General features: G+C 40.4%; 2 protein-coding genes across 6 annotated transcripts; both read right to left on the bottom strand.

Annotated features, from left to right (window-relative positions):
• Positions 1-12251: 12251 nt before the first annotated feature.
• Positions 12252-115299, bottom strand: Phf8 (PHD finger protein 8). 4 transcript variants are annotated; one of them, XM_059251418.1, is made up of 22 exons: positions 114611-115299; positions 113459-113647; positions 93452-93537; positions 92960-93068; positions 90179-90339; positions 89246-89387; positions 87643-87829; positions 85145-85307; positions 74819-74906; positions 74189-74295; positions 71913-72004; positions 68494-68583; positions 66300-66602; positions 65450-65553; positions 54310-54488; positions 53780-53865; positions 53108-53241; positions 52188-52501; positions 32288-32383; positions 21079-21188; positions 15600-15936; positions 12252-14765 (listed from the first exon to the last, which is right to left on the bottom strand). In XM_059251418.1, exons 2-22 carry the CDS (start codon positions 113560-113562, stop codon positions 14677-14679), a joined length of 3081 nt encoding a protein of 1026 aa, XP_059107401.1. In that variant the 5' UTR covers positions 113563-113647; positions 114611-115299; the 3' UTR covers positions 12252-14676. The 4 variants fall into 4 exon arrangements, with proteins under 4 accessions (XP_059107401.1, XP_059107403.1, XP_059107402.1 ...); XM_059251420.1 differs by lacking the exon at positions 114611-115299 and adding an exon at positions 113924-114180; XM_059251419.1 differs by lacking the exon at positions 114611-115299 and adding an exon at positions 113747-113894.
• A 31854-nt stretch (positions 115300-147153) lies between these two features.
• Positions 147154-272851, bottom strand: Fam120c (family with sequence similarity 120 member C). Of its 2 annotated transcripts, XM_059250142.1 has the most exons (16): positions 272150-272851; positions 231514-231760; positions 228856-228938; positions 218275-218403; positions 196292-196391; positions 195183-195259; positions 194443-194720; positions 193522-193795; positions 192323-192494; positions 187295-187544; positions 163475-163589; positions 158960-159169; positions 157072-157273; positions 152697-152835; positions 152252-152309; positions 147154-147898 (listed from the first exon to the last, which is right to left on the bottom strand). In XM_059250142.1, the coding sequence occupies exons 1-16, from the start codon at positions 272831-272833 to the stop codon at positions 147647-147649; spliced, it is 3270 nt and encodes a 1089-aa protein (XP_059106125.1). In that variant the 5' UTR covers positions 272834-272851; the 3' UTR covers positions 147154-147646. The 2 variants fall into 2 exon arrangements, with proteins under 2 accessions (XP_059106125.1, XP_059106126.1); XM_059250143.1 differs by lacking the exons at positions 157072-157273; positions 158960-159169 and having other exon boundaries at positions 147835-147898.
• Positions 272852-288358: the final 15507 nt, after the last annotated feature.

The following is a 288358-nucleotide window of genomic DNA, read 5'->3' as shown; positions in this document are numbered from 1 at the left end:
CATGCCTATTCTGATCATACTTTCCAGAAGTGGGCAAATAATTACTAGTGCTACAAGACCGCAAATCCTTGAGGTATAACAAAGTAGATGGCAAGATACAGCTTAACATGCTGTTTCAAGAAAGCAAAAATGCCTTCAGTTTAGATAAATGTGGGAATATTCATCCATTCTCTCCCTCTCCTCCCTTCTTCTCCTCTCTCTCTCTCTCTCTTTCTCTCTCTCTCTCTCACACACACACACACACACACACACACCAAACCCTCTCAGAGTCTTCCATTTAAATATGAGAGTCAGAAAGACTCAGATTGCAGGGTCACAATGAAATTTTGGGCTTTCTGGAATCAGTATGATTTCACAATTGATGTCCAGGAATCCCCATAAGATGGCACATAATGTTCAGATAGTGAAACTCTTCCTCAGTGGGACTCCTCTAGTATCACATTAGCTTTCTTTGCATACCATGTTTAGGTTGATCAATAACCAAGAGCATTGAGAACACTATCAGTTATTTATATCAGTTATAACTCCTTTTGTGAAGTCAGTTGGATGCCTGTAAACTACCTAACTAGGAAATTTGGGGCAGGTAATGTTAACTGCGTAGGTCAAGGACTCTGGTTGCTACAATATATAGGAGTATGGATGTTAGTGGCCCTATTGGTTGTATGCACCTAGAGAACAAAGGACAAGTCTATACTGAAAATATAAATTGGTCTGTCAGCTGCCAGGGAAAGACATCATGGTCAAATATCAGAATTTCCTCCATCACTGCCTGAGAAAAGGGAAGTGGTAAAGGCCAGGTTAAAAAAAAAATCATAGTCAAGTCACAACAAAATAAATTAGAAACATATTGTACCATAAATCTGGAAAGTAGAAGAGTTCAAACCCTCCTAGTAACTATTGACCATCACCACTAGTGCTGTAAGCCCACAAATTCTAGAGGTACAGCAAGACATATCAACAGAAAAGCAAAAAAAAAAATATATATCTAGATATGTTGAAGGAAAACACAATCCAAGGGAAAGAGAAAAGTTGCCCACTAGTCTATCTTCCTATAGAAAAACTTAATTGTACTGACTTATTCACTGGGAGATGTCTGGAGTGTTCAGTTAATGTTAATAATTACCATCTTGGACTATGACATTTTAAGGTAATTGTTTTGTTTTCTTCCTTTACACTCTCCTCTCTCCTCTCTCTCTGTCTCTCCCTGTCTCTCTGTCTCCCTCCCTCTCTCCTTCTCTCCCTCCCTTCCTCCCCCTCTCTCTCCCTCCGCCCCCCTCTCTCTCTCTGTTTTTTTGAGACAGGGTTTCTCTGCGTAGCTTTGAGCCTTTCCTGGAACTCACTTGGTAGCCCAGGCTGGCCTCAAACTCACAGAGATCCGCCTGGCTCTGCCTCCCGAGTGCTGGGATTAAAGGTGTGCGCCACCACCGCCTGGCCTTCCTTTATTTTTATGTATTACTTCTGGTTATGAGCCTAACCTTCAATGGCTGATCCATCTCTCCAGCCTACTTTTCTGTATTACTTAAATTTCCTGTGAGTGCCTTTTCATCAATTCACAAGTTGTTCTTAGTTTTACAGGTACCTGTGAGATTGATTAGGTAAAAAGATTAGGAAGAAAAACAAGAAGAGGACTGGGAGAAATATGTGAAGACTGCCCCAAAGCCTGGAATAAGTTGTGAAAGAATTTAAGGCTATGTGTTCAAAACCAGACAGACTGTGTATCAAATGCTGATGAGGATTCAATGAAGTAAGACTATTAACTTATCATCTGAACCTTACCAGAAGCACTCTGGCACTGCTGCATGCCCAAACCATGCATGAATGGTGATGATTGAAGGGCAGTATATTCTTTCTACACATTCTTCCTTTACACACACGTCTTTCTTCTCCACTTTCAAATAACTTTTATTCTTTGACAACTTCATACATGTATAGAGTAGCATATTCCCCTCCAACTCTTACCTCCAGTCCCTCTCCCACTTTTTTTTGTAACTTGTAACTTTTTTTGTCCTATACCTTTTTTTGTAACTTGTCCAACTAGTGTTTCCTACTGGAATGTTAACTGATCTTGTCCACTTGACCTGGTACAGTGTGAAGTGGCATGCCATTGCAGTTTTTACTTTTATTTTCATACTAGCTAATGTTGTTGAGCACGTTTTTATATCATTGTAGACTATATTTTTGGGAAAATGGGTTTTTGTTCATCTTTTAATTGAAAAAATTTCCTTGTCAAATCATAAAAGGTCTTTATATATCTTGTGCATTATGATATTTTCACATATATTATTTGCAAATTCTTTAAGATGCATTTTTTTACTTTTGTCATAACATTCTTTGATGCACAAAATTATTTTGATGAAGTCCAATTAATTTTGTCATTGCTATTGATTTTTATGTCACGTATGAGGATCCATTGCCAAAAACCAAAGTAAACAGGCAATTTATTCAGATGTTTTCATATAAGACATTAATATTTTTTAGGTCATATATTGAATTACATGATTCATCTTAGTAATTTTTGTATACAGAATGAGGTAGAGGTCTGTGATGGCTAGTTTTATGTTAACTTGACACCAGCTAGAGTCATTTAGGAGGAATTTCGATTGAGAATATGTTCCCACTAGATTGGCTTATGGTGCATTTTCATGATGATTAAATGTGGGAGAGCCCAGAGAAGTGTGGGGAGTGCCACTCCCAGGCTGCTGAATCCACAGGAGCAAGACAGTAAGCAACATTCCTCCATAGCCTCTGCTTTAGTTCCTGCTTTGAGTTCCTGCCCTGGCTTCCTTGATGATAGAGGGCGGCCTTATGGTTGTAAGCTAAAACAAACCCTTTTCTCCCTAAGTTGATTATGGTCATGGTATTTTATCACAGCAATAGAAACCACTAAGACAGTGTCTAAACTGGCCTTTTTCTAAACACTTATCTAGTGATCAAAGCACTTGATGAAGATGTCAATGTTCAATTCTTTAATTTTCTCAGAACAATTCTAGTGAATTAGTCTATATATTTATTTTTATGCCTGCACAATACTGTTTACTGTAGGATTTCTTTGTTTTGTTTTGTTTTTGAGACAAGGACTCACTCTGTCACCTAGATTGACCTGCAAGTGACTAGGTAGCCCAGGCTGACCTTGAAATCATTCTGCCTTCACTTTCCAAGTATTAGAATTCCATGTGTGAGCCTCCACACCTAGTTTGTCATTATTGTAGCTTTGAATTATGTCTTAAAATAAGAAAGTGTGAATCATTCATTTGCTGTTTTCAAAATTAATTTGGCTATTTTTTGTTATTTCATATGAGTTTTAGAATGAGATTTTTCCATTTCAAGAAGAGAAAATGCCATTGGGATACTTCAGCTACCTCCAAAATGTCAGTGAATATAGGACTACATGCAAAGATCAAATGAAAGTATGCTTAAGAAGCACTTAGGGGTTGGGGATTTAGCTCAGTGGTAGAGCGCTTGCCTAGCAATCACAAGGCCCTGGGTTCGATCCTCAGCTTAAAAAAAAAAAAAAAAAGCACTTAGATTTTCAGATCTCCCCCTTAGTCTGTGAAATAGGTGATTTGTGTATTTCCTATGCCTTAGAAGAATAAGAAGTAATATTCTTCCAAGAGGGAAAACAGATTATCTCTGGAGTGGAGGACACCGAGCATAAATGAAGTTACGAATCCCTTAGTACAAGAAACAGCATATCCAAATAGATTATTAGGCATCTGAGGAAAATATCTAACATGAAAAACAGGGAGATAGGAAGAAACTTTCAGGAAACTATGCACTAAGAAATAACTTTTTAGAAATGCTACTAACCTGGGGTGGAGGTGAAGCCCAGTGGTATGTAGTGCCTTTGAGTAGTGTTTGTTGAGTGCCTGGGTTCTATCCTCAGCACACTGATATCCACAAAAAGCTATCAACATTACTTTAAAAAGAAGCAAGAGGGGCTGGAGAGATGGCTTAGTGCTTTTGCAGAGGATCATAGTCTAGTTCCCAGCTCCCAAATTGTGGCTCACAACCATTGTAAAAATCTGATGGCTTCTGGCCTCCACAGGCACTAAGCACACATGTGGTACATATACATACATGTAGATACACCCCCCCCAGAAATCAATCCTTCTAATAAGAGAAATATGGCATTATTTTAAAGGAATGTGCTTAGAACTTAAAATAGTATCAGATATGAAAAACCTATTAGAAGTATTAGATATATTTGAAATCATCCAGAAAGTGGAAGTCAGGGAGCAACTTGTGGAAATCAGTTCATTCTTCCTGCCACATGGGTTCTGGAAATCAGGTCATCAGGCTTGGTTTCAAGTACCTTAAACTAAGCCACTTGGCCAGCCCATTTCAGAATATAAGTGAAATAACTGGGCAATGTGCAGACTGGGACTTTGGAGCACTTAGCCCTAAATTATCTTTATCACACTCCTCCCTTCAAGATGCAAGGATCTGTGTGGTAGAGAGGGGTAGAAAGATTCTAAGAGCCAAGGGTGATGGACAGCAAGCAAATGGCAGTTTTCAGACACAATGTTGTTGATGCACATATGAATTTACAGAGACTGTGGCAGCATGCAGAAAACCTGCACACAATCAAACCAAACATCCCACATGGAGACCAGGAAGTGGGCAGAAAATCCTACCCCCTCAAACAAGAAGCTCTTTGCCACTGATACCTCCTGGGAGAGGCAAGTCAGTTTTCTTCAATTGAGTGACACTGGGTATATCAACCACTCTTCAGAGCAGGCCTCATGCTCAAGAATAATTGGCCAACACAAAACAAACTCTGTATTTGTGTGTATTTTGGTTTTGTTTTTGTTGGAGAAAGAACACTAGGTTGGGTAGGTGGGAGAGATTGGAGAAGAAAGAATATGATCAAAATGTATGAAAAAAAAACTTGTTAGGAGTTATTAGATATGTTTAAAATCTTCCAGAAACTGGAAGTCAGCACAACTTGTGAAGGTCAGTTTACTTCTTCCACCACGTGGGTTCTGGGGATTAAACTGAAGTCATCATGTTCAGGGTTCACTTTCTGTCTATAGATATTCAGTAACTCCAGCACCCTTCTCCCCTTTAAAAAAGTGTTCTTTCTTCATTGCTTTCATACCTTTGTCTGTTTCCTTCCTTTTTCCTGTAACTAACATCTGTCTTGATCACCGAGGCAGCAGGTGTCCCTTGACTTGTGGCTGTATAACTCCAATCTGATTTCATTTTCACATGGATATGTCTTTTGTGTCTGTGTTTTCTCTGATGCTTATAAAAGCATTTTCATTAGATGTGGGTGTCATTCAGATGATCCAGGATGATTTCCTCTTCTAATCTTTTGTTTAGTTATATTTGTAGACCATTTTACTAAATAAAATGAATGTGACAGGATGGTTTCAGGGATTCAAATGTACACATATCTTCTTGAAGATCAACATTCAACACACTATTGACTACTACAGTTCCTTTGTTTTTCTATACAGTCATTAGAATAACCTTGTGAATATCAAAATATGCTGGGATTTTTATTAGAATCACATTATGCCTATATATGAACTTGGAAGAACTGATATCCTTATCTTCTAAACAATTTTTAAAAATCTTTCATTAGCATTTTTCATCATACAAGACCTGATTATGTTTCATTATACACTTAAGCACTACATTTTGGAAAATTTTTGTGTGTTCAATTTACACATTTTATATATTTCTTAAATGTAATTTTCAAAGTATAGAGTTCTAGTTAAGAGAATTATAGTTATTTTATATGTGATTTTGTATACTGCAGCCTTTCTGAAGTCATCTATCAAATCCCGGAAGTTTTGTAGAATACTGCATGCAACCATCATTATATCTGCAAATAAAAACAACTTTATCTCTTCCTTTCCAATATGGATGCCTTTTACTTATTATGTTTCACTAATTTGTCTGGCTTCTACTGTAAGATGAATATGAATAGTGATAGGAATCATCCTTATTTCTTTTTTTTTTTTTTTGGTTTTTCAAGACAGGGTTTCTCTGTGTAGCTTTGCGCCTTTCCTGGAACTCACTTGGTAGCCCAGGCTGGCCTCGAACTCACAGAGATCCGCCTGGCTCTGCCTCCCTAGTGCTGGGATTAAAGGCGTGCGCCACCACCGCCCGGCCTCATCCTTATTTCTAATTTTGGGAATATTAAATGTTATACATTTGTAGATACTTATCAAGTTTTAAGACGTTGTCACAGACTGAATGTTTATGTACTCCTACTCCCAAATTCATTTCTTAAAGTCCCAAATATTGTGATGGATTTAGAAGGGATGATCTTCAGAAGATAACCAGGAATAGATGAAGTTATGAAGGTGGGACCCTCCAAATAGAATTAGTATGCCTATAAGAAATCTCCCACATTATAGCCTCACCCCTACCCATCAAACCACCAAGTGAAGATACAGCAAGAAAGCAGTTTTCAAGCTAAAAAAAAAAAAAAAAGATACTCTGCTGCTCTGGAATACAAAATGTGAACAGCAGAGGTGCTTGGTTTGACATGACAATTTTCATTAACTTGCCAGATCCTGCCTGTAAGCATGTGTGCAACATATTCCCTTAAAACACTTTATGTGTATGAGCGTTTGCCAGATTCCTGTCAGCATGCATGCCAACAATTTTGTGTTGTTTTTTGAGGTAGAGTTTCTTTTGTAAAAGCCTTGGCTGTCCTGGAACTCACTTTGTAGACCAGGCTGACCTCATAGAGATCCACTTGCCTCTGCCTCCTGAGTGCAGGGATTAAAAATGTGCACCATCACACCTGGGTTATGACAATTTTTAAAAGTATTTTTTAGTGTGTGTGTCCATTCACGGAAGCAAGAAGAGACCCTTAGGGTCCCCTGGAACTGGAGTTACAGGTGGTTGTGAGCCACCAGATGTCACGGATGCTGGGAAACAAACCTAGACTTGTGCAAAAGCACTAAGCACTCTTTTTATTTTTTTAAAGATTTATTTTATTATGTATACAGTGTTCTGCCTACATGTATGCCTGCGGGTCAGAAGAGGGCGCCGGATCTCATTACAGATGACTGTGAGCCACTATGTGGTTGCTGGGAATTGAACTCAGGACCTCTGGAAGAACAACCAGTGTTCTTAACCTTTGAGCCATCTCTCCAGCCCGCACTAAGCACTCTTAATCCCTGAGCCATTTTTCCAGTACCATGCAATGGATTCTTTAAGATTAAATACTTAAGTATGATTGTAGAGTATACAAATATGAAGTATATTCATTAATACACTCCTGTATACATGAATTTCATATGCTATATTTTTATCATTTTCTTTCCCAACTACTTCCTGCTCCATACTCACCTAACTTCATGTCCTCTTTCTATTAAAAACAGCCTGTGATAGCATGCATAAGTCTGGCACAAACTCAATCCAGACAAAATCCCAGCTTGAAGGAGGAGACATTCTAACAAATTTCCACCCCTAGCCAAGAAGCTTTTTTCAAATGATAGCTTCTGAAAAAGGGACCACCAGTTTTCTTCAATGGAGTGAACTGAGTATTATCAACTACACTTCAGGACAGGTCCCACGCTTAGGAGTGAGCGTTGCAGCTGATTCTTGAATAACTGTATTGTTTCCTTATGGTGTATATGTTATCCCCTTCACACTATTTTATATTTGAAAATGCATGGATATAGAAATTTGATACTTTTCCACTATTGTATAGAATCAAAAGTTGGTAAAAATGACAAAGTAATAGTTTATGTGATTAAAATGTTTTCTGTAATTAAGACTATTTATGTGACTCCATTACAATGACTGATTGAGCATGATTTAAAACAACAACAAAACCAAACAATGGTCCTCACTAGAAACCAATCATGCTGGAACTCTGTCATGGCCTCTGGAACCTTGAAAACTGCTTAAGCTGCTGAGTCTGTGGTATTTTGTTTTAGAAGCCCAAGTGAAGGCATATATTCTCCTAGTTTTTTAGTTCTCTTTACTATGAATGTGTGCTGAATTTTATTGAATGTTATTTTCTGCATTGATTTATTTAAAAAAAAAGCTAATGTGATTTTTCTTTTTTTTTCTTACTTACATGGTGGATTGGAATGATTTTGAAAAAATCATATACCTTTAAAATGTACTCCACTTATTCATGATGTATTTTTAATATATTGGTGAATTCTATTTGCTAATATTTTTTGAAGAATATTTATATATATGCCCATATTGATTTCCTTGTACCGTCTAATTATAGTAACTGCAATATTAGCTGAACAGGATGTATTGAAAAAACACCACCTACTACTCTTCTATTTTCTGAAAGAAATTGTATAGAAATGTTCATTTTTGAAAGATTGCTTACAATTAGCTAGTAAAACCATCTGAGCCTGAAGATTTGAATTAATTTTCCTTGGTAAAGTTATAGGGCCATTTCATCTTTCAATGATTGTCATTAATGGCCTTTTGACAAATGGTAAAATTACTTCTCTTCTATTATCTCCTTTTGAATTAAGTATTATGTCCTAAAACTAATTATGATTGTATACCTTCTCAAACTACATAGTCACAGAGAGTCTGCTTATCCCCGAAGTTACAGCTACAGTTATATTAAATTTCTTAAACTTCTCTCCACACACACTTCTCCCTAAGACACTCTACCAAATTACTTAGTCATTGAGAAAGATTTATACTTGCTCAGTTCTGGAAAGAGAGTAGACTGAAATTAAGGAAATTGTTATCTTCCATTTTTAGACATAAGCCTCAGATCTAATGGAATCTCCTGCTTGTACTGGGCAGTAAGAAAAATCAATCTCATTTCTATTCTCTGACTTGAAGCTGGTAACAGTGCTTTACCCTTTCAGAGATAGTGAAAGTTAGCAAAAATAAACTATCCCACTATCCCTGCAGAGATTCTAAAATCCTTCCACTATCTCGTTTTCCTTCTATCAGAAGATATCCTTCCCTGTGGGTCAGACATGAATGTTCTCTATCCATATTGTGTTCTGATAGTAAGGATCTGATTGTGAGAACTAGAAGTAGTCATTTGGACAGTAGGTATCAAGCCTAAAGAACTTCACTCCAGACCTATAGATGTAAAACCTTGAAGAAGAAAAAAAAATCTTAAATTGGGTTCAAATTTTCTTAGCTTTTTTGAGACAGGGCCTCTCTATGCAGCCTTGTTTGGCCTGGAACTAGATAAGGTAAACCCAGGTTGGCCTTGAATGCACACAGATCTGCCTACCTCTGCCTTCCAAGTTTGGGGATTAAAAGTGTGCACCACCATACTAGGCTCAAAACTTACCTTAACAGCTGATGAACAGATAGTAATAAGCCTGCCCCAGGTCACAGAACTTAGTCAGGGTGTTGGTGATTTGGAAGCAAGGTTCTCTTTTTTTTTGTGTGTGGAAACAGGGTTTCTCTGTGTAACAGTCCTGGCTGTCCTGGAACTCACTCTGTAGACCAGGCTGGCCTTAAACTCACAGAAATCCACCTGCTTCTGATCACCCTGGAGGTATTCCTCAGGATACAACTCTCTGTGCTACACCTTGGACACACAACAAGTAATCAATAAATCTATTGGATTTGAGACTCAAAATGATTTTCTAACACAGTGAAGGAGAAAAGGATATGAGTTCTGGAACCATGCAGATCCTGCTGTGGAAGACCACTGGCTGACTTCAGTATTGTTAACTGAAAACTAGGGCTAGATATCACATGGTTAAGAAAATTAAATGAGATATACTAGGTAAACTAACTGAATACCATCAACCACTTAACAAATGGGAGGAAGAGGTGGTAGAACAGGTTAAGAACACAGGTTCTAGAACTAGGCTGGTCCCAGAACTTTCATTTGTGATGCTTAAAAGTTACTTTGGTATTTCCTCATTGGGGAAGTTGGTTAAGTATGCTGGTTAGTTTTTGTCAACTTGACAAATCTGGGAAGAGGAAATCTCAAATGAGGAATTGTGTTCATTAGAATGGCCTGTGGGCAAACCTGTGGAGCATTTTCTTAATTAATGATTGATGTGGGAGGGCCCAGCTTACTGTGGGTGTTTCCTGCCTCCAGGTTCTTGCAGCATATAGTCCTAAACTGTATTAAGAAGGCAGGCTAAGCAAGCCACGAGGAGCAACTGGTAAGCAGTATTCCTCCACGGCCTCTGCTTTACTTATTCTGCCTTGTGTTCCCTTTGACATCCCTCAGTGATGGACTATTACCTGGAACTGTAAGCTCAACTAAACCCTCTACTCCTCAAGTTGTTTTGGTCGTAGTCTTAATCACAGCAACAGAAGGCAAACTAGGACAGAACTAGATACCAGGAGTGGGTTGGAGCAGGCCAGAACTTCTGAGACATGCTAAGTATGCTGTGGAAGACAGAGGACGGGAAGGGAAGCTGCACAAGCCCTTTGGGGCCCAGAAGACTGTGACTGAACCACAGATGTGACTGGATCACAGATGTGGAACACTGGGCTACAGGATTTGATTTATACTGCTGGATGTTGGTCTTGCTTTTATTTTCTTGTGACTACTGTGGTTCTTCCCTCTTAATCTGATTCTGATTTAACATGAGCCCAAGTTGAGAGACTATATTTTAAAGAGAACTTGAGCTTTTAAAGTGTTGAAAATTTAAAGACTATGGGATTTTTAGTTATATTCAGCTTTATATTATGATAAACATGAGATCTTGGGAATAAACAAAAGAGAATGATTATGATTTAATAATGATATATTTGTGTGTCAACCTGACAAGGGTCAAGTATGCTTTTCATCAACTTGGCACAAGCCAGGGTCATCTGGGAAGAGGGAACTTCAACTGACAAAATTCCTCCATCAGATTGGCCTGCAGTAAGTTTGTGAGGGCATTTTCTTGATTAATATCTGACATTGGCAGTGCCACCCCTGGGCATGTGGCCCTAGGTTCTATAAGAAAGCAGGCTGAGCAAGCCATGGAGAACAAGCCAGTAAGTAGCATCCCTCCATGGCCTCTCCTTCAGTTCCTGCCTCCAGGTTCCTGTCGTGGCTTACCTTAATGATGGACTGTGATCAGACATGAAGCCAAATAAACCCTTTCCTCCCCAAGTTCCTTTTGGTAATAGTTTCTGCCACAGCAATAGAAGGCAAACTAAAATAGTGAGTATGGAATAAGTCAATATACATATAGCACTAAGAGTAATACTTGTTAGCTCTTATGATTATATTCCTTCTACTGCACTTAAGCACAGTAATCAATCAAGATTATACATATCACAAGTGCTGGGGAGAGATCAGAGAAAACACTCCCAGTCACAGAAATAAAGCATAACTGTAACCAGTGAAAAATACACCATGGAACAGTGGAGCAGATGTTACCTTGTTCTCATAACTGGTCAACATGCTGAGAATAAGACTATTGAAAGTTGAGCCCTAAATGGGCCATCTATATGTCTAAGGGTATATAAATGGACATCTATAAGGTGAACACAATAATACGGAAGAGGGGAGGAAGGAATGTGACCTGGAGGAAGGAGTGGATTGTTGTGGAATGGTTTCTAACAGATATGACATAGCTATGGCACTTGAACTCTCAGCAGCTGATTATCCAGCTGAAGACCTGCAAGGGACTGGGCCTGTCAGCATTCTGTCATGGAGAGGGGAGGGGTCCATGAGGTCTCATCCATCACTAAGGATATGAATGCAGTTGATAGTTGCTGGAGGAGGAAGAGATATTTTCTTCACTGGTAAGGTACTCATGATCCAGTAAATAACCTCACTCCCATGCTTCTGTAAGCAGCCCTAATTAAACTCAGTCGCTAACAAGGAAAGAAAAGACATGATAATGGAAGGGGGACCATTGGGAAGAAGGAAATTAGCAGGAGTGGGAAGGTAGTAGTAAAGAGTTATGGGGGGAATAAATACGATCAAAGTATATTATATACATGTATAAGAATGTCATGAAACACATTATCATGTATAATTAGTATATGCTATTAAAAAGTAGCTCATGAAAACTATTGAAAGCTTTCTCATTGAACTTCTCAGGACCACTGAATTGTTGTACCTTTTATTTTCTGCTTATTTTGCTTTAATTATGTATTTCATGTGTTTAAGCTGTGCCCTTGAGGACAGGATCCTGCCAAATTCATATCTCAGGTATAATGTTGGGCCCCAGGGAAATGCCCACTGATAAACTGCTGAATAAGAGACAAAAGGAAAGTAACTTCCCGAACCACCACCACCATCTCCACCACCTCCACCTCCACCTCCACCACCACCACCCACCACCACCACCACCACCAATAATAATGTCAAACAACAAAACTGCCAAGATAAATCACTTTTATCTCTACAGGAAAGGGAGATCTAAAAAATATATAAATTACATTAGTAACACAACATAAGAAAAAACAAGGGAACAAACAACAGAGAAATCTGGATGATGCTACTCTAACCTATTTATAAAAAGGCCCTGCATCAGAAATCACAATCCTACCCACTTCTAAAAATATAGACATGTACAGAAGCGGTGGGTTTGTTTTTAAATTGTTTGCTTTTTTGTAAAAATATATTAAAGGTGAATAGAAATCCTCTCTGCCCCCCTATCCTGCCCCAGCTCTCTGCTGGGGATTGCAGATCAGAGGTAACTATCTCACCATGTTCTAAACCTTGGTTATTCCCAACTCCTCTCCACCTCACTTCACTTAGAACCTGAAACATAAAAACAAAACAAAACAACAACGACAATAACAACAACAATAAAAACACACTAGCTTCTTTGGAAAAGCATAACTCTGAGGGTAAACTTGCTTTTCATTGGAAACAACACAAAACAACAGGAGACTCTGAGAACCCAACTAAACTAAACAAAGCCCATCAGAGGCTGGGTTTCAGCTCCACAGAACCTTCTAACAAAGAAACAGAGGGAAAAGAGGCCTGGAATGGGTGGGGAGAGGGTGCTAGCAATTAGCTGCCTTTGAAAGATCAAGAGGGAGTTTTTAATGGGTGAAAGGGCTAGGGACCTGTTTTTGGTGACAACAGTCAGCCTTTAGTCAGGAAGTTGCCCACATAGGGTCAGAGGCTTCTCCTGCTTCCCCCTTACTTCCCCACTACTGCCTTGAAATCTCCAAGATAAGCAAAGCTGAGTAGAAAGGAGGGAATAGGGACCTCACGTGCTAAGGGGGAGGTAGCCAGGCCTTTTGCCTTTGGTGTGACTAAAGGAGGACTGCTTGGCCCCTGGGGTCCCCAAGGTAGAAAAAGCAAATATGCTAAAGTACCCCTGATTCCAAGAAGGATGGAGGGGTGGATCTACAGAAAAAAGAAAGAAGCACAAACAAAGATAACACAGAGGCCTCACAAATTCCCTGTGGTCTGCATCATAGCTGTTAAATCCCCCAGAAGCACTAGGCAAGCTGGGGTGAGGACGAGTGGAAGGTAGAGGACACTCCCACTTGGGCAGTGCCAAAATGGGTTGTTTGGAGGGGGCAGTCTCCATCAAGTTCAGATTGCCAGTAAGGCAAGACAAACGAGGTGGGGGCACTGTCTGGAAAATGGTGACAATCACAAAGGAAAGGAGAAAAAAAGTGGATCAGAAGATCTGCTATTTCACAGATGGGCATTGTTTCTAAATCCAGACTTGAATAGCCTATCTGCACTATGCTTGAATATTGGCCTGTGGTCTGGAAGAGTAAAGGTCCAAGGGTGAAGATTTGAGTCCTGAAGTCTTCTTCAGACTCAGAACTCAGACGGAGAAAGAAGCATGGAGAATCCTGTTAAATGACCCTGCAGGGTTAGGTTGTCCCACCACTTCCCCTCCAGAAGGTCCAGGCTGTGCTTTGTGGTATAGGTGGCAGGAGCAGGCTATAGAGCCAGAGTTAGCAATGTGACAGGTACTTCGGATTTCTAGGGGGTGGGTTTGTACCTGCTGGAACCCAGTTACAGCTATGGGAGATGATGGTCTACAGGTCGTCAAAATACAGGCAAATTCCTGAAGATCATCATGGGGCTTCATGTGCAGTCAGACAAAAGTAGTCTTCTCTGGTGGGCTAGGCAACAGTCATGGTCAAAGACTTGGGTATCTGCCTTTTTCCCCACCTTGAAAAGTAACAGGAATTTCCTTTTTTTCCCCAAAGACAGATAAAGTCAGTTTTTCTAGGCCAGCTCTGGAGATGGCCCATAATAGGGCAATAAAGGCCCTCTTCATTTTCCTCATGAAAAGAGGCAAAAGGAGATAAAGACCACAACCTTCTTTCAGGAACAAGACTGAAGGTAGGGCATATCCACTGGATTGGGAGGAAGGGGTAGGGAAACCAGGTGGAAGTGGGCAGGCTTAGAGACAGGGCTGGAGTTGGAGCAAATGTTGAACACTGGGCCTCTCACTACATGATGGGTAAATTGAAGGACCCAGGCTCCCTTTATGCTGCTCTTCATCATTCATTCCAATATGGGGGAGGAGTGGGAAAGAGTACAGACAAGGTGGAAGGGAAATATGTGGGAGGAGCAGGAAAAGGTTCTTCTCAGTTGGAAACCTCTCCCATTTACCTGCTACTCATGGATATGGAAAACGAAGGTAGGATACTCATAGCAGAAGTGAGAAAGAGAATTGGGGATAGTCCGTGCCTTTGGTCAGTCCCAAGAAAGCAGGACAATGCACCTTGTCCGGGGCTCATAGGATCCAGGAGTGCCCCGAGTTGACAACGAAGAAGGCAATGGGGGTGAAGGGGATGAAGTAGGACACGATGAGGCTTGGCTCACAGAAGTAACTTGCCATTTCTGTGGATTTTCAGGATGCGGCCGAGTCTCTGCTTTGCTGTGGCCAGGCCCTTTTTAGGACGTTTTCCTGTAAAGGAGGGGCAAAGTAAGCAGAGGCTTTAGGATCAACTTTAGCACCAACTGCTCTTGCACCGCCCCTCCTTTGTTTCTCTCAACAGAGGTTGTTCTTCATCTTTATGCCATATTGGGCAAGGAGCCCTCCTTAACTACTTCTATTCAATGCCACATGCTTGGCTCTTCCTTCTCTGATTACGGCAGCAGCCATAAACACTATAGTTCTAGTTTTCTGGTTCCTCCCCGCCCCCCGACTTCTTTGGGTTCAATCATTTTCCTTAGAAAATTCTGGAAGGAGGTCAATATGTCATTCATGTTATCCTGACCACCAGGGTTAGTGACTATAGTTTAGTGTCCCCGTGGGTGCCATCCTCAGGGTCGTCATTCATTAGAAACCCCCATTCTAGTCAATCTTAAACATCACACCAAACTTAGTATCCTTGAACTACATCCATACTATAGGGATTAGGCTCTGGCCAATGAGAGGAAAAGGAGGGTTGGAATTCTCTCTCTCAGGCTTCTGTCCCCCCACATCAAATCATTTCTTATATCCTATATGATCACAACTATTATTTCCATTTAGCACCTCTCTCCTCATTACTCTGATCAGAGGTCCTATGTTTGGGTTTCTTCACTCCTTCCTGAATCTATGGATGTACAGACTACTACTTACTTCCAATCTATCCCCCACTGTGACCACCTTTCCATGGCCTATTGAGCTCAAATACAAGCACCTGAAGTTTGGCTTTCAGTGTTCCTTCCTGGTGTTCTCATCTACTAGAGCACTTGAAATTTAGATTGGGAAGCTTTAAGATTGCTCATTTTAATCCCCATTTGGGTCAGGTACCTTGTCCTGCCTGACTGCTCTGGGAGCCAACTGAAGGACGCCTCTGGGTCAGGAAGACTCCAGGGGCCATGGGTGTGGTGCTTCGATTTGCCTGAGCCATGCCAAAGGCATTAGGACGAGCAGTGTACTCATGGTCAGCAAGACTTCCTGACAGAGCCTCTTGTTTAGGCTCAGGAGGTGGCTGGGGTGAGGAGGAGTTGACAGGCTGGGGTGTAGTAGCCACTGTTGGTGCAGACACTGTCACAACGACATTGGAATCTTGAGGGCGAGGCTGTTCTGCCTCCTTCAGCGAAGGCTTCTTCTTGATATATTTCTTCTTTTGGGCCTTCTGCAGCTCCTGAAATATGAGCCAAGTCAGAGGGGAGATTAAAGAGTGAAGAAAAGGAAAAGAAAAATTTCCTAGAAAGTACGAGACAATGGTTGATAAGTTTCTGCATCGTGCCATTTCTTCCCCATCCCTTCTAAATCTAGCTTGTATGGCCCTACAACAAGGACCTTCCCAATACCTATGGTGATTTCTTCGGCATTGTGTAGCCTCAACTCACCACTACCACTTAATAATAGTACAATGGCAAGAAACTAAATGATTTTGAAGACTTGGGTTTTGGTGAACTATGGGCATTTTTAATAACTAAATTTACACTAGCAGCTTAGGTACTTTATTTATTTATCTTCTTATTTAATTCTTGTAACAGTCCTAAGCAGGGGAAAACTTCATTTTACAAATAACAAAACAGAAGTACAAGGACATTAAGTAGCTTAAGCCCAAACCCTCATGGAAAAGTAGTTAGATGTAGTATATAACCCTGTTACAAAACTTCCCAAAATGAACTGAGAGTAAAGTGTTAGCTTTGGAATAAGGTAAACCTGACTTCAAATCCAGGCTTCTGTTTTCTAAGCTGTATGACTTTGGTTAAAGTTACTGATCTTTCTGAATCTCAGCTGCTTTGTCTGCTTTTCAGAGTTGTTAGAACGCTTAAATAATGACAAAAATATATAACACATGAAAGGAAAACTCAGCAAGTCGTTCACTACTATTCTCTATTTCTTATAATATCGGTTTCCCTTTGCTGATCTTTTTCTTCGAACAGAGGACTTGACAGTCTCTTAGGTCACTGAATCTCAATATCTCCCTTTGGATGGAATAAATGAATACGAAGTTGTGCCACTTCTTCCACTACCTTGTATTTCATTCACTTATTGCTCTATGGATCTACTATCCACTGTGTAGTAGGTACCTGGATAATGGGCACGTGGAGCCCCGAGAATCTGGAAAATGGTGCTGAGAACATGTGAATAAATTTATTTTCTGAAATGCCACTCAGCCACACATTCCAACTCTATGACTATATTTCATAGCTTTTTCTTGGCAACAAAAGCCTAGACCTGCCTTCAGAAGATCTGTTATGCTATGGATACCAGAGAAATTTATGGAGGATGAGAGTAACGGTATTAGTAATACATGTCAGACACTGTTCCTTAATTATTCACTTAATACTTTTAAGGATGAGAAGAATTATACTCCCATTCTAAGGATAAAGAAACTAGGGCAAAAAGGCTGTTATTTTCCTTTTGTTTATGTGCATCTGTGTTTTGCCTGCGTGTGTGTGTGTGTGTGTGTGTGTGTGTGTGTGTGTGTGTGTGTGCGCGCGCAAGATCCTCTGGAACTGGAGTTACAGACTGTTATGAACTACCATGTAGGTGCTGAGAATTGAACCCAGGTCCTCTGGAAGAGCAGCCAGTGCTCTTAACTGCTGAGTCATTTCTCCAGCCCTAAGTTACTTTTCCTAAGGTTTCAGATCCAATTAAGTTTTCAAGCTGAGATTCAGACTCTGCTTTCAGAATCTGCTCTGTTCCCTTACCAGGAATCTCTTTTCTCACCCATATTAAGAATGAATTCTGGGCCGGCCGGTGGTGGCGCACGCCTTTAATCCCAGCACTCGGGAGGCAGAGCCAGGCGGATCTCAGTGAGTTCGAGGCCAGCCTGGGCTACCAAGTGAGTCCCAGGAAAGGCGCAAAGCTACACAGAGAAACCCTGTCTCGAAAAAACAAAAAACAAAAAACAAAAAAAACAAAAAAAAAAACAAAAAAAGAATGAATTCTGGCTGGGTGGTGGTGGCACATGCCTTTAATCCTAGCAGGTGGATCTCTGTGAGAAACCATATCTTTTTTTTGTTGCTTTTTTTTTTCAAGACAGGGTTTCTCTGTGTAATAGTCCTGGCTGTCCTGGAACTCACTTTGTAGACCAGGCTGGCCTTGAACTCACAGAGATCCGCCTGCCTCTGCCTCCTGAGTGCTGGGATTAAAGGCATGTGCCACCACTGCCCAGCAGAAACCCTATCTTGAAAAACAGAAAAAAAAATATGTTTGCTTGTTCTCTGGTCTGACTCCATAAATTATGTCATCATATCTAGATTACTTAGCTTAAATTTTCCTACCACTGTTGCTATTCTCTTTTGCATGTAAGTGGCAAGTGGATTACCTTATGATAGGAGTACTTTCATCTTGCCAAGTTCTTTGTTGTTGAAAAATCTATCAAGCTCCCAACCAAATTCAAACTTTCTGGCCTGACATTCATGGTATTTCACTATGTGACTACTTACACCTAGGCAACACATAATGATTAAAGATTGAAGGCGAAAATGCCAATGAGTCTTACTTTACATCAAGTGTCATTCTAAGGAGGACAGACAGAGAGACAGACAGACAGACACACACACACACACACACACACACACACACACACACACACACAGACACACCTGCATTTAATCCTAAACAAAGCTCATGAAACAGTTCAGACAAAAAGAAATTGTATAACTTGTCCAAGTAGTAAAGCTAGGATGTAAGGCCAGTTACAGCTGTTCCAGAATCTGTTATTTTTTACATGCATGCACACACTCATGTGGTGCCATAACACAAGTGTTAAGGTCAGAGGACAACTTGCAGGAGTAGGTTCTCTTCTTTACCCTGAGTGTCCTGGAATCAAATTTAGGTCATCATGCTTGGTGGCAAGTGCCTTTACTCGAACATACATCTGTCAGGCCCCACAATCTACTTCTTAACTATTACTTATTATACTCATCTCCCAACATTAAGTCTCCAATCCAGAAAAATCTCATTCATTCACTCATTCACTCACTCACTCCAACACTGATTTATCATGTGTGGTCATTAAAATGAGGATATCGACCTAAATACATCCCTACTCTCTAATAAAGAATGTAAAATATCTTTATGATCGTAAGTACCATGAGATAATGCTATATAAAAGTATAGAAGAAGATCAAAGAAATAAAGTGGCAGTAGTTAATGCAAATGGGCAGAAGGAATGTTTTATGCTAAGCCATAAAGGCATGAGACAATCTGGTACATGGAGTAAATTATGAACACTGTAGTGGAGTACGGTTGACAAAGGATGTACACTTGATGGCAGTCAAGAGATCAGAGAGAAGTCACTATGGAACAAACAAAGAGGGCTTTTTGTGCTATAGCAAGGAACAATATTTTCCTAGAATGCTTCCCTGTCCTCTCCAACCCCCCCCAAAAAAAACCAAAAACCAAAAAAAAACCAAAAACCAAAAAACCCACCCTCTAATACCACCTCCAGCCTCAAAGCCTCTTCTTTGAAGTAATTCCATCAACCCAAATAGTAGTTATTCCTTAGAAAGCACTAACAGTAACTTTCATCTGTTTGTTTAAAGCAATAGAAAACCTTTATAAGTTACATCTTATGTGGCACTGATAAATGATGGGGAAATTTTAGTCAAAGAAGAGCTACTTGGCCTGCTTGATCTCTGCTGGCTCCCAATTAATAGTCTCTAAGACATTTCTCAGAAACTTTATATCTCTATAGAATATCATATGAAAAACAATTCTTAAATTTCACTTATATGATATAATTACTAAAATATATAAGCATTTAACTATTTCACTTTACTGAAAAAATCAAGTAGCATGTTATCTGAAGTTACAGGATATGATTTTGAATCTTGTCTCCTCAATTTACTGGCTGTCTTATCCTTGACTAGTCATTTAAAGTGAGCCTCATATTCTTCACCTGTAAAATGATGAAAATATCATCTACTGAACAAGACTATTGGGCATATTATATAGACATTGTACATAGGTGCACCTACCATTAAGCAGATGTTCAGTAGTGCTCTAAGCTATACGATGTGTCATGAGGAGCTATGTGGACACTGTTAAGAAAAACTTCACCTCCAAATGCTCCTAGAGTTTCTGACCATATTAAATGTTAAAGCACATTGTAAACTACTGCTAAGAGGTAAAATTGATTCAGTGAAGGTGACCTTTTAGGATGAAAAATGGTGAATGTTGTTTTCTTGAGAAGCAGGGGGTGAAGAGCCAGGTAATAATGTTTGATAAAGGGTATAAGAAAAACCTCTTTATAAAAGGCCAAATTCCAATACTAGTGGATGACTCAAACCTTAAGTGTACTCAACTGAGTCACTTCCTCAGGACTAAATCTAAAGGCAAATGACAGATCTAGTCTTTTCTGAGGATTTTTCCCCCAATACATATTTTTTACTTGTTATTTTATATACATGCATGCAATGTATTTTGATCATATTCACCCATAACTCCCCTGCCTCCAAAGCCTCTCAGATTCTCCCCAATCATGTTTCCCTCCCATCTTGATATCGTCTTTGGTTTTTTATTTTATTTATTTATTTGTTTTTGTTTTTCAAGACAGGGTTTCTCTATGTAGTTTTGGTGCTTGTACTGGATCTTGCTCTGTAGACCAGGCTGGCCTCGAACTCACAGAGATCCACCTGGCTTGGCCTCTTGAGTGCTGGGATTAAAAGCGTGTGCCACCCCCACCAAGCTTCTTTGTTTTTTTTTTCTGAGAAACCGCGAAGCATGCGCTCTACCACTGAGCTACTTCCCCCAGCACATTTCTTTGTTTTTTAAATAACCCACTGAGTCAAATTAATGCTGTCCATTATACATGGGTGGCCTACCAGGTACCACACTTGTAAAGAAAACTTACTGTCCCTCCTCCTCCATCTGCAGGGATTTTATATGCTTATAACAGTAGGTGATATTAACAAGGACACTTCTCTGGGCCCTTTTGCATCCTAAATCATGTCAACTATGTAACCTATGAAAGTAGCTTGTCATAGAGCTGGGATGTAAAGGATATAAGAGGGGCTGAGGCCGGGTGGTGGTGGCGCATGCCTTTAATCCCAGCACTCGGGAGGCAGAGGCAGGCGGATCTATGTGAGTTCAAGACCAGCCTGGTCTACAGAGTGAGATCCAGGACAGGCTCCAAAGCTACACAGGGAAACCCTGTCTCAAAAAACCAAATAAAAAAAAAAAAAAGAGGGGCTGAGATGCTGCCAGAAATAAAGATCAACAGCTATCCATAATAGTAGGATCCTACCAACCTAAAGGTCTGCATTTTGAGGCTTTAAGTCATCAGTAGCAAGGTCATGGGTTGGGTATCAACACTTACCTGCTGGGCAAGCTTTGCAGCTGCTGCAGCCAAACCTGTCTCAATAGAGGCAACTCGGGTCCCCTCACGAACAGGACGGTCCTGCTTGGGCAGAGTTGGAGTCACACGGGCTGCAAGGGAAACAGGATGCTTAGCTATTTGCCAATTACATTTTCCAACTTCTGACTACTCCAAAGGTGATTGTATTGGTCTTCCTGCTTCTAGCTTTTCACAAAAGCCTATTTAATGACCAAGGCATATATGAATACAAATTAACCTCATTGAACTGGTATTTAAAGTTGTTCATGTGCTTTTATGTCCTTGTTGTTCCTGGCTTACCTACTTTCCCAACCTTGTTTCTGCACCTACTGCTATGGTTCGAATGCCCCCTTCAAACTCATGTGGAAACTTAATGATCATTTTAACAGTTTAGAAGGAAGAACCTTTAAGAAGCAATTAGGTTATGATGTCACTGTTCTCCCGAATGGTATAAAGCTATTACTGTAGGAGTGGGTTAGGTATTAAAAGGGTGTATTTCAACTGTCTTTCCCCCACCTTCTTAACATGTGATGCCTTCTACTTATAGGACAATTTAGTATGAAGGCCTAAACCATGTCAGCATCATGCTTGTAGACTTTCCAGCCTCCAGAACCATGAGAAAAATAAACTTTTATTTAGAATTTACCCAGTTGTGATATTCTGTTATAGCAGCAGAAAACAGACTAAACACCCTTATTTTCTGTTTCTCCAGATAGATGGCTTCCTTATTACACACCCAGAGTATGACTTTGCATCATCTTTCCCTCCATATTCATACTTACCATCTGAACTGTCTAGAGTATGTATTTTCCTTTTGCTTATTTAAAACATACCCTCAAAAGTATGCTATAAAATCTCTTATGCAAAATGTTTGGGACCTCCCTGATCCCACTGCTCTTTTCTCTCTCAGAATTTATAATCTGTACAAATGACATGATACATAGTAATATTACCTATTGAAGACTATTATTTTATATATACCAACCAACAAATGAGTTCTTAAAGATCATGGCATAACTTTTTTATAGTACCTTAACAATACTGAATTAAAAAAAAAACCTGTTACCTGTTCATCCTTTTCAATAAGCATATTCTAGGAGAAACAAATATCCTCAGGTGGAAAAAGCAAGCTTTTCTTTACAAACAAATCCCAGCTGAAGTCCTCCGACATTCACACTCATGCTGTACAATTATACCATAGCACAACTGTGAAGGTCAGAGGACAACTTCTTGGGGTCAGTTCTTTCCTTCCAACATGTGGGTCCTGGAGATCAAACTCAGGTTGTTAGGTGTGGTGGCAAGTACCATTACCCACTGAGTCATCTCAAATGGCCCTATAACATACCTTTGAAAGGTAAGAATGTTTTGCATAGTCAGACAAAAGGAAATAACCATTAAAACATGTGTATCCAAACACACACAAACATACACAGGCAGGCAGACAGACAGACACACATACACACAAGAATGCCAGCTTACAAATGTAGAAGGAGTGATGGAACAAAAAATCTTAAGTTTGCAAGTCCTAATGAAACACTGGTTCTAGAGAATTGGGTATTCACATAGTACCTAAGTGTTACTGTACAGGGTATATGCCAGTCTCAATAATGAAAACTAGAAACTGGGCGTGCTGGCACATGCCTCCCAGCAATTGGGAGGCAGAGGCCAGTGCATTCTCTGTGAGTTCGAAGCCAGCCTGGTCTACAAAGTGAGTTCCAGGACAACCAGGACTGTAACACAGAGAAATCCTGTCTCAAAAAAACAAAAAAAAAGGGGGGGATTATAAACTTTTGAAATTGAGATAGCACCAACATATGTAGTATTCCAAGTATGAACTTTTGGGTTTTTGTTTATTTGCTTGTTTTCTTAAGAAAGAATCTCACTATGCAGCCCTGGAACTTGCAGGTAGACAAGGCAGGCTATCCTCAAACTCACAAAGAGCCACCTGTCTCTCTGTGTGGATATTAAAGGCAAAATCCAACACACCCAGCTCCAAGTATGAACTTTCATGTCATTAGTGACAATTATGGTGAAACAACATGAAATCATGTGGAAACAGGAAATTTGCAGCATTATTTGAGTAGTTAAAAAATTAAAAGTAAGCAAACTATTCACAGTATTTTGAGAGTTTAAAAGACAAGGATAGAAAAACTTAAATGATACCATGAGAAAAAAGAATATTTTACATAAATAACCCAGTCTCTCAAAAAGCAGTGATGTCACATGAAAGCAAGTAGACAAATCTAATATAGGACAATTTTATCAGTTTCTATAAGAAAACTAACAAAATCAAAAGGAACTGTTCTAGATTAAGAGTGATTTAAAAGGCACGACAGAGTCAAATGCCATATGGATTTTGTTTAGAATCCATTCTAAGTAAATCCATTAAATATACAATGTTTTGATCAAACAAAGTTGGCAAATTATTTATGTGCTTGGAATTAGATACCATCATGTAGTTAATGAATAATCATTCATTTTATTATGTATAGCAGGACTATGGTTATGTGAGAAAAGCATAGGGGGAAATGATATATCTGGAGTGTGCTATAAAAGTCCTTGTTTAGTTAGTTACTGGCATTATAAAAGAGAGGAATTTTTGAATAAACCACATGTACTTTGGTAGACAGGTTATGCAGGAGATTGAAATTAATTCTTTAAGGGTGATATTTTGTCTGTTTAAAACATGATCTAAAGCAAATACAGCAAAAAATACTAACACATAACTGTGTATCACAGATATCTAGGCATCTTAAATTTTCCTCTACAGTCCAGTGTAGCATTTTTAAAATATGACCATGGCTAGGGATGTAGCTCAGTTGGAAGAGTGATTGCCTAGAATGCACAAGGCTCTGGGTTTGAGTCCCCCAGTATCTCCTAAAACCAGGTGTGATTGTGCATGCCTGTAATCCCAGCACTCAGGTAGAAGCAGAAAGATTAGAAGTTCAAGGTTATTTATGGCTATAAAATGAGTTCATATCTAGCCCGGGAAACATGATGCTCAGCCTCAAAAAAAAAAAAAAAATCACAAATCTTTTGAAACATTTGTCTCTATCTCCAGAATTCTGCCAGGATCCCCCCGCCTGCCCCAACCCATAGGCCCCTCCCCTCGCCACACCAACCTTTCCACCTAGCCAGATCTTATACATCCTTCTCCAGGGTCTAGCCCAGTAAGTTTGCCTGACTTTCCCCTCTATGTGCCCTGCCCTCCCCAACCAACCAGATCTAGCTTAGGTCCCACAGCCAGCTCTCCAGCTTAAGTCTGGCCACCCCTGCCTGTATCACTACTAATCTCTACACTTCCACCAAGACCTACCCTTCCTTCCCGATGCACAGGCCCCTCCCATACCACATCCAACCTCTCAGATGTACCTTCACACTCTAGGCTTGGGCCAGGACACATCCTGTACATCAGTGCAGTCTTTTCTGTCTAACTGACTTCATTCTACTTAAGCCATTCACAACCTCTAGGTACAACTAGCCTACATATCCTCTCTTCTACCCCAATCTGGTTTGCTGGGGGTCCAGATGGTCTGCAGTTGTTTTCTCAGCACAAACCCTGACCCAGATGTGGCCCCCTGACTACAGAAAACTGCATAGGAGGAATGTCATCTGGGGTAAAGCAAGGCCACAAGGGAAGGAAAGTTTGGAAGGAAGAACTCAGATAAGAGGGCCAAAGATACTGTTCATATAAGCTCTGCTTGCAATGCTGACTCTAGTAGCTAGCTAAACAATATATAAAAGCGGTGGGAAAAATAAAACTGTTCATTCTTAAAGTGAATCCAGAGTCTATGTCTCTGTCTACAATTACCCTATTTTCCAGGTCCCTGTGATGCCTATGGCTGTGCTGGCCAAGGCACTAATCTGTTCATATCAGACACAGAACAAAAGAAGTCCACATGCTCAAATAAAAAAAAATACAAACAATATGAAAGATCATGCCCAGATCTTCCCTTCAAAATGTACCAGTCCTCTAAAAATGTTTGCCAATGAGATTACCTAGATGAATCCCAGGATACAATTTAAAAGAACAACCATAAACTTCATCAAAGAATTCCAGGAGTTTAAAGAAGATACAAAGAAACAGATCAATGAAATTAAGCAGAATAAACTGCTGAGTGATGCCCAAGAAAACACAAATATAAAGCTGATGGAAATTGCAAAGACAAACCAGGACTTAAGAAAGGAATTCAACCAAGAGAGAAAAATTGAACAGGACTCAAGTTGAAATGAAGAAGGAACTGGAAAACACAATAGCCTAACTAGTGAATCTGAAGGAAAGCCTTACAAGTAGAAAGAAACAAGTAGAAGATATACCAAAGAAGCAAGGAATATGGAAAAGTTTTTAAAAACACAAGAAAGGAACATACAGGAATTGTGGAACACTATGAAAAGACCAATCCTTCCAATTATAGGCAAAGATGAAGGAGAAGAATAGAAAGTCAACGGCATAGACCAGATCATGAAACTTCCCAAAATTAAAGGAAAAACAAACAAACCAACCATACAGATATAGAAAGCATATAGAACACAAAATAGATAGGACCAGAAAAACTCCTCATGACATATCTTAATTAAAATACTAAGTATATAGCACAAAGAAAGAATACTGAAAAACAAAACAAAAACAACCAAAAACCTCAAGTCACAAATAAAGGGTAACATCTGATTTCTCAATGGAAACTTTGAAAGCCAGATGAGCTGGGGGCAATGCATTCCAAGTTCTAAAAGGATCATGATGAGCAAACTAGACTAATATAGCCAGGAAAAGTATTTACCATGGTTTAAAAAGCAAATTTCCCATGATATAAACAGCCTAAAATTATATTCAACAAACCAAACCTAAAGAAAAGACAGGAAGTAATATTTTGGGCTAAAGAGAGGAATGAGTATAACCAAGAAACTGTGGGAAAAAATATGAAGCCATAAGGACAAAACTACAAAATAACAGTAGGAATACAAATACAAAAAAAATCAACAACACGATGACCACAATTAACACACATATTTCAATAATAACTTTAAATATTAATGGCCTCAATTCTCCAATCAAATGACAGGCTGACTGCATGGATCAAGAAACAAAGTCTATTTGTTGTCTACAAGAAAAACATCTTAGCTTTAAAGATAGGAACCACCTTAGAGTAGAAGGATGGATAAAAGTACCCCAATCAAAGGGGCTGAAAAGCAAGCAGGTATTGCTATCCTATTATCTAACAAAATAGACTTTAAAATAAAACTAATCAGAAGAGATGAAGAAGGATACTTCATTCTAACAGGGGAACATTTAACTAAGACATTACTATTCTAATCACATATGCACCAAACTCTGGTATGTCCAACTTCATAAAAATATGTACTACTGATTTATTTAAAGACATTAACACAAACCCTTACTTTCTCTAACAGGTAGGTCACTAGGTTGAAAAATAAACATCATTAAATGGCATCATACATCAAATGGACCTAACAGATATCTATATAATATTCTACCCAGACACCAAAAAATACATATTCTATTCAAGTGTCACACAGAAGCTACTTTAAAAAGACAACATCTTGGGACACAAAACAAATTTTAAAAACTCAAAAAGATTGAAATAACTCCATGTATCCTATGTGACCATAACAAAATAAAACTTAAAATTGACAGCAAACAAATGACTAGTAACTACACACACTCATGGAGACTAAACAACACATTACTGAATGATGAATGAGTCAAAGAAGAAATAAAAAAAATGAAACATTTCCTGGAACCAAATGAAAATGAAAACACAAATTAACAAAACCTCTGTGACACACTGAAAGCAGTCCCAGAAGGGAAATTATAACTCTACATATGTGTATTTAAAAAGTGTATAAATATACACATCTAGTTTAAATGAAAATTTCCCATCTGGGATGACAATGCTCCCTTCAATAGCCGAAGATTATCTACCAAAAACCCCAACAAGTCATGAGAAGCCCTCTTTTGAGTTGTTGGTCAGGACTGTCCAAGGGAATCCCAAAACATTATAGGCTATTGCTATTGCCTTTGATTGCTCCCCAACTGGAATCCCAAAACATTACAGGCTATTGCTATTGCCTTTGATTGCCCCCAATCCAGAGGTGGAAAGCAAGTCCTTATTGCTGAAGACAGACACCATGCACCTCAGACACATGGTCCAAAGGCCCCTGAGCTGGGACTGATGTGAAAGCCTCTTCTCTGAGGACTAGCTTCCATAACGCCATAAGGTGCCATGCAAGCTTCCAAAAGAGGGAACCAACCAACAGTCCTACCCAGCTCTGATGCCTGTGAGCCATAGCAACAACAAGCATGGCACAAAAACCCTAAGGGTGCAGTAGTGGCAAACATACCTTGGTGGTAACCAACAGCTCTCTAATTGGACTTTAGACCATTCAAAAAGAGGTAAATCATGTCTGATACTGGAAATCTAGCTAACTACCCATGGTTAGTAAAGTCAAGAATCTTGGAGAACCTAAAACCACTTTACTGATTTACAATCCCTAACTACATTCTATATATTTGTTCTTATACTCATAGATAAGTGTACTCCTTACTGTGCATCAGGAAAACTTCTCTTTGCAACAGATGTAGACCACTGGAGAAAATCACAACCAATTAAAATGCAGAGTTGTGGAGCCCAGTCCCAAGGGTTACATCTACAAAATACTCCTGCTCCTATGGTTCAGGGCTCATTGTGGAAAAGGGGATGGAAAGATTTTAAGAGCCTGAGGATCAGGGAGTTTGCTGTGAGATTGTATCTTCTAGGAGTGTCAGAAGTGATACCTATAAAATCTCATTTAGCACGACTCCATAAAATGAGCTGAACAAGTACAACAAGGCTAGAAATGCCAAAGTGGATAGGGAAAGCCCAGGCAGCCTCAATCCTATATGAAACACTATAGAGAACGAAAGGAATGCTGAAAGTGGGAGAAACAGTCTTCCCTGGGGACAAACACACCAATTAGTTATCCAATGCCAAATTGTTAGTCCTGAAACATACATAAAAGTAACAATATACTGCTGACTTAGCAGGTTATATTTATGTATTTAGGAATATATGTTATGTAACAACAATTAATGAAAAAAAAAAGGCCATGATTTTGAAAGAGAGCAAAGAGGAGTATATGGGAGAGTCTAAGGGAGGAAAGGGAAGGGGAAAATTATGCAATCATACTAAAATCTCAAAAAAATGAATTAGTAACAAAAAAGGAGTCTGTATCTCCCCAGTTGATTCTGAGCAGACTCATTTGTAAACTGTAATATAATGTGTGACTTCTAAGGTGAAGTTAGGAAAGGCAAGTTCTTAGTGGATTCTTTGAATACCCATCCTTGGAAACGTACTTAAGTTGCTAATTAACAACTAACTACTCTGAGATCACATAGCAATGAGGAAGCTAGTCAGGTGGGAAAACCACATGAATCCTATCACAGCAGGCACTTGGCTTGGGAAACTTCTAAAGATTCAAACTCAGGTTAGCTTCAGCCTTCAAAGTTCTTCTGCCTGAGGCCCCAGAAATCATGAACTAGAGTCAAACTGTTCCCACTGTGCCCTTGCCAATTCTTGAACTACAGGACATATAAACATGATAATATGGTAGTTGTTTTAAACTAGAATAAGAAAGTCCCTCATTGACTGTATCTGGATTTTGGAGTTTTTTTAAAGTGAGTGATAAAAGACATTTTTGGGCAGAGTGGTGGTGGTGGTGGTGGCGGCGGCGGCGGCGGCGGCGGCGGCGGCGGCGGCGGCGGCGGCGGCGGCGGCGGCGGCAGCGCACGCCTTTAATCCCAGAACTCGGGAGGCAGAAGCAGGCAGATCTCTGTGGGTTCAAGGCCAGCTTGGGCTACAGAGTGAGTTCTAGGACAGGCTCCAAAGCTACACAGAGAAACCTTGTCTTGAAAAACCAAAAAAAAAAAAAAAAAGACATTTTTGGAAGGCAGTTGTAAATTTTTTGGTTATAGACTGAGTATTACAATATCTTGTAGAATTATTAACTGACAAATATTGATATAAACAGTGTTATCATAGAGGGAGGCATTCGGAAATACTCAAATACTAATGGGCAAAATGTTGACCGTTATGTATTATTTTGAAGTGCTTCAGAAAAACTATAGATAACTAGATAAATATGGATAGATGGATGAAACAACTTTGACAAAATGTTAATATTACAGAATTCAGGTATTAATTAATGGGCATTTACGTATGTATGTTATTTTTCTTATCCTTGTGACCAAATATCTAAGAAGAGGTAATTTAAGGGAGAAAGTTTCTTTTGGCTTGGTTTTAAGTTCTTATTGGTTACAGTTCATATTAACAAACTGTTGTCAAAGGAATAGGGACACAGGTAGTCTCACACATTGCTTCGTGGGAGTAGAACCAATCTTTGAGATGTATTTTGGGGTGAGAACCTGGTGTGTTGCACACAGGCAGGTCTCTATGAGTTTCAAGCCAGCCAAGACTACATAGTGAGACACTGTCAAAAAACAACAAACAAGCAAAATGTATTATTAAGTGATAAAAGCAAACCACAGTATATAAAGGAATCTTCCAATAGAATAAACAAGTCAAAGAAAATAGATAAATGGTACTCATATGTAAATAATCTATCTCTGAAAACCTAAGAAACTGTTACAAGTGGTTTACTCCATATGGAGAAGTAGAAGGCTAGAGAGTAGGGTCAGAGAAAGATCTTTCAATGTTTATCCTTATACATGTTGACCACTCTATGATTTCATGGAGATTCAGTCTAAATAAATTACTTCAAATATTATTACTAATTATAAAACCTGGCAATGGCATAAATGCTCCACATTAAAGGAGAAGTTAGGTATATTCACAGAGAAACAGAAATTAGGTCGATAAATAGAGAAACGGTGGTAAAAAGTCTTTGAGACAAGGTCTCACTATGTAGACCAGAATGTCTTCAACCTCACTATGCAACCCAGGCTGACCATAAGTCTGCAATACTTTATTTTCTGAGACAAAGTCTTACTATATAGACTTGGCTGGCTTGAAATCTACTATAGAGATCAGGCTGGCCTTAAACTCACAGAGATGTGCCTGCCTCTACCTCCCAATGCTGAGATTAAAGGTATATGCCAAGCAAAAATAATTTTTTGACATTTATTTATTTTGTGGAGGGGTCAGAGAACAGCTTGCGGAAGTCAATTCTCTCCTTCTACCACGTGGGCTCCAGGGATTGAACTCAGGTTGTCAAACTTGGTGGTAGGTGTTTTTACATGCTGAGCCACCTTGAAAGCCCCAACTTGCAATCCTTTGATCCTCCTGTCTCCACTTCTCTTGGCAAGGGCTGCAGGCTGTGGTACTATGACTGGCTTAAATTCTATTATCTTGAGTTTTAGAAGTCTACCAGGAAAATAAAAGCTATGATGCTGCCTTTAAGGAGTAGCGGTGAAAGTAGAAAAAGCAGAGGGAGAGGGAGAGAGGGAGAGAGAGAGAGAGAGAGAGAGAGAGAGAGAGAGAGAGAGAGAGAACATTGCTGTTCAACCTAATAGCCTCCATATTATTTTATTTGCTACACATACTACCTTTGATTAAAAAGTAAAAAAAAAAAAAAAAGAGTGTGAAGTTTTATTATACACAGTATTATTTCAAACCCCTCTCCTCCAGGGGATTAAATTCAGTCTCACATGATAGGCAAGCACTCTACTACTGAGCAATAGTCTCAGCCCCTACAGTGTTATTTCAACCAGAAAAAAAATGAATAGAAAAAACACTAGAAGGAAATGTTAAAATGTTAACAGTGGCTGCTTCTGAATGGTAACATCTTGGATGACTATTTCTTCATAATTTCCTTTACTTTTAGTATTTTTCACATTTTTCTAGTACACGGGTTAAAATTTTTATCTTCATAGAAGAAACTAAAGGTAGCATCTATAAGGAAGAAATAGAGAAAATATGTCTGATTTTTATATATTGCTAATTCACTCATTAAAACACATTCCAAGAATTACAGAGACCATAAGCTTAGCCATGCAAATTATTGTAGTCACTGGGACAATAGCAAACATGACACAGTAGAGGCTTGAAAAGTATGTGTATACTGAGGTTTAGTCTTTCTTGCTGATGGAAATTCCATTGCTACTCTGTGAGGATAAATCAATGTATGGAAAAAGGACCTAGCTATTTTTTATGCTACGTAGTCCAAAATTGAGCTAGCTGAGATTGCAGGAACAATTTAACCAACCTACAGAAATGGTAAATATTCTTTTTTTTAAAAGAACTTTCTTTTTTTTAGAAATAGTAAATATTCTTTTAGGCCATTAAGGTTTGGGTAGTTTGTTAAGCAGCAAAAGCACCATGGGCTGGGGAAGATAATTCAGTGGCTAAAGCACTTGCCACATAAGCATGAGAACTGGAGTTTGGATCCCCAACGCCATGTAAAACTGGATGTGGTAAAGGGCATCTACAACCCTAGAATGCCTACAAATGAGATGGGAGGCGGAAACAGGAGAATCCCTGAAAGCAGGGTGTACTGCAGCACTGAACAACGAGAGATCCTGCCCCAAACAAGGTGGAAGACAAGGCCCACACCTGAGGTTGTTCTATCATGTCCACATAAACACAACTGTATACACATGTGAATAACACACAGGCGTGAACATGCACACTCAAACACTACACATAGAAACATACATTTTACATACTCAAATTTTAAAATGCTCCCAAATGCTTTTAGATGTAAACAGCCCAATCAGTGAGATGAAAATTATTTTCTCTCTCAAAATTCCATGTTGACCTCAATGACCTACTTTCCCTCTCTTCCTTCCCCTCCTCAGAGACGACTTCTCAGTAGTCAACAATCTTGAGATTCTTGCAGAGCCCAAGAATCAGCATACTTTTCCTCCTTGGAAACAAAATTACCATGGGGAGCTGGGATGATGGTTACCAGAACGTTCTTAGAAGCCCTAGATGGTTTATTGAAGTTTTCCTGGTTTCCTTCATCTCAAGCCATATGATCTTCCTAGCTAGATTACATAAACTGTGTCACACAATCATTTTAGCTCTGGGACCTCACATGATACTAAATGTAACAGATGTTTGCTGACTAAGCAAATGAGTGACTGAATAAGATCTTCTTGTATCACATATCTCTTACTTCAATTAATTTTTTTCGACTGACCACGCCTAGAGAGTTTAAGATATAGATAGTACATCACCTTTAGGACTCCATGGAGCATCATCTGAATTCTTTTTTTTCTTGGGTCGAGATTTCAAAGCAGGGTCATCATCATCAGACTCCAGGGATGGATAGACTGTAGGGAAAGGTGAAGGCAAGAAAAATGAAATCTCATCCAAAAAGGCAAAGACAGAATGGTACATACTTTAGTCCTTCCTACTCCTCTTCAAGTATACTCATTTACTTACTCCACGCTCAACTGCAGAAGGTACCCAAATATCTTACATTTTGTGCTTTGATATGAAAGTCCTTCTCTTACATTCACCTCATTCTGATTTATTTGGCCAACATCACTCAGGTGAGTTACTTGGCTCACCTTTTCAAACTTCAGCTCTAGATTTAGCCCTGTAAGACACTTTCTCTTGCTCTTGTAATCTGATTCAGATTCCTCCTTCTCAGCTCTCCATAGCAACCTGTATTATGCTTGCACTGGAGATGTTACATTGTACTTTGAAAATGATTATTATATCTGCTGCCTCTAATTTACAAATGAGGTGAGGGATGTATTTTTTACTTTATATTAAAGCAGCCTCATATAATGGAAAGTAGGTATCTATTACTTGTGAAATAATGGGAAAAATTAATAGTACATACTTAAAACACATAAAAACATTTAAGTTGAACTGGGACCAAGATTATTGGAATTATATGATCTAACTGATAAAATAGCCGTATACAAGTATTCTGTCTTACAGAAACAAATACAAGTATACAGAGTATCACAAAATCCATAGGCAATTCCTCCTAATCCATAGGCAAGACACTTAGGATTACTGGGAATATGGTCTAGAAAGATCCTATTGATGAAGTAAAATTCTGATGCCACTCCCAAGCTTAGAAGATAATTTTAAGAATACAACCTCATAGGAATGCTCCTCCTACTTCTTTCCAGAGGGCTTCTCTGAAGAAAAGTGAGTTTATTTTCAAAACTTCCTCTTTCAGCAAAGAGGTAAAAAGTCTGCCTCCTGACTATTTTCTTTCAAGAAAGGAGGATTTAACTGTTCTTAGAAAGGACCGAGTACTAATAACACAGTTCTTTCAGGAAATGCCATCAATATTACTTTGCTAGATCTGAAAGTTTTTCTACTCCAAAGAAATAAGTGTCGCACAGCAGAAAAACTTGGTGCCTTAGGGTCAGAAAACTGCTTTGAAATATTGGATGACACAGTAGTGGCCTAAAAACAGTTTCATAAAATCGAAATAATAGATAATACCTAACCTTGCCTTGCAAAGTTGTGTTCAAAAGTTGTACTTTAAGAGATGATGGCTTAGCAGGTAAAAATCTTTGCTGTGCAAGCCTGGTGACTTAGGTTTGGTTCCCAGAACCCACAGAAAGGTGGAAAAAATGGGCTACATAAAGTTGTCCTCTGACTACCACACAAGCTATGGCATGTGCACCCACCCACACATGATAATCTTTTTAATTTAATAAGAAAAAACAGATAACATGTAAAGTAACTTGCATAAGGAATTTCCATTCTGAGCTTCACATTTTAGTCAACAGGTAGTAAGGTATAGCTTATAAATCAAGTCTATGCATTCAAAGAAAATATATTTAAATATGCATATTATAAAGTTGAAGCCACTTCCTGATTTTAAAACGTATTACTCAACAATAGTAATTGGCCGGGCGGTGGTGGCGCACGCCTTTAATCCCAGCACTCGGGAGGCAGAGCCAGGCGGATCTCTGTGAGTTCGAGGCCAGCCTGGGCTACCAAGTGAGTCCCAGGAAAGGCACAAAGCTACACAGAGAAACCCTGTCTCGAAAAACCAAAAAAAAAAAAAAAAACCAAAACAATAGTAATTAACTCAGTGTGCAACTGGCATAAAGGCAGGTATAAGAACCAATGAGAAATAATATTCTTTTGTTTTTTGGGACAAGGTCTTACTCTGCTGCCAAGGCTGGCCTCAAATATCAAATACCTCTGCCTCCTGAGTACTGGGATTACAGGTATAAACAACCATGACCAGTTCTCACTAAAATTTTTGTGCCCGTTTTCTTTTTTATTAATACTTTTGTTGGCATACAAAATAATGGGTTATGGCATTTTATGCATATATCACTGTATATTGCACATATGACTCCATCCTCCCTTAGCTGTCTCCTCAATATCAATAAGCTCTAAAAGACTAAAATAATGGAAAGCATCTTCTCCAACTACAAAAAAAGCAAAAATTCAATACTAGGTGGAAATTATACATACTCAAAAAGAATCAAAGAAATAATCATTTGTGTGATTTCAAAGACTTTGATATGGCCTCAGTGAGATGGCTCAGTGGGTAAAGATGCCTACCACCAAGCCTGAAGACATGAGATCAACCCCTGGGATCCCATTGTGGAAGGAGAAAATTGACTCCCCTAAGTTGCCCTCTGACCTTCACACAACACTCAAAAAATAAAAAGGAATAAAAAACTTTTTAAAAAACTTTTTAAAGCCTTTGATATGAATTGAAACAAAAATAGAACATATGAAAACTTAAAAGATGCAGCAAAAACAATGCACAGAGAGCAATTTAAGCCAGCAAATACCTACATTTAAAACAATGAAAGATCCTAAATCAATAGCCCACCTTCATACAAAAAGAACCATCAAGTCTCCTATCTGCCCTGCAACTATCTCCATACCCACAGGCCACAGTTTACAAAAGAGCTTTACCTGGTGACTACATCCCTAGAATCCCATCCATCCCTTTGCAGAGGCCTAGTTCCAGACTGGTGATGCTGATATGACCTGGTTGGTCCTTCCCCTGTAAGCCCATCTGCCTCCTCCACTCTCATCTCTACAACCACAGGCCTAACTCAAAACTACAGCTCCAATCCTGGCTTTGCCTGGCCTCGGTCCAATCTAGAAGCTCATACATACATCAGTTTTACCTAGCCTAGTTCTGGACACATAGATCCTACACTGGTCAAATTTAAGGAAAGCTAAAATCTCACATTAGACACACAATCAAAGAAGTCCACAAGCCCAGGTCACATTAAAAAACAACAATATGAAAGACCAAAACAGTATGTGTCCCATCAAACCCACTAGTCCTATAGAAATGTTCTCTAATGAGAACTATCTAGATGAACCCCAGGGCATAGAATTAAAAGAACAATAATAACGTCATTAAGGGATTCAAGAAATTTAAAAGACACAAACACCTCATTGAACTTCAAGAGGATAACAAAACACACTTGAGTAATGCTAAACAAAATATAAATACAAAACTGATTGAAATGATAAAGCCAATTCAAGATTTAAAAACCAAATTGAGTAATGAGATAGAAATACTGGAGAGATCTCAAGCTGAAATGAAGATGGAACTGACTAACTCAATGACCTGACCCTTACTCCTTGCCCCCTCAGCCACTCTTCCTAGCCCACCTCCATTCCTTTGTGACTTCCTACCAATCCTCAGAACCACTAGAGACACCAAAGACACCACACTTGGCTGGGAACCAGGTAGACTACCAGTAGACTACTCCTTCCCTCCTCCATTCTGTTCTTTCTCCAGTGGTAGCCCCCTCCCAGTTCATTTCCACTGCCCCCTTCAAACCTGTGGCCATCTGTGGCCAGACCAGTTCTGTCTCTGCCACCCTTTGTGAAGCCAGATCCCTAATTAAGAGACTTCCAGAGTCAGTCCCCATCCTGTGCCTGTAAAACTTAACTCCAAATGGATCTAGGACCTAAATCACACATCACATTAAAGGAAAACTCATCAGAGTAACACCTGATTTCTCAATAGAAAAAGTGAAAGCCAGAAGAGCCTGGAGCAATGCACTTCAAGTTCCAAAAGACCACACTGCCAACCTAGACTGCTGTACCCAGGAAACTATCTCCCATAGTTGAAGGAGAATGAAAAACATTCCATGATACAAACTAAAACAATCTTTTGCTTGTATGTTACAGTTTCCGATTATGTGTTTTTATGGGAACTGTTTTTTGTGTATAAGTGTGTGTGTGTGTGTGTGTGTGTGTCTGTCTGTCTGTCTGTGTATTTCTTGTATTTTTTTCTATTCTTGTGTGTGTGTTTTTCTCTTGCTTGCTTGTTTGTTTTCTAAAGAGATAGAAAGAAAGGGAATGAAATTGGGTGGGTGGGGAAGTGGAGAGTATCTGGGAGGAGTTGGTGGAAGGGAAATCATGATCAGAATACTTGACTACATCTTGGGAAACAAAACAAATCTTTACAAATTCAGACAGACTCCAAGTATCCTATCTTACTGTAAATAATAAAACATAAAATCAAACCAAACCCATCTCTAGTAAGTATACAAATTCATGGAGATAAGGAGATAAAACAACTCATTACTGAATGACAAATGGTCAAAGAAGACATCAAGAAAGAAAAAAAAAATCCTGGTACTTAATGAAAACACAGCACAATAAAACCTCTGGAGGGAAATTTATGGCTCTAACTGCTTATATTTAAAAATCAGAAAGACGATGGGGCTGAGATATTGCTCAACTGTTAAGAGCACCAGCTGATCTTCCAGAAGTCTTGAGTTCAATTCCCAGCAACCACATGGTGACTCACAACCATCTCTACTGGTATCTACTGCCCTCTTCTGGCAGAATGGTGTACATGCAGATAAAATAAATAAATTTTAAAACATCACAAAGACCCATTTCAGCACTGTGGAGTCAGAGGCAAGCAGATCTCTCAGTTCCAGGCCAGCCTTATCTCCATTGCGGGCTCTAGGCTGGCCAAAGCTATGCAGCAAGACCCTGTCTCAAAAACAAACTTAAATCAGAAAAAGCACAAATATATGACTTAAAGATACAACTCAAGAATTGGGAAAACAAAACAAAGCAAATTCAAATCTAGTATATGGCAAGAAATAGCAACAACAACAAAATCACAGCAGAAACTAGTAAAATAGAAACAAAGAAAACAATATAAAGAACCAACAAATCTGTTTCTATAAGAAGATAAACAAAAAATTGACACTCTTGACCCAACTAAACCAAAGAAAGAAATAGTGACCCAAATTAACAGAATCAGAAATGAACAGGGAACCATTTTTAACAGACACAAGGAAATTCAGAATATTATAATGGAATACTTTAAAAACCTGTAGTTCATTAACTTGAAAAAAATCTAAAAGAAATGGACAAATTTCACACAAACCAAAGTTAAACCAAGAATTGGTCAACAACCTAAACAGAACTGTAACACAGGAAACTGAAACCGTAATAAAAATCACTACAAAAGCCCAGGTCTAGATATATTCAAAGCAGATTTCTAGCAGATTTGCTTAGAACTACAACCAGTCCTTATTATTAAAAAAGTAGACACAGAAAGAGCACCTCTAAGCCCCTTCTATGAAGCCAGTATTATTCTAATACAATGCCAATAACAGGAAAAGACACAATGAGAACAGTAAAGAAAATGACAGGCCAATATCTCTGATGAACATAGGTTCAAACATCATCAATAAGATACTTACAAACCAATACAGGCATTGATCAAAAAGGTTATCCACCAAGACCAAGATGGCTTTATCACAGAGATGCAGGGATGGTTCAAAATAAACAAGTCAATAAATGTAATAAACTATGCAAATGGAAGCCGGGCGGTGGTGGCACACGCCTTTAATCCCAGCACTTGGGAGGCAGAGGCAGGCGGATCTCTGTGAGTTCGAGGCCAGCCTGGGCTACAGAGTGAGTTCCAGGAAAGGCGCAAAGCTACACAGAAACCCTGTCTCGAAAAAAACCAAAAATAAAAATAAATAAACTATGCAAATGGACTTAAAGACAAAAATCACATGATCACCTCAATAGATGCATTAAAAACCTTTGATAAAGCCGGGGGTGGGGTGGTGGTGGTGGTGGTGGTGGCGGTGGTGGTGGCGGTGGCGGCCGGCGGCGCACGCCTTTAATCCCAGCACTCGGGAGGCAGAGCCAGGCGGATCTCTGTGAGTTCGAGGCCAGCCTGGACTACCAAGTGAGTCCCAGGAAAGGTGCAAAGCTACACAGAGAAACCCTGTCTCGAAAAACCAAAAAAAAAAAAAAAAAAAAAAAAAAAAACCTTTGATAAAATCCAGCATGTCTTCTTGATAAAAGCCCTAGACAGAGTAGAATTGGAAGAAACATATTTCAAAACAATAAGGTTATATGTGACAAACACGTATCTAACATCATTGTAAATGGAGAAAAATTTAAAGCATTACATTAAAATCAGGAATGAGACAGGGCTGTCTACTATTTTCAATATAATGCTAGAAACACTAGCTGGAGCAATAATGCAAAGGTAGGAAATTAAAGGGTTATAAATAGTGAAATGAGTCACTTTGCATATTTGCAGATAAGACATTATACATGAGATTCCAAAAATGTGATCAGAAAACTTTTAGAAGTGATCAACAATTTCATCAAAGTGACAGGATTAAAAATCAACTTACAAAAATCAGTGTCTACACACCAACAACAAACAAACTAAGAGATTATGGATACATTCCCATTCACAATATCCTCAAAAGAAATCTAGAACTAAAACCTAGGAGGTGAAAGACTTCTACAATGAAAACTTTAAATCTCTTAAGAGATTAAGAATGATACCAGAAAATGGAAAGACATTCCATGCTCATGGACCGACAGAACTAATAACCATTCTACCAAAACCTGTTTACAGATTCAATACAATCATAATCCAAGCTCCTCTCATTCTTCACAAAATAGGAAACATTATCCTAAAATTCATGTGGAACCACAAACGACCCGATAGCCAAAACGAACATCAGTAAAAAGAACAAAGCTAGAGGGGTTACTCTTCCAGATTTCAAAATTGTTACAGAGCCATTGTAATAAAAACAGAATGGTACTGGCAAAAACAAACAAAAAACCCCAACCAGACACGTAGACCAGTGGAACAAAATAGAAGGAAGGCATAAACATGAGTACATGTAACATTAAACAGCTGTTTAATATTTAACAAAGACGCCAAAAACATAAACTGGAGAAAAGATAGCATCTACAACAAATGATAGGGAAATCTGATGTCTACAGGTAGAAGAATTAAATTAAACCTGTATTTATCACTTTGCATAAAAACTAACTCAAAGACTGAAATGTGAAACCTGAAACACTGAAAGTGCTAGGAAAAAAACATAGGCAAGCTCCTACAAGATAAAGGCATAGGAATAAGACTTTCTAAATAGGACCATTTGCCTAGGAAAGCCAACAATTGACAAATGAGACCTCATAAAACTAAAAAGCTTCTGCACAGCTAAAGAAACAATTGAGTAAAGAGGAAGCCCACAGAGCAGGAGAGAAACTTTGCCAGCTACACATCTGACATTAATAACCATGATTTCATAAAACACTCAGAAAATAAGAGTAAAAAATGACCCATTCAAAAGTGGGCTATAGATCTGAACAGAGTTCTCAAAGGGAGAAAGAAAAGTAGCTAAGAAGTACCTTTAAAAATGTTCATCATCTACCATGATAGAGGGAGACATCATGGGGATAGAGAGAAACCCAGTGCTAGGGAAGTTGCCAGGAATCCCCAAGGATGACCTCAGCTTGGACTACTAGGAATAGTAGAGAGGGTGCCTGAACTGAACTGGCTTGCCCCAGTGATCAGTCATCACAGAACTTTTCTCCAGGGACTGATGGAGGCAGATGCAGAGATCCACAACCAAACATCAGGCAGAGCTCCAGCAGTCCAGTTAAAGAGAGAGAAGAGGGATTCTATGAGCAAGTGCATTAAGATCATGACAGGGAAACCTGCAGAGATGACCAAATCAAACTAGTGGGAACTCATGAAAGTTGGATCAAGGCTGTGGAGCCTGCAAGGGAGTAGGCTAGGCCCTCTGCATGGAGAGACAGTTGTGTAGCTTGATCTGTTGGGGGGCCCCCTGGCGGTATGATCAGAATCCATCCCTGGCGCATGAGCAGGCTTTTTGGAGCCCACTACCTATGATGGGACACCTCATGCAGACTTGAGGCAGGGGGAAGGGCTTGGACTTGCCTCCATTGGATGTGCCTCCCCATGGGAGGCCTTGCCTTCTTGTGGGGGGATTGGGAGTGGGTTGGGAGGGGGAGGCTGGGAGGGGCGGGAGGAGGGAAGAGGGAAGAGGGGATCTTTGATTGGTGTGTAAAATGAATGAAAACATTTTCTTAATAAAAAAAACCTTTAAAAAATGTTCATCATCATATCAGGCGTGGTGGTGTATGCCTTTAATCCCAGCACTCGGGAGGCAGAGGCAGGAATCTAGATCTCTGTGAGTTCGAGGCCAGCCTGGTCTATAGAGTGAGTTCCAGGATAGGCTCCAAAGCTACACAGAAAAACCCTGTCTCGAAAAAAATCATAAAAAAAGTTCACCATCCTTAGCAATTAGGGAAATGAAAGTCAAAATTACTTTGAGATTCATCTTAACCTCGTCAGAATGCCTAAGATGAAGAAAACAACTGACAACAAATCCTGGAGAAAATGGGGGAAAGGGAGCTTCTCAGTCACTGTTTATTGGTGTAATTGCAAACTTGCAGAGCCACTCTGGATATTAGTGTGGGGAATGTAACAAAGAAAAGCCCAAGCTAGACACAGTGGCACCACCTGTAAAAGTCAGAACACCCTACACAGAGAGAAACTGTCTATGAAAAAAATGAACCTGTGGCCAACCTGGTGACTTCAGTTAAATACTTAAAAAAATTAATGCCAACTGTTCTCAAACTGTTCCAAAACACAGGGTAAAGCTATTCATTCTATAAAGTGTGCAATACCTTCATCTAGAAGCCAGGGAGAGAAAAGGGTACTAAAATAGGAGAAAATCCTAGACCCAAATCTCTTGTGACTGTTGACATAAAGCATCCTCAATGAAATACTACTAAACTGAATTTAGAAGAATATTAAATGGATTATATCCCATTTCCCAAGATCTATCTTGGGAATGCAAGAGTGGTTCAACATGAGAAAACCACATCAATAAAACATAAATAGGACAAAAGGAACAGATGGACATTGGTCTACACAGAAAAACAAATTCATAAAATGCAATATTATATCAAGATTACAAAATAGTCTTATAGGGCTGGCAAGATTGCTCAGTGGGTGAATGTGCTTGCTGGCAAACCTGATAACCTGAGTTTAATTCCTGGGACACACATTGTGGAAGAAGAGAACCAATTCTTGCAAATTGTCCTCTGACCTCCATGGACACATCATGTTGTATATGCTCCCCACTGTGCATATAAGAATGTGTGAATAAATAAAGGTGTAGAGTCATATAAAAATTCTCCTCAGAAAAAAACAAAAACATAAAGGCATTATATAGGGCATTTATTACAGCCACAATTAAATCACAGTCAAGTGAAAAACTGAGAAGTTTCCTCTATGATCATGAATAAGACCGGGGTTGAGGATGTAGTTCAGTTTAATAAACTGCTTGCCTAACATTTGGTTCAATTCACACACACACACACACACACACACACACACGCACTCGGAGGGGGGAAAGTGAGAGTGAGGAGGAAGAAGTGGGAAAGGAGAGGGGAGAGGAGAGGAGAGGAAGGGAGGAGGGGGAGGAGTGGGGAGGGGAGGGGAGGGGAGAGGAGGGAGGATAGCACAACAAAAATGCTAATTTTTACCACTACTAATAGAACTAGTAGTTCTATCCACAGCAACTGGGATGGGGGGAGAAGGAGGTTGTGAAGTAGCAGCAGTAGTCATAGAGGTCATGGAGGCAGATTCAAATCAGCTATAGACAGAGACACAGGCCAACAGTATAGTTGCAGAGAATCAAGATAAAGAAGCTATAGTAGACCATGTGAGATTAGTCATGATGATGTAATTTCTTAAACTGATTCAGAGAAATTTTCATATACTGCTGTGATTTGAATGAGAAATAACCCCCATAGGTTCATATGTTTAAATACTTGGTCCCTATCCCACGGCACTGTTTTGAAAGGTTGTGGAATCATTAGGAAACAGAGCATTGCTGGAAGAAGTGGGCTTTGAACTTTTACTGCTTGGGCCTGATTCCTGTTTATTATCTGCTTCCTGACTGAGGATGTGATGTGACAAGCTGCCTCAGGTTCCTGCTGCCTTCCCTTCTTTACTATGATGCACTGTATCCCTTTTCAAAGCATTAAGCCCGAATAAACCCTTCCTTCCTTAAATTGCTTCTCAATAAGCATCTGGTCATGTAAAAAAAAGTAATACAGGAAATTGGTACTGAGGAGTGGGGCTGTTTGCTGTGATACACCTGCCCATGGGTTAATAAGACTTTTTAATTTTTTAAATTTTTTTTGTGGATAAGTGTTTGTGTCTGCATGTATGTCTATGTACCACATGTGTTCAAGATGCCAGAGACTAGAAGAGGGTGTCTAACTCCCTGGAATTGGAATTACAGTTGGTTGTGAGCCATCATGTCGGTACTGGGAAGTGAACCTACGTCCTCTCTTAACCACAGAGCCATCTTTCCAGCCCTGTGGTTCATAGGCCTTTAGAACTGGTTTATAGGAGGAATGTAAAAGAATTTGGAGATATAGGGTAGAAAAGCCCTTAAATACTGTAAGCAAAACAAAATGAAGACATTCTAATAGGATTCAGAAAACCAGAATGCCAAAAGAAATGTGGATCACGGGAGGCCTAGTACTTGAGGTTTCAGAAGGGAACAAGATTCCTTCTGGCCTAGAGGCCATTCATATTCTAGCAATTAATCTAGCTGTATTCTGGCAGTTTCCTAAGAAATTCAATGAGGCTGAATTAAAAGGTAATAGACCCCTTTTGTGTGTGTGGAAGAAATCTCAAGACAGGATGGCATTAAGGTTAGGACAGGTCTTGGTTATTCCTTGTTCTTCTTATCCACGTAATTTATAAAGATATGAAAAGTGAGCAGGATGATGAAGAAAATAACTTGACTAGGTTTAAAAAGGTGGCCATGTAAGGTACAAAAGTAGGTGTAATTGTTAAAGAGATAATTAGCACTATTGAAGAGTAACAGTACTCTGCACTGGGATGACAGGAAATGTATCCTAAAGGTAGAACTCATCCATCAAAGGCTCCAACTAGTGAACAAGTGAATTAATTTTAAGAGAGGGTAAAACTGACAATAATCCCTGGAGGGGTGGGTTCCTAGTTTAAAAGCAACTTCATAAAAAAGTGTTTTCCCAGATTCAGCCACAAAAGCATACAAAGGACACTGTATCTTTGATCTAAGATGTATCTTGAACTGGCAGCTGAACATGGCAGCATCACCCACATGATACTGGTTTTGAAGGCATAAAAGATTCAGAATTGAGGAAGTAATCAAGTTTTGCATCATGGTTCCACAGAAGTGCTGAATCCAGGCAATGTGTGGCAGGGTTGAAGTCCCTGCAAGGAGACAAGATACACCAATGTGTGAAGCTATGAAAGTAAAGTTCAAGTTACCATAGAGACTCTAGGGTACTGGAGAATCCAAAACCATAAGATCTATCTGCCAAAGAAAGCTTCAGGCCAGGAGTGTAGCTGGCACAGAGGTTATGTGTGCTGCAGGGAGCAAAGCTAGAGGAAGAGTGGGGCTACTCAGTCCCTTGGAACTCAGGTGATTCTATCACAAGCCCCAGATGCCCAACAGGGAAAGTTGTAGCATTTGGTGTTTGCTCTGCTGGGTTTCAGTTTTACATTGGTCTGATCATTCCTTGCTATATCCCCATTTCTCCCTTTTAGAATGGAAATGTTTACTGTATGTTCCTGTATATTGGAAGCGTGTAGCTTCCTGACTTGAATCTTACAACTTTTGAATAGTGTTAGAATTATTAAGGACTATAGGGACTTTTGAGGTTGTAATGAATACAATTTTACATTATGAGATGGCCATGAACAAATTGGGATGGGGGCAGGGGCAGAATATTGTGGTTTGAAAGTAAAATGTTGTACTTTAAGCTCATGTGTCTGAACATTTAGTTCTTAGCTGGTGGCACTGTTGTGGAACAATCTTTTTGTACACTGTGAACATGTGTTTTTGCCAAGGCACCTTCTGATTGGTTTAATAAAAAGCTGAATAGCCAATAGCTAGTCAGGACTTTCAGGGCAGAGAGGATGCTAGGAAGAAGGGCAGAGATGCAGAGAGTCGCCAGCCAGATGAAGAGGAAGCAGCATGGGAAGTTCACAATAAAGGTAATAAGGTCATGAGACAAGAAGTACATTGATAAAAGTGGGTTAAAGTTGTAAGAACTAGATAGAAACAAGCCTAAGCTACCAGCCAAGCTTTCGTAATTAAGTCTCTGTGTCATGATTTGGGAGCTGGCAGGTGGGACAGAAAAAGTCTGACTACATGGCACTGTTCTGGGAGGTTGTGGAATCTTCAGTTGGAGGACCCGTACTGGAGAAGTGGGTCTTGAGGTTTTGTGGCCTGGCCCCACTTCCTATCTGTTCTGTGCTTCTTGCTTACAGACAAAATATGATCAGCTATCTCACATTCTTACAGACAAAATATGATCAGCTATCTCACATTCTTGTTGCCATTCCTTCCCCACTATGATGGATTGTATTCTTTTTTAAACTGTAAACTAAATAGTTCATCCTTTAAGTTACATCTTGTTAAGTATTTAGTCATAGAAATAAGAAAAATAACTGATATATACATTAATGTGTTCTTTCTCTAGAGTATAAAAAATTTTTTTTGTTTAAATTACAATTTGGAATGCACATAAATAAGGACAGATGAACAAAGTCAAATAAAAGTAGGTGAGAATTTTATAAAATGAAGACGGGATAGATCAAGATCTCCAGATATACCATATAAAGGAAGAAAACAGCAGCTAGAGATGAAAATCAGGAACAAAGCTAGATGTGGTGGTGCACACCTATAATTCTGACACTCAGAACTGGTGGCAAGAGGATTGTGCTGAATAGTTGTCAACTTGATCCAAGCTAAAGTCATCTGAGAGGAGGGAACCTCAATCAAGGAAATGCCTCCATAAGACTGGGCTGTATGTAGGGCATTTTTTTTTTAGTGATTAATGAGGAAAAGCCCAGTCCATAGTGGTGCCTTCCTTGGGCTGGTGGTCCTGGGTTCTATAAGAAAGCAGGCTGAGCAATCCATGGGGAGCAAGAGAGTAAGCAGCACCCTTCCATGGCCTCTGCATCTGCTCCTGCCTCCAGGCTCCTCCCCTATTTGAGTTCCTCTCCTGACTTCTTTCAGTGACGAACAGCAATGTGGAAGTTAAGCCAAATAAATCCCTTCTTCCTCAATTTGCTTTTTGGTCATGACGTTTCATCACATCAATAGAAACCCTAACTAAGACAAGGATCAAGAGTCCAGGTTGTTCTCAGCTACATAGTAAGTTCAAGGCCAGCCTCTGGTGCTATGTGAGAACCCGTCTCAAAAACAAAACCTTAAAAGCAAAAAAAGCAAAATACACCTGAAACACATTCATTTACTCCCCCATAAGGAGCTTTATCACTAAAATATGGTACCCTAATATTTAGTTATGTCAACAGGGGCTATTTCCTTGGTATCTTTTTTTTTTTTCTTTTTTTCCAAGACAGGGTTTCTCTGTGTAGCTTTGGCGCCTATCCTGGATCTCGCTCTATAGACCAGGCTGGCCTCAAACTCACAAGAGATCCTCCTGCCTCTGTCTCCCAAGTGTTGGGAATAAAGGCGTGTGCCACCACTGCCTGGCTTCCTTGGTATCTTGAAAGATCAATAAGTGACAGTAATGACTCTCCTTACAGTATTATTGTTACTACAAGCACTGCTGGCAGCAGCAGAAAAGGATGAACCACAGGATGCAGTAGTACCAAATTAATAAAACCAAAATACTGAAATGATACAACAAACACCTTTGGATACATGTCTATGGCAGATCACAAATTTCTAGGCCAAAATACACCCCCCCCCAAAAAAAGAAACCCCATGTCTTAAGGCTTTGATAGGAATGCAATAATAAAGGCCTTGTTTTAAAAATGATAGGATGTGGAGACCAAAATAGAACTGCTTCTGAGTAACAGGCACAGAGAGTTGCTAATAGTCAAGCTTGCTTCATTTTACAGAGTACTAACATCTATTATTTTTTAGGATTCTGTATAAATTCCTTTTAAACTGACATTCTTACCTAATGATGTTACATAATCACCATTGGAAATAGAAAATTCTTGCTTGTAAGCAAAACTAATTAAACATAAGTGTAAAAATTTAAAAGGGAGAACCAAGTTGGAAAACAGAAAAAAATCCCTATATATACAAAATTCTTAAGAACCCACCATGGTTGGGGTGGGGATGAGGACATTACAGCTAATAGAATTCTACAAAGTTGAAAATGTATGATCAACATATAAGAATTAGTTGTGTTTCTATACATTAACAATGAAAAATCCATAAAGGAAAAAAGAAAATTGCATTTATAGTAATATCAAAAATGAGAAGGAATAAATCTAACAAAGGAAGTATAAGATGTGAAAGGCTACAAAGACAAAAATAAATGGAAAGACATCCAATACTAACATTGGATGTCTAATATTGTTAAGACAATAATATTCTCCAAAGTGATCTACATATTCAATGCAATCTCTTTCGAAACAATTTTGAAGAAGTGGAAAAGTTGGTTCTAAAATTTGAATGGAATGCAATGGACCCTTAATACCAAAAACAATTGCAAATAGAATTCAATAACATATAAAAAAGATTATCCTCTGTGATCAATCTGGCTTTACTCCAGAGACACAGGAATGGTTCAATATACAAAATTCAACAAACATAATCCACAATGTAAGTAGACTAAAGGACAGAAACCACAGGATCATCTCATTTGATGCAGAAAAGGCCTGTGACAAAATCCAACACCCCTTCATGATAAAAGTCCTGGAGAATCTAAAGATACAGAGGATATATCTGAACAATAATAGAGGCAATATACAAGAAGTCCACAGCCAACATCAACCTAAATGGTGAGAAACGCAAAGCATTTCCACTGAAATCAGGAATAAGACATGGTTGTCCATTCTCCCGACTCCTGCTCAACAGAGTACCTGAAGTCTTAGCTACAGCAATGAGACTAGTGATGGAGATCAGGGGATACAAATTGGAAAGAAAGAAGTCAAGATATACTTATTTTCAGATGATATGGTTCTATAGGTGAAAGACCCTAAAGATGCCACTAGAAACCTCCTACAGCTGATAAATATATTCAGCAAAGTAGCAAGATATAAATTAACACATAAAAATTGGTAGTCTTCCTATATACAAATGACAAACATACTGAGAAAGGACTCAGAGAAAGCAGTACCTTTCACAATTGCCTCAAAAAACATCTTGGAATAAATTTAACCAAAGAAATGAAATCCTGTACAATGAAAACCTTAAGACACTGAAAAGAAAAACTGTAAAGAACACCAGAAGATGGAAGTATTTCCCACATTCACATATTGACAAAATATTGTGAAAACGACCATACTGTCAAAAAGCAAGCTACAGATTCAACACAATCCCCATCAAATTCCAATACAATTCTTCACAGAAATTGAAAAAAAAATCTTAAATTTCATAAGGAAACACAAAAGTCCCAGGATAGCCAAAAAGTCCTAAATAACAGCAAAACTGCTAGAGATAGTACCACCCCAGATTTCAAATCATACTACAGAGCTGTAGTAATGAAAACAGCATGGTATTGACATAAAAAAAACCAGACTCATTGATCAATAGAATAGAATTTTGGACTCATGAACACATCTGAGTTTTGACAAAAAATCCAATAATACTCAGAGAAAAGACAGCTGGTCAAACTAGATAGCTACATGTAGAAGAGTGAAACTTGATCTTCATCTTTCACCCTGAACAAAAGTCAACTCCAAATGGATCCAGGACCTTAACATAAGACCTGATACCCTGACTCTGATAGAGTAGATAGTCGGGAATATGTTTGAACTCACTGGTACAGGAAAGGACTTTCTGAACAAGACCATAATAGTACAGGCATTAAGACCAAAAATTGATAAATAGGACCTCATGAAACTAAACAGTTTTTGTACAGCTAAAGATGCAAACGAACGAAGAGGCAGCCTACAGGTGGGAAAAAATCTTATCAAGAGATATGTGTGGCAGTGTGAATGAGAATGTCCTGCATTTACACATATGTTTGACTATTTGGCCCCCACTTGGTAGAATTGTTGGGAAGGATTAGGAGGTGTGGCTTTGTTAGGAGAGGTGTGTCACTCGGGGTGACTTTGAGGTTTCAACAGATTTGTGCCATGCCCAGTGTACTCTCTGCATCCTGCTTGCAGTGTAGGGGCTCCCAGCTGTTCCGTGATGCTCCACTATCATGGACACTAACCCCCTGGAAACCTAACCCCAATTAAACACTCTCTTTATAATTTGCGTTGGTCATGCTGTTTTATCACAGCAATAGAAAAGTAATTAACACAGCATCCAACAGAGGGTTGGTATTTAGAATATATAAAAACAAAAAATTAAACATGAAAACAAACAACCCAATTAAAAAATGAAATGCAAACAGCTGAAAATGCTTTAAAATGTTCAACATCCTTAGCCATTAGACAAATACATATTAAAACTCTTCTTCCAAAGTATGGAGAGATGGCTCAAGGGTTAAGAGCACTGGCTGTTCTTCCAGAGGACCTGGGTTCGATTTCCCACTCAAAACCAACTCAAACTCTATAGTTCCAGGGGATTCAATGACCTCTTCTGACCTCTGTCGGCATCATGCACACACATGGTGCATAGACATACATGAAAACAAAACACCCATCCACATCACATAAAAGAAATAATACTAAAAAAGTAACAACTTTGGCCAGGCAGTGGTGGTATACAACTTTAATCCCAGCACTTGACAGGGGCAGGTGGATCTCTATGGGTTTGAGGCCAGCCTGGTCTACAAAGCAAGTTCCAGGGCAGCCAGGGATACACAAGGAAACCCTGTCTTGTAAAAACAAAAACAAAACAAAATGATGATGACAAATGCTGGTGTAGATGTGGGGAAAAGGAACACTTAATTCAACGCTGCTAGGAATGTAAACTGGTATAGCCCTCATAGTCCCTGAGAGACAAAAAAAAAAAAAAAAAAAAAAAAGAGCCTTGTAACTATGGCTCTGGGCTTAGGTAGTAAATGAATGAGAGGACCAGAAGGCAAGAGAGATGGCTTAGTGGTAAAGTGCTTGCTATGCAAGCATGAGAACCTGAGTTCAATTCCTTGCCCAACAAAAAAACCAGCCAGGCACGATGACATGTGTCTGTAATCCCAGCCCTGGGGAGGCAATGACATGAAGACTTTTGTTGGCCAACTCAGTCTAGCCAAATTTTTAGCTACATGTTCATTGAGAGACCTTGTCTCAAAACCTAAGGTAGTGAGCAATTAGTGAGTAAAGGCACTTGCTGCCAAGCCTGATGATCTGAATTCAATTTCCAGAACTCACATGGTGGAAGGAGAGAGCTGACTTCCCCAAGCTATCCTCTGACCTCAACACATGTGAAGTGACATGCAGCCCCCTCACATATGCATACACATTCACAAAATGAATTAAGTAAATGTCATTTGTTTAAAAGTACAGAGAGAATTCAGTAGGAAAAGACCAACTTTAAAATAAATGCTGTTGATACAGTTGTACATACATTCAGACAAAAAATTAAGCAAACCATGACCTAGTATCATACTGTAAATAAAAATTTACTCAAAATAGCTGGGTGGGCCGGGTGGTGGTGGTACATGCCTTAAATCCCAGCACTCGGGAGGCAGAGCCAGGTAGATCTCTGTGAGTTCGAGGACAGCCTGGTCTACAGAGCGAGCTCCACGACAGGCACCAAAACTACACAGAGAAACCCTGTCTTGAAAAAAAAAATTTTTTTTTTTACTCAAAATAAATGAAGCATGTAATACCTAAAAACAGGGGGAAGTTGTCATTAACTAGATTCACACAGAAATCAAAATCCATTGAAAATAAAATTAATTTGAACTTTACAGAAAATAAGTTTTGTTTATGAAAGAGTTAAGAAAATGAAAGACAAACTATAGTTTGGGAGATAGGATCCACAACTTATTCTCATAAAGGACTTGTATCCAGACCATAAGGAAAAAGGTGGTTTGAGGCAGTCTCATGTAGTTTAGGCTGGCCTCAAACTCACTATGTAGCTGAGGCTAGCCTTGCCATGGCACGAAGCTATCCATACCCTCTGCCTCTATCTCCCAAGTGCTGGAATTATAGGTGTGAGCCAGTACACCCAGATCCATTTTCCAAAGTTTTAGCACTTAAAAAAAAGTGGGCATGGTACCATACACTGTAATCCCAACATTCAGGAGTTTGAGGCAGGAAAATCACAAATTTGACACTACTTTGGGCTATCTAATGAAACCTGCTTCAAAAATAAGAGAGCAATACTGCAATCTTCCTATAAGGAGGTCACTTGACTATGATACTATGATGTACACAAAAGAGCAGACTAGAAAAAAAAGTGAGTCAAGGAGAGTCAGGAGTCTGGAACCACAGTAGCCAAGACTGGAAAAAGATTCTGTCCACTTCTTGCCTCTACTCTTCTGTCTTCTCCCCAGTAGAACTCAACTACACCTTTAGCAACGGAATTTAAATGGTTGATAATATGCACTGCTGGTAAGAATGTATGGAAAAAGGTATTTCTCATACACTATTCATAAGCTGATCCTTTTGAAGCACAGTTTGTCACTATCAATTTGTATCTCGTACACAACCTTTAATCCAACAAGTTTTTCTATCCTAGAGAGACATTTACTGGTAAATGGACATAAAAGATTATTGCAAGAATTTTCAATGCAATAAAAAACCTTAAGAACAACTTAAATGCCAATCAAATAGGGAAATGATTAAACTTATAATGCTATAGAATACTTTTCAACAAGCAAGCCTCTATGCATTGATGAAGCAGATCTCCATGTACTGTTGTTGAAAGATAGCCAAACAAACTGTAGAGCCACACACATTAAATACTCTGCCTATGTAAGTCTACATGTAAGTTCTATGAACACAACAAAAGGAAACTGGGCTCAGAAACGAGAGTAGCAGGCCTAAGGAATTTTGTCTTTCTCTAGTTTTTTAGTCTCAGTCAATGAAAATTATATCAATGAAAATTATATTTATATAGTTTTGGAAATAGCAAAAGAAAAATCCATATTATTGTTACCTACATTAAATAAGCCAGTGCTTTAGTCATTATATTACTCCAAAAATCACCCTTTTAATGACTCATCATTTTTAGGACTTGTTTCTTAAATATGTAAAGTTTAATGAAGGTCATTTCAGTTTTCCATCAATACTTGAAGGGAACTGATTCCAGAATGCTCTCTCCCATCAACCAAAACCCATGTGTGCTTAAATTCCTTATATAAAATGGTATGCTATTTGCATATACTCTCTGCCCTTCATCCATGTATACGTCCAATGTAAACAGCTGTACTATACAAGTTAGAGGAAAATGGGAAAAGAGTCTGTACATGTTCAGTACAGATGTAATTTTTTTCCACATATTTTTGATCTATGGATGAAAGCATGAATGTAAAATGCTTGGCTATGGAGGGCTGGTGGTATATACCTTCACAAAAAATGAACTGGTTAATATATAACATTAACAATACAGATGGTGGCAGTCAAATAAGCAAGAGAGGAAAAGAGTTTGCTAGAGTGAAAGATGAATAGCACAAAAACCACATGACAGCTAATTATAAGAGAACTATATACTATATTGGAGGACATACCACGAGTAAGCCACCAAGGGCCTAGTGTGCTGAGAGTAAGTATAATTTCTAATTCTTACAACAACCTAGAGATATCCCCATTTTACAGAACAAGAAAACATGGTTCAGAAAAAAATAAGCATCTAGCTTAAGGTCAGGCCTGTGTTCACTACAGGCTGTCTTAGAGTTAGGATTGAGATTGGGCTAAAGGGAACTCTTTCAATCTAGCCCCACATGCTAACACATTCTTACTATACTCAGCATCCTTGAAGCATGCTCCCAAGCTGTCTTGCTCATCGAGACTGGCATTCTCCTCCTCCTCCTCGCTCTCGTTTTTCCAGTACGCTGGCCTCTTGATGGGCCGCTTCCCTGGGGTACGCTGGGAAGCAGGACTGCTAGATACAGTGCCAAGCCCACTGCTGGAGCTCCCACTGCTTCGGTCTTGTCCCCCGGTCCACCAAGCCTGCAGGCTGGAGGTAGCTGGTGAGGATGATGAGGACTGCAGGTTGGCCATACACAACATGCCCTGGATGGCCTCTTGAGTGCTGGGGGAGGCTGGTGCCTCACTGTAAAGAAAGAGGAGAAACACTGGGGTAGTTATTCTGGTCAGAAGAAACTAGTTGTAAGAAACTCAGGGAGGAAGAACAGCTATGGCAATCAAGGTGTTACAAAGACAAGAACCATCCAGAGTTAGGAATGAAGATATTAAAAACTGTTTTCATGAAAAGCTAGTTTTGCCTCAAGTCTCTCTAAAGACAAGCAATGAGAGGAGATAGAATTCTCTCTTTTTTTCATCTATGCTGCATTACTTCCTTTTTATTAACAATTCTCTTTCTATGACTCTCCCTGGCCCATTTTCAATGTACTTAAAATTGATTTCTCTTCAAGTCTACATATCCTGTCACTGCCAGATCTGAAGATTCCCAGGATAGTTTTCACATCCACATTATTCTTTCAGCATGAATGTCCTTGTTAATTGTCTGTTTACTTGGTTCAGTAAGTTATACCAGCACTCACTTGGAGGCAAGGCAGAAGGACTAGGAATTTCAGACCAGCCTGGACTAAATAAAGAGACCCTGTCTCAAAAACTCAAAACATATAAAAATGCTCAATAAATGGCCTAGCCCTTTAGGTGGTACTCTTTGATAGCCCAGAAAATGAAGATTACTCACGTGAGGGCAGCATAGTCAGGTCCCCCCACCTGCCTGCTGGCCTTAAGTAGATCAAGAATTCCACCAGCTCCACTCCCATTCCCAAGCTTGCTTTCAACCCCTTCCACCATGTCCTCATCTGTTGTATAGTCCTCCTGTTAAGGAAAGAGCATACTGTCTCAATTGTACAGGGCAGGTCTGATAAGTTTCCAATACAGGGTTGACAGTGTGAGTCCTAACATCCTAAATGTAAATCATTTATTATGCAGAAGATTTATCCTTTTATTTGAATCTTTACAGCATCTTTGTAAAAACACTATAACTCATATTTGACAGGTGAGCAATCAAGGGATCAATGAAGGAAAACAATTTGTGAAAGGACACATCATAAACTTCAAATTAGACAGATACCATTTTTGTTAAGTGACACTGCCTTTTATTTTGTTCTTTATTAAAGGATTTTTAAAAAATTAAATAGATTATAATCCTCCATTTATTGGCTGGTCACAACTTAGCATGCAATTTAATTTTTCGTAGGACTGGAAGTGAATCCAAGGCTTTGAACATGCTAAGCAAGTGCTCTACAATGAAGAATATCCCTAGCCTAGCATGCAGTCTTTTATTTTGTAAATATTTCAGAAATTAAATGTACAATATCTTTATCCCTTAACTAGACCCAGGGCACGCTCCTACCTCAATGTCAAACTCAACTTCTCCAGGTTCACGAATTCGGTTGGGGTCAGAGCAAGGCTTTGCTCGGGGCAACTTGCGGGGAAATTCTAAAATAAAATGCAATATATTAGTATGAGCCTAAGATTATGATGCATCTGAGCCAAACACTCAAAGGAAAAAAGATAGGAATGTAACTTTTGCCAGGTAGTAGTGGTGCATGCCTTTAATTCCAGCACTTGGGAGGCAGAGGCAGGCAGATCTCTGAGTTCAAGGCCTACAGAGTGAGTTCCAGGACAGTCAGGGCTAAACAGAGAAACCCTGTGCAAAAAAATCAAAAATAAATAAAAAACTAAATAAATGAATGTAATTTTCTCTGAAGTAATGACCACCAACAAATAATTCAAAGAGGTGACAAATTAACTGAAAAATAAGTCTCCAAAGCAAAAAAAAATATGTAAGTATATATAGCCTGGTAAACCAGAAAACCAACAAGTTCAAACCTAAACCAAACGTGAAATGGCAGGACAGGGAAAAATAGAACAGAAACATACTTGATCTTATTATCAGGCTCGCCTTTTCCTTTCCCAGTCTCTCGTCAATCTGCAGCTCATCATCTGAATCCAAGTCAAATTCAGCTCCCATGACCTGTTCTGCTACCAGCCTTGCACTGTCTACCTTCTTTGCAATTTTGGCTCTCCGAGACTTGGATAAGCTCTTTACTCTCTTGGTACTAGAAAAACAAGGAAAAGAGCATGAAATGAGTCATGTGAGATATTATCATGGTAGGGCTAAAAATATGGATCAATGGTAGAATGCATGCTTAACGTATGCAAATTTCTGGCCTCATTCCCTACTCATTACTCTCCCCAAAAGGCAATTTCCCCCTAAGTGATTATACTGTGCAATTTTTTTGATGAGTCAAAATCCACCATTTTTGTAAAAAAATGACACATATCATCCCTCTCCCCTCTCCAGCTCCTTCCATGTCTCCCTACTCCCTTTCAAATTCATAACCTCTTATTGTCATTTATGTGTTGCAATAATAATATACACACATATATACATGTAAATACAACCTACTGAATCCATTTAGTGCCTTTTGTATGTTTATGTATTTAGGGCTGAACACATGTGATTGGATAACCTATTAGGTGCCTCATTCTTGGAGAAGATTGATTTTCCCTTGCCTGTAGCTCTTCACCTAGGCACGAGACTGCTGTGGATATCGTTCTGTATAAATAAAACACTGATTGCCCAGTGGCCAGGCAGGAAGTATAGGCAGGACAAGGAGAGATGAGAATTCTAGGAAGTAGAAGGCGGAGGAAGGAGACACTGCCAGCCACCACCAGGACAAGCAGCATGTGAAGATGCTGGTAAGCCACGAGCCACGTGCCAAGGTATAGATTTATAGAAATGGATTAATTTAAGATATAAGAACAGTTAGCAAGAAGCCTGCCACGGCCATACAGTTTGTAAGCAATATAAGACTCTGTTTACTTGGTTGGGTCTGAGCGGCTGTGGGACTGGCGGGTGACAGATTTGTCCTGACTGTGGGGTAGGCAGGAAAACTCAAGCTACATGAGACCTTATGATATTTCCCCTATTCATGTTGGGATGACAACTGCTGTGGTCATTGTGCAGGTTTTATTTAAATGATCATATTAAGATTAAATTCTAAAAAATTATTAGCCGGGCAGTGTGGTGCACAACTTTAACTCTAGCACTCAGGAGGCAAAGGCAGATGAATCTCTGCAATTTTGAGGCTAACCTGGTCTATAGAGCAAGTTCCAGGACAGCTAAGGCTACAAAAGAAACCCTGTCTCGAAAAAAAACAATTACAAAAATAAATGATCAACTGTTCTTAGAACAACAAATGCATTGAGTATGTATATAATACTGTCAAAGAATAAATGATTTTTAAAAACTTGACATGAAAGGAAGAACCTAAAATAGATAACACTTCTGGAAAAAAAACACATTAAACTACTTAAACTTAAAGTACTCAGTTTCAAAACTTATGATAAAGTAATTGAGGTACTATGAGATTGGCATAAGAATAGATGTATATGCTGGGCAGATGCACACCTTTATTCCCAATACCTTGAAGGCAGAGGCAGGCAGATCTCTGTGAATTTGAGGCCTACCTGGTCTATGTAACAAGATCCAGGGCAGCCAGAGTTATAAAGTAAGACATTGTCCACTGGGCAGTGGTGGAGCATGCCTTTAATCTCAGCACTTGGGAGGCAGAGGCAGGCAAATCTCTGTGAGTTCAAGGCTAGCATGATCTACAGAGTGAGTTCTCAGACAGCCAGGGCTACAAAGAGAAACCTTAACTCAAGAAAATAAATAAATAAATAAAACAAAAAAGAAAAAATAAATAAAAAAAATTTAAAAAAATGAAAAGTCAAGGTAGACACAGTAGCAGAAGCCTGTAATTTCAACATTCAGCAGACTAATGGCAGGAGGAAGAGTTCAAGACTGGCCTAGGCTACATAGCAAGACCCTGTTTCAATATAAAAGAAAGCAAAGAAAAGAGGAAGGGATGGGTTGGTGATTTAGCTCAGTGGTAAAGTGCTTGCCTAGCAAGCGCAAGGCCCTGGGTTCGGTCCTCAGCTCCAGAAAAAAAATAAGAGGAAGGGAGTTATGCCAAAGACTGAAAAAATATTTGCAAATCATTTATCTAGTAAAGATTTGTACCCAGAATATTTAACTCTTAGATGTCAGTAATTAAGATAATTTCAAAGCAATCAAAAGATCCAAATATACATTTCTCCAAAGGTAATATACAAATGACCACAATCAGACACACAAAAAATATATTCCACATCATTAGTCACTAGGTAAACCATACTGAGTCAGATATGGTGGGGCATACCTATCATCCCAGTACTCCAGAGGCTAAGGGAGGAGGATGGTGAATTTGAGGTTAGCCTGGGCTACAAAGAAAGAATCTATGTCCAAAAAATTTCTGATTAGTTTTGATAATGTGGATACATCTGCAGCAGGATGTTATGCTAAGTGAAACAAGCCATACAGAAAAAAAACCACAAAAAACAAAAAACGCATGATCTGACTTTTATATAAAATAAAGAAAAACCCGAGATCCAGGAAAGGCACAAAGCTACACAGAGAAACCCTGTCTCGAAAAACCAAAAAAAAAAAAAAAAAAAGAAAAGAAAAAAAAAGAAAAACCCAGAAATTTGTATAAGTAAAGGGTACAATGGTAGTTATGAAGGATAAGGTGTGGTGGGAGGGAGATTGGTTAAGAGGTACAAAGCTACAGCTATGTAGGAGTATGTTCTAGAGGTCTTATTGGTTATTTAATCAACAATATTGCCCTCCACACCTGAAACTTTCTAATTCTATAAATAAATATGTTAATTATTTTTGAGATTGGTAGTCATTTCACAATATAGATGTATTATAAAACATTACACTGCATCAATTAACTATAAAATGTTTGAGGGTACAGCACTTTGTCTAGTATGTATGAGGCTTTGGTTTCCATCCCCAAGAGTCAAAAACAAAACAAAACAAAACAAACACTCCCTTAATCTTTATTTAAAAACAACAATATACAGGACTGGATAAATGGCTCAGCAGTTAAGATCAACTGCTACTCTTGCAGAAGACCTGAGTTTGAATCCCAGCACCCATGCCAGGTGACTCACAACAATCTGTAACTCTAGCTCCAAGAGATCAGATGCCCTCTTCTGGGCTACACAGATACCTGCACATATACAGACACACACACACAAGTAAAATTTTAAAAAGAAATGTACAATGAGCGCAGCATGGTAGTACACTTCTGTACTCCTAGCACTTGGAAGGTAGAGGTAGAAGAATCAGGAGGTCAAGCCCAGTTTCAGCTATAGCATAATTTTGTAGCCGGCTTAAAAACAAGAGACTCTATCAAAAATAATTTAAAATGACAGAAACAACATCCAAACCACACATGACTAGAAAATAATGAAGTGCATTGCTTGTTCTAACAAACAGATCTCTTAACTCTAAAACCAAGTCTCAAGTGACTCATACAAAATACACAGGAGAGCCAGGTGGTGTTTAATCCCACAGAGGCAGGTAGATCTGTGTGAGTTCAAGACCAGCCTGGTCTACAGAGTGAGTTCCAAGATAGTCAGGGCTACACAGAGAAACCCTGTCTTAAAAAAAATCAAAAACCAACCAACCAAAGAAACAAATGAACAAAAACCACAGGAGATAAAACTTTATTATTGCTGGTCTAAAATGTAAAATGATGCACATGCACTTTGGAATAATTTTTAGACATTTCTTGAAACCAAAATATATGTCCACATAAAAACTTGTATATGGAGCTGGAGAAATGATTCAGTAGGGATTCAGATTCCCAGAACCCATGTAAACACCAGGTGGGCCTGAGGTGGCCAGCCTGTAATCCCCAGATGTAGGGAGCATAGACAGGGAATTTCCAGAGCAAGCTGGCTAGCCAGACTAGCAGAAAAGGAGAGCTTCCAGCTAAGTAAGAGATCTTGCCTCAGTATAAAATGTGGAGAACCACTGAAGAAGCAATTTGAAGCCAACCTTAAGCTTCCACATGCAAATGTGCACAAACATGCGCATGTATACATAACACACACATACATATACAAAAACAAAAACTCTGGAACATGAATGTTCAAAGCATCATTATTCATTATTCATCATTATTTCTTCTGGCTCAAAGTAGAAGCAATCCAAATGATTATGAAACAGTGAATAAATAAAAAAAATGTGGTATAGCCAGAAAAAGGAATATTATTCAACAATAAAATGAACCAACTAATAATGGTTCCTTGCTATATTATAAATGAATCACAAAAATATTATACCCTAAGTAAAAGAAGCTAGACATAAAAGACCATATATATAATTTCAATTATATAAATTGTCCAGAAAAAGAAAATCCATAGAGATAAATATATAAGTAGTGATAAGACAGTTTTAGCCTTGGATAAGAAGGGTAAAAGGGCAGAGCCAGGCAGATCTCTGTGAGTTCGAGGCCAGCCTGGGCTACCAAGTGAGTTCCAGGAAAGGCGCAAAGCTACACAGAGAAACCTTGTCTCGAAAAACCAAAAAAAAAAAAAAAAAAAAAAAAGAAGAAGAGTAAAAGAAATGTTCTAAAAATTGGACTATAATGATAACTGGACTAGTCTATAAACTTAATAAAATTCACTTAATTACATACTTGAGCAAGATAATTTATAGTATGCAAATTACTAATAAGTATTATCTTTTTTTAAAGATTTATTTATTATGTATAGTGTTCTGCCTGCATGTATCCCTGCAGGCCAGAAAAGGGCACCATATCTTATTACAGGTGGTTATGAGCCACCATGTGGTTGCCGGGAATTGAACTTAGGACCTCTGGAAGAGCAGCCAGTGCTCTTAACCACTGAGCCATTTCTCCAGCCCATAAGTACTACCTTTAAGAGTTATTTTATAGAAGTTCAGAGACTAGGAAGAATAGAAAAGACAGAGAAAATAGGTCAATTGTAGCAGGAATCTTAAAAGGTCTTATTAATAAAATCAAACCTGAGGCCAGGTATTGGGGTGAACACTGAATGATCAGAGAAACAGAACAAGCCACAGCTACCTCACCTCGCCAGTTCCTCAGCTGATCCTGTTTCCTCAGACTGGAAGCTTTTGAGTCCTCATCCAAATGGATCTCAGCTGAACTGTTGCTCAGAAGCCTGAATGCTTAACCAGCCAAAAGTTTAACCAGCCAAATGCTGCTAGTTTCTGGTCTTCACGCCTTATAGACCTTTCTGCTTTGTGCCATCACTCCCTGGGATTAAAGGCTCACTTTCTGGGATTAAAGGTGTCTGTCACCATGCCTGGCTGTTTCCAATGTGGCCTTGAACTCAGAGATCCAGAGGGATTTTTGCCTCTGGAATGCTAGGATTATAGGAGTGTGCTACCACTGCCTATCCTCTATGTTTAATATTGTGGCTGTTCTGTCTCTGACCCCAGATAAGTTTATTAGAGTGCACAATATTTCGGGGAACACAATACCACCACAGTCAATCAATAGGCATAATGTTATTATCGTTTCGTCAAAGACTAAGTTCTGGCATTCTATGGTATAATAGGATAAATATAATTAACAATAATGCCTTATATATCTCAAAGTAGTACAGAATTCACTCAAAAATTTTAGAACATTACTGAGTCAGTAACTACCTAATATTACATTGTACCTCATAAATATATACAAATACTCTGTGTTAATAAAAATATACATATTCATGCCAGACAAGGTGGCACACTCTAATCTCAGCAATTGGGAGGCAGAGGCAGACAGCTCTCTGTGAGTTCAAGGCCAGCCCAGACTACATAGGGAGTCCTAGGCCAGCAAGGGCTACATAATGAGAATCTGTGTGTGTGTGTGCGTGTGTGTGTGTGTGTGTGTGTGTGTGTCTGTCTGTCTGTCTGTCTACAACATATGTGCATATGCATATATATGTATACATATACTATATGCAACACATATGCGAAGGGAATGGAAAACACGAAGTTGTTTAGATTATCCTGTTAACAAATGGAAAACAATTTTAAATAGTAAAAAGGAGTGTTTCTAGTAAATCAGAATATTCATATATTTAGCAAATAGCTATTTGGCAAAAATGTCTTTCAGTGAATTAGTTCTTATTAGATTGACCTGTTTTCTGGCTCATGGAGTTGATACAGAGTCTGTCACATAGCAAAGACCCAATGATGACAAATAGTACAATGAAACTGTCTGAATCACAGTTTCCACATGTATAACATGGCATATACTAATATTGAGAACTATAAGGATTACATAAAATAATGTATATAAACAGCTAAGATAGTTTGACTCACAGCAGTTACTCAATGACATCTATTTATCACCTACTCTTTTGGTTTTTAATTATGAAAAATTTAAACACATACAAAATTTTAAATGTATAATAAATACCACATATTTATCATCCAGCTGAATTTCAGGATTTATGATGTACAGCCAATCTTGTTTCATCTACCTACATGTCACTCCTGCAATATATGTGATTTGGAAAAAGCCCAGACATACTTTATTTATAAATATTTGTATACTCTCTCAGTTCATTTGGTAACACCTCTGGCATCTGCAGCAGGTTAATAGAAATAGCACAAGTACAAGACTGTGGGGAGGGGCACAGAGATTTCTTTATACTATATTTGACTAGTCATTATAATTGATCATACAGGACTCACAATTGTCTCCTCCCCAGGAGACCTGCCAGAAGCTGTGAAAACAGGCAGAGCTCAACATTCTTTTCAGTATTACTCTTTAGCTACTGGGTTGTCACATTCCAAGGACAGCTCCACAGCTTTCAGACTCTACCCTTTTCCCTTACTAGCCAGGTAGACCTAATAAACTTTCCCTTAGGATCTAAAGAGAATGCTTTTCTACAAAGAGACTAGGTATCTTTGTGTTCCTACATGACCAGTACTCTGTACTTCGTTATTGGATTCACTGTTTAGTGTTTTAAGATTCCAGATGGTAACTCTGGCTTGCCTTTCCCTGCCTCTGGTTCCCTAAATACATCATAGTTTACTGGTGACATACTTAGCCTCTGGCCATAATCACATCATCATCATCATCATCACCTTGCATTTTCATTTTATCAACAAACTTATAAAGTCTACCATTTATTAAGCACATAATATTATGTACTATGCCTTATAAGAATGTTATATACATTATTTGATTTAATCACCTCCAAATCCTAAAGTACATTTTGCCTACAGAAAAGATATTTTGAAAATACTAAATATTAATTTGCCATGTCACACAGTAAATACATGTTAGAACTGAGATTCAAACTTAGGACTGACTGATTACCAAGATCATGATTTAATTAACAACTTTTCTTTTATTCTTTTGGAAAACGTTCCTTAAAAATTACTTTAAATTTTATAACTTTGCCGGGGGGGTGGGGGGGGGTGGTGGTGGTGCACGCCTTTAATCCCAGCACTTGGGAGGCAGAGGCAGGTGGATCTCTGAGTTCGAGGCCAGCCTGGGCTACAGAGTGAATTGCAGGACAGGCTCCAAAGCTACAGAGAAACCCTGTCTCGAAAAACCAAAAAAAAAAAAAAATTGTATAACTTTATTATAGATTGCTGTGGGATGTTCTGTATGGCAAATGTGTTGCTAATTAGTCAATAAATAAAACACTGATTGGCCATTGGCTAGGCAGGAAGTATAGGCGGGACAAAGAGGAGAATAAAGCTGGGAAGTGGAAGGCTGAGTCAGAGAGACACTGCCAGCCACCACGATGAGAAACAGCATGTGAAGATGCCGGTAAGCCACAAGCCACGTGGCAAGGTATAGATTTATAGAAATGGGTTAATTTAAGCTGTAAGAAAAGTTAGCAAGAAGCCTGCCACAGCCATACAGATTGGAACCAATATAAGTCTCTGTGTTTACTTGGTCGGGTCTGAGTGGCTGTGGGACTGGCAGGTGAGAGAGATTTGTCCTGACTGTGGGCCAGGCAGGAAAACTCCATCTACAATAGATAACTTGTTAATAAAGGAGATTATACACTAAAATTAACCAGACCCATGCTCTATACATCTCAGTGAACTTCTGTACAGAGTAACCATTCTGAACCTGTGGAGCTTCATATTGGATTTTACACTTTCACTACTGTATATTTTTTCAGCCAGGTATGTTGGCACTTATCTGTAAACTCTCAGCATCTGGGAGGCTAAGGCAAGGGAATCACCTCAATCAAGCTCAAGGCCAGCCTGAGCTACATAGCAAATACCAGGCCAGTCTGAACTACAGAGTGATATCCTGACACAACATTAATTCCATGTAAGTGAAGTTTTGTACTCTCTCCTTTCCCCTTCTCCTACTTTCTAGAGATAACCATTGTCAAAGGTTTGGAATAGCAAGTATAAAATATATAATAAATATATATACTTGCTTGAATGCACAGACATTATCTCTGGAAAGAAGGGGATTTAGAGGAAGAGGTAGAACAAGAGAGGATAATGAGGAAAGAAAAATATTGCATCTATATTTAGCTATATACACATATGTACACATACATATACATATGTATATGTATATATATATATACATATAAGCAGAAAGGATAATTATTTGTGAGGAAAAGCAGATCAGTGGCAGAAGTTAAGGAGGATAGAGGATGGTAGTAGGGAAGTAAATATAAAACAAATACAGTTTATATGTATGCATGGAAATATCATAATGACTTCTGCTAAAGGAACATAGCAAAAAATGACTCCTAATGACATACTGCTATCCCCATAGATCAGTGCCTTGATTAACCCACATCAGAGAAGCTTCTTCTTGCAGCAGATGAGAATTAACATAGAGACCCACAACTGAGTCATGTGCAGAGAGTGAGAAACTTTGGAACACTCAGTCCTAAATGGGATGTCTTCATCAAATCCCTCCCCTCAGTTTAGGGAACTATGCAGAAGAGGAGACAGAAAGACTGTAAGAACCTAAGATAATGGATGTCTCCAAGAAAACAGTGTATTCCAGATACAACAGGACTGATGCACATATTAATTCAAAGAGACTGTGGTAGCATGCACAATATCTACACAGTTTCAAGCCAGAAGGGGTCCCAGCATTTTTCCTGTTCCCATCTCTCTTCCCTTGTTCTCTCCATGGACAACTAATGTTGGTGTTATCTCCCAGATACTTTTTTTAATTTTTCAATTTTTTTTAGTCAATCAGCTTGTACACAGAGATTTCATTATGATATTTTCCTTTAAAATTTTTTTTCATGGGAGCTGGAGAGATGGCTCAGCGGTTAAGAGCACTAAGAAGACCTGGGTTCAATTTAATTTATTTTGCATACCAACCAGTTTCCCTTCCTACCTTTACCTTTAAAAAGGCATACATGTAATTGTGTGTAGGAGTGAAAAGCAATATATGGGTATTTTATTTATATTTTTAATTTTAGAAGATGCTTAAAATTCAGTTTATATCATTTTAAAATTCAAAAGGGTCAGTTCAGGGAGCTGACTCAGTGGTTAAAGGCACTTGTCACCAATCCTAATGAGACATGTTTGTTCTCTGGAACCTACAAAGTGGAAGGAGAGAGCTAGCTCCCTTGAATCAGCCTCTGACTTCCATATGTGTACTATGAAATGTATATACCCCCTCTATAAAATAAATAAATGTAAAAAACTCAAAAGTGTGACACTCACACACACAAAATAAATCTTAAAATGAATGTTGCTATCAAAACACACACATACATGTATGTACATGCATGTGTGCATATATACACAACTTCAAGCCAGAAATGGTGGTGGAACATGCCTACAATCCCAGCAATCAGGATCCAAATGCAGAAGGATCATGATTTCAAGATGAATTTGGCCTACATAAGTGAATTCAAGGTCAGTCTTACATATGTAGGTAAATCCTGTCTCAAAAAAAGGTGTGTGTGGTTGTGGGGGGATGACTGGGGATGTAGTTCAGTGGCAGAGTGCTTACCTAGCATATATAAAGCCTTTAATTCAATCCCTGGCATGAATAAAAAAATTAAAAATCTATTTTGAAGCAAGGCATGTCTACAATGCCAACTACTTTGGAGGCTGAAGCATTACTTGAGATCAGGAGTTCAAGACCAGCCTGAACAACATAGTGAGACCCCTATTCAGTTGAAAAGACACTATCTTGGACATCTTTTTGTGCTAACGGATATTAAACTGCTCCATTCTTTTCAAGTCTCTAATACATGGACTCCATTCTAAAGATATGCTATAATATATTTAACCTATGCTGGTGAACATTTGAATGATTTCAGGCACTTATCATTGCAAGGATGCAGGATGCACTGAACATTTCTTCTTATACATTTGTACAGAGATCTCCATAAAATGAATTCCTATGCATTTAATTATAAAAGCATATTTTAGAAAGTATGTTCTTGAGCTAGCAAGACAGCACAGCAGGTAAAGGCCCTAAGTACACAAAGCCTGATAAAGTGAGATTGATTCCTGAAACCTACATCAGGAGGAAAGAATGGATTCCCGAAAGTGGTCTTTTGATCATAACACCCATGCTGTGGTATCCCTGTATGTACTGCCCTTGACCCCCACCCCTCCACACACATAGTGAATAAAAATAACCAAAAAAACCTCATGATCTTTGGTTAAAGACTTCCTTATTTTTATTTTATGTATATGAATGTTTGGCCTGCATGTATGTATGCACATCACACGTGAGCCTGGTGCCCATGGAGATCAGAAGAGGGCATCAGATTCCCTGGAACTGGAGTTATGGATGATTGTGAACTACCGTCTGGACACTGAAAATAGAACTGGGGTTCTCTGCAAGAGCAGTAAGTGCTCTTAACAGCTGAGGCATATATCCAACCCAAAACCCTGTGTTCTTAACCCACATACTTACTACCACTAATTATTTCTACTAGTAGTTCTACCGTAAAACTTGCTAAAATTCTAGAACTTTACAAGATCTTTCCTAAAATTGCCAGCTAGACTCTAGACCTCTCCCTCTGTCCATCATGACTCCCGTACAAAGTAAATATCTATTAACATTTGGATATTAGTCTAAATATTGCCCTTCCCTCACCCATGTCCCAACCTCCAGGTCCACATTTTAATAGTCACTGGCAATCTCTGTTATCTGTGTGTTTCTTTTAACCAACTTACCTGCCATTGGCCATCAACAGAGCCAGTGGATTCTCACTGCCACCAAGGTCCATGTCTGGTGAGTCATCATCTGATTCATTCAAGCGGGTACCAGTGATGTTGAACTGTAGAAGGAGGAGGCTCAGTTGTCACCAGTCTGAGACTCCCAGGTAAATCAAGATGGCCAGTTCCCTCTGGTTTACTGCAAAACTGTCAAAAACCCTCTGAACCAAGGCCTTCTGATATGCCTGTCCCCAACCCCCACCTCCAACAATTACAGGAGTAGGAGGTTGAGAATATATAGCTTGCTTGGGGAAAACATATCAGCTTGTGAAACATATACCCTAAAAAAGGAAGAGGGTACTATTATTAGATACCCATAGAGGGCAACGTAATATTGAGACAAACTGAAACCCTGAAGGAGACAAGGACCTGTTCAAGATTCTAACCCAACACACAACAATCTCAATCTCTCAAATCTCATTCCCACCTTAATATATCAAGATTCAACTCAAGTGTCATGTACCTGGAAAAGAGCTCCTGAGCCCTGCCTCGATAGAATCAATCCCCTTCTGTGTCTCAAAATCCCACTCATACCCTTGATTGTGGCATCCACACTTGATTTCACTCATTTGTTTTTACACCTATCTTTCTTATTAGCCTATCAGCCTCTTGAGTTCCATCCACAGCACCTATCACAGTGCCCAGCACAGAAAATATCTCAATAAATGCCTGTTAAATGAGTGGAACTGGTAGCCAAACACCAGGGACCCTAAGAGATGGAAACAGAACAGGATAGCCTGCTCTTTTGAAATACTGCTCTTCCAAGGGACCCAAAAGGGTTGGGCTGAACCCATGGGCCAGCACCCACCTTTGCTTTCTGGGAAGAGCCTGTCTTCAGTGCCTGATGACTGTATGAGTCCATGAGATTATAGCTCAACTGGCCAGCAGGCCCCAAGGCTGAACTCTCCTTGCCCTTTCGCTCTGCCTTCTTGAAGATATCCTTGGGCTTCAGGCCTTTCTTCTTTGAACCACTTTTGGAGGGCAGTGACAGCCTGGACATGGATACTGAAGTGGAATGGGCTGGCCTGGTTAAGGGGATGGAGCCGGCTGGGAAGATTCTCTGCAGCCCAAAGATATTGCTCGTCTTCCCAACGTTCTGTTGGAAGATGTCCTACAAGAGTATTAGTACACGAGGGAGTTAGAGCTTACTCAAGGGTTCTCTCTATGTTAAGAGCAGAGGTCTGTTCCCAGCACTAATGGTACTGCCATGGAAGTGGCTTACACAGGTGCTCCACATATGCACACCCCTGGTTTCTATACAGTGAGTCATCATAAATTTATTGGGTGGCATTTCTTTACCCAGCCATTGACAAGTAAAGAGAAGACGAGCAAAGAAAAAGCCCAGGATTACTGTCAAAACTGAAGGGAAAAGACTCCAAGATTAGCTGACACAAAATAAAAAATAATCAAGTACTTATCTGTGTGGTTCAAACTCTATGGACTATAGGACTTATGAAGAAAGATTCTAGTCCTCATTTTGCTACCAGCTATCCCTGTGACCTAGGAAAGTTATCTGACTGAACAAGTTCTAGAGCTTGTTTGCTCAGCTGTATAATTTAAAAGTCAATACCGAAAAGGTGTTTTTCAAAGATGTTCTGTGGTTTCTTTGAGCTTTCTGGGAGAAATCTTGGGGACTGGTGGTATGTGGAAGGCAGATGAGAGGAACAAGGGGAGCTCTAGGTCTCTGACCTTTATCCTATTCAAAGCAGTTATGATTTGATTTGTTATATAAAATGGCTTCTATACAAGATCTTATTTGGTGGGGGGGGGGGAAGGATTCCATTGCTTTAAAATGTTTGAAAACCAATGAACAAGTTATGTTCTATCTCATGAGTTTTCATCTAACCAGCCCAAAATTCTGTATGTACAAAATTGGGTTAAGTAAGAACTGGAAACAATATTGTCCTTTGACTGTCCCCTGAAAGGTTTTAGTAGGTGAAATGGAGGAAAATGAGGTAGGATGTAGACACTGTAAACTATGGTGTAGATAGTGCAACATGCTACAAGCAGTGAGACCAGAAGTCCAACTTCTAGAAGCAAACCACCCTGTAGCATGGATATGCATACATGTGTACATACATACATATGAAAGAAAGGAAAGAAAAGAATGACAGAGGGAAGGAAGAACGGAGGGAAAGACAGACAGACAAACAGACATCTCTTAGGCACTAAACAGAATTGTACAGATCCTAAGACAACATTAACATCCTCAAGTTCAATTCTCCTCTGGTGCCTCTGCTACTTCACCAGCCCACACTGAGTTTTCTCTTTACTACAAAGTCTATTAATAACAATGACTCACATTTATTGAGTACTTACTCTGCCAGGCACTGTGCGAGGGGCTCTATATTACCTCTCAATTCTAGCAAAGATCTGAAAGGTTGGTAAAGTTATTCCTCACTTTACAGATCAGGAAACTGAGACTCTGAAAGGCTCTTAAGCGAAAGAACAGAAACCAGAACCCAGGCTTCTCTGAGTTTCTTACTACTGCCTCGTGGTATATGCCACTTGTTGAAACATGCCTTTCAATCATTTTCAACCTGAGGTTGTCATTTTGTAGAATTCAGAGATTGAGTCAAAGTATTAAAAGAACAACTACAACTATCACTCTGGTCCACTATTAGAATTTATCATGTGCCAACAGCATGTCAAGCACTATACTTAATGTTCAATTCACATTACCTTATTTAAGCTAAAACAACCTTGAGTAGGTATCATTATTCTCATTTTAGAGATAAGGAAACTGAATTTCGGAGAGGTTAACTATGTCTGTGAGTTTGTGGGTAGGCACTACATCATTTATGTATCCCAGGAACCTAGCCCAGAGTGTGGCATGCACCCAGAGCACATAATTATTTAAACAAATGACTAAACGAATGAATAAGGCCCTTGAGAGAGTCTTCCCATTCCTTCCCTAGGCTTTACACCAACTATAAAGTCCTGACCTGCCACTTGAGTCTCCAGCCCTTCCCAAATGCCTTCCTTTCTCCCATGCTTCTTACTTCAACCAAGCGGATCTCCCTAGCCAGATCTTTAATGAGCTGTACAGTCCGCACTGTCTCCGGGATCTCATCCTCATGGTCTGGAAGAGCCTGTCAAATAAGAAGCATGAGACAACTGATTTCTTGTAAACATGCCAAGGGAAAGCAATGAAGAAAGGATAGTCTTTTCAATAACCAATGGGGAACCAATTAGATACTAGATATCCATAGACAAAACAAAAGCAAAAACAATAATACATTTCTTGAAATAGACACAGAGGATTACAGATTTAAATTTAGAACTTAAAAATATAAACCCTATATAACCAAGGAGAAAATTTTAGTGAGCTTTTGCTAAGCAACTAATTCTTAAGACACAAAGAACATGAACAATAAATAAATAAATAAATAAACAAATTAATTAATTAATTAATTAATTAAATAAAATAAAAGATGGAGTTACAGAAGACAAAAGCCTGTCTTTGAAAAACCCCTGTTACTTTAAGACAAACCAAAGACTGAGAAAAAACTTTTGTAGACCGTATATCTGGCTGAGCATAGAGGTACACATCTATAATTCCAGTGCTGAGGAGGTTGAGGCAGGAAGATTCCAAGTTTGAGACCGTGAGCTATATAGTGAAAATCTGTCTAAAAAAAACAAAACCCACACATATATGGTAAAGTACAGTATCAAGAAGTGCCAAGAATTAAGCTGTAAACTTGGGCCATACCTCTCATGAAAACAAGGACCTTAGGGAGATCAACTGGGACAAACCAACCTCTCCACTTAGGAGAACAGAACTCAGTACCAGCAGCAACAGGTCCAGAGTTAGCTCAATAGCACCTCTGGGAAATAACTGCTAGTGTGTGTCTTTTGTTTGTCATCTTTTTTTTTTTTTTTTTTTTTTTGATTTTTGGAGACAGGGTTTCTCTGTGTAGCTTTGCGCCTTTCCTGGAACTCACTTGGTAGCCCAGGCTGGCCTCAAACTCACAGAGATCCGCCTGGCTCTGCCTCCCAGTGCTGGGATTAAAGGCATGTGCCACCACCACCCGGCATTGTTTGTCATCTTTTGAGTACTGAGATTTAGGATTTTATATAGATATCAACCTTTTCATTTTGCTTCTGTATTCAGTAGGCAGAGAATAAATACAGTTTCCTGGTACTTCCTTATTTCTCATGGTTCAATTCTTTCCCCCTTAACAGCTAATTAATCTAGAATTTGGGGTTGAGGCTATACAAGGCAACAAGAACCCATGTAACCCAGTTGGATAACTTTAATGGTTCCTTTCCTTCCAGGCTAGGAGGGGCACTGGAAGGAAGGGAACATGTGTTCCTTATCATGCAAATCATCTGTTCTTCAAAGAAGATTTCTTCTATGAGCCTGTCTATGCTCCTTAAAAGTGTCCTACTCTCCTCTAGCTCCCTTTGGCCATGCTATTCGGAGCCATTCCTGACTCCTGATTCCATCTTGACTCAGTGTATGAGTGCTTAAGAATTACTCACTCACTCTCTTTTGGTGTTCCTGGAAGAGTCACTGAGAAGTGTTTCATAGGAGGGATCAGAGATAACACTAAAGGTAGCCACACTGGAGGAGAATGGAAAAACAGAACTACAGGCTAAAGGAGAGGTGCACTGAGATCAGGGTACAAGGGAAAGCCTAAAACATGAAGTTCAAAAATATCAGGGGAACGCTGGTAACATAAAATGAAGACATTGCACAGGCTAAACCTACAATGTCTGAAACCATCCCCTTAGGTCACTATATGGAAGGAAGAAGACTATAAAGAATCTGAAACCTGAGACTATATTGGTATTTCCTCTACATTTCACATCTCTTTGTTTTTTGACTCTTTGAAACAAAATTTTTCAAACATAATTTGATCATGTGTTTCCCCTTCCCTAGTTCCTCCCAAATCCTATCCACCCAACTTTATGTTCTTTTTCTTTCTTTAAAATAAACAAACAAAAAACCCAACAAGAAACACACACACACACACACACATCCAAAAAAGAAATCAACATGGACTCCCACCCCTAGCCAATATAAGCTATCTGCAATTGATATCTGCTAACAAAGGAGAAATCAGTTTTCCCCAATGTAGCCTCACTGGGTATATTAACCACACCTCAGGGCAGAGTAGTTGGCCAACACAAAACAAACTCAATGCTATTTTTGCATTTCTTAAGGTTGAATTTTTTTAAATGAACAATTGGAAATTAATATATTTACATGGCTAAAAAAATAATTAAAAGGATATATGTTGAAAAGCCTCACTTTTTCAATAGCTTCCATATCCCTACAGATTATGTCTTCAGGCAAATATGAACATACACAAACAATTCTTCTTTCCTCCCTTTTTACATAAATGGTTGCTTCTATATACGGTTCTGTACCTTCATTTGACAAATTCTGGAGATCTTTCCAAATCAGTACATAGAGAGCTTATGAAAGATAGTAAGAATTATCTTTATAGCTGTTTTATACTCAGCCAGATAGATGAATATTGGTACATTCTAAAAAGACACTTTGGCAGTCAAGAGCCTTACATTTTCTTCATATACTTTGATCCAGTCATTGATCTTTCAGGAATCTATCCTGAAGGAATTAACAAGAGATAGGGCAAGGACTGATGCAGACAGATATTTACTATATGATTCATTGTAACTACATCCCTCCAAATAAAGAAAGAAATAGAAAGCAACTATAAACAAATAATTAGATAAAAAATAGCATACTCCTGAAAAAGAATAGCAGGTAGCAATTAAGTATTTATGAGAACTTGAGTAATACAAAAAATGAAGCCAATCTAGTGAGATACAAAATTGAATAAATAATGCAATACCAATTATGTTTCTAAATGCACATATGGGTCCCAGGGATATAAGGTGCAAAGCATATGCAGTGCTCCAGAGGCTACCTCTAGTGTCCTCAAAAAAATGCACACAGTAGGCTGGAGATGGCTCAGCATTTAAGGGCACTGGCTGCTCTTCTAGAGGAGATAGGTTCAATTCCTAACACTCATGTAAGTCTACAACTCCAGTTCCAGAGGATCTGATACTCTCTTCTGACCTCTGCAGGCACTGCGTGCATGCTGTGCACTTACATTCAGACAAAACATCCGTACACATAAAATAAAATGGAAAAAATTGTAACACACACAGAAAGATCAAAAGGAAATATAACTAAATGTTAATTCCTTTCAGTTAAAATTACAGGTGACATTTTTCTTCTTTACAATCTTCTGTATGTTTCTCATTTTGAAGAATAAGCATGTATTATTTATTAAAATCAGAAAAAAAGGCTCCTAGCCCAGTATTCCATTCTAAACCAGGAGCCTATTTGCCTCTCTGATTCCTTATGTCTCCCCAAACATCTATCAATAGCTAGTCTTTACAGAAGGAAGAACTACTGAGTAGGTATAGAAATAAACATATTTACTTCTTTCCTTGTCCAGGCTCTAAAGGCCAAGTTCAGAGCTTTACCACCATGGACCAAGTAGGAGGCCGGGTGTCTCCTGTTCTCTCTCAAACCTAAAACAGGGAGAACAAAGAAAAAGAAGAATGTCAGTACATCCATTCAGAGGGATGAAGGACTTGTTACCTTTGTCAGACAACCAAAGAAAATGCTGACAATTCTAGGCATACCTTCAGCTCTGTTACACTAATAGTGTTTAGTTACTGAGAACTTACTAAATACTAGGCAGTTGTCATTTAATCCTGAAATCTACCTTGTAAGCAAAGTTCATTTTATAGTTCAGGAAACTAAAGGCCTGAGAGGAATCTTTTTTGTTTGTTTGTTTGTTTATTTTTCGAGACGAGAGTTTCACTGTGTAGCTTTGGAGCCTGTCCTGGAATTTGCTCTGTAGACCAGGCTGGCCTCAAACTCAGACATCCGCCTGCCTCTTTAATGCTGGGATTAAAGGCATGTGCCACCACCGTCCGGTCTGAGGGGAGTCTTAATCAAAGATATACATGTAGTAAGTGCCAGAGCATAGACTAAAGAGTCCTGTCTATTAGAATATGAGGCCTATATTCCTTCTATTAAATTATTCTGCCTCTTTTTTTTCCAGAGCTGAGGACCGAACCCAGGGCCTTGTGCTTGCTAGGCAAGCGCTCTACCACTAAGCTAAATCCCCAACCCCTATTCTGCCTTTTAAGTCCTAAAATTGTCTATGCTCTGCCTTACTTCATGAGGAAACCATTAACAACCAGTTTTAGGCTTTATAAAGATTTTTCTACTGAACTAAGCTGTTCAGAAAAGGTAAATGAGCCATTAGCTATTCCACATTTGAACACTTACATGACAGTCTATCAAAGGGGCAGAGTATGGGCTTGAAATATTGGATAAGAGACTGTACTCACTGGGCTATGAGGTCCTTTGTAACTGAGATACTGATTCCTTCTGGCCAAGTCACCTTAAAGAACCAATCTCAAGTTCAAGCAAGGGACCCACTTCATTTCAAACAGGAACAAGAAAGGAAAACCAGCAAGTTGGCTTCCATCTGGGCTGATACCCAAGAATAAACACGATGATGCCTGGGTGTCAGGACTGGGCCTTATCCATGAAGGAGGCACATTCAGGATACTAATAAAAGAGTAGATCCTAATAGATGCTATATGATTCCATTTATAGAATATTTTTCAAATGACAAAATTATAGGGATGAAAGACAGATTAGTAGTTTCCAGAACTTATGGATGATGTAGGGGGAGAAAGAGACTGAAATATAATAGTTGTAGCACTTTTTAGATTGTAATGGCCACTTTCTTTTTTAGTTAGTATACAGAAATATGAAGTAAGAGGTTTCACTGTGATATTTTTATACATACAAATCAGTGTATTTTATTCTTATTCACTCATCCCACTGCCCTCCTCTATCCTCTTCCTTACTCTAATTCTGGTTTCTGCTTCCATGTTACATATATTCTATTACCCTTTTGTTCTGTCCATCCCTCACCACGTGTGTCCAACCTTCTGATATGGCAACCCAATGCTGTTATCTTCAATGTTCACACTAGATAACCATGCAACTGAGTTACCAAAACAAACTGTAAAACCACTTCATAACATCTTAAGTCAGTTTACAATTTTGTGCCAGGCCCCATTTTCTGCTGTTCTTAGCAACATAGCTGTATGCAGCTCTTGGACCACAGGTTGGACACACCTGCTAGACCTCCTTCTCTCTACTCATAGTCCCCTTCTACTTTGATCTCTCTCTCTCTCTCCTCTCTCTCTCTCTCTCTCTCTCTCTCTCTCTCTCTCTCTCTCTCTCTCTCTCTCTCTCACACACACACACACACACACACACACACACACACACACCATAAATTTAAATCTAGATTCCATATATGAGAGAAAACAAAATTTGTCTAAGTCTGGTTATTTCATTTAACATAATGATCTCCAGTATATCCATTTTCTGCAAATATCAAAATTTCATTTTTTCATTACAGCTGAATAAAGTTCCACTGTGTCCAAGTAGCACATTTTCTCTATCTACCATCTGTTTATGGACCTCTAGGCTGGTTCTATATCTCAGTTATTGGGACTTTTTATTAAATATATTTAAGATATTAATGCTATTTTGATATACAAAGCAAGGCACCAGCATTAGCAAGCTTTCTTCTCCCATTCTTCCTCTCCATAATTTCCACACTCCTTCTTCTTCCTCCTTTCTCTCTTAGCAAAAGTGATAGCTGGTAAGGAGAACCATACCTCGAAAGATGTCCAGAATGTGTTTTCCCACATACCAACAGATGGTCTCAAAGTTAGGAAACTTGAAGAGGTCTGCTGTGCTCAGCCGCTTCTCAATTTCATAGGCTCTGTAAGGAAACATAATGACTATAAAAAGGATCTATTTACTGAGCATCTATTATTTACCAAGTATTATTCTTTGTGATATGTATCTGCTATATTTTATCCTCACAGTGACACTGTAAAATCCTATATACAAAGAAACTTTGGGTTGAAAGATTATGTGACTTGCCCAAAGGCAAATTAACAACCAAGTGAAGAAAGGGTATTAACCTTGTCAAACTGAATGTCATCAAGAACCAAGATAGGGTGGTGGCGGTGGTGGTGCAAACACCTTTAATCCCAGCACTCTGGAGGCAGAGGCAGGCGGATCTCTGTGAGTTAGAGGCCAGCCTGGTCTACAGAGTGAGATCCAGAACAGCCAGAGCTACATTACATAGAGAAACCTCGCCTAGAAAAACCACACGTACACAAAAGAAGAACAAAGATACTTTCCTTTCTTGTTGTCTTCATCTTAATATATTGCATTCCTTAGTCAAGAGGAAAACACAAGGACTATAGCACATAAGAATGGACAATTTCAGAACTCACTTGAGCTGCATTTCAATGTTAAGGCTGTGTAAGAAGTTCCCTCCAAAGGCTAGGCAGTCCACAGGGGTCAGCACAGCATGGATCCATCCTGTAGTATAATAAGGTAAAGATCACAGCTAGCAGAAGACCTTTCTTCCTTTGGACACCTCACTGCCTAGTCAGTTTAACCCTGGCTCCATAAAAATAGTCTACCACTGATTCAAAATATTCTTACTTTTTCACGACCGACTCTGTTATTACTGAAACCCTGAACAGAATCAACTTATTTCTATTGCTTTACCTACCCTCTCTTACCTAAAAGAACATCACTCTTTTGCTAGGACTATTCTTTCTTAAATGCACACCACTAGAACACAATTATTCATTCCCCTTGCCTTTGATCTAATTTTCCAGCATTATGTTTTTTCCTTAAATATGTTCCATATTCATATCCCTTTGCTACCCCTTAATCCAGAAAGTTCACGTCCCTCCTTCTCTCTCATATTGGCTACTACTCCAAAGCAGTCCTTTTTTTTTAGATTTATTTGTTTACTTTACATCCCAACAGTGGCCTCCCTTCCATCCTCTTCTCCCACTCCCTCTCTCCACCTCTCCTCTGTACCCCCAAACTACCCCTCTTCCATATTCACTCAGAAAGGGGCAGGCTTCCCATTTTATCAGCAAAGCATGGCATATCAAGCTGTCATAAGACCAAGCACCTCCCCCTGTATTCAGGCTGAGCAAGGCAATCCAGTATGAGGAACAGGTTCCCAAGAGCCAGCCAAAGCACTGGGGACAGGCCTGCTCCCATTGCCAGGAGTCCCAGAAATAGACCAAGTTACACAACTATCATATATATGCAGAAGGCCTACGTAGGTCCTATACAGGCTCCCTGGTTGTTGGTTCAGACTCAGAGTTCCCATGAGCCAGACTAGCTGTTTCTATGGGTTTTCTTGTGATGTCCCTGACCCCCTGGCTCCTACAGTCTCTCCTCCCTCTCCTCAGCAGGGAGCCCCAAGCTCAGCCCAATGTTTAAGCATCTCATTAGATGCTGAAAAGCCTTTGATAAAATCCAACACGCTTTAATGATAAAAGTCTTGGAGAGATCAGGGATAAAAGGAACATACCTAAACATAATAAAAGCAATCTACAGCAAGCCAGCAGCCAACAACAAATTAAATGGAGAGAAAATCAAAGCAATTACACTAAAATTGAATAAGACAAGGCTGTCCACTCTCTCCATATCTATTCAATATACTACTCGAAGTTCTAGCTAGATCAATAAGTCAACAAAAGGAGATGAAGGGGATACAAATTGGAAAGGAAGAAGCCAAACTTTTGCTATTTGCAGATGACATGATAGTATACATAAGTGACCCCAAAAATTTTACCAGGGAACTCCTTTAGCGAACTGGCTGGATACAAGATTAACTCAAAAAAATCAGTAGCCCTCTTACATACAAATGATAAAACAGCTGAGAAAGAAATCAGGGAAACAACACCCTTCACAATAGCCACAAAAAAAACATAAAATATCTTGGTGTAACTCTAAGAAAGCAAGTGAAAGACATGTATGACAACAATTTCAAGTCTTTGAAGAAAGAAATTGGAGAAGATATCAGAAGATGGGAAGATCTCCCATGCTCATGGATCCATAGGATTAACATAGTAAAAATGGCAATCTTAGTAAAGCAATCTACAGATTTGCAATGTAATGCCCATCAAAATTCCAACACATTTCTTTACCAACCTTAAAAGAACAACACTCAACTTCATATGGAAAGACAAAAAACCCAGGATAGCTATAAATAATACCGTACAATAAAAGAACTTCTGGAAGTATCACCATCCCTGATGTCAAGCTCTACTTAAGTTCTACTAATAAAAACAGCATGGTATTGTGCCTGAGGCTAAATAAAAAAGTAGTGGATGGGGTGGATAGATGGCTCAGTGGTTAAGAGTACTGGCTGTTCTTCCAGAGGACCTGGGTTCAATTCCCAGAACTCACATGGCAGCTCACAACTGTCTGTAATTCCAGTTCCAGGGGCTCTGATACCAATACAAATAAAATAAAATAAAATAAAATAAAGAAGTCAAAATTACACAATGGAGAAAATAAAGGATCTTCAACAAATGGTGCTGGCATAACTGCATGTTGGCATGTAGAAGAATGTGAATAGATCTATATCTATCTTCATGCACAAAACTCAAGTCCAAGTGGATCAAAGACCTCAATATAAATCCAGTTACACTGAACCTGACAGAAGAGAAAGTGGGAAATAGCCTTGAAAGCATTGGCACAGGAGACAACTTCCTGAACAGAACACCAGTGGCTAAGATGGACAATTAATAAATGGAACCTCATGAAACTGAAAAGCATCTGTAAGACAAAGGACACTGTCAATAGGACAAAATGACAGCCTACAGAATGGGAAAAGATCTTCACCAACCCCAGAGCTGACAGAGGGCTGATCCCCAAAATATACAAAGAACTCAAGAAACTGGACATCAAAACACAAATAATACAATTAAAAAATAGGGTATAGACCTAAACAGAGAATTCTCAACAGAAGAATCTCAAATGGCAGAGAAACACTTAAAGAAATATTCATCATCCTTAGCCATCAGGGAAATGCAAATCAAAATGACTCTGAGATTCCATCTTACACCTGTCAGAATGGCTAAGATCAAAAACACAAATGGCAGCTTATGTGGAGCAAGGAGAAAACTCCTCCACTGCTGGTGGGGGTGCAAACTTGTACAGCCACTTTGAAAATCAGTATGGCGGTTTCTCAGAAAATTGGGAATCAATCTACCTCAAGATTCAGCTATACTAATCTTAGGCATATACCCAAAAGATACTTAATCATACCACAAGGACACTTGCTCAACTATGTTCATAGCAGCTTTGTTTGTAATAGTCAGAACCTAGAAACAACCAAAGTATGGATAAAGAAAATGTGGTACATGTACACAATGGAGTATTACTCAGCTGTTAAAAACAATGGCATCATGAAATTTATACGTAAATGGACAGAACTAGAAAAAAATCATCCTAAGTGTGGTAACCCAGACCCAGAAAGACAAATATGGCATGTATTCTCTCATAAGTGGATATTAACTGTAAAGTAAAGGATAATCACGCTACAATACATAGACCCAGAGAGGCTAAGTAACAAGTAGGGCCCAAGGGGGGACCTTGGATCTTCCTGGGAAGGGGAAATAGAAAAGAACTCCTGGGTGGACTGGGGGCGGGTGGGTATGGGAACTTGAGGGATCCGGTTGGAGGGGGTGGAGAAGGAGAGTGCTGAGAGTGATGACTGGAAAGGGGGGCTTTCAGGTTCGGGGAGAAGCCTCATGCAAGAGAAACTCCCATAAGTCTACAAAGATGACCCCAGTTGAGACTCCTGGCAGTAGTGGATTAGTGGATGCATAGCCTGAACTGGCTACTCCTGTGGTGGGATTGGTGACTACCCTGGTTATCATTGGAGAGCCATCGGATTCAAACTGGTTTTTTTTTTTTTTTTTTTTTTGGAGATGAGGATCGAACCCAGGGCCTTGTGTTTGCTAGGCAAGCGCTCTACCACTGAGCTAAATCCCCAATCCCTCAAACTGTTTTTTTTAATACCTGTAGGTATGACTAAACCCCTTCAAATTGGTAAAACATCAACACCAATAATTTGTGATATGCTCCATATATATAGTTGAAACCACTAAAACAAACAAAACTAGAGCAAATAAACAACAAGAACCACTGAAAACCAACACAAATTCTAAACCTAAAAATTCATGGGATCCAAACAAACTAATCTTGGGAAAGATATATAAAGTTAGAGACTGATAATTCCCAACTTCAAAACTTACTACAAATGTATAGTAATAAAAGAAGTATGCATTATCTTCAGGACAAACATATTAATCAATGGAAGATATATGATTCAAAAAATAAACCCACATATGGTCAGCTGACTTTTCCTGGGTTTTTTTTCCATTTGATTTTTGGTTTTGCAACACTGGGGAGCAAGTTCAGGACCTTGGACATACTAGGCAAGCACTCTACCACTGAACTACAACTTGAACCTCAGATCAATCAATTTTTGTGAGAGATATCAAGACAATTCAGTGAGGAAAGAATCATTTTTCAAGATTGTGGTGGTATTGTGTTCCCCCAAATATTGTGTACCTTAATAAACTTATCTGGGGTCAGAGAACAGAAAAGCCACAAGATACTTAGGCTAGAAAATGTTAGCACACGCCTTTAATCCTAGCATTCCAGAGACAGAAATCCCTCTGGATCTCTGTGAGTTCAAGGCCACATTGGAAACAGCCAGGCGTGGTGACTCATGCCTTTAATCCCAGAAAGCAGCCTTTAATCCCAGGGAGTGGTGGTAGAAAGCAGAAAGGTTTACAAGGTGTGAGGACCAGAAACTAGAAGCATTTGCCTGGTTAAGCATTTGGCTGGTTAAGCATTCAGGCTTCTAGCAGAGTTCAGCTGAGAGCCATTTGGATGAGAACACAGAAGCTTCCAGTCTGAGGAAACAGGACCAGCTGAGGAATTGGCAAGGTGAGATAGCTGTGGCTTGTTCTGTCTCTCTGATCTACCAGCATTGACCCCAATAACTGGACTCGGGTTTGATTTTATTAATAAGAACTTTTAAGACTCAGGCTACACAAGATAGTCTAGAACAATTAGATGTCAACATGCTGAAGAATGAAACTGGGTCCTCACCTCAAACTATATATAAAAAACAAACTTAAAATTAATAAAAAGGTCTAAATATAAGAGCCAAAACTATATTGGAGACTGTGATACATACTTAGAAAGCTAAGGCAGAAAGATGACAGGTTTGAGGCTAGCTGGACTACAAAGTAAGACAGAGTACAGTCTGAGTAAGACAATGTCTCAAAAAAACCCTATAAAATATTTATAAGTATTCATGACCTTGAGTTACCAATACCTATAGAAATGTATAATCCTATTGAACAAAAAGCTAAGGCAGAAGGTCACAGGTTTGAGGTCTGGTGGCTACATAGTAAGACTGAGCACAACCTGAGTGAGACAAATAAAAAACAAAAAACCCTCACAAAAAATCCTGTAAAACATTATGACAATACACAGGATACCAGTACTATGAGCAAAGAAAAACTGGACAAGAAAAACAGATTAAGTTGGACAGAATTCGTAACTTTCATGTTTTATGGGACCCTAACAAAGAATGTCAAAAGACTCAACTCTTTCTGGGGAGCTATAGGCAATTAATGGCTGCTGGGGGAGAGGGAGTCACAGTTACTGGTAAGATAATCGCCATCCATGCTCAGGTAAGCAACCCTAATGAAATGCAGTGGGGCACACATAGATGTGAAAGTAGGAGATACTTGTTTGGAAGAAGGGATTCAGCAGCAGGAAGAGAAGGATAAGAGAAGATAATGGGGGACATGAATGAAATACATATATGTATATGGAACTGTCAATGAATCAGTTTTTAATGTATTAAAAATAATATAAAAATACAAACTCAAAAATGGGAAAATATTTGAATATATCTGATAAAGGTACAAAAATATAATGAACTATTTTAACAATAAAAATACTATTTAATTAAAGAATAAGTAAAAGATTTCACAAAAATACCAAAGAACAAAGATCTATAAAGTACAGAAGTACTTTTTCAAGATGGTCAACATTAAAAATCATTAGGGAAAACACAAACTAGAACCTCAGTGGTATACCACTTTACTCACACTAGGATTGCTATGATCATAAAGACAGCAATGACAAGTATTGGAGAAAATATGAAGAAATTGGAACCCCTGTACTTTGTTATCTGGAATGTAAAATAGTGCACGTATATACTTTGAAAACAGCTTGGCAGTTCCTCAAAAAGGCAAACGATAGAGTTACTACATAATAGAGGAATTCCTCTCCCAAAAGATAAACAAGAAAACTGAAAATACAAGCTGAATATACCTTATCTAAAATACTTCAGATCAGAAGTGTTTCAGACTTCGGACATTTTTGAAATTTTGGAATATTTGCAAATACACAGATATCTTGAGGATAAAAAGAGTTATTCTGGGAATGGGACCCAAGTCTAAACAAAACACTCACTTATGATTTGAATGTACTTTATACAAACAGCCTGAAGGAAATTTTACATACTTTAATGCACTTACGTCTTTGAACATGATCCCATCACATTAGTCAGATGTGAAATTTTCTATCTGCACAGTTGCTTTGGCTCTCAAAAAGTCTCAGTCAGTAAAGTACTTGCCATACAAGCACGAGGACCTAAGTTCAGATCCCAATCACCCATGTAAAAATCTAAGCATGGCAGCATGTGTCTGTAATTCCAGCACTGGGGAGCTTGGAGAAAGGAAGACTCCTCAGGCTTGTTACAACTAGTCTAATTTAGTGAGAAACTATGTCTCAAAAAATAAGGTGATGGGCTAGAGATAAGATGGCTTGGGAATTAAGAAGAACATTGGCTGCTCTTCCAGAGGACCCGGCTTCAATCCCCAGCACCCATAGGAGTTCACAACTGTCTGTAACTCCAATTCCAGGGGATTTGATTGCTCTCTTCAGGCCTCCAGGGGGACAAGGCAAGCACCTGATGCACATACTTACATGTAGGCAAAAGACTCATATAAAAAAATCACTAAAATTAAAAAAATAAGGTGAAGAACACTAACACAGAAAACATCTGATGTCAAATTCTGGACTCTCATGTGCATACATAGAGAACTATGTACATACAGAGAACATAGAAAATAAACTCAATAAAACATGATTTGGGGGTTTCAGATTATTAGATACTTTTGGACTCCCAAGTGCTGGGATTAAAGGCATGCACCAAAACCGCCTGGCTTGCTTCCAGATTTTTTTAATTAGGAATATTCAATTCATTATGCTAGCATAATAACTTGTACATGAATACTCATAGTAGCATTGTTCATAATAGCCGAAAATTATTCCAAGTTAGGTTGTCTGACACATAAGTATAACCGCAGCTACTCAAGAAGCTGAGGCCTGACTGGACTACACAGTGAGCTCAGTGCCAACCTGGGCAATTTAGTGTGATCCTATCTCAAAAAAATAATAAAACAAGTAGGATAAAAAATAATGAATAGCCAGGCGGTGGTGGCGCACTCCTTTAATCCCAGCACTCGGGAGGCAGAGCCAGGAGGATCTCTGTGAGTTCGAGGCCAGCCTGGTCTACAGAGTGAGTTCCAGGAAAGGCGCAAAGCTACACAGAGAAACCCTGTCTCAAAAAAAAAAAAAAAAAAACAGAAAAAAAAAAACAGAAAAAAACGAATAGGGGCTGTGGAAACAGCTCAGTGGTAGAGCACTTACTTAGCATTCACAAGGCTTTGCATTTAATCCCCAGTACCAAGAAAAAATAGAAACAACTCAAATGTCTATCAGCTAGTGAATAAAAACAAACAAAATGTGGCTGGAGGAAGTAGAGGAGCAGTGTATAACAGTATTTCAAGGAATGACATGGCTGTTTGACTTTTTTTCCACTTGAACTCAGAGCAGCTGTGATTACTTATGTAAGATATTCACAAGATTGGGCTCTCTAACATCCAGTCATAGAAGGATGAAGGGTTCATGGGGCCATCCTTCCCTGAAGATTCATATGCAATTAATGGTTGATAGGGAAGACAGATTTTCTTCAGTAGTGTAGCCACTGGTAAGGTCCCTAATATGCTCCTGTTAACAACTCTAAGGAAACATCACTGTGTTTCACACACGAAAGTAATCTGGGCAGTGATGGCACACACCTTTAATCCCAGACTCAGAAGGCAGAGGCAGGCAGAGGCAGGCAGATCTCTGTGAGTTCAACGGCATCCTGGTCTACACAGTGAGTTCCAGGACAGCCAAGGCTGTTACAGAGTGAAACCTGTCTCGAAAAACAAAACAAACAAACAAAAAAAGATATGAAAGTAGAAAGGAAGCTAGATGGTTAAGGAGGTTAGCAGGTGTGGTAGGGGGACAGCAGGGAGTGGTGAATATGAAATACAATATATACATGCATAAAATGTCATACTGAGATCCACTATTATGGATAATATATGCTAATAAAACATTTTTAAAAAGAAAAGGGAAATACATGGCATATTCACATAATGAAATACTATTTTGCAGGGGCTGGAGTTGTAGCTCAGTGGTAGAGGGCTTGCTTAACATGAGCAAAGCCCTGTTTGATTTCCAGCACTACATAAAACACAAAAATTAGGCATGGTGGTGCAAGTGTATAACTGTAGTGCTCAGGAGATGGAGGCAGGAGTAGTAGAAGGTCAAGGTTATCCTTGGCTACACAACAAACATGACTAAATTAGACCCTGTCACAAGGGGTGGGGTGGGGAGAGACTATTTTGCAATTAAAAAGAGCAAAGTAGTTAAGTAAGGTGTCATATGCTTGTAATCGCATACTTATGAAGCTGAGAAAATATTCCAAGTTTGAGGCGAGGCTAGGCCACAGAGCAAATTCCAAGATCACATGAATCTTTCTAAAGAGAAAACAAAGTAAGATGGTGAACACTTGAAATCCCACCACTCAGAAGGTGGAGGCAGGAGGATCATATTTCAGGGCCAACTTCAGCTACACACACAGTTGAGTTCAAGGCCAGCCTGGGCTATATGAGATCCCATCTCAAAAACTATTAAAGTGACAACAAATGCTGTGACATGGATAAACTCTGAAAACATGTGAGTGGAAAAAAAAAACAGAAACAAAAGACAACAATACATTTATATGGAATCTAATTCCATCTATACAGAATACTCAAAAGAGGCAAATCCATATACAAGGTAAGTGAAAAAGTTGTTGTCACAGCCTGGGAGGAGAACAAAATAAAAAGTAACTATTAATGGGGAAGGTGTTTTTTTTTAAGGTGATGATCATATCCCTGGTTATACAACCTTATAAATATACTAAAAAACAACCGCTAAATGAGAATGAATGAATATAGAACAATTCTTTGAAAAGCATAGACGACCACAACTCATCTAATATGGAATAAATGGGCTGGCAAGATGGCTTTGTTGGTAAAAGCAACATGGGCCAGATAATGCAAAGAATCTTATAAAGATCAAGGAAATTTGTCGGCAATGGTGGCTCACGCCTTTAATCCCAGCATTCAGGAGGCAGAGGCAGATGGATCCCTGTGAGTTCAAGGCCAGCCTGGTCTACAGAGTGAGATCCAGGACAGCCAGCACTGTTTCATAGAGAAAGCTTGTCTTGAAAAAAAATTAAAAAAAAAAAGATTAAGGAAATTGAATGCCAAATTAAAACTCTCCACAAAATTTTAAGGTCCATGTGATTTCACAAGAGAATGCCATTTATTTATTGTTTTTTGAGCTTCCCCCAACTTTTCAGGTCCATGTGATTTCACAAGAGAAACCCACTTATTTATTTATTTGTTTATTATTTTTGAGCTGAACAAGGTGGCACATGCCTTTAATCCCAGCAGTTGGGAGGCAGAGGCAAGAAGATCTGTCTGAGTTCAAGGCCAGCCTGATCTACAGAGTAAGACCTTGTCTCAGAAAACAACAACAAAAAATTTTTTAAATATTTATTTTGTTTTGTTTTTAAATGGAGTTTTACTAAGTTGCCCAGGCTGGCCTTGAAAACATAATCCCCCTGTCTCAGTAGGCCAAGTACCTGAGATTCCAGGTGTATCCCACTACGCCCACGTTCAATAAGAATATTTCACTATACATTTCAGGAATATTTAATGTTAATCCTGATTAAATAATCAAGAAACATTTAAATTGGACAGAGATACCTTGTTCATAGGAGACTCAATTAGATTCCAGATATGAACTCTCCCCAGATTGAGACAACAGGGCTATTTTTTTAAATGTACATACTTAGCTCAGAATATAGCTCAGTAGAACACTTGGCTAGCAAAATATACAAATTCAACTCTATGTGAGATCTAAGAATCCTAGAAGTAAAACCCAGGCATGAACTATTAAGAAAGAACATTTCCATCCTGGGTTATTCAACATTATAGACTAGAACATCAGCCTCACAGTTATTATCCCTAGAGGCATGGTGCTGACTCCATCTACCTGTATACCCAGTTGACATCAACCCAGAAACAAGTGTTCAATCAGCCGCCTCCTGCCTGCTCTGCCATCTGCAGCCTCCACAAGCAACCACACTATCTACTGGCCACCACATAAATTTTCTTGAGGTCTACTTCTTAACCTCTCAGCTGATGAGAAAAAGAGATGTCACATCATGAGATCACTAAATTATGGGCAGGATTTGTTGCAGTGCCACTATCTCCCTTTGTCTGCCCTTCCCATCCTCCCCTCTAGAGGGACTCAGGAATGACCTGTAGGAATGAAAAGTGTTTGTCCTTGCTTCACAGAACACTTGTAGCACTTTTCCACCTGGTCACCAAAGAACATCTCGTTCTGATTAGAGGAGCTGCTCCAGCACTCAAAGAGAGTCAGATTAGCATTTGTTGGGCGGATCAGGTAGAAGATCTTCTCACCCTAAAATAAAAAAAAGATAACATACCAAAGGTTTTAAGAAAAGTCATTCTGGGGGGAAGGGATCTTCCTAAGGACCAAATCTCTTTCCCATGCTCCACAACTACAGCAGTATGCCAAACCTATTTCCCAATTTTTATATCATTTTTTTATCTACTGCTGAAATTTTCTTCAAATTTTACAAAACAACCTGAGGGAGGTATTTAAATCAAAACTGTTTAAGTTAGGAGAAATATATACCAAATGCTCTTATTTCATATGTAATACCAAATGAGAAACGGCCTCTATAGATAAGATCAATACTAATAGTCCTAGAATTTAAGGCCATGTTACTGATGAGAAGAAAAATGAATCTGCCTTTAAATGCCAGTTACACAGTGTTCTTTCCCACACCTACAATCAAAGTTATTAAGTTTAAAAGTTCAGTAACTGCCCAAGGACTTCTAGAAGATTGCTTTTCACTAGATGATTATCTGTTGGAAGAATATTTTATTTCTTAATTGTATTTTGCTTGAATAATCATCTGAGAGACAATTTGGTGAAAAAGAACCATACCCTAGCATAAGGATAACTCTGGTAGCTTGGCTAATATATTATAAATTTAAACAGACAAAATGATGATATGCATTAAAAACTAGATATGTGTACTGTACAATGGGAGAAAACAGACAGCCTTCACAGATTAGCTAATAATAGTATTATATCAATTTCCTGATTTTGATAACTGTTCTGTAATTACTTAAGAGAATACCTTTGTTCTTTTTTTTTTTTTTTTTTTTTTGGTTTTTTCGAGACAGGGTTTCTCTGTGTAGCTTTGCGCCTTTCCTGGAACTCACTTGGTAGTCCAGGCTGGCCTCGAACTCACAGAGATCCACCTGGCTCTGCCTCCCGAGTGCTGGGATTAAAGGCATGCACCACCACTGCCCGGCTACCTTTGTTCTTAAGAACTATATAATGAATTACTAGACATAAGGAGATACTATCTTAAGGATCTAAGGAGACACACACTAGAACTACTCCCAAATGTCTCAGGAAAAAAATAGTCACTTCATTTTGTTTGCTTTGGAGAAAGAAAATGAAAGAAAGCACTTGTGAACCTGGATGAGGAACACACAGGAAATCATCTCACTCTTCTTGCATTTTTTCCATGAAAATATTAAAACATGCATCTGCATAACAGCATTTTCATTTACATGCTCCAATTCTTCATGATAAACCAATGAGAACAACTAATTGAAGATGTATGATCTTTTTGCACAACAATCATAAAGCAAGTTTTCTGTTCCTTCCTCGGCACTTCTGTTAAGACAGCTAAATAGAATAAACAGTGGTGAAAACAATCAAAATTATTTAAGAAATTGTTTTCCCAACTGCAAACATCCTTTATAGGCACCAAACAGTAATTACAAAATCATAACAACCACTAAAAAGAAAATCATAGGAATTATTACTTTGAAAGGAATTCCATTATGTCTGTTTTATCTGTGGTGGCAATTAAGTGACTATATAACTGTCAAAATTCACAAACATATAAATGAATTCTATGGTGCATGTATTAAAGTTCGGGGGAGGGAAAACTCATCAAGAATTTCTACAGTAAACATAGACATTTTCATACATACTGGCAGAACAGAAATATTAAAAATTTCTGATATTAGAAATAATAGAAATTAGTTCATTTAAGAAGGTAACAGTTGGGAATATCTTAAGGAATCTACTGTAGTTCAAAAAACTACTTCTGCAGTGCTAGAAATACATAGAAAGCAGGGCCTTGCACATGCTAAATAAGCACTCCACCCTTGAGTTATATCCCCAGACCTCAAAAAAGTATTGTTTTAGTGCTGGGGTGCCGCCTAGGTCCTTCTTTTTTGTTGTTGTTTTTTTGAGACAGGGTTTCTCTGTGTTAACAGCTCTGGCTGTACTGGAACTCATTATGGAGACCAGGCTGACCTCGAACTCACAGAGATCCGCCTGCCTCTGCCTCTCAAGTGCTGGGATTAAAGGTGTGCACCACCACCGCCCGGCTTGCCTAGAGCCTTCTTACGTATGCCTCCCTCAACATGTATTTTTGTTGTCGTTCTTTGTTTTGGTTTGGGTTTTGTAGCTCAGGCTAACCTCTAACTCATGGCAACCTTCTTGCCTCAACCTTCCAAGTGTTGGAATTATAGGCACAAGCCACCATGCTTACCTTCAAAAACCTTTTCCTTAAGCATCAAAACTAGAGGCCTATCTACCAAGTAAGACACCTTGATAGAGTTAATTATATCAAAGTGTTACCCAAATAGAATATGAAAGGCAGATACGTCTGGCTGCCTCCAGAAGTCATATGCATTCCTACCTTAAGCACATGGTACCAGACTGAGGTCCCACCAAAGTCAATGTGAAAATCTGTGTAACTATCCCGCACACTCATGAGGCAGTACTTCTGCACATTGGGTCTCTCAAAGACACTTTCCTCCGGCCACAAGTTCTCTACCCATGACAACTTGCGAACAATCTTGGGTGTTTCCACAAGGTTTGAAAGCCTAGTAAAGAAGGCAAAAAGACATGTAAGCTGACAGAAAATTGAAAGTTTAAGCCTGAATAAAATACCCTCGTAGATAAGACAAATAAAAAAATCATTTTCGCTGGGCGGTAGTGGCACACTCCTTTAATCCCAGGATTCAGGAGGCAGAGCCAGGTGGATCTCTGTGAGTTCAAGGCCTGCCTGGGCTACAGAGTAAGTTCCAGGAAAGGCTTCAAAGCTACACAGAGAAATCCTGTCTCAAAAAACCAAAAAAAAAAAAATCATTTTCTCCACAGAACCCAAAGGTATATATAACACTTATTCCTATAAGTTTGACAGTAGATGTTTTAAAATTTATTTATTTTTATTTTATGTGCATTGGTGTTTTGCCTGCATGTATATCTGAGGTGTCAGATCCCCTAGAACTTGAGTTATAAACTGTTGTGAGCTGACAAGTGGGTGCTGGGTATTGAACCTGGGTCCTCTAGAAGAGCAGCCAGTGCTCTTAACTGCTAAGCCATCTCTCCATCCCTGATCATTAGTCTTATTCCACTCAGCTTCCAAAGTCTTAAATCCTAGTTTCAAATCCTTCCCCAGTAGAAAGTGATCACTTCTACTACTAAATTGTCATACCTATCATTTCATTTCCCGTCTACTCATTCAGCACACACTTTATAACAGTTGTCTAGTCCCTACCTTGATATCTTCTTTATGAAAAGCCGTTATATTACAGAAACCTTCTGGAGCTCAGTTCCATAAATCTAGCTGTTTTTAATCCCATATAAACGCACAAATCTTTCATAACATTATACTCTCCTCTTTGGTTTGACCTCAGGAAATTCAATGAAAACTCTGCATTCCATCTCTACCAACTATTTAAACAAAGAATTACGCACTCATGTGTATAGTACCTTTCCATATGCATCCTAGTCCCCCACCTTTATCTTCTGTTTGTTCCAGTTTTCTTCTTTCCCTTTTTCTGCATGTCTCAAAGCTATTTCACAGGCTTTCTGGATAAAGTGATATATAAAGCAACTATAGCTTTTAAATACCTTTAGGTTCTTTAATCTTAAAAGCAACAGCAAGCTAGGCGGTGGTGGCGCACCCCTTTAATCCCAGCACTCGGGAGGCAGAGGCAGGCGGATCTCTGTGAGTTCAAGGCCAGTCTTGTCTACAGAGTGGGTTCCAGGACAGCCAGGGCTACACAGAGAAACCCTGTCTCACCCTCTACGCCCAAAAGAAAAGAAAAGAAGGAAACTGGAGACGAAATTGGCTAGATTATTATAAAGTTGAATTGATACCCTACAAAGTATATATATATCACCTGCCTACTCCAAAGGAAGAAACCATTAGAAGGAAACCAAAATATGAATTCAAGTATATCTACAAGTTTTAGACATGTTGTTAGGCTTTTTTGTTACCTTTCCCCTCCTACCTGGTATCAGAGAATTCCAAACTAATGACATTGAGGACTTTTTCCCTCTTTCCACTGTAATAATATTTCACAAAGTCACCGAGTTTCATCTTGCAGTCAGCCTGGCGGGCCACATCAATCACATCAATCTCTTTGTCAGAACCTGAAGTAAAGAAATGAGTTCTGTACCAAGTGATCTCAGGGACAAAAAATTCTTGTTCCCTCACCAGCACCTAGAATGGCCTTATACTCAGGAATTCTGTCTTCAGATACTTATGTGTTCAGGGCAGAGAGTAGGAATCTATCACACCCTCTCAAGATCTGGGTGGAGGCCTGTTAGGGCTCTGGAGCTACCTGACAGAGACTCTCAGATCTGCCATGGGTCTGCTTCTTTATTTCTTCTCTTCCACTCTCCCTACAAACCTATGCTCCAGTAATAAATAGTATGTAAGAACATGTGTCAGAGAAAATATGATCCCTAAAATTTGCAAAGTTAAAAAAAGTGGGGGAGAACCAACTTAATTTTGTGTGGTCTATTAAAAGAAGAGAATTAATATAACTACACACACACACACACACACACACACACACACACACACACACACACAGAAGGAAAAGAGACTAGTATTTTGTCTCTTTGCCTTGCCAAAGAATGACTTTGGGCAAGGCACTTCATATCATATTCCCAAGATGGTTAGAAAGCAAATATAAAAAGGTGAATTAGAGAAAGTGACTGTAGTCTTTTTGGTTTTGTTTTGTTTGAGACGGGGTCTCTCTATGTAGCCTTGGCTATCCTGGAACTCACTATGGGCTGGTCTCAAATTCACAGAAATCTGACTGCCTCTGCTTTCCAAGTGCTGGAAATAAAGGTAGTGTATGCCACCACGCCAAGCGTGACTCATGTCTTGATGGAAATAGATAACGTCACAGTTAAAAGGGTCTGTGGGGTCTTACCAACATAGTGTTCCACATCCCTCACAGTGAATGATGGAGAGGGTAGCGTCATCCCCAACCCATCCTTCTTCAAGACGAGGATAGGCACACTGAAACTATTCTCTTCCAGGAATTCCACCGTCAGCTGACTTCCAGTGGGTTTCAGAATCACTTCATCTGAGCTGTGTGGGTGACAGGAGAGAAAGCCCGACTTTGAGATTTTGCTCACTAAAGGCCTTAATGGCCTCCTACTCAAGGGGCATAGTCTTCCTGAAGGAGTCTTATAGGGGTTGACAATAAATGGCATAAACCTCATACGCCAGGAAAGAAATGACCTCTCCAAAGCAGGAGACAAGGTCACTGACAGAGGTGGGAATATATGGTGAACAGACTACTCTTCTCTGAATAACAAAGGAAACTAGTCAATAGCTTACCTAAGAAGAGATATAACTAACAATTTTGACTCATTTGTTCTAACCCAGAATAGCAACATCCAATTTAAAATGTTAGTGAAAAGAGCAAAGACTGAGTTTTTAAAAAACAGTATATAACCACTTTCTCAATACATGTACTTATAAAATGGGAATTCTTTTTTTAAATTTTTCATACAATATATTTTGATCATATTCTTTCCCCTCCTTCAATTTCTAGTCATGATGAAAAAAAGATAGTAGATAGAGGTATAGATTAGTACCAGAGCATTTGCTTAGCTTGCATTGAGTCTATGATTTCAATCTCCAGAACCAAAAACAGAAAATGGAATAGACTATGAAGAGAAAGAAAATGAGTTGTATTGAAACAAATACATTAAGCTCAGGATCTGTTTCACTCTTTATGTAGTTCTAGATGGCCCAAAAATTAAACTGCAAAAAGTAAAGCCATAAAGGTACTAGGGAAAAAACATTTATGAGATAAGACCCAGTTATTACTAAAATGGTTAATAAATTGATCTGCATTAAAAACTAAAATTGTCTGCAAAGAAAGCTATTATAAATCAGTTAGCTTCCTCCAATGGCGTCTCACTGGGTATACTAACCACACTAAAGGGTAGGTCCCATGCCCAGCAGTAGATGGCCAACACCAAATAAATTCCAAAGTATTTTTGTAGATTTTTTTTGTTTCATATTGCTTTGTTTCTTTTCTCTTTTTTTTTTGGTCTTGTCTTTTGTTGATTTAATATTTTGTGGTGTTGTGTGTGTGTGTGTGTGTGTGTGTGTGTGAGAGAGAGAGAGAGAGAGAGAGAGAGAGAGAGAGAGAGAATGTTTCTTGTGGGGTTGTTTGTTTTTGCATTGTATGATTGTTTTCTAAAGAGAGAGAAAAGAAGGGTACAGAGTTGGGTGGGTGGGGAAGATCTGGTAGGAGTTGAGGGAGGGGAAAAGCATGATTAGAATATGTTGCGTGAAAAAATTCTCAATAAAAAATGTGGGAAATGCTTTAAAAAAAAGGAAAATTGTCAATAAAGAGGACTCAAATAGCTGGGCAGTAGCACACGCCTTTAATCCCAGCACTAAGGAGGCAGGGACAGGCAGACCTCTGAGTCTGAGGCCAGCCTGGTCTACAAAGTGAGTTCCAGGACAGGCAGGGCAACACAGAAAAACCCTGTCTCAAAAAACCAAAATCAAAAAAAGTACTCATAAATATACAAAAATCAACATCTTTCATAATTAAGGTAATAAGTTAAAATAAAAATATTTCACTAAATTTTGATTAGAACAAAAAGTTTAATAGTAAAAAAATTACTGGCCAGGATGTAGTAAAATCAGAGCCTTGACAAAAGTCTGTATGTAAAATTGTACAACTTTTATAAAAACAATTGGCAATATTTAAAGATTCTTAAAGCATATCCCTTTTGACCTAACAATTTCAGTTTTACACAGTAAATCTACAACTGTCCTTGTCACATATGCAAAAACTTAAGTACAGAGATAATCACTGAGACTTCGAATATAGCCCAGTAGTAGGGTACTTGCCTAGCATGCATAAGGTCTAGGTTCAATGTTCATCACTGAAAAATAAAGATATTGACTACAGAAGTTTTCTTAATAACAGCAAAATCCTGGAATCAATTTAAATGGCCACCAATAGAAGACTGGTTAAATAAAATGTATATCCATTCAATGAAATGCTAAATGACCATGAATGGGAATAAAGACTATCTGAACATGATTTGTGGATTGATTACCAAGACATATAATTTAGGTTTAAAATAGCCAGGCAGTGGTGGCACACGCCTTTAATCCCAGCACTTGGGAGGCAGAGCCAGGTGGATCTCTGTGAATTTGAGGCCAGCCTGGTCTACAGAGCAAGATCCAAGACAGGCACCAAAACAACACGGAGAAACCCTGTCTCGAAAAACCAAAAAAAAAAAAAAGTAATGTGCAAAATATAGTGCCTCCATTTGTTTCAAAAAATAAAAAGGACACAGAAACACATACTTGTAGACGAAAAGACTATTTTTGAAAGAATGTAAAAGAAATTAGCTGACATAGGTAGAAGAAAGGATCTGAAGGGTCTGAGGTAGCATTCCTCAGATGCTTATAAATTGACTAAGACAAATGCTGTTTCCCAACTACTGCAGATTTTTGTAAATAGGCTATAATGTACTCTAAACATCAAGTGAAACTCTGGCTACTGTTACTTAGAAACTAACCAAAACAGAAGTTCCCACCCATAGGAGATTTTGCAGGGCTCAGAAGATATCTAGACAGGAGGGAAGCACAGTCAGTGGAGAAGCTGAAGGGAAATACGCTCAGCTTCCCATACCCCTGATGCTTAACATTTCTTTGCACAAAGAGTCCTCACCTGTCAAAAGTCCTACCCCGGAGTTCTCGAATAAACATAGAACTCCCAGTCTTCACTGGTTTCCCCTTGTGAGTATCATGCCCTTTGGAAGATCCACGGCGTTTTTTCACTAAACCAGAAAAAGACAAGAGGTCATGAGTTGGCCAGAAGCTAAGCTTCCAAGAACAAAGGTCTCCATACTCAATAGGTTCTTATTTTCTAATCTAAAACCCTAGGAGGCATCTAGAGTTAAAGAGAGACTCTTACACTCAGAAAAGTTCCTGGGGGGAAAGAGTGTGCTTCCTCTAGGCAGTTGCTAAATAGGGAGGGAGATAAAGCCATGCACTTCTGCCCTCTCAGTGCAATAGCTGCAGGCCTGCTGGACTTGCGTAAGTGTCTGCTGTTTCCTAATGAAGACACATCTGAGGCACTTAGGCAAAGGCCCTCCCAAACTACCTTTGATTTGTTTCTCCCCTTGACCACTTCCTGATGAAAACCCTAAAATCTACTTACTAATGGAGGGCCCATGTAAGACCTCACAGTTGGGGCAATGGTACAGGTCGATCTCAGCAGCTTTCTCCTCCTCAACACCAACACAACTGTAAAAGAAAAAAAAATAGCTAAGGTTTATAAGAATTTTACTTTTAAAAGTTCTAGAACAGTGAGTGTTGTATAGCGCATGTGGCTATTTATATTTATATTAAGTAAAATTAAGTAAAATTGGGGGCTAGATAGATGGCTCAGTGGTAAAGAGCACTGGCTACTCTTCCAGAGGACCTGGGTTTGATTCCTAGCATCCAGATGGCGGTCCACAATCCTAACTCCAGTTCCAGGGGATCTGACTCCCTCTTCTTGCCTCCACCAGCACCAGGCACATGGTGCACAGACAGACATACATGTGGGCAAAACACTCATACATAGAAAAATAAATATTTTTAAATTATTAAGTAAAATTTAAACGTAGTTCCCCATCACCCTAGCTATATTTCACCAGCCACATGCAGTTAGTAGCTACCATATTATACAGATTACAAAACATTTTCATCAGTGCAAAATTCTACTGGTCTAAAACAATGATGACAAAATGTCATTGAAACTTCATTAGGGCCAGGTGGTGGCATACACCTTTAATCCCAGTACTCTAAAGACACAGGTAGGCAGATCTCTGAGTTCGAGGCCAGTCTGATCTACAAAGCAAGTTCCAGGACAACCAGAGCTGTTACACCGAGAAACCTTGTTTTTGAAAAACAAACAAACAAAAAAGAAACTTCATTAGGATTCAGAATGGTCAAAGCTGAAAGAAACTAGAACATCTGTATGTGAATGAGCAGAAATATGTAAACCAAATAAGTAATTTTAAATGTTCCAAATAGCCACATTTAAAAGGAAAAAAAGAGTCCAATGTTCTAGTCCACACTTCTAATTCTAGCATTCTAGCATTCTGGAGGCAAAGGCAGGAGGATTATCATGTGTTTCTGGCTACCCTCAAGTATTAGACCAGCCTGGGCTATATAGGGAAACATGTCTCAAATATTAAAAACATGTCTTATTTTAATGACATTTTATCTTGCTTTAGACATCCAAAATACTATTTCTTTCTTTTTTTTTCCAAGACAGGGTTTCTCTGTGTAGCCCTGGCTGTCCTGGAATTTACTCTATAAGCCTGGCTGGAACTCACAGAGATCCACCAATTTAACATTCGTGCAACACCTGTAGCATGCCAAGAAATCAGGACATCATCAATTTTGTAGAGGTGAGGAGTCAAGCAGATAATGTACATAAAGATCATAGCACAATGTACACATAGACTGGCACAGAATAAATGATATTACTTTTTGCCAAATCCAGATATCACCCCTCACTAGCCTAAAGCTTTTTGTTGTTTTTTTTCCCTTCAAGAAACACTTGCCAGGCTTGGTGGTACATGCATTCTGTGGTGGTTTGAATAAGAATGCCCCTCATAGGCTCATATGTTTGGATACCAGTTCCCCAGATGGTGGAACTATTTAGGAAGGATAAGGTGTGGCCTTGTTGGAGGAGATGTGTCATTGGAGGGCAGGCTTTGAGGTTTCAACAGATTCCTACCATCCCCAGTGTGCTCTCTAACTCCTGCTTAAGGTTCAAGATGTGAGCTCTCAGCTATTTCTGCTTCCATGCCTTCTCTCTGCCATCATTGATGCTAACCCTCTGGAACTGTAGGCACAATTCAATGCTTTCTTTTATAAGTTGCTTTGGTTATGGTGTTTTATCACAGTAACAGAAAAGTAACTAATATGCCAGTAATCTCAGAACTTTAGAGATGTAAGCAGGGGGATCAAGAGACCAGCTTCAGCTAGATGAAACCCGTTTAAAAACAAAACACAAAAAAGAACACTCCTTTACTTTCCAAGTTTAACCAAATATGGTTTTTCTACAAGGAAACTATTTTCTCCATACTAGTACCACTCAAAGTTCACAGTCCTATACTGATTTGTGAACTGCTGATTACAGATCTGTGTTAAGTACAGAAAACGAGAATAGGTATCGCTTCTCAGCAATCTGGTAGAATGTTTTAATAGCCATTGAATCTAATAATGAAAAAATTGGGTTTGTTATACTGCTTTTTGTTCACATTATTTTTTTAGTCATTCTTTTTTTATTTTATAAAATCCATTCACTATAGATTGAAAATAAAGGAAACTATGTCCTGGTTCTTTACCATGGAGTCTAAGGAGCACTGTGTTAAGAGTTCTATCAGATGGAAACCTCATATTCTTCCAGGCGCTGACTAATCAGGGAAGTTCAGTAGATGACCCTTTAACTCTCCAGTGAGAATTTGAGATTATCTCTGCTCTTGTGCCTTAGTTTCTTTTCCTGCTGCCATGATAGAATGTCATGAACAAAAACAACTTAAGGACAGAGGTGTTTATTTTAGCTCATAGTTCACAATTCAAGAGGTACATCTCAGGAGGAAAGTCAAGGTAGCAGGTACTTGAAACATCTGGTCACATTGAGTTAACAGTAAGGAAGAAGAAAGCAATGAATGCTGCTGCTCAGTTCCTTTTCTGTTTACACAATCTAGAAAAGTGCCACTTATGGAGGGTGGGTCTCCCCACCTCAATTAAAACACAATCAAGATAATTTCCCACAGGCATGCTCCCAGGCCCAAATCCCAGTGATTCTAGATTTCATCAAGTTAACAACTGACATTAACTATCAGGCCTTGTGTGAGATGATGACTCATTCCTCTTTGAGTTTCATACCATGCAGCCATACCACTTCCTGCTCCTCTTTACTTCCAGTTACCCTTCTCCCCAACACATCCCTTCACTCACTGAAGAACCTGCTCACAGATTTTTTCCCCACCACAATCCTTTTCCCTTTCAATATTCTACCTGGTATTAGTATTAATGTGGAGACCCAACTTGCTGGGTTCACTCTTCTTTGATCTCATCATCTCCAGATGATAAGTTACCTCCACTCTCATTTCAGCTACTCTCATGACCATCCTCCAGACTTGGTCCAGCAATTGTTTCACTTCTAGAATATGAAATACATACACCATTTCTTTGATCATAAGTATATCCATCAGCTCTCACTACACCTGTTCTTTGCTCTCAAAAATCCCTAGCTGCTCCTACTTTTACCCATTCTTTGTTTTGTTGTTGTTGTTGTTTGAAACAAGGTCTCACTGTGTAGTCCTGGCTGGCCTGAAACTCAAAGATCTAACTGTTTCTGCCTCCTAGCACCAAGATTAAAGGCCTGTGCCACCACACTACACATTCTTTTTTTAACTTTATGCTCTGTTTTCAGACAAGGTCTTACTGTGTAGCTTAGGCTGACCTTGAACTCATAATCCTCCTGAATAATGGGATTATAGGCAAGCAAGCATTGGGATTACAGGCCTATAGCACCAAACCCCTGCCAAATCCACCTATTCTTGACTTCAACCTATTTACTATCTAGTTTAATTCCAGCATTCTCCACTTGCCCTACTGTCTTTCATCACATTTCCAAACCCTATAGTTTCCAAACCCTATAGCTCAATCCCTATCTAACACTAGACTACTGGGTGCGCTGGAGAAAAAACAATCACCCATTGGACTGGAGGCAAAAAAAATTCACTAAAATGTGTAGATTATATTGCCTGATAATCCTCCTACAATTTCCCACTTAGCTCTTTCCTTCCCACAATCCACAGTAAACTTCAAATCTTTGACCCCACTATCTCTCCCTTCTCTCCATGCAAATGATTTACTTACTTCTTGGGGAAAAAAAAAGAAATGAAATAATCAGACAAGAACTAACTTGACTTTCTAGTACCAACTCTACTTCCTTTGCCCATCCTTTCCTCCTATTACAATGGAAGTACTATCTTTCTTTCCTCCTAAAGTCAGTGTTTGCATCTAAGTCACATTTTTTTTTTACTTTCTCAATTAATTGTCCCCTCTTTTTAAAGTATCTTCAATCTCTCACCCTGTTTCTTTCTCTTCCCTCTTTACCATTTAAACAAGTACACTGACCTTAATGAACAACAAAAAACCCTCATTTCTCTACTTTTCTTTCATTCCCCTCTTGTCTGCTCCTCTCTGACAGTTCAAAGTCAAACATCTTTCCATACTTACATAGCTCAAAATGACCATTCTTTTTGAATAGGTAACAGTTAAATATGGTACAAAACTCAAAAGATCAGCTCTAGATCCTAATTCTTTAACTATCAGTTGTGTTCTTCTGTCATTCTTATTGTTTACTGCCCTAATACAGGTTGTTATGATCTCTAACTAGAATTATTGTCCTCCTCATCCAGCTAGATTCCAAGCCTCTACTCTGTCTCCACACAAAATGATTCTACACACTAAAACAATAATTTTAAAAGAACAAGTGTGGGTTAGAGAGATGGCTCAGCAATTAAGAGTGCTTACTGCTTTTGCAGAGGATCCAGAAACTCCAGTTCCAGGAGATTCAACACCCTATTCTGACATCCTCGGGCTGCTGCACACATAAGGTGTACGTACACATACTTAGGCATACAAAAACACATAAAATTAAATAAAAACACAAATGTGACCTTATTGTCTCATACCTAAAACCCGTGAAAAGCTCCTTATTCTTCTTTTTTGTTAACTTTTTAAAAGTTTTATGTATATATGTGTGTGTTGGAGGCTGCCCTTGGAAGCCAGAAGAGGGCATTGGAACTCCTGAAGCTGAAGTTACAAGTAGCTGTGAACTGCCTAACATGGGTGCTGGAATTTGAACTCTGGTCCTCTGAAATAGCAGCAGCAAGTGCTCTTAGTTGCTGAGCCATCTCTCTAGTCCCTCCCTATTAAAGAACAAATTGAAATTGACTAAGCCTATCAATAGTGGCACATGCCTTTAATCCCAGCACTCCCGAGGCAGAGGCAGGTGGATCCCTATGTTTTCAAGAACAGACTGGTCTATAAAATGAGTTCCAGGAGATCCAGAGCTGTTTCACAAAAGAAACCCTGTCTCAAAAAAAAAAAAAAAAAAGAATTGAACATAGCCTAAAAAAGGCCTTGCCTCTCTGGTCTCACCTTTTACCCTTCACACATAGCACCAGTTATATAAACGAAAATGCTTACTGCAAACGAAGAGCAAGTATTCCTTCTTCAGAAATATAACAAAGGAGCTTTTTCCTTTCTGCGGTCACTCAGGTTACCATGGTGTGATGATTTGAATCCATGTTCCTGGGCATCTGAAGACTTAGTCCACAGCTGGTTACACTGTTTGGGTAGGCTTAGGAGGTGTGGTCTGGCTGGAGAAAGTATGTCACTGGGGTGGGCTCTGAGGTTTCAAAAGCCATGGGCTTTCTCTGCTTGCTGCTGTTCCTGCTGCCAGGGGTGGTGTTTTCTTCCATGCCTCCCTATCATGATGGTAATGGACTCTTATCTGTCTGAAACCATAAACTCAAAATAAATCCTTCCTTCTATAAGTTGCTTCAGTCATGGTATGGTGTTTTATCACAGAAACAGAAAAGTAACTAATACACATGAATTTCTTCAGTTGATATTGTTTCTTTTGTGGCTGGGGAATGAACCCAGGGCCAAACATGCTAGGCAAGTGCTCTGTTACTTAGTTAAAACTCTAGCTCTATTTCTACTTTTTGAGATAAGGTCTCAAGCCTAGCACAGTGGTGCATGTCTTTAATCCCAGCACTTAGGAGACAGAGGCAGTTGGATCTCTGTGAGTTCAAGGCCAAGCTGGTCTGCAGAGTGAGTTCCAGAACAGCCACAGCTACATATAGTGAGACCCTGGCTGAAAACAAACAAAAATCCTACTTGAGATAGGGTCTTACTAATCTGTCTTGGTGATTCTCCTGCCTCAGCTTCCTGAGTAGCTATAATGACTGTTTTAGTTAGGGTTTCTATTGTTGAGATGAAACATTATGACCAAAAAGCAAGTTGTGGAGGAAAGGATTTATTTTGTTCACACTTCCACGTTGCTGTTCATCACTGAAGGGAGTCAGGACAGGAACTCAAGCAGGGCAGGCTCCTGGCGGCAGGAGCTGATGCAGAGGCCATGGAGGGGAGCTGCTTACTGGATTGTTTCCCCTGGCTTGCTCAGCCTGCTTTTTTATAGAACCCAGGACCACCAGCCCTAGGAGGGCACCATCCACAATGTGTTAGGACCTCCCCCATTGATCACTAATTAAGAAAATGCCTGCAGCTGGATCTCAAGGAGGCATTTCCTCAACTGAGGCTCCTTCCTCTCTGATGACTCTAGCTTGTGTCAAGTTGACACACAAAACCAGCCAGTACAATGACAGACCTAGGCTTGTCAATATAAGATTTTTCTTTATTTTTTCTATCTCACTGTCCTGGGAGTGAGGGTACATCACTCAGTAAGTACACAAGAGTACATGCTCTGGACCCTGAATTTCTCCACATCTCTACCTGGGGACAGGGTCCCAGGCAGTTAGCCAAGAACCTACTCAGGGAGACAAGAAGGAAGAGGTAGGGGTTGGGGATTTAGCTCAGTGGTAGAGCGCTTGCCTAGCAAGAGCAAGGCCCTGGGTTCGGTCCTCAGCTCTGGAAAAAAAAAAAAGAAGGAAGAGGTAGAGGTAGAACCACAGAACTCAAGGTTCTAAGTTCTCAGCACACAACCCACTGATGTCACATACAAATATGCAAAAGTAAAATATATTAAGACTTTTGGGACAACAGAAGCAGTGCATTTAACCTCAACTGTGGAGCTCCATGTGACAACAGCATTCACATGCTCATGAAGCCACTCTTAACCTAAAAAAGGGCTGGGGATGTGGCTTAGAGGTTGAACACTTGCTTAACACGAGTGAGGCCATAAATGTTCGATCTCTAGCACCACAAAAAATGAGCAAAAGATTCTTAGTGCCAGCCCATAATGCTCTCTACTGTTCTTTTTCTTCTCTACTACTGACACTACTCCCAAATACTACCTATTTCAGCTCTACCTATGCTGACCCACAACAAATGTTCATTTACTTGCCATTTGTGCTTATACATTTAGCACATAGAAATTCTGGTATTCACCAGAAGTCCTCAGCTCCTCCATCTCCCAGTCTTGCTTCATTTACTTACTATCCAGCTAATTCAGCAAACATGCAATGGGCTAGATAACTCCTCAGACAAGAGAAGGCAGATAAACCAAAATTAAGCTTAGATGCGCTGTCTCATTAATTATCACTGGTGCCAAGGATAATAAATTGTTGTACTGCAGCCAGGCACTGGTGGCACAGGCCTTTAATCCCAGCACTCGGGAGGCAGAGCCAGGTGGATCTTTGTGAGTTCGAGGTCAGCCTGGTCTAGAGAGCGAGATCCAGGACAGGCTCCAAAACTACACAGAGAAACCCTGTCTCGAAAAAACCAAAAGATAGTTTTGCCGGGCAGTGGTGGCACATACCTTTAATCCCAGCACTAGGGAGGCAGAGGCAGGCGGATCTCTGTGAGTTCGAGGCCAGCCTGGTCTGCAAAGAGAGTTCCAGGAAAGGCGCAAAGCTACACAGAGAAACCCTGTCTCAAAAAAAAAAATAAAATAAAATAAAAAGAAAAAAAGAAAAACCAAAAAAAAAAGTTGTATTGCTCTGGATAGCTTCCTTAGTAAAGAGAATTATTATAGTATGGGGCATTGAAATTAAGCTGGGTTCACTGTAGGCACTCAACAAATAAGTAAATGAGTAAATAAATGAGTAAATGAATACATAAATAAACATTAATTGTATACCGACACCTGTAGAATGATCAATCTAGAGGGAAAGATACAGGTAGTGTCAGAAGTGTCATTAAGTGCTACAAAGTAAGTAAAACAGAACAATGATTGCTAAGTGGATGAGTAAATTTAAAGCCTACATAAAAGTAACTGTGAAGAAAAGTGAGCCATGGACTTTAAATATATTATATTTAATCTCTATAACAAGTCAGGGACACGATGTACAGCACTGAGACACTAAAACACAGAGGTTAAAAGATACAAAGATATGGGAGCCAAACTATCTGGGTTTGAATTTCACCTCTTCCACATACAGCTGTGTGAACACAGGCATTTTATATGAATTCTTTGTGCTCCAGTTTCTATACCTGTGAAACAGAAAAATTAGTAATAACCACCTTATAGTTGTTGCAAGGATTCAATGAACTTAAATAAAGTACTCAAGTACCAAAACATGATAAATATTATCTATAACAGATAGGAAATATGAATCAATTACAAAACTATTTAAATAGCAGAACAATATACAATTTTTGGTCTTCATGAGCCTATAATATCTAACCAAGTATATAGCTGATATGAGGTAGTTAGAAGAACCAAATGCTACAAGAACACAAAATCAGGCACTTGATTGTTTTATCCAGGGCTATGGAACCAAGTGGGACTCAAAGATCAGAGGTGCCAAAACAGTGGCAAGTTTTGCTCAAGATTCTATCTAGTTTCCTATCTACTTAGCCTCTGCTCTCTGAAGATGCCCAAGGAGCCAGGTCTTGTAACCAACCTGTACCTTGGGAAATCAATACCTTCATCCATAAATGAAGAAGGGAAAGAACATATTTTACCTTCCTTCATTAAAAAAATCAGTCAATTTTTGGTTTCTTGAAACAACCTTTATCAGCTAGAACAGAATCTACAAAACCAGAAGCAAAGGCACTCGTAGTTCCCACCACTGGCTCCACTGCCTCCAGGCACATAGGACTTGGAGCAGTGCAAAAGAAGCTAAACAATCTCCATGTACCTGAGAAGTTTCTGCTGTTGGTTTAGTACCTGCACACGAGTTTGTCATTTAAAAGAACTCACTAAATTCCAGAATAATCTGATATTACAGACAAAACAGGTCATTCTCTATATCTCTTGTGAGCTTCTCAGTCACTGTCCCATTACTCTATTCCCATTTATATTAAAACTCCTGAAAATCAAGTCATTCCTGACCTCTTTCTTTCACAATCCCAATCCAATCTATCAGTAAATCCTGTATAGTCAAAATAAAACCACTTCTCATCAATACAGACTCTGGCCTAAGTCACCATTTTCTAATTAGACTGGTATTTCTCAAGGTTTTTGGTTTTGTTGTTGTTGTTGTTGTTTTTGAGACAGCATCTCATGTACACCAGGTTGGCCTTGAACTCACTATGTAGCAAGGATGACCCTGAATTTCTGATCCTCTTGCTTTCACATCCTTTGTGTTGGTATTACAGACATGTTTATTCAATGCTGGGATCCAAACCTAGCTTCACAAATACTAGGTTAACTAACTCTACCAATTGAGTTACAACCCCAACTCATGCTTCTCAATTTTTAAGCAACATTAGAAACATCTTAGAAGCCGGGCGGTGGTGGCGCACGCCTTTAATCCCAGCACTCGGGAGGCAGAGCCAGGCGGATCTCTGTGAGTTCGAGGCCAGCCTGGGCTACCAAGTGAGTTCCAGGAGAGGCGCAAAGCTACAAAGAAAAACCCTGTCTCGAAAAACCAAAAAAAAAAAAAAGAAACATCTTAGAGGTCCTGTTAAAATACAGAAATGAAAATTATGGCACTCTGATGTGGTTCTCAATGAACCTAGAACACATATTTAAGATGAATTACACTATACACAAGGAAATGTAAACGAACTTAAAGAGAAAATTTTACTCCTCACTCAGAAAAAAAAAATATATATATATATATACATATACTGTCTACAGCAAGAAGTAAGTATAGAGACACATTCACATATACTACAGAAAAAAACAATATAAAAAATACGGAATTATAAAACAGGTATAAGTAACCCCCAGAAAGACAGAAGAATGTAAACAGAGGCATACAGATCAGAGGAAAGGCTGAGGATATAGTTCAGTTGGCATCATGCTTGCCTAGCACACACAAAGCCCTGGGTTCAATCCCCAGCACTGAATAAAACCAGGTATGTTGCCGGGCATGGTGGCGCATGTCTTTAATCTCAGCACTCGGGAGGCAGAGTAGATCTCTGTGAGTTCGAGGCCAGCCTAGTCTACATAGTGAGTTCCAGTACAGCCAAGACTGCTTCACAGAGAAACCCTGTCTCTAAACAAACAAACAAACAAACAAAAACAAAATCTCATTTCATGTAAGTGTAGACTAAAAGAAAAGAATGTTTGCCTGGCATTGCCTGGGTTTGAGCAATGCAAAAAGAAAAGGGGGTGAAAATATATACAACGTCAGCTGGGCAATGGTGGTGCATGCTTTTAATCCCAGCACTCGGGAGGCAGAGCCAGGCAGATTTCTGTGAGTTCGAAAGGCCAGCCTTGGCTACAGAGTGAGATCCAGGACAGGCACCAAAAGCTACACAGAGAAACCCTGTCTGAAAAAAAAAAAAAAAACAGAAAAAAAAAGAAAATATATACAATGTCACCTTTAATCAAAAGAAAGTAGGAGTGGGTATATTAATATCAGATAAAGACAAATGAAAAGAGACCAGCAAGATTGGTCAGTGGGTAAAAGTGTTTGCCATGCAAGCCTGACAACCTGAGTTTGATCTCCAGATTCAATATAAAAAGCGGGTTTAAAGTTGTACACCTCTGTAATCCTAGCAGTCTCTCCTACAGGGAGATGAGGAGGGGATGGGAGAATTGCCTGGAGAATTGCCTGGAAGTTCACAGGCTAGCTAGCCCAGAGTACACAGCAAGGCAGAAACAAGAGAGATTCTGCCTCAACATGACTGAAGGAGAGAACTGTCTTTTGAAAGTTGTCCCCTGGCCTCCACATATGTGCATGGCACATGTACATCCTCACTATTACACATACATCAAAATATACATACACAAATAATAATAAAAGTTAAATTTTAAAAAGGGAGGGACAAAAAAAGAGGATTGGCAAGCAGGTAAGCAGGGTAAAGGTGTTTGCTCTGCAAGCCTGATGACCTGAGTTTGATCCTAGGGACCCACATAGTGGAAAGAGAAAATTGACTTCAGCAAGTTGTTCTTTGACCTCCACATGAGCACCATGGCACATACATGCACAAATGCTCACGTAAGGAAGAGAAAGAGGAGGGAAGAAGAGGAGGTAGGCAGTGGGGAGGGAAAGAAGGAATAAATAGAACCAAAAAATAGTTAAAGATGAATTCAGAAGGTATGTCCCTTTGGCAAAATAGTAGTAGTAGGGCCTATAACTTCCTTAGCTACAGGTTCTTGGCCAGGTTTATAGAACAAGGTATGAGTTTCCCATTGTAGATCAGGCCTTAAGTCCAATTAGAAAGCTGCTGGTTACCTCCACAACATTCACGCTACTATTGAGCCAATGAGCGTATCTTGCCAGGCCAGTCATTATTGTAGCTCACAGGATTCACAGCTGGCAAAGACTGTTGATGGCTTTTCTTCCCTAGCAGACTACAACACCACCTTCTGATACTATAGAAGTTAGGTAGTAGGAAGAATGCTTCCAGGTCAGAATCAGCTTGAATTTTCCATGTCCTATGATCAAAGTACATGGTATGTTCAGCAATAGGATCTTTTTTTGTTTTGTTTTGGGGTTTTTTTTGTTGTTTTGTTTTGTTTTGGCTGTTTGTTTTGGAGCTGACGACCAAACCCAGGGCCTTGCACTTGCTAGGCAAGCGCTCTACCATTGAACTAAATCCCCAACCTCCAGCAATAGGATCTTATCAGCAAGTTCTAATGAGTAATCAAGAGCAATGATACTACCTTGTACTAGTTTTTTTGGAGGGGAGGGGGGGAATGGCCCCTAGGACCACCTTGATAAATGGGATATTTTATACATGGCACTGGGCTTTTTGATAATCTATAGCTTTTGAGATGAGCATTATCCCTCTATATAGGGTAACTTGAATTAAGCTTATCTGTGTGTATATATGTACATATAATAGGAAGCTTATAAAACAGCATTTTATATGGCTTTTTCAAATATCTTTAATGTTGGTTATTCCTCTACCTCCCCAACTGTACCCTCATGTACAACTCCCCACTTAAACCTTTACCTCCATTATTCACCTTTCCTCAATTTACTGCCTTCTAAATTTACTGTTTCTAAATATCTATAGACTCCTCATCAGAAAAGTTTCTTTACATAGTGGGTGATTTTAATACAGAGACTCACAAATGCAGAGAATAAGTCACTAGAGTGCTCAGCCTTAAATAAGACATCTATATCACACACACCCCCAAGGCTCAGAAAACATGGTGGAAGGGGGAGAAAGACTGTAATAGGGATCTGTATCACACTTTCTCCAATAGGTTCAAGGAGCATTGTGGAAGAAGGTGCAGAATGGGGAAGACTGCTGTGAAATAACGTTTTCTGGATAGGATGGAGTCATTGCACTCATAAATCTACAACAGGTATGGTAGTCAGCACAACATAAAGCCTGTTTAAGATCAAGCCAGTCTCCAGCACAGTACCAGGCAGTGGTGGAGCATGCCTTTAATCCCAGCACTAGGGAGAAAGAGGCAGGTGGATCTCTGTGAAGTGAAGACCAGCCTGGTCCACATAGAGAGTTCCAGGACAATCAGGGCTACACAGAGAAACCCTGTCTCAAAAATAAAAAACAAAAACAAAAAACCCAACTCCAGAACAAAGAGAAAAGAGGCTCATATACCCCTAGCTGAGAGACTATTGGTGGCTACTGGGGGAGATGAGTCAGTTTTCTTCAGCCAAAGGGGAGCGAGGGGGAGGGGGAATACTCATACCATCAAATTCAATTTAAACAGAATATTTTCTTCCAAACAAACAAACAAACAAACAAACAAGGATTTAATTCCATACAAAGAAAAACTGATACCACAAAACAGGTCAAATGCTTCTAGCTAGGGAGATCACAGGCCCTAGTGAGGAAGCTACTACAGTTGTTCTGCTAAGTGGACATGATGTGTACATCAAATTGTTGTCTAGCCGGGCGGTGGTGGTGCACACCTTTATTCCCAGCACTTGGGAGGCACAGACAGGAGGATCTCTGTGAGTTCGAGGTCAACCTGGTCTACAGAGCGAGATCCAAGAGAGTCAGGGCTACACAGAGAAACCCTGTCTCAAAAAATTGCCATCTAAATAACTATGTTCGTGCCTATAGAATATTACTGCAGGTTTAGCAAAAGCAACTTTTCTTACAGATTGTGATGGCTTTAATGCCTTTAATACTTTTTTTTTTTTTTTGGTTTTTCGAGACAGGGTTTCTCTGTGTAGCTTTATGCCTTTCCTGGAACTCACTTGGTAGACCAGGCTGGCCTCGAACTCACAGAGATCCGCCTGGCTCTGCCTCCCGAGTGCTGGGATTAAAGGCGTGCACCACCACCGCCCGGCCCTTTAATACTTTTAATCTCAGTAAATGGGAGGCAGAGACAGGTGAATAGCTGCTTGAGGTCAGCCAAGGCTATACAGTTAGAAAACAAACAAACAGCCATGCATAGTGGCACATGCCTTTGATCTCAGCACTCAAAAAGCAGAGGCAGGCAGATCTCCTCTGAGTTCAAAGTCAGCCTGGTCTATATAAGTGAGTTCTGGGACAACCAGAGCTACATAGAGAGATCTTGTCTTGGGGGGGGGGGGCGGGAGGGGGGGAGAAGAAAAGAAAAAAAAGCTTCTCTTTGTAGTGGTTAATGCAGATTCACAACTGGTCAAAGAACAAAGAATGATTATTTACTGTCCAAAAATAGAACATCTACATGCACTCCCTCCAAGGCTCCTGAAACATCTTGGAAGAAGAAACAGAAAAATGTAAGAACCAGAGGAAGGTAGGGGAGCAGTTCGGAACACTGAGTTCTGGGCATGATGTGGCTGTTAAACTCTTGAATGCACAGCATCTGATTACCTGTAGATTTGCACAAGATTGGGCCTGCTAACCTTCTGTCCTGGAAAATGGGGGGGGGGGGTTGGCGATTCATAAGGTTCCAACTGTCCCTGAGGCAGTTAATTTTGATAGGGAAGAGGGAAACATCTTCTTCAGTGGTACAGCCACTGGTAAGTTGCTCATGTTCTGGTAAGTAATCCTGTGCTTAAGTAAGCATCCTTAAATTCAATGGGTTATTTAAAAAAGACATAAAAGTAGAAGAAAGGAGTCATGAGTGATGAGTATGATAAAATACATATATGAATAGGTCTGCTGGTGATGTGGCCCAACGGGTAAAAGTACTTGCCATTTAAGACCCAAATTCAATCCCTGGAACCCACATAAAAAATCCAGATGCAGTGGTGCCCATCTGTAACCCAGTACTCCTACAAGGAGATGGAAAGTGGAAACAGGGGGGTTGTCCAGAAGATCACAGACCAGCTAGCCTGGAGTAGCTGCGCAGCAAGAAACAAGGGACCCTGCCTCAACAAGGCAGAAGCAGAGAACTGAGTCCTGAAAAGTTGTACTTTGCCCTCCACACGTGCTGTGGTTCATGTGCAACCCCACATACTCACACACATACATACATACATACATATATACACATACTAAACACATATTTTTAAAAAAAAAACATCAGCTGGGTGGTGATGGAACACGCCTTTAATCTCAGCACCTGGGAGGCAGAGGCGGGCGGATCTCTGTGAGTTCGAAGCCAGCCTGGTCAACAGTTCCAGGACAGGCAGGGCTGTTACACAGAAAAACCCTATCTCAAAACAAACAATTAAATAATAAAAAGAAAATTTCATAAGATCCATTATATGCTAATAAAAACAAAAATTAATATGTATATAATCATTACCATTTAAACTATCATAACTATTGTCAGGAAAACTAAGGGCTCACAAAGATGAAATACTTTGAGAATAATTGATGTATAGTAACAATAATGTTATCTCATCCATCCTCCAATATCAGATGTTATCATACTCTATGGAAGGAGAAGAAATTGATACTGCTTTAAATTTATGTTTCTCAAATGTGGGCCCCATTTACCTACTGAATTAGAAACTGAGGTTGAGATCTATCTTGGTTTTTTAATGGGTCTTTCAAATAATTATGATGCACATTAAAGTTTAAAAGGCACTCCTCTACAGATCAGTGTTTTCCACAACTCAACTGCCTTACAAGAAGAATAAAACTATTTGGCATTTTTTTTCTAATTTTGAGAACACTATCTCTAGAATCAGGAAATTTGAAATTCAAATCCACACTCAGAAAGTCACTTAACCTCCATGGGATTTTTTGGGGGAAAGGGGGTGCTTTTGGAAACAGGGTTTCTCTGCGTAGTCCTGGCTATCTTGGAACTCATTCTATAGACCAGACTGGCCTCAAACTCAGAGACATGCCTGCCTCTGCCTCCCAAATGCTGGTATTAAAGGCATGCACCACCACTCCCTGGCGGTTCCAGATTTTTATCATCAAAATAGCATAGCTACCTTTCCTTACTACCGTTCCAGGTAGTAACTTATCATTATGCACCATAATCCCTAGCTGAACTTCAAAAGTCTAACAAAGATGTGAAGAGATTTCTATAATCTCTAGGCATTTGTGGATAGAAAATCTGTGAGATTTGGGGTGGAAGAAATGGCTCAATGGTAAGAAGGCTTGCTTTGTAAGTTTGAGGAACTCAGTACACAGATCCTAGTACCTAGGTAAAAGTCAGGTATGGCAGTAGCCCTAGTCCCGTGAGGAGTAAAAGCAGGAAGATCACTGGGACTTGCTAGCCACCAGTTTAATTCAAGGATCTGTGAGAGAATATCTCAAGGGAATAAACCAGAGTGATACAGCAAAATACTTAATGTCCTCCTCTGGCCTCTGTGGACTCACAAACATATACTCACACTCATACAAGCACACGCATAATCATACAACACACACACATTGGGTCTGCATGATTAACTATTGTAAGCAATCAAGAAAACTCCACAATATTTAGTAATTTCCAATTGAGCTAAAGTTAAAAAAAAAAGTACAATGAGCATGGTGGGGTGAGGGTGTACTGGGTAAGCAAGAGCAGCCAGCTGCCCATTAAGGATCTGGTTTTCAGCTATGTTCCTTGTTCTCCAGCATCCCACAGAAAGAAGCAGAAGAGAGTTTTAAAACTGGATACTTTCATGAAACTTCTGTTAGAATGAACAAACAAAAACAGAATATACTTTAGAAATGTGATTACAGATAGATCTGACCCATAAACCCATAAACATTTCTAAGTTTCAAATTCTTAAGTTGCAGCTGGGAGGTGGTCGCGCACGCCTTTGATCACAGCACTGAAGAGGCAGAGGCAGGTGGATCTCTGTGAGTTCAAGGCCAGCCTGGTCTACAAAGGAGTTACAGGACATTTACATAGAGAAATTACATAGAGAAATCCTGTCTTGAAAAACAAAACAAAAAATTCTTAAGTTTCAGTGGCTATCGTTGTAAATGTCAAATATATACTGTATAAAGATGTTCACCAGTCATGTTTTTCTTTTTGTTTTGCCCAACAATCACATCAAAATACAAAAACCTTCCCAGAATCCCCAAGTTTTATCACCTCACATTATTTGTAATATAAGAAAACAAATAATGTAAGTGTACAAACATAAAGGGAATGACCAAGTAACTAGTACCAAACATACACATAATAAGGTATCAGAAACAGGTTTGTTTTTTAATTTTCTGGAGCTGAGGACCAAACCCAGGGCCTTGTGCTTGCTAGGCAAGGGCTCCACCACTGAGCTAATTCCCCAACCAGAAACAGGTTTTAGATGACTGTTTAACAACCTGGCAGATACCCACATTATAATGTTAGGTGTTGGGGGAGAGAGGTCACAAAATGGTATTTATGATATAAACCTAACCTATAAAAACATATGTTATAAATCAAAAGACCAAAGTTAATGTAACAACAGCAAGCAACAAAATTAACAGTGGATTATACCCAACAGACTCACAGATGACTTTTTATTTCCTTCTATTATTTTCTGCATTTTCTATAATGGACATGTCTCACCTATACAATAAGGAAAAAAATCATTTTTTTTGCACAGACCAGCCTTGAACTTGCAATCCCTCTTCCCCAGTCTCCAAAGTAGCTGTAATTAGAAGGCCTATGCCCCAAAGCCCAGCTTAAAAAAAGAACATTCTTTTAAAAATCTGGGTTGGGACTAATAAGATAGCTCAGCAGGTGGTGTTTGTCACCAAGCCTGACAACCTGAGTTCACATTCCTGGTCTCACTTGGTGGAAGGAGAAAATTGACTCCTGCAAATAGTCATCTGACCTTCACATACATATCATGCCACCTGTGTGCACAAGCAAGCCTGTGCATACACTAAATAAAATAAATAAATGAATGAATGAATGAATGAATGAATGAATGAATAAATAAATAAATAAATAAATAAATAAATAAATAAATGTACGCCTTAATTCCAGCACTTAGGAGGCAGAGCCAAGCAGATCTCTGTGAGTTCGAGGCTAGCCTGGTCTACAGAGCGAGAGCCAGGACAGGCACCAAAACAACACAGAGAAACCTTGTCTCGGAAAAAAAAAAAAAAGTCAATATCCCAGGTTGTTTTTAACAGTGTTGATCAGGTGTCACTCCTCAGCTTAAATTATTCTCTCAGTGGTTCCCCTACAGAGTAAAATTTAGGTCCTTTTTTTTTCTGTGATAGACCTTTTATGATCTACTAGTTTCCTGCCATCTCTACCTCCCTGTTTTTGGATACAGGATCTAACTACTTAGCCTGGCTGGTCTGGAACTTGCAATGTAAGTCAGGCTGACCTTGGCTTCCCAGAGATCCACATGCCTCCACTTCCCAAGTGTGAGGATTCAAAATGTGAGCCCTGTCAGCCTTGTTCTTTATGAGCCAGCAAAGCTAAATTATCTCCACCTCTGGACACTAGCCTCCTTTCCGCTTCTTTCTTTTTGTACATACTATTCCCTTTGATGCTATCCCCTGTACAGCTCACAGAATACTTCTCTATAAAATGCCTTCTTCCTCTGGGTTCCTATTGTACTCTTTATACATCTTTATTTAAAAAAAAGATTTCATCTTATAGTTATACACATGTCCATGTCACTGCCTGAGAATACAGATATATATATATTTTTTTTATTTTTAGCATTTCTAGAATCTGATTCAATAAATAAAGGAGTCTTCCTGAAAAAAGCTATTGCATTATGGCCCTTAGTGTGGATTGAATAGGAAGTGCGTAAGTTCAGTATCTGGAAAAATGACTTTTGCTCACAGTGTAGAGATCTGGGAGCAGACAACAGGAATGAATGTTTCCTAAGTACTTACTCTGTGTCTGACTCCATAACTGACATTCCATAAATTATCTTGTCTATACCCAAGTCTGAAAGTTAACATTTTTTTCTGCTTGTGTGTAGGTTTATGTATGTGGGTGGGTACACATGGGTGTGTGTATATGGAGGCCAGAGGTCATTCTCAGGCTTCATTGCTTAGGAGCCACCCACCTCGTTTTTTTTTGAGATAGGATCTCCTACTGACCTGGTACTTTATAAGTAGACTAGGCTGGCTGACCAGAGAGCCCCAGAAATGCTTCCATTTCTGTCTCCCCACCACTGAGATCATATGTACTCCAAGCTTTTTTACATATATTCTGGAGATTGAACTGAAGTCCTCATGTTTTAGTAAGCATTTTGCTCACTGAGCCTACACAGGTTTCTCTGTGTAGCTTTGCACCATTCCTGGAACTCACTCTGTAGACCAGGCTGATGCCACCACCGCCCAGCTGGGATATTGACTTCATTCGGATGTGTGTGACACTGAGAATTGAACCCAGTCCCTTACACACGCTAGGTAAGAGCTTAACACTAAATTATATCCCAAGCCCTTTGCATTATTTTCATTTTGAAACAGAATCTTGCTAAATTGCCCATGCTGAGCTTGAACTTGCTCTATAGCTCAGGCAGGCCTTGAACATGAGACCCACTAGCCTCAGCCAGTAAATTATATAGAATTGCAAATTAGACAGGACTTCTTCCTTCAGGAAGCTGGGATTACAAGTATGTGCCACCACACCTGGCTACGAAAGTTTTTTTTTTTTTTTTTTGAGACAAGGTCTCATGTGTCCCAAGCTGGCATGGAACTACTATGTCACTCCCAAGTAATGAGATTACAAGTGTATGCCATCACACCCATTTTATAAAGTAGTGGGGATTGAACTCAGATCTTCCAGTATGCCAGACAAGTATTTTACCAACTGCACTACATTCCTCAGCCTTTATTAAAGACATCTTAATTCCCACATTTTCAGAGTGAAGGAAAAGGTCTCACTGTACCAGGCACATAATAAATAATCAGTAAAAATCAATTAAATGTGAACTTGGATGTACTACATCAAAGCAGTCCCAGCTTAGGTCAGAATTTTGGTAACACCAGTACCTTACTTTGCTTTTGAGCATAATAGGTATAGCTCCTCTGAAAGTTAAGAGGACTAAAAATTCTAGAATCTAATATATAGCAGAAGGGTACAATATACTGCTTTTATTATATTCCAGTATGCAAATCCTCCCAGGAATAGGATAAAATTGTGATTTTTATTACATACACTAACCTCACTAGAAACTTGGGTGACAGGCGCATTCATTCTGTTGTTTTTACCTTGTATCTTTTAAATTTAATTTAGTTAGATGGTCCTGCAGACAGCACAGAAATAAAATACTCTTCCAGTTCTTCCTCCAGTAATTGAATGCATGCAAACTGTTTTACAGTTATGAAAGAGGTATTGATTTGTAAGAGAGGCTCACAGAAGCAAACGCAACTAGTCCAATGCCACTGATAGTAAGTTACAAAGAAATCCATGTTCTTGGACTCAGATATCTCAAAAATGCAGTACTGCCTCCTCCAAAGCCAAAGCCAGCATACGAGGGAAAACACACCAACCAGGACACAAAACTGACACTTTCTTTGTAGCTAGAAGGCACCTACAAAATCAAATATGCATGCATGTATATTTTATATATATAATACATATGGAGAATGGAAAAACAGAGAAACCAGAGACCAGTGTTAGCTCGGCCCTAGTCTGTAAGGAGGGATAAGAAAAACCTAGGTCTAATAGTGGGGAACTGAAAGTAAATTGAGGGAGGGGCTCGTTTCTGAGCAGGAGTAGAAAACGGGGCTGAGAGGAGAGGGCAAGTGAAGACACAACGCACCTGACCAGTGCACCCTGACCAGCCTGGCCGGCCCTTCTTACCTGCCGTGAAACCAGTCCTGGCACATGTCACACTCGATCATGAAGCGGGTCACATCATAAGGCAATCGGCAGAGGCAATACACAGGCACCGAGGCCATCTTCATAGGGGGGTGGATCGTTTTGCGTCGTGCCAGGTTTGAAGCTTAAGAGGGCGAGAAGGCAGCAACAAGCTCCTTCCCCACACGATGGCTGGACACAAACAACACTTTTTACAAAGTGAATCCGGCCAGGGTTTATAAATCGTCCCGTCCCGTGTCCCCGCCCCCACCCCACCCCCTGGGTACCAACCTCCAGTTCTGAAATAGGGAGTAACCAAACCAGGACTCAACACAGCTGGTGAGAGTGCAGGAGTTAAGTGGAGAAAGTCCACCCACCCTTCAGGATTTCTTTCACTTGGAAAGAACAGAAAGAACGTTCTGCGCTTTGCTCTGCCCTGCCTTCCAAACGCCTCCCCCAGCCCTCTACCTTCTTTGGCCCTGAAGTCAGTGACAACTTCTTTCCGGGTTTCATGTAAATATCTGAAAGCTTTCGGGAAGCTTCTTTAATCCCTCACTGAACCCTCTCTTTGCTGGCCTCTTGCTTCCCAGGACTCTCAGCTCCCTTTATTATGACGCAAAGCACAGCATAAAGGATGAGGCTGGGAAGAGGGAAGCTGAGGAAGAGACCCTCTCCAGCCCCCTAAATGGGAAGCACCAGAGATGCGGAAATCCCTGAAAGTCTGCGCAGGTTATTCCAAAATTACCCCCAAAGCCTTCAGGAAGAAGACAAACAAGACTAGGCACCCAACTCAAATCACAGTTCTGGGATTGCGTTTGCAGAGTTTAAATGCTCCTTTTCGTCATTCTCAATATCATCCCCTCCCAACCCGTAAGGAGTCTCATTATGCTCCAAAATGAAATAAATCGCAGTTTCGTCCTCTACTTCAAAGCTGACAGGGATCTCATCTCACCCCTGACACTAAAAATTATCTCTTCGAAGCCCCGGTAAACTGACTAGAATTTCCTCACACCCGGGAAACTAAGCAAAGATTTTTTTCCCCCCACCGCTTCCAAATGGCAGGCATTTCTTTGCAGTCCCCTCAGACTGCCAAGAGCTCTGCTGTACCCCTCAGTTGACAGAGGTTTCTCCTTGCTTGTAGCCCCCCAAACTTACGAGGATCTCTTTACGCTTTCCCGACTGACAGGAACCTTTTCACGCCCCAAACCTGACAAGATGTCCTCGATCCCAAACGCTACAGGAACCTCTTCATGTCCAAGGCTGCAGGCACTCCTCAAGACGCAGAGCTCAGCCCCAGAGACTCGCCAGCGGCAAGGCTCGCTCCGGGGCAACACAGCGCTATGCTAAGCAGAGGCTATCCGGGCAGTTCCGGCCCCCGAGGCGGCGCGCGGGGGATTCTGGGATTGCCGCTGTAAAACTGTGAACCTTACTTGCCTTCGCCTATAAACCACATGCCGCGTCACGCAGCGCCAGCAGTCTGACTGGGCTTTAGGGCAACGTTCACCACAGCACTCCCGCAGTCTGGCCGGTTCGGACCTTCCAGAGACCGAAGCCTCCTGCGAGGGCGGTCGCCGGGCGAACTGGCAAGTGGCTTTGTCGCCGGGCCGTCAGGAGATAGCCTTGGGCTGATGAACTGGCCGCCAGGTCTGGAATAGACTGCCGGGAGAAGTCGCCAGGAGAGCCCAGCAACCGTGGCAGCAAATTCAGAGCAATCGATAAAGTTTATTCAAAATAACGAGGAAGTCGAGGCGGAGAGGGGAGGAGAAATATGGTAAACAGCTACCATATTAAGAGTGGCGGCGGCGTTCCGTGAGGAGACAAGCTCGCCGCCATCTTATGAGGCTCGGGCACGCGAGGTGAAGGTGGAGCCCGGTACGTCAAGCCGGCGGGGCTCGCGTGACGTCACGGGGCGGGGCGACACCTTGAGAAAGCGGGGCGGTGCCCGGTAAATCCTAGGACTCGCTCCTCTTGTAGGTGGCCCAATTGCTGCCCGAGACCTTGAGCTGATAGGCGGAGAAGCCGCCATCTTAGGCGAGGCGGTAGTTTGGCTCCATTTTGAGTGGGGCCTGGAACCCAAGTCTTCCCTACCCCCCCTGAGCAAACTGGGAGTTAAAGAAACCCGGCACCTTCCTCCTCCTCCCTCCCTCTTAACACACGCTGCTCCTCCTTAGTCTCCTCCTAGGAGGGGAGGTGAACTTTGTGACTGCAAACTGCAAAACTGATAGGTAGGGCTGCGGGGGCGGGCTTCAGCCTTGGAAGAGGCGGAATACTCCCTGCAGCTCCGGTCCACCAAGCACTTGTAGCCGGCTAGGTCTTTTTCCCACGGCTGCTGTATGGTTTAATCTTCACTCTGTGGGAGGAAACTCTGTGATTACCACCAAATGAAGAAACAGGTTTAGAGGAGGCAAGCGATTTGAAAGCCTGGAAACTGAAACCGGCACCTTCTAATTTCCCCCACATTGAGCTGTCAGTCTTCCTTTCTCTTCCCAAGCTCTCTTCACCGACCCTGCAGGTTCAATTCCGTAAGGAGCAAATACAGTTCAAGGATTTCCATCCACCTGTACCAGGATTTTCTGACTGAATGGAGTATGTTTCAAGATGGCGCTGTTTTCTTTCTTTTTTTTTTTTTTCCTCAAACATTAACGAAATAGCTCTTGTTGTTTTACTATATCACCTTCCTAGAGGATCTCATTATAAAAGAAAGTGTGTTAAAAAATTGTTTTCTTACCAAAAGATTAAAAGTGGAGTGGAAAAGCGAATGTGAATACAACGATTTTTCTGACTGGCAAACAAATATAAGGATGAAAAGATCGTCATAAGTGAAAAATAATTTCCCTCTCTCCTTGTCCCCCCCCATTTCTCTCCTCTCCACCTCAGCCTCAGCTTCTTGAGTGTTGTGATTACTAGCTGGTGGAGAACTCTTTAAAAAAAAAGTCTGAGAGGATGGGGCAGGAGAATCACAAGTTTAAGATGAAAGGAAAGAGGAAGGGAGGAAAAAGTAAAGTAAGCTAAGAGCCTCAAAGGCTGCTTGCTGTTTTAAGAGATACTTCAGGGAGACTAAGAGGATGTACAAAGATTTACTGATGTATATATAGGATGTAGCTTAGTTGGTAGAATACTTGCTTAGCATACACAAAGTCCCAATGTTCAATCCCTAGCACTGCATAAACCTTAGATGGTAGCCCTTGTACTCAGGAGGATCAGAAGTTCAAAGTCATCCTTAGCTACGTAAGTTCCACCCCAGCCTGGGATACATGAGATCACAGTTCAAAACAGGTTTAATAATATTGTACACAAAAATAAGGTACACAAATGCATAGAGGCACATAGGGAGTCACACTGTAAGGAATTAGATCAAGAGATATTACAATACAAAAATGCAAAAGTTTAGATTTTGTCCTTTAAGGAATAAGAAACTACTGAAGATTCTTAAATGTGTGTGTGTGTGTGTGTGCTGAACTCGATGTTGTATTTACATATCTATTTCTGTATAAAATAATGATTATAAATGTTTGTTTTAAAAAATGAAGTACAAATGTCAATTTAACAAGAAGTTGTAGATTTTCAACACTGTACACAAACTCTTTTGTTACAAATAAATATTTATGCTTCTCAAAAAGTGTGAGTATGTATATGTGTGTGTGTGTGTGTGTGTGTGTGTGTGTAAGTGCCTGAGTGTATGTATGTGAACCACATGTGTGCAGGACCGTGTGAAGGTCAGAAGAGGGCATGGATGCCCTGCAACTGGAGTTAGAGGAGGATATGAACTGCCATGGGTCCTGGGAATTGAACCTGGATTCTCTGCAAGAGCAGTAAGCACTCTGAACCACTAAGCCTTCCCTCTAGTAACTGAGTCATAGTTGTCTCAGCCAGAGTAGTGTGCGGTTTTATTGGGACCTGAAGCTTATATACTTTGAGATGAAGGGACTGGGGATTTCCATAGAAAAGAATATAGACCAGTAAATACTAAAGTTAGTTTGAAGTGCAGACCTCTAGGACTAATTGAAAACTTCAGGTAAATGAGGGAAAGAGATAGGAGTCCATTTCTGAGTTGAGTGTCAGAGTGTATGATGGCACCACTGACTGAGCCAGGGTCTACAGAAGAACAGGTTTGTGAGGAAGAATAAATGTACTTTTAACTTTAGTATGTTAAGGTGTGTGTGGAACAATAACTCACCCAGTCACCATCTTCTTTTTCCCTCTTCAACCCTTCTTCCATTCTTCTCTTGTTTGGCTTTGTTTTGTTTTTTTGAGACATGGTTTCATTGTATAACCATGATGGCCTCAAACTCATTACATAGCCCAGGCTAGCCTCTAACTTATGCTCCTACTTTCCATCAACTATTGTTGTAGGACACAGCCAACAATTCTTTATTAACCAGCACCAGTACTGGGGGCTGAGGATGTTAGTGAATAATGAAATAAAAGTTCACTCATGTTTATTGTACACCTGCTATTCTAAACACCAGGGATTCTGGAATGAATAAAACAGACAAGATCCGTGTCCTCTTGTGACTCATGCCAGTAAGGGAGGCAGACAATAGAGTCAGATAAGACAGTTCCTAATTGTAGAGAATGCTACCAGGAAAATAAGAAGTTACAAAATAGAGAATGATCCAAAGAGAAAGCTACTTTAGATAATGTTCCCAAGGAAGGCCTCTCTGAGAACGTGACTTGCAAGTTTAGACCTGAATAATAAGAGCTAGCTAAGAACAAGACAAAATCCAAAGTGTAAAGGCCCTAAAATGGCCGTGGGCAGACCTGGTGTGGTACAGGTAAGGATTAGGGTAGACTCTGTAGACATGAATAGCATACATGTACTCTTTAGGAGTACACAATCTAATGAATAAAGTCAGGCAACATTAACAAAACGAAGGATGAAATATGGCCAAGCCTAAGTGCTACCTAGAAGTGCGAGCAACCTGAGGGATAGCAAAGAGCCACAGTTAACTTACAGCGGTGTGCAATTCCTCTCCCCAGAAAACTCCTCTGCATTGTCCTTGAGAAGTGGGAAGGGGAAGCTGAAGGCTATGGTGAAAGGCAAATCTGAGTCACTGACAAAGGACTCCTGTCCCTGTCAAAGATGGGAGTCAGCCTGCTGCTGCCCTGGAAGTGTGTGGTCAGGACTCTCTCAAAATACAGTATGTGGTTGCTCTGGGAGCCTTCCTCCCACACATCCATGTCCACTTAACACTTCCAAGTGTTTAGCTAGACAGATAATTGAATGTATTCGATCAGATAGCCACTGCTAACCCGGGTGATTCACTCATCCACTAATACCCTGCTAGAGAGAACCTCAGAGGGATCTGTCCAACTCATTTTTCCTCATAAATGTATATCTAACTGTTGAGATGGAAAAGTGAGAGCTTAAGTGAACTATAAACATAAATGAAAAGAGATAGGGACAGAATGGGCGGAAAGAAAAGGATAAGATAAGAAAGATTGGTTTGTTTCAAAACAGACTTGAAAGCACGGTGAATACAAAAGAGCAAATAATGACACTATCTGAGAATTACTTTGTGATTAGCACTGCTCTCAACATAGGCTTGCTGTATATATAGCCCAGCAGGGTGGTACTGCCCTGCTGCTTCTCAGGGAGGGCGGGGGTGGGGGTGGGGGGTGGCGCTGATGAAGGAGGATGACATGTTTAAGGCCTGCCTAACAGGGTGAGTTTAACACCAACTAGGACAACTTAGTGAGACCCTGTTTCACAACTGTTTTAAAATTTTTATTTTATGAGCATTGGTGTTTTGCCTGCGTGCATGTCTATGTGAAGATGTCGGATCCCATGGAACTGGAGTTACAGACAGTTGTGAGCTGCCAAGTGGGTGATGGGTAGGTCCTCTGGAAGAACAGCCAGTGCTCTTAGCTGCTGAGCCATCTCTCTAGCCCCTCAAAACTATTTTTGAGACAGGGTCTCTCTATGTGGTCCTGGTTGTCCTGGAGCTCCCTATGTAGACCAGGCTGGCCTCAAACTCACCAGGCTTCAAAGGAAAACTTCTAAAGGTCTGAGGATGTAGCTCTGGTGTGTTGTTTGCCCAGCATGTGAAAGGCCCTGTAATCAATCCCCAGTCCATAATAAAGAAGTAAACGAATAAGCAATCATATAAATCTTCAAATATTAATGCAGTCCTCACAGCAAACTTTTGAGGTGGGTTCCAGTAGCATTTCCATTTTATGGATGAGGAAACTGACTATAAATGCTTTCTAATTCACTTGCTCAAGGACACATAACTAGTATGCATGCAGTAAAGCTGGGTTTCCTGATGATGCGGCTTGTGATGGTTCCTAGTGATTGTAAACTTGACAAGAACTAGAATCATCTAGAAGTAAACCTCTAGCCATGTCTGTGAGGGAATTTCTAGACTGGATTACTTGAGGTGTGAGGACCATTCTGAACTGTGGGTACCATAATTCCATGGGCTGGGTTCTAGGCTAAACAAAAAGGAAGGGATTACAAGCTGGGCCTCAGCTTCCAGCTCTGCTTTCTGACTGTGGATAAAATGGGATCCACCACCTCATATTCCATTTGCCATGACTTCCCTGCAATTACAGAGTATACCCTCAAACTGCAAGCCAAGAGCAATCCACCCTTCCTAAAGTAGCTGTTTTTTGTCACCGCAATGAGAGAAATCAACCAAGAGACACCCCCAGAGTCGGGGTTCTGCCCCGCTCAGTTGTATCGCCAGTGAGGACTTTTCCCCCTGGTTTTTCGAGACAGGCTTTCTCTGTGTAACAGCCCTGGCTGTCCTGGAACTCTCTCTGTAGACCAGGCTGGCCTTGAACTCACAGAGATCGCCTGCCTCTGCCTCCTGAGTGCTGGGATTAAAGGTGTGCGCCACCACTGCCCAGCCACTGGTGCGGATTTAACCGCAACTTGTGTATGGATGTAATGAAAGAAGGTAATCTGCCTTCTTTGCATAATTGATCCACAGAAATCAAGTATGGTTTGCACACTCTTGGGAAAAAAACCATCAGGGTGATGACGCAATTGCCAAACCAGGCAGTTAAGAATACATAGGCTGAATTTTTAAATTATATAGAAATAATACAGCCACTTCCCAATTCATTATATTTTACAGGAGAAATGTTAAAATGACATTGTATGGATTTATATTTAAAACTGAACTCAGACTGAATCCAATGGAAACTGATTTGTATGAAGAATTCAGTCTTTGAGGGAAAGATGTCTAAGAATCATCAGCTGTAGATATACTGAAGTTTTGCATTTTGAAATAATTTATCAGACAATCATCCCAATAGGCTGGGGATGTAGCTCAATGGTAAAGCACTCGACTAGCACACAGTAGGCTCTGGATTCAATTTCCAGTGCTGACAATAAAAAAAAACAAGTTCAGGGGCTGGAGAGATGGCTCAGAGGTTAAGAGCACTGGCAGCTCTTCCAGAGGTCCTGAGTTCAATTCCCAGCAACTACATGGTGGCTCACAACCATCTGTAATGAGATCTGATGCTCTCTTCTGGCATGCAGGCATACATGCAGACAGAACACTGTATACATAATAAATACATTTTTAAAAATTAAAAAAAACAAGTTTATTTAGAGCAAGAGTGGTGGTGCACACCTGTAATTCCAGCTTTCTGGGGGCTTGAAGGTGGCTGCTGCAAGTTCCAGGCCAGTCAAGGTCATTCAGTGAAACCCTGTCTATAAAAAAAGAGGAATGTATCCCAATGGACTGGACTGGCAAATGTAGCTCAGTTGTAGAGACTTGCCAAGCATGTACAAGGCCCTGGGTTTCATTCCAGCATCTAAAGAGTAAGGGGGGAAGTGTGGGAAAAGGAGGAGCATATCAAAATGTTGTCATAATGATGAAAGCCAGAGCCTTGTACATACTGATCAAGCACTCGGTCACTAAATAAAACCCCCAGCCCTATAAACTGCTCTTTGTTTTTATTTTTGGGTTTCTGAGACAGGGTTTCTCTATTTAACAGTCCTGGCTGTCCCAAAACTCACTCTGTAGACCAGGCTGGTCTTGAACTCACAGAGATTTGACTCTGCTTTTTGTTGTTGTATTGTTTTCTTTGTTTGTTTGTCTTTTGGTTTTTCGAGACAGAGTTTCTCTGTGTAATCCTAGATGTCCTCTGTAGACCAGGCTGGCCTTGAACTCACAGAGATCCGCCTGGCTCTGCCTCCCTAGTGCTAGGATTAAAGGCATGCTCCACAAACACCTGGTTAAACTACTTTTTTCTAAAAATATTTTTGTTGACTCTTTGGTAATTTCATATGTATGTGTGGTGGTTTGAATAAGAACGGCCCACGGGCTGGAGAGATGGCTCAGAGAGATGGCTCTGCTTTTCCAGAGGTCCCTAGCTCAATTCCCAGCAACCATATGGTGGCTCACAACCATCTATAATGAGATCTGGTGCCCTCTTCTGGTGTGCAGACATACATACAAACAGAACACTGTATACATAATAAATAAATAAATCTTTAAAAAAAAAAAACGGCCCTCATAGGCTCATATGTTTGAATATTTAGTTATCAGGGAGTGGCACCACTTGAGAAGGATTAGGAGGTGTGGCCTTGTTAGGGCAGGTGTGGCCTTGTTGGAGGAAGTTCAATCCCCATACTGGGTATGGGCTTTGAGGTTTCAGACCGCCAAGCTAGGCCCAATGTTTCTCTCTTCTGATGCCTGGTGATCCAGATATAGAACTCTCAGCTACTTCTCCAGCGCCATGTCTGCCTGTGTGTGCCCCCATGCTCCCTGCCATGATGATAATGAACTAAACCTCTGAAACTGTAAGCCACCACAATTAAATGCTTTCCTTTATAAGAGTTGCCGTGGTCATGGTGTCTCTTCCCAGCACTAGAACACTGACTAAGAGAGTATGCACTGTATCTTGATCATATCCATCCCCTACTTCCCTCTCCCACTCTCCCAGGAACCCCCAACATGTTCCCTCTCACCTTCACTTACTTTCTTTTTTTTTGATCTGTAACCCACTGAGTCTTTTTAGTGCTGACTACTGGAATGTTGACAGATCTCAGCGTATCTTCTGTGCAGATCTTGTGCAGATGAACAAACTTCTCTTAATAGTGCTATCAATAGTGATACTAAGAGGCAAATCATAAAGTGAAAAATCATAAATACAACTGTGGTCTTATAGCTGATGTTGTTTTCAATTATACTGAAGTTGTGGGCTGAAGCTACAGCTCAGAAGAAGAGCATTTATTTACCACGAACAAGGCCCTGTATTTAATCCCCAGCCCTGCAAGGAAACAAACAAAAAGCAAAAGTTGCTAAAAATATAAATGTTGGTGACAAACTGATTGAATCTGTAGAAAATCAAGCCAAAAAAAAAAAATCTTGTGACTAAGAAGTCACATTAATAACATTTTTATTGTACAAAATTATGATGAAAATGTTTTAGAATTGGTAGGTGTATGCATTGTTGTATATCATTATTACCCCTACTATGTTGTATAAGCAATAAAACATCCTTTAAAAAACTTATTTAAGAATCTTGAGTGCACTTCCCTTCTGTTCCCCTGCCTTTTGACTGCGAAGCACTTCATTTTCAATTTGCACGTGCCCCCACAAAATTATCAGTGCCCACTCCTGCTAGCTGGTTCTTGGGAGCTAAACTTAGAGTATAGTGATTCAGATATCGACACTCTTCTAACCAAACACCTCTCCATTGAGAGTGGGATGCAGTATAATAACACGAATGAGGAGACTAATGTGGATGTTTGTCATTTTCACATAAACAGAATTATATTGTGTTATGTGGCCAACTGCTTTTATCACTCGACAAAATAACTTGGAGACCTTTCTATAAAAATGATTCCTGAAACCTTTATATTTATATTTGCATGGGTCTGAATTTATTTCCCCATACTCTGATGGATAAAATGGCTTTACTTTTTCACTTTTATAGGGATGTAATGAACATGTTAGTATAGCCAGTCTTGAGCTAAAGTGTATTTCTCTGGGTAGGCCCTCAAAGATGGGTTGCTGCGTCATAGAGTAAAGATACGTTCAGTTATACAAGTAGAAATGTAGCTCCATGGTACAGCACTTGTCTAATGTGCATAAGCCTCTGAGTTTGATACTAGTACCACTTTTTAAAAAACATAATGCATCCTGCTAAATTTCATTATAAAAGGATATGCCAATTTTCACTCCTATCATCACATTTTTCAAATTTCCTGTAAACACGGCCTTTGAATTATTTTAAATTCTTTGTCAATCTGATGGGTGAAAAATTGTAATTCATCTTTGTTTTTCTTCCCTTTCTGTGTTTTTATTTTATTTTATTTTATTTTATTTTATTTTATTTTATTTTATTTTACTTTATTTGAGACAGGACCTCACACTGGGAGAAGTTGCTTAATATAAACCTACTAATGATATAATATTAAGCTTAATAATAGGGATACCTGTACATCCATGTTTACAGAGGGATTTCATGAGAGCCAATTACAGGATCAGCCTAAAATGGCCCATCAAAAATGAAAGGGTAGCAGGGCGGTGGTGGCTCATGCTTTCAATCCCAGCATTTGGTTGGCAGAGGCAGGCGGATCTCTGTGAGTTCAAGGCCAGCCTGGTCTACAGAGCGAGTTCCAGAAAAGGCTCCAAAGTTACACAGAGAAACCCTGTCTTGAAAAGCCAAAAAAAGGGTAAAGGAAATGTAGTTATACACAATGACATTTCATTCAGCTATAAAGAAAAATGAAATTATTTCATTTGAAGAAAAATGGAAGAAACTGGGGCTGGGTAGTCTAACAATGGTGGTTGGGATGCTGGAGAGGCTAAGAACCTGGTAGCTACTCAGTCCATGAAGCAATCTGCTGCTGAAAACCTGGAAGACTCCTGGAAGGTCACTGTGTCAGTCCACATGGGAACCTGAATAAGTTGGACTCTTACGTCAGTGTAGAATGGCAACAGCAACAGCCGCAGAGACAGACACACTCACTAGCCAGAAAGGCAGGCAGGCAGGCAAGCAAGCAACCCTGTTTGTTTGTTTGTTTGTTTGTTTTTGTTTTTGTTTTTTGAGACAGGGTTTCTCTGTGTTGTTTTGGTGCCTGTCCTGGATCTCACTCTGTAGACCAGGCTGGCCTCGAACTCACAGAGATCCGCCTGCCTCTGCCTCCCGAGTGCTGGGATTAAAGGCGTGTGCCACCACTACCTGGTGCAAGCAACACTTTTTTGTTTTTGTTTTTGTTTTTGTTTTTCGAGTCAGGGTTTCTCTGTGTAGCTTTGCGCCTTTCCTGGATCTCGCTCTGTAGACCAGGCTGGCCTCAAACTCACGGAGATCCTCCTGCCTCTGCCTCCCGAGTGCTGGGATTAAAGGCGGGCGCCACCACCGCCCGGCAAGTAACACTTTTTTATTTGGATCTTTATATTATTGTGCCCAGGTCGCAAGACTCCCAAGCAGGACCACCACAGAGCTGATATCCGATGCAAGCACACAGAGATTTTTTTAATAACAAAACAAGCAAGCCCAGGACTTGGTCCATGGAGGAGGACGGCCCAAGCACTCACTTGAAGGGGTTTATATAGGAAAGGTTTACATGCAGCTTGGGATTGAATGAGGGGGCTAGGGGTGAGGCAGTTCTTTGAAGTTACTGGCTGAACTATAAGCATGAGGTTACTAATGGCTAACAGGATTCAGGGTATCTACAGAGACATAAATTTTTACTCCCTATCCCCTGCTTTTGCTGAACCCAGGATAGATACATTCAGATTTATTGTTCCAGTCCTATTTTCTCATAAGTTCAATTTCTGGTCAGTTGAGTCCATTACTCCCCATATCCTGTTTTACCAAGTCCAGGGTATACAGATTTATTGTTTCAGTCTTATCTTCCTATGAGTTCAACTTCTGGTCAGTTCTAAAACTGCTGGTCAGCAAATACCTTTAGAGGAGGCGGGGGCAGTGTCTCTCAAGATGGCTACTGATTTTTCCCTTTCAATATCTGAGTCACAACTGGAATGTAGTCTGCTTTGGGGGAGGTCTTCTTCCCTCAGTTAATCCTTCCTTGGAAATACTCTCATAGATTAGTCAAAAGACTTGTCCTTTAATTGATTTCAGACCCAATCAAGTTGTCAATCAAGACTAACCATGGGGCTAGAGAGATGGCTCAGAGGTTAAGAGCATTGGCTGCTCTTTTAGAGGTCTTGGGTTCAATTCCCAGCACCCACATGGTGGCTCACAACCATCTATGAGATCTGGTGTCCTCTTCTGGCATGCAGGCATACATGCAGACAGAACCCTAAATAAACAAACAAACAAACAAACAAACAAGCAAACAAACAAATCTTTTAAAAAAAGATTAACCATCATATTTAACTACTTGTCCATGGCTTGTATTGCCATGAAGAAGTATAAATATTGATATGGTCACTGATATATTTATATCAATCTTTCCTTCTTGGCTTTTATTTTGTTTATTATGCTTTTCCCTATTTTCTATTATTTTCCCTGTTTTCTATTAATTACATTTTAGTTTATGAAGTAGTGTATTTCTACATTTTTATATGTTCTGTTTTGTTTAACCCTTCTCCCACCCCATATCCCCACCCCATCCCAATTTAAGCCTTTCCATATTAGTATTCCCCTCTCAACTTTCTGAATATCTCATTCTTTTTCCCCCAGAGCCTTCCCCCATGCCCCATGGCTCCTTTCTTGCTTCCTGACCTCTACACATACTCAGTAAAACCCTAATACAGAAATCTAAAACTTAGAAACTAGAATCTACATAGAAAAGAGAACATAGGGTGTTTGTCTTTCTGGGCCTGTCTCTTCACTCAACTGACTTGTTTCTTCTGATGTACAGAAGCCTTTTTGTTTAGTCCCATTTATTGATTGTTGGTATTATTTCCTGAGTGACCAGAGTCCTGTTTGGAAAGTCTTTTTTTTTCCAAGACAGGGTTTCTCTGTGTAGCCCTGGCTGTACTGGACTTGCTCTGTAGACCAGGCTGGCCTCGAACTCACAGAGCTCCGCCTGCCTCTACCTCCCAAGTGCTGGGATTAAAGGTGTGCACCATCACTGCCCGGCTCCTGTTTGGAAAGTCTTTACCAGCGCCTTGTAAGTGGAAGCTTACTCTCTCTTCTCTCCTCTAATAGTTTTAGGCAATCAGACCTTATGTTGAGGTCTTGATCCATTTGGAGTTGGTTTTTATTCATGGGGAGACATAAGATCTAATTTCATACTTCTGTGCCTTGATATCCAATTTTCCCAGCACTGCTTGGTGAATATGTTGTCATTTCTATAGTGTGTATGTTTTGGCCTCTGGCAAAGATAAAGTGGCTGTAGTTGTGTAGGCTTCTATCTGGATTGTCCTTTTTTTTTTCGGTTTTTCAATACAGGGTTTCTCTGTGTAATGGCCCTGGCTGTCCTGGAACTTGCTCTGTAGACCAGGCTGGCCTTGAACTCAGATGTCTGCCTGCCTCTGCCTCTGGAGTGCTGGGATTAAAGGTGTACATTACTATGCCTGGCTTTGGGCTGTCTGTTCTATTCCACTGATCTGTATGTTTCGTTTTGTGCCAGTACTGTGCCTATGTAGCAGAACTTGAAAGCAGACATTGTGCAATATCCTTTTGCTCAGGATTGCTTTGGCTATCTGGGTCTTTTGTGCTCCCATATGAATTTTTCAGATTTTTGTTCTGTTTCTGTGAAGAATGCTGCTGGAATTCTTTTTTTCTTTGAGTTTCTATTAAATTTGTACATTGTTTTTGGTAGGATGGTCGTTTTCACAATATTGTTTCACTACGTGAGCATGGGAGGTTGCCTAGGTTTTTTTTCTATTGCTGTGATAAAAGCCATGACCAACACAGGGAAGAAAGGGTTGATTTGAGCTTACATTGCCACATTGCAATCCACCACTGAGGGAAGTCAAGACAGGAACCTGAGGCAGGAACTGAAGCAAAGACCACAGAGGAATGCTGCTTACTGGAATGTTTCCCATGGCTCGCTCATCTAGCCTTTTTATACAACTCAAGACCACCTGCCCAAGAGTGGCACTGATAATGGGCTGGGTCCTCCCAATATCAATCATTAATCAAGAAAATGTGAAACAGTCTTGCCTACCCGCCCATCTGATGGAGACATTTTCTTAATTGAGAGTCCCTCTCCCAGGTTTCCCAGATGGCCTGGGCCTGTGTCAAGTTGGAAAAAAAACAAAACACTAGTCAGCACAGAGATCTTCCTCAATTTCTTCTTCAGTGTTTTAAAGTTTTCAATGCAGAGGTCTTTCACTTCCTGTTTAGGTTTATTCAAATATATTTCTGATGCTACTGTGAGTGGGGTTGTTTCTCTGATTTCTTTTTTTTCTTTTTTTTTTTTTTTTTTTTGGTTTTTCGAGACAGGGCTTTTCTCTGTGTAGCTTTGCGCCTTTCCTGGATCTCGCTCGCTCTGTAGACCAGGCTGGCCTCGAACTCACAGAGATCCGCCTGCCTCTGCCTCCCGAGTGCTGGGATTAAAGGCATGTGCCACCACCGCCCGGCTCCTGATTTCTTTCTTAATATGCTTGTCATTGGCATATAAGAAAGTTACTGGTTTTTATGTTAACTTTACGTCCTGCCACTTTCCTAAAAGTGTGTATCGGCTCCAGGAGTTTTCTGGTACAGGCTTTAGTGTCTCTTATGTATAGAATCATATCATCTGCAAATAGTATTTTCACTTCATTTTATTTATCTTTTTACTTCCTTCTCTTACTGCTGTTGTGAAGACTTCAAGCACTACATCGAATAGGAGTCATCACCCTTGTTCTTGATTTCAGTGCTAATGCTTCGGGTTTAGCATACTTTTCGCTATAGTTTCGTCATACGTAGCCTTTGTCATGGTGAAATGTGTTTGCATAGCTCCAGGGACAGGGACAGGGGCAGTGAAGGGATGGAAAGACAAACACACAGGCACACAGTAAAGCTGGAATCCGGAGGACTGGGCTCCCTAATGGAAAACTACAACAAACACCGCACAATCTGTGTGTTTGTTATACAGTTAAACAGAGAGGCAGGGTTATTGCATCCAGCTGAACAAGGAGGTGGGGCTCTATACAGATAAACAAGGAGGCAGGCTCTTTATGTGCTGAAAAGGAGGCAGGTTGAACTTATTTTGATAGGAGCAGTTTCTTTAGGGGAGTGATCTTTAGGGAAAATAGAAATATCCATGGAGAGAATGTTATGGTGGACATTTTCTGCACACACTATCGACATTCACGCATGGGCCAGAAGGCAGCTTTACCGTCCCTCTGGGCCTCACCGTTGGGAGGAAGGCCTTGCTATTTTCTCGTGGGTCTGAGGCTCTGGTCCTTTACTTGGCTGTGCCTAGGCTAACAACACACATTCACTCAGGCCTTCACACACACACACACAGGGCTTCCTCTGCTCCCCATATTCCCTCCATCCTTAGTCTCTTCAGAGCTTTTATCATGAAGGGACATTATAATTCGTCAAAGGCCTTTTCTGCATTTATTGAGATGATCATGTAACTTTTGTCTTTGAGTCCATTTGCGTAATGAATTACACTTATTGTTTTACATATGCAAATAATCCCTGACCCTCTGGAATGAAGTCAACTTGATCATGGTTCTTTTTGATGTATTCTTGGATTCCAATTGTAAGTTTTTTACTGTTGAGAAATGCTTATACCTATCTTCATCAGAGAAATTGGTCTATAATTATTCCTTATTTGTTGTGTCTTCGATTTGGTGGCTTCATTAAAAAGACTTAGGAAGCATTCTTTCCTTTCTATTTTAAGGAATAATTTGGTAAGTATTGCTTTTCATTCTTTTTTAATGGCTTGCTTAGGATTCGGCTTTGAATCTATCTGGAGGCAGGCTTCTTTTGTGTTCAAGTCGAGAGTTCTTGTTAACTACTTCATCAAGCTTGTTGCTTCTTATGGGTCAATTGAAATGATCTCATCTTGGTCTAACTTTGGTAGATAATAAGTACCTATGAATTCATCCACTTCTTTTAGATTTTCCAATTTGAAGAACTAGAAGTTTTGAAGGTGTGTGTTCTAAATTTCATTGATCTTTGTAATCTCTCATTGATTGTTGTAATCTCTCCCTTTTCATCTCTAGTCTTATTAATTGGGGTCTTTTTTCTCTCTCTTTTGGTGAATTTGGGTAAGAGTCTGAAATTTAGTTTATTTTTTCAACGAGCCAGCTGTTCATTTCATCAATTTTTGTTTTTGTTTTTTTTGTTGTTGTTGTTGTTGTTTCTAGTTCATTATTTCTGCCCTGATCTTAAATGTTTCTGTCTACTCTTAGTTCGAGTATTGGTTTGTTTTTGTTTGTTCAATTTCTTAAGATGTATCATTAAGTTAGCTATTTAAGATCTCACTGACTCTGTAGTACACTTAGAGCTATAAAATTCCCTCTTGTGTCTGCCTTCATCGTGTCCAGCGGATTTAGGTAGGGTTTATTTTCACTCTCACTCGCTTCTAGGAAACGTTTTATTTCCTCCTTGATTTGTTCAATGGTTCCATTCATTATTATTATTATTTAAAGATTTATTTATTCATTATGTATACAGTGTTCTGCCTGCTTGTGTACCTGCACACCAGAAGAGGGCACCAGGCCGGGCGGTGGTGGCACTCGGGAGGCAGAGCCAGGTGGATCTCTGTGAGTTCGAGGCCAGCCTGGTCTACAGAGTGAGTTCCAGGAAAGGCGTAAAGCTACACAGAGAAATCCTGCCTCGAAAAACAAAAAAACAAAAAAACAAACAACAACAACAAAAAAAAAGAGGGGACCAGATCTTACTATAGATGGTTGTGAGCCACCATGTGGTTGCTGGGATTTGAACTCAGGTCCTCTGGAAGAGCTGCCAGTGCTCTTAACCTCTGAGCCATCTCTCCATCCCCATTATTACTATTTTGTCACCACTTTATCACTGTTATTACCGTGCTTCTCTTTGTCTCTCTCTCTCTGTATATGTGTATGGGGGTGCAGAGTGTGGGCCCTTGTGTGCCATGGTGCACATGTGGAGGTCAGAGGACAACTTTCTGAAGTTGGTTCCCTCCTTCCGTTGTGAGTTCTGGGGATCAAACTCATATTTTCTGGCTTGTTGGGGAAGTGGTTTCATCCATTCAGTTATGTTTTTTTTCCATTCAGTTATCTTGCCAGAGAAGGAATTGCTCCCACACATTGTTCAAGTGAGCTGCATAATCTCCAAGGGTTGGGTATTCTGGTTGTTGCACTTGCTGCTCATGTCTAGATTTATACCAGTGTGGTCAGACAGAATATGGGAATTATTTCTATTTTCTCGTAGCTGTTGAATCTTGCTTTGCTTCCTAATATGTGATCTAATTTAGCATATAAATCCTATTGGTGTTCAGAAGAATGTGTATTCTGTAGTGTTTAGATGGAATGCTCTGTAGATGTCTGTTAGGTGCACTTGATTTATGATGTCATTTAATTCTAGTGTTTCTTATTTTTATGTCTGGATGGTGAGGGAGAAGTCACCTACCTCAACATCTGTGTTGAGATTAATCAGTGATTTAGTACCTAGGAGTCTTTGTTTTATGAAATTGGGTGTTCAGTGCATATGCGTTTCGAATTGTAATAACCCACTGAGTCCAGTCTGTACTTCCTATATGTGCATGAGTGTAGGGCACCATTCACTGGGGCACAGGTGAACTACCGTGATCCACACTGTGGAAGAAAACTGACTCTTTCCCCCAGCACCCATCAACTGCCAAAAGCATCTCACATGTTCTCTTAAATTTATCACTGACTTTGTCTGAACCAGCCAATTTCTTTCTTTCTTTCTTTCTTTCTTTCTTTCTTTCTTTCTTTCTTTCTTTCTTTCTTTCTTTCTTCCTTCCTTCCTTCCTTCCTTCCTTCTTCCTTCCTTTCTTCTTTTCTTTTCTCTTCTTTTTTCTTTTTCTTCCTCCTCCTCTTCCTCCTTCTTCCTTCTTCTCTTTCTTTTTTTTTTTTGGTTTTTCGAGACAGGGTTTCTCTGTGTAGTTTTGCGCCTTCCCTGAAACTCGCTTTGGAGACCAGGCTGGCCTCGAACTCACAGAGATCTGCCTGCCTCTGCCTCCCGAGTGCTGGGATTAAAGGCGTGTGCCACCACCGCCTGGTCTTCTTCTCCTTCTTTCTTCTTTTTCTTTTTCCTCTTCCTCCTCCTTCTTCTTCTCCTTCTTCTCCTTCTCCTCCTCCTCCTTCTCCTCCTCCTTCTCCTCCTCTTTCTCCTCCTCCTCCTCCTCCTCTTCCTTCCTTCTTCTTCCTCCTCCTCTTTCGTCTTTTGGTTCTTTTGAGACCGCCTGCTCTGCCTCCCAAGTGCTGGGCTTGAAGACCTGCATCACCACCACACAGCTCATTCTATTTACCACTGAGGTTTTTTTTGTTTGTTTGTTTTGTTTTGTTTTGTTTTGTTTTTTGGTTTTTCGAGACAGGGTTTCTCTGTGTAGCTTTGCGCCTTTCCTGGGACTCACTTGGTAGCCCAGGCTGGCCTCGAACTCACAGAGACCCGCCTGGCTCTGCCTCCCGACTGCTGGGATTAAAGGCGTTCGCCACCACTGCCCGGCCCTTTTTTTTTTTTTTTAAAGACAGTGTTTCGAGCCGGGCGTTGGTGACGCACGCCTTTAATCCCAGCACTCGGGAGGCAGAGACAGGCGGATCTCTGTGAGTTCGAGGCCAGCCTGGGCTACCAAGTGAGTTCCAGGAAAGGGGCAAATCTACACAGAGAAACCCTGTCTCGAAAAACCAAAAAAAAAAAAAAAAAAAAAAAAAAAAAAAGACAGTGTTTCTTTGTGTAGCCCTGGCTGTCCTGGAACTAGCTCTGTAGACCAAGCTGGCCTTGAACTTACAGAGATTTTCCTGCTTCTGCCTCCCTAGTGCTGGGTTTAAAGGCATATGCCACCACTGCCTGGCTTCACTGAGTTTTTAATTTGATTTAATGGCTTTTTCCATTTATAGATTTGTTTCTGTTTGGTTTTTCTTCAGTATTTCTATCTCATTATTGAATGCTATTTTCATATCCTGAATTGACTTCCTAATTTCATTCAGCTATGTGTGTTCTCCTAGAATTCACTCAGGAGATTAGTGGGATATTCTTTGAATTCATTCATGAGTTTATTCCTGACTTCTTTGAGTTCTCTGAACATATTTGTAATCGTTTTTTCTTAACTGTTTTTCTGCGATTTTGTCCGAGTCACTCTCATTGGTGGCCATTACTACAGTACTGGTAATTTTTGAAGGAGACAAGTTGTCTTGGTTTTTCATGGAACTAATGGTTTTGCAGTGGGACTTGCACATCTGGAGTAAGTTTGTTGGTTAACTCTTTCTGTCACTCCTGTGTTGAGTGAGCATTTTGACTGATGTTCCCTCAGCTTGGTGATGCTTGAACTTCAGTTGTGGAGACACTTGCTGATTTGTGGATTATCTCCACAGGGCTAGGGGTGGCATGACTTCTGATTACACAGGGCAGCATGGAAGTGTGCAGGAGGTGGGGCTGAGGAGTTGCTCATTCTCAGATCTCATGAGCCAGGGTAGAGCTTGTAGAGTAACAGGGGATACCCTCTGGCCTCGTGAACCTCTTCGCACACAAGGCTAGAGTGTGGGCCAGGAACAGCAATTGGCAGTTGTGCATTCTCATGAGCTAGGTCTTGGCAGCAAGCACAGTTTGTGCTGGGGTTGGGGGCACACGATCTCTGTTCTCACAAGCCACAGTGCGTGCGGTGTGATAGGACTGCATGCTGGAGGTAGGAGGGGAACGTGCATCCTTATAGCAGGAGGGGATTCTGGCATGTGTGAAATGAAGCTGTGCAAACAGGAGATGACTGATGTTAATTCATAGTTGGGGTGGCTGAGGAACTCCAGCTTTGGCTAGGTAATGGCAGGAAGCTGGGTGGGGTCAGAGCCTCCTGGCTTTCTGACTTCTGGAGCAATAGCCTGGGGTGTGCTGACCTCTAGGGCAACGGCTGGGGGCCAAACTCTCTGTGTGGAAGGAATACTGACCTCTGGGGCAATGGGTAGGGGCCAAAGCCTCTGTGCAGGCATGCTAGCCTCTGGGGTGACAGGAAAGCCCAAAGGCTCTGCTGCTTACGCACACACACTGGCCTCTGGGACAAGGGGTGAAGACTATTTATTGATTTTAAGACCTTCTTTCTTCCAAGTAACAACCATATTATCTTTTTCTCATTCTGTTTAAGTACCTTATATTTAAATCTTTAATCTTTTGGGGGGCCTTTTCAAGACAGGGTTTCTTTGTGTAATAGCCCTGCTGTCCTGGAACTAGCTCTGTAGACCAAGCTGGCCTCGAACTCACAGAGATCTGCCTGCCTCTGACTCCTGAGTGCTGGGATTAAAGGCGTGTGCCACCACCACCCAGCTTCATTTTAATCTTAAACTCATTTTATCATCTCTCCTTTCTGGTACTCTCTTCCCCTAGATCTTCTTATGGCTGCTAGCTTTACAGTTTAACTCAAATACTGCTATTTGCTGGGTGGTGGAGCACACACCTTTAATCCCAGCACTTGGGAGGCTTTGTCTCTACAGGTTGATCTCTGAGTTCAAAGCCAGAAACCATATATCTATATATCTATTTATCTTATACACATATATTAGAGTCATGTTCTGGTCACCATGATTAGCACCCTCACACTCCTCTAAGATGTGATATGTTTTATTACTCAGATTTATTTTCATCAGAGATTATCTCTTGAGTTTACTTTAGTGAATTTAATATTGTTACATTTTGAGTGTGAAATGCTGTCTGGAGGCTTATTCACCAGTGATGGGTTTCTGGTTCATGAGTATATATATATTTTTTTTTGGAGCTGAGGACCGAACCCAGGGCCTTGTGCTTGCTAGGCAAGCACTCTACCACTGAGCTAAATCCCCAACCCCTCATGAGGATATTAACAAAATCAATTTATCATATATAATTAATGACATTGTTGGATGGTCGTAGATCCTGGGAGGTAGGATCTAGTTGTAGCCAGAAGGTGGAACTGCCTCATTATCTAGTAGGAAGTACGTCCTTGGATACGTACCTTTCAAGGGTTTATCTTACTCCTGGCTCCTTCTGGTTCTCTTGCTTCCTGGCTACTATGATGTGAGCAGCTTTGCCCTGCCACATGCTCGCCATCATGATGTTTAATCTCACCATGAACCTAAAAGCAGTTGAGGCCAGCTGACCATGCAGCGAAACCTGACCCATGAGCCAAGAGAATCTTTCTTGTAAATTGTTTATGTTGAATATTTTGTCATAAAAGTCTAATGAAAAGTCTAGTGTCGCCAGGCGGTTGGTGGCACACACCTTTAATCCCAGCACTCAGAGGCAGAGCCAGGCAGATCTTTGTGAATTCGAGGCCAGCCTGGTCTACAGAGCGAGATCCAGGAAAGGTGCAAAGCTACACAGAGAAACCCTGTCTCAAAAACAAAACAAAGCAAAACAAAACAAAACAAAACAAAACAAAACAAAACAAAACAAAAAGAAAAGTCTAGTGTCAATGAAAGTCTAATACAAATGTGACACGGGGATATAACTATTGTTGTCTGAAAGGATAGCTAGTTGTCTTAGCATCAGGCTTTCCCTCTAAATGATGATTTCAGTCAGTATGTTTTTCTCTACTATTTAAGGTTGAATGAGTAGATGATGGTGTGCTGCTAGTTTTATGTCAACTTGGTTCAGGCCAGTCATTTTGGAAGAGGGCACCTCAACTGAGAAAAATGCACCCACTAGATGGGCCTGTGGGCCAGCCTGGGCTGCGTTTTCTTGAGCGATGATTGATGTGGACAGGCTTGCCCACTAGAGCAGGTGCCGTGCCTGGGATGGTGGTCCTGGGGCTCTAAGAAAGCTGGCTGAGCACACCATGGTGAGCAAGTGAGTAAGCAGCACTCTCCCTTGGCTGCTGTGGCAGCTCCTGACTCCAGGTTCTTGCCCTGACTTCCCTGGGTGATGGACTATAAGTTATATGATGAAAAAGCCCTTTCCTCTCCCTGTTGCTTATGGTCATGACAGATTGTTAAAATTATTTTTTAGCTCAATGATGCTAAACACTGGTTGTATATAAAAAATCACATTTGGATGTTTTTTTTAAAGATTTATTTTTATAATTTTTAATTATGTCTATGTGTAGGTGCCCATGGGTGCAGATGCCTGCAGAGGTCAGAGGTGTCAGAGCCTCCTGGAGTTGGACTTACAGGTGGTTGTGAACTACCTGACATGTTTGTTGGGGATCAAACTCCAGCCCTCTGGAAGAGCAGTATGTGCTCTTAACCACTGAGTCATCACTTCAGCGCCCCAGATTTTCTTGGTGGTTATGGTGCTAGGGAACAAACCCAGGATCAGGGCTGGAGAAATGCCTCAGAGGTTAAGAGCATTGGCTGCTCTTCCAGAGGTCTTGAGTTCAATTCCCAGCAACCACATGGTGGCTCACAATCATCCGTAATGAGATCTGGTGCCCTCTTCTGACCTGCTTAAATACATGCAGGAGGAACACTGTATATATAATAAATAAATCTTAAAAAAAAAAAAAGAAAGAAAGCCAGGATCTCAAGCATGATAAGCACACACTAAACTAAATGGAAAGAGAGAGTGGGATATTAAGGAAGCTAGGGTTTGAGGAACTGGATTGTGGTTCAACTAATGAGGCCTGTCTAGAAGAAACCCTGGACTGATGACTGAAACACAGCCATCACCTTTGGTCACTGTTTAAACACATTCAGACAGGGAAGACTGATGCTCGGTTATAGGAACAGAAGGATTCTGGGAGCATAGACAAGTCATTCATCAAAACCGTACCAGCAACTTACACTTATTGGGGCTATTATTATATCTCAGGCACTACCAGAATGTGTTGGTCAATATAGGATAGGTACCTGTGACCACATAAGGATTCCTTACCATGCTAGTGGGAAAGAATGGGTGGATATACATATGTACATATAATATACATATATTATATATGTATATACATAATACACATAGAATATATATTATATATGAATATATACATATATCATATATGTATGTTATATATACATATATAATGTACACAATAATATACATATATATGTATATTCCCCCCCAACCCAAGACAGGGTTTCTCTGTGTCCTGGCTGTCCTGGAACTTGCTCTGTAGACCAGACTGGCCTTGAACACATAGAGATTCACCTGCCTCTCCTCCACAGTGCTGGGATTAAAGGCTTGCACCACCACCACCACCACCTGGCCACTGTTATATTCTTAACTTTACACACAAAAACTGAAGAGGCTAGATAATAGCAACAACCTAAAGGTGATGAATCAAACCTACACAGAACTATGTTATCTCATCTTGGGATGCAATTCACCAAATTTACTCAGTTCTATTCCTTTTGGGCACAGTATTGTACTTTTAAGTTTTAGAAGCAAATGTAGATTTTGGTCATATGCCATCGCCTAACTCAGTGGATGGACCTTCTATTAGTCTGAGTCCCAAGTGACAATGTGTGATACACTTGGCCTATCAATTTGTGTTAGACAAATACCACAAGTAGTAAATTTTTGCTGGGCCTGGTAGTGAGGTCTGTAATCCCAGCCACTCAAGAGCCTTGGGCAGCAGGATCATAAGTTAAAGGCTGGCCTGGGCTGTAAAGCAAGTTCAATGTTAGCCAGGGCAACTTAGATACTGTTTGATTTTCTGAAGAGTATTTGTGGGGTTACAGCTCATGGGAGAGTATGTATACCTTTGGTAAGTCCTAGAGCTATGGAGGTTATTAAAGCCTGTTCTGACCAATGCATTCTGATTTTTCTAGAGTTAGAGATTATTTATTTGTAAGAATTGAACAATAAAGTGAAATGTATGCAAGGTGCCTAGAACTTTCTGCCTCTCTCTGTTTGCTATTAAGGGACTAGGGGACTTTTGTATTTCTCATACATAAATAAAATTCAGCTGGGCTATGGTAGTGCACACCTTTAATCCCAGCACTCTGGAGGCAGAGCCAGGTGGATCTCTGTGAGTTCGAGCCCAGCCTGGTCTACAGAGCGAGATCCAGGATAGGCACCAAAGCCACACAGATAAACTCTGTCTCAAAACAAAACAACAACAACAACAACACAGAGTTAGGGCACCCCGGAGTTGGGGGTCGGCGTGTGGTGATAAGCTGCCAGCATCCTCGCTGTGTCCTTCTGGGGAAGAGGAAAGGGTCCTTTGGAGCTGGCACTTTCCAGCTTCCTGGGGGCCATTTGGAATTCAGTGAGACCTGGGAAGAGTGCGCTCAGAGGGAAACCTGGAAGAGCCTGTGTTACACCTGAAAAATGTGCACTTTGCCTCCGTGGTAAATTCTTTTGTTGAGAAGGAGAATTACCATTATGTCACCATATTAATGAAAGGAGAGGTGAACATGGCTCATGATTCAGAGCCAAAGAATATGGAACCTGAAAAAAATGAAAGTTGGGAATAGATCCTTTGGGAAGAATTTCCTCCATCAGACCAGCTTTTCTGGGCTCTCTGTTGTTTAAAAGAGCAAGGCTATGACCCATTCAGAGAGGACCTGAGCCCCCTGGACAGGTATAGAGGAGAGCACCTCGAAGGACAATTCCTTGATTAAAAAAAAAAAAAAAACTTTAGTAAATGGAAGATTCCATGTTCCAGGATGACTCCATTTTATCTACAAAGCCACGTGGTCCCCGGCTTATTTACAGTCTCCTAAAGTAACTCGAACCCTTGAGAAAATCTTCCTGGAATGTGTCACTGAGTAAGATGGATAAGGAGCTTGTGGTTAATTATCTGTACTACCTTAAGTTACTGTTGTTGGCTGCATGGAGACGAGTGTCACAGAATTTGTCTTACTGTTCTAATTCAAATAAAGGTCGGAACTCAAATATGGCTGTTCAAGTTTGGAAGCAATTTGCCCACTGCAAAATTCATCATGATTGTTGATGTCCTTTTTCCTTTTACTTGAAAAGAATTTTTTTGTTTGTTTGTTTGTTTTTGTTTTTCGAGACGGTTTCTCCGTGTAGCTTTGCGCCTTTCCTGGAACTCGCTTGGTAGCCCAGGCTGGCCTCGAACTCACAGAGATCCGCCTGGCTCTGCCTCCCGAGTGCTGGGATTAAAGGTGTGTGCCACCACCGCCCGGCTTACTTGAAAAGAATTTTTAAACGACTGTGTAACTAGAGAGATCGTGACAAGTGGTATGCTGTACTTTCCTGGTTTCTGACAGAGAACTGGGGCTGAATGTGAGACAGCTAAGCTTGGATCCCACTATTAAAGGCCAAGTCATCCGAATCTCCCTCTTTCTCCGCCTGAGATCTTGTATGTGTCCTTGTGTGTTGGGATTACAGACAGCAGTGCACTGGGTCTCCTAGTGTGGGGGATCTCCCAGGGGTCCTCAAGATCTTTGCAGGGCGCCAAGGCCAAAGGTTGGTTGGTTGGTTGCCACCCCCACTTCCCCCCTCCCCCCTCCCAGCAAATTGTCAAGTTTCTCTGTGTGAAGAGCTCCAACAGAGGAGTGTCTGAGACAGCAGCATGCGCAGGGCTGCACCTGTCTGCCGTGGAAGCCGTGGGGCTGCTCTAGATTTGAAGCTGCTTCTGGCTTTAGAGGGGTCTTTAGGTTTGGGAAAATCACCTTCTGGGCATAAAGGATCACCTCGGGCTTAGCTAATGTTAATAGCTGAAGCTCCTAACCAGCCCCCATTGATGAGCGCCCAGGCCAAGCCCTTGGCTTGCGTGTGCTCTCTTATCTTCCCTTGGTCAGGCAGAGCAGGGTTTTCTGGCTGACGTTTCTGTCACCAGGCAGTCACTGGCCCACTCTGCTGCACAGGCCCCCGGTGAGCTCTTGGGAGGTTTTCTCTGTCACCAGTCCACTCTGCAGCATAGGTGCCGTGTGAGCTCTGTGTCCTTTACTTTGGGGTCTTACTCTTTCACCAGCATTCCTGTTTCACAGCAGTTATTTATTTATTTATTTATTTATTTATTTATTTATTTATTTATTTATTTATTTATTTTTTGTGAGACTGTTTCTCTGTAGCCCTGGCTGTCCTGGAGCTTGTTCTGTAGAAAGGGCTGGCCTAGAACTCAGAGATCCACCTGCCTTTGCCTCCCAAATACTGGGACTAAAGGTGTTCGCCACCATGGTCTGGCTCGTATGGGTTAATTGCTTAGTAAAAACAATAATGGTGGGGGAATGCTGCCCACACCTCCTGTGCACAGCCCTGGCAGAGGGTTGGAGAGGGCTGTTGCACAGTCCAGAGTTGGTTTGTTTGTTTGTTTGTTTTTGTTTTTTGTTTTTTGTTTTTTTTTTGGTTTTTCAAGACAGGGTTTCTCTGTGTAGCTTTGCACCTTTCCTGGATCTCGCTCTGTAGACCAGGCTGGCCTCGAACTCACAGAGATCCGCCTGGCTCTGCCTCCCGAGTGCTGGGATTAAAGGTGCGCGCCACCACCGCCCGGCCCACTTTTATTTTTAACAGTCTCATATCTCAGGCTGTCTTCCAACTCACTGTCTGTAGCTGAGGACAACCCTGAACTTCTGATCGTCCTGCCTGAGCCTCCCTGATGCTAAGATTGGAGCTGCATCCCTCCTCATTCTAAGTGGGCTGAACATTTGCCTGGCAGCTGCCTGGTGCATGATTAGTTTCCGGTGGTTGTTTCGGTACTGGGCTTTGAACCTAGGGCTCTGCACATGATGAGGCAGCGCTGTAACAGGCTGCAAAGGCAAGAGAAGCCAGCTTCTTCCCGTCAGGTCAGCCACTGAAGAGATTTGCCAAAAGTGATGACTTTCTTGCCGGTGACTTTTTGTTCACTTTGCAGGTAGACTCTGTTAACATGCATTCGATTTTTAGGTGTCAATAAACTTTCCTCATTAAAAACAAACAAACAAACAAAAAAAAAAAACCAGAGTTAGATTTCCAAACCCACTTTTCTTACTTGTTAGCTGTGTCTGACGTAGGGCATAATTGAATGTTTTTGCTCATGTAAAGTGGGGATGAACTTGCTTTGCAGAGTTCTTTGAGGATTAGAGATAATTTGCCAGGGCCCGACCCTATGCTCAGTACAGTCTTCAATAAACAGCAACTTTTAAAAGCCCAATGTCTAAGATTTCTTACTGTGGAATTCTGAGACTCAACACCCAAAGACGAAAGGCTAGGAAAAGACAGCTACAGCTACGATAAGGACCCTACATAAAACAAGTATGTTGGGAATAACGACTTTCATTTAAAGTGTTTACCAGCTTCGGCAGGCCTCTAGTCCTCCCCTTTTGGTTCAGCTGTATCTTCTTCAAAGTAATTTATTTTTATTTTATTTGTATTAGTGCTTTGTCTGCATGTATGTCTATGTGAGAGTGTCAGATCTTGGAGTTAGAGACAGTTGTGAGCTGCCATGTGGTTGCTGGGAATTGAACCCGGGTCCTTTGGAAGAGCAGCCAGTGCTCTTGACCACTGAGCCATCTCTCCAGCCCTGGCTATATCTTTTTTTATAATGTTTACATACATGGCACAGAGTGCTTAGGGCAGCTAAGCCAGTGTCATTCAGCAGAAGTAGTAAGAATGCCCTAGAGTCTTGGCTTTAGATTCTGTTCCAAGACCTCTATTGCTCGAAGGTTACACAATGTTTTTTGTCCTCTCCAAAGCCCAATTTTACAAAAAAGATTTATTTTTTATGTATATGAATATTTTGCCTGCATGCATATGCATGCCTGTTGCCCATGGAGGTCAGAAGGCATTGGATCCCTGGAACTGTAGTTATGGATGATTGTGAGCCGTGTCACGTGGGTGCTGGGAACCAAACCCGGGTCCTCTGCAAGAGCAGCAAGTGCTCTTAACTGCTCAGTCATCTCTCTCTAGCCTCAAAAACCAATTTAGTTAAATTTTATTTTTTATTTTTTTTGGAGCTGAGGACCGAACCCAGGGCCTTGTGCTTGCCAGGCAAGCGCTCTAACACTGAGCTAAATCCCCAACCCCAGAATAACCTTTTTTTTTTAAGGTTTATTTATTTATTATGTATACAGTGTTCTGTCTGCATGTATGCCTGCAGGTCAGAAGAGGGCATCAGATCTCATTATAGATGGTTGTGAGCCACCATGTGGTTGCTGGGAATTGAACTCAGGACCTCTGGAAGAACAGCTAGTGCTCTTAACCGCTGAGCCATCTCTCCAGCCTAAATTTTTTTTATATGTATTGGTGTTTTGCATGCATGTATATCTGTCCACCACATGTGTGCCTGGTGGTACCTGGGGAGGCCAGAAGAGGATATCAGATCCCCTGAAATTGGAATTACATTTGATTGTGAGCCATCAACTAGGTTCTGGGAATCGAACCCAAGTCCTCTGGAAGAACAGCCAGTACTCAACCACTGAGCCATCTCTCTAGCCCCACAAAGCTCAATTTAAACACAAATGAATACTGTTTCCGGATGAACATTTACACTCAAGCTTTGTCTTTTTTTTTTTTTTTTCTTTTTCTGCCAGCATCCTTTCTGCTTCAAAAGTCTACAGTCTACATTGTAACAAAGAATCTGTCCCAAAGTGCTTTGGCACCAGTAAGAAATGAAGACAGCGGAGAGTCCCTCTCTGACAAGTCAAGCTGCAGAGAAGACTGAGACCAGGCCAGCTGCCTGGAGAAGCAGAAACCAGCCAGGCTGCCTGGAAGAGGTTTAGACCAAGTGAATCACCCGGAAAGGACACCCTTCAACCTGCTGAGCTGCCTAGACGCTGTGCAGTGGGCTCCAGGTCCCCAGCTCTTGTGAGCTGTTGCCGCTGTTGGGATGGGCCTTGGCAATATAGCTCTCTTGGATTCATTTCTCCTGTAAGTAACCCCAATAAAACTCATTAAGTTCATTAAGTTGAACTTTGGTGCTCTCCATACTTTGGTCTGCTGTGGACTCCCTATCTGTGAGTAGGTATTTCATCTCCCCAGGAAAAGTCTTGTGATACACCAGGTATTACCAACTTAATTAATGAGAAGTGAACTTTATTCTCACCACAGTGGAATATGGAAGAATGTAAAGGAGGCTAGAAAAGTCGTCAAGAGTCAGCCAGATAATGAAGGAGTCGTGGAAGTTTTTGTGCAGTGTGTTAGATGGATATATTCTCTTTTGTTTTATTTTATTTTAGATTTATTCATTTTATTTTGTGTGTGTGTTTGCCTGCATGTACGTCTGTGCACCAAATGCATGCTTGGTGGTGCCTTTGGAGGTCAGAAGGACTCAAATCCCCTGGTTTCAGAATTACAGATGGTTGTATGCTGGGAACCACACCCAGGTCCTCTGCAAGAGCAGTAGTGCTGTTAACCACTGAGCCACCTTGCCAGCCCCTGAATATATTATTCTGGAAGCTCATTAGCATGGTAGGGTAAAGCAATGGTCCTTAACTTTCTACTGCCATAGAACCCTTTATAAACTTTAAAAAGAGATATAGGCCCTTAAAAGCAGAAAAGGTACCTTTGCTTACAATTATCTGGTTAGGAGGAAGAATGAGGAGCAAGTGCAACAGTCAGGAGAGATACGATGAAGGCTGGACTAAGTCACAGGACTGAAGACAGGAATGAGTTAAAGAGCTGTGTGTCACCAAGAGATTTGGTCACAAAATTAAGAAGTAAGGGAGAGAGATGAATCTAGGTTAACATCCCATAATCTAGTTTGGAGAGAAACAGACTTCAGAAGGAAAGATGGGTTTAGTTTGGAAAATGTTGAGTCAAAGGTGCTTTTGGGACATCAAAATAAAGAAGTTAGCCAGGAAGCCAAACATGCTCTTCAATTTTATGTTTCACACACAGGGTCTCTTGTCGAGATACTCTACAGACTCTTAAATCTGTGTAACATTTCTCAATTGAGACAAGAATAGCCTCCATTTGCAGAAAGGGATTCAGAGATGGGGGAAGAAAGCAAACTTCACACCAAATCAGTTTACATTTTTTAAACTAAAAGAATAGACTTTTATTAAGCGCTGTAAGTTTCTTTCCATCAGCATTAACAGAACAACAGATCAAATTCCATCACAGAACTCCTGAGACATTCTCATCCCTTTCTGAGACATTTCCAATAAGTCCTGCAGTTTCCCCCAAGAAGCAGCCACTCAAACTTACATTAATAAACTATGGAGCTTTTGTGGTGAGGTGGGCCAAAAGGCAGGGAACTTGGAATCTGGGAGTGGCAAAGAGAAATACGTTATCCATCCACTAAACACACTGTCAAGAGCACAGGAAAAAAACAACAACAAAAGAATTTACCTTTGTCAATAACATCATTTATCAGGGAGCACTAAAAAATCACTGACTCTTTGCAGTTAAAGTTTTTTTTTTGTTTTTTGTTTTTTTTTTGTTTTTTGTTTTTTAATCTAGTACGTTAGTCTAAAAATAGAATAAAATAAAAGGTAGGAAGAAATTCCCTTCTGGGAAGTAATTAAAATGAATTCATCAGATCTGGCAGGGGTATGAGAGATTAATAAAATCTGAAATATTTAACTTGCTTCATTTACATGAAAATTCACTAGCCATTATTTACTACCAACACAGACAAAAAAGTCATCTATAAAAGTACAGGGACAATGTCAAAAGCTGAAATGGGCACCCCAGCATAGGGGATGTTTAATTTTGCTTTTAACTTAGAAAAGATGATTTTTTTTTAAAAAGTGACATTTTCTTAGAACATCAAAATATCCTCAGCCAATACTGAAGATAACCAGCACTAAAAGGGAACAGGTGCACTGAGCTATCTGTACCAGCAGACTACATCAATAAGAAAAGAGAACGTTACAAAAGAAGCAGCCGAAGTGATGGGCAGGAGGACAGGGGGACACACAATGGAAGAGTGAAAACTTACCCCCCGAAACCCCAAGAATATTTAGGAAATACGCATCCGAAAGTGAAGAAGTATAATGATTAAACCTTTAGTAGAATTAGACTAACTACTTTAAACTGTGGTCTACTTGTACTGTCATTTCAAAGGGTGGGGCGGTTAGAGGCTGAAAGGGTGGCACTGTATACCCACAGGGGCCTTCTAAGGTTTCAAAGGACTGAATCATCAGACCCAAAGGGCTACTCTCATTCTTTCTATCCTACAGAAGCATTTTTGCATCCCCTCCCCCTAATACCTTGTATTTTTTTTTCCGTGATGAAAATATTAGGGTAACTTGGCCAACAATGTCAGAAAATCCAGATGGAGGCAAAAATTAAGTGTCCCTAGCCAAAGACGGTGCCATTTCTTGGGCTTCAATTTACCTGAAGTCCTACCCACATACAATGAAAATGATGAAAATGAACAGAAGTCTGTCCGGACTGGTCATTTCAAAAAGGTAGGAGGCACGGGCTGAGCCAAAGACACAAGGCAGAAGAACTGCAGGACTTTGGGGATCAGTGGCCGTACAAAACCAGGTTTGGGGTGGCTTTTGTTGTGTCCCTACCAGGTAAAGCAGTCATTTTGGGGGGTTCCAACATGACTTTGTCCAGTAATAATCAGAAGTAGATCCTCAAATGGGTCCAGGAAAGGTCTGCAATTTGTCTTCCAATTAGAAAACATTCATTTCTCAGCAATGAACCCTGGTTTTCCTGGCTTTTAAATCGTGTGTTTTAGGAGGTACACTGAAATCTAGGAACATAACCCTGTATAGTTCTTTCTTGTAACTTCCCAAACCTCAAACACTGAATCAAGATAAAATTCAACGTTGGAAGTAAGCCACTTGTTTCGTCCTGGGCCCGGCTAGGGAGAAGCAGAGGTTGATGGAAGGGGGAAAAGCAAGTCTTTTGGCAAACTGGAATCATTTCTGTCAAAGCAGCAATTTTACCTCTCACGGTGAATGGCTACAAAATAACCCTTCATGTTGTGAGAAGGGTGTGAGAGTTAACAATACTGTCACCTGACTGTGTCAGGTGGACTCATGATGCACACAAACAGCAACTGAAGATACTCTACTATTTAACTCCAAGTACTTCCTACTCAATATTTGTCCATATATCTAACCATTCACTCACTCAGTGATTCTGGTTGCTTTTAGAGCTCCAAAGGATTCATCCTTCTGTGGCTCAGAAGGTGATTCTAAGCCATCTACCTTTTCTATGAAGTCCTTCCCTTACTGGATATAAAAGTCCTAACCTTCAAGGTATTGTGAAAGGATGAGCAGGTCCAAGATCAGAAAGGGGACCAAATTAGGGGAGCTCATTTCAAAGAGGAAGTGTATACTTTTTCTTGTTATATACAGCCAGGTACATAATCTTGCCACCTTTATTAGGTGTATTTAAGAAATGTCTGGGCAAGGGGCAAGGCGTACCTGGACTCCTGTCCCCTGAAAATTGTCAGTTTTCTTAAACTGGGCTAGACTCAGTTCTAAAACACTGAGGCATTTTAGTTTCTTGAGACAGAATGGGCAGGTAGCAAACATAGCCTTCTGGTTGTCTGGAAAAAAATCACCAAGGATCTGTTGTAGGTTAAGATGCATGGTTGTTTTTTTCCCCAAAAGAGAGAACCCTGCTAGGAGTCTAGCCAGTTATATTCTTGTAGAAACGATATTTCTTGGGCAAGAATATCAAAGTCCAAAAGGAGATGTGTGTGGCTAGAAGCCTCAATTCCTGAATGAAGATACACTACTAGTTTGTTACAAGCCATGTTTCCAGCCCTTCTATTTTGGCTGCCCAAAATGAGGGAAACTGGAAATCAAGGTTTTCTTAAGATTATCTCCAGCAAGGAGGAAGAGCCTTTTTATCCTGGGCAGATCTTGGCCTCGCAGGGACTGAGAATCTCTTATAGAATCCTTCTCAAATCCCAGGCCAAGTCCTCTGACATCTTCCTTGCAAAGCAAATGAAAAGATCCTGTAGTCAAAATGTCAATGAGTAAATGAAACGATCTAAGCATGTAAAATCAAATTGTCCAATTTCCTCACATCTCCCCACCCCATCATTCCAGTGCTAGTTTTCCCTCCTTAGATTCATGTCAATCAAGTCTTGCCTGAAGCCAATTTGATCCTGGAGTTCCACAAGAAATTTCTTCCAAATTGGCTGAAAGCCCTTTCAAATGGTAATCACTTCCTATTCCTTTTCTATCTCCAAACCTTCATAAAAAATGTGCAACTCTTCCCAATCCCATTTCAACCTCCTGTTCTCACCATATGGGATGTGAGGGCTCTGTTCAAAGTGAAGTATTTGTTGTTCTGAACAGGCAATCTCTGGAAAGTACTTTGTGTCTGATTTAGAGTAGCCCATCTTCTCATAATTGTGATAGGCTGTGACTTAGCAAGGATTTCAGATTTAAAGTACGGTCTTTGAAACCCACCATTCCATAGCAGTGGAAGCATTTCTGGGAAATTCAGTAAATCTTCTGGAACTTTACCATGTATGTATGTGTATATATATCTGTATACACACATTTATATATATAAAATATGTATAGATAAATAGATCTGTCTCTTATATAAAGGGTATGTGTATGCATATAGATACACACGTTCATATATACACCCCCACACACACCTATACACATGTACACACACATAGAGTCTTTTGAGTCCCTTTTGTACTCAGTTTCTAACATTGATTCCCACCCTTTTAGAGTGTGGGCAGCAGATAGTGGGTGAACTGCACCATAGCTTCTATTTTATAAACAATGCACTGGTTGGGAGGCAGGAAAAATCTGCCCAGTACTTTTCTGACTCACTTGAATCTCCCAGTACAAAGGCCATTGTAGTTTTTTTAAAGTATATAAAATAAAAAATTAAATAAAATAACCCAAACCAACACTGTCTACTTCCCTGAAAACGTCTACCTATCTGATTGTCAGGCCAGAGCTAGAGGTGGTACACAAGATCCTGGGGTAGGCGAGTTAGGGAAAGAGAAAGGAGGATAACGGCTAGGTACCGAGCTTCCATCACCTTAAAGACAAAAGCTCAGGAAGCCCTGGGCAGCTTCCCTTCAACCCCTTACTGATCATTTGAGTTTATAAGTGAGTATCACATTCAATACTCAGAAAACCAAAGCCAGACCGTACCCATCGTACTTCTGGGAGAAGATCTGCTTTCTGGTAGCCACTGCCTCACTAGACTTCCAGGAGACAGAAGGAAATATTGGTGCTATGGATTTGAGAATCTGAGTTTAGTCTTGTTGCTAGTCATCTTTAACCAGAAATCTCCCAGGCTCTCTAAGTCTGGAGCTAGAGAAGACAGGGAAGCAAAGATGGATATGATAAATATGTATTCCCTTCAAATCCTGGCTAAAACTAGGGGAAACATCTATCCTCCTCTAACTTGGGCCTAGAATCAGAAAAGTATAGTTTTCTCCTCTCCCTGACAAGTGAAGCTGGCTTCAGTTTGTCATTCCTCTTTCTGCTGGGCCACAGTTTCTAGCTCTTGCTCCTGCACGGGGTTCTTCTCTCCATTCTTCACGGGGAGGCAGTGGTCATCATTATTACACACGGTACTGTCTTTGGATAAGGCGCATTGTGATGGAGCTGGAAGATGATCACTCTTCTCTTCCATAATCAATGTGCTGTTGTTTCCATTCACCTGGGAGCGGGCCCGACCTGGATGAAGCTCCACGGACTTAGAAATTGCATCTGCAGAGCCCTGTCAAAAACAAGAGGTACTTGGTGGAAATGGTAATCCCAAACTGCCTGGGCTTCCCCAAGCATGTTCATAAGTTAGCCTGAGAAATTCTTCAGAAACAGCAGGAAGCCTAAAGGTCATCCATTCTGATACTGTCCTAAGAATATCAACAGCAGTGATGATACAATGACACAAGTACCACTCACATAGCTTTAAAGCATATTTTTCTAATACTTAGAGTGACTGAAATAGTATATACTATCATGCTCCATTTACTGATGAGGAAGCGGAGGCACAGGAAAGTTAAAATAACTTGCTTAAGATAGACAGTAGTGCAGCCAGGAATCTATTTTAGGTGGGTCAGCCTCTACATGCTCAACTGTCAGACAACACTGACTAAATACTGACAATCAGAAGAGCAAATTACAAGTAAAGAGAAAAAAAAACAATGGGGGAGAACTCAGAAGCTCTACTGCAGTATCTCACAGTTTTAAAACGGATACTCTTTGCTGTTGGAAATGACATGAACTGCGTGAGCCTGCAGCATAATGCTGACTTTCCATGACTGTTACTAGAAATAGTGATGTTACTAGGAAAAGTGACAACTTCTGGTTCCTATGTGGTTAGGCAGCTCATATATTCTGCGGTTCATTTTATGGATAAGACAATAGAAGCTCGAACAAAGCAAAATGATGTACCCAAGGTCCCTTGCACGCCTAGACCTTTTTACTCTTAAGGCCTTACTTTATAATGAGATATAATAGATGCTCATAACTGTTGAATTTTGGTCAATTATAAATAACAACTAATTTTTACTAATTGCTTTCTATATTCCAGGGTCTATGCTAAATTCTTTACAGATATCATCTTATTTAATCATTATAATCCTGTAATTTTCTCATTTTACAAATGAGGGAAATATGGAACAAGTTGTCCAAGATTACAGAATTGAAAGGGCAGAACTTGATGCAAAATTAAATCACTTTGCTCCAAAGTCTGTACAACACAGTGTTTGATCACAGGCCCTATAGATGCCTTTTCCTTCCCCCTGAAAATCAGGTCACAGCCCCTGGCGGCTCTCCTTTGGAATACAGTTGAGAAAGCATGCTGCACTGTGGCCGTGAGGCTCCTCTCCTGGCACCTGGAACATAAGTTTATGATCCTATCTGTGGGCCAGGCCAGCTTAGGGCACTTGGTATGAATGAAGCTTGCCTACACTCCTGAAAACACTCTAAGAATCAGAGACCCCTTTTGTTTTCCAGTTTTGAAAGGAAACCTCCCCCTCATCAGTCTCTCTCTGTCTCCTTCCCCTTTCCAAGGCCCTATTATGGCTGCCTTTGGCCAGGATGGTATGTCTTCTAATAAAGCTCATCTTTGGACCTGAAGTCCCAGTCTCCCTTCCAGGGCCCCATTGTCTAATAAAGCTCCTTTGAACAGTAATCTCATCTCAGCTCCTTTCCATGAACCTGCCATTTCTTTTTTTAAGTTACACCACACAGGGGCTACTAGGAAGTGTTGCCTAAGAATCTGAAAATACAGTGGAATTAGTAAAAATCTACCCAATGGGTGGAACTTGTCATCTGATGGATTCAACAAAGAAATAATATATTATAAATAAGTGACTTAAGGATTTAAAAACATATAACACCAAGCCCTAGGAATTAACTTAGGAAGATGGAGCTATCGTATATGAGCATTATATAAGCTGGAACAATTAGTTACTGGAGGAATCCTGAACAGAACAGCTGTGGAATATTACTTTAACTATGTAAAGATGTGTTGCATTTGTTTCACCTTGCTCGCCTAAGGTACCTGAGTGGTCTAATAAAATGCTGAACAGTCAATGGGTAGGCAGGAGAGGGACAGGCAGGACCAGTGGGCAGAGAGAATAAGCAGAAGGAGAAATTTAGGTTTGGAGGTGAGAGAACAAGGAAATGCCTGGGGCCGGCCAGCCAGCCAGGCAGCCGCCAGGCAGCCAGACACAGGAAGCAGGGAAGTGGGGCATACAGGAGGAAAGAAAGGTAAAAAGGCCCAAGGCAAAACACAGACGAAGAGGTAATAGGTTAAATTAAATTATAAGAGCTAGCTAGAAATGAGCATGAGCTAAGGCTGAGCATTCGTAACTAATAAGCCTCCATGTCATGATTTGGGGCTGGTGGTCTCTTTCTGAGAAAGGAAAATCAGCAAGGCTGTCAAGAGAGCCAACAGCAGTTGTGTCCAAAGAAGATGAGGTAAGTAATAATGAAGTTCATGTAAGCATTTCTATGGCCATCTTACCTCTAGAGAAGATAGTAGTGGCTGAAGTACTCTGAGCTAGAAGATTCCTTAACACCCTTGTTTTCTCCCTCTCATGAAATAGAACAGTGTGGACTTCATATGTTCCTACAACAATTTAATGAGCTACTCCATGTAAAGCACTTAGAGTCTAGCATGCTCTAGAAACTCAATATATGGGCTACACGGCAAGAGCCCATTTCAAACCCCCAGCCTCTACCCCCCAAACCAAAGGAGAACTAAATAAATAGTAACTAACTTCACTGTTTCTGTTTCATGCCCCCAAGCAAATTACTGATACCATGACTTGCCCTTAGAGAAAGCAAGTTCTGGTAATAATGGTTCGGAGCATGTGCACGTGAGTCAGCAAAACCTGGCTTGGTTCTGATTCTGGCTCTAGCAATCAGAATTGCTCTGTTGCATTGGAATCCATATAGTATAGGACTTTGGAATCAGCTGGCTCAAGATGGAATGTCAGTTCTGAAAACTGACTTAATTGATACATTGAGGTGAGATACTATTATTCCTCTAAGCCTCAGGTTCTTCCGAAAGTGGGAAGTAGTAAATACCCTACGAGGTACTCATGTGGTTTCAATGACTTCATGTGGTAAACATGAGTGGCAAAGAGTATGTGTGCAATGTGTCATCTTAAGTATTCCTTCTTATCATAAATCAGTACTTGGTTCTCATTCATTTGCCACTCACTCTGGATAGATCCACATGGCTATTTCTGTGATCTTGTTAGTATGAGTCAATCACAGAGAGAATATTTTTTACATACTAAAAATAGAAGGTTTTTTACACTGCATGCTACTACTTTATGGGTGTTTTCTTGGGTGACTACTTTTCCTTCTACACACAACACTTTCTATCTTATTGACCAGTTTCTGGAGGAACTGAGAAACTTCAAAACATTCCCAAAGTCACTGTTCTGTGGTTTTGGGATGCATTATGGAATGCTTTGTGTGTAGGGGAGGGGTTAGTATTCTCGTTCCATTTTAGGTTTAAAATAATACCAAACCAAACATTAAATAGTTGGTTTATTTATTTATGGTATTTATTGCAAGACAGGGTCTCATTATGTAGCTCTGGCTGTCCTGGAGCTCACTCTGTAGACTAGGCTGGCCTTGAACATACAGAGATCCACCTGCCTCTGCTTCCCAAATTCTTGGATTAAAGGCATGAGCCATTATGCCTAGCTAAGAGTTGGATTTATTATTGATACAGTGAAGGATGATGGTATACAGGAGAACAGATTTTGGATTAATATCTGATGACATCTTGGCATGGTGGCACAAGCCTTTAATCCCAGCAGCTGGGAGGCAGATGCAGGTGGATCTCTGTGAGTCCAGCCTGGTCTACAGAGAGAGTTCTAGGTCAGCTAGGGCTACCTAGTGAGACTGTTTCAAAGAAAGAAAGAGAGAAGAAGACAGGAGAGGAGAGAAGTGGAAAGGGGCCAAGAAAGACAACTGGTATTTATCTCTGGCCTCCACACACATATGTGTTATGCATTCATACCTGGCACACATGTGCACATACACACACAAGTCAAAGATGGTGATGTATCTCAGTGATAGAGTATTTGCCTAGCATGTGCGAGACCCTGGGTTTAATCTCTAGGAACAGACACACACACACACACACACACACACACACACACACACACACACACAGTAGAATAGTAATGGTTCCATCTCCCATAAGGCAAAGGTCAAATTTTCTAAGCACCTCTGTTGGGCCCGCAAAGCTCAGACAGGCTGCAGACAAACTAGTTGTTAGTGTCACTCTGGTCCCTTCTGGCTGGACGCAGCACCCACTATACTAGGCACAGGTCTTCAGGACATTGTACCTGGTTTCTATTGTGTGGCCTTTCATTCAGAAAAAAAGGGAAGAGCCTCTGCAGCCCTGTGGGAACAATTTAGGGTGACAAACGCTTACTGGGAAGTAGGCACTGAAATCAAATGCCTGTAAAAGACATGAGACCTGCCCCCCCCCACCCCAGACGGCTCAGTTTTCCATGCCTCGCACAATCTCTTATAATTTAACCAAAAGGGGCAAACGGTGTCAAACCAGCTTGACACCCTCAAAAGAGATACTTACTTGTTTATTTCCTTTTTTGTGACCTTTGGATCCTCTACCAGCCTGTTCTTTTCCATGCCTTCAGCAAGAGGGAGAAAAGTGACCATGAGAACATGTAAAGCCCAAATCCCATCTTTACCTGGTTAACTACTCATCTTGAGGAAGAAGTTTAGTCTTGTAAACTTAGATGACTCTCTTTAGTACTGCTCCTGCAAACCTCTATTCCTATCATTTCTACGCTGCACTGAATTATTGTGTGTTCCTTGTCTTCTAGCACAATTTTTAAAAATTTTTTTAACAAAAGCAGGGCATTTGTTACACATTTGATGAACCAGAGTTACAGCTGATTTCAAGTATGGAAAGTTGATTCATACCTCTTACCTTCACAGAAGGACTCAATAGCTGAGCATTTTCCCAAGCATACCAGGACTGACCCTAGCTCATAGCAAGCCATTCAAGTACATACCCCTTTCCTGGCCCACCGACAGAAACCACTTGCATGCCAAAGGATCCTCGACTTCTAGAAGATCTGCTGCCAGCCCACTGGCCCACCACCATGCCAGCAATTTCCAGTTTTCCGCCTTGGGGTGGGATTGGATGGAGACCTGCGAATTGAAGAAGAGCAGTGGTGAACGGCAAGTGCCAGACAGGGCAGGAGCTGGAAGCAAAGCGCTAGACAATCTACCTCTCCCTCTCGGATAAGAGTGTGATAACAAGGGAAGCAAGTACAGAGGAGGGGAGTGAAGGTCTCGATAGCCACTTTAATAACTGGGGTCTAAGTCATCTTTTTTTCCAACTGTATAGCCTGCCACATAATAGGAATTGGTTTAGAAAAATGCTTTTGCTGGCCCCAGATACATTTTTCCATTTTTAAAAAATCCAGAATTTCCATATATGCATATGTGTTTTGCTCAATCCTTTCACCCCATTCCTTTCGACTGTAAGTCATCACTTATTCTTCTCATCACCTTCCTCTTTCAACTTCACCTTCTTTAAAAAAAACCAAACCACTGAATCCACTTAGTGTTGCAAGCGTGTGAATGGGTGGAGGACCATCTACTGGAGCATGGGAAGCTTCTGAGGCCACATCCCTGAAGAAAACTGACTCTTGCTCCTCTAGGAGCTATTGGTCGCCAATAACCACTCAGCTGATGGACCTCATGGCCCCTTCCCCGGCCCACGAGGGGATTTTTGCCTAGCTTGATCCTGTGAAGGTCTTGGGCAAGCAATCACAGCCACTGGGAGTTCACGTGTGCAATAGCTCTGTCATGTCCCGAAAACAGTATTTCACAGCAGTCACTCACTACCTCTGGCTCTCACAATCTTTCTGTTCCCTCTTCTGCAATGACTCCTAAGACTTGGGGGAAGAGAGCACGCTACAAATGTCCCAGTTAGGGCTGGGAACTGGGCATTGTCTTATTTGTTCACACTGACTAGTCGTGGGTCTCTGTATTAGTTTCTATCTAGTGCAAATAGAAGCTTCTCTGATGAGGGTTGACAGATGCACTAACCTATGGATGTAAAGGTAAGTACTTCGGGAGCAGCTTAACATATGTCCATTTGGAAGAATAATAGTAGTAAGTAAATCCAGTCAGAAAGCAGTAGTTGGTTACTCCCACAGTCTCCATGCCATCACTGTATTAGTGGGCACATCCGGCCAAGCCCAGTCACTATTTTAGCTTACAGGGGTCATAGCTGGGTAAGACTGCTGATTACTCTTCTCCCCAGCAGTCTGCATAGCATCTTCCAGCACTATGAAGATAGCTAGCAGAGATGAAGCTTTCAAGTTGGTACTGGTTTAATTTCTCCATGTACTATGACTCAAGTATGTGGTATGTTGAGTAAAAGGGTCTGGGTAACCAAAATCAACAGCAATACCTTGCATTGTTTTGGGACTCCAGGAGACCCCACTGACCAACAACATGTAAAGAAGTGACCCAAATCTGGCAATGCACTTTTTGTTGGCTAGCCTATGTTGGCTAGTAGTTGTATGAGAGATGAATTACTCTCCAATTATAGGGTAACTCCACTTAAACTCTTTTTTATACATGTATATGTTTTAGGAAACTTCTACAGTAGTGGGTTTCCATAAGGCTTTGTCAAAGGCTTTAGTGTTAGTTATCCTTCTCCATACCTTCTCTTCTCTGCCCTCAAATGAATTCTTAAAATGTACTTATTGGAAAATTCTAGGTCAAACCCACTTTCCATACAAAAGTGCCTCATTATACAATAAAGGATTAGCCAGATGAGTAAGCTATATGAAAAAAATAAATATATAATTAAAAAGCTAAGACTTGATGATGATCATGGTGCACAGCCCCAATCCCAGCACTCAGGAGACAGGAGCAGGTAGATTGCAACAAGTTAATGCTAGTCTGGTTAGAAGAATGTGGCAGTTTGAATATGAAATATGCCCCACAGGTTCCTATGTTTCAACAGTCGGTCCTCAAATGGCAGTGCTTTTGGGGAGGTGGTGGGGCCTTTAGGAGGTTGACCTTAGCTGGGGAATGTGTGCTACTGGGGGGTAGGCTTTGAGGGTTGTAACTGGCCCCATTTCTGGCCTGAGTTCTCTGCTTCCAGATTCACAAAGATCAACAAACATAAAGAAAACAGGGCTGGAGAGATGGCTCAGAGGTTAAGAGCACTGGCTGTTCTTCCAGAGGTCCCGAGTTCAATTCCCACCAACCGCATGGTGGCTCACAACCATCTGTAATGAGATCTGGCGCCCTCTTCTGGCATACCGGCATACATGCAGGCAGAACACTGTATACATAATAAATAAATCTTTAAAACAAAAACAAAACAAACCACTGATAGGGTCCAGCCCACATGCCTTCCTTGCCATGATATACAGTGTTTCTTTAAAACATGAGTTAAAATCTCCCTGTCCTGTTAGGTATTTGGTCACAAGGATAGCAACAAAAATGAACCATAACAGTTATAAAAACCAAGAACAATTCAAGACAAGATAACATGATTACCTCCTGAAGACAGGAGATTGCAATTGTGTGTACGTTCATGAGCACAGTTGAATTTCATAAGGTAGCAAGAAAGTTCTAGCTGGGCATGGTGACACATGCCTATAATCCCAGCACTTAGAAGTTAAAGACAACAGGATCATAATCTTTAAATGAAAGTGAGATCCTAAGGATTTACTACTCTTTTTTTTTGAGACAGGTTTTCTCTATGTAGCCCTAGCTGTCCTGGAATTCACTCTGTAGACTAGGCTGGCCTTGAACTCAGAGATCCACCTGAGTCTCCTCCCAAGTGATCCGATTAAAGGCGTGTACCACCAACATCCAGCTGCACTTCGTGATTTTTATTGTGTCCTTTTAGAAAGGCAGGAAGTGCAGGCAGGAGGCTTCTGTGATCCATCACTAGTTTAGGCAATGGTAAGAATTTCTCAAGAACTTGGCCTTAATTAAGGCATCTTCTGAGAAACACACAATACAGTCAACACACACACACACACACTCAGAGATCAGTTAAGTCAGCTTAAAGGGATGGAATGGTTGGTTCCTTAGTCTGTAAGACTTGACTACATAGGGGCCTTGTAGGTGGAGTTTTCCTGTCCTGGGAGCTGCTTCCAAATTACCACATGAGACTTATATTAATTGTAAATGCTCAGCCAATAGCTCCGGCTTATTACTAACTAGCTCTTATATTTTAAGTTAACCCATGTTCCTTATTTACACCCTGCCATGTGGCAGTACCTTTATTAGCATGGCACATTCATCCTCTGCATCTAGCTGTTGACCCCTGACTCTGTTCTTCCTCTTCCCATCATTCTCAGTTTGGCTTTCCCACCTTGCTGCCCAGCTACCTGCCTGTCAGCTTTTTATTAACCAATGAGAACAATACATATTCATAGTGTAGAAAAGGATTGTTCCACAGCAGGGCCTGACTTCCATACTGCTCATGTAAGCCTACCCTTGAGCTAAATATAACTGCTGAGTTTTGTGACCCTAAAAGACTAAGTTCAACTTCCAGCTTTATTGTTTTTAAATGGAGGTACAACACACAATACACATGTTCAACAGCAAAGATACACTCACCTGATGACAGATTCTTGCTATTTCATGTTAAAATATCCCTATTGAAATACCCTGGTTCAGAACTGGGGATGCATGTAGCTCAGAGGTAGAATGCCTGCCCAGAATATTTAAAATCCTGGGTTTGATCCCAACTACCACACACACACATAAAATCGTGTTTCACCAGAAGCAGGTTATTTAATATATCAAGATTTTAGCTGCCTGAATCATGCTTGTGTATTCCTTATTAGGCAGAAGCTTGGGAGTCACCATAATTTATATATACATGTATGTGCTTGTTTTCTCTACTAAGATGTAATTCTTTGGGGTGTGTGGATGATAAAATTTCTTTCCATGCTTTTGGAGCTGAAGGTAGGCAGTGTATCAGGTCTACCCCTAGAGTGAATACAGCTACATCAAGCTACTGTCATCTTCCAGTACTGGGATGTACTTCCAATACTTTCCCACAAACACCTTCCTGCAACTGCTCATAAGGAATGGATGAACTAACAGCAACCACGAAGATCCAGTTCATATAAATTATAACTATCAAAATAATGAAATGACAAGTGATTCTTGGTTTTGCATCAGTCCAGACCACATAAGTTTGGATGATGAGAATTAGTCACTGAGAACTGACCACCTCTATTGAGAATGGTCTTGGATTTCAATGGACTTTCTTCCCCAGGATACACTGATAGTTACATTTGAAACTATTATACCACAGCGTGGAATTCAGTAACTGGCAGTGAACTGGATGGTTTATAACGAAATCAATTAGATGACACCTCATTCTGAAGTACTGACCTGCAAATCCCCGACTCCTTGCTTGAGGGGGAGGCGGAAATGAGCCCATGGCTCTGGAATAAAGAGAAACAGGATAGAGAGAGGGCACCATGGGAGGCACAAACGTAGGTGACGGAAGTAGAGCAGAAGGTGGTGGATGATTCATGTTGACGCCTTCAAGGATGCTCTGCCTCATCTTCTCCACTTTGCTTGCCAGGTCAGCCTTCAAATGAGGAAGAGAATTGGTATTGTTCTGAACTTGCCCCATGTTTCACGCATAGTATTGAACACTCTAGGCACATTCTCATAATTCTATTTCCATTATGGGAATTGAGTCCAGAGTGAAAGGCTTCTAGACTCCAGCCTCAGGAAACCCATTTAGCATCAAAGCACCCACTCTTCACAAGATACCTACAATACCAGAAGATTAGTTCTGACCAGCAACTTGTGAGGAACATTATCTATGGGGATGACAACAAATAGAACAATAAGGAATCAGGAAATGGTTGACTGCATGGCCAACAACTGGCTAGGTTATTCTTTTAAGGGGGAGGTAACAAAATCAGGTAACAGAGAAAAGAAAAAACAGACATCTCCCATACTCAGCACTGGAGACCCTTAGCACTGTTGATTGTATGGGTTGTGAAATATTAGTTTAAGATGTGTTATATTCATTTATGCTGTGGAATATTTGTTTAATGATACAATGATGTGTTGTTTTTGTTTAACTCTGTAAAGCTTTGTTACTTTGCCTGCCTAAAACACCTGATTGGTCTGATAAAGAGCTGAACGGCCAATAGCTAGGTAGGAGAGGGATAGGCAGGGCTGCCAGGCAGAGAGAATAAATAGGAGGAGAAATCTTGGCTTGAAAAAAAGAGGAGCAAGAAAAGGAGGAGAGGAGCATGCCAGGGGCCAGCCACCCAGCCCCACAGCTAGCCACTGAGTAAGACGGAAAGAAAGATATATAGAATAAAGAAAGGTAAAAAGCCCAGAGGCAAAACATAGTTAAAGAGAAACGGGATAATTTAAGTTAGAAAAGCTGGCTAGAAACAATCCAAGCTAAGGTCAGACATTCATAAGTAAGAATAAGTTTCCATGTATTTATTTGGGAGCTGGGTGTCAGGCCCCCAAAGAGCAAAACAAAAAACAAAAAAACAAAACAAAACAAAACCCAACTACAGGTGTGTGCATATACCTAGTCCCAGAGGTTGGTAAACTTCTGAAAAAGGTAGGAAAGTAAATACTTTAGGATTCATGGGCCACACTGTGTCTGCCACAACTACTCTGCTTTGCCATTCTAGCATGAAAGAAGTCACAGGTATGTAAAGGAAGGAATGTGGCCATGTTCCAGTCAAATGCTATTTATAAAGGACAGGGGACAGGATAGGAGTAGTTGGCTGACCCTGCTCTAGTCCCTCAGCTTACTCCCCACTAAACAGAGAAAATACTGAGTAAGGTTTCCTTTCCCTTGCTTTTTTCTCCCTTTCCCAAGGTTATATTGGAAAATCTAATCTATTATCTACTTTCTGCTCTCTTCCATTCCTAACCTCCTTTCCCCCAAAAATTCACTTAGAAAAGGGACTTGCAGTGTTTGTAAATAAGAGAAAATGAAATTCCAATAGTTCCAGGAAGGGCATATAGTATATATGGAAATTTTGTGGAGAAGAAATACTCTCAGTAAGAAGTAAGTCATACAAACTTTAAGCTTGGGGATAAAAACAACTTTCCGACACACGCTTTTGTAATAGACATGTATTAGATTATAAGCTTTGGAGACCATGTTGATTCAATTTAGCTTGGCTCAGACACATTGGCTCACTTCTGCTCTCTACTGCCTAAATGTCTGAGCTCCTTCCCCCTGCATGCTTACTGATTTGTCCCTGTGACAGGTCAGGGGTATGGACTGTACCTGGCCATCACAGAGTTCAACCAGGGACACTCGCTCTCGGCCTGCTTTAATGAGCTTGCTCTGGAACAGCTTGCCATCAAAGTAAATCCAGGGGCAGCAGTGCTCCCAAGGGACTGGCTGGCCACATGCATCATTGGCAAACAGAGCTGTGTCGACCCCACTCATGAACAGGGCAGCAAGCTGGATCCCTCGAGCATCCAGTTTCTCAATCTGAAACCATCAGAGAAAAAAATTAAGAAATAAGAAAAAAGAAATGAAAAACTTTAAGTCTAAAACAATCTAAAATCTGTGGCCTCATATGATTGGTTGCAGTTAAAATGCAGATGCCCTAAAAATATTGTATAAAATTATCTTCAGGCTATATTTATAAGGTATATATGAAACATAAATGAACATCATAGTTAAGATTTGGGTCCTATCCTAGGATATCTCATTGTGTGTATGCAAATATTAAAAATCTGGAAAAAAGTCTCAAATTTGAAATATGTCTGCTCATTTCTGTGCATTTCAGATAAGGGATACTTAACCTACATTGTCATTGGTAACATTATTATTGTTGTTGTTGTTTATTTATTATAATGTCATGTTGACTCTTCCAGCTAAATTAGACCATGCTGGGCTGGCAGGATGGTTCAGTGGCATTTGCTGCCAAGACTGAGTTTGATCCCCAAGACTCACATGGTAGAAGGAAGAGAACCAACTCATTCAAAAATTGTCCTCTGACCTCCACACTCCTTTCATGGCACACATGTATCCCTCTGTACTATACCCCCAAATACATAAAAATACATGTAAAATAGTTTTTAAAAAATGATCTTACTCTGAAACTCAGGCTGATCTCACAGTCACAGTAATCTTCCTGCCTCAGTTTCCTAAGTACTGGGATGACAGTCTTGAGCTACCATATATATTGCCTTTCAGTAGTTATTTCAGTACATAAGTAGCTTTTTTTGTTTGTTTGTTTTTGTTTTTGTTTTTCAAGACATGGTTTCTCTGTGTAGCTTTGCGCCTTTCCTGGATCTCGCTCTGTAAACCAGGCTGGCCTTGAACTCACAGAGATCCGCCTGCCTCTGCCTCCTGAGTGCTGGGATTAAAGGCGTGCGCCATCACTGCCCGGCACGTAAGTAGCTTTTATGTCCACCTTTCCTTGAAATGATTTAGATCAGTGGTTCTCAATCTTCCTAATGCTGTGACCCTTTAATACAGTTCCTCATGTGGTGATGACTCCCAACCATAACATTATTTTATTGATACTTCATAACTGTAACTTTGTTACTATTATGCATTGTAAATATCTGATATGCGACACCAAAGAAGTCATGACCCATAGGTTGAGAACCTACAATTTTTTTTTGGTTTTTCGAGACAGGGTTTCTCTGTATAGCTTTGCGCCTGTCCTGGATCTCGCTCTGTAGACCAGGCTGGCCTCGAACTCACAAAGATCTGTCTGGCTCTGCCTCCTGAGTGCTGGGATTAAAGGCTTGTGCCACGACCACCTGGCCGAGAACCTACAATTTAGAGGCTGCTCATTATTCTGTCCATCAAATTTGAAAATTTCAAAAAGTGAAAACCAAAGAATATTCAATACTGATGATAGTGCAGTGAAATAAATGGGAAATCATATAAATGCTGAGGATATACATTGCAACTAAGTAACATAGATCAAGAAGTTTGAAAATATTCACATTTGCCAACTCAATCAGTTCTAGCCAGATGATGGTACATGGACTTGGGAGACTGAGGCAGGAGGGCTGCTTCAAGTTCAAGGCCAGTCTGGGCCAAGACAATATATCTTCTCTCAAACCAACCAGCCAACCAACCAACCAAACGAAAAAGAACCTCTTCTGCCAAGCATGCTAGAGCTCAGATATAGTCCTGGCTACTCAAAAGGCTGAGGGGATAGGATCATCTGAACCTAGGAGATGGAGTTGAGCCTAGGTAACACAGAAAGTTCCATTTCAGAAATAAAATGTTCCAAAGTCTGAAGCATTTTTGAGTGCTGACATGATGCCAAAATTGGAAAATTCAATACCTAGTCTTATGAGACAGGTTGCAGTCAAAATACAGGTACACTAAAACTGTTATACAGGATTATAGACTATATTCGAAGGAAATGCACATGTCAATAAAGATGTATGCATAAGCATGCAATTATCACATTACATATATTAATGAAAACTAGAAATAATCTATATGGCTAACATCATAATAATTAAATGATACATCCGTATGATAAAAAAATTACTAAATTTTTAACACAAAGTAAATATGGACTATGATAAGTTAAAAAGAAAGTACAATACAGTTGTCTCTCAGTATTCTTGGGGAACTGGTTTCAGGACCCCTTGAAGATAACTAAATCAATGGATGCCCAAGTCCCTTATGGAAAATGGTATGTTTGTATATAGCCTACACAATCCTTCTATATGTTAAATTAGCTCTATATTACTTTATTATGAACAGATTTCATATTGTATTGTTTGGCAAATAATGACAAGAAATAAAGTTAAGAGGAATCATTTGGAGTTTTAGAGATTTATTTTTTATTTTATGTGTATGAGTGTTTTGCCTGTATGTACACAAGTGTACCACTTGTTTGAAGTGCCCCTGGAGGCCAGAAGAGGGCCGTGGATTCCTTAGAACCGAAGTTATAGATGGTTGTATGTTGTGGATATTAGGAACCAATCCTGCATCCTCTGCAAGAGAAGTGAGTGCTTAGAGCCATCTCACCAGACTCCAAGTCTATTTTATTGTTTTGTTTGAAATCTCCACATACTCTGGGCTGGTCTTAGACTCTTTACCTTCCTGCCTCAGCTTTAAAGCATGTAATTTGTGCTTGTTTTTTGAGCCAAGGTGTCACTACATAGCCTAGGCTGGCCTCAAACAAATGACCCGTCTCCTGCTGCATCCTCCTGCAGCAGGGATTAGAGGATGTTCCACTATGTGTATTCTTTGTTTTGTTTTCAAATGGTCTCAGGCCTTTCATTTTACATCTTTTTAAAAAATAACTTATTTTTATGAGCATTGATTGGTGTTTTGCCTGCATATATGCCTCTGTGAGGGTGTCAGATCCTCCAGAATGGAGTTATAGACAGTTGTAAGTTGCCATGTGGGTGCTGGGAATTGAACCTTGGTCCTCTGGAAGAGCAGCCAATGTTCTTAACCACTGAGCCATCTTTCCAGCCCCCTCATTTTAACATCTTACCACCAACTCTCCATTTATCCAGACTATCCTTATCTTCAGTGATGTTAAGTGCAAATAGTATTTGCAAAATTCCCCATTCTCTTAAAACCACGTGTTTGTTGAAGTGAGGTTACTTTCCTCTCTGCCACAATTTCTGACAAATTTTCTATTTCTTCCTTCTTGCAGGTGGTTACATGCAGTTGTTTAGAAATTCATAATATCTCATTAGATCCTCTTAAATATCTGTAGGCTACATAGTGATGCCATTCTTTCCTATAATTAATAAGCTTTATTTTGTCAATTTATTGATTAATCTGAATAAAAGCTTATAAATTCGGAAAAAAGAAAGAAATTGCCTTCATCAGATTGGTCTATGAGGGAGTCTTAGGGCATTTTCTTGATTAATGATTGATGTATGAGCAAGCCATGAGGAGCAAGCCAGTTAGCAGCACTCCTTCATGGCCTCCGCTTCAACAGTTCCTGCCTCCAGGTTCCTGCCTTGAGTTCCTGCCAGGGGGTAATAATGCCAAGACTGAAGCACAAGGCAACCTGTCTTTAGTCTGCCTACCATACCACTATCTTCTATTGCTTTAGTTCTTGGTGTCTTTACTTTCTTCTTTATGCTTTTGTGTTTCTTCCAGGATTCACAACCCTTCTTAAGTGTGTTTTGGGAGAGGGGCCAGTAATGAGATGGCTCAGCAGGTAGAGGAACTTGAATTTGATCCCCAGATCTTCCAAGGTGGCCCGAGAGAACTGACTACTGAGAGTTGTCATCTGACCTCTACATGTCTACTGTAGGACACACACGCCTATACTCACACACTAAAGAAAGAAATACAAAGTAAGTAGTGGGAGATAGACATTTACTCAGCGACAAGTAGGGATACTAAGGTAAGTCCCTGCAACATACCTTATTAGTGACGGAAACCTTACCATGATTTACAAGCCCTACAAAGTATCTTTTTCTGAGTCTTCTCATTCATCATTATGGGGGGGGGGGTAATATAGCAGCATCTCTTGGTTTTACTAATAGAAGTATCTATTTGGCTAAGGTAAATAAAACACTTACCTATAGAATTATTATTTTCCCTCGCTCCAAAAGGAAAAGACTTAGAGTTGAGGTACGAGTTTACGTAGAAACGGCCCATACCTATAAATCTCAGCACTTGGGAAGTAGAAGCATAAGGATAAGGAGTTCAAGGTCATAAGGTCATCTGTACTGACACAGAGAGTTTAAGCCAGCCTGAGACCCTGTCTCAAAAAAAGAAAAAGAAAAAGAAAAGCCTAAAAGGCAGAAGAATTTTAAATGACGGTGGACTAAATTAAATCACCTTGAGTTCTTGAAGCTGATCTGGTTCATAAAGCTGGGTAGACACAGCCTGTGCAAGGAAGGTGTCAAGTTCATGGCGATGCAGGATTCGACCACCAGGCCACTGAACCATGTATCTAGAAACAAAAACATCAGTATTTGATCACGATTGTCATTCATGTCACACGCACTTCCTAAGAACCTAAAATGGTGCCACACATTTTAGCACACGCCTCTAATCCTATTACTTAGGAGAAAAAGGCAGAAAGATAGAGTTCCAGGCTAGCCCAGGCTTCATAGCAAGACACTATCAACAACAACAACAACAACAACAACAACAACAACAACAACAACAACGGCTGGAGATGTAGCTCCGTAGTAAAGAGCTTGCTTAGTATGCACAAGGCACTGGAATCTATCTCCCAAACTGTAAAACAAACACACAAACATGCACACACAAAAACTCCACAACCTTATCAGGGACCAAACTCTGAGCTAGTTTACAGTGATTCCAAATCTGAGTGGTAGAGGAGACAGGCATAAACAACATTGACAGTACAGTGTGTTATGAATCAAGAAAAAAACTACGCAGGGTTCTTTGAGAACACAGGAGAGTTCAAACGGTTAAGGAAGTCACCCTGAAAAACTCAGCAGGAGCAGAGTTTCAAGGGAATCGGATAGTTATTGAGACATCAGGTAGGAATAGGATGCTCTAGGATAGTCTGGAGTATTATGGAGGCATGATTTGGCAAGATGCACCTGGTTTGATATTGCTTAATGACAGCGGGTGAAATCATAAAGTAGGTCACATCATAGTCTCCAAATAAGATTAGGGAATGTGTATCTTTGTCCCCAAATTGTAGGAAGACATTTAAGGATTGTTAACAGGAGTGTGATAATGACATGCATACCAGTTGAGAGGTGACTGCATCTGTGGCCAAAGGCATTGTCAGTAGGAATGAAGTTGTCTGGGAATAAAGATAAGAGCTACCAGTGTATAAACCCATAAGGTTTGGTCGTAGGAATTTTCCCCCACAGTGCTAGGGATGGAATCCAGGACTACACGTATGTTAGGTGAATGCTTTGTCACTTCCAACCCTTGGCCACAGGTTTAAGAACTCTGGCTTGTGAAGATGACTTGATGTCACGGTACCATTTTTAAAGCTAGGAAATGCAGGGCGAGGCAGTGGTGGCACGTCTTTAATCCCAGCACTCAGGAGGCAGTGGCAGGTGGATCTCTGAGTTCAAGGTCAGCTTGGTCTACAGAGGTAGTTCCAGGACAGCCAGGGCTTCATGGAGAAACCTAGTCTTGATAGATAAAACCAAAAAAAAAGGGGAGGGCTGGAGAGATGGCTCAGCAGTTAAGAATACTGACTGCCCTTTCAGAGGACCCGGGTTCAATTCCCAGAACCCACATGACAATTCTCAGCTGTCTGTAATTCCAGTTCCAGAAGACCCAACACCCATGGCAAAACACCAATACCAATATACCATGGCAATATACCAATACCAACATAAAATATAAAAAAATTAAAAAAGGAAAAAGAATCTACTAATTAGGTACCTATTCATGAGTATTTGAATTGATTATCCACAGACTGAATGTGTCTTAAAGATACAGTGTCTTATAGATACTGAAAATGTAGAGACAGATAGAAAAAACTGCAAATATATCAGCATAAAATATGCATTTAGCTCCTTGAAGGCCCATAAAACAATGAAGAAGCATAACTTCTAAAGTTGTACAAGACTTTAGAAACTTGGCATTTAAAGCAAAGGGTGCCTGGACAACAGATGGGATATATTCCTGGGGACACTGGCCCAATTACTACAGCTACAATCTGGCATGGCATCTGGAAACCTCTCTGAGCTACTGTCCTCCCATGGGCAAAAACCAAAACCAAACCAACCAACCAAACAGTATAAGCAACCTTACTACCACTAGTTTTGATTCAAGCTCAAAGTCCTATTCCTTTGAATTTTACAATGATTCTGGAGTAGCAGGATGACAACAAATCCCGTGACTTCTTTAGCAACTCAGGATATGGAGGCGGGAACTCTGCAACCCACAAAACTTCCTTTTGCCTAGAGCATTCTGGACCCTCTTTCCCACTCATACTTTGTTCACTTGGGAAATTTATTCATATTTTATATTTTATGATACTATATGATTTAGTATCAGAATAATTCATAGCTTGTATCTTCCATAAAGTGTTCTTTTTACTAATATTTTTTGCCTTGAAGGCTATTTTCATAGTTTCTTGGTTTAGCTTTACTTAAGCTTTTGTTTTTAAACCTTTTATCCTAGTTTGTTGACAACTGTAAAGAAAAAAAAGGGAAGATAATGAACAACAAATGCATTCATACTGGGAGTTTCAAATGTTACCATCTAGCTAGGACATGAAAGGTACACATAAAAGACATTTAAAATTACAGACTGTGTGATTAACAGAATGAAGTTTAAATGCTTTACTGATTTTCCACAAAGAATTTATTCAAATGTCTCTGTGAGTTACCAGAGGTCTAGGACCTTTTATTTTCTTGATGATATTTGTTTAGAATTCCTCATTTATTATAATTATAAAGTACATGGCATAGAGTGGGTATTTGTAAATATTTATTGGAAGAATAATGTATCAATCAGGTCATGATAAAACAAATGACAAACCAAAAGCAAATATATCCACAATGAAAACTTTAACTAAAACAAAGCTTCCAAAGTAGAATTCTTTGAATTGCTTACATCTTGAATGTTATAAGAGAAAAATGATCCGAAGGAGTCAGGTGTGAGAACGGTGAGCTCACAGAAGGGGCATGATGGCGCAGATTGTGCTGAGTGCTGACTAAATGGACCTGGAGAACCAGAGAGGGCTCTACAGAGGAAGAACTAACTTACTTTATTAGGGACCAGAGCTTTTTGCTTGGTTTGATTTACATTCCAGTGTTAATCTGAAATCTCTCTTGCGCCTTAGTATAAAACACAGCACAGTAGGTGCTCAATAAATATTTGCTGGACAAATCAGTTACCGTCAGCATAGGCTAACCTCCATTCTTGAATCAGTGCTGCTATTCAACTGGTGTTGAATAAATGTTGAGATACAGTGTAGGGACTAACAAGTCAATGGTGTGCAAGGATCAGAAACAGGGTAGCAGAAAATAATAATTAACATTTGTTAAATCTACCAACATTCAGGGTGGTTCATCATGTGCTATTTTCCAAATTATATGATGCCACTGAAGATTTTCTCTGGCAAAACCATCTCATGGAGGTTATTAGAGAGTTGGCTCAGTGGTCAACAGCACTTACTGCTCTTGTGGAGGGCTTGGCCTTGGCTCCCAGCAACCACATGGTGGCTACCAACCATCTGTACTTCCAGTTCCCAATGATTCAACGCCCTCTTTTGGCCTTTGTAGGCACTGCATGCATGTGGGGCACAGACAGACATGCAGGCAAAACACCCAGACACAGAAAGTAGAATAAAAATACATGAATATAAAAAAATAATAAAACCTATATCATGATTATATTTCCCAAGGAACTTTTTCATTTTCAGTGACAAGACAGCATCTTTACTATAACATAATTTTAGACAATACATGCAAGTATTATATATTCTACTACAGTTTATAGAGTCAACTATAATTTCTTCATATATAGTAAATTCCTGTGATATTGTAGACACATTGATAGGACCTTTATTTGTAGGGAATATAGTGACAAAGAATACATATTTTGGAAGCTAACATGAATGTAGAGCACTCAGCGTTAGTACATAACACAGCACGCAGTTCTTTTTTTTGGTAAAACTCTTTTTTAGATACTAAATTCTCATACATATATACAAAGATTTGTTACTAGCCTATTAATTTTGTGCTGTTTCCCAAGCCAATACCATACTAACTTAAATAATTGATAGTCCTTCCTTTTATGCTACTTCTAATTTTTTGAGCCAGGGTATCTCTGAGTAGCCCTGGCTGTCCTCGAATTCAATTGTAGATGAGGCTGGTCTTGAACTTGAAGATCTGCCTGCCTTTGCCTACCGATTTCTGGGATTAAAGCTGTGTGTCATTACCACCTGGCACACCACTTCTACCTTTAATTTTAAGTAACATTAACGAATCTGTGCTGACTCCAAATTTTCAATTCATTCTAATTCAGAAAAATGTAAAATGATTGGGATGGAGTGGTAGAGCACTTGGGGAGAATGACATCCTTTTTTATTTGGCTTTTCAAGACAGGGTTTCTCAGTGTAACAGCCCTGGCTGTCCTGGAACTCACTCTGTAGAGCAGGCTGACCTCGAACTCACAGAGATCCATCTGCCTCTGCCTCTCAGGTGCTGGGATTAAAGGCATGCGCCATCACCACCCAGCAAGAATGACATCTTCATGATTAATATTTACAGTCCACAAAGTTTACATCTACTTATGTCTTTTTGGCTTTTTCCAGGAATATTAAGCATAATAATTATTTGAAGTGCTGGAGTTTGAACCCAGGTCCTCACATGCATGCACTCTACAACTGACCAGCCCTCAGCATAATGATTTTAAGGTTGATTCATGATGTGGTCTGTTATCAGTAGTTTGACTTAATTGCTACATAATTTTCATTGATGGACATACCTCAGTACGTTTATCCACTTACCAGTTGATAGATAATTAGGTTCTTTGAGCTTTTTGGCTATTATGATTAATACTTCCATTAATATTCAAGTCTTTCTGTGGGCATATCTTTTCAGTGCTCTTGGAGCGACAGCTAGGAGTGAAATGAATGAGTCATCTGATATATACACATTTAATCTTTTGAGAAAATAATAAATTTGGGGGCTGGAGAGATGGCTCGGTGGTTAAGAATGTTTGTGGCTCTTTCAGAGGACCCAAGTTCAGTTCCTAGCACCTACCTCAGGTAGCTCACAACCACCTGTAACTCCAGCTCCAGGATATGATGCCCTCTTCTGGCCTCCACAGGGATCTTCACACACATGACATATACTCACACAGACACAGACACACACACACACAAATACAAAAATTTGGAAAAAAAAATCTTATGGAAAAAGAAAATGGCAAACCAGATGGAAATGTACCTCACTGGTAAAGCGTTTCCTACTGTATGCAAAGCCATGCTTTTTTTGTTTGTTTGATTTGTTTTAAACAATATCTAATTTAAACTAAGAAAATGGCAAAGTAGGCTCCAAAGTATCTATACCTCTTTGTAGTTTTTCAATATTTTAAAAATATTTGTTATGGTCTTTTTAATTAGAATCATTCTGACTGAGTGAAGTAGTATTTAGTACTATCAGTTTTCTTCACCAAACTGCTGGCAGTCTTAGAGTAGTAAGGCAAGAGACAGAAACAAAAGAACGTAAGTAGGGAGGAAAAGTCAAGTTGTCCCTGTTTTCAGGGGTATGATCTCATACTTAAAAATCCTAGAGAATCCATCAGATCTGATAAACAATTTAAGCAAAGTGACAGAATACAAAAATCAGCATTTAAAAAAAACAGATTTCCTACACACTGGTGAAAAAATAACTTGCTGAGAAAACTATCATAAAAATTATTTAACTTAAAATAACCTCAAAAACAAAGCAGAACAAAACTATAGCTAACAATAAATCTAACTGATCAGTGGTTCTCAAATTTTCTAACATTGTGACCCTTTATAGTTTCTCATGTTGTGGTGACTGTCAACCATAAAATTATTTTCATTGCTACTTCATAATTGTAATTTTGCTACTGTTATGAATCATAATGTAAATATCTGATATGCAGGATATGTAACCCCCCAAGGGGTCATGACCCACAGGTTGAGAACCACTGGGATAGACGAAAGGACTCTACAATGATAATTATAACACCCCAAAGAAAGATGACAAAAGATGTCCTTCCATGTTCATGGATGAGTTAATATTGTTAAAGTTGCCATACTAATGAAATTCATCTACAGATTCAATGCAATCCCCCATCCAAATACCAACACCCCCCCTTTTTTTTTTAACAGAACTAGAAAATAATCCTCAAAATTATATGGAAGCAGAAAAGACCCCAAATAGAAAAAAAAAGTACTTCTAAAGTTATAACACCCAATTTCAAATTATACTACAAAGCCATAGTTGATAACAAAAATCATGGTGTTGGCACAAAACAGGCATGTATAACAAAGGGCTGGAAAGAGAGGAGCGTATGTAGACCTCATATCCTCAGAGATTTGGTTCTTGGCCAAGGTGACAAGAGCATACACTGGAAGCCAGAGTCATTTTAACAAATGGTACTTAGGAAACTAGGCAACCCCATGCAGAAGCCTGAAACCGGCTCACTCTTATTCTACATAAAATTCGAATCAAAATGGATCAAAGGTCTTAACATAAAACTCAAAGTTCCCAACTACACGTGGAAAACAGAGAGGTTGGCACAAGGAACAATTTTGTGACTAGGAAGCCAACAGCTCAGTGAAACAGCAAGTGCAGATGATAGGCTTGCATCCAATCCCAAAGTTCTGCATAGCAAAGGGGAGGATAGAATGTGCATGCTCATATTCACAGCAACAATTTCACAGATCAAGTTAGAGTCAGTTTAGGTGCCAATCAATGGATGGGCAAATAAAATGTGCTATTTATACAGTGTAGTTATGAGTCAGCCTCAAAGAACAAAATTATGTCATTTGCAGGAAAATCGATGAAACTAGAGGTTATAATATAAAATTATTGGGCCTGGTTTTTACTTTATGGGTAGATTTTAATTAGTAATTTGAGTCCTTGTCATATACTTGGTCAGATTTTACATTTCTTCTTGGGTTACTTTAAGTAATTTGTCAATTTTATCTCTCATTTAATTTGTTGGCATATTATTCCTCACACTTTTTATATTGTGTAGCATTTAACATTATTCTTTTTGTATCCTTATTTGATTTGCAAGTGTAGACTTGGTAGATTCCTTCTTTCTGAGTCTTTGGGTTTAGCCATTTGCAGTGCTGGGGAGGTTCGGGACTTCATACATGCCAGGTAACTGTATTAGTGCTGAAGTCTACCCTTGCTCTGCTGCTTCTAATGGATGGATGGCTCTTAACTAGCATGAGCTCTCCTCCTCCTTCCTCAGCTTCCCACACAGCCAAGAACAGCAATGTGTAGAGTTTCAGTTTTGGCTTTTTTCTAGTGTCGTATACAAAATTAAATAATTGGTTTGAGGTTTCCCTTTATATTAAAAGCACACACAGCTCTATATTTATCAGCATTGTTTTAGGCATGCCTTATAAATTATTGTGTCGCCATTTGGTTCCTACTCATCTTTGTCTTCTAATTTCCTTTGTGGTTTCTTCTTTGACTCATGTAGGACTGTGCAGTTCGATTTTCACACACTTGTGATTTTTTTCAAACTTCCTTTCATGAATTATTTCTAATTTGTGGTTGTCACAGATAATATTTTGAATAACTGTAATCCTTTTACACTCATCATGTCTTGCTCTGCGATCTACCATACTGTCTACTATGCAGAATGCCCCATGTACATATGAAAAGGATGTATACTCTGTAGTATTTGGTGGGGTATTCTCTAGATGACTGCAGGAATGGCTTATTGGATAGTTCAGAACTTTTGTTTCAATTTCTGCAGTTGTTCTTTATCCATTTTTGAAAATGAGATACTGCAATCTGTATTTAAATATCTTGTGTGTGAACTGGGAACTGAACTCAGAGTCATTATGGCATGCTAAGCATGCGCACTATGGTGTAGCTACAACCCAGCCCGATTATTATTATTGTTAAATTGTCCATTTATAGTCCCCTTTTTCTTTTTGTTGTTGTTTTCCAAGACAGGGTTTCTCTGTGTAGTCCTGGCTGTCCTGCTCAGTAAACCAGGCTAGCCTCAAACTCAGAGATCCCCCTGCCTCTGCCTCCCATGTGCTGGGATTAAAGGCATGCACCACCACTGCCCATTTTTTATTTTATTTTTGTTTATGTGTGTGTATATGTGTGAGTGTATGCCACATGGGTGTGGGTGTCCTCAGAGGCCAGAAGAGGGTGCTGAATCCCCTGGAGCTGAAGTTACAGGTGGATATAAGACTAAACTCAGATTCTCTGCAAGAACAGCAAGTGCTCTTAATTGCTGAGACATCTCTCCAGCCCCACGTCTACTTAGAATCCACATGTACTCTGAGCTGCCATGTGGGTGCTGGAACTCAAACCCGGCTTCTCTACAAATGCTGCCAGTGAACCTAACTGCTGAGTCATCTCTCCAGTCCTCGATTGCACTTTATAATCCAAAGTGTGCCTCTCCTAAATAGCATATAGTTGGATTTTGTTTTCTTACTTAATATGACAATTTCTGCATTTTGGTTGGATTTTTCATTTAAATTCAAATATAATGTTATTATTGATATGGTAATTGAGTATATTATACAGTATATTATATCATCATTTCTACCCCTCCCTCCCCCATAACTTCTCCTGTGTCCCCTCCCACTCCCTCTAAATTATTAACCTCTTCTTTAATTATTATTGTCACACACATATGTGTTTAGGGATGACCATTTGGAATTGGATAACCTATGGGGGTTTAATCCTGATTTTCCCTCCCTCGGCACTCACTAATAGCCTGCAGCTCTTCATCTAGGGTGGGGGCCTTGTGAGATTTCCCCCATCAACGTTGGCACGCTAACTGGTGTTGTCATCATCTAGGTCTTGTTTAGGTGACTGTGCTGCTGAGATTCCATGGGTGCAGCTTTCCTGTTACATATAGAAGATACTATCTAATAGCAGGCCTCCTGTTCTGGCTCTTACAGTCTTTCGGCCCCTTCTTCTGTAATGCTCCCTGAGCCCTTAGCTGTAGTACTTGGGCTGTAGATATGGCAGTGGAATGGGCACCCCTTGGTCGGTGGTTTTGGCATTTTGATCATTTGTGGATTTCTGTAATGGTCTCTGACTGCTGCAAAAAGTAGCTTCTTTGATGAGGGGTGAGAGCTACATGTACCTGTGGACACAAAGATCAGTATTAAAATGAGTTTTCTAGAAATGTTATTTGTAGCTTGCCTTTACAAACCAAATTTTCACTCAATCTGTAACCAAGTTAATAATACGCTTTGAGATCAAATAGAACTATGTACTCATTCTGCTTATATACTGTGTACTCAGCCTGATTACAATTAACTAAACTTTAAGAAAAACAGTGTATCACTCTTACTATGTTTTAGACTCCTCAATGTACCAAGTTCCCTATTTCTCTTTTGTGACTCATTCTGTCCCCAACTCAGAACAATGTATGTTTGTGTAAGATGTGGTGGCTATGACTAAGATCATTTTCTGGGAATCACAAGGTATTGAAAGAAACACCACCCCATCAAAAAAAAAAACAACATGTGGGGACAGATGGACAATATCTGGTAGAGCTTTTTGTGTTGTTCTGAGTCAACAGGGACAGCACAACAATTTGCTCCCTTGTGAGACTCCTATAAAAAATTAAGACAAATACCTGCTGTGCTGTTTAATAATAGAGAGGACAACCTTTGTTTAAGAGGTCAGATCAAGAGAGGTCAGAACTCTTCAGAACAAGACAGGCCCACTTTGGGTAAATGACACCAAGAGTTAGTTTCTCTTTTTTCGCTTTATACAGGTATTCAGAATGTCCTCACCAGCCACAGGTAGTTGGCTAGGGTTATAGTACCAGGCATTAATTGTCTTATATTTAGAGGGCCTTAAGTCCAATTAGGTGGCCATTGGCTATCCACACGATACAAGTGCCACTATTTCATCCATGGGCCTGTCTTGCTGTGTTAGTCCTCTTTGTGATTTATAGACTTTATACTAGTGCAGGACTGTTGATTGCTTTTCTCCCTTGGCAGCTTGCATAGCACCTTCTGATACTATGAGAGCTAGTCCTCAGGGAGGAGGATTCCAAGGTATTTCCACTCAACTCCTCCAAGGCTTGAGTCCAAACCATGGGTGGCATTGTATTAGTCAGGGTTCTCTAGAGCAGTTGTTCTCAAGGAGTTGAATGACCCCTTCACAGGGGTCACCTAAGACCATCAGAAAACATAGAAATTTACATCATGATTCATAACAGTAGCAAAATCACAGTTATGGAGTTGCAAAAAAATAATTTTTTGTTTGTTTTTCAAGACAGGGTTTCTGGGTAGCCTTGGCTGTCCTGGAACTTGCTCTGTAGACCAGGCTGGTTTTAAACTCACAGAGATCTGCCTGCCTCTGCTTCTCAAGTGCTAACAAAAGTAATTTTATGGTTGGGGGTCACTACAACATGAGGAACTGTAACTCTTTAAGAGTTACAGCATTAGAAAGGTTGAGAACCACTACTCTAGAGGAATAGAGCCTATAAAGTGAATATATATGCAGACATATATGTATATAAGATTTATTAGAATGGCTTACAGGTTGTGGTCAAGCTAGTCCAACAATGGCTTTCTACAACAGAAGGTCCAAGAATCCCGTAGTTGTTCAGCCCATGAGGCTGGATGTTTCATCTGGTCTTCAGTATACATCTGAATCTCAAAGAAGTAGGCTCTAATGCCAGTCAAGAAATGGACTTGCTAGCAAGGCGATAGCAAGCAGGCAGAGAGTTTCCTTTTCCTGTGTCCATTTTGTTTGTTTGTTTGTTTGTTTGTATTTTTGTTTTCCAAGACAGGGTTTCTCTCTGTAGCCTTGGCTGTCCTGGAACTCACTCCGTAGACCAGGTTGGCCTTGAACGCACAGAGATCTGGCTGCCTCTGTCTCCTGAACGCTGGGATTAAAGGCATGAGCAACCACTGTCTGGCTCCTGTGTCCTTTAAATAAACAGCCAGCAGAAAGTGTGGGCCAGAATGAAGGTGTGTCTTCCCACCTCAAAAGATCCAGATTAGAAGTGGGTCTTCCCATTTTAAATGATTTAAGAAAAAAAATCCGTCACAGGTGTGTCCAACCATTTGGGTTTTAGTTCATTCCAGATGGAGTCAAGCTGACAACCAAAACCAGCCATCATAGGCATCTTCAGCAAAAGGGTCTTACCTTCCAGTTGTGGGAGACAACCGACAGCAACAATAATAGCTTATGTTATTTGGGGAGTGTCTTGAACTCCCCTGCCCAACAACTTGAAGGGAGGTTCCTCATGCCTGGCACTGTTGATTTTTTTAGATTGTCTACGGCTCGGGTATTCACATATACTTATATAGTACATATGATACATATGTACTTTTAAGTAAACTTCAAATAATGTTTTCCTATCATTTTTAGGTAAAAATTTTGTGTTAGTTTCTCTAGAGTTTATATACACCTGAACTTCTCTGTACCTATTTCAGATACATACTAACTTCATTCCAAAAATTTTATTCCTGTATAGCTCTATTTCTTCCTTTTTTGTTTGTAGTATTTTTGCTATATGCACTATTACATCTATATAAAGCCAAACCACACCATCAAATATTAATATATAATCCCATGTTCTAAAGTTCATTTATTTATTTACTGATGTACTGATTTATTTAATGTGTATGGGTGTTTGGCCTGCATGTGTGCCTGTTACATGAATAGTGCCCACAGAGACCAGAAGAGAGCACTGGATCCCCTGGAACTGGAGTTACAGATGGTTGTGAGCCACTTTGTGGGTGCTGCGAAGCAAACCCGAGTCCTCTAGAAGAGTAATCAGTGCTCTTAACTGCTAGCCATCTCTCTAGCTTCCATAATCCTACATTTCTTTAGAAAAAAGGGAGAGAAAGGAAGCAAAGCATGTGGTTATAGCTGTTGTATTATCCTAACTGCTTTTGGTTCCTTGCATTTCTCATTGTGGGTACCTTTTGCTGTCATTTTCTTATTCCAAGTATTCCTTTGTCCTGCCCACTTTCTTTTTGCTGATACTTTCTACATGTGATATGCTCAACAACATAGTTATATACATACTTGTGTGCAATAGCTTTTAAAACAAGAAAAAAACCACATGCAATTATATTATTTGCAAACTGGAAGAAAATGTGAAAATGTGGGTATTTCCTATTTTTCATGTCCAGTTGAATGACTGTTTGTTGTTACTTTTTGTTTTGGACTTTTGAGAAAAGGTCTGCTTTCAAACTAGCTCTGAAGCTAAGGGTGATCTTGAACTCCTTCCTCAACCTTTCAAGTGCAGCAATTATATGCATGTGCCTTGCTTTCAACCCACAGAACTTTTTCATTTTTTCCAAGGTAGATCTGCTAGCAGCCATTCTCTGAGTCTTCTTTTACCTTGAATATCTTTATTCTGTCTTCATTTCCAAACAGTTTCAATAGAGATAAAGATTTATAATTGACAACGTTTTATTTTAGCATACTGAATGTTGTCCTTGGCCTCCACTGTTTCTGATATGAGTCTTAGCTTGTGGTTGCACTGTATGTGCTGAACTCTTTTCTTCTTCTAGTACTCAAGCACTTGTCATTCTCATTTTAATTGTATGTCAGATGTTGTTCTCTGTGTTCATGCTATTTCAAGTTCATTGAGCTTCTTGGACATATAAAGTTGTGGTTTTCATCAAATTTGGGAAATTCAGCATTTTTCCTCCCGTTTTTTGAGACAGGGTTTCTCTGTGTAGTCCTGGCTATCCTGGTACTCACTCTGTAGACCAGACTGGCCTTGAACTCACAGAGATCTGCCTGTCTCTGCCTCCTGAGTGCTGGGATTATAGGTGTGTGCCTCTGTCGCCCAGCTCATTCAGCCATTTTACTTCTCTCTTCTGTTCTCTCTCCTCTTCTGGTATGATCATTATGTGTACGCTAATGGTGTGACTTATTTCTCAAGGTCTCTCTGTTCACACAATCTTAACTGATTTATTTTCAAATTTGTTGTTTCTGTTCATTGGTAGCACATATCTACTGTGGATCTTCTCTAGTAAATGTGTCATTTCACGTATCACACTTTCATGCTATAAGCAAACATCTGAGAGAAACCATTTAAAAGAAGAAAAGTATTTATTTTGCTAATAGTTTCAGGGGTTTAGGTGATAAGGGGGTGGTAGAGCAGCTCACATGATGACAGAGAGAGTGGGGAGCAGAACAGAAACACAAAGGGGCCAAGGGAAGGCATCCCTGCCCACCTAAGGATTTACTTCCTTACCCAGGCCTCAACTGCCACAGCTCTCCCAACTCTCAATGGAATACTCATTCTGAATTTGTCAGTGTAGTAACCACATGAAGGGCAGAGCCTTCAGAGTCTCTGGTCATGTCCTCACATATACTAATCTCCTAGGTGTTTCTCAGTTTTATCAGGTTGATGATCAAGATTAACCAGCACAGTGAGGTAGGTCATCATGCCTTCATTTAACTTTGCAAGCATGGCTTTATTCAGGTGCGTTTTTTGTCCAAGGGTGGAGTTTAAACTTGGGCCTTTGTGTTTGCTAAGCAAGTATACCACTACAGAACTATATCCCCAGCTCTTCATTTAGTTCTTTGAAAATATTTATACTGCTTTTAAGTGTTTAGTCTCCTTTAAAAGCCTGAATTATTTACTGTTTGCTACATACTTGTGTTTCTTAGCATGGCTTTAGGAGATCTGTAGACTGGTCAGGGATGGTCAACATTATTAGTCAGTTGTTCTCTTGTTTAGTTAGTGAAGTCCATTTTACATTCAGAATGCAGCATTTGAGTCTGCTGAAAAATTTCTTCTTTGTTTTTACCATAACTTGACTATATGTCACTCATGGTAAGCAAAAGTCACTAACTGGTTAAAGAATGTGCTTATGTCTTTTCAGCCAGTTAGATTTTTACCTTTTACCACTGAATACATTTCAGGAGTAAGGTTTGTATCAGGGTTTAAGGAGGTTACACACTTCAGCCCCACATTCAGCAAGGGACAAGTTGCTTGCAGGTCTCTTTCAGATCACATCTAAGAAGGCCTGGCCTTGAAGAGTCACACAGACTACAAGGATACATTTGATTTTAGTTTTAAATTTAGCTTCTTGGGAGTTATCCTCAGGCTCTGTTTGGCCAGAGGTGGTATTTCAGGCCTTTGTGCCACAGAAGCATGTTTCATTCATTGATGGATCTGAGTGTATGACTTGTGTCTGAGTGAGTGTGTGGGTCTTTAGTGAATGACTTGAGGTTTGCCCTATGTCCTTTCCTGATCTAGTGAATACTATTTTCCTGTTCTCAGGTTGTCCGTGGTTCCAGGCAGACAAGAAAAGGCTGATTCTTTCCATGGTTCTAGCTATAAAACTTCTGGACCTTCTGTCACTTTTTTATGTCAGTTAGCCACCAGCCTCCGAGATCCCCATTGCTTTCTACATACTTGTAGGCACAAAGTTCTCCATGCCTTGTTCTAAAAAACATCAGTTTCCACCCCTCACCTTTCTTACTTAGGGTTATTATTGCTGTGATGAAACACCATGACCAAAGCAACTTGGGGAGGACAGGGTTTAGTTGGCTTACATTTCCACGTCACTGTTCATCATTGAAGGAAGTCAGGACAGGAACTCAAACAGGGCAGGAACCTGGAGGGAGGAGCTGATGCAGAGGCCATGGAGGGGTGCTGCTTAATAGATTGCTCATCACACCTTGTTCAGCCTGCTTTCTTGTAATACCCAGGACCACCAGCCCAAGGATGGCACCACCCACAATTGGCTGGACCCTCCCTCCATCAATCACTAATTCAGAAAATGCCTTACAGCTGGATCTTATGGAGGCATTTTTCTCAATCAACATTCCCGCCTTTCAGATAACTCTAGCTTGTGGCAAGCTGACATAAAACAAGTCAGCATACACACACCCTTATGGCTTGCCCTGCCCCAGCAAAGATCTTCTGACTGTTTTACTAGGACTAGGGATGTTTTTCCCAGTACGGTATGTACTACTTCTGCTCTACAGGTGGGCATTGAAGATGGAGATACAGTAGTATTGGCAGCCTTGATCTTTGCAGCTTACCCCTCCCACTGTGAAAACTCCTTCCAACATATGTGCTGCTAAGGGGACAATTAGAGCCTCAATGATCATCAATTGGCTTCCCTTGGATTAGAGCAGTGGTTCTCAACCTGTGGGTCTCAAACCCTTCAGAGGGGTCATATATCAGATATTGTGCATGTCAGATATTTACATTATGATTCATAACAGTGACAAAATTACAGGTATGAAGTAGCAATGAAAATAATTGTATGGTTGGGGTCACCACAACATGAGGAACTGTATTAAAGGGTCGCAGCATTGGGAAGGTTGAGAACCACCAGATTAGAGTTTCTGCCTTGTTATGAGTGGGGTTGCGGTCAATAATCCTCTTGGGCACACTTACCTGGACACAGGGATGGGATTGATGACAAATGGCAGCCTTCCCTTTCCAGGGTAAAATAACAGCCCAAGAATAGGAGCTGGGAGAAGGAATCCCTGTCTTCTCGGCTATTCCTGCTTGAAATAGACCCACTTTAATAGAGGTGAGGGTAAGGGAGGGATCTTGACTCAAATTTATAGACTATTGATGCCTTGAGCAGATTGAGACTTTCTTTCTTGTTGAAAGCTACATGTCTACTTCCATAGAAAAACTCTTGTCTATATAGACTTCTGTTCCACTTCCTTCACCTTCACTACTGTTCAGATTTACATACTTAAATTTTACTCAGGTAAAGCAAGAATCACTTAACTTGCTCGACAACTAAATATTTCACATTATTAAGTTCATAGCATTTAAGTGGATTAGCCGAGCTTTTCATTGTATCTCAGAACAATAACTCAACTTTCCTGCATGTTATTTCCCTCTTTTTTTATGCATTTGATTAACTATGTAATAAGAGTCTCTTCTCCCACATCTAGCAACATAAATGTATATAAATGTAATTTATAGAATATCAGTCACTAGATTCATTGTCTCTATTTCATGTTCAACTATCCCTGTTATATAGCATTTCAATAATAACCAGATATTTTAGTTGAACTGACACTTACCAGCATCGATTTTAAAATGAACACGTTTTAAGAACATAATGAAAATGCTAGTTTAAATAGCAACACTGGGCCCAATTATAGTCACACTGTTTTAAGAGAGATGCTTGCACAGCTATATGCTTCAATCAGCACAGCTTCCACTGGGCAGAGCCACAACCTGAAAAGCAGCAGCAGTAGCAGGAATACCGTTTCTAAAGTACTGTTTGTAGGTTTCACCAATAGGACCAAGGTCATCTCTGTCAGCTAGTCAGTCATCTGAACTTCATGAGTGAAGTCACTGTTCGAAGCTTTCACAATACTCCTCATGTCCACAAGAGTTTGCCTGATTTCTTCTATTATCCTTCTTCTATCCATCCTGGCGGAACCTGTTCATCTCAAGAGCCCATGTCTAGCTATCCCCAAGTACTATCGCAGCTTGACTGTGAGAATAAATGGCTCCTGGGGCCTTCTTTGGTGTTAATCACTTTTCTGATCAAGTAAAAATGCAACTAATCCTCTGCTTCCATGAGCCCCTCTAGAAGAAAAAAACCCCTATGCCAGCCACAAAAATCTTCTTTTAGTAGATTCTATTTTTACAAAAATTCTAAAATATTCTGAATTTATATTGTGTGTATGCACATAAGTGTGGGCATATGTGTGTGCCACTGTGCGTGTGTGGAAGTCAGAGTCAGCTTGTGCTAGTCAGCTCTTTCTTTCCACCATGTGGTCTTGAGTTTAAACTGAGGTTATCAAGTTTGCTGGCAGATACCTTTATCTGCTAAGCTACCTTGTTGGCCCTGGTAGATTTCAGGGCATAAATGTTTTTCTATTTGTGGTATACGACACACAGCAGAAACATTAAATGATGTTTTATTTTCTAGTTTTCACTAGGTAAGTTGAAAAATTTCAGATTTATTTATTTTATGTATATGCATGTTTTACATGTATGTCTGTGTACCATGTATATGCCTACTGCCTGTGGAGGCCAGAAGAGGGTGTTGGATCCCCTGGAACTGGAGTTACAGATGGTTGTGGGCTATCATGTGGACTTTGGGCAACCGTTTAGATTTGGATAAACTTTTGCTAGAAAGGATAGGGTATTAATGCATGCCTCTCCATATTCAACAGGGCTAGATTCTACTTCAAAGGTCTGACAGGTTTTCAGTATCCCTCCTCAGTGTGACTATTTTATATACAAAAGCATATCTTTCCTAAAAAAGTCTTTCCTAAGAGATTATTTTTCTAGGACTAAGAACTTTACAAACATATATTAGTCACAATTTCTCCAGTATTACTATATTTCCATGAGAGGCATCTTTTAACTACAATTGGATAAAGTAATTAAGAAGTACAGACTCCTGGTATTCAAGAAGGCTATAGTTCAATGTTCATACAGAGTTTACTTGATGCTGGTAAGCAATGTCATGTTTATGTTTAATCTTCATTTAAAGTTAATTTTTTAAAATTTTCAACCAGGTTCTATATTAATTGTTCGAAGTACATTCTTATTTTTAAGTGTGTGTGTGTGTGTGTGTGTGTGTGTGTGTGTGTGTGTGCATGCACCTGCATGTGAATATGTGTGTGGTCAGAGAACAACTTGCAGGAGTTAATTCTCACCTTCCACCATGTGGGTTCCAGGGGTCAAGATCCATTTGTAAGGCTTGATGACAAGGACTTTTATCTACTTTGCCATCTCGCTAGCCCAAAACTGCATTAAAATATTTTATCCTCTTAACAAACAGGAACTGGTAGTCAGAAAAATGGGGTTTAAACCCTCTAACTGCTGTGTCTTGCTATATCGTTACTCTCGGTTGCTGCCCCCCTGTTTCCTCATTTATGAGTCAATATATGTCAGACCTGCTATTTGGTACTACTATTATAAGGATTAGAAACATCAACCACAATAAAGGCATGTGGTAGGAAATAGAATAGTACCTGTTCTTGATGATTTGATAGACTTTGGGGGTACTGATTAATAGGGCAATTTGGCCTTCAGATACTGTCTTTAAGAAATGCAATCTTTCTAGTTTTTTCTTGAGTTTAGGGCAGTATGCTATCATTTGTCACTGCTATTACTAGAGCTGTCTGTAAAAGTATCTGTTTTGTTTACTGTGATAATTAATCTCATTTGTCAATTTGATAAGATCTAGAATCACCATGGAGATGGGGTTATTTTAATTAGGTAAATTGAGTTGGGAAGAATTACCCACTATGGGTGGCACTATTGCCTGAGCTGGGATCCTGTACTGTATAAATGGGAGAAAGATACCGGAGCATCAGCCTTGTGTTGCTGTTTCTAGACAATGGATACAATGTGATTAACTGCTTCAAGATCTGACTGCTTTGAATTCCCTACCATGGATGGACTGTATGTTTGAACTGTGAATTTAAATGAACTCTTTCTCCCTTAAGTTTCTTTTATCAGAGTACTTTAACACAGCAAATTGGAAAAGAAATGACATTTACCTTACTATTGGTGCTTCACAATCTGTGTGTACTAGAAAATCTGCTGACTAAATAGTCAGAAACGTGTTTAAGAATAAACAGGTTGAACAGGAGGCTGAGGGTTTCTCTTCAGAAATTCATAGGCCTTATTAAAATATCTGAACAGTCTTTGTGTTAGATACTGTAGCTCCTGGACACATAAACAAGACAAGCAAATGAATAGGAAAATGAGCTATTACTATAGCATTTAGAACAAAGATGAAATGGGCTGGCTCCTAGGATAAAGGCATGTGACACCAAACTTCACAGCTTGAGTTCCATCTCCAGGACACACAGGATGAAAGGAGAGAACCAACGTTTACAAGTTGCCTTGACCTCTACATGTGAATTGTGGCAAATGAACACCCCAGATACATGGATATACATATATAGTAAGAGAAATAAATGTAATGAAAGGAAACAAAATGTCTACTTTCAGAGCTAATATGGGACAATTTTTAATGATTTATTTATTATTATTTTATGTGGATTGCATTGGTATTTTTGCTTATGTCTGTGTGAGGGTGTCGGATCCCGTGGAAATGGAGTTACAGACAGCTGTGAGCTGCCATGTGGGTTCTGGGAATTGAACTTGGGTCCTCTGGAAGAGCAGCCAGTGCTCTTAACTGCTGAGCCATTTCTCCAGCCCTCTCTATATGGGAAAATTTTTAATCTGTGGCCCAGGAACATGCTAATGATGAGAAAGATTAAATCTGCATCTATTATTCTTTTTAGGAAAAAAATCTCATGTGTCATCAATCTGATTTTCAAGGTAGTTAGACAACCAATACAATATATTGAGCATCTATTATGTAGAAGTGACCTTGCTTGCATTATTTAAATGCTCAAATGGCTCTGAGAAGAATTATTATGCTAACTTACAGTGAAAAAAACAAATGTTCAGAAAGACTAAAGTGAGTTATCAAAGATAAAAAGGGTCCAAATGAGAATCTAAACAAAGGCTGAGTGTGGTGGCCCATAATTGTAATCCTAATTATAGGATTAGCCTTAAGCCAGGTTGAAAGCTAACCTGGACTACGTAGTAAAAGTCTGTATCAAAAACCAAAATAGGCCAGCAGCAAGACTGCCCAGACCACCTTAGCTCAATAGTGGAACACATGGAAAGGTGGAAGAAGAAAACCAACCCTACCAAATTGTTCTCTGACTTCTACATGCACACTGTGGTAAGTGCATTCCTAACACAGCATGCATATACATGGACAATGCTAATAAATAAATACACAACTCAAACTAAGATCTTTCCAGTTTCAAAAGTCAGTCTTCTGTAAGTCACAGAAACTAGAATCTGACCTACCTGCTATAAAAATTACTTTCAATGCATCAGCAAATAATTAGAAGGCATAATAGGAAATAAAATACCATCCCTAATTATAATAACATATCAATACTTAGGAATCAAATTGTAGATATCACTAGAAAAAATTAATCCTATGAAGACATGAAAAAATAGGAGAGGTAAACTATGATCTTTGGACACTAAGACTTAACATTATAAAGATGCCAATGTCCCTAAATTAATCAATCCAATGTCAAATTAAACTGCAAATTATTTTGTAGAAATTAAACTAATCACATATTACATATTTAAAAGTTCATGAACTGTAAAAACGGTACAATTCTGAAACAAAAAAATGCAGTTAGTTGCCCTATCTAATATTAAAGAAAATTATAAACCCTTAATAACTAACCCAATGTAATACTGATGAAGGATGAAACAAAACAGAATCAATGAATGGACTGGTGTATGTGTGCATGTGTGTGCATGTGCGTGTGCATGTGCGTGCGTGTGTGTGTGTGTGTGTGTGTGTGTGTGTGTGTGTGTACCACATGTGCACATGTGTGTAGCGGAATAAAGTTGAGTTAGGTCGCAAATCAGTGCAGAAAGAAATTATCATTTAATACACGGAAATGGGGATCTAGCTTAGTATGTAGAGAAAAGAAGGTTAAGATTTTTCTGCAAATCTAAGATAAGTATCCACTATATTAAAAAACTTGACTGGAAAGTGTTATAGAAAAACATCTTTATAACCTAGGGATAGGAAGGATTTATTAAATAAGATATCAAACTATACACCAAATTACTGGGTTTGACAAACCAAAATATGTGCTTCTCAGTAAGGAGAAAAATATATTAGTATATGCACTTTACTTAGTAATCTATCAAAAAGGATAAATGGAAACTAGATGGACAGGTGAATAGCTTATGGATAAAATATCTACAGTAAGATATTAATAGTAGACTACATGTAGTGGTCATATTGATGTACATTATTATTCTAATTTTTTTCTATATAGAAAATTACAATAATAAAAAGTTTAGAAAAATGAACTAATTCCATTTGATAAAGGATATTGTACATAAAATTTGAACAAACTGTGACTGACTGGAAAAGATATTTGAGACAAATACACATGCATAAGAATACAAATATACAAAAGATTTCTGCTATGTATCTCACAAAGAAGTTGTGCAATCAGCAAGAAAAAGAAAAGTAATCTAACAGAGTTTGCAAAATAAATAGCTGTGACCACTACAGAGAATAAAGCTCAAGTGGGCACTAGAGAGATGGCTCAGCAGTTAGGAGCATTTGCTGTTCTTGCAGAGGACCCAGGTTCAGTTCCCAGCTTCCATATCAGGTGGCTCACAACCATCTCTAACTCCAGTCCCAGGGGATCTGATACTCCCTGGCTTCCATGGGCATCTTCATACACATGGAGCATATGCATACACTCAGGCAAACACACATACACATAAAATAGAAATAAATGCTAGAATCTTAAATTTTATATTTAAAAGGTTTGTTTTAGACAGGGTCTCTCTATGTAGCCCTGGCTGTCCTGGAGCTCACTATATAGACTGGGCTGGCCTCGAACTCAGAGATCCACCTGCCTCAGAGATCCACCTGCCTCTGGGACTAAAGGTATGCACCACCACACCTGACATATCAAAAAGTTTTTATAAGGGGCTTAAGTGATGACTCAGCAGTTAAGAGCACTGGCTGCTCTTCTAGAGGACTCAATTTCAATTCCTAGCACCCATATGGCAGCTCGCAACCATCTGCCACTCCAATCCCAGTGGATCCAATGCCTTCTTCTGGCCTCCAAAGGCACCAGACATACATGTGGTACACAAACATACAATATGCAGTCAAAACAGGCACAAGAACAGAAAAGCAGGCCTGTTGTGTAGTTTAAGGGCTAGGGCTAGAACAACTGCTTTGCATGTAATCTTTAGCACCAAAAGAAAAACAAATGCAAAAGGTCATCTTTATCAGTAGTTCAAGAAAAACAACTGACAAGATAGTGCACAAAAGCCACTGGATTTTGATTGGATGACAATTACTACTGGAAATACGAAGAAACAGAAAAACCTAAGTGTTATTCTAGGTATGTAAATTAGTATAGCTACAATCTAAAGCAATTTGGCAATATTTCGTGAAAAATTTACAGGCATAGTTTATGGCAGTGGTTCTCAACCTGTGGGTCGGGATCCCTTTGGCAAATCTCTATTTCCAAAAATATTTACATTATGACTCATAACAGTAGCAAGATTACAGTTATGAAGTAGCAACTAAAATAATTTTGTGGTTGGGGTCACCACAACATGAGGAACTGTATTAAAGAGTCGCAGCATTAGGAAGGTTGAGAACCAACACTTTATAGGATCCAGAAGTTCTATTCCTGGGTATTTACTCCAGATCCTAAAATAATCATCTCATGAAAACATTTTCTGGGAGCTGTACAGATAGCTCAGTGGTTTGATTCCCGGCACCCACATGGCGGCTCCCAACCATCTCTAACTACATTTCTAGGGAATCTGACAGCTCCTTCTGCCCTCTGTGGGCACTGTACGCACATGGTGCACAGACATACATGCAAGCAAATGCCTATATGCATAAAATCAATAAATACAGGTTTGCAATGTATTTTTTGAACTCACTGAGTGAATTCCCAAAGAACTGGGAAGAAGTATCCATCAATTAATCAGTAAAATACTGTGAAAATAATATTGCTATCTACCCATATATGAATGTGGGTAGATTAAAAAAAAATAACACTGAATGGCTATAGGCATGATGATCTATGCCTATAATCCAATCCACTAGGGAGGCGGAGTAGAGAGGATGGCTTGAGCACAGGAGTTCACACAAGTTTAGCAACACAGCAAGAGTCCATTTGTCCTGGCTGGTTTTATGTCACCTTGACACAAGCTAGAGACAGTAAAGGAAGGAGACTCAGTTGAGGAAATGCTTCCATGAAATCCAGCTGTAAGGCATTTTCTCAATTAGTGATTGATGGGGGAGGTCCAGCCCATTGTGAATGGTGTCATCCCTGAGCCTGTGGTCCTGAGTTCTATAAGAAAGGCTGAGCAAGCCAGGGGAAACAAGCCAGTAAGCAGCACTCCTCCATGGCCTCTGCATCAGCTCCTGCCTCCAAGATCCTGCCCTTTGAGTTCCTGTCCTGACTTCCTTCAGTGATGAACAATGATGTGGAAGTGTAAGCCGAATAAACCTCCCCAAGTTGATTTATGGTCATGGTGTTTTGTCACAGCAATAGTAACCCTAACTAAGACAACATTATAATAAAATAAGATAAAATAAATAAGATTCAAAGAAAGAAAGAAAAAAAGGTAAGAAACAGAATGCTATGCAAAGTAACCTAAAGTCAGAAAGAGAAACATCACATTTTCTCTAATATCCTATCCTAGCTGATAATTTTTATATATGTGTATTTAGGTGGAGGTGAATGTGTATATGGTTAAGATACCAGGAAAGGGAGAGAAACGGGCTTTAAGTGGAAGAGAATAGTAGAACACATGTGAAATGAAAATGGAGAAGAGGATATGGGGGAGGGTTAACTAGGGAGGAAGAAAAGAGAGATGCAAGAGAGGAGGGGTGAGGGAGAAGATCAACCAAAGCAAAGGATGTATATAAAAAAGAAGGAATCTTAATAGGTGAGTTACTCAAAAACAAAAACAAACAAAAAAAAACCACCACCACCAACAACAACAACAACAATGAATGAGGACTGTTGGCAACAAAAACTAAAGTGAAATCAAACAAATCAGGCTGGAGAGATGGTTAAGTGATTAGGAGCACTTGCTGCTTTTCCAGAGGCCCTGGGGTTGGATTCCCAGCACCCACACAGTGGCTCACAAGTATCTGTCACTCCCGGACCGGGGGATGCAAAGCCTCTTCTGGCCTCTGGGGGTACTGCATGCACATGGTGCACAAGCATACCTGCAGGCAAACACTCGTCCACATAAAATAAAAATAAACGAATCTAAAAATTGAAATAATAAAATGAAGTCATGCATGTACTAATGATGACATGGGATCATAAACTGAGACGATCCATATAACATTCATTCCTAATGTTTCTGAAGGCTAAGTCAAGCATAAAACAAAAATCTCTTCACCTTGAAATGCTATACAAAATCACTTAAAGAAGATGTCCAAGAGCAAACTAGGCAAGCCTGTCATCAGCTTACCGGAGCACACAGCACATGAGCAGCAGGTGGGTGGGGACATTAGCTGGATTGAGCATACTGGGCGTGTCTGACTTCATACAGGCCAGGAAAGCCCGCATCCTCCTGTTCTTGTCCTCAACTGCTTTGCCTAACCAGAGCTTCTTGAGGTTTGGGCAAGTCCATTCCCGAAATGTGAGTGCAGATACCAGCTCAGGTGTTTGAGGTGACTTCCCCTTATAGGCAGACCACTCTTTAAGGATCACAGAAGGAACTGAAAAACAAAGTAAGGAAAAGTGGGCTCTAGAAAATGGACATTACTGTAGCTGGCTACAGCTGACAGGATCTATTGCACTTCAATATCTTTGAATTTTTGTCACTGTAATTGTTATTGTCAGCATTAGTAAATACTAGGAGCCATATGCATTTATTAGACAGTTGATTGATATATATATATATATATTATCTAATTTGTACCTAATTATCACATTAATTCTCATAAAAATCCAAAAAGGCAAACAGTCATGACAACATTTTTTGCAGAACATAGTGCTTACTCTGCAGAAGAAAAAGTCAAGATCCCATGCTACATAGTTTTTTAAATACTTTGAAATTCATTTTTAAGTAGATGTACCAGACTAGACAAAGAAAGATATGCAAGGAAGAATGATATGAATACTTGGTTTCATTAATAGATTCCCAACGATTTTAAATTCTCAAACAAAAACAAAACAAAATCCCTCAAGTCTTAGCAACTCTGGAGGTTTAGCAGACGTTGGAGGCCAGCATAGTAAAAAAACCAAAAACCCTAAGTCCTTCAGATCCAACATCAATTAGATTTCCAAGGCTGAAAGGAAGTACGGCAGAACACCATGGCTTCTAGTACATCTCAGATCCCTACTCTATGCTCTCTGTCATTGGAGATGTGTAGCATCCACCTAATCACCCAATTGAGACATTTCCTCTCAGTTTCCACATTTTTGAGAGATTTACTTATCATGAATGCATGTCACATTCTGTCCAATGCTTTCTCTGTATCCACTGATATAACCATATATGAATGGTTTATTGATAAACGGTTTATTTATTTAGCCATTCAATGTATATATGTATTATGTATGTATGTATGTATGTATACACACACACACACACACACACAAAATTGTACTAATATTTTTGTTTCTTGGTTTTTCTAAGACAGCACCATGCTATGTAGCCCAGGCTGGCCTTGAACTCTTTATACACATGTTTTAAGATTTTTTCACATCTATTTGTCTTAAGCTGTTTGGGTTGCTATGGAAAAGGCACCATAGGCTGAGGTAGTAGTGCACACCTTACTCCCAGCACATGGAATCAGAGACAGGTGGATTTCTGTGAGTTCAAGTCCATTCTGGTTTATATAGTGAGTTCCAGGCTTGCCAGATCTACACAGTGAGACCCTGTCTCAAAAGCCATAGACTAGCTTAGATGGCTTATAAACAGCAGTTATCTATTTCACCAAGTTCTAGGAGCAGGAAAGTCTTAGACTCAAGTGTGGAGAGATGTATCTGGTGAAGGCCTGCTTCCTAGTTTACAGATCGCTCTCTTCCTGTATTGCCACAGGGCAGAAAGTGAAGGCAGCTCTCTAGGGTTCCCTTACAAAGACACAACTCCTATTTGTGACCGTTGCTTCTAACATATTGAGGGGTTAGGATTTCAACAGATGAATCTGGTAGGTATTTGAAAACAGAAACATTCAGTCTACAGCACATACTGACTGTTCTAGGATGTACTCATAATAATGGAATTATTATATATTAGAGAGTAAGTCTATCATTTAGTTTTGCTACTGTTTGTTTTGTTTGTCTTTGCTCTGCTTTATGGTTATGAATTACCGGGATTAATTTTAGAATGCTATTTTGATTCTATAATAGTGGTTTGGGGTGTTATTTCTGTGTATCTTTTTTGTTTGTTTGTTTTGAGAAGAGGTCTTACTATGTAGACCAGGCTGGCCTTGAACTCAGAGATCCACCTGTCTCTGCCTCCCAAGTGCTGGAATTAAAGGTGTGCACACCATCATTCATGACTATCTCTGTAAATCTTTTTTTGGGACAGGTGCTAGAAGTTAAAACTACAGGTTTAGACCTACTAGGCACATGGTCAACCATGGAGCTACATCCCCAGCCGCATTATCTATGTAATTTAATATCAATCATGTGCATTAAAAAGATATACAAAGAGAAATCAGGGATGTAGCTCTGTGGTAGAGTGCATGCTTGGCATCCCTGGGGCCCTGGGTTAACTCTTTAGCACTAGAACTGAATAAGGAAATAAAATCACACTAGTAGATACTGATATTTTATCAGTTCAAATGAAGAAAAGCTGCTTTATCTTTATCCTCCTCCACTTATAATTGTCTAAAATACATTCTCCTTAAAATTTTTATTTACTCATTTAGTGTGTATTTGGGGTGGGTATACTCATGTTACAGCCTGCACATGGAATTGCTTCTCTCCTTCTACCATGTGGGTTCTGGAAATCAAACTCAGGTTGTCACTGGCAGCAGGACTTTAGCTGCTGAGCCATATCCCTGTCCCTAAATAGCTTCTGTACACACACTGATACAGTTTTATAATTTTTGTTCCCGTGAAACACAATTTAGAAACTCCAAGGAGGTCTGTTATATTTATCAATTATTTTGTTAATTTGACTATTTTTCTTCTTTTCTGATGTTCCAAGACTCATTCTTTTACCATTCTACTTATAAAAAAATTAACCTAGTTCTCCTTCATTACTAAAGGATCTTATTTGATAAATAATTGTGTGTTGCTGTGGTGGTTTGAATGAGAATGGCCTCTACAGGCTTATATATTTGAATGCTTGGTCCCCAGTTAGTAGAACTGTTTGGGAAGGATTAGGAGGTATGGCCTTGTTGGAGAAGGTGTGTCACTGGGGGTGGGCACTGAGGTTTAAAAAGACTCTTGCCATTCCTAGTAGGCTCTCTCTCTGCCTCATGCTTGTGGATAAAGATGTAAACTCTTAGTTGTTCCATGCCTTTGCTCAGCCATCACCATCAAGAACTCTAACTCTTTGAAAACATAAACCCAATTAAATGATTTGTTTTATAAGTTATCTTGGTCATGGTGTTTCATCACAGCCACAGAAAAGTAACTATGATAGTTGGTTATTCTTTTCTTTTAGTACTAGAAATAGTTTAATATTTCTTTCTGAATTCTAAGGCTTCAGATCAGAGATCACCTGTTATTTATAATTATTTTTCCCTTAAAAGTAAACATCATATAAAGGAATTGTCTTTATTATGGGATTTTTGTACATATGTCATTCTCACTTTCTCTGAGAGTCTGATACAAATATTAGATCTTTTGTTGTAGTCCTATAGGTCTTTATTTTTCAGACTATTTTCTGTTTATTCTAAGTGCATAATTTGTGTTTTTCTATCTTCTTACTGTTGTGCTTACTCCACCATTTAACCTATTCCTGAACAGTTTTGTTTTGTTGTTTGTTTGTTCATGGAAAGAGGTTCTTGTGTAGCTCAGGATGGCTTCAAATTTACTTTGTAGCCTAGAGGATGATCCTGAATTCCTGATTCTTCTGCCTTGACCACCAAAGTCTTGGGATGAAAGGTGCATACTGTCACAACTGGCAAGGATTTGACTGTGGTTATTGTATTTTTTTAGTTCTTAATTTCCATTTGATCCTTTAAATATTGTTTCTTTTTTAATTTAAAATTTTTTATGTAGTGTGTGTATGTGTGTGTGTGTGTGTGTGTGTGTGTGTGTGTGTGTGTGTGTGATATGTGCATGCCATGGCATGTGTGTGGAAGTCAGAGGACAACTTTCAGGAGCTGCTCTTTCTCTTTACCGTGGGTTTCAGGGATTTGCACAAGCACTTTCACCCGCTGAGCCATCTCACTGTCTATGTTCAATTTGTTTTCAGTATGTCTGCAATTATTTGTTAAAACATTTTTATGAGAGTTGCTTTGAAATTCTTCTCCGATTAGCATCCTGGTGTTCATGTTCTTTCTAAGCTGCCTGATATCTGAATTTGAAACCTTCCTAATTCTTGGTATGATAAGGAATTTTCAGTTGAAGTCCAAACCTGTGAGTTTTGATTGAAAAGGTTCTGGATCTTCTTCCAATCTTGTATCTTACCAGGCATTTTCTTCCTACTGTAGTGTGTGAAGGTGGACTTCATTGCTGACAGCTGCAAGAGTATGTGTTGATTCCTCACTTGACCTTGTCTGACACCTCCCCAGTGGTATCGGGGAAAGCAGCCTGGCAGTGGAGGATATTTTCAGGTCTTTGCTGGGAAAGGTGAGGGTGAACCAGAGTTTCTTTTGTGGTGCTGGGCTTGATTAGAGCAATTTTATAGAAACACTTCTGTGTTACTAGGTTGGTCCTTTGCAGGCTCTGGGCAGAGGGTATCAGTCTGCAGGGGTCAATACTTCTAAGATTCCCTACCAAACTGTCTCACATCCTGTCTGTGATGTGTGAGACAAAAAGAAAACGCAGAGAACTTATTACTCTAGTATTCCTTGGGTCTCAAGGTCATCAACGGTCTCTGCTTTCTGGAGTATCTTGTGTTTTTGTTTTTGTCGTCCCCCCCCCCACACATACAATGTTCTAGAATTCTAGTTGTACTTAGCAAGAAGACTAAGGAAAGTATATCTAATCTAATTTACCTTCATGGAAGTAGAAACCTAAGTTATTCTTTTGGATATACTAATTTGACTAAGTCATTCTTGTTTAAAACAACATAACAATTTCAACTCTCTACAGCATCATATTCTAGAAGAAAAACCTTGCTGAGGAAGAGAGACTGTGAGATAAAGTCCTGCATTCTCAAAGCCCGCCATTGTTCTTAAAAGTAATACACATTCTGAATGTTTCATGATTTCAGAATTAGGGCTCACATTTGTGTAATCTGGTAAATGATGCATTTTCTTGAAGACTGCTTTAGAGCTCCACGTATGGTATACTCGCACGGGCTTTTCCGGCCTGTGCCAAGCATAGAGAGATCTGCCATAGGTAGAATAGCTAGAGTCATACTTACCTTCCATGGGTAACCGTCGCCGTATGGCCAGACGCTCCACTTTTCGCTGTGCCTCTGCTAGGCTAAAAAGAACTCCATACACATATTGGCGAGCTGACCGGAAAAGGAGAGCAGCTGGAGGCAGCTCCATGTTACACTCATCCTCAATACATACAGGGATTTTAATCTCACCCTAATAAGAAAATGGTTCAGGGAAAAGAAGAAAATGAAATCTTCAAGATTTAGAACAGAGCTGAAAAGAACAAATAATGACCTGTAGCCTCTGGAGTAGAGACAGTAAATTTACTATTTGTATTCAGAGAGATTTTCAGATTAGCAGCCATAAGAAGGAAGCCCAGCTGTGTACAGCCACCTTATAAGCTAGATTCCATTTGGAAAGTCTCAGATCTCATGGACAATACTGACTGTCAGGGAGAATCTACCCTAGACATTTTTTTTTTCTTTTTGAGACAGGTTCTCACTATGTAAGTCTGAATGGACTGGGGCTTGCTATGTAGACCAAGCTGGTCTGGAACTCAGAGCTCCACCTGCCTTTACCTCCAGATTACCAGTATTAAAAGCTCGTGCTACTATACCTGGCTTAGACATTTTGTGGGTAATTCGTGTTTTGAGACCAGCAGAGAGGAACAGGTATGCAGAAGTAGAGTCAGGGACAAGGGACAGGGGAACAAGACCTCTTTTTAGATGGCGCCTTCAGAACCACAGTCTATTAACTTAGTACACTGTTTACTTTAAAATCTTTTATTGTTATTATTTTTATTATTTTTTTCATTTATTTTACACACCGACCACAGTTTCCCCTCCTTCCCTTCCTCCCATTCCCTGCCCCCACCTTCCTTCTAACCCCCCATCCACAAATCTTACAATTTGAACTCCTCTCTTGGAGTCTTTTTTATTGCTTAGTGCCAATTCCTACTAATCTCACCTTTTCTGAGGCTTTTAATGCAAGGAAGGGCACAGACATACTGGGTTTCCTTGTACCTCGTGAGCTACAATGATCAATGGGCTGGGGATAGAGCTTAATGCTAGGGTGCTTGCCTCACATGTGTGAGACCCTAGGTTCAATCCCCAGCACTGTTCCCCCTGAATAACAACACAAATTCTCTGACAAGTTATCTCAGGTGACTTTGTAATTTAGTAACTATGAGATACTGCAGGGAATTATCTGGGAGGTAGACATGGATGTGTTGTTCTCTCACCTTAGTAAGGACATGGTAAATATATGGATACATAAGACCCCTTCGGTGTCTGTGTTCAGCAACCCTCAAGACTTCTGGAGCTACTGGAGGTAAAGGTGGAATGGTGATATCCATGTGGTTCCTTGTAGACATAGATAACAGAGATGGGATGTGAGGTTCACCATCACCTACGCTAGTTTCCGAAACTCCAGCATCAACAGGCTGTACCCAAGACCCTCTGTCACCACTGGGATCTTCCCATCCAGGCTGGTGCTGAAGTGCTTCTGTGTTGTGACTAAAAAATTCACAAACAGCATAAGACAGAAAAGGAGGTTGATAAAGATATTTCCACTCAAGACATCTAACCTGATCCCAAGGACTCTCAGAAACCCTCAAGGCACCAGATTAAGAACGGACATGACACTTTTCCTCTCAGTGGTCATCACTGTCCCCTGGCCTCCTTCACCTGACACAGACCAAAGAATCAAAATTCATGGAAGTTACTCTGGATCCTTTACACCTGTAAGATGTCAAGTTTAGAGTCTACCCATAGTCTAAGAAAATAATTAAAATTATAATCTCAAAGTAGCTCTGTTTCCCAGGAATAATCTCTTTAAAGGAATACTCTTAAAAACAATCAACCCAGCATATGAGACCTAATCTTCATTACTGAGGAACTGTTCCAATATTTCAACTATAAAAATTCCTTTATTCTTTTATCCTTCAATCTATGTTCCTCACAAACTGAAAAATGACAGGCATGTTATGTAGCACATTCATGTTAGGATTTCCTAAGCAAATGCCTTTCCTGTATGGCCTGGATATCTAAAAATCACCACCTGCAAAAGGCCAAGGGGCAAAGAGTAACGAAAGGAAGCCAAGAGCATCCACCTCTCCACACTTGTTAGAAATCTTGTTCTGGTTGTCCGCAGAGCTACTTACTCAGAACCAGCTCCATTTGCCTCATCACCCTCAGAGGAGGAGGAGTGGGAAGAATCTGGTCCCAAAGGAGGTGAAGTTTTAGAAGGCAGGCAGTTAGGAAACTGGGGTGTAGAAGAGTCATAAGAAACAGCCCAATTGGTAAAGGAACTGTCCTGTAGCATGGGATCCTCTGAGAAAGCATGGGATTCCCCCACATTATGGGAGAAGAGAAGAGACGAGTTGGGTCCCATTGGAAATGGTGGTGGATATTTCATTTTCTGGGGCACCTGGCGAGAAAACTAAAGGATAAAACAGATGGAAAAGATATTTAACATTTTACCAGGATACAGGATGGTTTCCTCAGAAGCTGTGGTATAGTAGATGATACCAACAGTAGGAACTGTTGAAGTACGAAGTACCTACCAAAAATATTAAGAAATAATTCTGATAGTGGTATCTGAATAGACTTTACCAGAACCAGGAAAATGAACCAAACTAGATCTCTTAGAAATATTTTTGTGACATTATCTAACCTATTATAACTATATAATATCCTAGTGAGTACTAATTTGGAAGCTATCTTTCTATAGTCTTCCAGCCTCAAGGTATAAAACAATACAGGTATATGGCCTGCATGGTCTAATTAACACTGAATTGTCCTAAGGACTCAATTCAGATTGTAAAAATCAGGAATGAGCTTAAGTCTAAGGTAAGCAAGTGATCTTAATCCTTTTAATGAATATGTAATAAACAATACTTACCATTGGCTTTCCAGTAGAAATAGGGCCCATTTGATTCCGTGGAATAGGAGGATTTCCAAGCCGATTATTTCGAAAGCCTGAAGCCAAGAAAAGTGCTGTTTCAGCCAATCCTAATCATTTTACCATGCTTATTAATTCTGTTAAAGCATCACTGCATAAAAAACCTGTTATAAAGTTATACTTTATAATCTGAGATTGTAGGACAATGGTAGGGCACTTGCCTTGCATGCACGGAGCCACAGGTTAGATCTCTAGCACCACAAAAAGTTATAATTAATTGACCAGCTACTATGGGCTGTTCCAAGAATCTGGCTTTTTGTTCCCTGTGGGATTTCCTTACACAGTCTTTGACATCCTCAAGATTTCTAAGCTGGGCCCGTAAGCCTGAGATTATGTACAGGTGTGTTCACAAGCTATTTCTTGAACGGTATATTCAATATTAATTCATTTGAACTGAGTTCCCAGTTCAGTTTGATACCTACCAAATTTACAGTGGCAGCAATTAATCCTAGCCTTTCCATCAAGAAAGTAAGCGACATGAAGGTTCTGTGGTGAGATAGCATCTGTCTGCTGTAATACTGGAGGAATAGATAAGTGGTATGCCCATGCCAGGGATTGTAAATGGATGTTTCTTTCCCACCCATCAGTTCCCAAATAACCACTCAGAGGCTTAATATTACTTATAAATGCTCAGCTGATAGCTCAGGCTTGCTATTAGCTAACTCTTACACTTAAATTAACCCATAATTAGTATTGGGTGGTTGGGACAGGAAACGTCCGTTTACAAGGGATCCTATATAAAGTATTTAATCTGATAACAGCCCAACATAATAGATATTTTGAGCCATGTTTCATACAAAAATGAAGTGATGAGATCACTCAGCTAGTAAGCAACAGAAGTAGAATTCAAATCAAGCTTGCTGCCAAAGACAGGGCTTTTTTACATACACCAGGTCACAATGAGGGTTAGTATAAGGAAAAGCCCAAGCTAAGGAAATGGCATTATCCCCCCACCTATAAATGTGAAAAGGCAGGACACAGGCAGAAACAAGGGATTCCACTCTGGCCCTAAGGGATAAACTCAATTTAACAGCAGCTGGAAGCCTTACCTAGAAAGGAAGGACCCATTGGCAGTGAAGAGAGTTTGGTTGTGACTGAATAGTACTCAACTGCTTTCTTGAATCGTTCTATTTTGTCTTCTGTCCTAGACTGGATGTTGGAACATCAGATTTTCAGAAAAAGAAACAACATGAGAGTGTCTTTTTCATACAATGTATACATTGGAAGTCAAAATGATAACAGAAATAAAATATTTAGAAACCCAAGAGAACAACCCAAGAGAGCATAAGATCAAGTAGAAAAAAGCATTAATCCCAGCACTAGGGAGGTAGGGGCAGGCAGATCTCTGTGAGTTTGAGGACAGCCTGTTCTACATATTCAGTTCCAGGCCAGCCAGGACTACACAGTGAGACCCTGTCTCAAAAACAACAAAAAACAAAAGCTCCACCTGCCCCCCACAACCCACTGTATCTCCAAACCTACCAGCCTAGTTCCAGACCTGTGGCCTTGAATACTTTTCATATATAAATCCCTTTTGCCTAATACATCAGTCACTTCTTCCCTTTGCCATCCCTTCCTCCCTTCCCCTCATCTGCAAACCACAAGCCTAATTCTGAACCATGGCCATGAACTCTCTCTGTTCCTGAGACACCTTATCTAAGTAAGTCCCTTCCTCCCTTTCCCATCACCCCTTTCCTCAAACCCCCATTTTCCCTCCCCCTGCTGTAGATCTGTGGCCTTGGCACCCACTTTTATCAAGATGGCTCTTTCCTCTTCTATCCTCTCCAATCCACTGCCATCTCCTGCACCCACAGGCCTAACTCCAGACCTGTTTGGGATCTGTCTTAGGGTTTCTATTGCTATGATAAGACACTGTGACCAAAAACAGCTTGGGAGGAGAGGGTTTAGTTCATCTTACAACTCTCAGGTCACACTCCATCACTGAGGGAAATCAGGGCAGGAACTCAAGGCAGGAACCTGGAAGCAGGAGCTGATGCAGAGGCCATGGAAGGATGCTGCTTACTGGTTTGTTTCTCATGGCTTATACAGCCTGCTTTCTTATACAACCCAGGACCACCAGCCCAGAGAAATGGCACCACCTACAGTGATCTGGGACCTTTCACATCAATCATCAATCAAGAAAAGCACCACAGGTTTGCCCACAGGCCAGTGTGGTGGGGACATCTTCTTAACTGAGGTTCCCTCTTCCAAAATGACTCCAGCTTGTGCCAAGTTGACATAAAACTAGTCAGGACAATTAAACCCTTTTCAACTTGACACATAAATACATCATTGTTAAACCATAGCCTTTCCTTTCTTGTTCATCCCCAAGATCTCATGTTAACATTAATATCACAATCTAAAGCATACTTAACTTTAAAAGTCTCTTAAAATATCCAAGGTTTCTTTAAACATTCAAACCCTCTCCAAAATATCCAAAGCCTCTCTAAATATCCAAAGTCTCTTAACTATAAGCTTATTTTTACTTTTTAAAAAATATACCTTTCTTTAAAAATGTATTTTATTTTTGTTTACACACACATGTGCATGAACAAGACAAAGCATGCATATGGAGGACAGCCTTTGAGAGTCGGTTCTCTCCTTCCACTGTGGGTTCTGGGGATCACATTCAAGTCATCAGGCTTCCACAGCAAGGGCTATTACCCGCTAAGCCATTTTGTCAGCCCTTGTCAATCTTTTCAAAGAACAAACGTTTTGTCTGATAATCCTATGTATTTTTTAAAGGTTAATTGTTTTTATTTTATGTGTATGGGTGTTCTGCCTGCATATATGCCTGTGCACCACATGTATGTAGTGTCAATGGAGGCTAGAAGGAGGTGTTGGATCATGTGAAACGGAGTTACAGAGTGTTGTTAGCTGCCATGTGGGTGCTGGGAACTGAATCCAGGTATTCTGCAAGAACAACTTCTTAACCACTGAGCCATCTCTCCAGCCCCTGTATTTTTTAGTATTTAATTAATTTCTACCTTCATTTTTATTATTTCTTGCTATCTGCTGTATTTGAGTTTGGCTTCTTTTTATTTTAGAGGCTTGGGGTGTATCACTGGGTTCTTTATTCAAGATTACTGATTTTTTAAAACAAAATATTGTATTTTTTTATTTAGCGTGTATACACATGGGAAGGTTAGAGGACAACTTGCAGGAGTCAGTTCTCTCCTTCAACACATGACTTGCAGTGACTGAACTAAGTTCACTGGGCTTGGAAGCAAGTGTCTTTCCACATGGAGCCATCTTGTAAGCTCTCTAACTTCTTAGTTTGAGCATGTACAGCTGTAAATTTTACTCTTAGGATAAATGGATGGAATTCCAGATATTCTAGTATGTTCTATTTTTTTTTCATTTGATTCTAGAAATTTAAAATTTTATCTCTCATTTATTTGATGACACAAAAGTATATTAGTAGCCAAGTATTTGTGTATTTTCTGAGGCTAGATTTTCTGTTAATTTCTAATTTTACTCCACTGTTGTCTGATAAGATACAGGAAATTATTTCTGAGTTTTATTTGCTAAATATTGTCTTTCGGCTTATAATGGGGCCAGTTTTAGAGAAGACCCCATGTGCCAGTGAGAAGAATGTCCATATGTGTTGGGTGGAAGAGTCTGTAGATAGCTGTTAATTCTAATTGATCTGTGGTATAATTTAGTTCTGAAGTTTCTTTACTTATTTTTTATTAGGAGAAGCTATCTAGGTAAGAGAGTGGGATATTGAAATTTCTCACTGTTGTTGTATTAGAACCTATCTGTATGTGTTTATGCCTTTTAATGTTTATTTTATGAAATTTAGGTTCCCATGATTTGATACATAGATATTTACAACAGTTATGGCCTTTAATTCATTGTTCCTTTTATTAATACATAGTGGTCTTCTTGATCTCTCCTGATTAGTTTTGGTTTGATATCTATGTTATCAGGTATGAGAACTGCTATATAAATTTACTTACAGCTTCTATTTTGTTGATAATTTGCTGTCTAGCCTTTGACTTTCAGTCTTTCCTTGTTATATGAGATTCTTAAAGTTAATAGATAGTTGAATCTTGTTTTTTGACCCTGTCAGATAGTCTCCGTCTTTTAACCAATAAGTGAAGACCATTGCAATCAAAAAGAGTTTGCTTGCTATTATTTCTGGCTTTCTTTTTTGTCCTGGCTGATTGGCAATTTTGATCTTCCTCCCTGGTGGTACAGATGTTTGCTTGCTTAATGTGTTAGACATGACTGAGACCTCAGTTCTCCTCTGCTCATCTATTGTTTTCATGAACTATATTCTTTCCTGTGTTCTCATGTGTGAAGTTCTCTTTCTTCTTCAAGTCTGCACAGTATTCCTTTAAGAATTTTCTGCAGTGCTGGCTTAGTGGTGATAAAATGCCTTAATCTGTGACTGTCTTGAAAAAGTATTTCTCCATCTATTTTAATAGATAATTTTGTAGAGTAGAGCAATCTTGGTTAACAATTGTTTACGTTTAATGTTTGTGACTTATCATTTTGGTTAGTAATTTAATATCTAGTTTTCCTGGCTTGTAGGATTGCTGATGACAAGTCAGACATTATTTTGATGTTTCTGCCTCCACATATTACTTTGTGTTTTTTCTTTAGAGCATTCAGTACTGTATATTTGACACCTTGATTATGCCATGCAGAGGTTCTCCTATATTTGTGTGTATTTGGGGTTCCACATACTTCTTGTGTTTGGAAGTTTATTTCTTTGTGTGTGTTAGTGAAATTATTGGCTATAATTTAATAGAATATGTTGTATAAGCCATTTGATTTTGTCTCAGCCTCCTCTTCTCTGCCATAGATTCTTCTTTGGTTTCTTGAGTATATCCCAGTCTTACCGAAAGTTTTGGTCATATTCATTAATTTTTTCTTCTTTATACACACCTATAAATATCATTGCCTTGACCTTGACCTCCATCCCTGAGATTTTTTTTTTCTTCTTGGTCTTGTCTATTGATGCCTTCTTCTGTGTTTTAAATATAAATGACTGTTTCTTTACATTTCCAAAATTGCTGTTTGATTCTTTTTTAGCATCTTGGTTTCCTTGGTGAATCTGTTCTCCATGATTTAAATTTTCCCTCTAAGTTACTGATTCTTTCATCCAATTTGGTTCTTGAATCAGGCTTTGTAATTTTGTTGTCTGTGTCTTGAATTAAGTTCCATATTTGTATTCAACTCTTCTAATTGATTGTCAATCCTTTCAAAATGTAAGACTGTGAAATTGTTTTCTGGCATTTCAGCTAGCTCATCTTCTTTCTTCCATGTTTTTGAGGATCCTTGTGGAGGTGTTGTAGTGGACTGTTGGCTCATGTTTCTTTATTGTATTTTACAATACAATATAATTTAATATCTGTTGGAGTGTGTACATTCTTTAGTTTGTTCTTTTTTCCCTCCACCTTTTTATTTCTCCCTGTGTGTGCTTCATGCATGTGAGTGTGCAGGTGTGCGAGCTCATATACATACATGTGAAATCCATAGAAGGGTAGCTGGTATCTTTATCACTCTCTGCCTTATTGCCTGAGACATTGTCTTTCATTGAGCCAGAAGATGGCAGTTTTGGTTAGGCTGGGTGGCCAGTGAGCTCCCAGGATTTGCCTGTCTCTGTTCCTCCCCCACCCAATACTGGGTTATGAGCACATGCAGCCATTCCCAGCTTTTTATGTGGCTGCTACAGATCCAAACTATGATTCTCATGCTTGTGCAGCAAGTGCTTTACTTGATACCATCTTCTTAGTCCCTCTTTGAGTTTAGATCAGTCTTCCTGGTGGGCTGGACAACCCACACGGGCTTATGAAAATCCACTGCAGTAAAATCAGGATAGTTTGACGGAAGACTCAGTTAGCTGCAGGAAAACATACTGTACTCCTGATTTATTTTCCCAGTAAGGTTTGGAGATAGAAGTACTAGGGTCAAAGTTATGGAATAGGCAATATATTTAAATAGTACAGTGGGACGTTAATGAGGTAGATACAAAGTAGGAATGAGAAGAAAAGTATATGGGTTAGAGGTATGAAAAAGAAGTAGAGAAAATAATCAAGTTATGACTTATCAAAGTGTACGTGTGAAGGGTCTAAAAGATAGGAAAAAGGTAAAGAATTTTCAAAAATACATACATGTATATATAGAAAATAGAAAAAAGGTTAAAAAATTTAAAGTATATCAACACAGAAGCAATAAACTGACATAGGTATTAAATTCTTTTTTTTTTTTTTCCGAGACAGAGTTTCTCTGTGTAGCTTTTGGTGCCTGTCCTGGATCTTGCTGTGTAGACCAGGCTGGCGTCGAACTCACAGAGATCCACCTGGCTCTGCCTCCGGAGTGCTGGGATTAAAGGTGTGTGCCACCACCACCCAGCGGTATTAAATTCTTAGTCAAAGTCTCTTTCTGGTTTGGAGAGCGTCTGTCCTCTGTGTTATCTTAGAGCTGTCAGGTGGTCAACTTCTTGTGAACAATACAGCTCTTCTTGCTGTGTCCAAGGTGACAGAAGCTGAGAACTCTCAGCTTTCCAGTTTCTATGGCTCAGGATACTCAGCGTGGTGTCTTTTGCTCCAATCCTGATGCCACAGCGGTTTTCACACTTTTGTCTTCCTCTTATCTCTTCCTCTGATGCTTGCTGGGACCAACTTTGGAGGCAGAATGCCCTGCAAAGTTGGGCACCAGGAAAGGAGCAGCTCCTCTTAGTCTTGGGGTCTTCCCTGCCTGGCTCTCATACATTCAGCTTCCGCAGACTCTGTGCCCTACATGCTCTCCTCTGCATCTGCACAGCTCTGTCAGTGGCATGTGCACTGGCAAGCAAGGCACGTGCTGTATTCTGTCTCCTGCATAGCATCGATTCCTCTGCATCTGCACAGCTCTGTCAGTGGCAAGGCGCGTGCTGTATTCTGTCTCCTGCATAGCATCAATTCCTCTGCATCTTCCAGCGGATCTGCTGGGCTCTGTCCCTGGTTCTGTCCTAGGATTAAAGGCATGCACAGCATGCTCAGCAGGCTAAGACATTTTTCTTTGTCGTTGCACGACTTTCTTTTCTCTGCTTTGTTATCGCTGGTTTTTGGTATCCTTGCACTTCCTTTATGGACTTCTGGAGCTCTTCTCTAGTTCTCTCTTTGAGATAAAGACTATTTTTTTCTTAATTTTTCTCTCTCCTGACTGACTCGCTCTGATGCAGCTTCTAAGCTACCACCTTGGTCAGAAATCCAAAGCATACTCATTACAAAGAATCATGTCGCCTCTCCTTCTTTTGGTTTGTATTTTTGGCACAGAATCTCATTCTGTAGCCCATCCTACCTTGGAATTTACTATGTAGTGTAAGCTGGCCTCAAACTGATGAACCTCCTTCCTCATCCTCTAGATTGGGGTATTCTAGGTATGTAATACCATGTCCCACTAAGTATATCCAATCTGTTTTACTACATGTATATTTCTATAGTTGGTACTATATGCGTAACTTTTTACCCTGATGTTTATTATATATATTTATGTCTGAATGGTTCCATATTTATTTATTTGTCCATATCTATATTTATTGTGAATATGTTATACTCAAATAATCACATAATATCTGACATTTAGGTTATTTTTCAAATTTGGCAATTATAAGTTATACAACAAACAGATACATTGTCCATTTAATTTTTGGCTGGACTGTGGATTATACCCTTAGAAAAATACCATAAAATGAAATTCTTACTTCAAAAAGCATGGATATTAAAACCAAAATCACTTAAAGATAAAAATCCATAATGTGACACAGTTACATATCCACCAGAAAGGCTAAAATTCAGGACAGTTAATCTTAAACAATGGTAAGGATATGAAATCACTGAAACTCTATCACATTGGTAGTGGGATTGTGCGTTGACACAGTTTGGAATATAGTTTAGCAGTCTCTTACAAAATCAAACACATTTACCATATGGTATTGCAACCCTACCCAAGAGAAATGAGTATGTCTATCTATCAAAAGACACAAAACTGTTGATAACAGTTTTATTCATAATTTTCTCAAACTGGAAACTCAAATGTTTATCTATAAAAATGGATAACTTGAGGCACCATCAAAAATGGAATATGATAAAATGGTAAGAAACTAAAAAATGTTCTACATCCTTACCCCTCATGGAAATAAAAATAAAAACTATCTTGAGATTTCATCTTCCACCTGTCAGAATGACTAAAACCAATAAAACAAGTGACAGCTCGTGCTGGCAAGAATATACAGTAAGGAGAACACTCATCCATTACTGGTGGGAGTGCAAACTTGTGCAGTCACAATATAAATCAGTGTGGCAGTTCCTCAGGAAGCTGGGAATAAATCTACATCAAGATCCAGCTATACCACTCTTGGGCATGTACCCAAAACTCTGCATCCTACTACAGAGACACTTGTTCAGACGTGTTCATTGGTGCTCTATTCATAATAGTCAGAAATTGGAAACAGCCTAATGTCCATAAACAGATAAACTGATAAAGAAAGTGTGGTACATTTACACAATAGAATACTAATCACCTGTTAAGAAAAGTGAAATTACAAAATGTGCAGGTAAATAGACGGAGTCAGAAAAAAAAAAAAACATTTTGAGTGAGGTAACCCAGACATGGCCTCCTCCCCCTAACCAAGAAGCAGGTATCTCAGGCTATATTTCCATTATGTTTTATTTTATATGTTAATATTAGCTTCTAAGCTTTCAATATATGTGCTACAAGCTGAATAACTGCAGAGGTTAGGTCCATAGTAATGGACTATAGAGGGAGGAGGAGGATCTCCCAAGAAGGGAAGATAGAATGTATTGTTATGGAGTGACAAAGGGAAACTAGAATAGGAGGATTAAATGGGGGAGGGAATGGAAGAACAGGATAAAGGAGGGCGTATCGGAGGGACAACTAACACTAAAGGCCTTTTGAAAAACTGACTAGAAACCTATTACTGTAGAAACTTCCTAAAATACACACGTATATGAGAAAAATCTTAATGGAGTCACCAAATAATAGGGGACATGATGCCTCAGCTAGACATCTTAGGCCATCATGTAAAACCTCTAGTGCCAAGAATGAGTTAAATCCTGTTATTTACCAAAGGGGTTCCCACACATCACAGGCCATTGCCAAGGCTGTTGGTTGCTCTCCACAACTTGATGATAAGGTCCTCTTGCTGAAGACAACACTTACTTATGTAATAGATCACAGAGAAGTCAAGCTGCTGCCTAACTAAAAGCTTTACATATACTGATTAGTGTTTATGGTGTTAGGAGTTACTCTGCATGCAACTGGAGTAGAAAGGTAATCATCACTATCACCCAGCTGTAACCCTGTGGCCTACAGTGGTGCCTGCCAGGGACACTGCTACAAGAGTAGCACAAAACTTACGGGAATAACCAACCACTTGCCAAAAAATTAGATTTAAGGCCCACACCATGAGATGGAACCCATATTTGATATTGCTAAAGTAGCCAAGTACCTGAGACTATTATTCTACTAAAGGAATATGGTAATAAAATGCCCCCTAATGACATACTGCTATACCTATAGATCAGTGCTTCACTCAGTTATCATCAGAGAAGCTGCTTCTTGTAGTAGATGAGAATTAACAGAGGCCCACAACTGGACAATGTGCAGACAGTGAGAAACTTTGGAGCACTCAGTCCTAAATGGGATGTCGTCATCATTGTCCCCAACCCAGGGCTCAGAAAGATAATCAGAAGAGGGGGTGGAAAGATTCTAAGAGCCAGAGGTGATGGATAACTCCAGGGAAACAGTGTCTTCCAGACACAACAGCGCTGATGCACATATGAACACAAAGAGACTATGGAAGCATGCACAGGTTCAAGCCAAACAGGGTAGGGTCTCAGCACTGAGAGGGAGCAATGGACATGGGCTCTCACTTGTAACCAAGAAGCAAGTATCTCAGGCTATATTCTCATCATCAATATATGAGAATATCCAATTCACCATACACCTAATTCTAAAAGGTAAGTATATTGGTCCAGCAGTGAAATGGGCATTTCTTGTTCTTTTGATATTCCATGGTAAGGACACAATGCAGAATTTAGCAGAAACTATTCACTCCATTCTAGTTCTAGCCTGAGGAATGACAAGACTTCAGAAACCAAGAGGTTGTATAGGAATCCCATTTTAGTCTTTTTTTTTCCTTCTGCTCCTTTTAAGGCCAGCCTGAATCAAACCTTTGGCAGTAGAAACAACGGGGAAATAGCAGGAAACGAAGATGGAATGACAAAAACCTTCCTCTTTGATCAGAGAAGCAATGCTTTAAAGTGATTTTCTCTTCCATCCTACTACTTGGCCCCAGTCATGGGCCTCGTCACAAAAAGGAGGGATAATTAATGTCCTGAGTTTATGGCAGGACAAGTGAGAAGGGAGTGGCTCAGAAAAAAACAGAACCACAAAGTTGTTTCTGAAGAGCTGAGTTCATCACTGACATGCAAGTGCACACAGCTGACAAAATACAGTAGACCACAGACTCTATGAACTGAATTACAAGTAACACCAAAAACGAACAGCACAATAACTGCAATCAACACACACGTTTAGTGCCAACTTTAAATACGAACAGTCTTAGTTCTCCAATCAAAAGACACAGGTTGACTTAGAGGAAAAGGATGGACAAAAGTAGTCTAATCAAAAAGGAGCAGGAAGCAAGTAGGCATGGCTACCTTCTATCTGTTCGAATAGACTTCAAACTAAAACTAATCAGAAAGGGGGGGGCACTTCTTCTAACCAAGGGAACAGCTGACCAAGAAGACATTACTATCTAAAACATATATGCACCAAACTCTAGTGCACCCAATTTCCTAAAATGATATACTATTGAAATTAAAGACATAGTAGATGAGTTCAGTACCCCACTTTCTCCAATAGACAAGTTATCTAGCCAAAAAAATAGAGAAACATAATAATTAATTGACATCATACATCAAATGGACTTAACAAATATCTATAGAATAGTCCACCCAAGCACCAAAGAATACATTCTACTCAGCAGCACATGGAAGTCTCTTTAAAACAATCCACACCATGGGACACAAAACAAATCTTTACAAATTCAGAAAAACTGAAGTAACTCAGTGTATTCTATCTGACCATAATGCATTAAAACTTGAAGTCCACATCAAACAAATTTCTGGTGAATACACAAACTCATGGAGGTTAAACAACTCATCACAGAATGATGAACAGGTTCAAAAAGAACTTGAGAAAGAAAATTTTCCTGGAACAAAATGAAAACAATAAAACCTCTGGGACACACTATAAGCAGTTCTATGAGGGAAATTTATAGCTCTAAGCACACACATGAATAAATCAGAAAGAACTGGGTATGGTGCTCCATACCTTTAATCCCAGGACTCAGTAGGCAGAGGCAGGCAGATCCCTGTGAGTTCAAACCAACCTGGTCTACACAACTGGTTTCAGGACAGCTAGGGCTACATAGAGAGATCCTGTCTCAAAACAACTACAACTAATCAAAATGAGCACAAATAAATGATTTGATGATGCAACTCAAAACTTTTGAACAACAAGAACAAAGCAAATAAAAATCCAGTCAATGGTAAGAAATAAAGAATAACCAGAGTAGAGCCCTAAGGAAGAGGAGGCAGAAAGAGTGTGAGAGCCAGAGGGGATGGAGGACACCAGGAGAACAAGGCCCTCTAAATCAGCTGAGCAAAGCTCACATGAACTCACAGAGACTAGAGCAGCATCCACAGGGCCTGCAAGGGTCTGTACCAGGTCCTCTGTGGCTATATATTATGGCTTCCAGTTTAGTGTTTTTATGGGATTCCAGAGTAGGCGAATGAATGTGTCTCTGATTCTTGTGCCTTCTCTTGGGCTTTTTTCTTGTTTGTTTTATACAATTCTGATGAGTTATTTTCTGTTTTATATTATTATTATTATCCATTAGAAACCAATTTTTTTTTCCTAATGAGAGACAGAAAGGGAGCGGATCGGATGGGAGGGGAGGTGGGGAGGAACTGAGAGGAGTAGAGGGAGGAAAAACCATAATCAGGATATACTATGTAAGAAAAAGAAAATGATATAAAGAATCAATGAATCTAAAATCCGGTCCCTTGAGAATATAAACAAGATTGACAGACTCTTGTCCCAACTAACAAAAAGAAAGAAAAAAAGAAAGAAAGAAAGAAAGGAAGGAAGGAAGGAAGGAAGGAAGGAAGGAAGGAAGGAAGAAAGAAAGGACCCAACTTAACAGAATCAGTAATGAACAAGGGAATGTTACAATAATATTATAAGGAAATATTTTAAAATCCTATACTCTGTTAAGCTGAAAAACTTAAAAGAAATGGGCAAATTTCTAGATTCAGACCAACTACCAAGTAGCCAAACCACTGAACAGAGCCATAAAAAATGAGAAAACTGAAATAGTAATCAAAGGCCTTCCAACTAGAATAAGTCCAGGTCCAGATGGAGTCAGGGCAGAAATCTACCAGACTTTCAAAGATCTACAGACAATTCTTCTTAAAATATTAAAAAAGGAAGGGGGGAAGAAAGGAAGGAAGGAAGGAAGGAAGGAAGGAAGGAAGGAAGGAAGGAAGGAGGGAGGGAGGAAGGGAGGGAAGGAAGGAAAGAAAGAGAAGCAAGCACCCCCAAAGTCTTCTATGAAGCCAGTATCACTCTAAAACCCAAACCAGCTAAAGACACAACAAAGAAGAAAACTACAGGCCAATACCTCTGATGAACACAGATTCAAAAGTGCTCTATGAACTACTTGCAAACAAAACACAGACATAGAGCAAAAGGATTATACACCATGACCAAGTTGGCTTTATCCCTGAGATGCAGGGATGGATCAACATATGCAAGTCAATAAATGTAATAAATAACATAAATTGACTTAAAGACAAAATCACATGATCATCTCAATAGACATAGTAAAGGCCTTTGACAAAGTGCCTTCATGATAAATGCCCTAGAGAAAGTAGGACTAGAGGAAACATACCTCAAAATAATAAAAACTACATGAGAAATTCACAGCCAACATCATCCTACATGGAGAAAAAGTTGAAATAATCCCACTGAAGTCAGGAAGGAGATAGGGCTGTCCTCACTCCTATTCAATAGAGTGCTGAAAGTACTAGCTAGAGCAATAAGGCAGGAGAAGGAAATTAAAGGCTAAAAATAGGAAAAGAAGTCAACTATCCTTATTTGTAGAAGACATGATATTACACATAAGAGATTCCAAAAATTCTACCAGAAAACTTCTAGAAACAATAAACAATTTCAGCAACACGGCAGGATAAAAATCAACTTGCAAAAATCAAAAGTCTTTCTATATACCAACAAAAAACATATATAAAAAGAGATCATGGACACACTCCCATTCACAATAGCCTCAACAATATCTAGGAATGAACCTAACCAAGCAGGTAAAGGAGGCCTACAATGAAAACTTTAAACATCTGAAGGAAGAGATAAAGATACTACAAGGAAATAGAAAGATAGCCAATCCTCATGGGTTGATACAATATTATGAAAATGACCATTTTAACAAAAGCCATATATAGATTCAATGCAATCCTAACCAAAATCTCCATCTCATTCTTTACAGAAATAGAAAAAAAAACTAACCTAAAATTCATATGGAACCCCAAAAATAATCTCAGACAGTCAAAACAATCCTGAGCTAAAAGAACAATACTGGTGGACTTAGCATTCCAGATCTTAAGATAGATTACAGAGCCATAGCAGTAAAAACAATACGGTACTGGCACAAAAACAGACATGTAGACCATCGGAACAAAATCCAAGACCCAAATATGAGTACACATGAGTACAGCAAAAATATACACTGGAGAAAAGAAAGTACCTTCAACAAATGGTTCTGGGAAACTGGATGTCCACATGCAGAAAAGTGAAATTTGACCCGTATCTATCACCTTACAGGAAACTAACTCCAACTGAATCAAAGACCTACACATGAAACCTGAAACTGCTAGAAGAAAACACAGCTAGTACTCTACATGAAATAGGTGTGGAGGAAAGGACTTACTGACTAAGGTATCATTTGTTCAAGAATTAATGCCAACTGTTGACACACAGGACTTCATAAACCCAAATGGCTTCTATACAGCTAAAGAAGCAATCAGTCAAGTGAGGAGGAAGCCTGCAGAAGGGGAGAGAATCTGACAGAGGATTAATAACCAGAATATGCAAAGAATTCAAAAAACTAAAAATATATCTACCATATGAACATATACCACTCCTTGGCATATTGGCAAAGGATGTGACATTCTATTCCACGGATTCTTGCTCAGCCACATTTAATGATGCTCTATTCACAATAGCTACAAAGTGGAAACAACCTAAATGTCCCTCAACTGACAAATAGGTAATGAAAATATGGAGCACTATGGGATATTATTCAGCTGTAAAGAAAAATGAAATCATGAACTTTGTATATAAATGGATGGAACTAGAAAAGATCATACTGAGTGAGGTAACCCAGCCCAGAAAGACAGACAGGAGGGAGGAGGGTAAAATAACAGTAACGATGTCTGAGAAAGTCATAAGGAATCATAGTGTTTACTATCTATCTACAATATCTAAAGTACATGTAAGTCTGTATATATGTATATATAATACATGTACTGTTTAAATAAAAATTCCCAACCTGGGCTGACAATGATCCCCTCAAGAGCCGTAGACTATCTAACAAAACCCCAGTACCAGGCATGAGAAGCCCTCTTTAGAGTTGCTGGTCAGGGTTGTCCAGAAGACTCCCAGAACATTAGTAGCTGTTGCTCTTGCTCTTGATTGCCCACCAGAGGTGAAAGGTAAGCCCCTATTCCTAAAGACACCATGCATTTCAGACACAGGGCCCAGAGGACCCAAGCTGGATGTGACCCGAAAGCCTCCTCCCTTGAGGACTGGCTTTAATTGTACCAGAAGGTCCATGCAAGCAGCCAGGGAGGGAAGCAACCGACAATCCTACCCAGCTATGACACCTCTGAACCATAACAATGCTCAGCATGGCACAGTAACTCTAAGGGAGCAATGGTGGCACACATCCCTTGAGAGTAACTATTGATAGTAACTGAGGACTGTCCAACAAGAGAGGAACCATGTCTGCTCCTGGAAACCTAACCAACTACCCAAGGCTGGTGAAGTCGTGGATCTTGGAGGAGAACCTACAGCCACCACTTTACTAAACCAGCATAATTCCTACCTACATTCTAAACATGTGTCCTTATACCCACAGATGAGTGTAGTTCTCACCTTCATCAAGGAAACTTCTCTTTGCAACAGATGGAGACCACTACAGAAAACCACAACCAATCAAAACGTGGACATGTGGAGCCCAGTCCCAGGGGATACATATACAACAAAACTCCTTCACCTAAGGCTTAAGGAACATTGTGAAGGAGAGGGTGGAAATTGTAAGAGCCAGAGGATCAGGGAGTTTCCTGTGAGACTGTATCTCCTAGAAATGACAGGGAGGTTACACCCATGAAGTCTCACCAACATTGTTACCTAAACAAATATGACCTGAGCAAGGACTATACCAACAGACATGCTAAGCTAACATAGAAGGGGGAAAGCTCAGGAAGTCTCAACCTTAGACAAAGAACTACAGGCAACCTAGGGATGCTGAGAGCAAGGAAGACTAGTACCAAACATTCAGCCCTGAATAAAATAAATTATAATTTGAAAAGAAAGAAAAGAAACTGCCAGAGGAATCCACAGAATAATTCCGAAACGTCTAAAATGGTGGTTTTTTTGCAGGGAGATAATGCAGTTGGCAAAATGCTTGCTGGGCATGCAAATGGATCAGAGTTTGATTCCTAGCACTCACGGTAGGGAGTCCTAGTACCCACGGTAGGGAGCAAGACATGGTTGTGCATGCTTTTAATTCCAGCACTGGGGAGGGAGAAAAACGAGAATTCTTAGGGCTCATTGCTCAGCCTTCCTAGCCTAATTGGCAAGCCCCACATCCCAGTAAGATACCTGGTCTCAAAAAAAAAAAAAAAACCAAACAAGGTGGACATAACTCTCAAGGAATGACACCCAAGGTTGACCTCTGGCATCCATATGCAGCACACACACACACACACACACACACACACACACACACACACACACTTGGTGCCTTTGAGGTCAAGGAAGTAAAGAACAAGAGTACAGAACAGAAAATCTATTTGAAGAAACAATAAAAAAAATCTTTCCAAATTTAGCAAAAGACAAAGTTAGAGATTCAAGAAGCTAAGCAAAATCTAAACATGACAAATTCAAAGAAATCCAAACCAAACGCACTTCTGGCAATTCTATGAAACAACTAAAGAACGAACTTTACGCAATATTTTTTTTAAACTACATTAATTGTGTAAATGTGTCTCTGACACCTTACATACGTGGAGGTCAGAGGCTAGCCTTCAGGAATGGGTTCTTTTCGACAACATGGGTGTTGGGGAACAAACTCAAGTTCCAGGATTGGCAGCAACTGCCTTTACTTGCTGGAGCACCTCAATGGCCTTATACAATCTTCTTCAGGACAGAAGAAGAAACACTTGCTCTCTTAGTTCCTTTTCTCAATGCTGTAACAAATACCGACAAGAGCAACTGGACAAGAAATAAGGGAGGATTTCTTCTGTCTCCCGTTTGAGAATGCAGTTCATGATGCCATGGGACATCATGGCAGGGATGATGTGGCAGCAGGACCATGAGGGGGCTTGTCACATTGCATCTGCATTCAGGGAGCAGAGAGAGACTAAGACCAATGCTCAGTTTACCTCTTCCTTTTCATTCATTCTAAGGCCCAGTCCATAGGAACGCTGCGCTCTTATTGAGGGTGAGTCCTCATCCCTCAGTTAAACTTACTAGAAATGCCCTTACAGAACTATCCAGAAACATGTTTCCTGGGTGATTCTAGGTCTAGTCAAGTTGGGGCCAGTGAGGTGGCTGAGGTCAATGCACTTGCTCTCAAACCTGATGCCCTGAGTTTGAATCTACATGGTATAAAAAAAGAACCAACTCCTAGGAGTTGTCCACTGACTTCCACATGCATGCCATGCCATGCCACACCCACACACCCACACATACAAACAAATAAGTGAATGTTAAAAAAATCCAGGGTTTGGGGATTTAGCTCAGTGGTAGAGCACTTGCCTAGCAAGCACAAGGCCCTGGGTTCAGTCCTCAGCTCTGACAAAAAAAAAAAAAATCCAGTCTAGACCCAGGTATGATGATGCACACCTTTAATCCCAACATTCAGGAGGCAGAGGCAGACAGAGTTCTGTGAGTTCAAGGCCAGCCTACTCTACATAGCAAGTTCTAAGACAATCAAAGACTATGTCTCAACAAACCAAACAAACAAAAACCAAAAATCCAGTCAAACTGACAATGAAGATTAACTCCCAGACTTGCCAGCTCATTTCTGAGCCTTCATTATCCTAAAAAATTTTTCAATACAGCACAAAAAAAACTACAATTAGCCTCCATGAAATAAAATGTAAAAAATACTCTATGAAATACCAACAATTCAAACAGCATTCCAGAGAGGTTTGATATAAAATATATCAATCCTAAATACTGATGACTAAAGAAGGAAAAGAGAGCCCGGCAGTGGTGGTACACGTCTTTAATCCCAGCACTCGGGAGGCAGAGGCAGGCGGATCTCTGTGAGTTCGAGGCCAGCCTGATGTACCGAGTGAGTTCCAGACCAGCCAGAGCTGTAACACAGAGAAACACTTTCTTAAAAAAACAAAAACCAAAAAAAAAGGGGGGGGGGAAGAAACACGATTCTATCATAGATGTGTAAAATACATTTGTATGATTGACTGGAGAGATGACTTGGTAAAGAAAAATGTGTTTGCCATCCAAGCATAAGTTCTGATGTTTAGCACACACAGAGAGGTAGGTATAGAGGCATACACTCGTAATTCCATTGCTGAGGAAGCAGAAACAGGTAGATTCCTGGAGCTCACTGGCCAGCCAACCTAGCCAAATGGGTGAGCTCCAGGTTCAGTGAGGGACCCTGTTTCACAAAATAAGATGGAGGGGCTGGAGAAATGGCTCAGTGGTTAACAGTATGTACTGCCACAGGCTGGAGGAAAGGGCTAGGGGTTAATAGCAAGGACTGTTCTTCCAGAGGACCTAAGTTCAGTTCCCAGCACCCACATTGGGCATCTTACAATTGCCTATAATTTCTATACCCAGGAGATCCAACGTCTCTTGTCTCCAAGGGCACCTGCACTTGTGTGTGTGTATGCACACACATGCACACAGACACATAAAACAAATCTTTTCAAAATTAGCACATACCCAGAAGACCCAAGTTTAGGCCCTAGCACCCACAACTGCCTATGTCTCCAGTTCCAGGGGATTCAGCATATGCATACATGTGCATATTCACATGCATATATAATTAAAAATAAATAAATGTTAAAAATAAAATAGAGAGTGACTGAGGAACACACTTGGCATTGACCTCTGGCCTCCACATGTATGTACATAAACATCCCAGTGCACTGTCACAAATGTAAGTATGCACATACACACAATGCACAGTGCACTCAGTATAATGATAACAATGAATCATCTTAGCAAACTAAGACTAGAACACATGCATGTCCTGATAATGTCTGTCTCCAAAACCTACAGCTCATATCAGATATAATCATGACAATAATTTCTCTAAAGAGCAGGAATAAGAAAAGGTATTCTAGTCTCAGCACTCCTTTCGGCAAGGTTTGGAAATTCTAAACAATACAATAACTCAGGTTTGGGAGGGAGGCACACAAATTGGAAAACAAAGAAAGAAAACCATCTCCATTCAGAAACATGACCACCTAAACCAAAAATCCCAGGAAGTCTACCACAAAGTCCTAGAACTAATAAGTGAGCATGTAAAGTTCCAAGTCAAGACTCAGCACACAAAAATCAATCATATTTCTATGAATAATTATAAATAAAAATAAACAAAATAATGTGTTTGCAATAAATGAAATATGCAATATTTAGTATAAATACTAAAAGCCATGTACAGAGCCTGAGAGCATAGCTCTGTCTGTGATAGACTATTTGTCTAACATGCACAAGGCCCTGAGGTCAATATCTAGCATCATAAGAAACAAAGTAAAAGTATAAAGATAAAAATAAATTTCAAAAATGCAGGGTTTATATGTTAAAAACTATAAAACATTCAACAGATTTTTAAAAATCAAAGAAAAGCCAGGCAGTGGTGGCACTTATCTTTAATCCCAGCACTCAGGAGGCAGATGCAGGCAGATCTAGGTCATCCTGGTCTACAGAGTGAGTTCAAGGACAGCCAGGGCTACAAGGAGAAATCCTATCTCAAAAAAAAGTCAAGGAAGGCATAAATAAAATGGATTTCCCATGCTACTGAATTCAAATATTCACAACTGAGCTCAACTGTACAGACCTGTAATCCTAGCTACTTGGAAGACAGAGACAGGAAGATCACAAGTTCAAGACCTGACTGAGGTTGAAAATTAATTCAAGGCAATATAGTGAGACCTTATTGACAAAGAAAAAGTTTAAAAAAAATGGCTGGGGATATAACCCCATGATGGGCAACTGGTACATGTGATCCTAGGTTTAATCAGTAGTACTTGAAAAACAAAAAACAAACAAACAAACGAATTTCCTCTATACATTTCCAACAGAAATCCAAGCAAGATTTCTTTTTTTTTTTGTAGATACAAACAATACTATTCCAAAATTTATATGGAAAGGCAAGAGCTTACAAAGACAAAATAAGACTGAGACTAGAAGAATCACTACCCAGCTTCAAGACTTAATATTGCGCTATAGTCATAAAGGTGGTGCACTTTTGGCGAATATATATATATATCATCCCACACACAGTACAGAAATACACTCATGCACATATAGTCAACTGATTTTTTAAAAGTAAAAACATAAAGGTAATTCAAGGGAGACAAAAATAGTCCTTTCAACAAACTATTTTCAGATACCTGGATAACCGCATACAAAAACAAAAAACAAATGCCCTCATAGTTTACACACAAATGAACTAGAGATATAAATAGAAAATACACAATTATTTGGCTTTTTTAAAAAGAGAGGTTGAAGAAATAGCTCCATCAGTAAGGTCCTTGCCTTGTAAGCATGAGGACCCTAGTTTGATCCCTAGAACCTACATAGAAATGCTAGGAGAAATTGACAGTAAGTGTAAAAAAAATGTTCATTGTCTATGGTGGCACATGCCTGAAATCTTGTCACTCAGGAGGCAGATACAGGGAGATCAGTGCAAGTTTAAGGACAGCATGGTCTACATAGCCAGTTTTGGGACAGCCAGCACTACATAGTGAGTCCTTGTCTTTAAACATAAACAAAAGTTCACTATGAGCCATTTATAAATACAAATTAAAACTATGATTAGCAAATGTGGGTATAGCTGAGTGGTAGAGTACTTGCCTAGCAGGACAAGGTGCTATACACTTACAAATAAATCAGGACTAGCAAGCCTATGCTTGCCACTATGCCCACATGAGTTGGATTCCACATGGTAAAGGAAAGAAGAGACTCTGAGGTTATCTTCTGAGCGCCCTATGAGCGTCACAGCATGCACCCACTCCCCACACATACATACATAAACACAAAAAAGGCAGAACATTTAAGTTAAAATATCGACCAAGCACTGGTAAGGAAAGAGACAGTTACTGTGAAAAGTGATTTGGCATTAACATAAATTTAAACATACACTTAACAGATGTTCTAGAAATCCAGAAATATCTCAAACAGATGTTTACACTATGAAAATGAAACACTATATTCATACAAAAACTTGTATGCAAGTGTTTACAGCAGCTCCATTTATAAGCACTCAAATTTATATCCAATCTAAATATTCTTTAAGGCATGTGTAGATGAATGAGCTGTTCATATACCCATAAAAATGAATTACTGGGGCTGGAGAGATGGCTCAGTGGTTAAGAGCACTGGCTGTTTTTCCCGAGGTTCTCAGTTCAATTCCCAGCAACCACATGGTGTCTCACAACCATCTGGTGCCCTCTTCTGGCCTGTAGGCATACATGCAGGCAGAGCACTGTACATGTAATAAATAAATAAATAAATAAATAAATAAATAAATAAATAAATAAATAAATCTTTAAAAAAATGAATTACTGACACACACACACATACACAATATCAAACAACTTGAAAATTCTTGTTTTTCTTTAAAAAGTTTCTTTTTTTTGCCGGGCGGTGGTGGCGCATGCCTTTAATCCCAGCACTCGGGAGGCAGAGCCAGGCGGATCTCTGTGAGTTCGAGGCCAGCCTGGGCTACCAAGTGAGTTCCAGAAAAGGCGCAAAGCTACACAGAGAAACCCTGTCTCGAAAAACCAAAAAAAAAAAAAAAAAGTTTCTTTTTGTGTGTGTATGGGGGATGACAGTGTGTGTATGCCACATACACGGAGGTGGCCCTGAAGGCCGGAAGAGAGTGTTGGAGTCCCTGGGGCTACTTATAAGCAGTTGTGAGCTCCTCTGCACGAACAGTACATGCTCTTAACCACTGAGCCATTTCTCTAGCCCAACTTGAAAGAATCTTAAAAACATTACGTTGAATGACAAGACATTCTCAAGCTATTATGTATCTTATGATTCCATCCATATAACATTATCTAGAAACCATAACTATAGCGACAGAGAATACCCAGGTGTTGGGAATGAGTTACAAAGGGATAGCATAAGAATCAGGGGGGATGGGGTATTACAACTTTTCTGTATTCTGAGTGTAATGATAATCATATAAATTAATAACTTAAGATTTCATAGAACTGTACACACAAAAAATCAAACTGATTGTATGTTAATTTAAAAAAAATAAGTCAAAAAATCTCAGAGTTGCACATATAAATCATATTGCTAAAAATAAAACCAACTTTTTAAAATTTTTTTTCAGACAAGGTTTCTCTGTGTAGCTTTGGAGCCTGTCCTGGAACTTACTCTGTAGCCCAGGCTGGCCTTAAACTCACAGAGATCTGCTGCCTCTGCCTCCCGAGTGCTGGGATTAAGGGCTTGCGCCACCACCGCCCGGCTCCAACTTATTTTTGTAATTTTTACTTCATAACATAAAATCCTAGTTGGGCCTTTTCTTCCAATAGTAACAATTACTTTGATTCTTATTTTATGGAGACTCATTTAAATAGTCTTTTTTATTTATTATCTACTTCATCCTCCAGTAAGACATCCTTTAGGTTAAAATATACATTAATGAGATGGCTCTGTGGGTAAAGGCACTTGCCACCAAGCCTGGTGACCTGAGTTTAATCCCCAGAACCCACATGGTGGAAGGAGAGGACCAAAGTACCAAAGTTGTCCTCTGGCCACATGTGCACTGTGGCTTACACACACAATAAATAAACAAAAACATCAAAAATATGCATACATCAAAATTAGCTGAGGGTGCAGCTGAGTTGTAGAGTGTTTCTTTAGCATGTGTCAAGCCCTGGGTTTGATCCCTAGCATGTAACACTGAAAGAAGACACATAAGAGCATTAACTGTAGTGAGTTGTTTCTGGGGAATGAAATTTTAGGCTTATTTTCTAATTTTTCTGAATATGTTTGCAGTACATTAATCATCAGTAAAAAAAAAAAAAAAAAAAAAAAAAAAAGGACCCTTTTCTATTCAGACCTCAGAACATTTTTAAAGGAAATTTTAGAATTTCCGTCAGTAAGCAGGGGAAATCAAGTAGCAAGGAGGGAAGCTGGGGACCAGCAAAACGAACAGAGAACTTGGGAGCATAGCAAGCGAATGTGAGAAAGGCAGTGAAGGCCAGCGAGACGGCTCAGCAAGTAGACACACTTGCCAGCAAGCCTGACAACATGAGTCGGATTCCTACAGCCCACAAGGTGGAAGGAGAGAACCAACTCCCACAGGCTGTCCTCTGGCTTCCACACACATGGCATGGCATGCACACAGCTGCAAACATGTGTGCACCCAAAATCAATTTTTTAAATTAAAAAAAAAAAAGAAAGCCGGTGATTCTTGGGAAGGGAAAGACCAACTCACCTGAGATTGTTTGAAAACATCCTTCCCAACCACATCCAGGTTTGAGGGGTCTTTGATGGAACTGACATACTCAGAAACAGCCTTGATCACGACATCACAAGGTGGAAGGACCAACTGATGGGCTCGGACCTAGAAAAGACAAGTAAAGGACACCAAAGTCAAAGATGGGGGCTGGAGGGACGGACAGCTCAGCTATTGAAGGCTAGGCTTTCAACCAAAATCTGAGTTTGGTTCCCAGCACCCACAGCTGTCCCAGCAGCTACAAAAGTCAAAGATGGATCACTGGGTTGGGGATTTAGCTCAGTGGTAGAGTGCTTGCCTAGCAAATGAAAGGCCCTGGGTTCGGTCCTCAGCTCCGGAAAATAAAAATAAAAAATAAAAAAGAAAGAAAGATGGATCACTACGAGAAATTCCAAAGATGGATGACGTCCTGGCAGGGTGTGCTAGAGTCTCCCAGAAATGAAAGAGAAAAGAACTATACAACAGTTATCGAAGAGGTGGCCGATACCCAAACGTTCCTAGGTAAATAATAGTATAGGAAACTTTACAAAGCAGGAAAGGCCAGAGTGTGTCCAGAGGGAGTGGCTGGGTTTAAGAGGCTGCCTGTTCTCAGTCAGAGGGATCCCCAACAGTAGCTGGGCAGGCCCCAGAAAAACTTAGACAATCTGCAGAGTTGTTTCAGGACCAGACATTTTAACTTATTTTATTACATTTATTGGTTTGTTTGTGGGTGTGTGCTTGTGTCACAATTCATGTGTGGAGGTCAGAGGTCAACTTGTAGGAGTCAGTGCACTCCTTTCACCATGTGGGTCCCAGGGATTAAACTCAGGTTGTCAGGCTTGACAAGTGCCTCTACCCACCGAGCCATCTTGCCCACTCTGTAACAGACATTTTAGAGCAGCAGAAAAACAGGGCAGATCCTGTACAGCAGCAGGAATGACGGGAAGAGATACTGGAAAAGCTCTGTTCTCCGTGCTGGGGTGGTTGGCCCTCAGAACCCAGTGGAGTAGCAGTGAGATGCCATTTCAAAAAGGCCATGCTGTGTAGGTGGCTAGGCTGTCCAAGACACATTCTTGAGGCACACTTTTGGGGAAACTCAGGAAGAGCTGCAGGGACTGTATACTGAAATCTAGCCAGTGGAATATTGCTAACCTGGGGTAAAGGAAGTTTGAATCAGAACCACAGTATTAAGGGAGCAGAAAACCTACTGGGAGGCAGGATTTGTAGAGGAACTTCACCTAAGCTCAAAGTAGTACTCTGGACAACTCCTCCTTTACTCAATACCAAATGTCAATTTAGCAAGCAGACTTGGTCCTGCTGTTCTTGTCCTGTATCTGTTCTTCTTTTCCTTTCTCTTTACAACTTCCTTTTCCACTTTTCTCTTCTAAATAACATAGGCTTGCCTGGTTTGCAGGGCGTCTCTGAGTCTTAGCCTTCTGAGAACTGGAACTGTTGTCTGTTCCCTGATTTCAGTCCGTTAGTGAAAACTGCCCCATGTCCTCCACTTTTGGCCCTTGCCCTTTCCGTTCATGTTCTCTCTACTTTCTAGCAATCCAATTGGAACTGCTAAGATCCACAGTCATTAGTATATTGGCACACACATACTATCAGTGCCTTTTCTCAAAATGATTGATGCTGAAGTGGTGATGGTTTTGTACTTTACTACTACTACTGTACAGTATCATAACGGGCCTATGCCTCGACAGTGACTATTGTTGCGACAGCATTCTACTCTTGGGGAATGCTGGGGATCAACTCTGGTGCTCTGAGCACTAGTGCAACAGGACAATGACACCTCAACCCATCAAAAACTATCTCCCCTTGAACATTGTGAACATTTGCATGCAAAAATAAAGGTGGCATTAAATAGAAAATCCAAGCAGCAACCTAACTGTATACCTGCAAGTCCCAACATAGAAACAGGAAAATACAATGTTACATATCTCCTCTGAAAATTACCAAGTCCACAGTAATGCCCCCTATGAGAGTGACTTAAACAAAATTCCAAGGAATTCAAAAGAATAATCATAAATATGTTCCGAGAAATTAAGAAGGACACAAAATCTCAACTGAATTTCAAAATGGTAGGGGCTAATAGCTGAATGAAACAAGGAAGTCAATGCAAGATATTGAAAAGGAATCCCATACAGACACAGAAATATGGAAGAAAACCCAAACTGAATTATTGGAAATTAAAAATTTGTAGGTCCAATGAAAAGCTCAGTGGAAAGCCTCACCAATAGAACGAATCATGGGAAGACACAATGCCAGGGCCTGAGGACAAAGTAGAAGAACAGCAACACTCAGGTGACAACCAAGACAAGGTAATTAAAAAAAGAAACACAACATGCAAGATGAACAGTACAGGATGAAAAGACCGAATTCTCAGTGGTGCAGCCACGAGTCAGCTGCCCGTGTGACATGAAAACCCTATCCAGGGCTGGAGAGCTGGCATGGCAGTTAAAATATTTGCTTCTCTTGCAGAATACCTGGGTTCAGTTCCAAGCATTCAGTTGGTGGCTCACAACTGCTTTTAACTCTAGTTCCAAAGGATCCAACATCCTTGTCTGGACTTTTTGGGTACAGGTATGCACATGGCACACAGACATATATGCAAGTACACATGTATACATAAAATAAAAAATAATGAAACCTTAAAAAGATAAACAAACAAACACCGGCTCATGCAAGTAACTCTAACTAAACACAATGGGTCAAAAAAAAAAAAAAAAAAAAGACAGCCAGGCATGGTGGCGCACGCCTTTAATCCCAGCACTCAAGAGGCAGAGGCAGGCGGATCTCTGTGAGTTCAAGGCAAGCCTGGTCTACAGTGTGAGATCCAGGACAGTCAAGATTACACAGAAAAACCCTGTCTCGAAAAACCAAAAAAAAAAAAAAAAAAAAAAAAAAGACATGTTAGTAGGAGGAGGAGACAGGAGACAGAGTAGGGATGAGGAAGGGTAATAGGAGATGAAAATATATAGATTTGTCAGGCGGTGGTGGCACACACCTTTAATCCCAGCACTCAGGAAGCAGAGGCAGGCAGATCTCTGTGAGTTCGAGGCCAGCCTGGTCTATAGAGCAAGTTCTAGGACAGCCGCTACACAGAGAAACACTGTCTTGAACCCCCCCCCCAACAAAAGATTAGATTCATTATTTACATGTATGAAATTATTTAGAAATTATTAAAAGAAATCACACAGCACTCCATTGATACATAGAAATTTATGTTCTCAGCCATCAGTCAATGATAAAATTAATAATGAGGGACTAGCAAGATGGCTTAGTGGTTACAAGCACTTGCTGTTCTAGAAGACTGCAATTCAGTTCCCAGCACCAGCATGTCAGGAAACTCACAACCATCTGTAACTCCAGCTCCAGGGGAGCCAATGCCTCTGGCCTCTGTGGGAATCTGCACTTACATGCACCTGTATTCATGTAAACATAACCATATGCCCATGTGTGCGTGCACACACATACACACATGCACACACATACTACAGACACACACACACACACACATATATATAGCTAAAAATCATAAAAATAAACCTTACAAATAAATTAATAAAAATTTTAGATTTATTTATTTTCCTTGTATGAATGTTTTGCCTGCACATGTAGAGGCAAGTAGAGGGCATTAGATTTCCTAGAACTGGAGTTAGAGATGGTTGTGAATCATCTTGTGGGTGCTAGAAACTGAACCTGGGTCTTCCATAAGAGCTACAAGCGCTCTTAAGCACTGAACCACCTCTCTAGCCCCAAAATAAATATATTTAATAATGGGGAAAAAGTAATTCTAGGGGCTGGGGAGATGGCTCAGTGACTAAGAGCGTTGTTGCACAAGCCTGAGGACTTGAGTATGGTCACACAGGTCTGTAGCCCACAGGTCTGTGCAGGGGGCGGGTCTGTAGACAGGAGCACTGTTGGGGCTTAAGAGACGACCAACCTAATTCCAGGTTCAATGATAGACCCTATCTGAAAAGAATAAGGTGGAAAGTTACACTGCATGACACCTGATACCATCCTCTGGCCTCTGGATTAGCACTCACACACATGTGCACATACACCATACACACACTTGCAAAATCTTTAAACAAAAATAATTCTGTAATTTATGGAGAATCTTTATATCCTGACTTGAACTAACCACAAAAAGGCCATTTTGAAAGAATCAGGAAAGTTGTAAAATGTATTAGATATTAAGGTAACAGGCCAGCAAGATGGTTTAGTGGATAAAGACAATTACTGCCAATCCTAATGACCTGCATTGAATCCTCAGAACCCACATGGTACAGGAGGAGAACCAACTCCTGCAAGCTGTCCTCTGACCTCTACACATCATCATGACACACATACACAATAAATAAATAAATATATATTCCCCCAAATAAAAGGATGGTGACAAGAAATTAGCATTACTTTCATTAGGAGTGATAATGTCCATCTGCATATGCAAGAAAATGTGCAAACATTTTAGAGCCATACACAAAGAATATGCAAGTGAAATAACTTGTCATTTGTTTAAAGTCATATTGGCAATAAAAGAAAATCCAGAAAGCATGGCAAAAATCTTGGTAGTTGATCTAAATGATTAAACAATGCTAAATAATTGCAATAATCTATTGTATTGTGTTTGTGACATTCAAAAAAAGTCAATGAGGTGATCCCTAATGATACTCTGCTACACTCATAGAATGGTGCCTAGCCCAATTGTCATTAGAGAGGCTTCACCCAGCATCTGATGGGAGCAGATGCAGAGACCCACAGCCAAATATTAGTGGAGTTCAGGGAACCCTGTGGAAAAGAGGGAGGAAGGACTGTATGAGTCAGAGAGGTCGAGGACATCACAGAATCAACCAACCCGAGCTTAGGGGCTCACAAAGACTGAAACAACAACTACGGATCCTGTATGGGTCTCAGCTAGGTCCTCTGCATATATTTTATGGTTGTTAGCTTGGTGTTTTTGTTGGACTCCTAACAGTGGGAGTGGGCGCTGTCTCTGACTCATTCTCCTGCTCTTGGGACCTTTCTTCCTAGTGGGTTGACTCATCCAGCCTTGATCAGAAGGTTTATGCCTAGTCTTTTTTTTTTTTTTTTTTTTTTTGGTTTTTTGAGACAGGGTTTCTCTGTGTAGCTTTGTGCCTTTCCTGGATCTCACTCTGTGGACCAGGCTGGCCTCGAACTCACAAAGATCCGCCTGCCTCTGCCTCCCAAGTGCTGGGATTAAAGGCGTGGACCACCACCACCAAGCTGCCTAGTCTTATTGTAACTTGTTATGCCATGTTTGGTTGATATCCATGGGAGGCCTGTTCTTTTCTGAAGGGAAACAGAGAAGTAGTGGATCTGGGGGGAGGGGAGGGAAGGGGGAATACTGGGAGGAGTGGAGAGAGGGGAAACTATGGTTGGGAGGTACTATATGAGAGAAGAATAAATAAATACACACATAAATATACAAATAATGAATGAATAAATCAATATAAAATGAAAAAATTAAAGATTTATTTCTTTATTATGTATACAATGTTCTACTTGCATATATGCCTGAACACAAGAAGAGGGTGCCAGATCTCATTATAGATGGTTGGGAGCCACCATGTGGTTGCTGGGAATTGAACTCAGGACCTCTGAAAGAGAAAACAGTGCTCTTAACCTCTGAGCCATCTCTCCAGCCCTAAAGTGAAAATTTTTGATGCTAGATAAAAATGTAGGTTTCTGTTGCCTCATTGATAGTTCTTTAAGTATAAGTCCCTTTACACTGTAATTATTGAATCAACGGTATAAATCTTCAAAAGGCTTTTGATAAAATTTATTTTGTTGGGGGCTGGAGAAATGGCTCAGCAGTGAATAGCACATATTGCTCTTCAAGAGGACCTGAGTTCAATTCCTAGTACCCACACATCAGGCAGCTCACAACCACTTCTAACTCCAGCTCGAGGGGATCCACACCTATGGCCTCTGTGGGCAAAATGCACTCATGTGCACATATCCCCTACTTACATACACATAACTAAAATCAAATTTAAAAAGCAAGATTCATAAACATTCCGAGTCACAAGGGGTCATTTGTAAGAAAAAAATATTTTATCAACAAACAGCATCATTCATTCCTCATAAAACAGTTACTGATGGAGCTGGAGAGATGGCTCAGAGACTAAGAGTACTTGTTGCTCTTCCAGAGGACCCAGGTTCAATTTCTAGCACCAATATGGCAGCTCACAGCAGCCTTTAACTCCAGGGGACCCAACACTGTCTTCTGGCCTCATGGGCACCAGGAATGCAAGGGGTGCATACACATACAAGCAGGCAAAATACCCATACACATAAAATTAAATAGAAATAAAAATAATTTTTTAAAAAGTCACTATGTTTAATGTGATAGCACACACCTTTAATCCTAACTCTTGGATGCAGAGGAAGGTGGATCCCTAGAGTTTGAAGCCAGCCTGGTCTACCTACATAGTGAGTTCTAGGTCAGCCAGGGCTATGTACAGAGGCCCTGTATCAAACAGTTACTGTCAGGTATTGGCCAGACACTGTCCTAAGGCACCAGGGACACAGCAGTGAAGACCAAATACAAGAACACTGCCTTCAAGGCAGCAGAAATAGTAAATGTATTGGATAAGGTGATACGCGTTTATGTATGTATCTATGCATATATGCATATATAATTTTAAATAGTGGGATTGGGAAAAGCCTCATGAAGAAAATGACATTTGACAGAACTTTTAGGAGTGAGAAAATGGCTATGTAAGAAAAAAAAGGAAATCCAAGTAGAGAGAATGTTAAGTATGATGCTTCTAAGGGGCTAGGAAGTGCTGGGGTTGGCAGGCTATGAGAAGGACTGAGTGACATGAACAGTCATTATAAGATTTTAAATAGAAAAGTGACACACTCTGAGTCCTCTTTTTAAAATTAGTATATATTAACTATACAAAAGAGTAGGTTTCATTATGATATGTTCATGTATGAATGTTATATATTTTGATCATATTCACCTCCTTATTACCCTCTCAACTGTCTCCCTATTTGTCCCAAAGAGTCTAGTCCCTTCCCTATCAGTTTTTTTTTTCCACAGACAAAATAAGACAGATTCGTAATGCTAAAGAACAAATTTCAGAGCTGGAGATATAGTTTAGAAGTGGACTGATTTCCTATCATGTTTAAGGCTCTGGGTTCAATCCTGAGCACTGTCAATTTTTTTCCAAAAACAAATTTGCATAGTGTGTACGTGTGTGTGTGTGTGTGTGTGTGTGTGTGTGTGTGTGTGTGTGTGTGTGTGTAATGGGGGGGGGCAGGCGCACATGCATAGGCAGACCAAAGGTCACCCTGGAGTACTGGTCCTCAGAAGTGGTTCATCTTGTTTTTAAGACAATCACTGGTACATGGGCTCCTCACCTAGGGTAGGCTAGTTGGCCAACAAGCCTCATGGATCTGCCTCTCAGTCTTCCTGGCACTGAGATTACAAGTACAAAGCATCTTGTTTAGCTTTTGTGTTAGTGCTGGAACAGAACTCAGGTCTTCATGCTTACACAGCAAGCCGTTTACTAACTGAGCAGTCTCTTCAGACCCAGAACAAGTTTTATTATGCACTTTTCTAAAAAACTAAAAGAGCAGGGCTGGAGAGATGGCTCAGAGGTTAAGAGCACTGACTGCTCTTCCAGAGGTCCTGAGTTCAATTCCCAGCAACCACATGGTGGCTCACAACCATCTATAATGAGATCTGGTGCCCTCTTCTGGCCTGCAGGTGTATATGCAGACAGAACGCTGTATACATAATAAATAAATAAATAAATCTTAAAAAAAAAATAACTAAAAGAGCATGTGGCCTAGTAATTCTGAACACAATGTGAATGACCTAATTACCCCTAAACGGCCATCTTGGTTTCACCTTCCAAGTTTCTAAAAACTTACATTTTTTTGGCAGTACTAGAGATTGAACCTAGGTCCTCACATGTGTAGGTAAGCTCTCTATCACTAAGCAAATTCTCGAACCTAAAACCTTACTTTTAAGAGGCCTTTATAAAAACTATCAACAAACAGGTTGGAGTGATAGCTGAGTGGTTAGGAGACTGGTAAGCAAAACGAAACTAGAGAGCTGGCCATTGGGTTTATTGGTAGCTTTGTTATGGGCAATTTCAGCAAATCAGATTACAGAGGCAGGATAGTAAACAGGTCAAATACAGCCCCCCCCCCGTGTGTGTGTGTGTGTGTGTGTGTGTGTGTGTGTGTGTGTGTGTCTATGTATGTTCATGTAGGTAAGAGGTCAACATCACTCTTCAGTAGCCATCCACTTTGTGTTTTGAGACAAGGTCTCTGATTAGGACCTGGGGCTCACGAGAGAACCCCAAGAATCTGCCTGTTTCCACCTCCCCAGGGCTAGGGTTCTAAGTATGTACCACCAACCCTGCTTTTTTTTTTTTTCTTTTTGCTTTGTCTTTCCTGTTTGGAGATCAAACTCCTTATGTTTTTACAGCAGGTACTTTATCAATGAACCATCCCCTACCCCTAACCCCTAGATGATTCTTCAGAAGAGTATACTGTAGGAAGAAAAATAGAGCAATAACTGAGGTTCAGGGAGTAAGGTCAAGAGTGGGTTTGGGCCTGGATAGATGCTCAAGTGGCACAAAAACCTGAGCTCAGATCCTGAATACTTGTATAAAAAGTCAGATATGGGCAGCACACACTTGTTATCCCAGTGCTAGGAACACAGACACATACACGGACACACAATACACACACAAAAGGGGGCGTTTATTTTTAAACCTGAATCATACACACCCAAGTCATACACAGCCATCCATAGTAGCATTTGCTTATAATCTCAGAACTCAGGATGCTGAAGCCAGAGAATTTTGAGTTCAAGGCTAGTTGGCATCAGGTCTTATCTCCAATTTAAAAAAAAGGACTGGGGCTACAGAGATAGCTCAGGGGTTAAGAGCACTGGCTATTCTTCCAGAGGAACCAGGTTCAATCGCCATCATTCATATAGCAGCTCACAAACATCTGTAACTTCAGTCCCAAGAGATGTGATGTCCACTTCTGGCTTCTGTAGGCACTATGCACGAATGTAGTAAACAGACATACATGCAGACAAAGCACTCATAAATATATTTAAATTGAAAAATACAGAGAAATTTCTAAAAGGATCATGCTTATACATCAAATGGGAAATAACCAATGAAGAGAGAAAAAAATGGATGATGCCAGAGAAAGGACCCCGCTGAACCAGTATCTTTAAACTGGCAGGAGTGAATAGGACCTTTATAAATGGAAGATATTGCCTTAGATAGGACATGGACAAGTCACTCATGGTCATCAGGACACTAGCAGATTAAAGGTGAGGTGAAGAGGAAATGGAAGTTCATAGAAATTCTCTTCCCACCACTTCCATTTGCTCAGTGAAATAGGAAGTGAGATCATGCAATGTGGGTGAGTCAATGAGGAGAAAGTATCAGAGGCTGAAGGAGGGAGACAGTATAAAATAATTATCGAAGACAGTGAAAAACAGGAAATGTAACATCACCAATTTACACCACTGCCACAGTGCCAAAGGGTATCAGTTCTTCTACAGGCTTCATAGCAGTAAACTCAGTTTTAATTGCTAAACTAGTAACAAAAATCAACACATCACTCATTGGATGTACATGACGACCATTAGTGAGGTTGAGCATCTAGTCATACGATTAGTCATATAATCATAGGCTATTATTAGTCATATAATCATAGGATATGATTAGTCATACACTTTTGTCAATTTTCTGATTCAGTCTTTTACTCATTTTTTTCACTGTTGAGGTATTTTTCTTTGCCAGTTTGTATGAATTCTTATGTCTATGGGTATTATCAGAACTAATTTTTATCTGCATGTAAAATATAGTTTTACTTTAAGGGGAGAGTGTGAATGCAGTTCCACACTACCACAAATTATGCAGTCAAGTTTCCCACATTTTGGAATATCATAGGAATCAGCACATGCCAAGCACAACCACCTTCTTGATCAGTGTCTCCACTGCCAGGAAGTATTTTATGTGAAATATTTTAAATTTAATGAAAGAAGACACCAAGGAACATGCCAAAGTGCCGAAGTGCATGGGGGAAAGCCCATGAGGCCTCAACCTCATGTAGACAAAGAACTATAGGCAAGTGAGGAAAGCTGGGAAAGAGAGAGGCAGTCCTCCTCAGGGAAGAACACACCAACTGGTTGTCCAGTGATAAACGGTCAGCCCTGAAGACATACATTCAGGTAGCAGTATATGGACTCACCAGGTTATATTTAGGAATAAATACACACACATGCACACACACAAATATATGTGTGCATGTAATAACAATTGGTGGAAAAAAGGGGGTCATGAATTAGAAGAATGAGTGGATAGGGATATATGAGAGGGTTTAGAGGGAGGAAAGAGAAGGGAGACGTGTTGTGATTAAAACACAATCTCAAAAGCAAATAAACAAAAAGACTTTAAAAACGAAGATTTTAAAAAAATCTAATGAAAGACAACTATTCCACATCATCAAAATGCAAACAAACCTTGATGTCTCTTAAATGTACAGACACAAAATAGGGCACATTACCTTAAGTGATGCAAGAGGATGTTCTGGTCCCAAAAGGCTCCAGTGAAAAGCAGCCAAGTCCTCATCTGGTAGAATGTGGTTACCTATAAAATACAGTTTCATTTATTCACTGTACAAATGTTTGCTTACATCTTTTAGGTCATAAAGAGGATCCTTCTGGGAGAGAAAATAACTGAATTAAGCATAGGCCTATAGTCTTTTTATTTTTGAGACAGTGTTTCTCTCTGGTGCCCTGGCTGTCCTGGAACTCACTCTATAGACCAGACTGGCCTCAGACTCACAGAGATCCACCTGCCTCTGCCTCCTGAGTTCTGGGATTAAAGCAGTCCTCTACCATGCCCAACCAGGCCTATATTATTATTATCATTATTTTTTTGGAGACAGGTATCATTATATATCTCTGGGTGACCTGGGACTTAATATATAGACCAAGCTGGTTTCCAACTCAAAGGTCCACCTGCCTCTGCTTCCGAAGTGCTAAGATTAAAGGCATGCACCATAACACCCAGTAAGCCTATATTTTTTTAACTTTTTTTTGTTTTTTTTTTGAGACAGGGTTTCTCTGTATTACAGCTCTTGCTGTCCTGGAACTCACTCTGTAGTCCAGGCTGGCCTTGAAATCATAGAGATCCACCTGCCTCTGCTTCCTGAGAGCTAGGATTAAAGGTGTGTGCCACCACCATCTGGCAAGCCTATATTCTTAATGTAATAATTAATTATAGTAGCTATCTATGTGCTGATTATCTACTGTGTACCATGTGTACTACATATATCTCCTTTATAGTGATCAAGCCTCATAGTTTTATCTCCATTTTATAGACAAGGAAACTGAGATTCAATCAAGCTTAGTGACTTGGCCCAAGGTAGGCTTATGCTAGAACAGAGACTTAGGACTGTCTAACTCTCAAATGCATGGTGCTACCCATTATCACAGGTAATAGGTAACTGTTACCTAGTTGTGCTGCCTTTATTTTACAATAGCAAATTACTGATTACTTGACAAGTACAAGGCACTTTCATATCTCATCTCACTTAACCCCTGAATAACACTATTTTCATTTCTGAGATGAGGAAAATGAATCCAGAAAAGCGTGACTTCAGTGATTTGCACAAAATCTAATTCCAAAACTTGGGCTGATTCAATTAGATTATCCCAAGTGATGTTCTTTGTGCTTATAGGGCAAGGTCACAACTATTCTAGTCTATTAATGTTCATGCTGTCAATACTTGGAAAACCAATTCAAAATATCAATTCTACAATTTACTTTGAAATGCATCTTTAAAAGAAAGCCTGAAAGTTGGATTCAATGACTCATGCCTGCACTCCCAGCATTAGGAAGGTTAAGGCAGGAGGATCTCATGATTGAAGCCAGTCTAAGCTACACAGTGAGACCCGGACAAAAAAACCAAACAACAAAAAAGAAAAGAAAAGCAGATAGGTGGGTGGATGGAGGAATGGATAGGTACACGAGAAAGCAAGTGCTGCAAAATGTTAATGGAGGGCACAAGCAGTAGCTACAGACTTCTTACTGCAAATGAATTTTGCTGAATGTTGTTCAAAAGTAGTCCTAACAAAAAAGAAACAGAGAAAAACATAGTCTACACATCTTCCTGGTCTAAATCTAGATTTTTGAAAAGAAATGCTAATCATCTTAGTGGAGAAGCAAAGGCAACTAGGACTCTGCATGTCGATTCTGGAATGTAATTTGCGGCCAGCCTGGTCTACAACGTGAGTTCCAGAACAGCTAGGGCTACACAGTGAAATCCCATCTCAAAAAACAAATAAAAAAATGTTCTTATCATCATAACTGACATTTTTATGTTCACAGTCTTATCACAAGTTGATACATTCTTAACATACTGAGTTTTTCGGATGGTCTGCTAAGAATCCCTAACTATCTACTGCTTTTCCACAACATTATATGGTATGAGAACTTTATGCTTTATTTTTGAGACAGGGTCTTTCTAATATAGGACAGGCTGGCCTTGACTATGTGGCCAACGATGGTCTTAAAGTTCTGATCCTTATGTCTCTACCTCCTGAATGCTAGAATTATAGGCATGTTGCACTACACCCATGTATCTGGTTCTAGGATTGAACACAAGGCCACATGCATGCTCAATAAGTGCACTACCAACTGAGCTACATCCCAAACCAGCATGAGGACTCTAAAAAAGCAAATCCAATATTGCCAGGCTAAACCACTCTAGTCTGCATATCTTGTCAATGTGCTGTGGGATGTCTTTCTGTACGCTGTGAATATGTGTTGCTCTCATTAGTTGATAAATAAAGCAGTTTTGCCAATGGTGAGGCAGAATAAGGTTAGGCAGTACACTCAAACTGAAGACTGACATGAAGAAGGGTGGAGTCAGGAAAGACACCAGCCCGCCAAGGGGCAACAAGATGCCAGCAGTCCAGTAATTCTACAGCCAGGTGGAAACACATGGATTACAAGGAATGGGTTAATTTAAGATGAAAGAGCTAGCTAGCAAGAAGCCTGAGCCATAGGCCATACAGTTTGTAATTAATATAAGCCTCTGTGTGTTTACTTGGGACTGAGTGGCCATGGGACTGGGCAGGACACAGGAAAACTTCTAGCTACACAATGCAAGAAGAAACTTTACCAAACACTGGATTATCTGTTTTACACTACCTACCTAGCAGTGCAGCAAATATGGGAAAATTCATTCGCTTCAAACCGAGCTGCTTGGCCACTTCCTGCATCAGGAACTGGTTGGTTGTGAGGTTCTTCCCATTCCAGCTGAGCTTCAGCGCATGGGAACTGTAGTAAGACGGAATATTGTAGAGCGCGTACTCGGAGTCATGAGCAAGAAGGCCATGAAAGCCATTTTCCCTAAAAAAAGCCACCACTTCCAAATGGTGGTCTTCAAGGCTCTGAAAGACCTAGGAGAGGAGAAAAAGAGAACACGTCATGACACAGAAACTGATCTATATACACCTACAAAATTAGAAAACAGGAAGGTTAGTACCTAATTTATAATGATAAAATTTAAGATTATCGTTGGCCAAAAAGAAGAAAACAAGCAAACTGTGTATCAGTTTAGAACATGATTATGCCAGTACATGTGTTTACTAACTGCCCAACCTTTACGTTGTGAAATCAATAATCTATTACTTAATATATATTAATTACTTAGTATAATACTATATTAAGTTTTTGCTTGAAACCATAAGAGACCTTCACAAGAAAAAAAACATGGAAATCATTACTTATTGCTCAGTATCTATGTGCTGTGCATATTCTATAAAATCTTACCACAGCAATCATGGTAAGGTATATATGAATGAAAGTACTTAGAAGTGGAAATAGAAATCTTAGTTCATCTATCAAGTTTTTTTATGTACATTGATGTCCTGCCTGCATGCATGTCTGTGTGAGTGTGTCAGGTCCCCTGGAACCAGAGTTACAGACAGCTCTGACTGCCATGTGGGTGCTGGAAATTGAAGCTGAGTCCTCTGGAAGAGCAGCCACTGCTCTCAACTGCTGAGCTAGATCCCCAGCCCCTTACTTATCAGTTTAAAAAAAAAAACATTTATTTTATGTGTATGTGTGTGTGCTGAATGTATACATTTGCACCAGTGTATGGAGGTGTCCATGGAAGTCAGAAGAGGTCACTGGACCCCTGGTACTGGAGTTGCAAGCAGTTGTAAACTGCCCAAAGTGGGTGCCAGAAACCGAGCCCAGGTCCAGCATACCAACACCTCCCTTTCACAGTTCTTGGTTTTTCCCCCTTAGGAGCATCTTAAGAAAGGAGAGTACTTCCACAAGGGAGGTTTCTCATAGGGTTCCCCAGAGGAAACCCACAGAGATTATTTCTATTAGACAAGGGCCAGAAACTTTACCTCATTTTAAAAATCGAGAAACTAAGCTGCCAAAGGTTGGCTATCCTCAAAGCTTGTATGAGTGAGATACAATGTAAGCTGAACTGACTCCAGAATACATATCACCACTGGTACCAAGCATACTCCTAAACAGCACTATTTTTCATGGAAAGAGAGACAGGGGCTGGAGAGATGGCTCAGAGGTTAAGAGCACTGACTGCTCTTCCAGAGGTCCTGAGTTCAATTCCCAGCAACCACATGGTGGCTCACAACCATTTGTAATGAGATCTGGTACCCTCTTCTCTATACATAATAAATAAATAAATCTTTAAAAAAAAAAGAGAGACAGACTATTAAGTACCCTTCCTACACATGCTCTCTCTATTTGGTGTAAATGAAGCATACGAAAGTTATCTGGACACTGGCTCCACCACTAAGTTCTTTGACTACAGAGACTTTATTGCTGCATTTCTGGCTCCATCACTGGCTCCACCATTCAGGCTCCACCCTGGTGCATAGTAATACATACTAATGACAATGACTAGCAGATCCTAACTGTGTACTATGTGAAGCAATATACCTTTATACTTTATATGCACTAATTCATTTTTATATAAAAAACTTATGAGGCCATTTACCTCCAAAGCCATGCAGCTAGAAAGAGCAAAGCCCAGACTTTGGTTCTACAGTCTACAGATCTTCATAATGTTTTTTTAACTCAACAGACCTATGGTTTGCTATTGTAGTTGTTACGGCTGCTTTTTTTTAGACAGGATTTCACTATGTAGTTCTGGCTGTCCTGGAACTCACTATGTAGACCAAGCTAGCCTCAACCTCATAGAGATCTGCCTGCCTCAGCCTCCTGAGTGCTCACCCTCATTAAAGGTATGCACCATCATGCCTAGCTCAACTGATCTATGTTTCATTTAAGTTCTAAAGTAACAATAATTTTCTGGAGTGTAACAGGAGTTTCAATACATCAAACTTTTGGCAAGATGTAGAAAGAGTTTAATCACTCTTGATATTCATGTCACACATGAGGTCACATAAGAGCAAAAGCACTAATAAGCAGAAAGCAAAGCAAAGTTAGTATCAATTTTATATCTAGGCAAGGGAACCAAAAAGTATTATAACATATTTATATCTACAGGTACAATTAACTCCAGATGTGTCCAAGTAAAAGAATTGTTTTATGCTGTCCTCTGATGATATTTTCTTCTGGCACACCTATCATACAAGTTGCTAGTTCATCCATCAACCTCATGCTAGGCGACCACAAAATATGACCTAGCCTCTTACATCATCAGAACCTGATTATGCAGGCACTGTAAGCCAATCTTATAGATAAGGAAATTCAAACTTGGAAAAGAAAGGTGTCATGCTCAGAGCCACAGACCTAGAAAACAGCAACCTGGGTCAGACTGTCACTAACATCTATGTTCTTTCTAAGCCTAGCTTAAGCTGATTATGCCATGATACAAGTGATTTCAACTCCAGAAAGCCAATGACTAGTAATGTGGAGGGGCGGGGGGGGGGGGGGGGGGGGGAGAAGGAGGAGAGATACACATGGGCTATTGCTATATTGTTAGACCTGATCTCCAACTCCTTGGCTCAAGTGATCCTCCTGTTTCTGTCTCTTGAACAGCTGGGCTATAGTTTCATGCCACCACACCAAGTGAATGACTAATGGCTGTCTGTGTGTATATGGTAGTATGATTGAACCTACAGCTTTGTGAGTGATAAACCTTTAAAAATTTCTAAGACAAGGATTCACTAGTTGCCCAAGTAGACATCAAATTTGGGATTTTTCTGCACCATCATTACATTGATGACATTACATTACATTTCTGCACCATAGTAGTACTAATGATCTTTAATGTGGTGGATCTTCAAACACTATGAATATAAATCACAATCACTTAGAGATGAAAAACAGAACAAAACAACACTCAGCTAGGCAGTGGTGGTGCACACCTTTAATCCCAGCACTGGGGAGGCAGAGGCAGGTGGATCTCTGAATTTGAGGCCAGTCTGGTCTACAGAGTGAGTTCCAGGACATCCAGGGCTATACAGAGAAACCCTGTTTCACCACCCCCAATCAAAAAACAAACAAACAAAAAATCCCACCATATTTAATATCCCTCAACTCAGATGTGCCATAACAATTCCTGTGATCCAAACACTTACATTTGCAATGTAGTTTCCACCTTAAGAACCACTAAATTAATCCACTTGACTTCTTAGGCAACAAAGATCTAGAGAGGATAAATGCCTTGACATGATTACCTAACTAATTTGCAACAGAACCAGGATCAGACAAAAGACTCAGTCCCAGGAACAGGACATTTTCACTACATATTCTGGAGCAGAATAATGGAAAACATCAGATTAAAAAAAAAAAGTCTTACACATCTTTCTCACAACTCCCTGAAACTCCATGCCAGCCTATTTCCATGATTCCTCCTGCATCCCTGACCTGGATCATTCAGTTTCTCTGTCTAAAATGCCTTAGAGCTTTTTCTAATGCTCCAAATATTTCCATAGGCCTATTTCTTCTTAGACAAATCCATTGGTGATTCTCCCCTCTTCATCCTTTTTAAGTTTTGTTTTATTTAATTAATGTAGTTTGGAGGGGACATCCTTCATCGTGTGTGTGGGGTCAGATGACAATTTGCAGGAAGTGGTTTTCTCTTTCTAATCATGTGAGTCCATGAGTCTGAACTCAGATTGGTAGTTCTTACTCTCACACTGAGCCATCTCACTCCCCACCCCATATACCCACAGTTCCTTCAGTCTTACAGCATAGAAACTAGACATCAACAAGCCAAATAATCTAATTAAAAAATGGGGTACAGATCTAAACAGAGAACTCTCAACAGAAGAATCACAAATAGCTGAGATACACTTAAAGAAATGTTCAATAGTCTTAGCCATCAGTGAAATGCAAATCAAAATGACTGTGATTCTATCTTACACCTGTCAGAATGGCTAAAATCAAAAACACAGATGACAGCTTATGCTGGGGAGGATGTGGAGCAAAGGGAACACTCCTCCATTGATGTTGGTTGCGCAAACTTGTACAGCCACTTTGGAAATCAATATGGTGGTTTCTCAGAAAATTGAGAATAGCTCTACCTCAAGACCCAGCTATACCATTCTTGGGCATATATCCAAAGGATGCTCCATCTTACCACAAGGACACTTGCTCAACTATTTTCACAGTAGCTTTATTCATAATAGCCAGAACTTGGAAACAACCTAGATGTCTCTCAACTGAAGAATGGATAAAGAAAATGTGGTACATTTACACCATGGAGTATTACTCAGCTGTTAAAAAACAATAACATCATGAAATTTTCAGTCAAATAGATGGAACTGGAAAAAAATCACCCAGAGTGAAGTAACCTGGACCCAGAAAGGCAAACATGGTATGTACTCACTAATAAGTGGATATTAGCTGTAAAGTAAAGGATAACCATGCTGAATTATAGAATCCACAGACTCAGAGAAGCTAAGTAACAGGGAGGGCTCAAGGGGGTGGTGCTTAGATCTCCCTGGGAATGGGAAATAGATTTCACAGGTGGACTGGGTAGTGACTGGATGGACATAGGGTGGGGATGGGAACAGGAGGGATTAGGTACAGGGAGGATGGAGGGAGAGAGTACTGGAAGAGACAACTGGAATGGAGGGGGGCATCACTGGGATAAGCTAGAAACCTAGTGTAATGGAAACTCCCAGGAATCTACAAAGATGACCCTAGCTAAGACTCCTAGCAATAGGGGATACAAAGCATGAACTGGCCATCTTCTGTAACCAGGTAAGACTTCCAATGCAGGGATTGGGACACCAACCCAGCCACATAATCTTCAACCTACAATTTGTCCTGCCTATAAGATGTGCTGGGGTAAAGGTGGAACAGAAATCCAGCAATCATGGGAACAGCCAACCAATGACTGGTCCAGCCTGAGACCCATGCTATGAGAGGGAGCCCATCCCTGACAGTGCCTGGAGTACAGGAACCAGAGGCTGGACAGCCCAGAGACCTAGTATAGAACCCAACACAACTAGCAAAAAAAAAAGTCAATGAAATGATTCCTAATGACATTCCACTATAATCATAGGTTGATGCCTAGCCCAACTGTCATCAGAGAGGCTTCATCCAGCAACTGGTGGAAACAGATACAGAGACCCACAGCCAAACATTAGGCAGAGCTTGGGGAATCCTGCAGAAGAGGGAGAGGAAGGATTGTAGGAGTCAGAGACATCAAGGACATCACAAGAAAACCCACAGAATCAACTAACCTGGGCTCCCAGAGACTTAACCGACTATCAGGGAGCCTACATGGGACTGACATAGGCCCTCTGCATATATGTTAGTTTTGCTACTTAGTGTTCTTTTGGGACTCCAAATAGTGGGAGCAGGAGCTATCTCCTAACTCTTTTGCTGGCTTTTGGATCCCTTTTCCTCCTACTGGGTTGTCTCATCCAGCCTTAATATGAGGGGAGGTGCCTAGTCTTACTGCAAGTTAATATGCCATGTTTAGTTGATATCCATGGGAGGCCCACCCTTTTCTGAATAGAAAAGGAGTGGATGGGGGCAGAGGGGAGGTGGGGGTGGGATTGGGAGGAGAGGAGGGAGGGGAAACTGTGGTCAGGATGTAAAAAAAAATAATAAATAACATGCAGAGGACCTTGTGTAGACCCATGCAGGCTCCAATTGTTATTTTATGTATATGAGTGTTTTGCTTGCCATGTATGTCTGTCTACCAATTGCATGCCTCACCTTTGGAGGCCTGAAGTGGGCAGTAGAAAGCCTGAAACAGATGGTTGTTAGCCACCATGTGGGTTCTGAGACTCAAACCAGGGTCTTCTGAAAGAGCAGATTGTCTTCTTAACTGCTGAGCCATCTCTCCCGGCTCCTACAGGTTCTATTTTACTTGTTTCCATTTCTTTTTTTAATTAATTTAATTAATTAATTAATTTTTCCCAGCCCAATCAGTTTCCCCCTTCCCTCCCTCCTCTTCTTCCAGTGCCTCCCTCCATCTCCCCACCCTCCCATCCACTCCTCCTCTTCTGTTTCTCTTCAGAAAAGGGCAGGGCTCCCATGGATATCAGCCAGCCATGGCATATCAAATTGCAGTAAGACTATGCACCTCCTCTTCTATTGAGGCTGGAAGAGGCAATCCGGTAGGAGGAAAGGGTCCCAAAAGAAAGGTCTAACCACAAGATGCAAGAGGCATAGAATACTTAAAAAAGACCAACCAAAGTTACAAAAACAAGAAAGCAACGAACTATAGAAATGATCCCTGAGAGAGCCCAGCAGGTGGTGTGGTGCATGCCTTTAACCTCAGCACTCGGGTGGCAGATGCAGGCAGATCTATGTGAGTTCGAGGCCAGACTGCTTTATAGAGTGAGTTCCAGGACAGCCAGGGCTACACAGAGAAACCCTGTCTTGAAAAATAAAAATTTTAAAAAAAGGAAAGCAGTACAGCATCTGACTTCTATAGCAGATGTATACCTGGACTGCGGACTATTTACATCTCAGGAAGCTAAATAATAATTATTAATTATGTACTATGTTCTAGGCACTCTTTCAAACCCATCTCCTGTGCACTAAACTTGATAACATCATGAGGCATTGTTACAGTGATCTACTTATTTGCTGGGATTGTGTGCTAAGATCTCCAATGGAGCGCTTCAAATAGTTGAGAGTCCCAAATTCTCTATATACTATGCTTTCACACACACACACACACACACACACACACACACACACACACACACACACCCCACACACACACACAGATGGGGGAGTCTACTAAGAAACATTTAGTGTTGATCATATGTCTATGTGTTTAGGGCTGACCACTTGGAACTGGATAAGCTATACGTCATCTCTGGAGAAGAACTATTGATGGCTTGCAGCTCTTCATTCAAGGGTAGGGTCCTGTGAAACTGCCCCCGTCCATGCTGGCATATTGGCTGGTGTTGTCATCATTCAGGTCCTGTTTAAGAACTCATATTGTTGAAGTTTCCTGAGTGTAGCTTCTCTGTCATGGCTAGAAGACACTGTCTAACAGCAGGAGTCCTGGTCCTCTGAATCTTATAATCTTTCTGCCCTCTTTCCCATGGTGTTTCCTGAGCCTGTAGTGTAATGGCTGTGCTGTAGATGAGCCGACTGGGGTTGGGTACCCCACAGTCTCCTCTCTGCCAATCAAAACCATAATGAGAAATGAGTTAGCAACCACTGGGGTATCTGTAATTTGAAAAGTGAAAAGTGAGTGTTGGCAAGAAAGTAGAGAAACTGGAATTCTCAAGCTGGGTTTGGTAGCACCTACTTGCAATTCTAGTACTCAAGTGGCTGGGACAGGAGAATCATGAGTTCGAGGCCAGCATGGACTATGTAGCAAGAAAAAAAAAAGGAATCACTCTGTGTTAAACAACTATAATCCTGGCATTTGTGGGTAAGATACAGGAATATTTGGAGTTAAACATCATCCTCAGCTACATACTAAGTTTGAGGCCAGCCTGGGCTACTTGAGACCTTATCTCAAAAGAAAATAAAATTAAACTAAACTAAAGAAACAAACCACATACACACACACATACATACATACATACATACACATACATACATACATACATACATACACACACATACACACACAGAAGAGAGACAGAGAGAAAGATAGATAGAGGTGGGGGTAGATATGTAAACTGGTGCAGCCACTTTGGAAAAGAGTCTAGGAGGTTCTCAGTTATCCCATAAAATTTCTCTCTTGTAACAGACTAAACTGTTCTCTCATGATCTAGTAATTGCATTGGAAGATGTAACTCAAAAGAATTAAAATTAGTCCTGAAGATGGTTCAGCAATCACGACTTCTTACGATTCTTGCAGAAGGAAGTGGATTCAGTTCCCAGACCCACATCATGCAACTCACAAGTGCCCATAACTCCAGTTCCAAGAGATCTGATACTCTTTTCCTGTCTCTGTGCACTCTTGCACATAAACTCACAAGGCACACACACATACACATAAAAAAGAATCTTTTAAAAAAAGAATTGAAAAATCTATTATTGTACCAAAAAACACTACATGAATAGTCATAATAGCCTTATTCTGAATAGCCACAAAGTAAGAACAACTTAAATGTCCAACAATGAATAATCAAAATGTGGCATAGTGGTATCACTATACAAGGGACTATTATTCAGCCACAAAATGGAATAAAGTGTGGATACATGCTACAATGTAAAAGGACCTTGAAAACATGCTAACGCAAGTGTGGCTGTATACACCTGTAATCCTAGCACTGAGAGAGCTGTAGCAGGATCATGAGTTTAAGGTGAGCCTGGGCTAGGTATTAAGACTCTCTCTCCAAATAGCAAAACACCACCACGAAAAGGAATAAAACATTATGCATGGGAAATAAGCCAAACACAAAAGCCAAATAGTATATGATTGCTTTTATATCAAACATCCGGAATAGATAAATCTATAGAGATGGGGGGAAAGATTGATGATTGATTGGAAGTAGGGAAAAAGAGGAAATAGTGGCTGCAAATAGGTGCTGGGTTTCCTTCAGAGGTTCTAAAAGTGATACAGAATTAGATAATAGTAACAGCTGCACAACTGCAAATGTACCAACTCACACACTTTAAGATGGTGAATTTTATATGAATGGTTTTTTAAGTAGAGCCTGGATTCAAATTTGGCTGTGTCCCCCAAAGCCAAGAAGCTCTTTAAACCTCATTTCAAGAATTTCTTTTACCTGGCCTGATGTCACAGACCTTTAATACCATTTACAGAGATGCTGAGGCAGGAAGATCACAAGTTCAAGACCTGCTTGGGCTATAGAACAAGTTTAAAGTTAACATGGGCAACATGAGACCATCAAAAATTAAACCATGACAGGGCTTGGGCTATAACTTATGGTACCTGCTTCCCATGGGGGAGAAAATTTTTTTCAAGCTGGGTATAGTGGTCCATGTCTGTAATTTAGCACTTGGACGTAGAGGCAAGATCACAAATTTGAGGCCAGCCAGGGCTATAGAGCTAGACTCTGAAGACAGGATAGTGTAACAGCAGCTAATTTTTCATTATGGAAAAAAAAAACCTGTTTATATGCTTGGGTGTTTTGCCTGCATGCCTGAGCACCATGTGCAAACACTCCCCACAGAGGCCAGAAGAGGCATTGGATCCTCTGAGTGTGGAGTTACAGACAGTTGTGAGCTGCCATGTGTGGTCTGGGAATCAAACCCAGGTCCTCTAGAAGAGCAGCACTCTCTCTCCAGACCCTCATCAGAGATATTTTTAATTAGCAATTCAATCATCATTATTAAATAAAACATATCTCATCGACTTATCCTCCCTTTTCTTACATTTTAATTCTGATAAAAAGCACAAAAATGTCCATCTTAGCAATTTCAAGTATATACTTTTTAGATGTCAGTGATAATCACATCATTGTACAAAAGATCTCCAAAACTTTTTGTCATGAAAACCTAAAACTCCATAGCCATCAAACAACTCCCTTTTCCTCCCTTCAGCTTTATTTTCTATTTATATAAATGAGTTACATTTCACTTGCCTACTTCATATACCACATGTAAATGGAATCATACAGCATTTGTCCCTTTGTGATTAGTCTATTTCACTTAGCAGGATGTCCTCTAGGCTTATCCATGTGATGGGCTTTCCTTTTTTAAGTTGAAGAACATTCCACTGCAAACATATACCACATTTATTTAACTATTCATTCATTGATTACAGACATGTGGATTGTTTTGATCTCCTTGCTACTGTTAATTATACTGCTATGGACATGGGTGTGAAAATATTTGAACTCTTGCTTTCATTATTTTAAAAAGACATGCCCAGAAGTGGAACTATTTTGTTTTTAATTTCTGAGGAATTTCCATAGTTTTTTCATTTGATAATTTCACCAATACTACACTGTACTTCCATTTTCCTTCTTCCTTGAACACTTATTTCCATCTGGGAAACACAAATCAAAATTATATTGAGAATTCTTATCACCCCAGTTAGAGTGATTATCATCAGGAAAAAAAAAAGAAATACTGGTGAGGATATGAGGGAAAAGGAATGTTTATATAGTGTTAGTGGGAGTGTAAATTAGTACAGCCACTTTGGAAAACAGTATGGAGGACCTTCAAAAAAACTAAAAATAGAACTATTGTAAGACCCAGCTACATCAGAAGTAGTCAATGTTGCCACAGAGTTGAGATACATGCAACCCCATATTTTCCCAGCATTATTGGTAATTGGCAAGTTATGGAATTAGCCAAAATACCTATCAATGGATGGATGAATACGAAAATGAAACACACACACACACACACACACACACACACACACACACACACACACAGAGGCAGTGGAGTATTATTCAGCTATAAAGGACAAAATCATGTCATTGAAAATGGGTGGAAATGGAGAGAATCATATCAAATGAAATAAGCCACACTAAGAAAGACAAATATAATTTTCCTCTCCTATATAATACAGGTTAAAGAAAAAGGCATCAAAGTAGGAGAGGGATTATTTGAGAGGAAGGGGGACAGTGGCAGGAAAAAGAGGGGGACAGAGACCAGAGGGGGAGTGAAGATGATGAGAGTGTTACATACACATATATGTACAGAAATGCCATACTAAAATTAAAACAAAAACCCCACATTGCTGCGCTTGCTAGTGTGGGCCTATAGCCCCAGCTACTGTGGAGGCTGAAGCCTGAGGTTGTTAAGTTAAAGTTCTCCATTGGCTACAACATAAGTTCAAAGCCAGCCTGGACAACTTTGCAAGAACTCTCAAAATAAAATATAATAACAATAACAACAACAACAATAATAAAAGCTGGGCATGGTGATGCATGCGTTTAATCCCAGCGCTTGGCAGGCAGGCAGAGACAGGTGAGTGTCTGTGTATCAGAGGCAAGCTTCGTCTACACAGTGAGTTCCAGGGATACACAGTGAGACCCTGTCTCAAAACAAACAAATATAAAAAGGAAAAAGGAGACTGGGGAGCCAGGCATGGTGGCAGACAGCTGTAATTCAGCACTTGGGAGGCTGAGAAGGGGGATTGCTGATTCACTGGGCTACATAGAAAATTCCCAACCAGCCTGGGGTACAGAGTGAGATGCTATATCAAAGAAAGAAAGGATAAGAAGAGAAGGGAAGTAGGGAAGAAAGAGAAAGGTAAAGGAAAGGAAGAAGGAAGGAAAACAAAAAAGGAAAAGGCTGAGAGTACAGCTGAGTGGTACAGCATTTGCCTATCATGTGCAAGACCCGAGGCTCAACCCCCCCAGTACAACTAACTAACTAACTAACTAACTAACTAAATAAATAAATAAATAAATAATTGAAGGCCAAATGAAGGAGAACACAGGAGAAAACCAAACTATATAGGAAGGAGTACAATGAAAAGTACCTTTTTCTCCTTTCCTGACCCTATCCCCCAAAGAGCCCAGCTCAGCAGGCTAGGGTCAAGCTGGGACTCCATTTTGAACAAAAACCCAGGTGATATTTACAATGTGGCCAACACTAAAACCCCCAACAACGACAGCCAAAACAAACAAACAAACAAACCAAGGAATGAGGTGCAGCAACATGGCTCAGGAGGTAAAGGTGCTTGCTCTGCACGCCTGGTAACCTGGGGTCAATCTCCAGAACCTACAGAGGCAGAAGGAGAAAGCCTTCTCCACAAAGCTGTTCTCCAACATCCACACCTGCTCCATTGCACATATGCCCACAAATGCACACACATACATACACACACACACACACACACAACGACAACAACAATAGTAATAATATACACTAGGAACAAGAAGAGACAAGGAAGCGCCCTCTCACTTCAGCTTGTGCCTGTGTGCCTCATGGGCTTGCCTCCAACTCCCCCTTCTCTCTCTCAGGTATAGCACAATGGAGGTCACTTTTGCATAGCAGCAACAATACTACCTGAGAGGCCTGAGAGGCCTTGGAAATGGATGGAGAAAGCCTAAGAAAATTTCCAATCAAAGATTTTATCCCTCTTACAAGCCATCAGAAATACATCAGCTGCTAGAGGCTAGACAAATGGTTGGGGTTTTCCTAAGGAAGCTTCTGGTATTTAAATTTGATGAACCCTATCCAACTCTTCCGTCAGATGTTCAGATATACAGATGGAAATAATCTAGCATGAGGGGAAAAAACCCTGCTGTTGAATTGACCATGAATTTAACAGATGAGGTTGACAACAAATAGTGGCCTGAAGGTTTGAAGATCCTTTTCAATCATGAATTCAGGTAGTTCTTAAAACACAGGCCTGGGAGGAGTGTGCTTCATGTATTTTGGAATTTTTCTGGAATTTTTTAAAATCAACAGCACTATTCACTCATCATCAAGAGAATTATTAGTTTACTGTATGAAAGACCAGGCCATTATCTGCTAGAGCCATAACTGGCCTGAGATGTTAGCATGACTGACACCATATTGGAGGCACCATTCTGACCTTAGAAACCAGCATGTAGGCCCTAACACCTGCCAAAACAGGATCAAAGACCTAATCCATCAAAGACCTAGTCCATAGTTCCAGGATCCAGGAAAGTTCCTAAATGCACTAACCTTACTTTTTGCCTCCTTTAGTCTTGCCTCTCACTAACTGTTCTTGCTAACAGAAGTGTCAACCAGGATGTGTTTTTTTGTGAATAAAAGACAATGAGGAGTGAAGCTTGGAGCTGCATGATTTGGGCAAGTTCCCCAGGCAGCCACTGGCCAGCAATTAGGCTTTAAGAGTGTCTGTATGTACGCACTCTTGTTAGTTACCACTCAACAGAGGTGATATCTGCATTTATACTTGTAAATGGTCATCACCTTCAAAAATTTTGCAGACTTAATGATTCATGCTACCAGAATGATGATCTAGTCCTAAAATCACTCATTGAGATTGCAGATACTGTTTCAAGATATTTACTCCCTTACTCGGAAGCAATTCTACAACTAAATCTAACATGCAAAGAAACTAGGCAGTACCAACCCACCTTTGGAGTGTTCAAGACCCTCTCTGAGACTTCAGCTGCTATGTTAAGGAGGTGAGGCCCAACGTGGTGGTGCCTGTCTTTAATCCTAGCACTCAAAAAGTTGAGACAGGAGGATCTCTGTGAGTTCAAGGTCAGGCTGATCTACACAGTGAGTTCCAGGGCAGCCAGGGCTACATAGTTAAGACTCTGTGAACAAATGAACTAACAAATGAACAAAAGAAAGGGGGAGTGGCAGGGAGGAAGAAGAAAGTATACTAATGTACATATGCTTTCTCAGATGTTAGCAATGGTGGTTGATCTGGAAGATGAGGATTGGGCAAATGATGAATGAGATGAGAATTGTGATAGCAATGCAGTCGCTAGTGAGAGTACTTCAGACTGGATGGGTGGTTTGTGGACGTGACAGAAGTCATTCTGCCAACGATCAAGGAACACATTATGAAAATGCTTCAGAACAGTGACACAATACTGGCATGCAGGATAAATGGCCTTATCTGCCACTAGAAAGGGTTTCACCATCAATCAGAAGGAATTCTAAGTAGCAGATTCTGTTTTGTGCTGGTCACGAAGGCATATGCTTTTAAAACTTGCAAAGGCAGGCCTCTGTGAGTTCGAGGCCAGCTTGGCCTACACAGCAAGTCCCAACTCAGCCAGGGCTGTCATACAAAGACATCTTGCATCAAAAAAATGTTTTGTTTGACTTTCCTTCTGGATCCTTTTCCATCCAGGAGTAAGATAGTATGCCATGCTGTGGGACAGATGGCTACAGATTTTGTATGTGGATTCCAAAAGGAACTAACCTGTGGGAAAGCAGAGAAACCAACAGATACATGCCCATGCAGTTACTGCTCCCATTCATTTCACTGAAGACTTCAAGTCTCTACTTGCTCCACACTTTGATACTGTAGTGAAATGTGTGTTCCGTTATCGTACTAAAGCTTCAAGAGCTGAGTCAACAGCCAGTATTTATTACATGCAGCATGAGTCGACATGTGGTGGATGTAGCACTGAACCAAAGAGAAAACCCCTGCTCTTGTGGAGCTGATGTTATAGAGATTGATAGTCAAGACAGACTCCAGAAAAAAAAAAAAAGACAGACTCCAGACTACACAATTTAAGACAAATCTTAGCTGGGCCTAGTTGCACATGACTATAAGCCTAGCACTCCGGAGGCTGAGGCTGGAGGAATGCCTCTTGAGGCCAGCCTGGGTTACATAGAGGAAGAGTCATCTTGTTTATCCTTCTAATCCTGTTGAAATGAGTGTTATATCATTAATCCCCATTCTTTCCCTTATATAGGGACAACTGAAGCTTCAACCTTTTTTTTTTATTAACTTGGCCCAAAACACAGTTAATTATATGGCAGAACTTTAATTCTTATTTTAAAATTATTTTCTTTCACACCAAGTATGTTATCTCTCTAATACAAGCAACTAGGAAACATGCATCTTTCTGATCAATATAATAAACACCAAGCCATAAAGCATAACTAGGCTGTGAGCCTGTCAGTGGCATAATTATTACAGCCATTTATATCTTCAGACAGGACTAGGAAAACAGCAAAATAAAATTAATTTCACACCAAAGATAATACTATTTTCTGACCTTGTTGTGTAGCACTTCCTTCCAAGATTAAAACCTTCCATCTTGAAGGAAAGCTTAAGACACATGATGGGAAAGGGGAGCTGAAACAACAGATTCTAAGGCAGGGGTTCTCAACCTGTAGGTCGCAACCCCTCTGGAGTCACAGGGGTCCCTATCAGATATCCTGAATATCAGATATTTACATTATGATTTCTCTCTCTCTTTTCTTTGTTTTGTGGGCTTTTTTTTTTTTCAAGACAGGGTTTCTCTGTGTAGTTTTGGTGCCTGTCCTGGATCTCGCTCTGTAGATCAGGCTGGCCTGGAACTCACAGAGATCTGCCTGCCTCTGGCTCTGGCTCCTGAATGCTGGGACTAAAGGCGTGTGCCATCACCGCCCTGCTCACATTATGATTTCTAACAGTAGTAAAATCGCAGCTATCAAGTACCAATGTAATAATTTTATGGTTGGGGGGTCAACCACAACGTGGAACTGTACTGAAGGGTCTCAGCATTAGGAAGGTTGAGAACCACTGGCCTAAGGGTTCTTGAACCAGGGGCTGCAAATGCATATAGGAGGTAGGCACCTAACATGAATGAAGGAGAAGTTGAGTCCAGAAAAATCAACTTCCAGAAATGTAAGTTTTAAACTAAATTGTGTTTTCTAGATGTTAATAATACATAGAGCAAAATACTGGGGTTTACAGGTTAGACATAAGTTAAAAAAAAAAACAAAACAGACAAGTCAGGACTGGGAAGATGGCCCAGTGGTTTAGGGCACTTGTGGCCCTTGCAGAAGACCTGGGTTTGATTCCCAGCACCTACATGGTAGTTTACAACCATTCATAATTTCAGTTCCAGGGGATCAAATGACCTCTTCTGGCCTACTTAGACAGAAGGCACACATGTAGTGTACATACATACATGTAGGCAAAACATTCATACATATCAATTAAAAGTGAAAAATTGTTTTTAAAAAAAGACAACTGGGGCTGGAGAGATGTCTCAAGAGGGCTTGCTGCTCAATCTGGAAGACCAGAATTCAAATTCCAGCACCCTGTCAGGTGGCTCACAATTGCCTGGAACTCCAGCTCCAAGGGATCCACATCTTCTTTTGCTCTCCATAGGCACCTGCACACACATGTACATATACACTCACTCACACACACACACACACACACACACACACACACACACACACACACACAGAGTGATAATAATGTTTAAAAAAAAACAACAGACAATCGCCAGGCTTGGTGGTACATGTATTTAATCTGAGCACTCAGGAAACATAGGCAGGTAGATCCCTGTAAGTTCAAGGCCAGCCTGGTCTACACAGTGACACCCTGTCTTACAAAACCCCAGAAAAGTCGAAGTAGTGGCCCATGACTTTAATTCCAGCCCTTGGGAGACACAGCACGTGGATCTCTGTGAGTTCCAGGACAGCCAGAGCTGTTACACAGAGAAACCCTGTCAAAACAAAACAAAAACACAAACAAAACAAAACAAAACCCAGACAATTTCAATCATTACATTTAAAAAACAAAAATACAAAAACCACTCTCCTTAGAACAAGAAGCCTGATGCCCCTAACTGCCAAGAGGTCATCAGGTCTTAATGTTTTTATGAGACACAAGGGCTGGAGAGATAGCTCAACAGTTAAGATCACTGACTGCTCTTCTAGAGAACCTAGGTTTGATTCCCAGTGTCCTTATGGCAGCTCACAACCATCTGTTAACTCCCATCTCAGGAGAGCAGGTGTTTGTTTCAAAAGGGAGTTTCCTAAGTCCAACAGCGATAGTACTTGAATTCAGAGACCCGACTGCCCCCGCCTCCTTAGTGCCAGGAGCAAAGGTGTGAGGCACCTTAGCAGGTTTTGTTGTTTTCCCAACACACAAATCCAGGGATTTCTAGATTAAACTCACAGACTGCACCGTTTTTTCTTTTCGATTTCCTGACACAGGGTTTTGCTCTGAATGGTCGTCCTTGCTGTTCAGCCCAGGCTAGCCCCAAATTAGCAACAATCCTCCTGCCTCAGTCCATCAGTGCTGAGATTACAAGCACACGCCACCACAGCTGATTTTACATCAAAATTCTTAACACATTGGTTGTATCCAAATACAAGTTCAATGAAGCATGAATCTTCATCAGCTGGATGCCTTGCTACTGATGAGCCTCCCGTTTCTTTTCTGACCCAGTAGGTCAGGCTCGGCCATTCTCACAGACTACAGTCTAATTGTGAGGGCTGCAATCACCTCAACACTCCATTCTAAGCTCACTCTTGTCTTTGGTAGCATTTAGTTCCTTGCAGGTTGTCGGGCAGAGGCTCTCAGTTCCTCACTAGCCATTGGGTCCAAAGCTGCCCTCAATCTCAGAGCCTGAAAATGTGCCTTTCTAACAAGATTCCAGATGGTGCCCTGCTGTAGGTCAGGACCACTCTTTATGATTCACTAGCTAAGACGTAGCTAAGTGTGTGTCTATGTGGGTAGTATTTATTTATTTTCTGTGACTGCTTTGTAAAGCTTCACAAATAACCGAACATCCTGGCACTACCTGTCCTATAAATGTTCATCCACCATCTTTAACATACTAAGCAAAAGTAGTTTTCTATCTTCGCAAATACTTACTTGTGGTGTAATTCCTACTACATTCACCAAATCCTTTAATAAAACCACTGCCTACAGGAGGCTGCTAGGTATTTCAATTAATAAATCACTGCACTTCATGGAAGCATCACTTAATTCTGTCTGTGTTAAAATATAGACAGTTGAATTCCAAGCCAGGTTCAAAATGCTTTTCAGCACTCATCATTTTTGCATTCTAGTTTATTTTTAAATAGTATCTTAAATTGTAGTCTTTCAGAAGCCACATTTTATTTTGATACGTGGGAAAATTAATCAGTTTCACAAAAAAAAAACAGTTGTCTTATTTTCTTTGAAGTATATGATCTTCTTTTTGTATGTATAACCTTGGTCTCCCAATTGGTGGGGTTACAGATGTCAGCCACCATGCCCAGTTCTACCTATTTTTGTAATTTTGAAGATAGAACCAAGAGCTTTGCACAAGCTAACAAATAATATACCATGGAGATTCATCAACAGATCATAAATATGTGACTCCTCTTGCATAATCTTTTTTACTCTGCATAGATATGAGTATAGTGAGTATTCAGTCATTAAAACCATTATCTTAAAAGTATAAACACAACAACTAATAATGGAGTTATCCATTTCCATGTGACCAATTAACCCAAAAACTCGGTGGCTTAAAACAACATTTATTATTTCAATAGTATCTGCACCATCAGGTCATCAAGGCTGAATGGGAAGTATCCACTTCTACGACCACCCCCACGGTGCTGGCAGGATCCACTTTCTTGCAGACTGTCAGACCGGAGGCTGCTGTTCTTTACCTGGTGTTGGTTAGAGGCTGTTCCACACTTCTTACCACATGAGCCTCACCACAGGGCAGTTCCCATGGCAGCTAGCTTCATCAGAGTAGTCAAACAATGAGGGGGAGGCAGGGAAGAGGGGAGGGAGGGAGAAGATGGGAGTTACAACACTTTATAATCAAAGTTTATTATGACTTGGAAATATTTCATTGCGTTGTTGTAGTCTGCTCATTAGAAACAAGTAACTAGGTCCAGCCAACATAGGAGGTGGAAAGAGTCACTGCAGAAGATTCCTTTGTATCACTGTATCAAGAAGGCACCATGACAACAAATTCCAATCTCCTGAAAAACTACTATGTTCATACAAATGACAGTATGAAATGAGAATTGTTCAATTAATTCCTTACTATTCAGTCCAAACACATTACTTCAAATCCTAGGGAACACTTGATCAAAGAAAACAATGTTCATTCACCTCCCCCTCCCACAAAAGTGTAAGTCAAACAAAGGTATGGACATATGTTCACAAAACTGTGCGCAGGTCATATATGACCTATGGGCTACTAGTTAGTGAGCTCTGCCTTAACCTTAGTAACAAGCTTGAGGTGTCTGGTATGCATATCTTGGTTCTGCCACTTCTGATGGCCATGGCCCTGGGCTTATGACAAGGGCCAGAAAAAAATCCCTAGGGGGTCATACTGTATTTTTTTTTGTATTATCAACTAGACTAGGAACCCAATGAATATTGGCTGAATTAATGAATTCCACAGTGCATTATTTAGCACAAGTTGTCTGGCACAAAGTAGGTATTCAAAAATGTTAATTGCACTGAAAAGCAATTAGAATCCTAATAAGAAAAAAGGATGATATGATGCTAGAGAACGAACAGTGGACAGATCATGAAAATCCTGTACACCATCCGTACTAAGTTTAAAGCATAAGACATGACTGACCGTGCCGGTGAGATGGCTCAGCAGACAAAACTACTTGCCATACAAGCCTAGTGGCCTGAGTCTGATTCCAGGACCCCATGGTGGAAGGACAAAACCAACTCCTCAACGGTTTCCTCTGACCTCACTATGCAGGCTGTGGAACATGTGTGTCCCTCATACATACACAATTATAACTTACAATCAGCTGGATGGTGGTGACTCACACCTTTGATCCCAGCATTCAGTAGGATTCAGTAGGCAGAGGTAGACAGATCTCTGTGAGTGTGAGGCCAGCCTGGTCTAAAGAGCTACGTAGAGAGACCCTGTCTGTCCTCCCCTCAAAAAAATAAAATAAAACAAACAAAATCATAATCATAAAATCTAAGAGTGAGGTAATCTATGTCCAATCAACTAGGCACATATTACTTTGGTTAAAGTAATAGTACATGGGATTTATAGGCACCTTCTAATGGTCTACTACTTTATTATATAGTTGAACACTCCAAGTCTGCTGTACAGTTTTATTGCTAGCTTCATCTTCCAGAGATAGCTAGTAAAAAAAGAACAGAAATTTAAACCCAGGCTATCCAGTTCAAAATCAATGCTGCTAGGCATTATTTTACATAATCTGAATATACGAAAAGGTATTCTAAAGAAAGTAAAATGCAACCATAAAATAAATGTAACTCTACTCTCTTGAGATAAAGATTCTGATAGCTTAGTCCATGTTATAACAGTACAATGAGGCCAGGAACTATACTAAGACTATTTCCATCTTAGCTATAAAGACAGAGATTCTGAGGACTAAATGATCTATATGAATGGCAACCAGCCCATGTAATAGCTATTACTAATTTTATCAAATGGGATTATGTACTGTAAATACACCTCTGTAAACAGCTAACAAAAGTTCAGTGTCACAAACAAGAGTTTGGTAAAACAGCTTATAATCTGAGTTTATTTACTAGAATTTACCTAAAATTAACACACAATACTGGTTCTAAATTCTTGTACATAGTATGTTAAGCTTTAAAACAAATTCTCACTCTTGGAACTCTTTTAAAAGAGAATTCAGGGTTGGGGAATTTAGCTCAGTGGTAGAGTGCTCACCTAGTAAGTACAAGGCCCTGGGTTTGGTCCTCAGCTCTGGGGGGGGGGGGGAGATTCAGCACTCAAGAGGCAAAGGCAGGCAGATATCTGTGACTTCAAGGTCAGTCTGACCTACATAGTGAGTTCCAGGACAGCCAGGGCTACATAGAGAGACCTTGTCTCAAAAAAGAGACAATTATAATTTGACATGTAAATACTAGAAAAAAGGAAAAAAATTCAAGAGATAAGAAAAAGAACAGTCAAGTAGCACATGGGAAGCTGTTATCACCTTAGCTGGATGAGAGATTTCATACTGACAACTTTTTTAGATAATATTTTTTATTTTATTTATGTGTATGGGTGTTTTGGCTGCATGTATGTGTGTGTACCAGGTGCGTGTCTGGTGCCCTCAGAGGCCAGAAGAGGGCATCAGATCCCTTGAAATTGTAGTTACAGGTGGTTGTGAGCTGCCATGTGGGTGCTGCTAACAGAACCTGTGTCCTCTGGAGGAGCAGTCAGTGTTTGAAACTGCTGAGCCCCTCTCTGGCACTTGATATTGACAACTTTCAAACAAGAAGAAGTAAGAATTTTCTATGCTACAGTTAAGGGAACTCAGAAATGCACAGAGCTGAGGCCAGGCATGCTGGGATATGCCTATAATCCTAGCAATCAGGATGTTGAGGCAGGAGAATCACAAGTTTGAGACCAGCCTGGTTATACAGTAATTCACTGTTTTTTCTAAAGGAATTCTGGGAAAAAACTGCAGATTATAAACTGTTTCCATCTGATGCTCTAAATGAGAACTGGGGTAATAAAGGATAGACTATTCCAAAGATAGATTGGAGGCCGGGCGGTGGTGGCAAATGCCTTTAAGCACTTGGGAGGCAGAGGCAGGCGGATCTCTGTGAGTTTGAGGCCAGCCTGGGCTACAGAGTGAGTTCAGGACAGGCTCCAAAGCTACACAGAGGAAACCCTGTCTCAAAAAACCAAAAAAAACAAACAAACAAACAAACAAACAAAAAACTCTGCTGTGATCCAAATATAGATTCGAAGGTCATCATAAATCACACAAAGGAGATAATAAGATGCTGAAAACAGAAAAATAGAAAGGCTAAGAAATGATAAACAGTATGCAGTACATGACTCCAGCTCTAGGTCCAAAACCAGAACCAGAAGCGTCACCCAAAGGTGAGCCAGATGGCCCAGAAAAAGAAGAAACTGACAATCAAACCATAGGACAAGCTCACAGTTACAGTCCTCAAATCCAGTTGGAGAATTTGGTATGGCTGTGACTTCTCCTGTTTAACAGTCACCATGGGAGAAAAACAATGCATTTTGTCACTAACTGTGCAAAGGGCAGAGCTAGTACCATCTTGAAAAAGAACCTGTTGTTGGAGACTAAGCTATTCTAGGAGCCTGAACACAAAGGATAATTTCAAGTCAGGGAGTCGGGGATACTCCGACACAGCCCGGGTGGGGCACTACCACAGGAGAAGGGGAGAGACTGAGATGGGCAAGCTAGATTGTTCAGGTGGCTGGAGGCTTAGGCTGTCAAAGGCACACTGCATGTTGGCCCTGCCCTCTGGGGAAAGACACAAACCCCATCACCTGAGAAAAACTGCAGAGACCACGCCCCAGTAGTAAGCTGTTGAGCTTCTTCTGGTTTACTGCTAGTGACAGTGAGAACTGAAGCTCAGGCCCAGCTCCACTAGTGATCTCTGTACTCTGGGTAGCTTCCCCAACTCTCTAACGGACTCAAAAGACAACTCCTGGCTTGGACATTAGCAGCAGAGAGTACAGAAACGGGGGAGTCTCCGGAGCAAGGGAGCACCTCCGTGGACCATAGGCTGGAAAGCCAAGTGCTGCCAGCAGAGGCTCCAGAAGGAAGGCTCTGTTGAACATCACAACCTTGATGTGTCTGCAGTCACTAGCAGCCTGAAGGTAAGAAGGCTAAGAGAGTCCAGCTTAAACTGACCTCCAATGGGCAGATTCTAATTCTACTACTACTTACTATACCTACACCCAGAAACACATTACTCAACATTTTCATTGTTAAAAAAGAACCGTTTTTCATTTTTTTTGCCTGTTTTTCTCCCTTTCTCTTTTTACATACTTAGTATTATTTTTACCTTATTTCATTTTAAAAATGTTATTTCTATTGTCAATTTTTCTTTATTTTGTAGTCAAATTATTTTAATTGCTTGCTTTTTTCTCTCTTCCTCATATTCTTCTGTCTCTTTTTTTCCCTTTATTTTGTTTAACTTTGCTTTGTCTCTCTAGGTCCCTGTTTCTTAACCTTTTATTACTGCTTTTTACTTTGACCCAATTAATTTTTTTTTTCTGAGATAGGGTTTATCTTTGAAACAGTCCTGGCTGTCCTGGAACTCACTCTGTAGACCATGCTGGCCTCAAACTCACAGAGATCCACCTGCCTCTGCCTCCCAAGTGCTGGGATTAAAGGCGTGAGCCACCACTGCTCTGCTGACTCTATTAATTTTTAACTTCATACCAAACTACATTATTTTTGTACTTTTGTTTTATGGTCATTGGTTGCATAGAAGCTGACTCTAATCGACCTTATGTATACTTTGGTTTTTACATTTATTTATTCTTATTTATTATTAGTGTGCCTGTGTGCGTGCATATACATACTTTCTATGATGTGTATGGAGGTCAGAGGACAACCTGTGGGAGTACCGGAGTCCGTTCTCTCCTTCCATCATGTGGCTCCTGGGATTGAGCTCAGGTTGTCAGGCTCACCAGCTTGGAAGTGATTTTAAATGTTACAGTTTCTTTTCTCCTTTCTGAGTGGTACTGAAGATAGAGCCTACAAGGGACAACTGCTCCTTAAAAAGATACCCAGATAAAACCATAAGCAATATCATCCACCAAGCACGAAGTACAACATAGAAACACACTCAGTAGGAAATGACAAGGGCATTCTTCCAAAAGATCCTAATTCCCCAATTACCAAATCCAAAGATACTAAATAGTTGAAATGTTGCATTATGTATTTGGAAGTCTAATTGTAAAAACAATCAATAAAAAACAGAAAATTTAAAAAAGGACATCAATTCAGGACCAGGAGAAAAGAGTAGGCATCATAAATGAAAGCAAGACAAGTGAGATTTTGAAAACACCATGAGCTATTGGTGATCAGTGGCTACTAGAGGTATCAAATTTCTTCAGGGATGTGGCCCCTCAGAGGCTACCCATACTCCAACAGTTGGCCCTACATCCATGTACACACTGGCAGCACTAAGTGGATTCAGTGGGTTGAGAGAGAAAGACCATGAAAGTGGGAAGTAAAAGTGGTAGAGAGAATAGGGGAGAATTTGGAGGGAAGGAAATGGAAGGGGGAGAGATGGATTTGATTAAAATACATTATATATGTATAAAATTCTTAAATAAAAATGAAAGTTTCACTAGCAATTTAACATCTTTACATTTTTCCACAGAAGGTACACTGAGTAATATTGTGGGGAAAGTAAGTGTGATAGGTATATATGATATCTCCCATGCTTATGTAAATCTTTGCAGCAGTAGGTCATGTTCCAGTGTATTAGAGAATAATCAATATAGAAAAAAATAAAGGAATAAATAAATCCAGATACAATAATAGTGGGTCCCTTAAATACCCTACCATCATTAATAGATCAAGCAGACAAAAAGAATCAATGGAAAACCTTTAGAGCTAGACTGAACCACAGGTCAAGTGTATTTAACAAATGGATAGGTACAGAATATTGCATCCAATAACTGTGAAATACACATTCTTTTCAATAGCCCATGGAGTTTTCTCTAAAATAGAATGCATTTTAGGTCATAAAGCAAGTCTTTAACAAAGTACAAAAAAAATCAAAATAATTTGTTGAATCTTATCAGATCATAGTAGAATAAAATTTGAAAGTGATAGAAAAAGAAACTATAGAATTATACAAACACATGGAGATTAGACAATACATTTTTCAGTTTGTGTTCTGAGAGTCTTGTTATATAGAACTGACTATCCTGGCATCTGCTATATAGCCAGACTGGCTTCAACTTCAAACCCATCCAAGCCTAGCCTCTCAATTGCTGGGATTATAGACATATAATACCTGGCTTAACAATACACTTTCGGCTTATAACTGGATCATGGAAGAAATCATCAAGGACATTATTTTTAAAAACCTAGAATTAAATATAACCTTGGGAACATTCCAAAAGCAGGTCAGGTCTCTGACCCCTACATGCAGACCATGGCGCACGAACACGCGCCCAGACACATACATAATAAATAAACAAATAAATATATGTATGTTAAAAATAAAAAAATCTAAATTAAAAAAACCCTGGAAAATCCAGAAGACCTGAATAAATTCCTAACTCATATGTACGACATACCAAAATTAAATGGAGAGGATGTAACTAATCTTAACAGCTCTATAACAAGCAACAAAATTGAAGGAGTAACAAGAATCTCCTATCCTAAAACACCAGGACTGGAAGATTTACAGACCAATTCTGCTGGACTTTTAAGGAAGAATTAACATCAGAGCTCTCCAAACTGAAATAGAAAGGAACAGTAAGAAATACATTCTATGAAGGCAGTATTCTTAATGCCAAAACTATATAAGGACACAACAAAAAAGAAAACTACAGACCTATGTCCTTCGTGAATACAGATGCCAAATTTTTCAACAAAATACTTGCAATCTGAATTCAACAACACATTAAAAAGATACCACTGTAAGCTGGGCGTAGTGGCGCACACCTTTGACCCCAGCACTCCAGAGGCAGAGGCAAGCAGATCTCTGTGAGTTCGAGGCCAGTCTGGTCTACAAAGTGAGTTCCAGGACAACCAGAACTACATGGTAAGACCCTGTCTTCACCCAACCCCACATCTCACCCCCCCCCCAAAAAAAAAGTTCACTGTCAACTAGATTTTTATTCCAGGGATGCAAGAATGGTTCAGCATATACAAATCAATAAATGTAATACATAGCACATAAACAGACTCAAGGACAGAAATCACATGGTCATCACAGAGATGCAGAAAAGGCCTTCAACAAAGTTCAATATCATTTCATGCTAAAAACCCTGAAGAAACTAGGAACAGAAGGACTAACTAAAACACAGTGAAAACTACATACAAAATTCTATAACAACATTATATATCAAATGGGGAAATTTTTAAAGTATTTCTTTTAAGATCAAGAACTAGACAAGAGTGTCCCCACTATCTCTACTCTTATCCAGAATATTTGAAGTCTTAGCCACAGCAATAAGGCAAAAGAAAAAAATAAAATGTATGCAAACAGGAAAGGAAGAATCAAATTATCCCTATTTGAAGACACTAAAGAAACCACCACAAAACTCTTAGATTTAATAAACACTTTCACCAATGTAGGAAGACATACAAGAATCAGTACTGTTTCTGTGTATTAATAATGAACATTTTGAGAAAGAACTCTAGAGAACAATTTTATTATCAACAGACCTTAAAATTTCCTAGGAATAAATCTAACCAAGGAGGTGAAAGATCTCTTTAATTAAAAATTCAGAACGCTTGCTGTGGGATGGTCTGTATGTGCTCTGATTGGTCAATAAATAAAACACTGATTGGCCAGTGGCAAGGCAGGAAGTATAGGCAGGACTAACAGAGAGGAGAATTGAGAGAACAGGAAGGCGGAAGGAGTCACTGCCAGCAGCCACCATGACAAGCAGCATGTGAAGATGCCGGTAAGCCACGAGCCACGTGGCAAGGTATAGATTTATAGAAATGGACTAATTTAAGATATAAGAACAGTTAGCAAGAAGCCTGGCACGGCCATACAGTTTGTAAGCAATATAAGACTTTGTGTTTACTTCGTTGGGTCTGAGCGGCTGTGGGACTGGTGGGTGACAGAGATTTGTCCTGACTGTGGGCCAGGCAGGAAAACTCTAGCTACAAACGCTGAAGAAACTGAAGACACTAGCTGGAAAGACCACTCATGCTCATTGATTGACAGCAGCATCAAGAGCATGAAAAGTGAGCTACAAAATGACTCAGATGGGAAAAGTGCAGGCCACCAAGCTTGTGGCCTAGAACTTCCTCCTGAGCCTGCAGACCTCAGTTCCATCCCCATGATCCACATAGTGGAAGAAGAAAATTGATTCCCCACAGGTTGTTCTCTGGTCTTCATGCACACATTAAATAAAAGTAAAAAAAAAAAATTAATTAAAACAACAGAGCCAGCAAAATGGCTTAGCTTGATGCCTTCAGTTTGATCCCCAGGATACACATGGTAGGAGAGAACCGACTCCCACAAGTTGTCCTCTAACTTCCACACATGCCATGGGACATATATACCTACCCACACAGAAACACACAAAAGTACATAAATGTTAAATATATATACATATATATGTATAATGTGAAGATAGAATATTTCTGAAAGCAATCTACAGTTCTGATTTGATGTAGTCCCTCTAAAAATCCCAAAGGCATCCATCATAGAAATTGAAAAAAATTCTAAAATGAATATAAACCCATGAAGACCAGGAATAGTCACAGCAATCTCAATCAATAAGAATAACATTAGAAGTATCACATTATCTGATTTCACATTACACTACAGAGACAGAGTAACAAATACAGCATAGTGTGGTCACAAAATCAGATACACAGATCAGTGGGATGAAACAAAACTCACACAGCTACAGACTCTTGATTCTTAACAAAGGTGCTAGAAACAAGGAAAGATTTTCTTTAATAAATGGTGGTGAGAAAGCTGGAGAGACACAGAAGAAGAATGAAATTAGATCCTTATCTTTCGCCCTGCACAAAAATCAGCTCAAAATGATCAAAGAACCCAAGACCCAACTGAAACTGCCGTAGAGAAAAACAGAAGAAAACACTCAAGATATAAGCAGATGCAAGGGCTTTCTCAGAGACTTGAGGATTTGTGAAGGGACAGAGAGAGCTGACAAATGATAAATGATACCGTATGAAATTAAAGTTTCTGAACAAGAGAAACAACAGAGTGAAAAGCCAGCCTACAGAATAGGAGATGATCTTTGTAGCCATATATTGTGAGAGCCAAAGTAACATTTAAGCTTTGATTACAGTGCCTAAGAGATCCAAGAAAAAAAAATGCCTCTAACCTGTAAGCCCCTTGCCCAAGGACAGATACTTGCTGAAACCCTGGAGGCTATTGTTTATGGGAGATAACAAGTCACATTTTTACTCCCCTAAACAAGTTTATTTGACCCAACTATTCCAGATGTGCTTGATCACATGTAGGCGAGAGGTATGTGGGCAGGAAATGCGGCAAGATGTATGCTTACCTCTGATTGGATGTAGGCAGGAGGTACGCAGGTAGGAAGGATGTCAGGATATATGCTTGCCCCTGATTGGACCTGATGGGAAATACAGTGGCCTTGTGAGATGGCCTTTTTAAGCCTCTTCCAGGTGTGACTCGTCAGCATTTCCTGGGAATCCTGGAATGGACCTGGCCAGAGTACATCAACCCGGCCAGTATTTAGTTAAAGCTTGCTTCAAATCTGGGTTATAATTGTGGTAGTGGTCTTATTCTCATCCCGTGGGATTAACATTTTCTGGAGGCCCCAGTGAGATTCAGACCATCCACCTAAATTCTAAAGCAGTACCTTCACTCTGGAGCTGAGGGACCACTTCAGAAGGCAGGTGCCTTGAGACATTCCAAGGTGCCGAGGCTGCCTTCAGTTCACAGACTATCAGGGTAAACTGCCATGCTGAGAAAAGCAGCAAGCATCCACAAAGGTCTACTAGTGAATTATACTCTGGTTCTGTTTCCTAGGATCCTGATCTGGGAGGTGGAGGGTCTAGGGCAAGTAGCAAGACACCACCCACCTGCCTGGTTCTGGTTGGTTGGCAAGTTTGGTCTGTTTTGTGTATGTGGATGAGTCTGTGTTTTCTGGTGTGTCCCTATGTTTTGTTGCAAACATGGAGCTGAGGGAGAACTGGGTCAACTCAGTTGAATGGATGAATGTATGGTAGCCACAGCATGTTTTGTTTCTGTCTACTCTTGAGTATGCAATCTTTATTGTGTTCGGTATTTCTTGGTTATTATTTCTGCTGTCTCTGCTGTCACCAGCCACTACTGTTACCATAAATGCTTTTAAAAGGCTGGGGCCCAGAATCTCTGATTTCTCTGGTCACTGGATTCAGGTTAGAAGGAATTCAGATGTCTTTTGGAAATGGATAACATTAAAATTGTTTTATGCTGTTCTACTTTATTGGAAAGCTGGCTGTAGAGTTGGGTTATGGTCCTCCCTTCTCTAGACCCAAGCATATTAAAAACTTTCCTCTATGCCCTACATCAGGCAAGTCACCTGACACTGACAGGGAGAAGAGAGCAAAGCAGAACAGCTAAAAAAATTAAGCTTGGTTTATGTGAACATTCTGTACCTTAAGATTTATAAGTCTATTTTATTGGGTATGGTTAAGAATCTATAAAATGTGTGAAAAAAAAGTTAATTAATGCAGGGTTGATAGTTAAAGATCTATGCATAGGTAATCTTAATGGAACCATTTGGCGTAATACCATTTGGGATATAAGCAACACGTAACTTGCTGCCATCTTTGTTAGGGTTGGAGAAGAAGGGTGTCATACGACTTTGCCACCATCTTGATTAAAGGTTGGCCACATAGTCTGGCCCAACCAGAGGCAACAACAGGTTTTCAAGATATTTTGGATTATGATTTTTTTTGTATAATTCCTGTCCTGAAAACAATGTTTATGAAGGACAGGATTTAAAAACAATGCTTATTTAATAAGGTATTAAAGCTGCACCTCTATGCATTCATATACAACAACGTAACTTGTGCTGTCAGTCAAACTTTGTAATGTAAGAGTCAGCCAGATGGTATTGGTTTTAAAGATACAAAAGGGTCATGGAGAACAGCTGAGGCTTGCTAGTGTGTGGCAGGACTGGAATTCCTAGAGACCAGTTGCAATGGAGGACCCTAGCAGTTCTGGAAATGCTGGTGCCATATGGTAATCATTGGAAACACCAGCCACAGTGAAATGAAGCAGGCTGGGACCTAGAAGGTAGGTTGTGTATGCTGCTGAGTGTGGGCCAGAGAGGTGACCCAAGCCCTTTTCGAAAGCTCAAAGGATTGTGAATGCACCCCAGATATTGAGCACTGAATTGTTTGTGCTGTTGGAGCTTGGTTTTGCCTTGTGCAAATTGTGGTTACGTCCTGTATCTTCCATCTTGAAGTAAAAAAGGTACTTTATTTTTTTTTTGATATTGCAGGAGCACACAGCTGAGAGATTTTAAACTTCTTTAAGAGGAAATTTTAGTTTTACAGAAAATTTAAATTTAAAAACTGGATACTTTTAAAGGAACAGCTTTTAAATTTAAGTTTATACAATGTTTTATATTATTAATATGTGATCTTAAAGTGTGAAGCTGGGCAGTGGTGGTGAATGCCTTTAATCCCAGCACTCAGGAGGCAGAGGCAGGTGGATCTCTGTGAGTTCGAGGCCAGCCTGGTCTACAGAGTGAGTTCCAGGAAAGGCTCCAAAGCTACACAGAGAAACCCTGTCTCGAGAAAACAAAGAATACTCAAAAAAACAAACAAAAAAGGAAAAAAATATGTGATCTTAAATAAATAAATAAAAGGCTAAAGAGTTAGGGCCACAGCTATGAGCACCAAACACTAAACACTAGATACTGGGATATTCCTATGCTATGATGCAGCAAGACAATGACCTAAGCAGTCTGACACAGAGCTTGGAGCAATGGTTCTCAACCTACATGACACAACCCTTCGTTGGTCGTAAGACCCTTTCCCAGGGGTAGCCTAGGACCATCTGCATGTCAGATGTTTGCATTGCAATTCATAGCAGTGGCAAAATTACAGTTGTACAAGAGCAACAAGAATGATTTCATGGTTGGGGGTCACCACAACATGGGGAACTGTATTGAAGGGTCACAGCATTAGAAAGGTCAAGAACCACTGGTTTAGAGAATGTCTCTCCTTACCTAAAGTCTATTCAGGCTTAATAATGTATATCTACCCTCCTTGTCTTTGACAACTTTGTTAAGCTTTAGATATTTTTGATAAACGGAGTCATATTGGAAACTGTTATATTCTGTAATAGTATACTATAAAAGAACCAGGAAATTGAAGTTGCCAGTCTCCCTGTGGAGATTTAATTTATAAGTAAAGTTTTGATAGTAAAAGAGTTTCAATTCAGAAATTACTTTTTAAGACTTAAACTTAACAGGGATAAAGCTACAAATCCTAATCTTATAAAAGCTATTAACTTATTGTAAACTATTAAAGATAATTAATATATACAAGTTAATGGTCAGTCACCTCATAAATGATCAAATTCTTTAATATGTTCAGAATTGCATTTATAGTCATGTTAATTACTAATGTACTTAATTGCAGAAATAAGCCTTATTTAGCTTCTTGTATATGTTTTCAAGGTTAAGCCTAAAAGAACTAAAAACAAGCAAAATTTATTTAGCTCATATATACTTAATAGATAATAGTCCTCAAACTTGTCAAAGATCTGAAGAATATGGCATTTAAAATGTTTAGTGGAAAGGCTGAAAAGATGGCTCAGCAGTTAAGAGCACTAACTGCTCTTCCAGAGGATCTGGGTTCAATTCCCAGCACCCACGTAGCAGCTCCTAACTGCCTGTAACTCTAGTTTCAGGGGATCTGACACCTTCACACAGACATACACTCAGGCAAAACATGAATACACATGAAATAAGAATAAATTATTTTCAAAAATACTTAATAGAAAAAGCTTACTATGACAGATATGCTAGGTCCTAGCAGTGACCCCAAGGTCTCCAAGAAGATTATGGGGCACAATGATGACTCAACCTGGATTGTGATAACATTAACCACTGGGCAATGCCTCACCTACAGCCAGTACCTGCCCAAACTGTGGACAAGCAGGACAATGGAGAGTTGATTGCCACAGAAAAAGCCTCTCAGGTCTCCTGGGCCTGGTGGCCAAAACTGATGCTGCCCTGGTACCTCTGCTGCTCCATGGAGACCAAAGGAGCCTGAGATGACTGTCTAGGGAATGGATAAATCTCTGTCATTTTAATGGATACCTAGGCCATTTGGTTTATACTTCCTGCTATAGTTTATCATCCTCAGATCTCTACAGTTTTGTCAGCCTGGCAGCAGCTAGCAACCAGCCCCTTCCCCCAAGGCTGCAGCCATCTTGTTAGTCCATTTCATATATAAAAATAAAGCCTTGCTTTTCTAAATCTATAGGTCTCTTGTTAAGAAAAGGCAAACAGGTTTGCCTTGCTAGCAGGCTTTGTATTAAAGGATAAAGAGGTTTCAGACATAACTTCTTACTATTCCTTTGTTTAAAAGAACTTACTTTGGCAGGGTGGTGGTGGCACATGCCTTTAATCCCAGCACTTGGGAAGCAGAGGCAAGCAGATCTCTGAGTTCAAGGCCAGCCTTGTCTACTGAGTGAGTTCCAGGACAACCAGGGCTGTTACACAGAGAAACACGTCTCAATCCCCTACCACCAAAAAAAAAAAAAAAAAAAAAGAACTTACTTTGCAATGACTGTTCTCAGTAATAACTACTCATGTCTCTGGTAAATGATTAGACAGAAAGAAAAACGTTTGAAATCTATGCAAGTTCTAAGAGTAGAAGAAAGCGTTCTAAGGTGCACAAAGTTCCAGGAAGTGAAAGCTTAAGGAACTTCTGACTTAAGGTGTGTAAATGCAAGTTGCCAAGATTTAAGAAAGTGATTAAATTGGACTTCTTCCTCCTCTATGCGATTGTTATACTGAGATTTCCTACAGACACTTGTTAGCTGTTTTCTTTAACAATGTGGACTTTAGTACAGATTACAAACAGTGACAAATGCTAATATATCTAAAACTTTTATCTTCTTGTAAACTAAAATTCATGTAATCTTCAGGGAGTCAAGGGAGTTGTAAGACTTGGATCCACCTCTCACAGGTCAAAGGGACTCCAGATAAATACATCCTAAGTTTCCCACTTGCCTATTCACGATGGTGGGATCTCTCCGCTGGTCTTGGGATTCCTCTCCTTTCCCAATTACTGGGACTATGGGCCTGAAAGGTCCAAATAAAAGATTTTCCTGTATTTAGTTCCTGAACTCTGACTTCCATCCCTAGTCTATATATGTCTCAGCAGACTTCCCTTTGGCTGATAGACACCATCCAGGAATCAACTATGGACTGCAAACTCCTGAGCTCTGACTTGCTGGAAGCTGATGTGAACAGTCCAGCAAATGTGATTGCTCTCTGTCTCTTAGCTGGGTCAGCAAACCAGAGGATTCTGATGAGTATTCCACTGCCTGATTCCTCTCCCATGCTTTTGACTGGTATTTCAGCATTCCTGGGACCTAACAACATCCTGGTTGCAGCTGGAAGTAGTTACAGAAGAGAGCATGTCACCCCTTATTCTCAACAAGTTGGAATGTTAGTTCAAAAGGAAACTTGCAGGCATAGGGAACAAAATGGCTACCTATAATGCCAATTGGCATACCAGGAAAGGTACCCATTAAAACCAGATAGGCCCAGATCTATCAACAGGTAGATTCATTAGCTGAAATAGTTCTACAATATAAGGGCATTCAACTTGCTCTATGTAAAACAGGTTATTGTATAGCTTTTAAAGAAAATTGTTTCTATCCAAAAACCATGAGATTAATTACAGATAATCTGGCTGTACTCAAAGAAACACTGCAAAAAAAAGGGACCTGAGATGAAATAAATGGCTGGTCCTCATTCTCATTTCCAGGCTCCTCCTAGATAGTAACTCTGATGTCAGCCATCACAGGGTCTTTGGCCCTTCTGCTTCTGCTAATTACTGTTGGCTCTTGCATCATTAATGCCTTGACTAGATGATAATTCCTGTCTGCATACCATTTATCATTTAAGCTGATGGTTATTAGATCCCAATATAAACAGGAACCCATCACAGAGTCAAGGGTTTGACTCACAATACAACTCAAGGGGGGAATGTGAGAACCAAAGTTAGATTTTAAGTTTTAAGTACTGTGCCATGAAACAAAATGCCTCGAACCTGTAAGCCTCTTGCCCAAGGACAGATACTTCCTGAAATGCTGGAGACTATTGTTTATGGGAGATAACAAGTTACATTGGCAGGAAGTATGTCAGGATGCACACTTGCCCCTGATTGGATAAAGGCAGGAAGTATACCAAGATACATGCTTGCCCCTGATTGGACCTGATGGGAAATCCTTATGAGATTGCCTTTTTCTGCCAGGTGTGACTCATCAGCATTTCCTGGGAACCATGGAATGGACCTGACCAGAGACCATCAACCTGGCCAGTATTTAATTGAAGCTTGCTTCAAATATGGCTTAAAATTGTGGTAGTGGTCTTATTCTTGCTCAGTGGGATTAATGACATCTGATAGGGAACTGATACCAAGAGTACATTATAAAAAACAAACAAAAAAATTAGACATCAACCCCCTTCCTCAGTTACCCAACCAATAAACAGGAAAATGAGTAGACAATTATAAGAACAAATGACCAAGAAATATAGGGGGAAATGCTTAGTTGTTAGGAAACTGAAAATCAAAACTACATCTCATTCAGAATGGCGATCAAACAAAATAAATAACAAAGGATGTGGGTAACAATGCAAAGTTGGGTGTGGTGGCACATGCCTTTAATCCAGCACGCTTAAGGCAGAGATAGATGGACCTCTATGAGTTCAAGGCCAGCCTGCTCTACACACTGAGTCAGGTTACCCTGGGTAACTTGACCACCATCATTATCAGCAGGGAATTTAGTAGAAATATATATTCTGGGCAGGCATGGTGGTGCATGTCTTTAATCCCAGCACTTGGGAGGTGGTTAAGGATGCAAGGGGGACGGGGAGAGGAAGCCTAGGCTGGGAACATAGCTCAGTTAGTAGAGCACTTGCACAGCATACACAAACCGTTCAGTTTGATCCCCAGGACTGAATAAACTGAATGTGGTGATGCACACTTGGATTTCCAGTACTGGGGAGGCAGAGGCACGGTGAGTTCAGGCCAGGTAGGGCTGGCTATATAGCAAGTCCCTCTCTTAAAAAAAGGGGGCGGGGAGTTAAAGGATATCCTTGGCCTCATATAAGAATATGAGGCCAACCTGAGTTATAACAGGAGATAGTGTCTCAAAACACACACACATTCACACACACAAAGTGAACCGTTATATAATTCTAGCAGGAATATAAGTTAGCCCAGTCATTATTGAAATCAGTATGAAGGTTCATCAACTAACTAAAATAGAACTACTATATGATCCAACTATACCACTCCTGGGAATATACTCCTAAGCAATCTAAGTCAGCATACTAGAGAGACACTTGTACATCCATGTTTATTACAGCAATATTAAAGAAGTCAAGATATGCTATGATCCTAAATGTTCATCAACAAATGAATGGATAAAAAACATAGTGAATGTATATGTATGGGGGTGTTATTGTGAGCACAATGTAGTTTTACTTGAAGAAAAGGACAAAATTTCGCAGGAAAATGCTTGCAACATAAGATCATGATAAGTGAAATAAGCCCGACTCATAAAGACAAATGTTTTCTATCACATATGAATATATATTTTATATATAGGTATGTATGAGACATGAAAGTAGAAAGGGGAATGTTTGGAGGAGGAAGAGGACTAACAGGAAACAAGGGAAACAAAAGGAGGTAATGGGCAGGAAAAAAAATCAAGTATCACGTTTCCTTGCATACATAAGATCAAAAATTTAACAATATATGACATGAAAGCTGTATATATGTATTTGCACATATAAATATGAATGACATGAAAACAATATTATTTGGGAAGAAGAAGGACAACAGCAGGAAAGGCAAAGAGGATAATGATGGAGATGAGCATGAGCAAATTACAATGACATATACACATGCACACAGTATAAGGAAACCCATTGCTGTGCATGCTAACTAGAAATTAATTTAGAGCCGTCAAGATAGTGCAGCAGGTAAAGGCACTTGCTGCCAAGTCTAACAACCTGAGTTCCACTCCTAGAACCCACACAGTGGAGAGAACTGACTCCCACAGCTGACCTCTGACAGCCACACACAAACCATAGCGCACATGTGCCCATACATACATGTACATACACATATGCAGGCACTCACACACAAATAAATAAATGTTTTTAAAAAAAGAAACACATTTAAACTGTTTTTTTTAAAGTGGCAATAAAAGGCCAGGGAAATGGCTCAGCAAGTTAATGTACTTGCCAAGTCTGATGACCTGGATTCAATCCCCAGGACACACATGGCAGAAAAGAACTGATTTGTTCTCTGACCTCACATTGTTGTACACACACACCCACTTTATATGCACTCACATATATCCACACCCTCCACCCAACATCAAATTAAAAAAATCTTTTAAGTGGCAACAGATTAAGGAATGAGAATAGTCTTTTGAGAATAGTCTTTTTTTTTTCAGGAATAATGGTGGAAAGTAAAGAAAGGAGATAAGGATAATGGCTTAAAGGAAATGAGTAAGATTGATTTATATTGTAAAGATTATTACAAGACTAGGGATATACCTCAAGGGAAGTGTGTGAGGTTCCAGGTTCCATTGGTAGCAACACACACACACACACACACACACACACACACACACACACACACACATTATTTGTGCACAGAAAGGGATTGCTACTTCTGAATTTCTGAATTCCTAAACATCACTGTGTGACTCACTTGGCAATTAGCTAGCACATTTGTCTTGTATTGGCAGGACTGTGGATTTCAGCATTGCTGGCACAAATGCAATGCTCAACAATCCTTACTGTTGCTCTGCACTTCGTCAATAAAAGTCCACAACCTTACACAAAAAGATGTTCAAAAAGACAATGTCGTGGGATTCTGCAGAGAGACTATGCAGTAGAGCTCTCATGATTTTTATAGCTCACTTACCAGAGCCTACCTCCTTCCCCAAAAGAAAATTACTGGACCTGGGTTCAGTGGTACAGTATGTACCAACCATGCAGAGGTGCTAATCCACAGCACCAAAATATGTTTGGTTTGGTTTGGCTTTGACCCTGGAGACTGAACCCAGGATCTTCCTTGTTCAACACTGAGCTATATTATAGCCCCAACCTCCATTTTACCTCTTTGCATTTAAGTTATTAAATTGTAAAATGGGGAGGATAAAGTGCATCTTGTAAAGTTGTGAGGATTAAACAAGACACTGTGTTTAAAGCATTTTATACTCAACTTGGTGCTCAAGAAGTGACAGTGAGTACTCTCACACTCATTTCCCACCTAGAAGAACCGTGGACTTTTCGGCGTCTGGATGATAGGATTAGTAATCAGGAGGCACATCAGCCATTTCCTCCTGAAGGAGGAGAGCACAAATGGCCCCTGCACCCAGTCAGATTTCTCAAAGTCTGGTTATTCATGTACCACCAATATGATTTCTGACACAAGCAAACCTTTTCCATTCCATCAACCCACTCAGCGTCCCTCGCAGACAGCTGTGAAGCGGAGGGCTTTATGTGCTGGGTTTTTTTTTTTTTTGGCTCATTTATAATAATCATTAAATAAAGCCTCCATTCGTCTGCATCACACCACATCATCTCCCAAGTCGCAGTCTAACCCTACTTTATGTTGCTCTATTTCTGAGACCCTTTGGAAGAGAATGGGCCAGGAACTTGGGGGTTACTAAAATTTCTTGCTACTGGTTGTTTTCACTTACAAAGGTATACTGAGCAAATAATTATGACAAACCAAATTAGAAACATGTCAACAATAGACACCAAAATTTTTATGAAGTCCAAGTTCGCCTAAAGCTAAACAGACAACCCAGCACCTTAGCAAGTATTTAACCCTGCCACTTCTATATTCTCTATTAAAAATGAAAATGAGACTAAAAATAAAGGCTCATCTTGACTGCTAAACTAAAGAACAAAGCCAAGGCACAATAGAGATCCAGTTTTTGTTCTGAAGCACTAGTATTCAAACAAAAGAAATGCTCCACATGCAAATCACCCATGGGAAAAATTGCCACCTTCAAGACAGAATGCAGCTCTGAAAAGGCAATGAACAGTGAGTTATTGACCCATACTCTTTCCTATCTGCACAGTTCAAGACATTCTTCATCATGCCAACAACAAAAGAGTTGCTGACCACAGCCAAGAGAACTAAGAGCATCAACATTATTTACACAATTCTGGAGTCAGTCTTAAGTCACTGTTTACACATTTTTGTTTCTGTGTGTGTGCGCTCACAGAATCCAGAATAGACTGTCAGATCCCCAGAGCTGGAGTTAGTTACAAACCACCCATTATGGGTGCTGGGCACTGAACTCAGGTCCTCTCCGAGAGGGGTACATGCTCTTCACTTGTTTTTCTGAGATGTGTCTCACTAAGCAGCTCAGAACTGCCTCAGGCTCCCTGAATACCAGAATGAGGTGTGTGTCACCTTTTTAGAAGTCACTCCTACAGTCTCTTAGGATCTATCCAAGCCATCATGTTTATGTATTGCTGGGATATTTGCTTACAGAGAGTGTCTCACTATATTACCAGCTTGACCTCAAACTCCAAGGCTCAAGCCATCCTCCTGCCTCAGCCTCCTGAGTTGCTGGAATTATACAGGCATACATGACTGCCCATGACCGCTGCTGAGATTTTTAAAAACTGAGACTGCGCCAAGCGTGATGGTGCACTCTTGTGTTCCTAGCACTTGAGAGGTAGAGGCAGGACAATCAGGAAGAATTTGAAGTCGGCCTTGGCTATACATCGAATTCAAGGATAGCCTGGAATACATGAGAACTTGTCTTCAAAAAAAAACTGTGATAAATATGACAAAATACACTTACAGTTGGATCTCAACATTTTTGACTGGTGGAGAATATAAACCACAAACCTACAGTGTTCCTCTCTCTTGCCAATCATCAGTCAAAATATTCAGCAAATAATATTTGTAAATATAATAAACAGGTACCTACTCAGAGCTCACAAACAAGCTGCTTTAGGCCTCCATACCCTTGTCCACTCTCAGTGGATTGTTTGTTTGGGCTAAGGCATGCCAAGCTAAAAGCATGCTGAAATGAAAAGGATTCAATGGATAGGTAAAAAAAAGCAGCATCGTTTTTATATCTTAAACCCCTTCATGGCCAGCCAATCTGTAAAGGTGCTCCCAAATTTTACTCACTCACTAAGAAATTACCGTGCCCCTGCAAATAGGCCACAGTTTTCATCAAGTGGAATTAGCAGAGAGTATTTGGATTTTGTTTTCAGTATTTACTAAACCCTGACCTCCTGGAGAATTTTCTGCACCCAGCACAGTACTTACTAACTAGCAAGCACTCAGTAAAGCAATAACACAAATGGATAAGCCCAACCTGCTTTTATCCAGGTGCCTGTGAGGTATTTCTTCCAGTGTGGAAACAATCTAACCACAGTGCCTCTTTAGAAAGATTCATCTTTGAACACTGTTGTTAAGAACACAAGCTGTGGAGGCAGACTACATGGACATAAATCCCAGAATCCCAGCTCTATCGTTTATTACTAGGTTATCTCTGGACAAATGTGTAAAACTCCTGGGGCTGCCGAGTTCCCCCATTTGGAAAATAGGGGTAATACTGCTTCATGAGTTACTGTAAAGATCCAATGAGGTAATTGTTTTAAAGCACTTAAGGGCTGCAGGTGTAGTCCAACAGCAAAGCACACCCTTAACAAAGCCCCACCCCCTGAAAAAAAGAAGGAAAAGAACCTGCTCCACTAACATAGTCATCACTTGTGCCAGCAGTAGCAAGATAAAAAAATGGGGTAAAAAAAAATCCCTTAAAGCCTGGGTGGTGCCATTAAAAACATTTTGGAAGGAATGACTGTAAATGAATCTGCTTTGAAATGTTCAGTCAGGAGAACAGGCAAGTGGGGTTATATTTTAAGTCAGCTCCTGATTAGATTTTTTTTTTTTTTTTTTTTTTTTTTTTGCATGCACGGTGTTAGGAGACTGAAGCAAGGATCTCCTGGTTAGTAATGACATTCTACCCCTGAGCTTTCCCCAGCCCATTACTGGCTTTTCAAATTAAAAAAGCTCTAATCCATGACGCCCAGGCAGAGATTTGATGCAGAGCACTACATGTCTAGCATCATAGGATTCCAGTCACATTCTATTACCACTGCAAACGTCTCTACGTAGCAGATCTTTCCGTCTCCATTTCCTCCTTACTCCACCAGCTGCCACCTGTTTAGTTTCTGAATTCCCAAACCCCCAATCGTGAGAGGACATCCCCCAGAACTCTGGTTGAGAAATGAGTTTGCAGTTTCTCCTACCTAAGCCTGCGCTGCTTTTCTGTTTCTTTTTCCTGCCCACCTCCTTACTTCTCAAGCCTTGCTATTCTCTACACGTAGGAACTTGAAACCTAAGAGTATGGGAAAGCAACAGCGTAATGGCAGTGGTGCCAAGACCCGGGGATGCTGCCAAGCTTTCCCCAAGCTCCATATGCAGCGGCCCGACTTACTCAGACTGGACTTACATTTCAGCCCATGGGGCCTCACACACTTGGTATTTCTTTTTGCTTCTGCTCGATTTCTTTATTTAAAACAACCTCCTCCAAAACCCGTGAACCATTCGAATCCAGACAGTTCTGACAGACGTAGGTAAGGCCTGTCATCTTCAGGAAGTTTCCCTGGACCATTTTAGCCCACAGATATCACCCCACCCACCTATCCAAACAGGTACTGTACTTACTGTCTATACCAGAAAGCATAGTCACCACACATATTTACACCATGAAATAAATATTCCATATTTGATCTTCCAAGGACAGGAACAGTGGCTCAGCCCCCAGTCTTTGAAACCCCCGTTCAGCATGTTCATCTTCCTGAACAGTGACTCAATCAGTGGATTGTTTGTTTGGGCTAAGGCATGCCAAGCTAAAAGCATGCTGAAATGAAAAGGATTCAATGGAAGGGTAAAAAAGCAGCTTTAGGTCAAATGGGGGGAACTAACGAAGAAAGGTGTTCCACTAACATCTGTTTTATTTGCCATGAGGTTGAAAAGACATACGGGGCGGGGGGATGTCAACTGGAAAATGAAGGAGGAAAAAAAACATATTTCAGTTTGAGGGAGATGACAGCAAGAGACATGAAGCCCCAAAGAAATTGTGAGTCAATTCTGCTAAAACCAACAGGTAGGCCAATTGGGTAAGTAAATATAAAGGGGGTTACTATGATGACATGGATAGAGATACAGCCATGTAGGGTAAGTGAATTGGTAAGAGGCCATGTGAAGGGGGCACAGGTGGATAAAATGGTCGCCAGCAGGTTAGCTGATTGAGTGAGTGGCAGGTAATTCAGTAAATGGTTAGGTGTTTAGTCTGGAAGGAACAGGTGTGGGACATTTCATTTAAAATCTGACCCCTCCCTCACCTTGACCCGGAAGCGGATGAGTGCTAGCCTCACGCAGTGGCTCAGGCAGGCAGGTGGCAGGAACCAGGCCCGCGGTGGAGGGGTGCCCTTGTTGCCCACGTGTCCCACGATCAGTTGCGCAGTCTGCCGCTCCGCCTGGCACCGACGGCCCCATTCGGCCAGTCGGTCTTTCCCCAGGCCCCCAGGGAACATGACCACCAGCTCCAGGCCGTCGCCGCCCGGATAGGCACAAGCCTGGCACAGCGCTGACAAGTAGCCCAGCATGGCATTCCACTGGCCGCCACAAACCCAATCCGTCTGGTAGCCACCATAGAGCCGCGGCAGCGCCGAGCCCGCGTCTACCAATACCCGAGCCCCAGGCAGCGGAGGGGGCGGCGGCGGATGCAGCCCTGGCGGCGCTTGGCCGTGATGGTGGAAATGGTGAGCAGGGTGATGGTGCCGAGTCGGCCCCGGGCCCCCGGAGTAAGGGCCAAAGGCGGCGGGCGGGAGCGGCGGCGGCAGAGGAGCGGAGCCCCTGGTGATGCGTGGAGCCCCCGGCGCTAGGGCTGCCGGCGGCAGCTGGCGGTGCAGGTGCTGCTGCTGCTGCTGGCGCGAGACGGTGCGCGCGAGTTTGAGGAGGTCCACAGGCACCACAGCCCCGGGACAGCGCTTCTCCAGGAACTCTTGGAAGCCCTGGACGCCCATGCTTCCTCCGTGGGCAGAAGGAACAGCGGCTGCGCAAGCGGGCCAGTCGGCGATCCCCGCGCGAAGCTGGAGGCGGGCGCGTGCGCACTCCGCGGGGGGTAGGGGCGAGGGGGGGCGGGGAAAGGGTTCGCGACGGGAGGGGCGAGGGAACGTGGGCGGGGAGGGGAGGAGACCACAGACTGGGTGCGGGTGGAGAGCAGAGGTGAGGCTGACCAGACCCAGAAGAGGCTGGGAAGATAAAAGCGACGACAATTCGTAGTCACTTCTCTTTCTTCCGTTCCCCTCCGCTGCTCTTCTTCACTGCTTCAAAGAGGGTGAAGCTTCTGCCTTCCACCTCCGGGAGCCATGTTGCCTCGTCTTCTCTGTGATACTCGCTTTCTAGCTGGGGGAGGGGAATCGGGGCGGGGCGGGTGGGCATCCTGGGAGTTGTAGTCTTTTCCCGGATGGCCTCAGGATGCAGTGGAAGAACCTGACGGCCACCCATGTCAGGCCTTGATGTGCACAACGTCAGAAGAAGCAGGACGTGAAAATGTGTGTATAGGATTTGCACCAGAACGCCTAGTATCCAACCGAGTTGCCTCAGGAAATTATACTGCCATTCCCAGGGAAAGAAATGGAGGTGATGCATCATGGGAAAGGAAGTACAGTGGATTGATTGAATTTGGCTAAAGTGAGCTAAAGTTCCCTGAGAGGGAGAATTTTCCCTTTCATAGAGAAGATGACATGCCATAACTCTAAATGAATGGACAAGAACACACATGAAACATAACAACCATTACTATTGTTGTTAGCTACTGTCATTTTTCGAAGTTGTCTCCCTTAGGAATGGTAAAACATTTACCTAAGACAATGAACAGACAAAATGAAGTTGACTATAATTTGCCCCCAGGATCTCTAGTCAGGGAGATAAAACATCCACACAAATTGAACTACAACCTGGACCTTATTGGCACTCACTAAGCTATGCCATATGGTTAGGGAATTTGCTTTCAAACCTAGTGAATTTGCCCATGTGGGAGCAATTCAGAATAGCTGCAAGGGTTCTAATTTGTTCACAATCTTTTGAAAAATTTGTTTTCAGCATGTTTCCCCAATGAAATCCATGTAGTGTCTGTCTGCTGTCAAGCTTTTAGGGCCCGCCCCTTCAGCCAGAATACAGCAGAAAATAAGATCTGCATTGAAGAATAGTCTCATCTGGCTTAGAATTTACTGAAACGTGACCGACAGAACATGAAAGTGCAGAGTCCAGAAGCGATCGTGATGAATGACGTCAGAATTGTCTGTTAGGGTGAAAATACAAACAAGCTACAAATCCTGCAAAGGAATTCGAGTAGTGGATCCAGAATGGCAGGGATGGTGAACCAAAGTGAAAGGAAGGGCAGTAGCCGGAAGGGATGACGGAGAGAATGGAGGTTTAGTAAAAGGTGCTTACTAGAGAGTTTGCCCAGCATCCCTTTCCTAGAAGTTGGCCCTCTCCTTGTTAATTAAAAAGGTTACAGCAAAAACAAAAACTGTCGTCTTAAGCATGGTGGTATGTGCCTGCAACCCCAGTACTCAGGAGGTTGAAACAGGACAGTCCCCTTAAGATCCAGGCCAGCTGAGGCTACCTAGGGATTTCCAGGAACCAAGAAAGTAAACAAATTCTATCATGTTCACATATTCTTATAACGCCATATTCTACCTGGTGTGGTGGCTTACAGCTGTAAACTCAACATTTGGAAGGTTGAGGCAGAAGGATTGCCGCAACTTTGAAGCTTATGTTTTCCAGTTCAGTCAGGGATATGAATGAAACAAAACAAAAAAATGAAAAAAAAACTAAACCCCCAAAACCACAAAAAGAATTGAATCATCAGCCATTTATGAAAATGTTAGCCACAAATGAGACACCGTTAGAGGCAAATTTCTATATTAATCTACCTTCAAAGCATTCTTTCTGTGCTAGTGAGATGGCTCTCTGGTCAAAACATTTCCTTTGCAAGCATGAGGACCTGAGTTCAGTCCTCAGAGACCACAGCAAAAAGCCAAGCTCAATGCAGTGCACTTGTGACCCCAGTGCTGGGTAAGCAGAGACAAGTGATTCCTGGGACTCAGTGGCCAGGCAGCCTAGTCTAATTGATAAGTGTCAGACCAATAAGAGAGCCTGTATCAAAAACTGAGGTGGAGCACTCCTAAAGAATGGTATCCAAATTTTGCCCTCTGGTTTTCACAGGTACACATATGAATGAATGCACATCTAGACACACAAGTGCACCTGTACACGCATAAACACAACGTCTCCTTCCCTTTATTTTAAGCTAACACTTTATGATAAAAGCTGAGAATTCCCAGATACATTCCTCTTCCCCATTTTAACCCTTTTAACACTCTGTGAACTTGAGCTATGTCTAAAATTTGTATCTTTCCCTCTTAGATGATCTTAAACAGCATACTTGGGACCATGCTCCTTAGCTGAGCATGCACACAGTTATTGCCCAAGCTAAAGTGCTTTCCTCTATGACTCTGTAGGCTCTCTAAACTCTCATTCCTTTGTTCAAAGAAAGCAGTGCTTAGGCATTAGCTCCCATGTGTGGGGAGAGACTGTCCCCTGTATGAATGAGCATTGATGACACAAGTACAGCCAGGTCGAGGACCCCGATGCCTCAGCCCCATGGGAATGATGCTGAGAGCGGGTGCAGAAAGTATCAAGCACAGCTTCCTCCTCCCCAGTGACTGCAGCCTGGGACTGCTCCCCTACAGAGATTCCCCTACCCAGATTAGCTAATGGGCCTCCCCATTATTGCTGTACGTGATAAAGGTGCTGAGTCGCCAGGCTGTTGCTGCTGGCACTCCATCAGAGTGCAAGGACCACCCAATCCCAGCTTTTCGGTATGCACCCTTTCATTTCTTCTTTCTCCGTTGCCCCAGTCAGGTCAATCCCAAAGCCGTGCTGGTTGAGACACGCATGGTCTCATCTGCTTTGAGTAATAAATCTCTCCACTCTTTTATGTCTTGGCTGTGCTTGCTTGCTTGTTTGTTTTGTCTTTGCACTCACCAACACGTGAGCTCATTACATTTGGTTACAAAAAGAATAACCAATCCAGGAATGTGGCGTGGCAAATGACAAACCCTAAATATGTGGAACTGATAAACTCGGGAGTCCTCTAGCCTCCATTGATGGGAAGGGAGTGGACATTTTGTAAGACATGGCAGTATAGCAGTTATTTATTGTTCCTGGGACTCAAAAGAGAAGCCCTGGAGCTGGGCATGTAGTTCAGTGGTAGAGTCCTTACCAGCTTCCATTCCTCAGCACCACTAACAAAAACAAACCAAAGCAGCATTGAGCTCAGCTTACTATTTCCTAGTGGGTCTCTGCTCAAGAGCAGAATGGCAGAGGGAATGAGCTGCATCCTTAGAGTGCTAAGAAATAGAAGCTGCAACATTGGTAGAGGACCCGCTGAGCATGCGCAAGACAAGGAGTTCCATCCCCAGCACTGGAAAAAAGAAAGGAAGAGAAAGGAGACTAACAACAAGATTTTTACTACCTGTTATTAACACTTGTTACTGGAAGATCTCCCAACATGAAACCAATAGACATTCAAATAAAGATTTAGAGTATTTTTGTCAGTAGAAAATCACATCTGGTAAATCAGGATCGTAATTGATCATCCAGAGTAGTAATTCTGGACCAGCACATTAGCAAAACCTGTGAATTGTTCCAAACAGGATTTTCTCAGTTCCAACGCTTGATTTCCAACATTAGAGACACTGAGTGTAGGACCAGAACTCTGTGGTTTTAGTAGTGTCAAAGATAAACAAAGCCAGACATAAGTGTTGTAAACAGAGTTTATTCACAAACTACGTACTGCTGGTAAGGGAAGGAGCTGAGCTTTGCTTCCATTTGCACAGAGATGAGTGGGAGAATGAGGAAATACAAGAGGAAACGGGGGTGGGGGTGCAATAGCATCAAGGAAGTAAAAAAAAAATTAGAGAGGTCTGATCAATATAAATGTGATTAGACCAAATGTGTATGCTGGCTGGCAATTAGATTTCTATCCTACCAACACAGCGACAGAAAGACAGAGGCCCTATTGTTCCTGACAATTAGGCTTCCAAGGAATGGCTCACAGGTCCTTAGGAAAGACACTCCTGAGTTATATGAGAGATGTACACATCTCTAAGGGACAGAAGAAAGATGGACAATTATAAGCCCCTTTTAGTAAATACTCTAAAGTGGATCAGTTATGGGGTACAATAAACAGAATTCCTTGATAGCCCTGTTTTTCCTGAATGGCACAATGAATTCTCCTAGTGATTTGACCTTGGGTTGCTAGAGGCCTTGTTAATTAGGTCAAATCTCTTAGTGCAGGGGTATGAAAGGAATGTACTCGTGCATTTTGCAGACCCCTCTAGCCTCTGGGAAATTCAAACACATTTCCAAATTTAAGAACCTCATTTTGAGCATAATCCCGGCCTAAATACAGCCTGGTTAAGTAAGAAAATAATAAGCAAATGACTCCCATGGGTTTTCATATACCTGTGATTTATTTCCATTATCCCCATCCAGGTGAAAAGGTACATTCTCAGATCTAGTGATGGATCAATGTGTGACTTCTTCTTCCCTGAAAGCGAATTTTGATTGCATTTATTTCTATACTGTTACATATTAATCTATTGGTGGAAGCTACATTTATCAGAGATTGCAAGATTACAAGGAGCTACATTTTATTGTAACCGAACTAGAGGAAGAAGGAGTATGTCCACGTGATGCCATTATATCTGGATTAGTAGTTGCTTATGACTTGCAATTATCCATGGATTTGGTTGAGGTAGGCATGTTTCTAATTGTATATATGGGAGAATGTCATAACGTTTCTAGAGCAACCAAGAAGAGCATTATGGGTAAACTACTGAGTTGTCTCTGTGCACGTCCTATACTTTATTGTTTTAGCTGTATGAGACCACCTTTCATGTACTTTCCCAGAGAATTTGGGATAGAGTCAGAAAAGGAGAAGTGAATCCTGGGTATATCAAAATATATACCTTTGTTTATTCCTAAGGCCCATTTGCATCGTCCCTGGATTTTGTGAGGCCTCCATCTTTATAAATTCCCTTCTTGCTAAAACTTGTTCAAATTTGTTCTCTTGACTTAGACACAAGAGTTTTACTAACGTGCATATGCAATCCAGGGGAAACTACAGTGGTTATAGGCCATAGAGAAGGTAGGCACCAAAGCTCTGGAAGCAGAAGGAGGTGTGCCCCGGAATCAAGGCCTGGGTTTCAGTACCGTTCAGCTCCTTCTTAGGGAGATAGCTTCAACAAGTTGCATAACTTCTTGAACTCTGACTGCATCTGTGAAAGAGACTCAATAATTTCTTTATCAAGTTTGATACTACTACAAGAATAGAGCTGGGTACTGGAAGAATGAGGGTGGTTTTGTTGTTGTTGAACCAATTAGTTTATCCAGGTTTGCTTACAGGAACATTGTGACTGACATGCCGCTATGCTCCTGACATATCTTCCTCCCTGCAGCCATTGTTAACAGACTTCCATATCCTTGAGAAAGGGAGCAGCCTCATGTGCTTCCCCACTCTCTGTGAGACACTCAAGATGGCAACCATCATGTCCAGCCTGGAGGAGACCATCATGGTGTGATCAATTCATTTGCAATTCATTTGCAAAATCTCTGAGCTTCTGACCACTGTGGGGTTTCCTACTGAGCCCTTTACCCACAGCCACCACCCCATCATGCAGGTCACCAGGAGCCCTCTTCCCTCGGAGTATTCTCTGCCCTTTCATCTGGCTGACAGGCACAGGCTTGTGGTGATGGCAGGGAGGTCAGAACATCATGCTTTTCTCCACTGGAGAAATCACTTCTATTCCTTTTCCAAGATCCAGTTTAAAAGTGACCTAATCTGTTTGTTTATTCTCTTCCTTTACATAATCGCAAACCTAGAAAGTGCTGGCATATGGCTACAATTTTGTGTTCACTGTGTGCCTTCCTGTGGATATTCCCCCAAATCAGATCGAATCATCATAGGTCTTTAGTCTCTAATGGTTAGGATTCATAACATTATAAAAAGCTCTTCAAGTGAAAGAAAAGGAATAGAGTATGTTGTGGTATTTTGAACAAATAAAATTTGCCTGAAGATCAGAGGACAGAGCCAGCCACAGTTAGCTACAGAGGTCAGGCAGTGGTGGCACACACCTTTAATCCTAGCACTTGGGAGGCAGAGATCTGTCTGGATTTCTGTGAGTTCAAGGCCGAACTGGGCTACAGGAGATTAATCCAGTCTAAAAGAGAAACAGAGCCAGGCAGTGGTGGCACACACCTTTAATCCCAGTACTTGGGAATCACACTCCTTTAATCCCAGCACCAAGAACGTTGACACAGGAAATGAATGGCTGGGCAAAGAAAGGAATATAAGGCGGGAGGAGACAGGAACTCGGTTCTTACAGGCTGAGGAGCTGGTGAGGTAAGAGGTGGTGGCTGTGGCTTGCTCTGCTTCTCTGATCTTTCAGCTTTCACTCTGATATCTGGCTCCAGGTTTTTATTATAAAGACCATTTAGAATTCGCGCTACAAGAGTGGACAACAACCCTTTCTCCCAAGTTTGGAAACCTCCTGCCATCTGTTTGCTCCAGGACAGACTTCAGAGGCTCAGTAAGGGTCCACAGTTTACCTAGGAAGTCCTTCTTCTGTTGCTGGAGAGGAAACTTAACCTCTACATGGTGTGGCAGGACTGCAGGCACAAGAAGACTTCCTAGAGGACAGCAGTAAATGGAAATGAGTGACATTAGCCCTGTGTCCTAACAACCAGGAAAGCCCTCTGCAGAAGGAACCCTGGGCTTGGCGCCAATACCAGGAATAGAGCACACAGAGCCTACCAAGAATGGTGTCCTGTACAAAAGGTCAGCCACTTGTGCAGCACTGCACAGAGGGACTGAGAGCTTGGGGTGTGGACTTGCTTAAAACTTCCTAGGCCAGCAGAGACAAAAAAAAAGTCCCCTGGCAAAAGATAGACCGAAAAAAAACCAAACCAAACCCAGCTCAAGACAGACAAGCACATAGGACAGATCCCAAAGCAGAACCTGGAGGATGCGGATGTAAGAGCTGCCACTTAAAATGGGCGGGACAGAGCTGACTTCTAGAGGCTGTTATGGGGATCCCAATTTGCCATTTGGTTGGCAGCCTCAATCCCCAAAGTGACATGTGTTCAAGAAGTCTGGAGCTCCACAGAAATGGGTATGCATCTTTCATGGGCTTGGAAAAGTTCCTGGATTGTCGCCCTCCAGCAACTTGGGCTCTAGGAGCCCTGATCCCCTACTGGACCCTTGAAAACTGCACAGCCCCTCAGTTCAGTCTTGCTTCCAGACAGAAAAGGCGCCAGGAGTTGTTTCCTTGTGAAGGCTAGATCCATTTAACACAGAAGGTGAGCTGCGGGTATAGCTCAGTGGCAAGGCACTTGTTTAGGACATTTAAGGCCCAGGGTTTAATCACAACACAAAAGCAGGAAGGACCTTGGCACTTTTAGTTCCACTGAAATGGGTGCCTAAATGGCTTAAGAATTTGGTCTCAGGGGCTGGTGAGATGGTTTAGCTGGTAATGACTTGCTGCCAAGCCTAAAGACCTGTGTTCAGTTCTCAGGAACCCACTTAGTAGGAGAGAATTGACCCCTGGAAGTTGTCCTCTGACCTCCACACATGCACTGTGGCACATATTTGCAAGTGCATGTGCACATACAGATCAACAGATGTTTTTCTAAAAAAGAGAATTTGTCCCTAAATAAGACAGATTCAAATTCTTACTGTCACTCGGCATGTCAATCTAAAGTGGAGATATAACCCTGAGTCCTTTCTGGTGAGGTGGGAGCAGAGAACCCAATTCATGGCCAACAATGCCTGCCAGGGGTCTCTCTGGGCAGAGAAGGAGCCTTATTATGAGGCTGGCACATCTAAAGACCTCTGGAACTGAGGAGAAAGTCCAGCTGAGCTTGTGACTTATTTCCAGACTTTGTGGGACACTGAAGCCCCTTCCCAAGGAGTCTCTCTAGTTTCTCATGCATATTTGTGCCCTTTGCAAGCTGTGTGACCATGGGTCACATCTTAAGGTGCTGGCTCAGGCCTGTCATATAAACACTCAGAGAAGCTGAGATGGGAATATGCTCGAGAGTTTGAGGCTGGGCTGGGCTACATAGTGAGATCCAGCCTGGGGTATGTATAGTGTGAGACTCTGAAAAAAAAAAAGAAAAGAAAAGAAAAGAAAAAAAAAAGATGGGGCTGGAGAAATGGCTCCGTTGTTAAGTGGCAGAGGACCAGTGCTCACTTCTCAGGACTCACAACAGCAGCTCACCACTGCCTGCAGCTCCCACTCTGATGCCTTCTTCCAGGGCCCACGTGTGCACACCCATGCGTGTCGTAGATCCACACTCATTCATACCTACCACATAAACATAAAAATAAAGTGAAAATTTAAAAACTGGGCTGGAGAGGTGGCTCAGCGGTTAAGAGCAATGACTGCTCTTCCAGAGGTCCTGAGTTCAATTCCCAGCACCCACATGGTGGCTCACAAGCACTCATAATGAGATCTGGCGCCCTCTTCTGGCCTGCAAGGACACATGCAGGCAGAACACTCTATACATAATAAATAAATCTTTTTTAAAAAAATTTAAAAACCAAACTCAAAAGAGGGCATATGGAATGAAGAGGTTCACACAGACCAGAAACCACCCCAGGTTCCAGAGGAGGAAGACAACTAGAGACGGCTGGAGAAGAAGGTAAAGGCAGGAGGAAACAGATGCAAGCAGAAGCTGGATGTGGAGACACACCCCTGTAATCCTAGCAGACAGGTGATGGAGAAAGAATAAGCAGGAGTTCAAAGCCAGCCTACACAGCAAGGCCAAGGCCAATCTGAGCCACACAGGTCCTGTTTTAAAAACAAAACAAAACAAAAAAACAAAAACAAAAAAAAAAAAACCGAGAGACAGAAACTACAGAGGAATGAGAACATGGTGAGGGGATGCAATGTGGAAGGCTTCCTGCCAGCCCTAGTCATGGTAGATTACTCCAAATGATCTGAGTTGATGACAAAGGTGCTTGGTGAGCTCACAGTGGAAAGGTTTCCTCCATAATGTGCTGTCCTTGTGGATCCCCTTCTTACTAATGAAGACAGGCCAGCCTTCAGAGGTTTCTCAGAACTCCTAAAAAGAGCCCCAGTCCCAGCACTTGAGAGGCCCCTCAAGTTCATCTTCAGCTATATAGTGTGGGTCAAGACCAGCCTGGGCTATAGGAGACTATGTCTCAGAAAGAAAAATAAAAAATAAAAAAGCATCAGCCTTAGGAAGACATGCTTCCATCCTTGTTATCCGGTCATATTGGCGGGGCATAGTATAGGACAGCTCTTCTCTCGACCACCCTGTGCACCTATAGCATCATGTAGGAGAAAGCAGTCCATAGGCTATACCAGAGGTGTATAGTAAAAGTTAAAAAGGCTATTTAAAAACCTCTCAAATCGGTGATGACTGAAAAGCCAGATTCTCATGACCCATCCAATGTTTTCCTGGGTGCTTGGAGTTGACCAAAAAAATCTCTGTGTCCCAAAGCACACAGAGTTATGGGCCTGAGACGCAGTGCAAGACCACAACAGATCAGTGTGTGCCCCACTGGTTGGGTAGAGCCAGGGGCTCTGCAAGTGGCTGATGACTGGTAATAGTACCTGCTGCCTCCTCCTATAGGCCAAGGTAGAATCAGCAGGTGAATGTTCTCAGAAAGTATGGCCCAGGTGTTGGCACCCATCCAGGCAGTGGATGTGAAGTGGGCAGAATTTTGAGTGTACCAATGGAGGCACATGCAGCAAAGGAGTTCTGGAAGGTACTACATATCTCAACATCTCTGCAGGAGTATATCACAGCCTTAACCACTGAGTTGGCTTTGGCCAGGTGTGGGAAATATTTCTTCACAGACAGCACACTGTAGGACTTACAGCCCAGACTGCCAGCAGCAGTGCCACCTTAGCCTGGCATCCAGCATACCATGTTTGTCCCTAGGATGATAACAGTCTTGATCAGGCTATGAGGGGTCTCTTCTTAGCAGGGATGGCAGCTGACATGCTTGGTCATGAGCTGCATTTGCCTATGCAAGTAGAAGGAAATGCAGATGTAGATAGCTACTGTGACAGGTAGATGAGCAGGGTAGACAGGGCTGGCAAGGTCAGGTATAAGAGGCTGAACAGAGGCACTATGTATGAGAAACAGTCCAGGGCACAGAAGTAGGCAAGCACCTAGGGGATGGAGACCAGTCTGGGAAATGTAGTGAGATACTGGTCTCTTAAATACTAATTAGACAGATGAGGCAAAGACCATAGTTTTAATATTTTTCTTTCTTTTTTTTTTGTTTATTTGTTTTTGTTCTTCAAGACAGGGTTTCTCTCCGTAACAGCTCTGGCTCTCCTGGAACTCACTTTGTAGATCAGGCTGGCATTGAACTCACAGAGATCTATCTGCTTCTGCTCCATGGTGCTGAGATAAAAGTTGTGCACCACCACCGCTCAGCTAAATTTTCTTTTAAAAGATGAATTTCTGTGTGTCCGTGTGTGTATGTGAGTGTATGTGCACGTGTGTATTATGTAACATGAATTCTAATAGGTCTTTTAATAAAAATCCAGAGCCAGATTCTGGGATAATTTCTGATAGATCAGAGAGACAAAGGAACAAGCCACAGCCACATCTTACCTCTAGGGCTCCTTAGCCTGAAAAGGCTTCAGTTCCTGTCTCCTCACGCCTTTTATACTTTTCTCTGTCTAGCCTTATCACTTCCTTCTTAGTGCTGGGATTAAAGGCGTATGACTCCCAAGTATTGGGATTAAAGGTGTGTACCACCACTGTCTGGCATCTATTTTTAATCTAGTGGCTTGTTCTGCCCTCTGATCTTCAGGCAAACTTTATTAGGGTACACAATATATCACCATAGTATAGGTATATATATTTGTGTGTGTGTGTGTGTGTGTGTGTGTGTGTGTGTGTGTGTGTGTGTATTCATGTCCATGTGCAGAGATCTTTCAGCTTAGTTTGATACTAGCAAGTTCCAACAGTGGTACTGTCTCAGCTCCCTCAGAGCTGGGGTTATAGGCATTTGTGGGGATTCCTGTGTGTTACATGGGAGCTAGGATCTGAACTCTGGTTCTCATGATTGCAGAGCATGTGCTCTTAACTACTGAACCATATCCCTAAACCTCTAAATTCTAACTTTTAAGTGTGTAAGATATACAGAGCAAAAAATTTACCTTCTTTCCCTCAACCCCAGAAAGATTTATCTTCTTTCTCCTTGTTTTGTTTTTCTTTTTGAGACATGGTATCACACTGTACCTCAGCCTGGCCTGGAACTCATGATACAGCCAAGGCTGGCCTCAAACTGAGGGCAATCCTCCTGCCTTAGCCTCTCAAATGCTGGGATAACAGGCATGTAACACCACACACAACTTAAACATTGTTAGGTGTATAGTTCAATACTGCTATGCACACTCTTTTGTGGTGTAACCAAAACACTAGTTTTAAAATATAAAAAATATAAAAAGCACTCTCCAGGTGATTCTCATGCATTCAGGGCTGAGAGGCGGTGAGCTGGAATGAATGGGGAAGGGGTTTATTGCCATTAAATTCCTGAGTACAGTTCCTCATTTGAAACATGTAATGTGTACTAACCCCTTCCAATGCTAAACTTTTTTGTTAGCCTTCTCTCCATCTCTCCCAGTGGTTCTCAACTGTGGGTCATGACCCCTTTGGGGTCATACATCAGACATCCTGCATATCAGATATTTACATTATGATTCATAACAGTAGCAAAATGACAGTTATGAAGTAGCAATGAAAATAATTTTATGGTTGGGGCTTCACCACAACATGAGGAACAGTATTAAAGGGTCGCAGAATCAGGTAGGTAGAGAACCACTGTCTGTTGTTGTTTGCTTTTTCTCTTTGGGGGGCCTGCCACTCAGCTCCCAAATAAATCACTCACAGAGGCTTATGCTTAATTATCAATGCCCGGCCTCCACTCTCCACTTGTTTTGTTTCTTGCCAGCTTTCCTTAACTTAACCCGTCTGTCTTGGCCTCTGGACTTTTCCCATTCTCTTACTTCTGTAAATCTTACTCTTACTCCGTGGCTTGCTGTGTAGCTGGGTGGCTGGCCTCTGATGTCCTCCTCCTCCTCTGGCTCCTTGATCTCTCTCCTCCCTCTCTTTTCTTCTCTCTCCTGCCTTGCTATTGGCCATTCAGATCTTTATTAGACCAATCAGGTGTTTTAGATAGGCAAAAAGTAACACCTTCAAATACCATTCTACTACACCGGTCTAACCCAAGCCCTGCTCTTCTCATCATCTCTGCTATTCTCCTTCTGCCTGTCTTGAGATCTGCCTGTCTCGAGATCTGCCTGTCTCGAGATCCTATCAAAGGCCCATCTATCCTCCCTTCAACTACTTCAGCATCCAACTCTTTCATCTCAGACACAATTCTGTCATGTCATTATTTTACCTGGTGGTGTTTATTAATGCTAGTATATTTCAGATGGATTATATGTTGGTCTTATCTTCCAACTTAATTGCTTTTCCATATGACTGACATTTTTATTACAGTATCTGACACGCTTTGGGGCTCAGAAAATTGTACACCAAATTATGACACTGGCATTCTGAATACTTGGAGCTAAAAGATAATGGAAGGCAAAGTAGACCTGTGATTTTGACCTTCCCCTCTTTTCCCACTCCCCTTTCCTCCCTAGAAAGGAGCTGTAGAAACTAGAACTCCTCTTTCCCCAGGTCATAGAAACTGAAGCCCCCCTTTCCCCAAACAAGCCACTAAACCCAGAAAGGTCACCCCCCCCCCCCGATCTTCTCAGAGGACCTTCATTCTGAACAGTCCTGCCCTGTATTCTGGGTAAAGAATGCTACGAGAAAGAAAGGTCTCAATAGGCTTGGGTTTTCTTTCCTGAGCTATCCTTTTGTCCTGTCACCATGGCTGCCCATCCTTTAGTGAACCTAAGCATAAAATTTGGATCTTCAGTTTTGAAGGTTCTCGTGTGATATAAAACTTCAGTGAGCTGAGTGTGGTAGTCCACGCCTTTAATCCTAGCACTTGGGAGGCAGAGGAATTTGAAGCCAGCCTGGTCTACAGAGTGAGTTCCAGGCCAGGCAGGGCTATACAGTGAGACTTTGTCTCAAAAATCAATATGTAAAGACATACAACTGGTGAAATAACCTCTTATTCATTTACTTTCTGCAGCACTCAGGCTAGAAGTCAGAGCCTTGAGTATGACAGGTAAAAGCCCTGCCTGCAACTTCCAAGATGAGTTTGGACATGTTCAGGCGACATGGTGTAGGTACTTCCAGCCTCTAGTTATAGGAGTGTCAGTTGTGAACCTGGTAAGTAAGGCGGCATATCACACTTTTCTACCTCTCCAGTCTCTGGCATCTGATAACCTGTGATTTACTTCAAAGCCTGTGGCTGAGATTCTAAAACAACAAAAAGCCAGTAAAAAGGGGGTAAGAGGGTTTTATTTGGTGGGCTTTTTGAGATAGGAGCTCAGGATGATTATGAACTCACTATATAGCCTAGAGTAGCTTCAAAATCGCCAGCCCTCCCTTAGGCCCCCAAGTGCTGAGGTTATTTATCAGCATAAGCCACCAGGCTTGGCTGTAGGCTATGTTTGAGAGAGAATTGCTGGCCTCGAGCAGGGCTGGATCTTCCTTGCCCACGATGAGAACACCATGTGTGGCCATGGTGTTACTGGTTTGAATCGTATTCCTTCTGAATGAATTGACTAACGTACTCCCTGCGTCCGATTCCTTCCTTCGTGGATAATGTGGAACTTCACTAGCCTTTTGGCAAACTTCAACTTTCCTGCATAGCTGTTCCACTCACCCCTGTTCTCTCAACTTGCTGTGGGTCTTCCTCTGTTCTTTCGCCATCTTTGCTCTCCTGCCCACTTCCCTTGAATCTTTGGTAGGTCCCACTTCAAGTCCCTCCCTAGCTTCTCGGCTTGGAAGTCAAGGGATGGAAAATCACTGAGACCAAACATCAAGGAAGGAGTCCGGCTTCGGAACCTTAGCCTATTGCTATCTATGTACTGCTTTGTAAAATACTGGAGCACATCCCTATAATTTCATATTGTCTGCTTACTCATTCTAAATCTGCCTGCAATGTGATGCACCTTAAATTCTGTCTTGGAGAAATCTTGCATTTTTTTCTATGAGCCTTTGAGACATACATTTCCTATCTGGTCTTCCGAAGAACATGATACTTACCTTTGAAAACACAAACTTCACCAGGCAGCGGTGGTGCACGTCTTTTAAACCCAGCACTCGGGAGGCAGAGGCAGGCAGATCTCTGTGAGTTCGAGGCCAGCCTGGTCTACAGAGAAAGATCCAGGACAGGCACCAAAACTACAACAGAGAAACCCTGTCTCGAAAAACCAAAACCAAACAAACAAACTTCAGGGTAAATACTATTAGAAAAAGGAGATGAGAAAAAACAACATTTTAGTTTCAGTAAACTAGGTCCCATAGCCAAATTTAGTTGTTTCCTTTTGTAAATAGAGTATTATTGGAAAAAAAAGTTTCTTTGCTTCTGTGATGTTTTTGGTACTTGTCTGACTTACCGGGCAATAACCAAACCAAACCAAAGAAGCAAGTAAACCTTAAGGGTGACTTTGTTTAATGTCTCACAAAATGATCACAAACAATTCAAGTATAATTAAGAAACCTGAGGGGCTGTGTTTGTGGCTCATTGGGTCAAGTGCTTGCCTAGCATGCATGAAGCTGTGGGTTGCACACCCAGTAGCTCATACACTGTGGGTGGTGGCGCCTGTAATTTCTGCTCTCCAGTGGTAGAGGCAGGAAGATCAGACATTCAAGGCTGTCTTCAGCTACATCGTGAGTTCAAGGCCAGTCTGGGCTACATGAGACCTTGTCTAAAAAATAAAGTAAAACTCAATGAGACAGAAATGGGATATTTCTAGATGAACTTTTCAATAATATTTGTGTTTTACAGTATATATCCACTTGAACTCAGTTTCAAAAATCTTTTGGTAATTTCAAAACTTTATTTATTTATTTATTTATTATTTTTTTTTTGGTTTTTCGAGACAGAGTTTCTCTGTGTAGCTTTGCGCCTTTCCTGGAACTCACTTGGTAGCCCAGGCTGGCCTTGAACTCACAGAGATCCACCTGGCTCTGCCTCCCGAGTGCTGGGATTAAAGGAGTGCGCCACCACCGCCCGGCTAATTTGAAAACTTTAAAGAGAAAATAAGTGGTAAAATGTGGGTGAGCTAGAATGCTGAAATACTTAAGTAATCTTAAGTTTAAGTTTATATCCTTTGGGATGTTGTTCTTTTTCATTTTGTTTTATTGTCAAGATTAATAATTTAATTACAGCATTTCTCCCTTTCTTTTCCTCACTTTTAGCCCTCCCATATGCCCATCCCTGCTCTTCTTCAAATTCATGGCCTCTTTTTTCACTAATTGTTATTGCACGCATAAATGTATTTGTTTCTCTGTGTAGT

This window comes from Peromyscus eremicus, chromosome X (assembly GCF_949786415.1).
Source record: "Peromyscus eremicus chromosome X, PerEre_H2_v1, whole genome shotgun sequence".
Classification (NCBI taxonomy): Eukaryota; Metazoa; Chordata; class Mammalia; order Rodentia; family Cricetidae; genus Peromyscus; species Peromyscus eremicus.
This window is presented reverse-complemented; position numbering and strand designations above follow the sequence as displayed.

Bases quoted from the DNA above. Each gene is read 5' to 3' on its own strand.
- Phf8 (XM_059251418.1), bottom strand. From the start codon at position 113,562: ATGAAGATGGCCTCGGTGCCTGTGTATTGCCTCTGCCGATTGCCTTAT. The intron at 93,538-113,458 runs GTAAGAAGGGCC...TTTCTTTTACAG, and splicing joins CAGGACTGGTTTCACGGCAG to TTGTGTTGGTGTTGAGGAGG. The intron at 66,603-68,493 runs GTAAGAAGCATG...ATACTCTTGTAG, and splicing joins GGGAGATCCGCTTGGTTGAA to GACATCTTCCAACAGAACGT.
- Fam120c (XM_059250142.1), bottom strand. From the start codon at position 272,833: ATGGGCGTCCAGGGCTTCCAAGAGTTCCTGGAGAAGCGCTGTCCCGGG. The intron at 196,392-218,274 runs GTGAGTTGGTCT...TCCAACATCCAG, and splicing joins ATGTTTTCAAACAATCTCAG to TCTAGGACAGAAGACAAAAT. The intron at 194,721-195,182 runs GTAAGTATTGTT...TTTATCCTTTAG, and splicing joins TTTCTACTGGAAAGCCAATG to TTTTCTCGCCAGGTGCCCCA.